General features: G+C 41.8%; 1 protein-coding gene across 1 annotated transcript; it reads right to left on the bottom strand.

The window, feature by feature from the left end:
• Positions 1-80,503: 80,503 nt before the first annotated feature.
• kcnn2 (potassium calcium-activated channel subfamily N member 2) lies at positions 80,504-204,403 on the bottom strand. Its single transcript, XM_072281069.1, has 8 exons — positions 203,522-204,403; positions 203,136-203,231; positions 159,654-160,072; positions 117,732-117,873; positions 114,677-114,787; positions 102,863-102,990; positions 95,119-95,188; positions 80,504-81,075 (listed from the first exon to the last, which is right to left on the bottom strand). The coding sequence occupies exons 1-8, from the start codon at positions 204,401-204,403 to the stop codon at positions 80,788-80,790; spliced, it is 2,136 nt and encodes a 711-aa protein (XP_072137170.1). The 3' UTR covers positions 80,504-80,787.
• Between the last annotated feature and the right edge of the window lie 83,955 nt (positions 204,404-288,358).

The following is a 288,358-nucleotide window of genomic DNA, read 5'->3' as shown; positions in this document are numbered from 1 at the left end:
AAAGTCACTAAGCTGCAGCTTTACTTCGTTAATACTCATTATGTTCATCTGTAATTTCTTTGTCTCCCATTTTTACCTCTTCCGTGTAATTTTCCAGAAGTCTGATATTTGCTCTCACCTCAGTTTTACTCTTTATATAATCTGAAAGAAATTTTGGTATCCTCCTTTATATTACCGGTCACCTTAACTTTATATTTCATTTTTTCTCTCTTATGTCTTTTCACTTGCATTCTGGTGGTTTTAAAAGCTTTCCAATTCTCTAACTTTCCACAAGTTTTTGCTATATCGTATGCGTTCTCTTTTGCTTTTATACTGTCTTTGACTTCCCTTGTCGGCCATGGTTGCATCATCCTCCCTTCAGAATAATTCTTCTTCTTTGGTATGTATCTATCCTGTTCCTTCTGATTTTCTCCCAGAATCACCAGCCATTGCTTTTCTGCCATTATCCCTGATAGTGACACCTTCTAATCAACTTTGGCCAGCTCCTCTCTCATACCTCTGTAATGTCCTTCATTCCACTGCAATACTGATGCACCTGACTTTAGCTTCTCCCTCTCAAACTGCAGGGTGAATTCTGTCATATGATGATCACTGCCTCCTAATGATTCCTTTACCTTAAGCTCGAAAATCAGATCTTACTCTTTACACAACACCCAGTCCAGAATTGCCTAGTAGACTCAACTGCAAACTGATCCAAAAAGCAATCTAAAAGGCATTTTACAAACTCCCCCTTGTGCGATCCAGCACTAACTTGATTTTCCAAATCTACTTGCATATTGAAATCCCCCCATGACACCTGATGGTATAAAATAGAATTTAATTCCTGGAATTTGTGATTTGTTTTTTTGTCATCCTGTACCAGATGGCAAGTGTAATTTACATTCAACTTCACGTACAGGGAGCCACACTCAAACAAAACACAACCTCTCTATAAATCTGCACCAGTATGTACCTATTCTTCCAACCTCCATTAGCTTGGAACTTTGGTGATATTTTTTGTGCATTGACTTGTGGTAATGGAATTATATCCACAGATTTAATATTTATGCTTTGAATATTAATGAAATAATTGCTTAACTGACACAAAGATTGGAATAATAAGTCTTTTGTGCTATTGAAGAATTCAGCTGATTATAATTATGCTGACATCCCAGTATTGTTAATATGTATAAAGTAATTGTTCCATTCAGTACAACTGTAGCAGAAAAGTTCCTTTAAATACAGAGTGTTCTCTATAATGCTGCTTTGTGTGTCACTTTGTTTTAATCTGTCTGTACAACTAATTAGTTATACTGTGTGCTTATTATCTTGAGCCATCAAGAACTATGGTGGTGTTTGAAAATTGTGTTGTATTCTGTCCAAGGTAATCAATGGCATTTTATACTTCAACTGAAAAACACTCCAACTATGACTAGATCCTATTATTTAGAAATAAAGGAAACAGATTCAGCAGGAACTAAACGTTCATGTGGCATCAAATATCGTCTGAATTCCTTTAATCAAAAATTCTACAATTAGTGGCTACCTTGGTAGATACTCCAAAACAACTGCTCGTTATTCCAAGTATCTAATCAGCCAATCACGTGGCAGCAACTCAATGCATAAAAGTATGGAGACATGGTCAAGAGGTTCAGCTGTTGTTCAGACTAAACATCAGAATGGGGAAGAAATGTGATCTAACTGACTTTGATCATGGAATGATTGTTGGTGCCAGATGGGGTGGTTTGAGTATCTCAGAAGCTGCAGATCTCCTGGGATTTCCATGCACAACAGTCACTAGAGTCTATCAAGAATGGTCCGAGAAACCACAATACACCCAGTGGGCAGCAGGTCTTTGAGTGAAAAGGTTTTATTAATGAGAGAGGTCAGAGGAGAATGGCAGACTGGTTCAAGCTGGAAGGAAAGTGACAGTAAGTCAAGTAACAATGCATTACTACAGTGGTGTGCAGAACAGCATCTGTATACACAACATGGTGAACCTTGAAGTGAATGGGCTACAGCAACAGAAGACCACAAATGTACACTTATTGGCTGCTTTATAGGTACGGGAGGTTGTAGCCACTGAATGTACACTCACTACCTGGAAAATATTTTGGCTGTCCAGGTACTATATTAAAATCGTAATGGTATAACATTACAATAATCTCAAAATACTGCTCAATAGTCTAACTAATTTCACCTGAGAAAACAATTTTAGCTAATATTTTGCCAAATTGGTCATTCCATCTTTGACCACCATCATAGATAATTTGCAAATTATACCTTTCCTGTCTTTTCTCTATTTTCTTTGGGTTATGTTGCAAATTAATTGGAAGAAGGACTAGAGAAATTGATCGCATTTAGATTGCCATTTTTACAGAAGCTTTGGAAGCCAGTATACCGAGGGACTCACCAGTGAATCTGAGCAATGTGTTTATTCCATGTCCTCCATCCAAACCAAACATCTCCAATTTCCATTCGGCCTTTTCAATACAGCTGAGATTGTGCATCCCAGCTACCAGCCTGGAGGAGTGAAACCTGAAACTCAAAATTAATCAGTGCCATTAAGTTTAGAGTCTAGGTGTAACTCATATAATTCTCCTACATGCCCTTCATTCAGATCCCAGCATCATTTTAATTTGAACTAAACATATGCTCCAGTACCAAATGCTCTGTTTGTGAAATCTGAATGGACATTGAACCCATGAACACTACCTCACTATTTTTTAGTTTCAATTTTTGCATTACTTATTTGATTTATATATATATATATACTTACTGTAATTTACAGTTTTTTTTTCTTTTACTATCAGAATCAGAATCAGGTTTATTATCACCGACATGTGTCATGAAGTTTGCTAACTTAGCAGCAGCAGTTCAATGCAATACATGATAATATAGAAAGAAGGAAAGAAATCCGTTACAGTAAATATATAAAAGTATATTAAATAGATTGAAAATAGTGCAAAAACAGGAAAAAATATGTATTTTAAAAAATGAGGTAGTATTCGAGGGTTCGATGTCCATTTAGGAATTGTATGACAGAGGGGAAGCTTTCCTGAATCACTGAGCGTGTGCCTTTAGGGTGTTGTACCTCCTTCCTGACAGTAACAGTGAGAAGAGGGCATGTCCTGGATGGTGAGGATCCTTAATAATGGAAAATCACCTTTGTGTGGCACCGCTCCTTGAAGATGTCTTGGATACTATGGAGGCCAGTACCTTTGATGGAGCTGATTAATTTTACAACTTTCTGTAGATTATTATGTATTGCATTGTACTGCTGCCGCAAAGTCAATAAATTTCATGGCATATGCCGGTGAAATTAAACATCATCCTGATTCCATCTGTTTCTATTGTCTATTATTGAGGCCACATTTCAGAAGAAAATGGCGACTAAATGTGGAACCAAAGGCAAAGGTCATTGAAATACCAGTAAAAGGGCCAAAATTTGTCCTCATCAACATTCTCCATTAAACGTCCAATCTCGTGGCAATTATATGCAGTGCACTTGCTTCAAATCAGAGTTCCATTGGAACTAAGTTTCTGAATTGGAGTGCAACCCATATTTCTTACATTTTATTTTATTTAGAGATACAGCACAGTGACAGGCCCTTCTGGCCCAATGAGCCCACACCGCCCAATTACTCCCATTTGACCAATTAACCTACTAACCTATACACCTTAGGAATGTGGGAGGAAACCAGAGCACCAGGAGGAATCCCACATGGTCATGGGGAGAGCATACAAACTCCTTCCAGACAGCGCTGAGACACGCTGCTGTGCTGCCCGTTGTGTATTTGGAGTACTGCCTAAGAAAGAAATTTCATCTTTAGTCCAGCACCCACCATTTAAAGTCTCTACTCTCCAACTTGCTCTGTCACTTGAGCAACAGACACAAAAAGGTAGAGGAGCTGAACAGATCAGGCAGCATCAATGGAGAGGAGTAAAATATTGCCGAAGCCCTTCATCAGGACTGGAAAGGAAGGGAAAAGAAGCCAGAATAAGAGGTGGGGGAGAGGGGAAGGAGTACAAGCTGGAAGATGATAGGTGAAGCCAGGTGAGGGAGAACATAGATGGGTGGGGGAGGGAGGATGAAGAACGAAGCATCTAGCTGATAAGTGGAAAAGATAAAGAGCTAAAGGAGAAGGAATCCGATAGAAGAGGAAAGTGGAGCAAAGGAGAGAGAGAAGGTGGACAGGTGCTAAAGGGGCAGATGAGGTGAGAAGGGGTAAGAGGAGAGCCAGAGTGGGGAATGGAAGAAGTAAGAAGGTTGAGAGAGTAGAAATTATTTGAAGTTGGAGAAATCAATGCGGATGCTGTAAAGGCTGCCCAAACAGAATGAGGTTTTGCTCCTTCAACCTGAGATTGGCCCCATCTGGCAGTAGGGAAGGCAGTCAGAATGGGAAAGAAGAATGGAATTGAAATGATTTCCACAAGCATTGGACTTTGCGGAGTGAATTAAAAACTGAGTTCAATCATGCCAAAAGGTAAATACCCTGGACTGACAGGACACCCTCCTTTGGTTTGTAAGTAAATAGCCTCAGGAAACAAGCCTGGCCTGCTGAGTTCCTCCAGCATTTTGTGTGTGTTGCTTAAACAAGAATTGCTCTATTAGAACCACTATCCTCTTTGCCACACTCTGCCTATGAATGTAGTTCTGGAGGTGGGAGGGGTTGATTTTCCAATTAGTCTGCACAATTGAGTAACATTTCACAGCTATTAAAGAGTGCCGGCTTCCCTCCTAAATTTCATTCTAATTGTTCCTATCGCTTAAGTGTCTGTTAAATTATGAAGTCTGTAGTTCTGGTTTCAATTAATAGGCGATGGTAGAAGGTAGTGGATATGCCATTCAGTAGTAAGATGCACTTGGTTTTCCAAACATAGAACTACACCAGGTGCTCGGATGTCAGTTCCAGTGACTGGTTTCAGCTCTTTGTCTGATTATTTTGTTTGTGGTGTATAATTGACTGGTGTACTTTTCTGGCTATTAAATAGGTAATTGTATGTTTAAAGTGCAACATGCCCAAAGCAAATGTCAACCTGATTTGTACACAGGTACATGTACTGTAATAAAGTATTATTAAAAAAAAAGTCTTTTCTGCTAACCATTTTCTTGTCAGTCGTTTAAAAGCAGAATATGTTTTTGCAAGTTCCGTCTTGTATAGTTTTGAATAGTTTTTATTAGTTTGCTTTATGGGAGTTGTTTCTTGCCATTGACTGGGCATGTTAGTTGTGCACTGGGGTGGACACAAATGCTCTACAACGGGTAGCCAGAAATGCCCAATGCATCACCGGTACCAGCCTGCTCACCATAAAGGACACACATATATACAGAAAGGTACCAGCAATATCATGAAGGATCCCACCCACCTGCTCATGAATTGTTTGACCTAATCCCATCAGGGAGGAGGCTATGTAGCATCCACACCCAGGTCACCAGGCACAAAAACAGTTGTTTTCCTCAAGAAGTAAGACTGATCAACACCTCCACCCACTAACAGACCCATCACACCCCCAGCACCACTAATTTGTCATTTTCTGTCAGAGTCTCCGTACGTACAGTCACTTCTGTTGTTGAGTGGCTCGCCGAGCTGGCTTGTTAGCTTGCAACATTACCCAGCTGCAGTATCATCAGTGCTACTTGGAATGACATGTTGGTAATTGTTTGTCTTTTATGTGTCCTGTGATTAGTCTGTTTGTGTGTGTGTGTAGGTATATGTGCCATTTCTATTCGTTACTGATTATGTAATCTGTGATTGGTTCATTAAGATCCGACTAGGTGGTGATTGTTGTCCGGGCTGAGTTAGTTGACTGTTATGTAGGATTAACGCCGTCCTCACTGATTGACGCGTGTAATCAGGTGTGAATTGGCTCTTGGCTCTGGACTGACGACTTGACGTTGAAGTGGGATGTAAACTGGATTCATTTTGACGTGCTTGTTGATAGAATTCTGTGTGGAGAACGAAGCCCCTAAGAATTCTCGGGCTTGGCCCAGGGTAGTGATATTGGTCCAGTGGACTTGATGTGCTTCGTTGTCACAATGTATAGATATAAGGGAAAGTTGATCATAACGATTTACACAGCCAGTTGGTGTTCATATACCCTTGTTGATAGCTTCTTATTAGTCTGTCCAATGTCATGGTTGTCACAGTTGGCGCACGGAATTTAGTATATGGTGTTTGTTCCATGCGCCACAGGACACATAAGAGACGAACAATTGCCAACATGTCATTTGAAGTTGCACTGATGATCTTGCCAAGCTGGGTAACGAAAAGTCTGCAAGCTAACAAGCCAGCTTGGTGAGCCACTCAACAACAACATCCTCAACCCAAGCTACAAATCTTTTCCAACATCTTAAAGTCACTTCTGAGCTCAATGTCACTTTATGGACATACAATCAATCCATATATTTAAACTATCTTATGCATTTATTAAACTTTATTATTATTTTGTTTTTTATCTTATTGTGTCTTTTTGTGCTGCATCGAATTAAGAGTAACAGTTATTTCATTCTCCTTTGCACTTGTGTACTGGAAATGACATTAAACAATCTTGAATCTTGACTTCAATCTCTACATTAAGGAAGATGGAATCTGGACGCCAATAACCCACAGAGCCAGTTCATCATTCTGATGTCTTGTACGTCAATGGGGAAGTGAGTGTCACGGACCACATCTGACCCATAAGAACCATAGAGAAAGCACATCAATACAACTGTCTGCCGCACATTTAACGTCCTGTAGAGGGTTCCCGTGGGACGCAAACATTCAACTAGTCATTGTGCATCTATGACCCACCTACAGAAGGAAAAAATTCTGTTTTAGCCTTTTCTATCATCAAAAAGAATTTTTTATACTTGATGGAAAAAAATACCATGCAAGCAGAAATCTATTAGTTTCCTTCTCTTCTGGCCTTTACCACTCCCACCTATTCCACCGCTTCCCCTCCCTATTTCATTCCCCCCTCCCTCCACATTCCCCGTTACATTTTCACCTATCATCTGCCAGCTCGTGCTCCTTCCCCTCCCCCTACCTTCTTAATCTGGTTTCTGCACCTTCCTTTCCTGCCCCGATGAAAAGCCTTGGCCTGAGACATCGATTCCTCCCTCCCTCAGGTTTTCCTCCGATCACCTTAAAATTATGCCCATCTGTATTAGGCATTTCCAACCTGGGGAATCTCTCCACTGGATCAATGCCTCTTATCATGTTGTACACCTCTACCAAGTCACCACTCTTCCTCCTTTATTCCAAAGAGAAAAGCCTTAGCTCACTCAACCTATCCTCGTAAAACACGCTCTCCAATTCAGGGAGCATCCTGGTAAATCTTTTTCGCATCCTCTCTAAACCTTCCACTCCTTCCCGTAGTGAGACAATCAGAAATGAAAACAATATTCCAAGTGTGGTCTGACCAGGGGTTATCGAACTACAACATTACCCTGCGGCTCACATCAAAGTTGCTGGTGAACGCAGCAGGCCAAGCAGCATCCCTAGGAAGAGGTGCAGTCGACTGTCCTGACGAAGGGTCTCGGCCTGAAACGTCGACTGCACCTCTTCTTACAGATGCTGCTTGGCCTGCTGCGTTCACCAGCAACTTTGATGTGTGTTGCTTGAATTTCCAGCATCTGCAGAATTCCTGTTGATTACCCTGCGGCTCTTGAGTTCAGTTCCCAGACTAATGAAGGCCAAAATATCTCCTTAACTTGCACGGCAACTTTGAGGGATTGGTGTGGGATTGGTGTAAATGGGTGTTTTTTGTCCAGCATGTTATGTTGGACCAAGAATGCTGTTGTGTACTGCATTAGTCTATGATTAAATAACATTGTAACTGAAGTATATTGTTGATGGTTAACTCATATTAAAGTCTGAGCAGAGAAACAATAACAATAATCATGTGGCCAACACCTCATATGTTCTCACATGCTGAAAAGGCGCAAAACTGGTATTATGTTCAGCTACACACAGGAGCAGGAACATTGTGTGCAATAGAAACAGCAAATCCCTGCCTTACAGATTCCTTTGTCCAGGGATGGAGATTTATTTATGTACATTGATATATAGCGCAGAATAGGCTCTCCAGACGCTTCAAGCTGTGCTGTCCAGCAATCATCTGATTTAATCAGAGCCTAATCACAGGACAATTACAGAAATCAATTAGCCTACTAACCGGTATGTTTTTGGACTCTGGGAGGAAACTTGTGCACCCGGAGGAATCCCACGTAGTCACAGGAAGAACGTACAAACTCCTTACAGGCAGTGGTGGGATTTGAAACCAGGTTGCCTGTACTGTAAAACGTAATGGCAACCACTACCCGAACGTGCCACCCCCTTAGAGAACGTTCTTTGCTGGACACCCCACCAGCAGCCAAGGTATGCAACTACAAGCAATAGAAAAATCTGCAGATGCTGGAAATCCAAGCAACGCACATAAAATGCTGGAGGAAGTCAGCAGACCCTGCAGCATCCATGGAAAAAAGTACAGTCAACGTTTCGGGCTGAGACCCTTCGGCAGGACTGGAGAGAAAATGCTGAGGAGTAGATTTGAAAGGTGGGAGGAGGGGAGAGAGAACCACCAGGTGATGGGTGAAAGCTGTGGGGGAGGGATGAAGTAAAGATCTGGGAAGTTGATTGGTGAGATGAGGTGAGAGAGGGAAAAGAGGATGGGTAATGGAGAAGGGGGAGGGTGGCGGGGAGTGGGGGGCATTACTGGAAGTCTGAGAAATTGATGTTCATGCCATCAGGTTGGAGGCCACCCAAACAGAGTATAAGGTTTGTTCCTCCATCTGAGGTGTGGCTTCATCACGACAGTTAATGGACATATCGGAATGGGAATGGGAAGTGGAATTAAAATGGGTGATCACTGGGAGATCCCACTTGTTCTGCCGGACGGAGCACAGATACTCAGTGAAGTGGTCTCCCAATCTATGTCGTGTCTCACCAATGTACAAGAGGCCACACCGGGAGCACCAAACTCAGTAAATGACTCCAACAGACTCACAGGTGAAGTGACAGCTCACCTGGAAGGACTGTTTAGGGCCCTGAATGGTAGTGAGGGAGGAGGTGTGGGGGCAGCTGTAGCGTTTGTTCCGCTTGCAAGGGTAAGTGCCAGGAGGGAGGTCAGTGGGGAGGGACGAATGGACAAGGGAGTCACATAGGGAGTGATCCCTGTGGAAAGCAGAAAGTGGCGGGGAGGTGAAGATGTGTTCGGTGGTAGGATCCATTTGGAGGTGGCAGAAGTTTCGGAGAATTATGTGCTGGACGCGGAGGCTGGTGGACTGGTAGGTGAGGGCCAGAGGACCCTATCTCTGGTAGGATGGTGGGAAGATGGGGTAAGAGCAGTTGTGCATGAAATGGAAGAGATGAGGTTGAGGGCAGTGCTGATGGTGGAGGAAGGGAAACCCCTTTTTTAAAAAAGGGGGACATCTCCTTTGTTCTAGAATGAAAAGCCTCATCCTGAGAGTAGATGCAGTGGAGATGGAGGAATTGAGAAAAAGGGATGGCATTTTTACAAGTGGTAGGGTGGGACGAGGTGTCGTCTAGGTAGCTGTGAGAGTCTGTGGGTTTGTAATAGACATCAGTGGATAAGCTGTCTCTGGAGATAGAGACAGTGAGATCGAGAAACGGGAGGGAGGTGTCAGAAATGGACCAGGTGAATTTGAGGGCAGAGTGGAAGTTGGAGGCAAAGTGGATGAAATCGACGAGTTCAGCACGGGAACAGGAAGCAGCACCAATGCAACCATCAATGTAGTGTAGGAAAAGTGCGAGACGGTCACCAGTGTAGGTTTTAACATAGACTATTCTACATAGCCAACAAACAGGCAGGCATAACTGAGACCCATGTGAGTGCCCATGACAACCCCTTCCCTGAAGGAAGTGGGAGGAGCCAAAGGAGAAATTAATCAGAGTGAGGACATTCCGCTAGGCAGCGGAGAGTGGTGGTGGAGGGGAAATGGTTAGGTCTGGTGTCCAAAAAAGAACGGAGAGCCTTGAGGCCTTCCTGGTGGAGGATGGGGATGTAGAGGGACTGGACATCCATAATAAAATATAAGATGATGGGGGCCAGGGAACTCGAAATCCTTGAAAATATTGAGTGTGTGAGGTGTCATGGATGTAGGTAGGAAGGGACTGAACTATGGGGGGATAAAACAGAGTCGAGATATGTAGATATGACTTCAGTGGGGCAGGAACAACTTTAAACAATGGGTCTACTTGGACAAACGGGTTTGTGGATCTTGGGTAGAAGGTAGAAATGGGAGGTGTGGGCTGTGGGGACTAGGAGGTTGGTGGCAGTGGATGGGAGATCCCCAGAGTCAATAAGGAGAGTGATGGTGTGGGAGACGATGGCCTGGTGTTCCTTAGTGGGGTCTTGTTTGGGAGGTGCGTTAGAGGAGGTGTCTGAGGGTTGGCACCCGGCCTCTACAAGGTAGAGGTCAGTACGCCAGACTACTGCAGCACCTCCCTTATCTGTGGGTTTTATGGTGAGATTTGGATTAGTGCGGAAGGAATGGAGGGCAGAGCACTTGGAAGGAGTGAGGTTGGAATAGGGCCTGAAACAGTCCTTCCAGGTGAAGCAACACTTCACCTCTGAGCCTGTTGGGGTCACTTACTGTGTTTGGTGCTCCTGGTGTAGCCTCTGTACACTGGTGAAACCAGGTGTAGATTGGGAGACCATTTCGCTGAGCATCTACGCTCCATCCACCAGAACAAGTGGGTTCTCCCGGTGGTCACCCATTTTAATTCCATTACCCATTCCCATTCCGATATGCCCATCCATGGCCTCCTCCACTGTCGTGATGAGGCCACACTTTGGTTGGAGGAACAACACCTTGAATTCCATTTGGGTAGCCTTCAACCTGATGGCATGAACATCGATTTCTCAATCTTCCGGTAATGCCCCACCAATACGCATCCTCCTTTCCCTCTCTCACCTCATCTCGCCAATCAATTTCCCAGATCTTTACTTTATCCTTCCCCCTCCAGCTTTTACCTATCACCTGGTGTTTCCCTCTCCCCTCCCCCACCTTTTAAATCTATTCCTCAGCTTTTTTTCTCCAGTCCTGCTGAAGGGTTTCTGCCAGAGACATTGACTGTACTTTTTTCCATAGATGCTGCCTGGCCTGCTGAGTTCCTCCAGCATTTTGTAAGGTATGCAACTGATGCCTAAACAGGCTTTATCTCCCAGTATAAAACTTCTCTAGCGTCTGAGGACCACACAGTGTGGTCCTTAGACTCTGCTTATATAGGGTAAAAAATGACATTATTGATCCTAATTTCTTTTCAGAAGGCACCTTTAAACAGCAACAAGCAACACACAAGAGGAATTAATCCTATTAAATCCCTACCAGACATTGAAATCAGTGTACAATAAGCACAAGGAATTGCAGGCAAGAGGAACATAAGCACCAAAGTATTACTTCACATTACTAACCTCATTTGGCCAAAGCAAGTGTAGACTAGTATAACTTAAGACAGACATCAAAGACTTTTAACTTCATCGCTCCATAATGCCTCTGCTTATGATTCCCACTTCATTTATGTCATGGAGGTTAAATTGCAGCAATCTCTTAGAGAATTAATGTATGTATGTTTCCATGTCAACGTACATTCAGGTCTATGAACCAAACTACAATACTTAATATAAAGCTAAAACAATTCTTAAACTAATTACTGAATTTGGTATTAGTTATTGGCTTATTATTATCGTCACGTGCACCGAAATACATTGAGAAGCTTTTGTTTCATGTGCCATCAAGTCAGATCATGGCAGACAGTAAAAAGAAAGCAGAACGCAGAATACAATGTTTCGGTTACAGAGAAAGTGCAATGCAGGTGGACAGATAAAGTGTAAGGGCTACGACGAGGTAAATTGGGAAATCAAGAGTTCACCTGTTCCTCTTATAGAGTTTGAGAGGTCTGTTCAGGAGACTGATAACAGTAGTATAGAAGCTGGCCTTCAGCCTGATGGTTCATGTTGTCAGATGTTTGTCTCAATTGCCGGATGGGAGAGGGGAGAAGTGAGAATGAGTGGAGTAGGAGGGGTCCTTGATTATGCTGGCTGCTTTCCCATGACAGTGGGAAGTGTCAATGGAGTCAATGAAGAGGAGGCTGGCTTACATGATGAACTGGGTTGCATTCCCAACTCTCTGCAGTTTCTTGCAGTCCCTGACAGAGCAGTTGCCATACCAACAGTGCAAAAGTCAGTAACAGTCATCTGGAAAATGCCAAAATTTCCTTGGCGTTCTGAGAAAGTGGAGTTGGTGGTTTTGTTGTCATTTTGTTTGCTTGTTTAGCACAGGTTGTTCAGGCCCAATGAGCCTAATTGTACCCATGTGACCAATTAACCTTCTAACCTTTGGAATGTGGGAGGAAACCAGAGCACCCGGAGGAAACTCGAGGTCACAGGGAGAATGTACAAACTCCTACCTGAGAGTGGCGGAATGGAACCTGGCTTGGTCGTGCTATAACAGGTTACGCTAACAAATGGTTGGAATGGGACAAAATCATTGTCTATATTTACAACCAGGAACTTGAAGCTTTCCTCCGTTGGAATCACTTACCCCCTGAGTCACTGGGGGAACCAAATGCCTGAAGGGAGGGGAACTCTGTGTAAATAACCTAGTGAGTGCTGGGCTCACGCACCTTAATGAATTGTGACTGAAGCCTGAAGAGAGTGTTAAATAATTTTAGTTATTATGGAGACCAAGGGTGCTTCTTTGTCAAAAATGTATTCAGTATACTTCAGAGGGGTTTAAGCAGCATACTGTACTGTGTAAAAGCCTAAGGCACATTTATATAGCTAGGGTGCCTAAGACCTTTGCACAGTACTGTATTTGTAATGTGGAGCGGAGAGGGAGTCTGTAAACCCGGCAGAGGCCAAGGATGTTGGGAATGGCGAGGGTGGAGTGCCGCGGGAGGGGTGTGGGGTAGGTGGCAGAGAAGTGCCAGGGTCAGGGTTTTGCACGGGTGCAGACACACCCAGCCCTGTGACACCAGGCAAGATCATTTGGTTCCAAACAATTGGTTTATTGACCTCTCTGGTGCTTGTCACTCCCTCTCCTCTCCCTTCCCCCTTTTCCCTGCCATGACTCCCCTCTCACTGCCCCCTTCCCACACTCAGTCCACAGTGGAGACCCATAACAGAATCAGGTTCATGACTTACATATGTCATGACTTTTCTTTGTGGCAGAATTACAGTGCAATACATAAAATGAGTAGAGTACTGGGCAAATGTCTGAGGCACCCTAGCTAAATATATACATGTGCCGAAGAATTGCACAGCACTCTACGTGAACAAAATAGACAGGGCTTGGGGAAAGTTCATTTTGATGAGTAATGTTCTATTGTGTTCCATTGAACTTTTCTATACTCTGGAATGCAATAACTAAATGATGCTGTCATTGTTACCGTTTAACATGATATATTTTTTTAAACTAGCAGTTAAAACCACCAGGTACTGTGACAGTCTCAAGCTGTGTTCCAGTGACATCAGGGGTAGAGATACGGCAAACTTCATGTGGCTCAAATCCCTCTGTGCGCAGATTCTGCAATTACAAAACAAAAACTATATAAGCCTTAAAACTGACAACATACCCTGTTAAACTACAACTTGGAACAAAGATAGGTAAAGAGAAGCATCAACTGGGCCAATTTGGTTGTGAACAATTTCACTAACAATTTTAACTCCAGGAAAATTGTCCAGTAGAAGACTTGTATTGGGTTTGGTTTATTATTGTCACATACAATCTGAGATACAGTCAAAAGCTTTTTTATTTGCATCCTATACGGGCAGATAATATCATACGTCAAGGTAGAAGCATGAAAATAGAATGCAGAAAATGCAGGGAGTGCCTTGTTCCATTTCCATGGTCATTGTTCATTATCAGAAACATTTTCACAAAAAAAAATCATCCACTGTTTATCTAACGGATAATGCCACACATCGTTATAAATATCCCAGAAGTTAAAAGCCGGAGTCCTTTATAAACTGGTTTCACTCAGAATCTAGCTCCTTCCTCACTTGAATCAAAGATGTACAAAAGTGAAGGTTGAAGAGCCAGGTGACGCAGAATGAATTGCCTGAAATGGGAATGACTGCAGAACATACAAGTGGAGATAGAAACAACTAGGAGTTCCCACATGGAGATGGGAAAAGCCAGAATGCTTAACTGGTGACAGGAAAGACTACAGTGTGCCTGCCGGCAATGGCAAATGTCAAGGCAGATTTGAACAGAGTTGCAGACACCCAGTTAGAGATGGGAAAGACGCAACATCATTATGGGCCTTGTTGCTTTTCACAAATTCTGTTCTCACAGGGTCAATAATGAAATGATGGAGGCTTCAGAAGTACAAATGATATTGATCACTTTTCTCCTTCCACAGTAAGATGCAATATGAACTCAGTGCAACTGTAGTCAATGCAGCTTGCTTGAAGCAGCAAGGAGATCTGCACCTCAGACACTGCAGACAGTGGGAGTAGCTGCAGCTATTCCCATAACACCACCAGCTGCTGGCATCCAGTTAATTGGATCTAAAATCCAAAGTAGAAGAACGAGACTTGTCATTGTCCAGACAAGAGATTTGTACTCAGTATGGTAAAGCAATTTAAAAGATGTGCTGGGGAGCAGGACAACTCCCTTCACCAGGATTCTATGTGTCTGACTTTGAAACAAGTGAAGATTCATCAGCAAGTTCATGACAAACAAAGTTACATCCTGCTGCAAGATAATAAAACGAGCGGACATCAACGCGTAATGTGCTTACTGCATTTTGTTCTTTTTGATTTTACCTCACCCGTCCTTCTGACAGGTGGTCGATCACTCGAGTTGGGTATGATGTTCCCCTATTGGAGCGGAGTCCCTTAAAGGGGAATGATGTGCGTGACTTTGGTTAATGCACAGGCAGCCACCACACAGTCCTTAACCGATCGGGGCCGGGGGCCAGTGGCCAGTGGCGTGGAACGCAGGACGACTGGGGACCCTTCATTGCTGCAGCCTTCATCCACCTTCGCTGCCGTTGTAATGTGTCACCTTCTTCTGCCAGCTCTACAACTGAGATCTCGGTTGTATCGCTCTCCGTCAGGACCAACTCCCTTGTACCTCACCATCATGGGTGACCCTACAGGAGCTAAGCACCAGATGGGTAAACAACATACATCATCGCTCTCGTGATCTCCGGAACTCATGAGCCTCCCCACCATGGCAAGGTGATAATCCTCAGAGAAGATATGAGTATAAACCTTCCAGCAACATAATCTATTGATAATAGGCTAGATCACACTCAAACATGTCCATACCTGGTTTTGCACCCAGTGCCAGACCTGTGGCTTCACTTAACTTTTGCACACCAGCTGTTCCAATTAAATGGGAGTCCTCGGCGGCAGCCAACTGATGAAGTGAAGAATAAAGCATCTAAACTTCAGGCACCAGATCGAGGGTGAGCTGCCTCAGTGACCATCACCCGGTAGCAGTCACCTCTACTATGACGAAGTTCATCATGGCTCAGATTAACTCATGCCTGAGCAAAGACCTGGACTTGCGCAGTCTGCCAAACATCACAACCGGTCTACAGCAGATCCAATCTCACTGGCTCTCCACTGGTCTTTAGAGCATCTAGACAATAGTAAAACATATGCTAGGCTGCTGTTTATCAATTGCAGCTCAGCATTCAGCACTATCATTTACTCATTACTAAACAAACTTCAAAACCTGGGCCTCTCTGCTTCTCTCTGCAACGGGATCTTCAACTTCCTTGTCAGGTAACTAAAGTTAGTATGAATTGGTGATAGCATCTCCTCCTCACTCACAATCAATGCAAGTGCACTTTAAGGATGCCTACTTAGCTCACAAATCTATTCCTGCACATCTTCAAAGTGCCTATTGCACAACCTCCAACTCCCACTCCAGCCTGGACCCAGACTGACAGCACTTCCAGTCCCGGACTTTACGTGCTGCTGCTGGAACCCCAGACTCCCCTTGTCCCACCACCACTCTGCAATCCCATGTCCCTCAGGTCCCACTGTCAGCTCTTGGGTCCTTGGAGACTCCATCTTCCTCTCACCCCACCTTCTCTGAAAACCCTAACTCTCCTCTCTCCTCTGACACTACCAATCCACTTCCCCCCTCTGATCCCAGCTGTCATCCGTGCCGAGTCTTCACAATTGCCTCTGACCTTCCCCTCTCCTTGTCCTCAGTAAGGGCCTCACCTCTGTACCTGTGCGCCCTCACCTCAGTGAGTTCCCCGAACACTACCTTGTTATTCCACACTTGCACCATTTATTTCTGTGACTTACGGTAATATTTAGGCTTTCCCTGTACTCATGCTGCAAAACAACACCTTTCATGACATGTCGGTGATAATAAACCTGATTTGAATCTGATTCTGATAGCTCAGTCATAGCCCCTGTACTAATCCCATAATTTCCCATGCCTGTGGAAATATTTATGGTTCTCCAAAGAGGTAGAGCAGGCTTCAGACAGGGGATGCTGGTCCCTTTCCCCAACAGTGCATTGCTGTCATGGGAATTTTTACTATTTTTAAATGACTTTGATATTTAGTGATATTTTTAAAAACTGTTTAAATAGATTAAATAATTAAACATGATAGAAATTATTTTGAAACTAACTAAAAATAAAATGAATACATCTAATTAAAAGCAAATTAAATTACTGTAACTTACTTAAAAGCCTAACTGTGAAATATATGATAAATGTATGTGAAACCCAAACTTTTCATGAAGGCCAATAAACCTTCAGATAAATCTAGAAGCTAATTTTTCTTCATTTTCTTCTTATATTGTCCCTTGGCATTGGGGATGACATCTCTGTTCTAGGTAAGTAGATTCTGAGGTGGCTGATGAGGCCAATGTAGGATTCACAGACTTTGCCATAGATAGGTCAGGAGGTACTTGATGGTAAGGTAGATAGATAGTTTGGGAGCTGGAATGTCCCTTCCACACTTTTCACTGGGCTTCTGCATATTCTCAGTGAAGAGAGCTGAAGCTCTCAGTGTTGTCCTGGATGCTTTTTATGCAGAGTGGTCACAGGCTAGGGATTCCCATAAGTTGCCAAGGACACTTTAAGAACATTATTGAGATGTTTCTATTGTCCTCCTGGTGATCTCTTACTGTGCAGGAGCTCAAAGAAGAACACATGGTTCGGGAGTCTGGAATCAGTATGAAAGTGATGTGATATTAATTAAAATGTAGGAAAAGTAACACAACCATCTTTATGTAGGTAAGTGGTTCCTTGGCTCAGCATACCTTAGTCCTCTTCCTGGACATCCACAGGGATTTGCCAACCAACACCACTGAGCAGGAAAGTCCATTCCTGACAAACACTCCCAATCAGTGCAATGAGGAAGTGCGGAGTGCACTGGTACCTGATCTCCAATGTATTCCATACTTTTATATTGCAACGCATAGGCATGGAGGTCTGGAATGTGGGAGTGCATTGACCCACACAACGTGTTTGCTGGAGATTTCATGTGCAACTGAAGAGAAGCAGAGTCTGAAAAGTGAGCTTCAAACTGAGCATTCAACAAGTCTCGTTCTATTACTTTCTGTAATGTGGCTTCTGTTCTTATGCATGTATTGAATTGAATCACTTTTTTTTCCTTTTAATTCCACCAACTAAAAATAATTTATTGAAAAATCTACTCCGACCCAACTAACAAGTCATTCAATCCCATTTCATTTCATTATATTGCCTCATACTCATTAGTGCCTCAGCTGAACTTATAGCTGAATTCCTCATGAGTTCATCAGCTTTTCCCTTACTGAATCTATAACCTCCAAAACCAAAAGCACAGAAAGACTCCTTCTCTCTTGCATCTTCCACCTTGTGCATCCTTCACTACTTTCAACCCACTAATGAAAGGTGAGCCTTCAGCTGCCTCATCCTCATGTCAATCCCGAAACTCCTCCGACACTCTACCGCCGTGCTTAGCATCTCATTCAAAAGTCATTGCACGGTCTTAAATGTCTTTCAAATCTCTTACTAGCTCTTCCTTCAGTTAGTCCTGACGAGGGGTCTCGGCCTGAAACGTCGACTGTACCTCTTCCTAGAGATGCTGCCTGGCCTGCTGCGTTCACCAGCAACTTTGATGTGTGTTTCTTAAATGTCTATTGTTTTTTTTTCTGTTGTCATTGCTGCTTGCTTTGTCTGTGTGTGTGTGTGTGTGTGTGTGTGTGTGTGTGTGTGTGTGTGCATGTGTGTGCGTGTGTGTGTGTGTGTGTGTGTGTGTGTGTGTGTGTGTGTTGCTCTGTTGAACATCGTGGGCATGCTATTTTGGCACCAGAATATCTGTGGTGACACTTGCAGACTGCCCCCCACGCATCTTTGGGAATGTTGGTCGTTAACACAAATGACACATTTCACTGTGTGTTTCAATGTTCGTGTGGTAAATACATCTGTTTACTTGATGTTGTTGTTCTGAAGCTGATCCAATTGACCATTCATGCAGTTCTTTGTTAGGAGCTTCACCATTAGTCCTACTCTTTCACTCCGCCGTTACTAAGGCAAGCATTTTCTTTACGTGTATTTATCAAATTCCAGTCTGAAAGCTATTGTTGAATCTGCTTCCACCACCCTCCCTGGTAGTATGTTCCACAAAATGACAATGCACTGCATAAAAATAACTCATCTCATCTTTCCAGCAGATATTTTTAGTAGGATTTCCTTAATGCTTGGAAGTTGTTGGGAGTGAGTGTTTGCTCATGACTAAAGGTGAGGTAAACACACTGGCAACAGGAAGGTGGGAGAAGTAAAAAGCTGAGTTGCCATGGAGGCCAAGTATTGGATATACAGTATTTAAAACTGAGTTTGATAGTTCTTGTTTAGATAGAGTATCAAATGTTACGGGAAGAAGGCAGGAGTGGGGTTGAGAGGGATAATAAATCAGCCATGATGAAAGGACAGAGTAGACTCAACGGACTGAATGGGTTAATTCTGCTCCTATGAATTATGGTGATCAGGGCTTATGGAAAATGGTTGAGGACTACATTAATCTGTGAGTTCCATCATAATTATAGCCAACAGTTGTATCCCACCCATTGCAAGGGCAGCATCAATAGTTAGGGTTACATTGAGGATGATTTTGGTGGGAGAAGGGAGTGGTAAGGGACAGAAGTATGTCCTTTGGTGCATCCTTTTCCAAGAGGAAAAATGTGAAGCATGTTTCTACATCAAGAATCATATATTCAAATATGTGCTGAAAGCTTGCCGCAAGTAATTCAACATCTCCACGAACTTATGGAACTCTCTGGCTTATGACTGCTGTAGGTGAAGAAGCAGAATTCAGGATAGTCTTGGGAGCCCCAGTTCTGTGCATTCGGAACACAGGAAAGCCCTGTGTAAACAGTCAATGCAGTACACCACCTCAATTTACGGCCTGCCCATCCTGTCAGAAACAACCGACACAATCTGTGGGAGATCCTGTAGTTCCCACACTAGCCTCATTAACCACCTCCACACTCATAAAACCACCTCCACAGTCATAAAACCACAGAGAAAGGATGGCATCCTCAGTCCCTAGGAACTGCCTAAGAAAAAGATGCAACATTTCAGGATCAGAACTTATTAGCAATGACGTTTGTTGTTCCATTGCAGTAGTACAGTGGAAGACATAAAATGACTACAAGTTACAAAATATATAAATAGTGCAAATGAGTAGTAAGGTAATTTAACAAACAAGAGAAAATCTGTAGATGCCGGAAATCCAAGGCACCACACACAAAATGCTGGAGGGACTCAGCATCTATGGAAAAGAATACAGTTGACGTTTTGGGCTGAGACCCTTTGGCAGTGAGGTAATGTTGATGGGTTCATGGACTATTCATATATCTGATGTCAAAGAGGAAGACCTGTTCATAAAATATTGAGTGTTGTTTTTCAGGCTCCTGTACCTCTTCCCCGATGGTATTACGAGAAGAGAGCATGTCCCAGATGGTGAGGGTCTTTAATGATTGAAGCCAACTCCTTAAGGCACCAGCTCTTGAATATACCCTCTATGTTGGCGAAGGACTGTGTCCGTGATGGAGATAGGTGATACAGTCCCTTGCAATCCTACACATCGGAGCCACATAGCGGTCAGTGATGCAACCAGTCAGAATGGTCTCGGATGTACTTATGTAGAAACTTGATAGAGTCTTAGGTGACAAATCTTTTCAAACTCTTCTCTGAGGAATTTTATGTGTTTTGAGGGATGTTTAGCAATGTGCCTCCATTTTCTCTTATACACTAAAAATGAACACCTATCTCTTGATTGGCCCCATCCTGGCCCTCGTACTTTATTTGTCTCCCTGCACTGTACCGTCCCTGTAGCTGTAACGATATCTTCCACATCCTGTCTTCTCCTTTTTATCACCTCAATATTCTTATGTACGGCATGATCTGTCTGGATGTTCAGCAAACAAAATGTTTTCCCTGTATCTCATTACATGACAACAATAATACACCAGCTACCAGCCACCATTTTGTTCTAGAATGAGCTTCTAAAAGCAAAAAAAAGAACTGCAGTTGTTGGAAATCTGAAATAAAAACGGAATATTCTAGAAATATTCTACAGTCAGGTGGCATCCGTGGAGAAAATAATAGGACTACTGTACTGCAGATTTCCAGAAAATTGTGCTTTTATATGAACAGAAGCGGTTGAGCAGAGAGTACTGCAGCACAACTTATCTCATGCCCATGCTGCACAGAACATCACATATCATTTGTGAAAGAAGGCTCCAAGTCAAGGGTGTACAGCGCAGGCCCACGATCAAGCATGCTTTCTTCAGCCAATGATTGGTGCATCAAGGCCGACCTGGATGGGGAAGGCAGTTTCCCAGAGCAAATAGCTTTCACCACGTTGCGTCCAAATATAATTGTATGGTCTGACACCAGTAGAAAAGTGGTTATTGGTGAACTCACAGTCCCCTGGATAGACAACATCGATGAAGCCCATGAGCGCAAGTTAAAAGTATGCAGAATTAAGATCAGAGTGCAGAGACAGAGGGTGGAAGGTCTCATGCTATCCATTCGAAGTAGGCTGCCATGGCTTTATTACGTTCACTTTCCAGAAGTGGCTGCGTGACCTTGGCTTCACTAGAAGAGAGATCAAGTCAACCAGTGGAGCTGTAGCTGAGGCAGCAGAGAAGGGATCAGCATGGGTGTGGACCAAGTATGTCCAGAGGGGCAGATAGTCAGACAGTGTATACATATCTTGCAAACCCTTCAGTAGTTGCATAGACACCTGAAGAGCAGACTATCTGTTGGATGGAAGCAACCAACAAATCTGATAGAGGCAGATGCCAAGTTTTTAAGCTCACCAGTGGGAGGTGGTGCTTTAGCACTGCTGGCCCACCACCTTGAGGGAGCCTTGATCATAAGCGGGCTGAAACTTCTGAAGACAGGTGGCAGATCAACTGATGATCCCACTGGTGATAGCACAGGACAGTTAACATCTTAGTCCACGTGTATTTTCAATTCTTTGATATTATTTAATTATTTTTATTTAGAAATACAGCACAGTTACTGGTCCTCCTGGCTGATTGAGCTTGCATGTGACCAATTAACCGACATGTTTGGAATGTAGGAGGAAACCGGAACACCCGAACAAGACCCATGCGGTCTCATGGAGAACTTACAAACTCTTCACAGACAGTGGGGGAATTGGACTGGGTCACTGGGACTGTAATAGCATTATGCTAACCCGATGCTATTGTGCTACCCCAAACTGTGTGGGCATGTGGCCAAGTGGTTAAGGTGTTTGTCTAGTGATCTCAAGGTTGCTAGTTTGAGCCTCAGCTGTTTGTGTCCTTGAGCAAGGCACTTAATCACACATTGCTCTAGTGTCTGTGTGAGGAGTGGCGCCCCACACAGACTTCCAATCTGTGCCTTGTAAGGCGTGAAAATGCCCAACGCAGGCCTCTCGTGGTCTGAGTCGACATTCCCTCCCTCCCCTACCCCAAAATGGCTTGCTTCAAAACCAATTTACATGAGGTCCATGCAACAGGCACTTCATAATAACAGCCAGGGAAACCTTTATTCTACTAATCTGAGCTGGATTTAACATGTCATTGAGATCAAATGCACACCCAACCCGGTCACTTGCAGAAATTCTCATCATGGGTGTGAGCTTCGCAGCTGTGCCACGTATAGAAATAAGAACCAGGACGATTCCATTCAGCCACATGGAGAGTTCCTGGCCTGTTCTCAAAAGCCGTCAGTGACTGCAGGTTGATGCAGGCTGCCTTTCCCACCGTACCATTCGATTAGCTGCTCACAAAAATTCAGAGAAATGTGTGCTTGTAATTCCCACTACGCATTCCATCTGTTTGTTTCATGATCTGTAGCGCTGAAAACTGTGAGGATCAAAACGCAACTCTGACAGTTGCCGCTTTGCATAGTTATCTGCAATCATCACCAGTCTTTTATTACACAACTTGTGAAAGACGTTGTCATGAAACATCAGGGTTCCTTTGCTGATTCCTCTTTTTTCTAAGATTCAAGGAATCTGTCGGAGAATTTCCAGGATCGTGGAAAGCTACAGGCAGGAGAGTGTCATTTAGACTTTCAAACCTACTGTGAGAGAGATCATGACTAACTTGTGAATCAGCTCCATATATCTCCCTCTTTCTATGTCCCTCTATATCAGGGCATCCCAGTCTGGGGTCCATGGACTCCTCGGTTAATGGTAAGGCTCCATGGCATCAAAGAGCTTGGCCACCCCTGCTCCGTATGATGTCCCTCCATCATAGAACATAGAGCACAGGAATGTACAGCCTGGGAACAGGCCCTTTGGCCCACAACGTCCTTGACAACCCTGATGCTGACCCAAACCGATCCCATCTGTCTACACATGGTCTACTTCCCTCCTTTTCCCTGTCCAAATCTCTCCTAAATGTTGCAATGGCAATAGACAACAGACAATAGGTACAGGAGTAGGCCATTCGGCCCTTCGAGCCAGCACCACCATTCACTGTGATCATGGCTGATCATCCACAATCAGTATCCAGTTCCTGCCTTATCCCCATAACCTTTGATTCCACTATCTTTAAGAGCTCTATCGATCTCTTTCTTGAAAGCATCCAGAGACTTGGCCTCCACAGCCTTCTGGGGCAGAGCATTCCATATATCCACCACTCTCTGGGTGAAAAAGTTTTTCCTCAACTCCGTTCTAAATGGCCTACCCCTAATTCTTAAACTGTGGCCTCTGGTTCTGGGCTCACCCATCAACGGGAACATGCTTCCTGCCTCCAGTGTGTCCAATCCCTTAATAATCTTATATGTTTCAATAAGATCCCCTCTCAGCCTTCTAACTTCCAGAATGGCATCAGTTTCTACCACCTCCGCTGGCAGCCCATTCCAAATACTATTGCACTCTGTGTAAAACACTTACCTCATAAATCTTTAAACATTCTCCCTACTCACATGCCTTCTAACATTTGACCCTAGAAAAAAAACACATTATTATGTTTCTCATACTTACTTAATCTGTACTTCTGTCAGCATCATGTGCTGGAGAGAAAACAATCCAAGTTTATCTAAATAAAGGGGTAGGGTACTGACATGGATTGAAAATTGGTTGGCAGAAAGGAAACAAAGAGTAGGGATTAATGGGTCCTTTTCAGAATGGCAGGCAGTGACTAGTGGGGTACTGCAAGGCTCGGTGCTGGAACCGCAGCTATTTACAATATACATTAATGATTTAGATGTAGGGATTAAAAGTAATATTAGCAAATTTGCAGATGACGCAAAGCTGGGTGACAGTGTGAAATGTGAGGAGGCTGTTATAAGAATACAGGGTGATTTGGACAGGTTGGGTGAGTGGGCAGATGAATGGCAGATGCAGTTTAATGTGGATAAATGCTGAGGTTATCCACTTTGGTGGCAAGAACCGGAAGGCAGATTACTATCTGAATGGTGTCAAGTTAAGAAAAGGGGAAGTACAGCGAAATCTGGGAGTCCTTGTTCATCAGTCTCTGAAAGTAAGCATACAGGTACAACAGGCAGTGAAGAAAGCTAATGGCATGTTGGCCTTCATAACAAGGGGAGTTGAGTATAGGAGCAAAGAGATCCTTCTGCAGTTGTACAGGGCCCTGGTGAGACCACACCTGGAGTATTGTGTGAAGTTTTGGTCTCCAAATTTGAGGAAGGACATTCTTGCTATTGAGGGAGTGCAGCGTAGGTTCACAAGGTTAATTCCCGGGATGGCGGGACTGTCATATGTCGGAAGATTGGAGCGACTGGGCTTGTATACGCTGCAATTTAGAAGGATGAGAGGGGATCTGATTGAAACATGTAAGATTATTAAGGGATTGGACATGCTAGAGGCAGGAAACATGTTCCCGATGTTGGGTGAGTCCAGAACCAGAGGCCACAGTTTAAGAATAAGGGGCAGGCCATTTAGAACGGAGTTGAGGAAAAACTTTTCACACGGAGGGTTGTGGATCTGTGGAATGCTCTGCCTAAGAAGACAGTGGAGGCCAATTCTCTGGATTCTTTCAAGGAAGAGTTAGATAGAGCTCTTAAAGATAGAGTCAAGGGATATGGGGAGAAGGCAGGAACAGGGTACTGATTGTGGATGATCAGCCATGATCACAGTGAATGACGGTGCTGGCTCGAAGGGTCGAGTGGCCTACTCCTGCACCTATTGTTTATTGTCTATAAACACTCCTGATTGCTAATACTCTCTAATCCAGACAATATTCTGGTGAACCTCTTCTTCACCTTCTCCAGAGCCTCTACGTCCCTCTTGTAATGCGACAGCCAGAACTGCACACAGTTCTCTAAATGTTTCCAAACAAAATTTTTATACCACCACATTTTGACTTTCTGCCTTTTAGTAGACAAAGTACTGACCCCTAAACTACACCATATGCCTTCTTTACTATTTTATTTACCTGCGTGGCTACTTTCAGGGAGCCATGGACTTATATTACAAAATCTCTCTGTACATCAATACTCTTAAGGATTCTGATAATTATTATATACACACCCCTTGCATTTGATCTCTCAAAGTGCAACACATCACACTTGTTTGGATTAAATTCCATCGGCCATTTCTCTAATCTACATTTCCAACTGGTCTGTATTCTGCTAAAGCCTTTGACAACTTTCCTCCTCACTCTCCACAACTCTGCCAAAGCTTGTGACGTATGCAAGTTCACATTTTTGCCAAATCATTTCGATCTGTCATAACCAATACCATTCTCAGCACTGATTCTTGCCAAACGTCTCTGGTTATAGACGTTGAATCAGATTAACACCTCCCTACACTGCTCATTTTTAACTAATTAATTTTAGATACATATTCATTGTGCTATTCCAAATTTCTGAACTTCTTGCGTGCAGATGTTTCTACCTTCATTCCTGAATGATCTTAATCTATTTTGACAAAAGTAAAAAAATACAAAATAAACTGATGCCAAATATCCGAAAGAAAAACAGAAAATGCCAGACAATGGGCCTTTGGCCCAAAACATTAACTGTACTTCTCATTCAGCAGAAGTTACTCAACATTCTGAATGTTCACATCATTTTCTGTATATATTTCTGATGTTTACACGCTGCTCTCCAGCTATTCCTTTCCAGTTCATTGAGAATATCGGGAGGCAACGTCAGTGGGTTTACTTTAAGTGGAGGTTGATTAGTAAGAGTGTCAAAGGTTATAGGCAGAAGGCAAGAGACCAGAGTTGAGAGGGAAAGAATTCAGCCATGATGAAATGCGGAACAGACTTGATGAGCTGAATGGCCCAATTCTATTCCTATTCTTATGGTCAAATAGCACAGATGGTTGTTCTTCATTTACAATATGAATTCCTCATATTGATTTGAAAATTACCAACAACTCATCCTGCAGCGTTCTAAACTCCACCCTTGTTTTTAATCATCTCTCTTCATCGTTCAGTTCTTGGTGTCCTCACATTACCCTGTTAAATCTGAGGTGCACTCCCTTCAAGGTCAATATATCCTTGCTGAAATGAACCGAACAGAACAGTTCACAGTACTCTGTGTGGATCTAATCAGAGCTTTGCACAGCAATTAAGTCGATAAAATCCTTATCATTTATTTCCTGTATCTACCCATTACACCCTGATGATTTTCACAGACAGATTCGCAAGTCTCTGCTCATCAGCAATTTCATGATTTTGGAAACTATTCTCTCATATTCCTTTTAGTTCTGATGTGGATGACTTTGTATTTGATTCTATTAAAATTTAATTTCTAAGAGATGCCACTTTTTCCAAATTTATTAATACCTTATTGTTAAACATTTTTCCATCCATATTCTAAAAATGCCAATCAAATGCCGCGTCATTCTAAACATGGATGTGTGGCTTGTTACTCCTACATTTACATTTGGTGAACCATTGCACAAACACAGACACAGATCTTTGTGGCACACCACTAATCACACTCTGACAATTTAACTGTTTGCCTATTATCTCTATTTTCTGATTCCATCCACTCAGCCCGTTTTATAAAGTCAATCTCTTCTGCTCGAGTCTGTAGGCCCAATTTTAACTGATAGTCTCTTAAGAGTCTCAGATGTCTTCTGGAAGCCTATACAAAATATGGTCCAGAGACAGTCCTCTTTTCAGTACTTTAATTGTCCATTTAAAAAAGACTGATCAAGTTTGTCAGACATGACCGAGACTTTTACAAATCCCGTACCGACAGGCCTGCATCAGCTAAAGATTTCCAGATTGCTCCAAAACATTCTCCTGAAAGGTGATGCAGTAATTTTCTGACAATAAATCCTTACTTTACGTTTATCTTCTTGCAATTATGTGCAATGGTATTAGGGGAAAGACAGGGTAGATAAAACCATAAGAAATAGGCGCAGATTTAGGCCATTCAGTCCATCGTGTTTGCTCTGCCATTCCATCATGGCTGATTTATTATCCCTCTAAACCACATTTTCCCGCCTTCTCCCCGTAATTGTTGATGCCCTGACTAATCAAGAAACTGTCATTCTCTGCTTTAAGTATACCCAATGAATTGGCTTCCACAGCCATCTTTGGCAATGTATTCCACAGATTCACAACTCTCTGGCTAAAGAAACTCCTCCTCACCTCTGTTATAAATGGATGTCCCTCTATTTTGTACACTGTGGTTCCAGACTCCCCACTATAGGAAACAACCTCTCCACATCCATCTTATCTAGTAATCTCAATGTTCAATAAGTTTCAATGAGGTCCCCCCTCATTCTTCTGAACTCCAGCAAATCAGTCCCAGAGTCATCAAATGTTCATCATATATCAACCCTTTCACTCTTGTAATCATTCTCATGAACCTCTCCAATGCCAACATATCTTTTCTTACATAGGGACCATAGACTGATCACAATAGTCCCAGTGTGGTCTGACCAATACCATATAAAGCCTCAGCATTGCATCCTTGCTTTTATTTTCTAGTCCTCATGAAATGAGTCCCAACATTGCCTTTGCCTTCCTTACCGCAGAGTCAATCTGAAAGTTGATCTTTAGGGAATCTTGCACAATGACTCCCAAGTCCATTTGCACCTCTGATGTTTTAGTTTGCTCCCCATTTAGAAAATAGTCTATGCCTTTATTTCTTCTACCAAAGTGCATGGCCGTACACTTCCTTACACTGCTACTTTTTTGCCCATTTTCCTAATCTGTCTATGTCCTTCTGCAGACTCCTTACTTCCTCAACACTACCTGTCCCTACATCTATCTTCATATCAGCAAACTTTGCTAAAACCAATCAATTACATCATCCAAATCATTGACATATTGCGCGAAAAGAAGCAGTCTGAACACCGACCCCTGCGGAACACCACTAGTCACTGGCAGCCAGCCAGAAAAAGCTCCATTCATTGCTTCCTGCCAGGCAGCCAATCTTCTATTTACGTTAATATCCTTTCTGTAATACCATGGACTCTTATCTCGTTAAGCAGCCTCATGTGTAGAACCTTGTCAGAACCCTTCCTCTGTAAATCCAAGTAATCAACATCCACTGACTCTGATTTGTCTATCCAACCCGGCTGCAATTGCCTCAAATTCCAACAGGCAAGAATTTCCCTTTAAGGAAACAATGCTGGCTTTGGCCTACTTTATCATGTGCCTCCAAGTACCCTGAAACCTCATCCTTAATAATGGACTCCAACATCTTCCCAGACATTGAAATCGGGCTAACTGGCCTATAATTTCCTTGCTTCTGGCTCCCCCCTTTCTTAAAGAGTGGTGCAACATTGCAATTTTCTAGACCTCCAGAACCATTCCAGAATCAAATGATTCTTGAATGATCATTAACAATGCCTCTACAATCTCTTCAGCTGCTTCTTTCAGAACCTTGGGGTGTAGTCCATCTGATCTGTGACTTATCTATCTTCAGATCTTTCAGCTTCCCAAGCACTTTCTCCTTAGCAGTAGCAATGACACTCCCTTTTGCCCCCTGACACTCTCACATTTTTGGCATCCTGCTTGTGCCTTCCACAATGAAGAGTGACACAAAACACTTACTAAGTTTGTCCACCATTTCTTTATCCCCCATTATGACCTCTCCAGCGTTACTTTTCAGTGGTCCAATATCTACTCTTACCTTTCCTTTACTCTTTATATAAAAAGATAAATTTTTGTATCCACATTTATATTATTGGTTAGCTTACTTTCATATTGAATCCTTTTTCTCCTTATGGCTTTTTTTTAAGTTGCTTTCTGTTTGTTTTTAAAAGCTCTATTTTAAATCCTCTATTTTCCCACAAATTTTTGCTATGGTAAGTGCCCTCTCTTTTCCTTTCATGCTGTCTTTGATTTCCTCTTCCGTTATGGTTGTGTCATCCTCCCTTTAGAATACTTTCTTACCTCCAAGATATATCTATCTTGCTACTTCAAAATTTCTCCCAGAAATTCCAGCCATTGCTTCTCTGCCATCTTCCCTGCTAGTGTCCCCATTCAATCAACTATGGTCAGCTCCTCTTTCATGCCTCTGTAATTACCTTTACTGCACTGTAATACACACACATCTGACTTTAGCTTCTTGCTCTCAAACCACAGGGTGAATTCTATCATATTATGATCACGGTCTCCAAAGGGTTCCTTTACCTTAATCTCCCTTATTAAACTGGTTCATTACACAACACCCGATCAAGAATTGCCTTTTCTATAAGTGGGCTCAACCACAAGCTGCTCTAAAAGCCATCTCGTAGGAATTCTACAAATTTCCTCTCTTGGGAAGGAACTTGATTTTCCCAATCTACCTGTACATTGAAGTGGCCCATGACTATCATAACATTACACTTTTCACATGCCTTTTCTATCTCCCGTTGTAATCTGTATTCCATATCCTGGTTTGGAGGCCTGTATATACCTCCCATCAGGGTCTTTTACCCTCACAGTCATTTAACTCTACCCACAAGTATTCTACATCTTCCAATTCTATGTTACATATTGATTTATTGATTTCATTTCATTTTTTACCAATAGTGCCACCCCACCCCCTCTGCCTATCTGCCCATCCTTTCGATACGATGTGTATCCTTAGATATTAGGCTCCAGAATATGATCTTCTTTCCCCCATGACTCAATGATGCCTGCAACATCATACCTGCCAAATCTCTAACCATGCTACAAGATCATCAGCCTTATTCTGTATGCTGTGTGCATTCAAATACAACACCTTCAGTCCTGTATTCATCCCCCTTTTTGATTTTGACCTCTGTTGTACTTTAACTCATCCCACTGACTGCAATTTTGCCCTCTCTTCTGCCTGTCCTTCCTCACAGTCTCACTACATCTACTGGTTTACCAACTGCCTCTTCCTCAGTCCTATCACTCTGGTTTCCATCCTCCTGCTAAATTAGTTTAAACCCTCCCCAATAACTCTATCAAACAAGTCTGCAAGGATATTGTTTCCAACTGAGTTCAGGTGTAACCTGTCCATTCTGTATGGGCCCCCAGAAGAGATCCCAATGATCCAGAAAGCTAAAACCCTGCTCGCTGAGCCAATTCCTCAGCCACGCATTCATCTGCCAGATTACCCTATTCTTACCCTCGCTGGCGCATGGCACAGGAGCAGTCCAGGGATTACTACCCTGGGGGTCCTGCTGTTCAGCTTTCTGCCCAACTCCCTATATTCTCCCTTCAGTCCCGCATTCCTTTTCTTACCTATGTTGTTGATACTAAAACGTACCACAACATCCAGCTGTGCACCCTCCACCTTTAGAAAGCTGTGGATATGATCTGAGACATCCCTGATCCTGGCACCCGGGAGACAACGTACCATCTGGGTGTCTCTTTCAAGTCCACAGGATCAGCTGCCTGCTTTAACTATGGGATCTGCTATGACACTACACTCCTCTTCTCCCCTTTCTCTTTTGATCCACGGAAAGAGATTCAGTGCCAGAAACCCAGCTGCTGCAGCTTCCCCCTGGTAGGTACCCCGCCACACCCAGCAGTATCCAAAACGGTATACTTATTATTGAGGGAAACGGCCATAGCGGTACTCTGAACTGGCCGCCTATTCCCTTTCCTCCTCCCGACAGTCACTCAGCTACCTGACTCCTGTACCTCATGTGTGACCACCTCCCTGTAGCTCCGGTCTATCACCTCCTCATTCTCCTGCGTGAGCCGAAGGTCATCAAGCTGCAGGTCCAGTTCCTTAACACGGTCTCTAAGGAGCTGCAGCTAGATGCACCGGTACAAATGTAGTTATCAGGGATTTCCAACAGTTCCCTTAAAGAACATGCCACTAACCCTGAATCCATTCTCAATGTACCAGCTATGTGCTAATAGACAAAGAAAGATTTTTTAAAAACTGCAGTCGATGAAAAGCATCCTGATGTATACACCATCACTAACAAGAGAAGACCTTCAGATGCTAGAAATCCAAAGCAACACACAAAGTAAACAGTCGATGTTTCAGGCCGAGACTCTTCAGTTCTGATGAAGAATCTTAGCCTGAAATGTTGACGGTTTACTCCTTTCCATTGATGTTGTCAGGCCTGCTGAGTTCCTCCAGCATTTTGTGAGTGTTGCTATACATCTTCACTGTCCAGGTGTTCCAGGGTTGAGCGAAGAGCTAATGAAATGGCATCTGCTGTTGACCTGTTATGAAGTGGATCCAGGTCACTTCTCAAAACACTTCAGCACAGTAGATGTAAGTGCTCCTGGACCTAAGACTCCTGATGGAGCATGGCCAGGATGATGGAGGTCCTTGACTGCTGCTTTCCTGTGTCAGTGTAATATGTGATGAGAATCCTACTCTAAGTATAATATTCAGCATTTCTTTGCTAATTACAATGAACTGAAGGAAGCAATCAATATAACCATACAGAACCAGATCCTTTTAAGCTCAAAATAGCTCATTGCAATTGGCATCAGTGCCCCAAGTGCGGGGAGGGGAAAGACTCTGGGCTGCTGATTGTGATGGTTTTGTTGTAGCCTCTGGAAAAGAGATGTGTGTGGACGTCAGATGGCTCGAACTTGGCGGTGGCACCTTTCACAGTTGAACAGTCGTATCAGATGTACTCTCCCAGCTCACAGATTTAGAAACAGCCATTTGATGAGTTACTGGAGATTTGCCAACACTTTTGGGATCACATTCCAATAAGTAAGAAAAAGGAGGTGATTGCAAAAAAAACGTATATAGAAACGTGAAAATGCTATTAGCTGGTCAACTAAGCTATTTCCCTTTTGGAAATTTGAAATAACTTTTGGAAGTTATTATTGATTTTAAATTGCAAAAGCAAGGAAAATTATTTGGGATATGAACTGTAATAGAAGCAAGGAGAAATATTACTTTTCTCAGAATATAGATTTCCCTGTAAAATACGGGTAGCCACATCAGGCACTAATTAGACTAAATTGCTTTTGACTAATGAAATGTGCATACATAACACGAGTGGCTGTTTTACATTGCCAGCTCAGCCTACTCAGGGACATTTACATTACAAATGCAAGCCCTGTTTCCCTCTTAGCTCATTAATATCAGGATTAAATTGATAGCTAGCATGGAAAATATTAAACATTTATAGCTAGTCAACACACCAGGAGGTCAAAAATCCACTTAACAAAGAAAAGGTGCAAACTTCCTCTACATGTTAAAAATACTCTCATTAGCTGGTTGATGTTAATTTGTTGCTATGGACACAATAAATTCTAATAGATGCAACAGAAAAACCTGTCACAGAAATCACTATAGTGAGGTGCATAATTACAATTCAATTCGCTTTGAGGAATGTGGTACCTGCCTGGCAAAATTCAATAAGATTCCCACTTACTTAATTAGACAATGCTTCATGTTGAGAAGCTGATTGAATTTCCTTTCATTTGTAAAATGGTACTATTAATGATGTTTAACATTAGAAATCTAACTAAACATTCAAACCTCACGTGGCAATTTTAAACAGGCAAATGGTAATATAGTTTTTAATACTTGTTTAAGGAGACTCTTTCAAACTGGCCAGAAACTGCTTACAACATGTTTTTTTTGGGCACCCGACAACTTAAATATTTATTTATTTACTTTATTCAGCGATACAGCACAGTAACAGGCCCTTCAAGCCCAGTGAGCCCCTGCTGTCCAGTTATATCCACGTGACCAATTCACTGTCCAGCCCATCGCCGCATGATGCCGCCTGCAAAGAAGAAACAGCCCATCCCAACTCATTTCAAGTTATAGTCAGAGACTTCAACCAGGCCTGCTTGAAGAAAACCTTGCCCAGTTATCACCATCATATAACCTGTAGCACCAGAGGTTCCTACATACTGGACTTTTGCTACGCTAAGATAAGAAATTGGTACCATTCCTTGTCCAGGCTGCCATTTGGTAAATTGGATCACTTGGCTGTCCTCTTTCCACCTGTGTACAGGCAGGGCCTAAAAAGCAAGGCTCCAGAGATCAGGACAACTAAGAGGTGGCCACGGGAGGCAGAGGAACGAATACAGGATCATTGAGTCAATGGATTGGGCCGTGTTCAAGCACTAATCTAAAGATCTAAATGAATACACCATGGTTGTAACGGGCTTTATTAAAAGAGCTGCAGATGATTGTCCGCATTGAATCATTCAGTTATTCACCAATCATTCAGTCTTCCCCCCCAACCAGAAGCCCTGGATGAAGCATGAGATCAGAAATTTGCTGAGGGCCACATCAGAGGCTTTCAAGTCTGGAGACCAAGAAAGCCACAAAAGGTGCAGGTATTATCTCTGGAAAGCCAACTCACGAGTAAAGTGGTGATTCCAGACCAAACTTGAATCAACAAGGGATTCTCGACAGCTGTGGCAGGGTTTGAATACTATCACCTCCTACTCAAGTTAACTTAAGCGACGCGGAAGCCAGCAGGGCTTCACTTCCAGATGAGCTCAGTGCCTTCTAATCTCGCTTTGACAGTCAGAACATGGAGGAACCATCACAAACCCCACATCTCCTGAAGATCCTTTGGTCTCAGCATCTGACGCTGATGTGGGGGCAGTCTTCAGGAGGGTGAATCTCGGAAAGCTCCCAGACCGGACAGGATACCTGGCCGAATACTAAAGGCCTGTGCTGATCGATTGGCTGTTGCGTTCACCGAGATCTTTAACTTCTTGCTCCAGCGGTGTGAGATACCCACCTGTTTCAAGCAGGCTTCAATTACACAGGTGCCCAAGAAGCTTGTGGTGACTTGCCTCAATGACTATCGCCAGTAGCACTTACATCCACAGTGATGAAGTGTTTATAGAGGTTGGTGATGAAACGTATCAGCTCTTGCCTGAGAGGTGACTTGGATCAGCTCCAATTTGCCTACTAGAGCTGCAGGTCCACAGCAGATGTCATCACATTGGTTCCTCACTCAATCCTGGAACATTTGGACAGCAAAGAATCATACATAAGGTTGCTCTTTATTGTTTACAGCTCAGTATTTAATACCATCATTCCTTCAAAACTAATCAATAAGCTCTAAGACCATGGCCTCAATACCTCCTTGTGCAATTGGATCTTGGATTTCCTCTCTTGTTAACCCCAGTCCAGATTGGCAAAAACTATCTTCTCCAAGATCTTCACCAACACAGGTGCACCACAGCACTGTGTGTTTAGCCCCCTGTTCTACCTGCTTTACATCTATGACCAACTAAGATGGAGCGGTCATGTTGTTCGGATGGAAGACGAACGTCTGCCGAAACAAATCTTCTACTCCCAGCTTAAAGAAGGCAAACGTAAAAGAGGCGGACAACAGAAGAGATTCAAAGACGTCTTAAAAGCCAACATGAAGAAATGTAACATCGACATCAACAATTGGGAAACCGATGCCAAGGACAGGAAACTCTGGCAAGCCATCATCTGAGAAGGAACAGCAGCTTTCAAAGCCAACAGATGTGCAGAATTAGAAGAAAAGAGAAGAAGATAGAAAGAGAGGCAGCAACAACCAAAGCCCGATCTGCCATCTGGAACTACCTGTCCTGAATGTGGAAGAACTTTCAAAGCCAAGATTGGACTCATAAGCCACTTGAGAGCCCAGAAGTAGATCAACAGAACGAAGACCATCATCCTCGACCTCGAGGGATAGCCACGACAACATCTATGACTGTATGGCTAAGCACAGCTCTAATACCATATTTGTTTGCTGATGACACCAGTGCTGTGGACCGGTATGAATCAGCATACAGGACGGAGATTGGAAATTTGGCTGAATTGTGTCATAACAGCAACCTCTCACATAATGTCGGTGTGACCAAGAAACTGATTGTAGACTTCAGGAGAGGGAAACCAGAGGTCCATGAGGATCAGAAGTGGACTGGGTTAGCAGCTTTAACTTCCTGGGTGTCACTACTTCAGAGGATTTGTCCTGGACCCAGCACGTAAGTGCAATTGCGAAGAAAGCCCAGAAGCACCTCTACATCCTTAGGAGTCTGCAGAAATTCGGCATGTCATCAAAACTTTGATAACCTTCTATGGATGTGCTGTGGAGAGTGGATTGACTGGCTGCATCACAGCCTGGTTTGAAAACACCAATGCCTTTAAACAGAAAATCCTACAAAAGGTAGTGGATTCACCCAGTACATCACAGGTAAAACCCATCCAACCATTGAACACATCTGCATAAGACGCAGTTGTAGGTAAACAGCATCCATCATCTGAGATCCGCACCACCCAGGCCATGCTCCCTTCTTGCTGTTGCCATCAGGAAGAAGGCACACAAGCTTCAGGACTCACACCATCACATTCAAGAACAATTGCTACTCACAACCATCAGGCTCTTGAACAAAGAGGGTAACTACACTCACTTGCCCATCCACTGAGATGCTCCCACAACCAATGATCTAACTGCAAGGACCCTTGATTTTGTTATTTCCTATTTTTGTTATTACTATTTATTTATATTTGCATTCGCACAGTTTGTCGTCTTCTGCACTCTTGTTGATCTTTTCGCTGACTACACCCACAGGAAAATGAATCTCAGGGTAATATATGATGACATATAGGTACTTTGATAATAAATTTATTTTGAATTTTAAACATGAAGTAAATCACTCATTTTAGAAGCCACAGAAAATGGGCAGTAAAGTCAACAAATAACATTATTTATCAAAATGTGTGCAGATTCCAATACACACAATAGATGGAAGCAATCTTTCTTCCACTGAACATTTTGCTCTCCCTCATATGTTGTGCAATCTACATCCCTTGTCTTTTTTTCTCTCATTGAGAAACATAGAAATATAGAAAACAGCACAATACAGGCCCTTCGGTCTACAAAGCTGTACCAAACATGTCCTTACCTTAGAAATTACCTAGGGTTACCCATAGCCCTCTATTTTTATGAGATCCATGTACCTGTCCACGAGTCTCTTAAAAGACCCTATCGTATCTGCTTCCATCATCATCGCCAGCAGCCCATTCCACGCACTCACCACTCTCTGCATAAAAAACTTACCTCTGACATCTCCTCTGTACCTACTTCCAAGCACCTCAAAACTGTGTCCTCTCATGCTAGCCATTTCAGCCCTGGGGAAAAAGACTCTGACTATCCACACAATCGATGCCTCTCATCATCTTATACACTTCTATCAGGTCACCTCTCATCCTCCTTCACTCCAAGGAAAAAAGGCTGAGTTCACTTCTCATAAGGCATGCTCCCCAATCCGGGCAACATCCTTGTAAATCTCCTCTGCACCCTTTCTATGGTTTCCACATCCTTTCTGTAGTGAGGAGACCAGAATTGAGTACAGTACTCCAAGTGGGGTCTGACCAGGGTCCTATATAGCTGCAGCATTACCTCTCGGCTCTTAAACTCATTCCCACGATTGATGAAGGCCAATACACCGTATGCTTTCTTAATCACTCAGAAGGTCAGGCAGCATCTGTGGAAAGAGAGACAGAGTTAATGTTTCCGGTTTGAAAGGAGGAAGAAACGGAGCTCAGACAATGGTTATTGACCTGAAATGTTCACTCTGCTGCTTTTGGCAGTTGTGATATCAGCGAGGTTAATTGGTGCAGCTCCTCAAAATGTGTTTGGTTTATGATTCACAGTTACTGAGTACGACCAGTGTTGACCACACTTGTCAACGGCTCCTCATATCAACATGGAGTCACCATCATGATTGGCTAGAATTACTTAAAGATAAATGGAAATTTTAAAAATGCAAAGCACAAAGCACCAGAGGAACATGGCAGGCCAGGCAGCAGCTATAGAGGGAAGCAGAGTCCAGCTGAAGGGTCAAGACTTGAAACATTGACTGTTCATTTCCCTGCATAGCTGTTGCCAGAACAGCTAAGTTTTCCAGTGCTTTGTGTGTTGATCCAGATTCCAACATCTGCAGTCTCTTGTATCTCAAAATAAAAATGCAGATGCTGGAAATCCAAAATGAAAATAGGAAATGCTGGAAACACTCAGCAGATCAGGCAGCATCTGTAGAAAGGGAAATAGAGTTTCCGGTTTGAAAGGAGGAAGAAGTGGAGATCAGACAATGGTTATTGACCTGAAATGTTCACTCTGCTGCTTTTTGGCAGGAGTGAATCAGCTGAACTCATCTCCCTCTGGATAGAGTGCATCACTTACATCTCTTAGGAAGTGCCAGACAACCAGCTCTGGGATTTTACATCTGGATCCAGCTCCAGACCAGGAGAAGTAGGAACTGCACAGTCACAGCCATTTTGTCAACATTGGCAGTGCTAACGTTACCCTCCTCTGGCTGTTGTAGCAAACGGCAGACTTCAGTGCAAGCATAAAAGACAGAAAATACCGGAAAGATTCAGCAGATCAGCCAACACCCAATGGAAAGGGAACGAATTAATGTTTCAGATTGCAGGTAGAACATAGAACAGTACAGCACAGGAACAGGCCTTTGCCAAACCAATTAAGTTAGTAGTCAAATAGCTAACTAAACTAATCTCTTCTGTCTACACAATGTCCATATCCTCCCATTTCCCTTACATTCATGTGTTGATCTAAATGTCTTTTAAAAGTCCCTAGTGCATCTGCTTCTACCACCACCACAGGCAGTGCTTTCCAGGAAACCACCATTCTCTGTGTGAAAAAAACGCCCCTCACATCTCCCCTCTGAAATTACCCCCTCTTATCTTAAATGCACACCCTCTGGCATTATACATTTCAACCCTGGGATAAAGATATTCTCTGTCTACTCTATCTCTGCCTCTTATAATCTTACAAACCTCTATCAGATTTCCCCTCAGCCTTCACCGCTCCAGAGTAAACAACCCAAGTTTGCCCAACTTCTCGTTATAGGACATGTTCTCTAATCCAAGCAGCATCCAGCTAAACCTCTTCTGCACCCTCTCATCCTTCCTATAATGGGGCAACTAGAAGTGTTTGCAACATTCAGACGCAGCTTAATTTGAGTTTTATACAGCTGAAACAAAACTTCCTGACCTTTGAACTCATTGCCTTGACTAATAAAGGCAAGTCTTCTTAACCATCCTATCAACCTGTGAAGCCCCTTTCAGGGAGCTATGAACATGGATCCCAAGATCCCTCTTGCCCTTAACAGTGTACTGTCTCTAGAAAGATGAAAGATCTTGGACCAGAAATATCAGCTGTTCCTCTTTCCACAGAGGCAGCCTGATTTGCTGAGTGCTTCTCATATTTTCTGACTCTAATTCAGATTTCTTGTATCTGCAACCATTTTGATTTTCATTCAGTGGGAACCTCTTGCTGAACCACAGCTAAAACACACCCTGCAACAAACCTGCAGCTTATTAAGGATCGGGAAGCAAAGTTCCTTCATGAACACCCGAAAGATGGATGTTGCTTCCTCTGGCGAGTCTTTCTTCTCTTCCTAATGCTTCTCCTCCTATCTCCTCCAGGTAGACCCCCAGCCTCTCTCTCTTCCTCCTCCACCTTGGAAAGCCCTTTAGAGCATCGTCTTCCTCCTCTCTCTCCATTCGTTCTTTTCCTCCTTCTCCTCCTCAGAGAGTCCTTTGAGTCTCCTCCTTCTTGTGCTCTTCTCTTTTTTTAGTTCTGCATGATCTCTGCTTATCTGCCTGGTCCTGTTGTGCCCTAGGACATAAGAAATGGGAGCAGGAGTAGGCCATCTGGCCCATCGAGCCTGCTCCATCATTCAATAAGATCATGGCTGATCTGGCCATGGACTCGTCTCCACCTACCTACCTTTTCCCCATAATCCTCAATTCCCCTACTATGCAAAAATCTTTCCAACCTTGTCTTAAATATATTTACTGAGGTAGCTTCCACTGCTAGGGTCAAGATAGTACTGGGTTTCTGGGATCAGCTGGTGTATACAGATTGCTCAGTGTGAGGATAAAATCCTTCAGCACCCTGCACTCCACTTCTTGTGGACTATGTCAGTTTTAACAAATCCATGTCCAGTGTTGTGCTCTTCTATGTTCTATGCTCTAAATCCTGAATAAAAGAAAAATAGCAACAGCCAGCTGTCAATTAACAACAAACCTTCAAGTTGTTGCATTTTAACTGCACATTGGGAGTACTAAGGATGAGTGGGATGTCCCTCCCGCTATAGAGTATGTTTTCAGTTACTAAGTGCAGTATTTTAGCTTCAAAATGGAAATTCTAGCATCAGATCAACACTGCAGGGTCATGAACATTGCCATCTGACCATGCTGCGTTCTCTGACATACACACTGACACCCCGACCTCAATACAAAATGCTGGAGGAACTCAGCAGTTCAGGCAGTGTCCAATGAAAGAAATAAAGAGTTGATATTTCGGGCTGAGAACCTTCGTCAGGACTCGGCCTGAAAAGTTGACTCATTGTTCCTTTCCATAAAAGCTGCCTGACTTGCTGAGTTCCTCCAGCATGTTAAGTGTGTGTGTTTCTGGATTGCCAGCATCTGCAGAACCTTTTGTGTTTATGACCTGGACCTCAACTCCTGCTTTCTTCATGTTATTGCAACTAATTATCTCCATTACGCCAAATACACACGCACCATAGGTCACATTTTCAGGTCCAAATCTCTCACGGGCATAGAGATCCTCAATTCCTTTGGCCATTGTTCCTCCTCACTTCAATCTCAGTTCTTGACTGATTTTAACCATTCATTTTTCTTTTTCTCTATTTGTAATTGCCAAAGCTTTCCATCCCTCCATTTTTGTCTTGCAATAATATGTATCTTCCTGGTCATAAATTTGCCAGTGTGCAGACAGTCTGACTGGCTCAGAAGATTTTTTCTGACTCTATGTCCTTTGCTCAGATATGAAAGCAGAGAATAATAATCTTAGATAATGAGTCCAGCTTGTACTATTCCATGAAGTACTGTGTATAGGCCTCAGCAATTTACCACACAATATTCCTCACAGCACACACAAAGTGCTGGAGGAACTCAGCAGGCCAGGCATCATCTGTGGAAAAGAGTAAACAGTCGACGTTTCGGGCCAAGACCCTTCATCGGATCTCGGCCTAGAACATTGACTGTTGACTCTTTTCCATAGATGCTGCCTGACCTGCTGAGTTCCGCCAGCATTTTGTGTGTGTTGCTTGGATTTCCAGCACCTGCAGATTCTCTCATCTTTGTGCTATACAATATTCCTCCTTCTATTCCCTTCTGCATAAAGTAAGGATCAAAACTTCCATTAACTGCACTGAATTTCAATCAAAAGAATTGATTATAGTTCTCTTGAAGTTTGAAGTTTCACCCATTCCATCTGATAAACCACAGTGGCAGCAAATAAGACAAACATGGTGCTAAAATACTTCAAACCTGATCCAGGACAATATTTCCATTCCTTCACTCTCAGTGGATCTCTCTACCTAGCAACGCTCTGGGACAAGCTCCACCAGAAGAATTGCACTGTTTCACAAAGATAGCTCACCACCACCTGCTCAGGAAAGACCTCGTGTCACAGCACCGGAGAACCAGGATCAGTCCTGACCCTGGGTGCTGTCTGTGTGGAATTAGCACATGCTTGTGGCATGCCTTTCCTCAGGGTGATCCGGTTTCCTCCCACACCCTGTACACCTGGGCATTGCAGGACAATTTGGCCACTGTAAACTGACCCTCATGGGTAAGTGAATGGGAGTATCTTCTGGGTGTTGTTGAGGACGTGTGGAGAATGAAAACTAGGACTAACGTCAGATTACTGTAAAATTTGTGGTCGACTGTCAGCATGACTTGGTGAGCCGAGTGGTTTGTTTCCCAAATGTATCTTGCTATGACTCAGAGATCAATTACGACGATAGTAAACTTCAGCCTTGTCAACCCGTAAATAAATAAAAATACCACTATAACAAGCCACTAAACTCGCTACTGTCAGTGAACTTATTATTTATTGTTAGAACGTCACAAGGAAGCTTAAGACGCAATCTCAGTAAAGGCAAATATAAAGATTAATAGCACTCTGAAGATGTCATGTAATCAAAAGTAATGGAAGCAACCCACTGGCACTTCCGCTAACCGGAACTGGAGCCCTGGGCCAAGAGACAATAAAATTGACTTGCTATGGAGGAAATGGATTGGAATTTAGTTAAATGAAAGTTACTATAATTGTTAAATGAAAGTTATTATAAGCCTTCAAAGTGCCGGTAATGCACTGATGCCTTGGGACGAGTTATTTGTATGGTTTAACGGGAACCCTCTACACCACTCAGCATGCCTGTTTATATCACCTCATTTAAACTTCAAAGGAGCAGCACCAGAGGTATCTAGCAATGCACCGAGTTAACTTTCCACTTCCCCATTGACTATGCCAAAATTTCGAGAGAGAACTGTCAGCTGGAATGATGCTTCGTCTGTTGGTAACAAAACACCACTAACTAAACTAGGGTGACGTTGGCTCCAGTTCTGCTGCAAATGAAGTAGTAACGTTTCTGGTAGAGGCTTGTTTACACATAAGTTGAACAGCAAATTCCGGTGAGAGGAGATTCACAGTTAAAATCAGAAGTTGTTATATTAAATACACTGCTCTTCGCAACCAGCTCGTCTCGCTCATTTCAAGACAAGAGTTAAGGGTAGAAGACTGGAGTGTGTGTGGTTGGTGATAATATTGTGACAAGCATAGGCAATGGCTAACTATCAGTAAACAAGAGAGTGAATACTGAATGCTTTATTCACTCAAGCTATTGGTGGTGATCAATCACTTCTCTGTCCTTGGGCTCAAACTCACATGCTTACCTGCATTGCTGTCACTGTAGAGTTCAGGATTATTACCACCACCACCTTCATTTCAGCCAAGGTAACCTCATACACATCACCTCGCACCATTTGCTGGCCACCACCATAATAGGAAGTTGATTAATGCTCTCTACTCAGTTCATTAATATTCAGTAAAGTAGATGAACCACTTTTCATCTACTTCTTCATTGGTCCTCAAAACAGCAGGCTAGCTGTGGGTGACTGCTACCATCAAACACTTCATCAATATGCAGACACTCATAGATGGCACACATGTCCACATTAATACCCAGCCAGGAGCTCCAGTCTCTGAGGTCTTCTTTGCAATTGAAGCTGTTGTAATCTATAAGTCCTTCCTGGTCCTGTCAAGTAATAAAACCAGATAATTTTGAAAACGCTGAGCAGAACAGGCAGCATCCGTGAAGAGAGAAAACATTCAGACTGATGGCCTCTTATCTCTGTCAGTAACCTGGGAACAGATTCCCTGCCCTCAGAAATCACTGGTGTAACTATGGTGAAGTAAGCACACTCACCTGTGTGTGGAGAAGTGCTGATGGGTGTAGTTCATGAGGGCCGGTTGGCGAGCTCTCAATTGTATGTATGAGTGTTGATGCCTGCAAGAAAATCAACTCCATGTTTTGAGCTCTGCTCATTGTTTCCGGAGCTCAAGAATGCGTTTTTTTTTAAATTTTAAACTGTACTGTACATATCAAGATCTTTTTAGAGCTTCTTTAAGTCAGCATTAAGGAGACACGCAATGTCATTTTAACTCCGAGGAAGCAGCATGGCCAAATTTCCCAGCTGTTCATTCTAATCCCTTTGTTACATTTTGCTGGCTTTCTAAAGAGGCTGACACTTCTTGTGTGTAGTACATCAAACTTTCTTAAGACATAAAATATTCATGGTGAGTCATTAAGACATACAGAGTTAGTCATGATATATTGAGCCTTGGACTTCAGTTTGTAACCGCAACCATGGCCTTCTTCCTGTCAGGGACCTGTATCTTTATGTATGGAGATCCAACACAAAATCATTTTCACTGTAAGTCATTTCACATTTTGTATGCTTTTGCCCAGAAATTACAGGGGTTAAAGTTCATTTTAAGCTCTGTTTAAAATTTGATGTGTTAATGAGTGAGCAGCATTGATGGGTCTGGGCCTGTACTCACTGGAGTTTAGAAGAATGAGGGGGGAAACTCATTGAAACATATTGAATATTCAAAGACCTAGAAGGAGTGGACCTTGACAGGATGTGGTGGGACAGTCTAGAAACAAAGGGCACTAGCTCAGAATCGAAGGCGATCCCTTTAGAACAGAGATGAGGAGGAATTTCTTTAGCCAGAGGGTAGAGAATCTGTGGTATTCATTGCCACAGACAGCTGTGGAGGCCAATTCGTTGGGTATGTTTACAGTGGAGGTTGGTCGTTTCTTTGTTAGGAAGAGCATCAAAAGTTCTGTGGAGAAAGCAGAAGAATGGGGTTGAGAGGGATAATAAATTAGCCATGATGGAATGATGGAGGAAACTCATTGGGCTGAATGGCCTAATTCTGCTCCTATGTCTTATGATCTTATGGTCTTATGACAGAACCCTTCCTTCTTTTTCTATTCATTTTTTTTCCTCTCCAGCCCTGGAAATGCTGTTTTATTTTATAATATGAATTCACAGAGAGAGAGCTTGCTACTAACTCAATTCATGTGGCTAAATTGTTGTGTGCCTCTATGTGATTTACTAATGAGATAAGACCAACAACAATCTGCCACTGGTTGTCACTGGTTACAAGTAGACCTCAAAAGCAAAGGCTTAGTATTACATAAGTACTGCTAGAGAAAGTTATCACACAGCAGGCTACTTGATCTTTAGATCCTGGTCTTGATTAATATTCCAATGCACAATCTTACTAATAAACTCACGCTATTCTTGCTTCTTGCTGAACTGGACGAAATTATAACTCAAAATCTATTTCTAACATGCTTGCAGAAATCAAACAACTCAGTATGAGCTATACCTAGTATTTTGGAATTTACTGCAAGGTTCTGCTCACCAGGATGTTGTACCTTTATCCACTAAATTATCCTAAATACTTCAGCTAGCCAGATGTGAAAAAGGACATGGGGCCAGCAGAATTCATAGAATGACCAGCTTTGCAACACCTTTAATAGAGGGCAAAGAGTGTTCACAAACCACACTTGGCCTTTCCTTAGTACGTGGGAATCAACTTTTCATCTGGCAGTGAGAAAATATCTGTGAAACATTCCAGAGGTATTGTTACCACCATCACCTTGCCTGTAACCTCCAAGAAACTTCTTAAACAGATAATAAAGCAGGCTATGGACTTGACACCACACTGTAGCCAACATGTTTCACAGTAATAATTTTTATTAATGTAGGATAGATTATTTTTGGCATAAAATGACACCATATAGCCCTTTCTGCTGGCTGAGAAAGTGCTACGTAGTTCAATCCTATCTTCCTGCACTTGAACAGGAAGTTGGGGTGAGGGGACCAGCCCTATATATGCACATCCGGTCACTACCTAAATGTCATTGGGGCTTCCACCACCACCAACCTTAAAGGCACTGAACTCCAGGGCCCTACAGAGTTCTGGGAGAAAAATAAATACTCATATACTGGTTAACCAAAACCTATTTCCCCTGATTTTTGACCACCCAGCTAAGGGAAATAGCTCCTTACTATTTATTGTGTCAACAGCCTCTCACGCCTCAATTTAATCTCCAGTCCTAATTACACGTAGGAGTAAATTGGACATCCTGAGAAAACGGGAAACCTTTGGAACAGGACATGAATGGGTTGGCGTATTGACCCCTAGTATGTAAGTGACCAGTAGAATCTGAGGGGTGCTGATGGGAACTTGAGGAGAATAAACAATGGATTAATGTAGGATCAGTGTGGGGACAGTTGATGGTCAATGTGGTCATGAAGGGCCAGTCTCCTCACCGTATGACTCTAGACTATCACTCCTTTCAGAGGTCAATTGTCTAATTCAGTGACACAGGACCGAGAAGGAATAGTTTTACAGACATGTAGCCATTGGATGAGATTAAGATAGCAATGGAACAATTGCAGAGCGGTTGAGGGGTTGTGTGTTATAAGAAAAGTGCTTAGAGCTAATTTAGCATGGTGCAAGGATAGGTTAGCTCTGCCGTGAACAGCCCCAAGCCCAAATGCAAAAGGAGGAGTTTAGACATGAAGCTAGTAACCCCATCTCGTAAAAAACTCAGTACTATAGGAACACTAGCAGAAGCTCCAAAGACCTCATGCCTGGGAGAGGAATGATCTGGAAGATGGGCTGCACCTGGCGGCAATTTGAAAGACTGGCCCAGGACAGAGGACTCTGGCCAGCTGCTCTCAGCGGTCTATGGCCCAGTAGAAGTGATGGGCTTAAGATGAAGGAGAGGGATAGAGTGATTGTCTCTGATTGCAGGGACAAGTTATCCTTGAAATCATCTTGTTAAAGAAAGCTGAATATTAGGATTAAAGGGAACAGTTTATTAGAAACCAGATTAATATTTCTATCCTAAGATATTGAAGGAACATTGTGTTTCATTACTCTGTGAATATTGATCACAATTTACTCATCTGGATGGTTCAGGTTGAATTCAAAAAACACCGGACAACAAGTTTTTTCGAACGTGTTGCTTCTTTAGAAATATTCTTTGTTTGCAATAGATCACTTGAAGTTGAACACAAGCATAATTTCAGACTGCATGTGTCATGTAGGAATTTGGAGAAATAAGAAATTAATTTTCATAGAATAAAAATGCATTTAATTGCATAACGGCGCTAATGTCTTGCAGTAAATCAACTAAGCTAAAAATGTTCTGTTGATGATTTTCATTTTTATTCAGTGTCTAAGGTTTTTCACGTAAGTGTCCAACACTAATCAGCCAGCACTGATGGATTTCAATTGCCCTGATACCATTTCTCCTTAACCACATTACCCTGGTGAAACCTTTCACCGTGCTGATCACTGACTGTGCCAAGAGTTGCAGAGAAGTCATCTAAATGGGAAAGCAGAAAATTAATCTTTAGTGATTATGTTGTACTTCATGGTTTTGTATGCTTGAAGCATGTTGTCAACTAAATGCATGTAGTTTGGTGCTCTGTAGTTGCCAAGAAAATTTTCAGCAACATCTTTGAATGCCTTCCATGTGATTTTCTCCAGTCCCACTAGAAGTTTTTCAAATTGCCCATCGTTGGTGACCTGCTTGATTTATGGACTAACAAAAATACCTGCATTAATCTTGGCCTTGGTTATTCTGAGTTGAATTATGAATTGAAGTAAGAAATATAGACAATTTTTTTTAAATGGTGTGTTATAGGGAAATTTCATGGTGATTTTCATGATCAGCAGCCCAAAATCCATAAGATGCACCCAAAGGTATTCAGGAAGCAAAATCTTTGTTGTCCGGTGATACCAGCGAGGAAGTGAGGACTTAGAGATTTATTGGTAGCCAAAGAGTAGCCTGATAGAGGAGAATAGAAAACCTGTTGGGGAAATTACCCCTGAAAGAGGATGGGTGTAGCAGTACTTGATCATTTATAAAAACTGACAAATAAAAGGAAGTTCCTGCTGCAAAGTAAGATTGAAACTGTGTGGCTGTTGGTGCATAGGCAGAGAACACAGAAAAAGGATGAAAGGTTGGAAGAAAAGGTTACAGTGATAGTGAAACTGGCAGAAGGGTTGCTAGAGGTGATAGAGGAAAGAGACAAGGACAGGAACAGAATGGAGACTAGTGTTGCCACGTAGAAGTGCAGTCATTTGATTTGAAATGCCAGTGTAAAAGATGAAGGTTGGGTAGAGAATAGAGTCATTAAGGTATAGGAAGGAAAATATCACATGTAACCATACAGGAATAACAGAAATATTCAGCCATTATTTTGTTTTCAGAGACACCAGAGAGATGGAATGGATATGATATTGGATGATGAGAATAGAATGGCAAATGTCAAACTGGCACTGCAGGAGCTGAGCACCACGATCGACAATCACCAGGCAGCCCACCATGATGCTTTCCTGTTCATTGTGGGGGACTTCAGTCAGGCTAACATGAAGAAGTCTCTGTCCAACTACTACCAACTTGTCACCTGCAAAACCCAAGGAGGCAACCCACTCGATCACTGCTACACCAGCATCAGGAATACTCAGTGTGCCACCCCTCGCCCTCACTTTGGCAAGTCCAATCATCTGGCCGTTCTTCTACTCCCAGCATATGTGGGTCCTGAGAACTGCAGCGCCATTGGTGAGGACCACAAAAGTATGGTCAAGGGAGGCAGATGAATGTTTACCAGATTGCCTTGCCTTGATGGACCAGATTTTATTTAGGGATTCATCTTCAGTTATGAATGATAGAATGATAGAAAGATGGAGAGTCATGTGGGAGGGAAGGATTAGATTGATCTTAGAGTAGGATAAAGCACTACATTGTGGGCCAAAAGGCCTGTACTATGCTGTAATGATCTACGCAGTATGTTAACATGTCATGGCCATCACTGACCAACAAGACTTGTGCAGATGAATGTGTGCTTCATGCAGAGTTTTCCCAAAATCAGAAGCTGTGGATGAACCAGGAGATTCACAGTCTGCTGAAGGTGGAACCAGAACTCTTCAAGAAGTCCAGGTATAACCTATGGAAGGCCATTGTGAGAGTGAGAAAGCACTTCCATGTGAAGTCAGAGACATAATTGGATGCTCTATGGCAGTGGCAGTGTTCGCATGTCAGCAATACAAGACCTAACAGCATAAATGGCAGCAATACTTCGCTCCCTGATGAGCTCAATACCTCTAGCGCACTCCTTGAAAGGGAGATTAACGTGAAACCAGTGACAGTCCCTGCAGCAACCAATGATCCTGTGGTCTCCATCTCTATGGGCTGACGTGCAAACATCCTTCAAGAGGGTGAAACTGACAAGGCAACAGGCCCCACAATATACCTGACCAGATACTGAAAATCTGTACCACCAAACTATCTGGAGTTTTTAAGGATATCTTTAATCTTGCACTGCTGGTGTCTGAGGTTCCCACCTGCTTCAAAAGGGTAACAATCATATCAGTGCTCAAGAAGAGCCAGGTGAGCTACCTCAGTAACTATCAGCCAGTCGCACTCACGTGTACTGTAATGAAATGCTTTGAGAAATTGATCATGGCTAGAATTAACTCCTGCCTGAGCAAGGACCAGGATCCACTGTAATTTGCCTACCACTGCAACAGGTCTACAGTGGAGATAATTTCACTGGCTCTCCACTCAGCCTTACAGCACGTAGACTAGGGCTCCCAATTTGGGGTCCATGGACCCCTTGTTTAATAGAATTGGTCCACAGCATGAAAAATGTTGGGAACCCCCAGCCTACACAAAAACAAAACATCCAGGCTGCTGTTTATCGATTACAGCTTGGTGTTCAATGCATAATCTCTTACAGTATTAAACACCAGGGTTCTATACCTGGGCCTCTGCACCCCCCTCTGCCACTGGATCCTTGACGTTCTCACTGGGAGGGCACAGTCAGTGTGGATCGGAAATGATATCCTCCCCCCACCCCCACTGACAATCAACATAGGCACACCACAAGAACACGCGCTCAGCCTACTGCTCCAGTTTCTCTTCTAGAGAGGGTGGCTAAGCACATCTCAAATGCCATTCGCCGATGACACCCACTGTTTATTGGCAGATTCTCAGATAGCGACGAGAAGGCATATGGGAATGAGATAGACTGGCTGATTAAGAGGTGGTGCAGCAACAGCAACTTTGCACTTAACGTCAGCAAGGAATTGATTGTGGACTTCAGGAAGTAGATACACCGTTCCTCATTGAGGGGTCAGCTGTGGAAAAGGTGAGCAGCTTCATGCTACAGAGTGTCAACATGTTGCAATATCTATCCTGGGGCCAACACATTGATACAATCATGAAGAACACATGCCAACTCCATACATCATAAGGAGTTTAAGGAGATATGGTATGCAACCAGACATTCTTGCAAGTTTTCTATGGACGCACAGTGGAGGACATTCTGACAGTGTGGTATGGAAGGTTAGGATCGCCAGAAGCTGTAGAGGTTTGTAGGGTCAGCCAACTCCATCACATGTGCAGGTTCCCCATCAGTGATGATGCCTCAAGACGGAAACATCCATCACTGAGGATCCTCACCATCTGGTACATGCTCTCTTCTCGTTGCTACTATTGGTGAAGAGGTGCAGGAGCCTGAAGACTCACACTCAATTGCTTAGGAACAGTGTCTTCCCCTTCACCATCAGATTTCCAAAAACTCCATGAACCCATGAACATTCTTTCATTTTCCTTTCTTTGGCACTATTACCCCCACCTTCACATTCTGGCTTCTGCCCCCTTCCTTTCCAGTCCTGATGAAGGGTCTCAGCCTGAAATGTCTACTATTTATTCCCATCCATAGGTGCTCGCTGACCTGCTGAGTTCCTCTGGCATCTTGTTTATGTTGCGGAGAATGCAGGCGTTGTTTACAAGGAGAATAGCAGAAACGAAAGAGTGTGCACATCGGGGAAGGGTAAACAGAAAGCCACATTTCTCTTGAGAGAAGGAGACTGTGTGGCGACCTGAGAGGGTCTTTACAATTATCAATGGCTTTGGTGGAGTAGATACTGGGGGTAAACTTTAACAAGTTGTCATCATTGTCGTACGATCACCAAGAAATCCAGTTAGGAATTCAGAAGAAACCGGTTTTCCAAAAATTAATGGGAACATGGAATTCATCTCCAAAGAGAATGGTTAAAGTAAAAAGGTACAGACATGTTTAAGGGGAAACTTAACAATCACATAAAGGAGAAGGGAAGAAAGGGTCATACTGATAAATATAATTGATGGAGTTAGGCGAGGGAAAATGGGAAGAACAGGTGGATAAATGCCAGCATGGACTGGTTGGGTTGAATGGCCTGTATATGCCATGTAATCCCATGGAACGGTTAGCAATCTGAAATGTTAATTCGGCTGCTCTTTGTGTGCAGATTGCCTGACTTGCTGAGTGTTTTTAGCATCACTGGTATTATTGCAAAATCCTGCATTTGTATAAGGCAGGGTCCTGTCAGGACATTTGTATAAGGCAGGTTCCTGTCAGGAATACAGGTCTGAAGGTTGGGGGCAGTGCTCACTTGCACACCACAGCAAATCCATCAGACTCAACAAGCAGAGGGTCCCGTTAAAGAAAGCTGCGAAGACCTCATCCGATTTACCATCGCAGCTTCACTGCCACTTAATGTTTGTTCACTTTGTCACTAAAGTTCAGAGTAAATTTATTATCAAAGTTCATATACATATGTCACCATATACAACCCTCAGATTCATTTCCTTCTGGTCATACTCAATAAATCTATAGAATCACAATCATAACAGAATCAATGAAAGATCATCCAACTTAGGCGTTCAACCAGAGTGCAGGAGACTGTTCAAATACAAAGAAATAGAACAAATAATAAATAAATAAATAAACAATAAATATCGAGAACATGAGATGAAGAGTCCTTGAAAGTGAGTCATTGGTTGTGGAAACATTTCTATGATGCGGCAAGTGAAGCTGAATGAAGTCATACCCTTTGTTTCAACAGCCTGATGGTTGAGGGGTAATAACCGTTCCCCTAACCTGGTCATGTGAGTCCTGAGGGTTCTGTATCTTCTTCCTGATGGCAGCAGCGGGAAGGGATCATGATCTGGGTAGTGGGATCCCTGATGCTGGATGCTGCTTTCCAGCAACAGTGTTTCACGCAGATGTGCTCAATGGTGGGGAGGGCTTTACCCATGGCAGACTGGGTCACATCTGCTACCTTTTGTAGGATTTTCTGTTCAAGGGCATTGGTGTTTCCACACCGGGCTGTGATGCAGCTAGTTAATATACTCTCCACTACACATCTATAGAAGTTCGCCAAAGTTTTAGGTGTCATCCCAGATCTTCACAAACTCCTAAAGAAGTATAAATGCTGCTGTTCTTTCTTTATAATTGCACTTGCATTCTGGGCCCAGGACAGGTCCTCCGAAATAATAACACTGTGGAATTTAAACTTGCTGACCCTCTGCACCTCAGATCCTCCAATAACAACTGGTTCATGGACCTCTGGGTTCCTTCTCCTGAAGTCAATAATCATCTCCTTGGTCTTGCTGACGTTGAGTAAGAGGTTGTTGTTTTGGCTGCACACAGCCAGATTTTCAATCTCCCTCCTATATGCCGATTTGTCACCAGCTTTGATTCAGCCAGTGACAGTGGTGTCATTAGCAAACCTGAATATGGCACTAGAGCTGTGCTGAGCATAAGTGTAAAGAAGCAAGTATAGCAGGGAGCTAAGCACGCAGCCTTGTGGTGCACCTGTGCTGATGGAGATCAGGGAGGAGATGTTCTTGCTAATCTGAACTGAGGTCTGCAAGTGAGGAAATCAAGGATCTAACTGCACAAGGAGGTACTGAGGCCAGGATCTTGGAGTTTATTAGTTAGTTTTCAGAGGATGATGGCACTGAATGCACTAGTTAATGAAACTGAAAATTTGTTCCACTAAATTTTGATCAGCCAGAAAAAAAGGAAAGACAGAAATGCTGAAAACTTAATACTTGTGTACTAAGTAGAACAGCAATATGCTTTCATTCTCACGGCCATTTGAAAAGGAAACCTAAGGTAACCACTGTTATATAAATCAGGAACATAGGCATTATTTAAAATGCTCACTGTTAAATTATATTGTACTGTAGATCTTTCACTGGTAACAGTCCTGAGCCTGGTACATGCTTTCAAAATAAATACAACTGTCAGAATCTCAAGCTGCATCACTCTGTTATTAGAGATCCATTCAAGGAGAGACCCTGAAAACACAATGCTCGATGAGCAATGGAGAGTATTAATGCCACACAGTTACACTGCACTCTTCAGTGACTGCATACATAATGAAAGCAAGATCCTTTCCCCAAGGTTGGTGCACACAGCAATAAACTGCATATGATGTAGGTTTGTGATTTACATTGTTTTCTCTCAGTAAGCTTATCAGACTGTTCTATCAACAGTGTCTTAAGGTTACAGTCTAATTCAAACTATCTTGGCTGTGAATAGCACAATGTTACATGTTTTTCACAGAGCTAATACAGCCTATTTTGTTATCAGATTCCTTCCCCTTCAGCCCTTTTCCACCAGTCACCTCCCAGCTTCTCACTCCAGCTCCTCTGCCCCATCTGCCCGCCTCACCTGGCTTCACCTTTCACCTGCCAGTGTGCGCCCCTTCTCTGTCTCCCCCTCCCCCCCCCACCTTTTTATTCTGGGCTCTCCCTCCTTCCTTTCCAGTTCTGACCTAGGGTCTCTGCCTGCAGCATCGACTGTTTATTCCTTTCCGTAAATGCTGCCTGACCTGCTGAGCTCCTCCAGCATTTTGTGTGGGTTCCATATTTTTGTTCCTGTGCGTTTGAGCAAACTGGGACATCATCTCAACCAGCAGTTACCTTTTCTATCTTGCTTCACAATACATCCCAGCTGAGACTTTATTACCAGCTGCACCTCATTGTATTATATTTTGTCATATTGTCCTCTCTGCAAGCTTTCCCTCTACTTCTCAGCAGTATTCCATTTATTGCCCAAATGCCATTATATAGCAACCTCTTCAGTTTTGTCTCCATTCTTCAATTTCCCTCATCCAAATCCTTTATGCACATGCCGGGTAAAAGTGATGCCACACAGATTTCTGTGGCACACTGTTACTATTTTCATTTCTTGGCCTCTTTCTGAAAACCTGGTGCAAAATATTTGTTTTTGATTTGATCCTGTAATTTGATTTTGACTTCCTGTGCTGCACTGTCTCTGTAATCGTAACACTGTGTTCTGCATTCTGTTATTGCTTTTCCCTTATACAATCTCAATGCACTGATGTGATGAAATGCTCTTTATGGATGGCCTGCAGGACTAAGATTTTCGCTGTACCTCAGTCCATGTGACAACAATAGGTTGTGTTGTGGTTAGCACAATGCTATTACAGCACCAGCGACCCAGGTTTACCTCCACCGCTGTCTGTAAGGAGTTTGTATGTTCTCCCTGTGACCAGGAGTGTTTCCTCTGGGTGCTCCGGTTTCCTCCCACATCCCAAAGTCCTGCCGAAGGGTCTCGGCCTGAAATGTCGATGGTAATTTTTCCCCGGATGCTGCCTGGCCTGCTGAGCTCCTCCAGCATTTTGTGCCTGTTGCTTGGATTTCCAGCATCTGCAGATTTTCTCATGTTTGCAAAGACGTATGGGATGGCGATTAGTTTGTCACGTGGGTGTAATTGGGGAACTCAGAAGGGCCTGTTACCGTGCTGTATCTTGAAATAAAATAAAATCAACCAATTTGCCAGATCTGCCGGTTCGTTCGGTGTCCTTGCCAATCCAGTTTTCACAAGCGTTTACCGACTTTTTCCGTCGTGATCCCATCTCTGTTTTAATTACACACAAAATGCTGGAGGAACTCAGCAGGTCAGGCGGTCGCCATTTTGGGCTGAGGCCCTTCTTTAGGACTGAGAAGGCGGGGGAAGATGCCAGAATGAAAAGGTAAGGGGGAGGGGAAGGAGGCTAGCAGGAAGGTGACAGGTGAAGTGCTGAAGAAGAAGGAATTTCAACTATCCTTTTTGTTATTAAATGTGCCCAATTCTGGTATTAAAACAAACAACAGCAATATTGTAATACTTCATTTTTATTCATAGTTATGATGCCAATAAGACAATGCACAAACCAGACTGTGAGATTACCCAGTCATATTCCTCCTAAGCCCCATGCATGGGTATCAGCTCAGCTTTTAACAAGGTTCATTTTTCTTCATAAATAGTAAAGCTTTTCACAAATAGCATTACTCAGATAAATGGAATACCACATGAATCCCAGCGAGAAGCAACATTTAAATAATTTGTGTAGCTAACTGGACTTAACCTACTGGTATTTTGCCACACATTGTGTGTAGTCAGCTCCATTTTCTATTTAATATGACCTGATATCAGAATCTAAGCTTACAATTGCCTCCAAAATTTGATAATTGGTCTGAGTGTGAAAGCAATATGTCCTTTTCAGAAGGTTTCCTGCCATTAGAAAGTAACTGAATTAAATGAAATTTAATGAAGCTCAAGCAGCTAAGAAATAGTTTACATGTTTGGAATGAGCTAACTCAACAGATTCTCACATTGCAAGAAAATGCACCGGATGGAAGAGCAAAGGGAAAAAATATACTAGATTTTAATTACCCCTGACAAGTCGATAACATGGAAAATAAAGAGTGACTTTCCCCCGTGCGTTGCTGGCTCAGGGTATAACAAGCAATATATGAGAAACAAAAGACGAAAATAGCAACGTAGCAGAATGAGTTTGGCAATGTTTTACATAAAATGTCAGCTAGCCCTCTTTCTGATGATGCCTTTAGTACCCCACCACAATTAAAAATACAGAGAGTACTCGGTGTCACAAAATTCTCTCTTGTTACGTCTCTCTTACATTGTCAAGTAAAGTACGTTTCTGCAAACCAGCCTTGTATTTGCAGAGTTTTAATCATGAAGACATCTGCAGTGTTTCAGCTTATGAGGTAAAGTTGACATAATTTGAGTAAAACCTAATTACAGAGCACTCACAAGCAGAGAGAAGCAAAACCATGGATATACCTATCATATTTCAGTTTCTAGTTAATTAATGATCCAGCATTACAACTTTAATGCTTTTAAACCAGCTGAAATTCATAATTCACATGTTCGCCGCGCTACAGAATCAGATGGGAATTGTCATGGTAGTCCTTAATGTTGATGCAAGAATCTTCAAATTCGCAAAACATTGGGTGTAACTTGGATGAGGAAAACTCTCCTTGATTACCACCCACCTATCTCTCCCAGCTCTCAGTCCCTGAGTCAAGGAAACCCCTCCTTGATTAGCATTCACCTATCTCTCAGCTCTCACTGCCCAAGTCTGCGTGTCCACTGGGGCAGTGGGGGAAGTCAGAGGCCTGATGTGTGAAGGCCTGGAGGCAGCCTATCCTGAGCCTGGAGACCTGTCTGCGTGTGTGAGTGGGTGGCGGGGGGGGGGGGGAATTACTGTGCTGCTGTAGTTTTGTATTGCTTTTATTGTTGCTGTTTTTGCTTGTGTTGTTCTGCTGAACATTTTGAAGATGCTATGTTGGCACCAGAACGTGTGGCGACACTTGTGGGCTTCCTCTGGTACCTCCTTAGGTTATGCTGATTTCTAACACAAACGACATATTTCTCTGTATGTTTCGATGTACATGTGATAAATAAGTGAATCTGAATCTGCTGTTAAATCAATCTGACTATGTTAAATATCACTTGGAAGAAGCTCTGAAAATATTAAGGACAGAGGAAAGACCCCATCAGAGGACTTTAACATGAAGAACATGGTTGGCCAACTGATTCTCCAGCAGGTAGCGAATAAACCAACATGAGGAAATAAACCTACTCGACCTTGTCCTCACCAATCTGCTATGGTCAATGAAGCTGTTCATGACAGCTTTCAAAGGATTGATCACTTCCTGGAGCATAGGAGAATGACAGGAGATTTGATAGAGGCATACAAAATTATGAGGAATATAGATAGGGTAAAAGTAAGCAGGCTTTTTCCACTGAGGTTGGGTGAGACTAGAACTAGAGGTCATAGGTGAAGGGCGAAAGGTGAAATATTTAAGGGGGATCTGAAGGGAATCATCTTCACTCAAAGAGTGGTGCAAGTGTGGAATGAGCTGCCAGTGGAAGTGATGGTTGTGAGTTCAATTTCAACACTTAAGAGAAATTTGGATAAGTACGTGGATGGGTGTGGAGAACTATGGTCCAGGTGTGCGCCAATGGAACTGGGCAGAGTAACAGTTCAGCATGCACTAGATGGGCTGATGGGCCTCTTTCCATGCTGTAGTGCTCTATGACTCTATGACTACTATGTAGACAAGTTCCATCTTCACTCTCCATTAAGGTACAAGATGCTACCACCATGCTGAAGGTGGGATGGATACAGAATTGGTCTCCTGCTAAAAGCTGGACTCCCTCATGGTGTTGTGGGCCATCAGCAGCAGAAATGACCATCACCGCCATCAGCGACCCCACACTCTACCATTACTAACAAGCCAGTGATCAACCCTGGTTCAGTGAGGATGCCAGAGAGCGACGTTGAATCAACTAAAAAATGAGAGGCCAACCTGACAAATTTGCAACACAGGATTCCAACAAACATCAGTATGCACTAGACACAACTAAACGAGATCAAAACAAATAGAAGCTGGACGGTCCTGCCATATCTAGTTGTGAATGGTGGTGGGATGGACTAATAAACAGTTATTGGGAAGAAAGGCTTACTTATCCTCAATAATGGCGGAGTCCAAAACGTGTGCGCTAAAACAAGTTTGAAGCAGTCATAACTGTGCTCAGATAGGACCGTCAAATTGATGATTCATCTCCGCTCCCTCACCATCATCACAGAAGCCAATTTGATCCATTGGATATGACATCAAGAAATTACTGCAAACAAGCTATGCCATCAGACGTCACCCTGGTTGCAGGACTGAGGAACTGTAATTTCCTCAGCTCTGGGGCCATTAGCTGTTTTCCATCTGACTCTCATTCTACCTAATACTGAGTACTGTCCACGGTCTTCAACCATTGTTCAGCAACAACTTTCATAAGAGTAACCTTTTATCACCCTCTCAGCAAACTCTGAAACAATTAAGGGAAATGAGATTAGGTGAGAACATGGACCTGAGATGTTTGTTCAATTAAGATTTTATAAATATAACTGAACGGCAGAGAGGCACAAAGGACAATATGGCCGAATCCCATTTGTGTGTGTGTGTGTGTGTGTGTGTGTGTGTGTGTGTGTGTGTGTGTGTGTGTGTGTGTGTGTGTTTTTCTGTTTTATGTTACAGAACGTGATTGACAAAATGCTGTTAAAAATTCAAATACATTTTCCGATATTAGAAATCTTACATATATGAACAACTTGCAATTTTTTTTCTTTTAGATAGATAGATCTCAAGGTAAATTATAGTGTCACAGTAGCATTACAAGTGCACAGATAAACAAATATTAGAAGTAAGAAAGAATTTTTAAAAAACCATTTGCCCATATTTATGACATATTTTTCAATTTTCACTCACTCACCTTTTGACATTCCTATGACAGCCTATGGACTCACTTTCAAGGACTCTGCAGTTAATATTTTCAGTATTACTTATTTATTTCTTTTGAACATTGATTGTTTGTCAGTCTTTGATTGTGTGTAGTTTTCCATAAATTCTACTATATTTCTCTGGTTTACTATGAATGCCTGCAAGAAAATGAATTTCAAGGTTGTATACGATGACATATATGTACCTTGTTAATAAATTCACTTTGAATATTGAACTCCATTCTCTCAAACTAACTACTGTGTCTCCATAATCTTCTCCAGCTCTCCATTCTTCAAAGTTCCCTGTGTTCCTCTGGACCACCCACAACTGGTTTATCACTGGCAGAGGAGCAAGTCTCCGGGGCTCCCTCCTGAAAGCTCTCCACCTCCCTTTCCTACTTTAAGATGTTCCCTGAAATCCATCCTTATCCTTTGGCACAGTATCTACTAACAGCTCAATATCAAGTAATACTCATGTGGGTTAAAGGAGAGCTAAGTAAAAGTTAATGATTATTTAACTATTTAGATTGATCCGGATTTAACAATCCTATTCTGCCGATAAACTCCTTTGTTGCAACGAGCTCTTTTTGGGTGCTTCTGTATTAACCACGTCATTAATGATCCATAAATGGTATAATATTAAACTACTATGTACAGGCCAATGTTAAACTGTGCAATAACACTGACATGTCTCAGATTGATAAGCTACCATTATCCTCGCTGTTTCACCTGAGGACTGTAATTATACATGACCTATCTGCACAACATTTGGAAGATTGATTAATATGTAATAACAATGGAAGATGACCCTCTAAATTTAATGACTCATTGCCGCTGGCTATGATTGACAAATCGTTTGGTTCATTGATGTCAAAATAATGTTTTCATAGATGAAGCTGTTTTCTAAAGTGATTTATCAAAGGTTATAGTCATATTTTAATTTACTGCAATAAATCATAATTGCAAGTTATGAAAATTACAACATAAAAATAAACTCTCTTCACATGATGTGACGAGAGACCTACTGTAGGCAAGGATGGTTAGGATCCAAGTACTGAAATATCTGAGTCTAGAATTAAGACACAATATGAGACTGAAATGAAGACAGTTCCAAACTAGACACTAGCCAAAATTCCAAAGTTGAGCTGACAATTGAGCACTGGACCTCAGTTCAGGTGCTCTTTAAATATAAAAATCTTGGTGCCAAGACATAGCTGTCAATTAAGCCTGAACCTTAAAGGGGACGTGCCAGTTATCCATACTCCTGAGAGTTAGAGCATCCCTCCCCTACAGCCGACTCCTGACAGTTCTGGCTGCTTGGAGAGATGATCAGAATCAGGTTTATTATCACCGGCATGTGGCATGAAATTTGTTAACTTAGCAGCAGCAGTTCAGTGTAATACATAATCTAGCAGAGAGAAAACAATAAATAAACAATCAATTACGTATATTGAATAGATTTTTAAAAAGTTTAAAAACAGAAATACTTCATTAAAAAAAGTGAGGTAGTGTTCAAAGATTCAATGTCCATTTAGGAATCGGATGGCAGAGGGGAAGAAGCTGTTCCTGAATTGCTGAGTGTGTGGCTTCAGGCTTCTGTGCCTCCTACCTGATGGTAACAGTGAGAAGAGGGCATGTCCTGGGTGCTGGAGGTCCTTAATAATGGACACTGTCTTTCTGAGACACCGCTCCTTAAAGATGTCCTGGGTACTTTGTAGGCTAGTACCCAGGATGGAGCTGACTAGACTTACAACCTTCTGCAGCTTCTTTCGGTCCTGTGCAGTAGCCCCTCCATACCAGATGCAGCCTGTCAGAATGCTCTCCATGGTACAACTATGGAAGTTTTTGAATGTATTTGTTGACATGCCAAATCTTTTCAAACTCCTGATAAAGTTTAGCTGCTGTCTTGCCTTCTTTATAATTACATTGATACGTTGGGACCAGGTTAGATCCTTAGAGACCTTGACACCCAGGAACTTGAAGCTGCTCACTCTCTCCACTTCTGATCCTTCTATGAAAACTGGTATGTGTTCCTTCGTCTTGCCCTTCCTGAAGTCCACAATCAGTTCTTTTGTCTTATTGACATTGAGTGCCAGGTTGTTGTTGCAGCACCATTCTACTAGTTGACATATCTCACTCCTGAATGCCCTCTCCTCACCAGCCGAGATTCTGGCAACAATGGTTGTATCATCAGCAAATCTATAGATGGCATTTGAACTATGACTAGTGTTACGTACCCCGTAACTGGGTTGCCAAACCAGCAGAAATGGATCACTCAGTTGGAGTCTGGATTACTAGAACTAAGAAAGTTTTATTAAAGAAACAAGCAACACAGTACTCTAATCAAAAGGATAATAAATGCAACAGTTCAGCAATGATAAACACACATGTACACAGAATTGAGGTAACAGGATCAATCAAGCTCTATCGTTGTCTAGGGGTAAATGACCAGTTTCAAAGTGACGCAAAGTTCAGTTCAATTTAGTTCAGTTCAGTTCGCAGTAATCGCTGCCGTGGGAGATGGACAGTGGGGGGAAGGAGAGAGAGAGCAAAACGAATGAATATTCAAATGGCTTCCACACACAGACCTTCGATATTCTTCGCAGTCAGCTTCCGTGCGAGCCCTTTGTGATGTCATCTGAGGTCACCGACCGTGACCCCTCCGTTTCCAGATACGATCATTTCTCTGCAGTGAACCTGGCGCCCAGGCAAGGGTGGACACACACCAGGTTCCCGCCGATCGTGCCTTTCCACCCTGGGCATCTATGGCTTGATCCCGCGACCAGCCATCCAAAACTTCCCACCGACTTGTGGGAGACACACCGCTTCCAGGGTCTCGTTATCTCGGGGTGTCGTGTGTGTCCTGCCTTAGCGAACCTGTCCCTTTTTATCCCCCTGCTGGGGTATCGCCTGTCCATCACTTCAAACAGTTCAGGGTTCAAAGGGGGAGCCGATCTTGACAGCTCTCCTTCCGTTAAACTCTCCCGTCCCTTCATTAACATCCCCAAATGCGGCTCCATTGTTTTCCTTATCTCTCTTTCTCCTGAAGACAGGTGGCAGACCAACTGCTGATCCCACTGGTGCCAGCACAGGCCAGCTAACATCTTAATCTATGTGTATTCTCGTCACACTAGCCACACAGTCATGTGTATATAGAGAGCAGAGCAGTGGGCTAAGCACACATCCCTGACGTGCACCAGTGTTGATCATCAGCGAGGAGGATACGTTATCACCAATCTGCACAGATTGTGGCTTTCCAGTTAGGTGGTCGTGGATGAGCGTCGGATCCAAGATGTCCCTTTCCAGAACCCAGTACCGTTCCAGGGTCCGAATCCTTATCAGTCCATGAGGAACTGCTGAACACCGCGAACAGTTAGTGAATCCGAATTCTTTTCACTGTGAAGACCTGTTCCCCATTGACAAACGTGGGTGGCGGTGGGATTGATGGTGGTGGAGCTAAAAGACTGGTACTCACAAGTTTTCATTTAGAAATATGGAAGGTAGGATTGAGCTTGAGGGTCTTGGGGAGCTGCAAGGTGTAAGCCACCAAAGGGTTTACTTTCTTGAGAACTTTAAAGGGTCCAATAAACTTGGGCACTAACTTCCTAGACTACACCCGAAGAGACCCATCCTGGGTGGAGAGCAGGACCTGTGTCTTCTCTTGCAGTTAGCCTTTACTTCAGTCTTCCGGGTAGAGGCCAACAAAATCTCCCTCACCCGAGTCCGTTTCTTCTTGCAGAGTCAGATGAGATCTTTAGTTGCAGGAACCCCAATCCCTTGGCCTCCAGCTCAGGGAAGAGCGGCAGAGAATACCCAAGTTGGCATTTAAACAGGGACATCCCATGCTCCGAATGCTATAAAGTATTGTGGATGACCTCTGCCCACATTAAATGGTTGTACCACTCATCTGATTATTCTGAGGCTGGACATCATAGGGTCCATTCCATATCTTGGTTCAGTCACTCCATCTGGCCATTGGACTGCAGGTGAAACCCAAAGGAAAGGCTCGGTGTTGCCCCAGTCAGCGTACAGAATGTCCTCCATATACATGACCACAATCCAACACAATGTCCACTGGAAATCTGTGGATCCTGAAGACCTGATGGAGGACAATTTCGGACATCTCCACCACTGATGATAGTTCGGCTAAGGCAATGAAACTGCAGGCCTTCAAAGAATGATCTACAATGACCATAATGATCATCTTCCCCTTGAAAGGCTGAAGACCCATGACAAAGTCCATGGAGACGTGCACCCATGGTCTGTCCGGAACAGGTGGAGGGCGAAGGAACCCTTGTGGTTGGGTGTGGGGCTCCTTCTTCTGGATGCACACCTCACACGCCTGCAAGTGTTGTCAGACCTCTCTCATCATTCCAGGCCTCTGCTATCTTCTCTTGATGAACTCAAGGGTCCTGGCAAACCTTGGGTGAGTGGTCATTCTTGATGCATGTTCCCATTGAAGCACCTGAGTCCTGACAGAACTTGGGACAAACAGACAACCTGGAGGATGGTTGTTTGGAATCTCCCCTCGTGCCTGGGCCTTGTAAACAAGTGTGCCGATTCCCCAATGAATTGACGTTATCACTTTGGCTTGGGCAAAAATGGTGGTAGGTTGCTCTTCTCTTTTGGATTCATTGAACTGATGGTGTAAGACATCCGGTTTCTGATTCTTTGACTCAGCTTGATAGATCAGGATAAAATTGAAGCAGTTGAAGAAAAGAGACCGCCTGGGCTGCCTGGAACTCAGTCTCGTGGCCTCCTAAATACAAGCCAGATTGTTATGGTCTGTCCATACAATAAAAGGGTTCCTGGCCCCATCAAGCCAGTGACACCATTCCTCCAAAGCTAACTTGAGTGCGAGGAGTCCTCTATTTCCAATGTCATAGTTCACCTCTGCCGGGGATAGCCACCTGGAGAAGAACCCACCAGGTACAGTTTATTGTCCAAAGGTGTCCTTTGAGACAACACTGCACCCACTCCAACTCCATGATGAAGGGAGGGTGAAACCAAAATGGGACCAGTGGTGAACCGTTATTTGAGCTCTGCAAAAGCAGCCTCCACTTCGGTAGCCCAAACAAAAGGACCCGTGGATCTCTTAGAACCCTCAGCTGTTCCGCCACTGAGCTGAAGTTCCTGATGAACTTTCTGTAAAAGTTGGAAAATATCAGGAATCGTTAGACTTGTTTCATATTGGATGGTTGTGACCAATCTCTGACTGCCTGTGTCTTAGTAGGATCCAGCTAGAGATGATAAAACCCAAAATGAAACTGTAGTTATGTGAAATCTGGATTTCTCCAGCTTGGCATAATGTCCATGGTCTAGAAGCCTCTTTAGGATATCTCTGACATGAGCAAGGTGCTCCTCCACGGACTTCGAAAAGATTAGAATACCATCCAAATAGATGAAGGTATATTCATGGTGAGCATCCCGGAGCACATCATTTATAAAGGCCTGGAAAACCACTGGCATATTCGCAAGTCCGAAGGGCATGACCAGATACTCATTGTGCCCTGTCAGTGTGTTGAATGCCGTCTTCCACTCGTCACCCTCCTTTATGCAGACCAGATTGTACGCACTCCACAAATCTTGCTTCAAGGATACTCTTGCCCCTTGGAGAATCTCGAAGGCATTGTTCACGGGTGGAAGGGCCAACGATTTTTGGCCGTTATGCAGTTCAGCCCTCTATAATCAATACATGGCCGCAGACTCCCATCCTTGTTCTGTACGAGGACGAAGCCTGCACCAGCTGGTGAGGTGGAGGGCCGAATGAATCACATAGAGAGAGCCTTCTTCATGTACTCCACCATAGCGCTTCGCTCTGAGAGTGTGAATAATAAACCCTGCAGAGGACAAGTACGAGTCAGTGGATTTATAGCACAAGTCGTAGGGTCGGTGCAATGGAAGAGTTGAGGCCTGTCCCTTGCTGAAGACCTCTTCCAAATCATTGTAGAAGGAAGGGATTTCAACCAGCTTATGTGTTGCAACTACCCTGAACCTCCATCTGAGGAGAACTCCAGAGGCTCCTCATGCATTGGGAGTGAGTCAGCAGACCTCAGAGTCCTCTTGATAGGTTCACTAGAGTCTTTAGTTGAAGCAGAGACCAAATCAGAATCCAATTCCTCATCGATAACCTCAGACAATGACACAGAGGCACTACAAGTGATCTTTGTGCTCCTGGGTCTAGGCTCCAAGGGTCTATGTTTAGGAGCCTTTCCTTTAGATGGGACCTGGCAACTGGATCCCTTAGGTTTGGCTGCTAGAGTTCCTGACTGCTTGGGCACCTCCTTGGCTTGCTCCTGAACTAGAGAACTTCTCCCTCTAGTTCCATTGCATTCCTGACTGGACAGGGTCGGGACTCGCATGGTCCTGTTGGCTGGAGCTGGCTTGTCTGCCCTTTGAGGAAAGACTGGGTCTCCTGAAGACTCCAGGTTACCCTGAACAGAAGTCTGCCTCCTCATTGGTCGCAGATCTTGGGAGAGTCTGGGGTTGGGACGTCAAGCTGAAAATGTACCCTCTTGCAACAACTGGACCATGCAATGATCTTCCCTTCCTTCCAGTTCACAGAAGGGTTATGCTGGGACAGTCAAGGGTGTCCAAGGATCAGGGGTATGTGAAGAAAATCGATGATATAGAAACAAATGTCTTCCGCATGAGCCTCTATCTTCATCCTCAAACCTGATGTCTGCTGCAGGATCTGCCTGGAACCAGGAGGACGACTGTCTGGATCTGTTGCAGGTGTGGGCTGGCTCAACTCCTGCAAAGGTATTTTCAGATGACAGACGGTCCCCAAGTCCAGGAAATTACCGGCCCTGCCCCAGAGTCCACAAAGGCAATCACCTCTTGTTGGCTCTTACCCTAGGGGATCTCCGCCTTCAGCGTGACGCCAGGGTTAGTTGGGTTGGGAGTGGTGCCTGCTACCATCACAGTCCACTGCCTCTGGTTTAGCAGAGACGGCTGCAGCTTCGGACATTTAGCTCATAGGTGACCCGCTTCCCCGCAGCAGCAACCTCGACTCTGACGCTGGGCTTTCCCATCGGTGGAGAGCCCTGTGCCATCGATCTACATGGGCTCGACAGGATCCTGGTCATCGTCTGTGGTCAGGAAGTGGAACTGCAATAGCCCTCTTCAACCTCCTGAACGTCCCACTCTTGCTCTGCCAGGCAATGATCGAGGCAGGTGGACTGGTCGATCAGAACCTCAAGTCCTCTACCAGCTCTCCCAAGGCAAGGACATCCTTTAGTTCATGGTGGTAAAGAGTAGCCAAGGCCTCCCTATTCCAGCTACCCTCCTCAGCTAAAATCCAAAATTCAATAAAGTAGTTGGCTGCTGGCCGTTTACCTTGACACATCCTCATCAGCCAGTCTGAGGCTCTGTTTGCTGCGGTGGGGTGGTGAATCACCCTCTTCATGGCGTCCATAAACTCCTCCGAATCCGAGTACATCTCTGACCCCCAGTCCCAATTGTGGTGGCCCAGGCTTGGGCTCCCTGGTCAGGAGAGAGATCATAAAGGCCACATTTCCACGCTGGGATGGCTGCAGTGCAAACACCAGTGAACTTTGAGTGACACACACACAAAATGCTGGTGAACGCAGCAGGCCAGGCAGCATCTATAGGAAGAGGTACAGTCGACGTTTCGGGCCGAGACCCTTCGTCAGGACTAACTGAAGGAAGAGCTAGTAAGAGATTTGAAAGTGGGAGGGGGAGGGGGAGATCCGAAATGATAGGAGAAGACAGGAGGGGGAGGGATGGAGCCAAGAGCTGGACAGTTGATTGGAAAAAGGGATACAGAGCTGGAGAAGGGAGAGGATCATGGGACAGGAGACCTAGGGAGAAAGAAAGGGGGAGAGGAGCACCAGAGGAAGATGGGGAGCAGGCAAGGAGTTATTGTGAGAGGGACAGAGAGAGAAAAAAGAGAGAGAGAGAGAAAAGGAAAAAATAAAACATAGTAACCAATAAATAAATAAATAAATAAATAAATAAATAAATAAATAAATAAATAAATAAGGGATGGGGTAAGAACGGGAGGAGGGGCATTAACGGAAGTTAGAGAAGTCAATGTCCTTCAGAGAAAGCAGGATCTCCCAGTGGCCACACATTTTAATTCCACGTCCCATTCACATTCTGACATGTCTATCCATGGCCTCCTCTACTGTCAAGATGAAGCCACACTCAGGTTGGAGGAACAACATCCTATATTCCATCTGGGTAGGCTCCAACCTGATGGCATGAACATTGACTTCTCTAACTTCCGTTAATGCCCCTCCTCCCATTCTTACCCCATCCTTTATTTATTTATTTATTTACCTATCCATCCTTTTTCTCTCTCTCTTTTTTTTCTTTCTGTCCCTCTCACAATAACTCCTTACCCGCTCTCCATCTTCCTCTGGTGCTCCCCTCCCCCTTTCTTTCTCCCCAGGCCTCCCATCCCATGATCCTCTCCCTTCTCCAGCCTTGTATCCCTTTTGCCAATCAACTTTCCAACTCTTAGCTCCATCCCTCCCCCTCCTGTCTTCTCCTATCATTTTGGATCTCCCCCTCCCCCTCCCACTTTCAAATCCCTTGCTATCTCTTCTTTCAGTTAGTCCTGATGAAGGGTCTCGGCCCGAAACATCGACTGTACTTCTTCCTATAGATGCTGCCTGGCCTGCTGCGTTCCACCAGCATTTTGTGTGTGTTGCTTGAATTTCCAGCATCTGCAGATTTCCTCGTGTTTGCCAACTTTGAGTGAGGAAGCCACAGCAAGAGCCCAGGTCACCGGTGAATCTGTCCGGGGTCGGAGATAAACTGACTCCACACAGCAACTAACAACCTCACCCAAGTGGCTCTGGCTTCCTCGTTGAGATAGCTGGCGCATGGCGGCCTGGAGGTCGCGTCTCTCCAGGCTCTGTCTAGAGGCTTTCTCGCTGAGGCTAGCCACAGCTGAGGAGGAGTGGTCCAGATACCCTGCTGGGTCCGTGTTAGGCTCAATCGTATTCTGATGAGAAACCTAGGTCCAAGTGCTGGAGTATTGGAGATTAGACCCGAGACACAGTATGAGACTGAAGCAAGGACAGGGTTCTAAGCTACTCACTAGACGGGAATCCAAATTTGAGCGGAAGATCGATCACCGAAGCTCAGTTCCAGTGCTCTTTAAATAATAAGATCTCGGCACCAAAACATGGCCGCCAATTAGCAGGTTGGGCTTGAACCTATAAAGGGGTCTCACCAGTTACCTATACTGCAGACAGTTAGAGCGTCTAAACCCCAGAGGCTGGCGCGGTCGTGTGTGTGTCGTAACACAAAACTGGTAAGTCACACAAAGCTTAGTAAGTGTGATTAATATTCACCTGCTATTAGTGCAAGTGTTCCTATCACACCTCTATAAAGACTTCAAAGCTGTGACACACTCAGCTCAGACAGCAATGAGGTATTTTAAACTGCATGCTGACATGCTCCTCTCATTCTGCCTCACACTAATTGCTTTACATTTCAGCAAAATTAAGTTTATTTAATTCTATTGTAACATGAACATTTTAAAAATAGCAAATAACACACTCACTGGAAGAATAAAGTATATCTAACTGCAGTTTGTTTGCTTTACAGAGAACCATTCAGGCTGGAGTTTATTATGGATTCATATGTGATTATTGTAGTGGCATTTTTATTTAACATGCAGCCAAACATCAAATAATTTTGGTAGAGAACGTCACAGAGTATAATTATGTTTGACACTTTTTCAATCTAAAGTAAGAGTAAGTGCATGGGCTCAGCAATCATGCTAAGATCATGTTGGTTAATATGCTAACACAATAAATCTATTTAGCATTTTTATGTAATATATAGGTGCAATTTAATCATAATAATGCATGCTTTAAGCTGTCTACATGAATCTTAAGTATAATATCCCTTATAGGGAGAATTTCCTTCAGTTCTCTGGAACTGAGTTTCAAGTCAGTCTTCGCCAGTTGAGCCAAGCCCTATACTTGTGAAGAAGAGAAATTGATAAACAGAAGTAATGCACCCCAAAGAGATCAGTAGCCCCCTCACATAAGATTTTACAAACTTTATTCTGTCCTTGTTGATTTAACGTTACCATAGATTGAACAAATTTTATAAGGTACCAGTACTCATCCAGCTCATCTGTCTCGGATAATGATTGCTGCTTAGTGATCTGCATTTCAATATGACTTACGAGCCCGAGTAGCTAAACCTAAAGGTGAAACAGTCACTCATTTTTAGTGCATTTAGGAAAAAAACACATATTCAATTAAATATCGCGACACAATGAGTGGTGATACTTGCAGGTTGTCCCCAGCACATCCTTATGGTGTGCTGGTTGCCAACACAAATGACTCATTTCACTGTATGTTTCAATAGTAGCCCAATAGCACTCACATCTACAGTGATGAAATGTTTCGAGAGGTTGGTCAAGATTATACTGAACTCCTGCCTCAGCAAGGACCTGGACCCATTGCAATTTGCCTGTCGCCACAGCAGGTCAACAGCAGATGCAAACTCAATGCCTCTTCACATGGCTTAAGACCACCTTGACAGTACAAACACCTATGTCAGGATGCTGTTCATCAAATATAGTTTAGTATTTAACACCATCATTACCATAAGTTATAAGTTACAGAACCTGGGCCTCTGTACCTCCCTCTGCAATTGGATCCTCGACTTCCTAACCAGAAGCTCACAATCTGTGTGGATTGGTGATAATATCTCCTCCTTGCAGACGATCAACACTGGTGCATCTCAGGGGTGTGTGTTTAGCCCACTGCTCTACTCTCTGTATACCCATGACGGTGTGGCTTAGCATAGCTCAAATACCATCTGTAAATTTGCTGATGTTACAGCCATCGTTGGTAGAATCTCAGATGGAGATGAAAGGGCGTACAGGAGCGAGATATGCCAACCAGTGGAGTCGTGTCACAGCAACACCCTTGCACTCAACGTCCATAAGACGAAAGAGCTGATTGTGGACTTCAGGAAGGGTAAGACGAAGGAACACATACCAATCATCATAGAGGGAGCAGAAGTGGAGGGAGTGAGCAGTTGCAAGTTCCTGAGTGTCAAAATCTCTGAGGACCTAACCTGATCCCAACATATCGATGTAGTTATAAAGAAGGCAAGACAGCCACTATACTTCATTAGAAGTTTAAAGTTCCTTGTTACTGTAATACCAAGGTAAATGAACTGATTGTTAACTACTTGAAAAGGAAGGTCATGGAATACTAAAGCTTGTGCTTCTCCATTAATTGGAAACAGTTCGCTCTTATGTAAATTAAGTTTATGACCAGAAAGCTGACTAAATTTATTAAGGAGTGAAAACACCGGGGGATAAGGAGGTAGTCAGGTTCGATATAAAAAAAAGAAAAGGGAACTTTAAGAATCTTTTTCGAGAAAATTTTACCAATCTTCTAAACTCTACAAAACAGAATTTGACACAGTGGTCACCCTTGTCCATGTCTCTTGTAGGTCAAATTAATGTTATTAAAATGTATATCCTTCCTAAATTTTTGTATCTATTTCAGTCTTTACCAATTTTTATTTCTAAAGCTTTTTTTGATGCGTTATTTTCTAGTATTTCATCCTATCTATCGAAAGGTAAACGCTCTATACATTATACTTTATTGTCGCCAAACAATTGGTACTAGAACGTACAATCATCACAATAATATTTGATTCTGTGCTTCACACTCCCTGGATTACAAATATTAAATATTAAAAATAGTTAAAATTAGTAAATATTAAAAATTTAAATTATAAATCATAAATAGAAAATAGAAAAGTGGGAAGTAAGGTACTGCAAAAAAACCAAGAGGCAGGTCCGGATATTTGGAGGGTACGGCCCAGATCCGGGTCAGGATCCATTCAGCAGTCTTATCACAGTTGGAAAGAAGCTGTTCCCAAATCTGGCCGTACAAGTCTTCAAGCTCCTGAACCTTCTCCTGGAGGGAAGAGGGACGAAAGGTCTGTTGGCTGGGTGGGTCGTGTCCTTGATTATCCTGGCAGCACTGCTCCAACAGCGTGCGGTGTAAAGTGAGTCCTCGGACGGAAGATTGGTTTGTGTGATGTGCTGCGCCGTGTTCACAATCTTCTGCAGCTTCTTTCGGTCTTGGACAGGACAACTTCCATACCAGGTTGTGATTCACCCTCGAAGAATGCTTTCTACAGTGCATCTATAAAAATTAGTGAGGGTTTTAGGAGACAGGCCAAATTTCTTTAGTTTTCTCAGGAAGTAAAGGTGCTGGTGGGCCTTCTTGGCAGTGAACTCTGCTTGGTTGGACCAAGTCAGGTCATTTGTGATATTGACCCCGAGGAACTTAAAGCTTTTGACCTGTTCCATTTGCGCACCACCGATGTAAATTGGGTCGTGTGGTGCGCTACTCCTTCTGAAGTCAATAACCAATTCCTTCGTCTTGCTGACGTTGAGGGATAGGTTATTGTCTTCGCACCATGCCACCAGGTTCTTAATTTCCTCTCTGTACTCAAACTCATCATTACCCCAGATACGGCCTACAAGTGTCGTGTCATCAGCAAACTTATATATTGAGTTTGATGAAAACTTGGCTACACAATCATGGGTGTACAGTGAGTACAGCAGAGGGCTGAGTACACAGCCTTGTGGGGCACTGGTGCTCAGATTGATTGTAGAGGAGAGGTTGTCCCCTATTTTAACTGCCTGGGTCCTGTCTGTGAGGAAGTTAAAGATACAGCTGCAGATCTGAGTGCTAAGGCCCAGGTTCCGGAGCTTAGGAATCAGTTTATTTGGAATGATGGTATTAAAGGCAGAGCTGTAGTCAATGAAAAGGAGCCTTACGTATGCGTCTTTATTCTCCAGGTGTTCTAAGGAGGAATGTAGGGCCAGAGAGATGGCATCTGCCGTTGCCCTGGTGCTCCAGTAGGTGAATTGCAAAGCGTCGAGGTTGACCGGTAGGCTGTGGTTGATGTGTGCCATAACCAATCTCTCAAAGCACTTCATAGCAATTGATGTCAGAGCCACAGGTCGATAGTCATTCAGGCATGCCACCTTGCTCTTCTCCAGCACAGGGATTATCGTTGCCTTCTTAAAACACAAGGGGATCTTAGACTGAAGCAAGGAGCAGTTGAAGATGTCAGCAAACACTCCAGCTAGTTCGCTTGCACAGGCCCGGAGAAACCGTCCTGGGACGCCACCTGGGCCCGTCGCCTTCCTTGGATTTATCTTCAGGAAGGCCCCTCTAACGTCCTCCTCGGTGACGATGAATCTCGATGCCACCAGGTCCGGTTCATCCGGAGGGAGCGGGACTCTCGTCTTCTGTTCAAATCTTGTGTAGAATACGTTAAGTTCGTCAGGAAGAGAAGTGCCACAGTTACTGATATTCCCAGCCTTTTCTTTGCGCCCGGTGATCTCATTTAGACCCTGCCATAATCTACTGGCATCCCTTTGGTTAGCCTGGGCTTCCAACTCTAGACTTAATAAAGCTCACCTTCAAAAATCTAAAAAGGAAGCTGGTACGGCCTTGCCTAATTTTTGTTTATATTATTGGACAGCCAATATTCGTTGTCTTAGTTTTTGGTCTTTCTTCCATAATCAGTCTGACTGCCCAAAATGGTGGCAATGGAGTTGAACTCTTCAAGGATCTTTCCCTTTCTGCACTTCTCGGACCTATATTTCCTTGTCATTTGCCCAGATTAATTGTTAAACCTCTTATTAGACATACTCTGAGAATATGGGCTCAGTTCAGGAAATCTACTGGTCTTCATGGATTTTCTCTCCCTAGCCCTATTTTACACAATCATCTTTTCCTACCTTCTATGCGGGATTCAACATTTTACGATTGGCATAGAAAGGGTATTAGGTGCTTTGAAGATCTTTTCATAGATAATCGTTTTGCAACTTTTCAACAACGGTCTGTCAAGTTTGACCTACCTAATACTCATTTCTTTAGATATCTTCAAATTAGACATTTCATTAACCCTTTAATATCAAACTTTCCTGAGATGCCTGAGAAAAATGTTCTGGACCTGTTTCTTTGTATCAATCCATTGGGTAAGGGTTTATTATTTGCTATTCGGGATAAGTTAGTGATTTTGAGGCGTGCCCACTTTGATAAAATTAGAACTGCCTGGGAACATGATCTAAATATCTCCTTATCTGATGCGGTTTGGGATTCAATTCTTAAGTCAGTTAACTCAATCTCTTTATGTGCTCGCCACTGTCTTTTGCAGTTTAATGTTGTACACAGAGCTCATATGTCTAAAACGGGGGTCAGCAACCTTTTTGCCTATGTGGGCCAGATTGCGTATTAATGAGCAGACAGTGGACCAGATAAATGCCATAAAAAACTTGAAATATGGGATTATCCATTTAAATACATCTAGTTATGTTTTGCCTCAAATTAATGAATAACACATGCTAGAAGATCATTTGTGCTTAACCAAGGATGTCAATTAGTAATCAAAGAACTCAGTGTAGTTCTTCTGTCTCACCATTGCTGGTGCCCCATCAGTTGTGATGCCAATTAGCTTCGACACATTAAGTTTCATTTCTGACAACATTTTCAACAAAGCTGCAAAAATGTCTGCTCCAGTAACTGTGTTCTTCATAGGAATTAATTGAATAAACGCTTCAAAAATTTGAAAAGTTGAAGTTATTCCTCGCACAAACACTGCAAGTTGAGCAGCATCTCTCAAGTCTGTACTCTCATCAAGCGCAATTGAAAAAAAAATGCAATTTGTTGCAGGCATCCCTTAAACAACTTTTAACGTCAACTCGCCGTATGATCGTTCTTGTTAACAGGCTGATAGATGCAAATGAAGATTTCTTTTCAGGACAAACAATATCCAACACTGCCAGTAAACATTCTTTGACAAACTGGCATGGGTATTTCCTTCATTTTCTCTGCTTTTTCAGCATTCAGTGTCTACCTTCCTACGTTCTGCATTCATTGCCATTGGAATTTTTTCTTTGATTTTATTTCGAAATGCGAGTTATTCAACAAGTATCATATCACATGTAAATATCTGGATATTTAGTGTGGATTTCTTGTTAAAACACAGTGACGCTGTTTCTGTTTACAAATTTGAACGATCCCATCTGAAAACCTGCGCGTGCACGGAGAGTATCTAATACATATTAATAAGGTAGTCTGCCTTCCCGTCATTCGTATATACTAGTGTTTGGTTTGGAACAAAATGGAACCTGGGGCCAGTGTAACAAGACGCCATGCACATCCATCAGTGTGGTCGCATGAAACACTAAGAATAAGGAAAAATCGCTTGCGGGCCGGATAAGCATAGTATCTCAATATTTGCTCACGGGCTGAATCTGGCCCGCGGGCCATAGGTTGCCTACCACTGGTCTAAAACTAAATTATCACGGCTTTACCCTGACATTAGTCTCATTTGTGATAAGTGTAAAGAGGGTGAGGCTTCTCTTATCCATATGTACTGGGCCTGTCCTAGTCTAGAGAAATTCTGGAGAGAAGTTTTTTCCACCCTATCTCATATTCTTGATTGCCATTTAGAATCTAACCCTCTGGTTGCTCTTTTTGGCACCTTGGGTGAAGTAGACATGCACTCGAGTACGACTAAACATCGAACATTATCTTTTGCCGCTCTCTTGGCTAGATGGTTAGTTCTTCTTAGGTGGAAAGATGCTGCCCCACCCAATCACGCTCAATGGCTTAGTGATATTATGTCCTGTTTAGAAAGGATTCATTATTCGCTTCTTAATTCAGACATAAAGTTTCATAAGGTATGGGGACCCTTTTTTGAATATTTTCGTAACTCCTCTTTAGGTTAGGTTTATCCTTTTTTTGTATGCTACAATCCCCTACTTTCAGCTTTTTTTTATGTAAGTTTTACGGTTTTTTGTTGTGAATTACATTATAGTTTTGGTAGTCAGCATTATATTTTCTTTTTTCTTATATATATTTACAGCTCTGTGGGGTTGAATGCGCCAATTAATTTTTTTTATCTTTTATACACAGAAATGGTTGGCCTGGGTTTTTTTTTCAGTGGAAGGCTGGGGTGGATACTAATCTTACATGATTTTATTTTGGGTGTTCTTTTATTGTTTTGAATTATGTATTGGACATGTTTGTTTTGCACTGTATAATCTCCATTTTGTTAATGGTTTTTTCCTGTAACTGTATTGTAGAAACGCATAAAAAATTAATTTTAAAAAGTTTGAAGAGATTTGGTATGTCAACAAAAACATTCAAAACTCCTATAGATGTACCACAGAGAACATTCTGACAGGCTGCATCTCTGTCTGGTATGAGGAGGAAGGGCTACCGCACAGGACCAAAAGAAGCTGCAGAGGGTCGTAAAATTAGTCAGCTCCATTTTGGGTACTAGCCTACAAAGTACCCAGGACATCTTCAAGGAGCGGTGTCTCAGAAAGGCAGCGTTCATTATTAAAGACCTCCAGCACCCAGGGCATGCCCTTTTCTCACTGTTACCATCAGGTAGGAGGTACAGAAGCCTGAAGGCACACACTCAACGATTCAGGAACAGCTTCTTCCACTCTGCCATCGATTCCTAAATGGACGTTGAACCTGTGAACACTACCTCACTTTTTTTTAATGTATAGTATTTCTGTTTTTGCTTGATTTTTAATCTATTCAATATACATATACTTTAATGTATGTATTTATGTATTTATTTATTTATTTTCCTTCTATATTAAGTAGTGCATTGAGCTGCTGCTGCTAGGTTAACAAATTTCACAACACATGCCGGTGATAACAAACCTGATTCTGATAATAAACAAATCTGAATCTGAATCTGAAATATAAAAAAATTATTTCTCTCCAAACCTCCATTTTGCCTGCTGCCTGTGCAGACCCAAGTAGCTTTTCCTTAAAGCTGAAGAAGAGGAAATGTTAGTTGGATTCAGGATTACTATCAGCATGAGACTCAAAATTCCTCTCACAGCCTGGCTATGCACAACAGTCTATTTTTTTGGATTTAGGAATAGAAGTCAATTTTAAGCAAAAATACCACATAGAGAAAGCAGATTTTACAAAAGACATACTGAATTATTAAGACAAAGACCATACGACATAGAAATAGAATTCAGCATTCGACCCACCAAGTCTGCTCTGCCATTCAAGCATGGCTGTTTATACATCCCCTCAACTCTCCAGCCTTCTCCCTGTAACCTTTGATGCCCAAAAGCCAGAGTTTTACTTTGCTGATAAATATTAACAACGTGGTTTGCTTCTTTATATTGTTCTCTGTAAAACTGCTCAGCCATATGTACAAACACAAAAGGCAGACAGCTGGGCATTTGTCTTTGGCCACTAGTGTTAAATATTGGTAGACAACACGTGAGGCCAATGGAACTGTTACAGAAAGGGGAATACTGCGTGAGATGATACTTTAGTACAATGTCTCTGCACTATTTTTCAATGCCACATCAATTTTATATTTGAATTTTCACATTCTTCCTGACACCAAAGGAAATAAAATAACTATCAGTCAGCACAACTAACAAAAATAACAGAAGGAACTACAGAATATATTTTATGTACTCTCCAGCCCGTCCCTCTCTGCTCGCCTTTGTTCCTTTCCCCCGCTCAACCACACCCCTGCCCAGTTGCCTTCTCTTTCTCCCTATGACTTGTCGCTTTCTTTCAGGGCTGTGGATGACAAGCTGAAATTACCTATTAGCCCAGTTACTTGAGGCTGCTGGACTTGCCTCATATGTATCAAAGTCTGTCAAGGTTGTAGGAAGGGAGAAGGGATCCCACGATGTGAGGAGGGAAGCCAATGAGTGTATCAAGCAAGGTTATGATGGTGGCGCAAGGAGGAACTGGGGGGTATGGAGGAGGAACACTATTGTGAGGAGAGGCCAGAATCCGGCAATGTGAGGAAAAGAAGTATGATTGAATGGGGAGGAGGGATACAGCAGAGAGGGGAAGGGATATGATAGTGGGAGGGGAATGTAATGATAACATATTGTGGTGCTTTGTGTAGGGAGAAGGTCCGACCCTGTGGTTTGGGTTCTGCCAGCGTCGGAGGAGGAGATATGCGCAAGAAGACATACAGCACTGAGAAGGTGTAGACAACAGTACATGTGAGGGAACATCTACAGGTGTGGGAGGGTGGCTCCAACAAGCCTGAGAGTAGGATCTAGTTTTGCGTGGAGGGGAATTTGGCAGCAAGAGGGGGCAGTTTAACAGCAGATGGGGAAGACTTTAACCTCCAAAGCAAAATGACTACTTGCACGGGGCCGGCCAAAGTTTTTCACTTCCTTTCAGAACTCTGATGCACTTTGTGCAGGTAAAATGTTACAAATCAACTCTGGTTTGTGATTACATTAAATGGAGATAGCAGCATTTTACAGCCTTTATAGTTGTGACATCAGCCATGGAAGTCGCCACCCCAGCAGAGGCCACGACCTGTTGCTTGGGATAGGTTACTCTGGAGTCACTCTGCTTGCAGCCCAGAAGGAATTTTGAACCTGGTGCTTCCAATTTTTAATGACTTCATTTAAAAAAAACATGGATTTAGCATTATCAATATCAAAATTGAATGAGTGTTTTCAATCCATGCACGTATGCAGTATGTTTTCTCCACACATCCATTAATCCCTAGTATTGACCTGTTAATGTTAGAGAGGAGAAGGGGTCTGGGAGAGTTAGTTAGTTATTAGCACAAATAGGTAAATGACATTTTAGGCACACGTCGCAATGGAAACAGTAAATATTTGACTTTGGGTGCCTGTGTCCTAGGAAGGTATTTGGCCATATCCTTGGGTAGGCTTCACCTCTCTCAGAACTGGTTCACCTGCTTCAGTTTGTACTTGAGACCATTAGGCCAAGAGCAAAGAGTATCTGCGCCTGTGCAGTGTGAGTGGAGACAACGTTGAGTGTAAAACTCACCAGATGAAAATCACAATCTTAGGAAAACAACCTGTCTGCCAAGCTCTTGAAGAACATTCTAGAAGGGCCATGAATTGTCAATCTGGATGGCTTAATTTGCTTGCAATAAGTCAATCAAATGGCACCCTGCTGTTTTGATTATCCACTGCAAAAGCAAAGGGGACTTTGTTTTAGCTCATCGATGAAATATAGCACAAGAGATTCTACGGATCCTGAGCAACCCACACAACATTGCTGGAGGAACTCAGCAGGTCAGGCAGCATCTGTGGAGAGGAATAAACAGTCAATGTTCTGGGCCAAGGCCTTTCATCAGGATAGGATTGAAATATAGATTATATAGATGAAATATAACTTATACTTGGCATGCACATTTTCATTATCTCTCCGCATCCACGTCTTTTTATTTACCTGAGGCCAGGTACGTATGTTTTCTTCATATTTAACATTAAAACATACATGGTATAACTAACTGAGTCTTTATGCTTTCAGAAAACGTTTTGCATTACATCATGGAAGCAACAATTCAGTTGTGTAGCTGGATCATGCACTTCCTGTCAGATCGCCGGCAGGTGGTAAGAGTGGACTCACTCACCTCTGCCCCCTGACCTTCAACACAGGTGCCCCTCAGGGCTGTGTCCTAAGCCCCCTCCTTTACTCTTTGTATGCCCATGACTGTTTTGCCACCCACAGCTCCAATCTGCTAAATAAAACTGATTGGCCTAATCTCAGATAATAATGAGGCAGCCTACAGAGAAGTCATCATCATCCTGACCCAGTGGTGTCACGAAAATAACCTCTCTCTCAATGTCTCAGAAACAGAGGAGCTGGTTGTGGACTACGGGAGGAATGGAGACAGGCTAACCCCTATTGACATCAATGGATCTGGGGTGGAGAGGGTGAACAGCTTTAAGTTCCTCAGTATAAACATGTGGTCTGTACATACTGGCTGTGTGGTGAAAAAGTCACAACAGTGCCTCTTTCACCTCAGACGTTTGAAGAAGTTTAGAATGGGCCCCCTAATCCTAAGAATTTTCTACAGGGGCACGATTGAGAGCATCCTGACTGGCTGTATCACTGCCTGGTATGGGAACTGTACTTCCCTCAATTGCAGGACTCTACAGAGAGTGGTGTGGACAGCCCAGCAGATCTGTAGATGTGAACTTCCCACTATTCGGGACATTTACATAATGAAGTCAGGTGTTTAAAAATGGCCCGAAGGATCATTGGGGACCCGAGTCACCCCAACCACAAACTGTTCCAGCTTCTACCATCCAGGAAATGGTACCACAGCATAAAAGCCAGGATCAACAGGCTCTGGGACAGCTTCTTCCAGCAGGCCATCAGACTGATTAATTCACGCTGATACAATTGTATTTCTATGTTATATTGACTGTCCCATTGTACATACTATTTATTACAAATGACTATAAATGGCACATTGCACATTTAGACGGAGACATAACGTAAAGATTTTTGCTCCTCATGTGTAAGAAGGATGTAAATAATAAAGTCAAATCAATTCAATTCAATAATTAATTATAATGTGTTTTACGCCTCTAAACTTTCTCCACTCTCTACAAGCTCTGCACTCTTCTGTATTTTCTTTGGTTATTCAGGTTGTTTGATCATTCTCAGAACTCCCATGCTGCAGAGCATGTTTTTTTTGATTCAAAGGCTTTATCATGCTTTCCGTAATCTAATTCAGTACATCTCCCGGCCAGAATTTTTATCAGCTTCAGTCTAATATCACCATCTTTTTCTGGTAAGGAAGGATTCAAGAAGCACGGTTAGGATTCCAGTTCATTCAAGTTCATCCCAGACGCTGAAACTGTTGCTTAGATTCACAGCACGGGGACCAATAGATCAACAGACCAATATGAATGTCCTCACTCCCAATCAGAACACCTGTAGGATAGGGCTGTGAAGCACCATTTTAACAACCATAGCAGATCATAAACACAAGGAAGCTGCAGACGCTGGAAATCCAAAGCAACATGCAGAAAATCCTGCAGGAACTCAGCCTGTCAGGCAGCATTTATTGTGCTCACGGACTTCTTCAACAAGTTATGGTATTGCTACACTGTAACTATATGTTATAATTATGTGGTTTTGTCAGTTTTTTCAGTCTTGGTTTGTCTTGTGTTTTGTGATATTACACCGGAGGAAATAATGTATCATTTCTTAATGCATGCATTACTAAATGACAATAAAAGAGGACTACGTGTCTTCATAATCATTATCATCATCACCTGCGGAAACGAATGAACAGCCAATGTTTCGGGCCAAGGCCCTTACTCAGGATCATAGCAGATGATTTGTAAGCACAGCTTGGTTCACATCCTTTGGGTATCGCAGAACTGTAGGCAGATTAATGATTGGTATGGTGAAGCAGCTAGAAGGACTTTGGGTGGGAATAGAATGCTGACTGGATACGTTAAGCACTTCACATTTAGGTGACGAGAGTGCTCATTATTGCTACCTACTGTGTATAAACTGATTCATTAGCAAACATTTTATGTAACAGTGAAATATTCCTCCTTCCAACACTCCTACCTTTAATTCTTTTTGGATGTTGGTGCCAGAAACATGATGATCAGTCATTGCACTGGATTCATACACTGGGTAAAATGAAAAATGAAGGAAGCGTGGCTGTGATTTGGGCCAATGCAGTATAAAAATACTGGAAACAAGAGCCCTTGTATTAGTGAAGACACAGTTGCTATTGGGCACTTGAAATCTATGTTAAGAGACCATCTAGTTTAGAGTTTCATCATGACTTTCCTGTTAGTCTTCTGCTGCTGTAGCCCATCCACTTCAAGGTTTGACATGTTATACATTCAGAGATGCTGTTCTGCACACCACTGTTGTAACGTGAGTTTATTTGAGTTACTGTCATCTTCCTTTCAGCTTGAACCAATCTGGCCATTCTCCTCTGGACTCTCTCATTAATAAGGCATTTTCGCCCACAGAGCTGCCACCCCCTGAGTTTTTTTTTGTTGTTTTCGCACCATTCTCTGTAAACTTTAGAGATTAAAATGAAAATCCCCGGAGATCATGTTCTGAGATACTCGAACTACTCTGTTTTGGCACCAACATTCGATGGTAAAAGTCACTTAGATCATATTTCTTCCCCATTCTGATGTTTAGTCTGAACGACATTTGAACCTCTTGACCATGTCTGCATGCTTTTATGCATTGAGTTGCTGCCACATTATTGGTTGATCAGATATTTGCATTACGAACAAGTATAACTAATAAAGTGGCCACTGTATGTAAATATTTGCTCCCCAAAGAGCATGCATTCAATATTCTCCATCTATTTCAAAATGTTGAAGATCATGTTGAAAGAAATGGAGACAAATTAAAAGATCTACGTGGACTTATCAGATAGGTTTCACTGACTTATCTCTATGGTCTGTAATTAGTTATTTGCAAACCAACAATTTCAAGTACTTAATAGAGAAGATAACATGTTCAAGATAGAACGTTGCTGATCACTTCGGCTGGCAGTCAACAGTAGTTTGAGAAGTATTGTGGTTCAAAGAACAATGGGGCACTTCTGGGAGTGTTCACTTTGGTATATATTTATCATACATTAAGCAATACATTTTTGAAACCTGTCCTTTAAATAGCCTATATTTGTGTGATAATGAAAAGACAACAAACTCTCAGTGAACTATGGTTTACATTAAACTTTCTGGTGTTATCTAATCTAACAATCCTAACTTTAAAAAGTATAAGGAACAATATCAAATAGCAGAGGTGGCAAACCTTTTTGAGAGCACGTGCGCAAAATGGTGATCTTCTAAAAAATTCTCTAATCTCATTTGAGTAGAGATGATCATTGACTAATGAATTAGTAAAAATGATACTGGATAGTTTACGGAAAATGATGATTCCTGCTGCTTATTTGTGTGTATTTATTGTTTTACTATTTATAAAAGTATAATGGAGACAAATTGAAATAAAGAAATTTTAGAAAGCCTGTTCAAACATTATTATTAATCTTTTAAAAAGACAACTGATAAACAATGGAATTGCTCAATTGTAGTGTTACTGTACTGTTTACTAACCAAATACTGTTGTGTCTGTGAAGATTTCAAAATATATCATCCAATGTCACATGATCGCTCAACTGTCTAGCTGGCACCAAGCTGGTGTGAGATGTTTTCTCTGAAAAAATCTCACTACTCTCTGGTATTAAAAATTATTTGTTGCTTCAGTTGGTAATAGAGATGGTCATTGTGTATCTTCTTATAATGGGTGGTGTTTTAAGAATCGACAGTAACACTGGATGCCATGTGCAATCAAAAGTTTTGTGTGCCGCCTTGGGCACGCGTGCCATAGGTTCGCCACCAAACATTGTGTTTCTCTCCCAAACCTTGCTGTTGGAAATTCATAATAAGGAGCATCAGAGCCATTCACTTTAGTGGAATATGATGATCTGCCATGGATTCTGATTTTATTCATTTGTATATTAAAATTTCTTGGGTGACTACAAAAGCAGAATGCTGAAAATATTGCTGAAAATCTGAAATTAAAATGGAAATTGTAGGAAGCACTCAACGGTCACTAAAATAAAAAATTAGATAAAACTGTAGATCTTTCATGAGAACTAGGAAAAGTTATATTTTAAAGATGCGGTATTATTGCATAATCAGTTGCTTTGACCATTTACACACTTGGGTACTTCATTTTCATTTCCGTTTTTCATTTGTAAGTCTAAGGGCGTAATACAGAGTATCATAGAAATTTTAGCTAAATGATGTATGATTTCAGGTATATCTTCTATAGCGGGCTGCTGTTAAAAGCAGGCCACTGTTCCTTTAAGCAGTAGGATATGGTGATTATTGCTTTCATTTAACTCATCAGATATCACGTTTTGTTGAAAAAAAACTTGTGTATAATGTTAGTTGAATCATTTTCTTGCTCATTATTGATTGATCACCTGAGTCTATGCCCATGGACTGAAGGTTTTAAACTGACCAGACAGAAATATCCAGAAATGTTCTTTTTATTATATTATATATTAATAAAGTCAGTTGAAGTGCGCAAGTAAAAAGTCAACTGAGTTGTACAGAAGAAACAATCTATATAGCAGGTTAGGTGCATTCAATGTGCATCTGAGGGAGAGCACTCACTCTGTTTGGCCTAAAATAATTTTTCAGGTTCCCTGGATTCTGACATCAGAATCCGGATAACACTGTTTAGTATTGTTAGGGCTTTACAATAAAAGCTGAAATATCAACCATATGATGGCAAAAAAAAGTTCTTTCTAGTGGTTAAAACATTCACTTCTAGCTACTTTCTGATGATGTTGGTGGAGCTGTTGAGGAGGACCTTCTCCTTCTGGTCGAAGATCGTGACCGCTCAGCGCTGCAAGGTAATTGTTGGTCATAGTGCTGCATGTGGGCTTCCAGAAATTCCCTCTGTTGCTGGCTGACCGACTGACTAATACGTCCAGGTAGAGCTTGGATAGTTCCTATTAACGTCTCTAACTTAGACTCCAACGTTACAATCCTTTTCTCAAGGTCTTCACTCCTTTCATTCAGGTCTGAGATCATGTCGTACATAATGTTTTGCGTCTAAAATGAGGGAAAAGAAGACATTTGAAATGTTTCACCACTTGCTGCTAATTTCAAGAAACACTTTCATACTGAGTTAATATCTACCAATAAAAACTGCAATTTTCAAAACAAATCTCTCATTTTGCAGAAGCAATTAAATTATAATAGTTTTGCTGGAACGAGTTATAGGGAAAGGTTGAGTAGGTTAGGATTTCATTCTCTGGAGCGTAGGTGAATAAGGGGAAATTTGATAGAGGTATATACAATTTTGGGTGGTACAGACAGGGTAAATACAAGCAGGCTTTTTTCCACTGAGATTGGGTGAGACTCAAATCTCATCATGGGTTAAGTGTGAAAGGTGAAAGGTGACATGAGAGAGAATTTCTTCACTCAGACAGTAGTAAGAGTGTGGAATGAGCTACCATTGGATGCTGGTTTGAATTCAATATTTAAGAGAAGTTTGGTTAGTACATGGATGAGAAGAGTAGGGTGGGCTTTGGTCCAGGTGTAGGTCGATGGGATGAGGAAAAACAACTGCTCAGTACAGACCAACTAGGCCGAAGAGCCTGTTTCTGTGCTGTCGTGCTCTACTACGCTATGATCCTTGAAAAAAAATACACAATATGCACAATATTTTAACAGGAAAACACAATATAAATCCCTTTGGAGACTACCTAGAGTATGAGGTGCAGAATAATTAATGTCCTAATTATTATAGCGTAGCAGTTGGCATGACGCTATTACAGCAGTGGGGCATGGGACTACAGAGTTCAGTCATGGCATCATCTGTAAGGAGTCTGTACATCCTCCTCATGGATTGCATGGGCTTTCTCCGGGTGCTCCGGTTTCCTCACACAGTCCAAAGACGTACCGGTAAGTAGATTAATTGGTCATTGTAAATTGTCCCGTGATAAGGTTAGTGTTAAATTGGGGGTTGTTGGGGATTGCTGGGCTATGTGACTCGAAGGGCCAGAATGTCATATTCTGCTCGGCACCTCTAAATAAAACAAACAAATAAATATGACATCCTGACAAACATGGCATTTGATTTTTTTTTAATCATGTATCAATGTTGCAAATTATCAGAGCAAATCCTCAGCTTCCAGTTCCAATTCCTGGCATTCACTGTGCAAACATTGAACATAGTTAGATCTTTTTAACACATTTATCTTAACAGGTACTTGCTGAGAAACAAAAATAATTTGCTGTCATGGAGATTCAATTACTATTTAAACTTTGCAATGAATTAAAAAGAGTGAAAACAGAGGTTCAATACCAACATAAGCAAGTTTGATAGATTAGAACCAAATAAACTGAGCTAGAAATAGCTGTTATTTCAGTTAAATTTTCAAACAAAAGGAAGTTAAAATTTCAGAAGCATTCCTCCAATTTCTCCTTCTCATTCCCTTAATCAATCAAAGTACAAATCCAATTCTTTGTAGACTATCACTGTAGTGAATAGGTTCAATACCGACTGCTTTGGGGACATTTCCAATGTTTCCAACGTCAACTGGATGGATATAGTTGGCAAACCACTGATGTGTTGCTTACTAAGGCAAGCTGTTCATCAGTTTTGTTGTGTTAGTAACAAGGCTTGCAAATTTAACAGGATTTGTTGCTTATGCTAACAGGAAATATTCTGTAAATGCCAAATTCATCCCAACCACTGACAATGCAACAAGCAGCAGTTTTGTATTTCCTAACATCTGCTATAGTGATTTGATATTAAAACAGTTCACCAGGTCACAATTGCTTCAAGCAAAATGGCTGGTTGATGATATCTGAATCCTTGCAAACTAGTGTGGAACAAAGATACACCAGCAAGAAGCCGGTCAAGCAACTTCTGTGGAGGCAAAAGGTGTCAATTGAAATTTCATTTCCAGACCTTACATCGGAACTTTCTTCGGGGAAGGTGAAAGATTATATACAGTACTATGCAAAAGTCTTAAGCACCTATATATAGCTGGGGTGCCTAAGACTTTTGCACAGTGCTGTAGTAATTTTATGCATTGCACTGTACTGCTGCCGCAAAGAAAGATTTATAACATATGTGTGTGATGATGAACCTGATTCTGATATGGGTCTCTAGTGGGGACTGAGAGTGGGAAGAGGTCAAGGACAGGGGAATCATGGTTGTGAAGAGGGAAGGGAGAGGCTTGGAAATGGGAAGCACCAGGGAGACATCCTGTAATGATCAGTAAATCAGTTGTTTGGAATCAAATGACATTGCCTGGTGTCTCAGGGCTGAGCGTGTCTGCATACACACCACCCCGCCCCCCCATCCCTTGCACTCTTTCTCTGCCACCTGTCCCTCACCCCTCCGTTGGTGCTCCACCCTCACATTCCTAACATCCTTTCCTCCTGCCACATTTACAAACTCGCTCTCCATTTCACGCTGACAAATACAGTACCGTGCAAAAGTCTTGGGCACCTTAGCTATATAACTTTTGCACAGTACTGTAATAGTGTGAATGACAATATGACATGTTGTTCTTCCAGCTGGCATTTCAATTCTCCATAAAACTGGAGGAGAGTGAAGATAGACAGGCAAGTCAGTCTGGGAGTCAACTGGAAGCTGAAGATGGCTGATGTAAACTGAGAGCATGTGCTCTGCAAAATGGCAACCTCATATCCAGTAGTATTGAATTCAAGGCAAAAACAAAGGGATTAAATGGCAGAAAACAAGATTGTCAATGAGGTAAAGGGACTTTTTCTTCTGTTCGGTCAGATGGTGCATGATAGGGATTGGAGTTAAGGCCTTAATATTTTCCAATTTATGTGAATGATTTGGATGATGGAATCAAAGTTCAAAGTAAACTTACTAGCAAAGTATGTATAAATCACCATATACTACCATGAGATTTATTTTCTTGCAGGCATTCGCAGAACAAAAAATACAATAGAATCAATGAACAAACTACACACAAAGACTGACAAGCAACCAATGTACAAAAGAAGGCAAACTGCGAATTCAGATAATAATAACAACAATAATAATCTGATTACTTACACAGGCACAATCCAGTGGCAAACATCATTCACCAAAATCTTGCTTTAAAATACAAACTCATAGAAGACACCATACCTTACCATAAATACAAGCCTGATCCAGTTTTTAGAATCAGGGTTCTACAAATTATATTACGAACGATTCCTTAGTACACATAGGGCAATCCATGATAAAAGGCCAGATATAATATTACAGGATAAACAAGCAAGAATAAGTTACTTAATAGATATACCCATTCCAAATACACATAACATTCAGAAATCATTAAGTGAAAAACACCAGAGATATGCTGAATTAAAAGAGGAAATTGAAACATGAATAGGGTATACATTGTCCCAATAGTAATATCTACAACTGGTCTCATCTCAAAGTCATGACGCAATACTATTCAACAACTTGCTATACAGCAATAATTATGTAACTGTCCAAAAAGCCACAATACTGAATACCACTAGAATAGTTCAAGAGTTCCTATCAATGAGAAATGAGTGTACGTGGCTTTGCCCATCCCTCAGGTTTTACTAACTTGAGCTGAGAAAAAGTAAAAATAATAAATAGATTAGATAGATAGACAGACAGATAATACTGAGAACATGAGTTGTTGCGTGCTTGAAAATGAGTCCATAGGATGTGGAATCAGTTCACAGTTGAGGTGAGTGACTTTTTTAAAATGTAGAGATAAATCACAGAACAGGCCCTTCCGGCCCAACAAACTGCATCACCCAGCAACCCACCTATTTAACCCTAGCCTAATCACAAGACGATTTACAATGACCAATTAATCTACCAACCACGTCTTTTGGAACATGGGAGGAGACAGGAGCACCCGGAGGAAACCCACACGCACTCAGGAGGAACGTACAAACTTTCGTACAGGGGATGCTAGAATTGAACTCTGACACCCCATCACATTACCCACAGTGGTTTAGAAGCCTGATGGTTGAAGGGTAATAACTGTTACTGAACCTGATGGTGTGGGACTAGAGGGTTCCTGTACCTCCTTTCCGATGGCAGCACTGAGAAGAGAGTATGGCCTGGATGGTGGGGATGGGGGCTTTGATGGTGGATTCTGCTTTCTTGTGGCAATGTTCCTTGCAGATGTGCTCAATGGTGGGCACAACAAAAGCACAGTGATTAGAAAATTACACAGAACATTGTTATTTATCACCAGGGGAATTGAAAGGAGGTAACGTTTCACTTATATAGGGCAATAGTGAGGGTATGTTTGGAGTACTGTTTACAGTATTAGTCTAAAGGAAGGATGTTCAGAGAAATTCTCCTCAACCAGTACCTAGAATGGCAGGTTAGGGAATGAGGAAAGATCAGAAAGGGGAGGACTGTATCTCCTAGAATTCTGCCGGGGATTTGATAGAAAGATCATGTGGCTCTTGACAGGATGGATGTGGAGAGAACATCTCCCCTTTTCCAACACTCGGTGACAGTGACAACTCTAGTGATGTTGGAAGATTCAATGGATAAAGATAAGCAGAAGGGATAAAATCCACTGGGAGTTTCCTTGCCCACATCTGAACAGGTGCAGGAGACTTCATAGCTTCCAGAGTCTATGTTGACGACACCTAGTGTCAGAGGCTGTGTCATCACTTTCGATGCATTCATCCTGATAGTGGGACAGACCACCCAACCCCTGGAATTGTGATAATTATGGGACGTAGGTTTATCAGCACAACTGAAAGTACAGCTCTAGCTAGACTGTGAGACAGCTATTCAAATTTTGTCTTAATCTTCAAATATGAGCAAGGAGAGCTTCTTAGAGTTTCCTAGCCTACACTTTCACTGCATCTTTTAAACTTGAACACTTGTTTACTGCCTATTATATCCAGGCCAGATTTTAGTAGTTTTTTTTTATGTATTTACAGCTTTAACTGATTAGGCTTTTAACTGTAGGTGGACAGAGCACAAGATTTCACAGCAGGATGATGCATTAAAATATGTCTATTTCTGAATGCCCAATTTTCACAATCAAAGTTCCATACTGGGAGCCACAACTCATAATGTTGCCTTAATATGCACTGAGCTTACAGGGCCAGTATCTTAATGAATAATGACAGCCCATGTTCCATATTAGAAAATGGAGCTGCACATTCTGTGCAGCATCGACTGAAAGTAATGGGCTCCTAACAGAGCACACATTACAGTCAACACTTTGGAGTGTAAAGCTGGAAATTTATCAGTGAAAATAAATAAAATGTTTTATGGTGGGTAGGTACTGAACCTTGTTATAATTTATTGATCAAAGTTGGTTGATGAAAGCAGCACAAAGTGGCATGAGAGACTTAGGAGGATTTTGCCAAGAGACAAAGGAGTGAATTATAGGGAGAGGTTGGGTGAGCTGAAGCTTTATTCCTTGGAGTGTAGAGACTGAGAGACAATCTTACAGAGGTGTATAAAATCATGAGGGGCCTGGACAGGATGAACACACAGTCCTTTTCCCAGGATTAGGGAATCAAGAACTACAGGGATAGGATTAAGGTGTAGTGGTAGAAGCAAATACAATTGTGCCATTTACGAGGCCGATAAGACACACAATGGAGGGATAAGATTCACATACAGGCAGAATAGATTCGGTTTAATTGGCATCATGGTCAGCACACACACATGGTGGGTCGAATGACCTGTTTATGTCCTGCACTATTCCATGTTCTAGAATCATTCTAACTGGCTTCGGTTTTATTTTTAAGTTAAAAGGAGCAGTGTGCAATGCCACTTTCCCGCTTGGCATTCTGGGAGGATTTTGTTTGCTTCTCGCTCCTGGATTTCTGTATTGATTCCTGTTCCCTTAGGCATTGCTTTAGACCTGCGCAAGATGAGCTCTAACGTTCAGCACAGAAGGGCACCGTACCTAACAGCGCAGGAGCACACAGCCAAAAAGAGCCAGAGTGTAATCCACTCAGTGGCCACTTTATTAGGTACACCTGTACCCTGCTGAGTAATAAAAAATATCTAATCAGCCAATCACGTGGCAACAACTCAATGCATAAAAGCATGCAGACACGGTCAAGAGGTTCAGTTGTTGTTCAGACCAAACATTAGAAATGTGACTTCAACTGTGGGATAATTGCCAGAAGGGATCTCCTGGGATTTTCCCGCACAACAGTCTCTAGAGCAGGGGTTCCCAGCCTTTTTTATGCCATGGACCAATACCAATACCATGCCTTGGACCCTGCTCTAGAATTTACAGAGAATGGTGTGAAAAACAAGAAAAAAAAAACACATCCATTGAGTGGCGGTTCTAGGGGTGAAAGCACCTTGTTGATGAGAGAGGTCAGAGGAGAATGGCCAGATCGGTTCAAGCTGACGGGAGGGTGACAGTACCTCAAATAACCATGCGTTACAACAGTGGCGTGCAGAAGAGCATCTCTGTAGGCACAACATGTCGAACCTGAAAGTGGTTGGGCTACAGCAGCAGGAGTCCTTGACGATAAACTCGGTGGCCACTTTACAGAAGGCACCTAACAAAGTGACCGCTGAAGGTGCGTGGTTGCACACAACCAGGGAGTGGCAGCACAACACACGGGTGCACCAGGCCAGCACGAAGATCCACAGAGTTAAACAGTAATTAATCTTGCATTGACACATGGCAAAAAGTGCCACAGTCTGTAATGGTCCATAGAATGCCAAAGGGTACAAAGTATAACAAAGAATTAATAATCAGAATACAACCTGCATTAAGGTGGCACTGGTGATGCCCAGCGACTACTTATCGATGGCAGAAAACAAAACAAAGAAAACTACTAAATACCTTCTTAATAACACTTTATTAATAACGTTCAATGCTAACAATGGAGAGGCAAGCGAAAGCGGGGTTGAAGCAGAGTCAAGGCAGTGTCGAGACGTCCCCAAGCATGAGGAAAGTCCCGAGGTCTGATCAATTTAAGGCTGAAATGGGAAAGCCGAGTATGACCTGAACCGTGGCAACAGGGTCCAGGCCCCAGAGTGGTCCGAGAGCGAGGAACGACATGATGATTTAAGCACGGGGTCAGATTGCAAAGGTCAGGGTGCTGGGACTGGAGGCGAGGCGAGAGCCGATTCTGCCTGGTTCTGCTCGCTGCTCCATGACATTTACCCGGCTCGGCTCTGCGCTGAGCTGAGGCCTTGGCCTGCACTGGCTGCAGTGATGACCGGCTTTGCACCTGTGGTCTCATGACATTTACCCGGCTCTGCGCTGAGCTGAGGCTTTGGCCTGCACTGGCTGCAGTGATCCCTGGCTTTGCGCCTGTGGTCTCACGACATTTACTCAGCTCTGCGCTGACCTGAGGCCTTGGCCTACACTGTCTGCTATGCCTGGCGAGATGTCCTTCATAAAACTCTAGTTCTGAATGCTATTTACTTTCTTTAATTGTTTGCACAATTTGTTTTGTTCAATCTCTCTGCGCATTGGGTGTTGGAAGGACTTTGTTTTTGTTAATCGGTCCTTTAGGGCTTTCTTTATTTTGTTGCTGCTTGTAAGGAGAAGAATCTCAAGGAAGTTGAATGTGTACATATTTTGATAATAAATGTATTTTGAACTTTGAACTTTTTAACTTTGAACCTGATTGGATGGGACAGTAATTTATTCCACAGATACTCAAACCAATGCCTTTGTCCTCTACTAGGCCACATTCCCTGCACTAGGCCCTGATTATTTTCAGTCAGCTACCTTAGACTGGCCACATCAAGACATGCCCAATGGTAGGCTCACAGAACTAACACTCTGTCCTGAGGCCTGTCATGGGGAAAGGTTACCACTTGGACAGAAGGAAGGATTCAAGAATGTGTACAAAGTTCCCTGAGGATCTGCCCACCAGCTTTTGGGAACGCTGGCACATGACCACTCAAAGTGGAGGAGGAGGTGTTTGGGATCGTACTGAAAACCTCAATGTCACGTAACTGGAGCACACAGATGCCCTTAGTAAGTGATGAAAGAGATTACTAACTCTCAAACTAGCCAGCAAATAATCTGTCAGACACCATGTGCCCATATAGAAAACATAGAAAACCCACAGCACAATACAGGCCCTTCGGCCCACAAAGTTGTGCTGAACATATCCCTACCTTAGAAATTACTAGGCTTACTCATAGCCCTCTATTTTTCTAAGCTCCATGTACCTGTCCATGAGTCTCTTAAAAGACCCTATCGTATCTGCCTCCACCACCATTGCCAGCAGCACATTCCAGACACTCACTACTCTCTGCGTAAAAAATCTACCCCTGACATCTCCTTTGTACCTACACCCCAGCACCTTAACCCTGTGTCCTCTTGTGGCAACCATTTCAGCCCTGGGAAAAAGCCTCTGACTATCCACACATTTCTAGAATAGTCCACAGTTCTCCCACTGGCCTCATTAACCACCTCAGAATCCCAAAACCAGGGTGGAAGTAAATTATCCCTGATCCTAAGGAACTGCCTAAAAATAGTGCATTCAGCTTTTACAGTACTGAGGGCATACTGCACTGCCAGGTGAGGCAGTCCAGAGGTCCAAGCCCCAAGGTCGGCAGGTCCTGAGATCGAGAGACATGACTGGCAAGTCCTAGGGTCAAAATCCAGAAGTCATTGAAGTCCAAAGGTCGAAGCCAAGGATTGGTGAGTCCAGGAAAGCGAGGCCGGAGATCAGAGGCCCGATGTCTGTGAATCTGGGGCCTAGGCTAAGGACTGGCGGTTGGAGGCCTGATGCAGTGTGTGCGCTATTGTTGTTTTGCTTTATTGTTGTTGTTGTATATTGACTACATGTTGTTCTGCTGAACATTATTGACGCCAGAATGTGTTGCGACATTTGCAGGCTGCTCCCAGCACATCCTTGGTTGCATTGGTTATTATCACAAATGACGCATTTCAATGTATGTTTCGATGCAAATGTAATAAAGAAATCTAATCTAATCCAATTTAATCTAATCTAAATTGAGGCCCAGTAAACTCACCAGGGTGATAATAAGAGAAATTCTCACTTGCTATTGTCGGCTGCATTCCTCCTTACAATATAACAACACTTGAACATTATCTAATTGAATGTGAAGCACTTAGAGCTTGCAAGGTGATATAAGAGTGCAGGTCTTTCCGCTTTCCTGTTAACACACAGCATCACTGATAGAGTATTTTGAATAGATTTAAATAAACAATTTCTAGAAGAGGAAATACCTTCAGTAACATTAGCAGTAGAAACAAAAGAGCTATTCTGAAAACTTTTAAAAATACTATCAAAAGATGAAAAATGAACAATGAATTCGTTTATACAAAGTTGAACAATTCCACATTCTCAGTGGGTAACCATTCTCTCAGATAGTGAAACCACATTTTTAACTCCAACTCTCAGTTTCCACTCAGTTGCTGGCAGTGCAGGCTTACACAGTTACTCCTAAAAGCTTCACTTTATTATACAGGGCTTCTTTAAGTCTATTCAAATCTATTCTAGTGATGATTGACCTTGGTGACTAATTTTACCTTGGTTTTGCTTTGTGATACTCAGTCCTGTTCCTTGTACTGTGAGCTGAATTCCCTGTACACTTTTTAATTCTTCACTATTATCAAACAGGAGAAAATTCAAACTATTTCAGGCAAGTTAATTTTAAAGACATCCCTTAACTTTCAGATTTATGTATGCCATGATCAGATTGAATCAACATTCCATTCTCATCCAGTGAATTTGGCTGTCTGATATGGTCATTTAAAGTAAAGAGTTCTGTTGTACAGTGATCAAACTTAAAGCTAATTAAAACTTACACTTGATATTTGATTGAAGGGTGCATGGGCTTTTGCAATCACAGGGGAAACAGTATACACCTGCCTACTCTATCTATTCCAATCACAAAATCAATAGTTTATGATTGGAAAATGCTAGTCGCCAGATCACACTTTCAAACCTCCATCTACTTGGAAAATGCACCCGTTAAGTTGCAAGAGGGTGATATCTAACACCTCTCATTTTGTGACCAATTGAGACACAATGAGATAATACGAAGTGTTTTTTTTAACATTACATCACAAATTGGTTGAAAAGTACAAAGAGATCTGCTAGATTCAATCCATGCTTTGACATTTTCTAATGGCTTAAATTAGCCATCAATACCAAAAAGAGTCCCATTTACAACACGTTAGGTCTTTTGCTGCTTCAGAACCATCCCAGGAAGCTGACAAAGTTGTTACTAACCCTATGCCTTATCACATGTTTTACTGATAGCATTTCTTTTTCTATCATCTTTTGTTTTAACATTGCAGCAAAAATGGTTAGTCACATTATTGTAGAAAGTTGTCTTTGATCACACATACCAGATTTCCAACGTACTACTAGCAGTTTTTGAAATTGAGTTCAGTAGAAGTAATTTCCAAGGTCTGGAAGTGGAAAACAATGTGTCATGCCGGTCTGGGACTAGTTTTATTTTGTGACTGTATGTGCTGTGTGTGACTATACGTATTGTGTTTTGCACCCTGGCCCAAGAGAAATGATGTTTCATTTAGCTGTATACATGTGTTTGCTTGAATGACAATAAATTTGAACTTGAACATGAACTTTATTATGTCCGTGTTAAACTGGGGGTTCTCAACGTAACGATATTGGCCCATGGCATAAAAAAGGTTAGGAACCCCTGTAAAACAGACAATTGAGGACAGATGTCGATTCCTTCTCCACTCTTCTTCACCACCTCAATCCTGTCTGGCCTTTTTGCAGAAGAATTTACTGACAGTGGCTGAAGGGATGAAAAGATTAAATAATAACATAAACTCTTACTTATTTATATTTTCCAGTGATTCCTCAAGAAGGCAAATGAACAACAATGCAGGGAATTCCGCATAAGTGGCAATATTATACAAAATAAATGCACTTTACTATATAAATAAACTTCTGTATAATGGGGTTACATTTTTTTAAGCGAAGCACAACACTTCGTTTCTTGGTTTCAGAAGATCTCAGCTAATGCAATTTTTAAGTAACACCTGTAGTGAATCTGACCCAATTGAACTGGAGAACGAATGAGCCAACAAAATGCATGAATCAAGGATTCCGAATCATTCCTTCAATCTGCTGAAGTCACTTGAAAAATTTGCACGCTTTAGTGAAAGTTCTTTGACTTCCTATACACAAACTCCTGATAATGTGTTCCCATCTAGCAGAACTTCACACTGGGAGTTTTAAATCACATAATATATATCTATATATTTTACACAATGGTTAGAGTTACCTTATGATCACTATTCCTGTTTGATACCTGCGAATATACTCGCCCTGCCATTCCATCCCTAAATTTCTGCTGACGCAGTCTCTTCCTACCTCAGTTGATCCGTTGAAGAGAGTTTACGCAATGGTGTCTCAAAAAACAAACCTTATATTCACGATGACAAAGGAGGTTCCTGCCACCTATGTAGGAAAGTGAGGGGAGCTCTTGAAGCCTGTAACCTAACCTGTGCGGACATGAAGAATACTTCCTCTAGCAGTAACGTCATCAGTAGACCTACCTCTAAATTAATTCCTTTAAAATTAATACCATGGACAGATTCCTTTTGTGAAATGTTCATGTTTCATAGAAGCTACCTAAAAATGGAAACTTTTGAAGAACGTTCCAATTTCTTTCTGACAGTATTTGCTATGAGGCCATCCGTTGGTTGAGTTCGAACATGGATATTGCGCCCTACATGATACCCAAGCCAGGCCAGCACAATATGGAGAGCAAGCTGTTGCCCCTGTAGCAGGCTGCCCCTCTCCACTCAGCTGATGAATCCAAAGGAATGGCAGAGGCTGATACAGTCTGATACCAGCACATCACAGGAGTTGCCAGACACCGTTGAACTCAACAAAGGACACTCCCAGTCACTCCATCTCCGGGTTTTTCCTGAGGGTTTATTCCCAAAGTCTTCCCCATGAGTGGGTATAGCCGCAAGGCAGCAGAGGTTTGAGATCAGAGTCTTCCTTCTCTTAGGTGAGCTGCCAACCGCAACTGATGAGTCCCATCTGCCCAAAGCAACTGGCTTTAAGGCATCAGTAACCTGCATTTGCCCCTTCTCCTGTCAGTATAAACATTTCTGCTGGACTTAGTAACTAAGCCACACGGGAAGGCTAGAAGCTGGACTTGATCCTCCATCCTCCTGCCACCCCACTAGGAATAGGGTTCCCCTTGTCCTCACCTACAACCCCACCAGCCTCCGGGTCCAACATATTATTCTCCGTAACTTCCACAACCTCCAACGGGATCCCACCACTAAGCACATCTTTCCCTCCCCACCCTCCTGCTTTCCACAGGGATCGCTCCCTACGCGACTCCCTTGTCCATTCGTTTCCCCCCCCCCCATCCCTCCCCACCAATCTCCCTCCTGGCACTTATCCTTGTAAGCGGAACAAGTGCTACACATGCCCTTACACTTCCTCCCTCACCACCATTCAGGGCCCCAGACAGTCCTTCCAGGTGAGGCGACACTTCACCTGTGAGTCGGCTGGGGTGATATACTGCGTCCGGTGCTCCCAATGTGGCCTTCTATATATTGGCGAGATCAACGCAGACTGGGAGATCGTTTCACTGAACATCTACACTCTGTCCGCCAGAGAAAGCAGGATCTCCCAGTGGCCACACATTTTAATTCCACATCTCATTCCCATTCTGATATGTCTATCCACGGCCTCCTCTACTGTAAAGATGAAGCCACACTCAGGTTGGAGGAACAACACCTTATATTCCGTCTGGGTAGCCTCCAACCTGATGGCATGAACATTGACTTCTCTAACTTCCGCTAATGCCCCACCTCCCCCTCGTACCCCATCCGTTATTTATTTATATACACACATTCTTTCCTTCTCTCTCCTTTTTCTCCCTCTGTCCCTCTCACTATACCCCTTGCCCATCCTATGGGTTTCCCTCCCTCCCCCTTTTCTTTCTCCCAGGGCCTCCTGTCCCATGATCCTCTCATATCCCTTTTGCCAATCACCTGTCCAGCTCTTGGCTCCATCCCTCCCCCTCCTGGCTTCTCCTATCAATTTAGATCTCCACCTCCCCCTCCCACTTTCAAATCTCTTACTAGCTCTTCTTTCAGTTAGTACTGACGAAGAGTCTCGGCCTGAACCGTCGACTGCACCTCTTCCTAGAGATGCTGCCTGGCCTGCTGCGTTCACCAGCAACTTTGATGCGTGTTGCTTGATTGTCAAGACTTGGTTTGAAACACATACCATTGGAGGTATTTAATAGGTAGTGGGAGCTTATCCTCACTACCTCCCCTGGCTATGACATCTTCAGTATCTACTACACAACCAAAAAATATGCAATACCTAAAAATTACAGATGATATGGTCCCAGCACTGCATAACATACCACACAAAGCTGAACTATGGCTTTGGACTGTTTCTCTCCAACTTTCTCATGAGATTAGTTTAAACTCAGTCTGATTAAGCAGCAAAATATAAGTCCATAAGACAGAGGAGTAGAATTTGGCCATTCGGCCCATCGAGTCTTCTCTGCCATGTGATCATGGCTGTTTCATTATCTTTCTCAAACCCTTTCTACTGCCTTCTAAAAATATAGCCCCCTTTAGACTGATTATCTAACCAGAAGCTTAACTAACCTCCCAACTGAATTTCAGTAAAGCCCAGCCAGAATTCTCTCCTGCAATCAATAATAGAATTTCTTCACTATTAAGGACAAAACTGCAGAAACAGAAAACACTTCAGTAGCCCTTTCCCATTTCTGAGGCTCCAGCTGCTCCAGGGAAAGCCAACAGAGTAAGGCAGCAAAGTAGCCATACGTTTCATTTAGTGGAGTATTTGCTGTGGCTCAACACCATTTGCTTGCGAGGCTACTTCCCATGACTGGGGAGAAAGAATGAAGAACACAGAGCGAGTGAGGGAGAAATCACGTAAATCCTAAACACGTCAGTGATTTCCATTTTCAATTACCTGCTTTATTGACTCTCCTTGAAATAAATAAATGAACATTTTTACGATGCCTTAAAAATAACAAGGTAATTATTCTGTACAAGTTGAGGAAATTTGTGAGAACAATCGTCTATCAGTTTACAAAAATCATGGTGCAATATTTTAGAAAAATTCACAAATGGTTTAAAGAAAAACCCCACTGACCTTCGCAAGATCCACCAGGGTATTTGCTTGATCATTTAATTTTCGTTGCTCCATTTTTACACTTCGCAACCTGAAGGCAACATTCATTTTATTTGGTCAATTTCACTTCATTCTGCAATGCCATCTTCAAAAGAGAACATGCAGTAAAATTCACCAGAGCAAACCACCTGCATGAACAATGACTTTCTTACTTTTAAAATTTCAAAACCACTCATCTGTCTGTTAAATGAGAAGCATGCTGCCTTGATATGGAAATAGTTGGTAGCATAGAAAAACGTGTGCATTTTGTAATATATTAGACACAGCTTCAGATGAAGAAAAATAAGAGGACTTTACAAATGTCAGACCAAAGTTTAGGCATTCATTAAAAGCCTCAGTATCATGACCATTAGACATAGGATGGAAAAAGATTGGTGTGAGACCATTCCAAAGTTCTACCTACTTTCTATGAGAATTTGTTTACCATTTCCTCAAAACTAGGTATGTCAGCGATGACTTAACTGGACTTTAAAGGACATCTACAGTCCACTCTATCATGGATAAATTTGATCTGGAATGTATATTCACATAATAATGAGATGTGGATTGATAATATCTTCTAAATGTATTTAATAAACCAAAGAAAAATGTACAAACAAACAAGCATTCCCCTTTTGAAGTGAGCAACCCTGTATATTCACACCCAATTTCCGAAATCCATTTTAACTTTGAATCAAGAGATTCTGAACCAAGATAAATTACAATATCCTCCCCCAGATTCTGGAAGGAAATTTGTCACTAACAAACCTCAAATTTTGGAGACTGTTGACAATCCCAATGCTCATTCTATTTAGCAAATCTTTTACCAATCTATTTTCTTGAATTTCAAGAGTTAAATTCCCGATTAACCATAACAAAACCATAACTCTGTCTTAAACTGCACTGACAAAATGTTGCTGTTTCTTTCTAATTGACAATGCCACTAAATGATTAAAGAGGATACCAAAAGTTTCTTCAGATACATGAGAGTGCTACAGAGGGGTGAAAGTGGATGTCAGACTGCTGGAAAATGATACTGGAGAGGTTTTAATGGGGGACAAGGAAATGGCTGACAAACTGAGTATTTTGCATCAGTCTTCACCGTGGAAGACACTAGCAATATGGTGGAAGTTCCAAGTGTCAGGGGTCATGAAGTGTGTGAAGTTACCATAAGTAGAGAGAAGGTTCTTGGGAAACTGAAAGGTCTGAAGGTAGATAAGTCAACTGGACCAGATGGTGTACACCACACAGTTCCGAAAGAGGTGGCTGAAGAGATCGTGGAGGCATCAGTAATGATCTATCAAGAATCACTAGATTCTGGAATGATTCCGGAAGACTGGAAAATTGCAAATGTCATTTAATTCTTTAATACGAAAGAGGAAGCAGAAGAAAGGAAACTATAGGCCGGTTAGTCTGACCTCAGTGGTTGGGAAGATGTTGGAGTGGATTATTAAGGATGAGGTCTAAGGGTACTTGGAGGCAAATGATAAAATAGACTGTAGTCAACATGGTTTCCTCAAAGGAAAATCTTGCCTGACAAATCTATTGGATTTCTTTGAAGAAATAACAAGCAGGATAGACAAAGGAGAATCGATTAATATTGTGTGCTTGGGTTTTCATAAGGACTTTGACAAGGTGGCACACATGAGGCTGCTTAACAAGCTACGAGCTCAGGGTATTACAGGAAAGATTCTAGCATGGATAAACCAGTGGCTGATTGGCAGGAGGCAAAGAGTGGGAATAAAGGGAGCCTTTCCTGGTTGGCTGCGGACAACTAGTGGTGTTCCACAGGGGTCTGTGTTGGGATCAATTCTGATTATGTTATATGTCAATGATTTGGATGATGGATTTGAAGGCTTTGTTGCAAAGTTTGCAGAAGAAAGGTGGAAGGGCAGGTAGTTTCGAGGAAGTAGAGAGGCTATGGAAGAATTTAGACAGATTAGGAGAATAGACAAAGAAGTGGCAGGAAGTGTATGGTCATGCACTTTGGTAGAAGAAATTAAAGAGTGGACTATTTTCTACATGGTGAGAAAATACAAAAAAACTGAGGTGCAAAGGGATTTGGGCGTCCTTGTGCAGGATTCCCTAAAGGTTAATTTGCAGGTTGAGTCTGTGGTGAGGAAGGCAAATGTAATGTTAGCGTTCATTTCAAGAGGACTAGAATATAAAAGCAAGGATGTAATGTTGAGACTTTATAAAGCACTGGTGAACTCTCACTTGGAGAGCAGTTTTGTGCCCTTTATCTTCAAAGGGGTGTGCTGAAACTGGAGAAGGTTCAAAGAAGGTTCATGAAAATGAATGCAGGATTGAAAGGCTTGTCGTGTGAGGAGCATTTAATGACTCTGGGCCTGTATTCACTAGAATTCAGAAGAATGAGGGGTGACTTAATTGAAATCTATCGGATGGTGAAAGGCCTTGATAGAGTGGATGTGGAGAGGATGTTTCCTATGGTAGGAGACTCTAAGACCAGAGAACACAGCCTCAGATTAGAGGGACATCCTTTTAGAATGGAAATAAGGAGGAATTTCTTTAGCCTGAGAGTGGTGAATATGTGGAATTCTTTGCCACAGGCAGCTGTGGAGGCAGAGGTTAATAGAAGAGAAACAGGGAGAAGGTAGGAGATTGGGGCTGAAAGGAAAATTGGGATCAGCCATGATGAAATGGTGGAACAGACTCGATGGGCCAAATGGCCTAATTTTGCTCCTGTATCTTACGGTTTTATGATTCAGTGAATCTCAAGGTTAAATGCTCTGCTCAGACACAATCAATGGGATTAGGGAAATAAAGGAAAAGTTACAAAATTATTTGAATTACACCCTCGCCTATACAACTTTTGACATGATCGCTTTAACAAGAAAATATTACTTCAATTAACTGACTGAATTCTGAAAGTTTGTGTTTATCCAACAGCTGCACTTTCAGAATCCAAATATAAATATAGCAGTGGGCCAAATTCAATCCAAACTCAGTTATCATTTCTCATTTACTTCCAACACTCATCCTAGAGGTCCCTTGGGCCCATATATCTGAAACACTCCTATGTCCGTCTGGCCTGATACCAGTCCTGCAAAATGGATTTGATCAAGATAAGTTTGTTTTCAATGTAACTCAGTGATAAGTGAGAGTCCTATTAAAAATCAAACGTCATAAACGTCTTGCAGCTAGTCATAACCTGTTTAGAATGGCATGCCCTTCATCTAATTTGTTATTGTACATGTTATCTGACTGTATTTTTGTAAATTTGCAATTAGATTGATGTGATCTAAATTAATCTGAAAAGGTTTAACCAATACAGAATTATTTCATGGGATTATTTCATCTGCATTATTTTCTACAAAACATTCTTTTTTTTGTTATTTTATTGATGATATACATATTGCTAATGTTAACAAATTAGGAAAAATATAGTTCCAAAACAAATATATATTATGAATTCACTTATGAAATATTACATTTTATTTAAATAATGTGGCACATTTTTACCCCTTCATCAACTTTAGGTAAGTCTTTTAGCAAGACCATATTTCACTTATAGAATGAAAGTTTAATTTACCTTGGGAAGCAATAATGAGACTACTTAAAACATTTTTATTCTGAAGTTTTAGAAAATTTGTCAAAATATCTCACAGTTCTGCAGATTAAAACCCAAGCAAGTCTGATGAATGAACTGCCTCATTCTATTTAATTGCACTAATTTGAGTGGGTGGTTTCAGTTTTCAAATGTAAATTCTTAAACTGCTTTAAATTCTTAAAATGGTTTAAAAAAACAAAATGTTATCAGTGACTATTAACTCCAAATTATGTTACTTGCCTGTATGTTTTAAAAGCACATTTGTTCCATTGTCAGGGATCTGCTAAGTAGTTACACAAGCACAAGCATCCTTGGATCAAAGGAATGGGACACACGTGCAATAACCTGCTGAGTTCCTCCCACATTTTATGTAGGATGTCCAATAATAGTAGGAGATGATCTCATCCATTCAATCAGGGAAATGATACAAGTGAACCAACAGTTCAGCACGAGTCACCAGCTGCTTAACAGTTCTATGAATACTATTTCCAAATGTAATAATAGTGGCCTTTTCACATTCTGAAGTATAAATAATACAAAACACATTGATCTACTCCATCCCAGCTTCCCTCTTCACTTCCATCATCATTAGCTGGTTTCCTTTTTCCACCACTGCCATTGTCTCCTCACAACTGTGGTTACAGCTTCCCTCCTTCAGTACACGTTCCTCACTGCATTTCAAGCTCTCTTTCCCCTTTAACACTAGCTCTTTGACCAAGAACTTTTGACCAATATCTAACTGCAGTTGTGTTGATTTTAGCTGGATTATGGCCCTTTGAAAAAAACATTCCGTGAGCATATGTATTTGTTGTCGTAAATCAGGTTTAGAGCTGGAGAGGAAATATTTATTATAAAGATGGTAAGGACCCCATTGAAACAAATTAGTTTTCTGTCTTTACTTTCCTGTCAGTTAGAATACAATCTGACATTCTGCCACAAGGCACGAAGATTAGAAAATTATGCCGTGGATTCATGTTCGGCCAAGGAATGTACGGCTCATCTTGGCCAGACGGAACTTCAAAATTTGTTTTATACAAATGCTATGTTAATCTTCTCACAATACTGGCAAGATCATGACAGTCAACTTCAATTACATTGAATAACATTTTCAAAGTCAATACAACAGCCAAAATTTCCTCTCCTGAATCAGAATCAGAATCAGAATCAGATTTAATCTCACCGGCACAGGTGGTGAAATTTGTTGTCATGAGGCGACAGTACATTGTAATACATGATAAAATAACGGTAAATTACAATAAAATATATACATATATATTAAAAAAAATTAAATTAAATAAATAGTGCAAAAAAAGAAAAAAAAAGTAGTGAGATAGTGTCCAAGGGCTCAATGTCCATTCAGAAGTCAGATGGCAGAGGGGAAGAAGCTGTTCCTGAATTGTTAAGTGTGTGTCTTCAGGGTCCTGTACCTCCTCAGTGATGGTAGCAATGAGAAGAGGGCATGTCCTGGGTGATGGGGGTCTATCTGTGTAACTTTTACACTTTATTCTGCATTGCTACTGTCTTACCTTCTTCTATCTCAATGCACTGTGTAATAATTTAATCTGTACATACAGTATGCAAGACAAGATTTTCACTGTATCGTGGTACATGTTACAATGATAAACCAATACCAATCATGTCAATAGTTTGTTTCTGGTGGTACAGCTCCCAAACCTGATAATATATTTTCCCTTGCATCTTTCTCACTGGAAGGCAGGTAAAAGGTTGGCCCAAATGTTTCAAAATGGCCCACTTCAAGCTTTAAATACAAATAACATTGCCATATCTCTTTGACATCCATACTTCACCATGCCCTAGTTATCACCTCATCCCAATATCACTACCAAAGCTGCGGAAAAAAAATCGAAACAAAAATTCATGCTTATTTAAACCTTGAGTGATTCATCACGGTCATGCTCTTTTACCTGCCTATCAACAGAGCTGATTAGGTACCAGTTCAGTCTCTCTTCACCCTATCTAGAGAAATTACTAGAAACTGCACTGCATTGGTATTCAAACTGCATTGCAAATGGCATTCTGTGATCAGCAGGGGGTGCAGTTGGTGGGACATGGATTGGTGGAGTACAAGCTGCTTTTTGAAGGTGGAGGTTCAGGCCAGCAGGCCAGTGGGTGACGGCAAGTGGGACAAGGGTCACATCACTTCACTTGTCCTTCTTTCAGTTTGCTAAGCTTTGTAAGCTATTCTGGATGCATTCTGATCTGCAATGGGGCAGACAAACATGGACTGAGGGAGCACTCTGCTGAACACATCTACTTCCAGTCACCATTATTCCCTTGAGTAATTCCCACTCGGATAACTAACTTTTAGGTCTTTCTATACAATTCAACATAAAATCGAATAACATCAGCTGTGAATCATGTGCTTCTTACAGCCTTCTACAGTCAGAGTATAACAATTTCAGATGATTATCATGGTCACCATTTTGTCACACAGCTGGTATTGGTATTGATTCTGCAAAGGACACTTACAGATCTCTAAACTATACCTGCTTTTAAAAGAAAGCAGCCTATTTTCACCTTGTACAATCATCCCTTCTCCTGTATGGCAGCACATCAGGGTTGTATATGGTGACATACATGTACTTTGATAAATTTATTTTGGACTTTGATTTTTTTGTAGATGTGTGCAGTTACTTTCTTATTTAACTAACTTTAAGAGTGACAATCCTTCAGTGCCAGTAACTCAACATTATCAGCTGAATCATCATGAATAGGTTGAATTTCCCCAGCCCTTACTAGCTGTTAGTGGAATTTGTTAAATTACATGAATATAATATTAATTTTATTGCAGAACTGGTTCTTTGTTTATTTTATAGATTCTTCACAGGGAAGTTTAGCTGCAAGAGCAAAATAAAGTAGATAAAATCAGAAATGGGCCAACATTTTGTCTTTCTCATCTTTTTAAGATTAACCATTTACAGCAAATCATGGCAAATGAATTTCACTTATCACAGATTAGATCATGGTTTCTGATCAGTTTCCATGGAGGTGGTCAAACCATTAGATTCACAATGATAATACCTCTTTCTTGCATGCATAGGGATTGAAAAATCATTGGGATACAACACACATAACTTACTTTCGAGCTCTAGTTTCATTTTGTAGAAATACAAAAAGACAAACAAAAAGAAATTAAATGTAAAATAAGGCACACAATAAAACAATGCATAAAATAATAGCAATCTGACAATAGTTTCACTCTCTTTAGAACAGACTAGGGTTTAAGCAAATAATCTGCAATCAATTTAACCCTTTGAAAAATAAAGGTTGCTGTGATGAAACCAGCCTTTTTCATCGGCCAATTTTATAAACTAAAATAGAATGAAATAATGTAATTTTGAACAGTAGAAAAAGTACTAAAATACTACTTTAACATTAACAATTAACAAAAGGCTCAACAAGCCAACAGAAATTTACATCAGAATAATAAATATGCAAAGAAATTATTTTATATCACCTCTGGATTTTTTTTTACAAATGCTACCGCAATATTCAAAGGGTTAAATAAGGGAACTAACATAAAATCGACCTAACACTAGAAAGTAAAAGACACATGTATCATTTTTCAAAAATTCCCCAGTACATAGAAAACCATTATTTAATAGCAAGTTTGCATACAAGGGAACCCCAAAGAAACAATTAGAATTTTTTATCTGGGCTCTCATGGGTGCAGTTCTGTAATCCTTGCTGGAAAGAGAGCATAAATCGAAAATAGAGCTCTACACCCACTTCAGGCACCCTTGCTCCCCACTGGGAGTGCACAATCACAGATTACCACATATCCTTAAGAATCCATTATCAAAATAAAAAATACAAAAGGAGCAAGATTTAAATACAGTAAAGACTGTTATCATGAAGAATTAGTCACTTAGAGTTTAAAATACTACTTTAACATTAACAATTAATTGTGAGAAAAACATTTCATTTAAAAACAAAACACATATGATAAACACATATAGCACTAATGATAAAAACAACTACAGATAAAAGTCCTCTTTCTTTTTCTTACAATTGATTTGTATGAAGGGATAGACACTCATTTTACCCATGTTTTCACCTAAACTAGTGATGATAAGCATTTTACTCTGCAGTTTTGCAAAGTTAAACCATTGGTAAAATATGAACAATACTCACTGATGGATGGCTTGCAAGAATTTGCGTTGATGTTTCCTTACTTTTGCATGGTCAATTTTTTTCACCAATTTTGTGTTTTTGTATATTAACCACGTTTCCCTGAGAACATTGGCAGCTGCATTTTTCACCTATAAGTGGAAGTTCAGAGTCATTTTCTGTGCATATCTGAGTACAGCTTGTTTTTTAAAATACTAAGGATTTAAATAAATGAGCAGAACATCAATATTCTAGGTTTCTTCAATCCAAATAACATTTGTGCCTGCCATTTAACATAACATCCAATGTTAAGGCACTATTGGGCAGATTTGATTATAACCTGCTTAAGTGAAATCAAACTCCATTACTAACAGTTTGTAATTATAGTTTCTATTAAAATGGAACTCTAAATTTGCATACAATTAATTGATATGGTAGCTTGTATACAATTTTGGATCCTTGAAATGTAGCTACTCATAACTCCTCATCACCGATACTAGAATCCAGAAACTTTTAAATAACTACTTCGTTACCAGACTTTACCAAGCAACTTAAATTCAGAAACTTTAAATATTGAAAATGAGAATCAACATTTTATAAGACATAAGCATATTACAAAGCAAGAACCTGAAGTTAACAGGCATCTCATAAATCATTTAAAATTAATTTTGTTACTAAAGATATAGCAACTACATTGTCTGCAACAATGACTTCAGGCTAGAGGTACGATCAAAATAATGGTGTGCCTAATAGTATGGAAAATTGAAGAGGACAGGCCCCAATTAAGCACAATGCCATTCATTTTGTTAACACTGAATGTGCAAGTGATGATAAGTGATAGATACTATACCTAAATAATGGCTTTAAACTGACTCAGCCATAAAAGCTAATTTTTTCTACAATACTGTGCAACACTTTTATATATTGATATTGCTACTGAGCTAATACAAAGCTAAGTACTCTTATTTCTGTTTCCCAGCCACCTTCCTGTTTTAACCAATATACAGAACAGTGCAAAAATCTTACGCACCCTAGCTATATATGTGTGCCTAAGGCTTTTGCACAGTACTGTATATAACTGGATTTCAATCTTTTAATGACTTTATAAACATTAATAAACTGTTACAAGTGTTGTGTCTCATATCTTCAAGTTCCAAAACATGCTAAACATTAGAAATGTTTTAAGCAACACACATCAAAGTTGCTGGTGAACGCAGCAGGCCAGGCAGCATCTCTAGGAAGAGGTACAGTCGACGTTTCAGGTCCTGACGAAGGGTCTCGGCCCGAAACGTCGACTGTACCTCTTCCTAGAGATGCTGCCTGGCCTGCTGCGTTCACAAGCAACTTTGATGTGTGTTGCTTGAAATTCCAGCATCTGCAGATTTCCTCGTGTTTGCATTTTTAGAAATGCTTTAATGCTTATTAACTTTCCCATTCTAATTTCATCTTTCCTCTCTGCTTTAATCACCAATCTTCTCTCCCATTACTTTTCTGCCAATGGGTGACACAGCATTCAATTTTACCTACTCTAATTTAGACTTCCTCGCCGGCCTATTAATTTCACAATTCTTCAGCCTGGCTTGTTAAGAAAACTGACTCCTGCTCCCTCAGTCAGGTTCTAATTGCTTGTGACTGCAATGTGCATCATCTGCAAATGTTACTGCACTTACGTACCTCAGCTGCTCTGGCAGCACCTACCATCAGCATAAATACCAGCAGGCTCAAAGGAATACAACTTCTCCTTGAGCCACACATTATACTCACCTGAAAATAAATCACTACTCCATCTTCACAGGGCCTAAATGCTGGAAGTACTCCCCCCCCCCCCCCCAGCCCGCCACCACCACCACCCACCCTACAGCTTTGTGGGTAGACCTTCCCAGAGCCATTCAGAAAGATGGTCCATTTATTTAGGGTAATTAGGAAGGGTCAATAAACACTCTCCTTCCCACCAAAAGCCCACATACATTAACAGAATAGAGGGGGGAAAAAAAGTGTCAATTGCTTCAAATACCTTTCTCTCACTTGGCACTTATGGATTGAAAGAATATAAAGCACAACTCTTGTTGTCCTAACTGCATTCTCAGTAAAGCAACCAGCACAATCAAAGATGCAACCCATCCAAGGTGTTCTCTCTCCTAACCCCTCCTATCATGCAAAAGATATAAAAGCTGGAAAGCACACTTCACCAGGCTCGGGTACAGATTCTATCCCACAGTTATAACAAATTGAACAGCTCCTTAGTACTCTTGACCTCAGTCTACCTCGTTATGACCTTGCACCTTACCATCAGCCTGCTCTCTCTGTAATTGTAATGTGTAAAGAATTAATCTGTATGAACAGTGTCCAGGCAAGCTTTTCACTGTGACAATAATAGAAAAATTTAGCAACTCTAATTAATAGAAGACGTGGTCCTGCTGCATCAAATTACGGCCTAAATTTCCAGAGTCACTCCATTTTCTTGTGAACGAGGTAAACACTGTCTTTGAGTTGTACAGCACAGCGATGGCCTCTTTAGCCAACCATTCACAAACTAGGGAAAATCTGCAGATGCCAGAAATCCAAGCAATGCACACAAAATGCTGGAGGAACTCAGCGGGTCAGGCAGCAACTATGGAAAAGAGCACAGTCGACGTTTCGGGCTGAGACCCTTCAGCTGGACTGGAGAAAAAGAAGAGATGAGGAGTCAGAGTTAGGAGGTGTGGGGGGGGGAGGGAGAAGCACAAGGGGACAGGTGAAACTGGGAGGTGGGGAGAGGTGAAATGAAGAGCTAGGAAGTTGATTGGAAAAAGAGCTGGAGAAGGGGGAATCTAATAGGAGAGGACGGAAGGCCATGGAAGAAAGTAAAAGGTGGAAGAACACCAGAGGGAGGCAATGGGCAGGAAGGGTGAGAGAGGGAAAAGGGGATGGGGAGGTCAAGAAATCGATGTTCATGCCATCAGGTTGGCGGCTACCTAGACAGGATATGTCCCAGGGCAATCAACGCGACTGGGCGCCTTGGCAGAGAAGTGCCCTGCAGCCTGTGGTGGACTAGCGGCACGGCGCTGAACTGAACTGAAGTGAATACTCCTGGTTTGATGTTTGATATTCTCTGCATTGCTCGCTCGATTTTTGTCATTTGCACAATTTGTTCCTCTTTTGCCTGATGAGTGTCTCATGTTTTCTTGAACGGGTTTTCTGGTGTCACTTTGTTTCATGGCTTTCTGCAGCAGGACAAATCTCAGAGTTGTATTCTGTATAATAAATGTACTTTGAATCTTTGAACACCTCACATTTTTCCCAGTTAATTTCCATCTACTACACCTTGGTTCACTTTCCTAGTTCATCTAGATCTGGTTTTAATCTTGGATAATCTAAATCACTGTCCACAATACCACCAATTTTGGTGTCATCCACAAGCTTATAAACCATGTTAACATTGTTATTCACAATCACTGCTGCAGATGAGAAGCAACAATAGACCCAGCACTGATTCTTGTGGGTCATCACTGGTCACAAGCATCCAACAGGAATAACAACCCTCCACCCCTTTCCACTAAGCCAATTTTGTATCTAACTGGCTATCTCATATGATTTCATGTGACTTAACCTTCCAGGCTACCCAATCAGGTGGGACCTTGTCAAAAGTGTTGCTGAAGTCCATGTAGACAGCATCTAATGCCCTACCCTCGTCAATCTTCTTAGTTACCTCTTCAGAAAATTTGTGAGACACCTTATCAAATTTGAGAGACTGAAATAAAATGTTCCATTCCACTAAATATTTTTAGTGCTGTTAAAAAAAACATCAAATTCTACTGCAGGGTTGACAATAAAACTGAGGTGTTTTGGATACGACAAACAATTATATTGATTACCACTGTCTCAGAATACCAACAACACTTAATACCTCCACATTTTCCTGAGCTCTGTTACTGGCTGACTGATGTAGAAAATGTTTACAGGACCTCGGAGAGCAAACAGTACAAATAAGCTTTCTAAGTACAAGTAAGAAATGCCCTATGGTACTCCAAGCTAATATTGAAGGATTATGTTTTGAAGCTACTCACAGAAAAAAGGCCAATAAATGGGTTTATTTTCCGGATTAGTGCCTCTGCTCTCTGTGGTAACCTTGATGTTCCTTCTGTATATCCACCATTATTCAGTTTAATATTTTCTTCCATCCATTGATCCTGCTGTTATTAATTTGTGATGAAAAAATCTGAAATGCATTCAGCATATCCTAGAAACCTAGGGTGAATCAGTGTAGCTCCCTATGCCTGTTCTGACGAAAGCAGTTCTACTTTGTTACATGCCTGCATTTTGTCCATTATCCTAAAAGTCGTTTATCTTCATCCATTTTCCTTTTAATATTATTTATGGAATTTGCTTTTAGTTGCTTTCCAGTTCGATTGTTTTAAATGTCAATAACCAGAAAAAAATCCTCTTCTCCCTTCCAGTTCTTTTGCCAATAGTTTGAAAGGTAACTCCTCATTAGTTGTTTGCTTACTAAAGGGAATAACGTGTGTCTGTCTGCTCCAAAAAGGCTTACATCATCTTGAGACATTGTAAGACCACCTCCTAACCTCCTCTCCTTCAATGGCATTTTGTTTTTGTATTTAGAGTCAGATTTAATTTAACTCAAAAAACAACTAATCACTATACATATAGAGCACCTCTGACTTCTGATGGAAGGAAGATTGGGATTAAAATCACAGACAAAGATACTCTGTTTTAAAACTGTACTGAAGAACTGCCACTATCATTTCTTGGGATTGAGATGGTTGTGTTCCAATAATCACAACCACTGAGTCTGCAAGAATGTCCTTACCATTATGAAGCACCCTCCTTCTATTTGATTATATCCGGATCCTTGGTCAAATACTGACCAGAAGGCATTCTCACTTAATGTGTTTGAACTGATGCCATAATGAAATATTCCAACAGAAATGGTGGCATGGTAGCATAGTGGGTAGTATAACGCTTTACAGTTAAGGTTCACAGGTTCAATTCCTGCCACTGCTTGTAAGGAGTTTGTACGTTCTCCCCGTGACCGCAGGGGTTTTCGCTGGGCGCTCCCACAGACCAAAGACATACCAGTCGGTAGGTTAATTGGTCATTGTAAATTGTCCCATGATTAGGTGAGGGTTAAATTGGGGGATTGCTGGGTGGCATAGTTCAGACGGTCAGAAGAGTCTACTCCAAGTTGTATCTCAATAAATAAATCAATCAAAATTGAACATCGGGGGTGGGCTATTGGTTAAAGAAAACTGCTCAACAGGAATACGTGAGATACTTCCTGTCAATTTACTGCTGATGATTGATGGTAAGTTTTTTTTTTGGAGGTAATTTGATTTTTTTTCCCTTTTGTAAATAGGACAGACTTAGGCAATTTTATATTTTGTCAGAGCAGGGTACATTTGTGTGAGGAATTTATAAAATTTAGTTTTCATCACTTCCTATGATTCTTCATACATTTTTCTACTCACTGTAGTTACAGATGACATTTAATGCCATCAATAAATTTAAGACTCAAGATTCAAAAAAACATTTACTATCAAAAAATTTTATAAATTATACACCCTGAGATTTGTTTGCTTACAGGCAGCCACAAAGCAAGAAACCTGAAGAACCCAATTAAAAAAGTGAAACACCATAACCACTGTAGCCCCAAGCCTTGATCCCAAGGCATCATATAAACGGGACAAAAAGACCGCGAAAATTGCAGAGATGACAGCCGCCAGATCAGTTCACAGCTTCACTGCTACGGGGAGGAATGAATCGCGGGAGAGTGATGCTGTTTATAGTTCTTCTCAGTTTATTTTTGCAGCTGGCAACATAAAGGCACCAACAAGCTCTGCATTCAAGCAGAGAACTCGGCTTTTGATGCAGTAGCTCTATTTGGAGTGATGTTGGTTAAGGAATACACAAAAAATCAGAAACAGAATTGTACTGGAAATACTCAACAGGTCAGGCACATCTGCAAAGAGAGAAAGCAGGTCAGTGGAGTAATTCCTGCACTCTCTGTTTTTATTTCAGATTTTTGACATCTGCAGTATTTTGCTCAGGGAATAAACATCTTCAGTATCACAGCCAGAAACTTATTAAAATTAACAACCTTTGCCTTTTTCAAGGCAGGGATATATTAACAACAAGTAAATTTTCACATTACTTCAAGCATTATACTCCAGGAAGATCTTTCTTCTTCTCTTCTTCGGTTGTCCATCGAAATCTGATGACAACGTCCACTCCTTTACCGGTGAGATCTCTGACGACTATTCAGTCCTATCCTGGACCCACAAACTCTATTGCAGGTGGGACATGTATATGTAGTAGTGGTGGCAACCATGGCTGCATTTCTCCTGGCTCTCTTCTGCTGTCTCCTGGTTGTTCTTTCCATCTCCGGAATACGAACCCTGTCCCAACACAGCTGTCGCCAAGCGGTACGGTCAGCAGCAACCTCCTCCAGGTCCTCGGGTCTGATCTTGCGCTTCCTTAAAGCGTTCTTCATCTGATCCTTATAGCGCTTCTTCGGCCCTCCAGCTGAGCATCGACCATGATGTAGTTGGACGTATAACACTCTGTGGGGTAGCCAACATGGGGGCATCCTTATCACGTGCCCCAGCCACTGCAGCTGACGCTGGGTGATCATGGCCTCAGTACTTCTGCAGTTGGTCTTTACAAGTATTTCAGTGCGAGGCACCCGCTCACACCAGGTATTTCCCAGGATGTGCTGGAGGCAGCTTATGTGGAAGCGCTCCAAGTACTTGATGTTACGGCTTTAGGTTACCCAAACTTCACAGCTATAAAGGAGGGTGGTGACACAGACCGCTTGGTATACGGCGAACTTTGTGGAGGGACAAAGGCTCCTGTTCTGAAAGACTCTACGCCGAAGTCTCCCAAAGGCAGCTGATGCCTGTTTAATGCAGCTCTGGATATCGTTGTCAATGCCGCTATCCTCAGAGAGAATGTTCCCCAGGTATTTGAAAGATGGCACTACTGACAGCTTTTCATCAACAGTGAAGGCAGGTAGAGTGGGTGGGAGACTGGTACTCCATTGGTAAACCACTTCTGTCTTGGTGGTATTGACAGTCAATCCCATCCTGCTGTATGCCCTCACCGCCACAGCAAGGACAGTCTGAAGATCCTCCGGAGTATGGGCCACAAGAGCACAGTCGTCTGCATACTGCAGCTCCAGGACCCGCTCTCTATGGAGTTTGGTGGTTGTGTGGAGCCTCCTGATGTCAAAGAGGTTGCCATCTAATCTGATGTCCACTGCCACACCGCTGCTGTTTTCAGTCTCGTTGTGGAGAAGCTTGGTAACACACAAGAGGAAGATGTTAAAGAGCACAGGTGCTAGCACACACCCCTGCCTCACCCCTGTGTGTACAAAGAAGGGCTTGGACTCTTGTTCTCCTAAGGTCAGCCGAGCAGTCATCCCATCCTGGAACTAGTGGAGGATGTTAACAAATTTATTGGGTCAGCCAAACCTACGGAGGACATCCCATAAGAGCTCTCTTTGCACAGTGTCGAATGCTTTGGAGAGGTCGACAAAGGCCATAAACAGGTCCTGATGTTGCTGCCGGGCTGTAAAGATCATGTCGATCGTGCTCCTGTTCTTCCTAAATCCACACTGCGATTCAGGCAGCACTGACTTGGTGATGTTGCTGATGAGTCTTTGAAGCATCACCTTAGCCAGGACCTTTCCAGCAATAGAAAGGAGTGATATGCCCCTAATATTGTCGCAGATGGCCTTGTCATCTTTGTTCTTATAAATGACAACGATGTTTGCATTTCTCCATTGCTGTGGGATGTTCTCATCAGTCTAGGCCTTGGTGATGTACTGGTAGAGGGTGTGCATACACATGTACCCTCCGTTCTTCAGTAACTCAGCAGGGATATTGTCAGTGCCGGGGACTTCTTGTTCTTAAGGGAATGGACAGCTGATAGAACCTCCTGGAAGGTTGGTGGTAGACTGAGGTCGTGGATAGGAGGAAGTTTAGGCAGTTTGTCCAGGATGGTGGGGTCTGCGTCAGAGTCCTGATTAAGCAGGCTGTTAAAATGCTCAGCCCACCTCAGCAGAATGGTTTTCTGATTTTTCAGAAGTTTTAGACCTTCTGCTGTTTTCAGGGGAGTAACGCATCGATTTATAGGGCCGTAGGTGGTTTTGACAGCATTGTAAAAATTATGCATGTCATTATTATTGGCAAAGGACTGGATTTCATGTGCCTTTTCAGTCCACCACTCATTTTGTATGGCCTGTATTACCTTTGGCACTTTCCTCCAAGCTGCCTGCCAATGCTGCCTGATGGTGGTGGATGAAGGGTTGTCTAAAGTTGCCTGGTGTACTTTGTGCATGTCCTTAAGCAAGTTGTGGATGGTGTCTGAGTTATTGTCAAACCAATCTTTGTGGTTCCTGCTCTCATGGCCGATGGATTGGGCTGCTGCCTCAGAGAGCGCAGAGCTGATATGGGTCCACTGTTGTTCCATGGTATTTTCTGAGCTCAGACAAGGTTCCAACTCCCTTAGTTTCTCAGCTAGGATGCGTTGAAACTCACTTTTTGCTTCTGTGTTTCTCAGGCAGTTGCAATTTAGCCGCTTTTTATTGGGTTTTTGCAGCCACAAGGGGGGACGCACTTTCATATGGAGCTTGGCCACAATCATATGGTGGTCAGTCCAGCACTCAGCACCTCTCATGGCACGGGTGATGAGAACATCCTTGATGTCACTATGTCTCACAATGATGAAGTCGATCATGTGCCAATATTTAGAGCGAGGGTGCATCCACGAGGTTTTATATTTTGCCTTTTGCTGGAAGATGGTGTTGGTTACGCTAAGAGCAAAAAGTAAGTAGCCTCATGCCATTTGCACCCACCTTGCCAATACCATGCCTACCGAGCACTCCACTCCATATCCTGTTGTTCTGTCCCACCCTAGCGTTGAAGTTCCCAAGCAAAAGGATCTTATCATTCTTAGGGATCCAGCAAAGAGCTTCATCCAATGTCTGATAAAAGTATTCCTTGGCCTCGTTCTCAGATGGCAAAGTTGGTGCATAGGCACTGAGAAGCGTGGCATAATGTTTCTTTGCCAGGGGGATATGGAGGGTCATTAGTCTTTCACTAATGCCAACAGGTGTTTCTGTCAGACTTGGTAGAAAGGTGTTCTTGATGGCCAATCCTACTCCATGGAGATGTTGTCCACCTGGGGGGGGGGGAACCTTTCCAGAAGAAGGTGTAACCCATCCCTTCCTCTGTTAAAGAGCCTTCATCCAGGAGCCCGGTCTCAATCAGGGCAGCAACGTTGACGTTGTAGCGCCTCAGCTCAGCAACGATCAAGGCCGTTCTCCGGTGAGGTCTGTCATAGATGCCATACGAGTCCAGGAGAGTCCTTACATTCCATGTTGCCAGTTTTAGGTTGTATTGTTTCTTATTACACACAACACACACAAAATGTTGTAGGAACTCAGCAGGTCAGGCAGCATCTATGAAAAAGAGTAAACAGTTGACGTTTTGGGTTGAGACCTGACAAAGGGTCTTGGCACAACAGGGGAGCTCAAGCCAGAACATCAGTTTGCAGGGCACCTTGCTCTGCACAGGGACTAGAGAAAAGCAATTTCCTTGCTATGTCTCAGAAGGCTCAGGCTGCTACCCCACACTGTAACAGATTAGTACATGCTTGAATTATTCGTGCTGAGTTGTGGGCCCTGAGAGACACGCACTGGTTATTCCTGTTAAAGTGGCCACAGCCTTCAACTTCTACTCTGCAGGTTTCTACAAGACTTTGCAGTTGCTTCCTCACAGATCCTTCAAGAGGACCACAACCTTTTTGTAGGGTTTGGAGGCCTGTGTGCCTCAATGACCTGGAGAGCTATGTCGGCTGGAGTCAGGGCTTTATGCTTTGGCTCTTGGTAGGGTCACCCATGCCAAACAAGTCAAAGAGTTGAGGCCAGGCTAAGAGTGCTCCACCAATCCTCCAGGTTTGGGAGTCCAGCTCAGGGCTAACAAAGTTGACTAGTAAAACAAAACCGTTATGGAAACAGCAATGAAGAATCCTTCTGCATCTGAGTGTGATGGTATTTCTGGGTCTCTACCTGCAGCCTGCATGACAGACAGTAGTGAAAACTGAGCTATACTGACACGATGAAAGAAGCCCTGAACATCACCAGAAATGGAGGATCTTCATTGCTACCCTGAAGGCCAGCAGGGTAATGGGCAGACGGCTCCTCAGAAATCCTTCAAGAGGCTTCCTTCTAAAGGGTGTGATATGCTTCAGCTTCATCATGGATAACGCCAACCGCACTGAAAGGACACTTGAATTTTGTACTTTGACTGTATTTTGGCGAGTACCGAGCCTGACAGATGGTGCTCAAGGAAGCATGGAGTACAAGACCCCAGAGCAGCATGCAGTTTTCATCAATCTAAAGGGTCAATGACAAAATTCTGAACCCCACTTGGTAAAGGAATCCAATCTGGGAAAGCATGCACAGGATTTTTTTTCCTTTGAAGAAAGCACCATCTCCTTCATTGAGTTCTGGTTCCATTCTGCTAATATGCAGTGGGTTTGTAACCACAAATATGTTTTCCCAAATCTGCATGAGACACCCAGATAACTACCATTGATGTTCCCTCTCCAGTTTATTCGATCTCCAAGTTGCTGGCAGATGAAGGACAAAAGATTCCCAGTAGGTCTGGCTCATGACAACAATGAAGATGCAGTCAATGAGGCACTAGAGCACCCCAAACAAAGCCACTTCTCTATAACTGAAATGTGCTGACCAAGCCATTTTTGAAGCCTTGACCATTGCTCCAATATATGCCTGGTCCTGCAAAATCAGAGCCCTTGCCTGACTCAACTACTGTCACTACACACCTCGTCACTCCATCACATTCCCTCCCATCCTTGACCACCCATGCTATACTTTTCTCCCTGCTTAACCCCAGGGATGACAGATTCAGAAAGCATCTAGGCACCATAACACAGAGAGAGTTGGTCAAGAGCATCTCACAGCACATGTCCCTGCAGTCTGCCCACCTTTAGTGAAGCTACAAGTTAAAATCTTTCAAACCAGTAAAGACTCTTAGTGGCATGTGAATGTTTTATACCATGGTAGAGTGTTAGCTTTCCAAGCATGCACTCACCCAAAAATATTTGACAGACACCACGTTCCGACCTACAGCAACTATGCCTTTTGAATAAAAAGGTACACGTTAATGTGAAAAATGGAGAGGCAATGGATTGACTGGTTTCTGATATAAATCAGTTTCCTAACCAATTGAAAAGGTCCTCACTACCCCCTCTGCCCCAGCACAGAGGGAATTATAAACCACCCTCTCCATACAACTTCATTCCTTAAAAGAATGTTCATCATTTTCCTTGCCAATCTGATTACTTCACTGTATTTAAATTATGTGAATAAACATGCAGCACGGTGACAGAAATTGCTTGTACAAAGTACAATCAGAATTCCAATGCATGAGAAACACCGAAACAGAGGCATCAATAGGGCATCAATCTCTTCAAATTGACTTCCTCCCCCCACCCCCATTTGACAATGGACATTGATACATTGATATGCTGGAACTCAAAGGTCAAGGGTTCATTTTACTATCAAAGTATTTGTGTCAAATACAACTCTGAGATTTACCTTCTTCAGATAGCCATGAAATACAGAAAAACCATGGAAGATAAATTAGTTGAAAGAAGACATCACCCCCACCCCCGCATGGAAAAGAAAAAGAAACAAAACTCACAAACCCCAAAAGCCCCCAACCCCTCCCTTGCACAAACACTACCAGATCAACAAGAAATATTCTTTTAATGGAAACACTAAATTTTGGTTAAATTTGAAAAACAACGGCTTACTCGTTTTGACAGTTGTGTATCCATCATAAAATTATGCACATGTTTTTCTGCTTTGGTAAGCTCCAGCTTTCGGGCAACCACAGCTACAACCAGTGCAGTGCAGCCAGCACCCTATAAGTAAAAAGAATTAAAAAACATAATCAATTCCTGGTGTTATTTCAGTTAAAAATGTTTTTGCATCCACCACGATTGCAAGTGCATCATGGACGTAGTCAATGAGCAGTAAGAGATCAGGGTGACAGGCCAGTGGCCCGGCATGTGATCCTTTCCTCTGAGAAACAGGAAATGAATCCAGGCCACAATTATGAACCCAGTTGTAAAGTTGCTTTGGGATCTTTGACCTGGTTTCTACTTGTCCTGCGATGTCAGGACAAAACGACACACAAATCAGCACAACATGCATCACAAGCAAACTCAACTGAGATTGCAAAAGCAATCAAAATAGAAATTAGTGCAAGAACAGCAGAACTGTTGGGAGTACTTGGCCAATCTGACTTGGGAGTGTTTTGTGCCCGATATATAAGAGCACCCTTGCTCCCACAGTTGAAAATTTTCACTATATATTTTTTTAAATCTGTCAAAATAAATATAAAATTTTACTTCTTCATAAGATTTTGGAGTCATTTGTTAGCATTACCCACCCTGGCTGCCTACGAGCTAATTGGCTTGCTGCAGAGCAGTGAAGAGAAACCACATTGTTCTAGGTAGACTTTATATCTGGGCCAGACAGGATAAGTATGGCAATTATTTTTTTATAAAGTGGTGTTAGTCACCAACTGGATTTTATAACAATTCAGTAAATTCATAGTTACTACTAATAGCTTTAAAAAATATCCAAATGAATTTAATCTCCTCAGTTGCCATGTACAATGCCTCTCAAAATTGAATTGCCTCATTCTAATGCATGAAGTAGTTCAAACAATTACTCTACTACACCCTGTTTTGAAGGACAGCATACTATTTATATATGGTACAATAGAGTGGGAATAGCATGTCTCTTTTTCTGTCTGGGCACAAATCATCTGGATATAATACCGAGAAAAGTCTACTCTGGTTAAGAAATTGATAACAATTTGCTTGAAGTTCTATCCACACTATGCCTAGCGAGGGCAGACTTTTATCTTCACCTTTCAGTCCGTCCAGCCTCTCTCAGGGAAATCAGAAAGGAGATCATTCTGGAGCCACTTGATTCTCCTTCCGTTTAAGTGTTTGGATTTGTGAGCCCTCTGCTCAACTTTCCCCACTAAATTCTGCTTAGATCAGGAAGACAAAAAAATTCCCTTCACAGATTCTACATTTTTCAATGCTAATTATGTTAAGGATCGGCAGCTGTCCTTCTTAAAAATAGTATTATTAAAATATAGAGCTGATCATTAAAAATAGCAAATTGCAAAGTGATGCTTACATTGTGCATTTTTATCATTGAGAATATGTACGATGAAAGACAATATGAAATAAAAAAAGACACTAACGTTGTCCTTGTTGAATAAATTAAAGCATTTCAGTTCCCTTGCATGCAGTCAAATGCATTCATGAGATCTTGATGCTTTTAGCTGTACAACATTACAGAATGTCTTAAGGCATTTAAAACTAGTCATTAAAGCTAAAAAGTCAGCAGATATAGACTATTTTTAGAAAAAAATCATGGCTAATGCAGAAGAGTCATTTTATTTTCAATACTTCAAATAGCTACTGACTTGAAACCTACAAAAATATAAAAGTATATAAAAATACACTTCAGCACAGTAATGAATCACCAAATCATCATTATTTAGGACATCAATGCTGACATATCACATACCTTATCTTCAATTATAATTTACAGCCAAAATGATGCCACACCTAGTGGTATTTACAATCACTGTAAATGATTCAGCAAATAGATACAATGCCAAATTTGTAATTAAAATATGGAATTCCAGAAGTAGCTGACAAATTGTGCTTGAGCTGTGAAAATAACACCTCTTTGTCTGCTTTGATACTGAAATCCAGTGAAAAGCACAAACTTGGTCTATTGACACATTAGATTCAAACTGAACTTATCACAGAAAGTCCTGGCCCAAAACATTAATCATCCCTTTGACTCCACGGATGGGAGAATTAGAAGGAATGTGTCAGTGTTACTGGAATGTCGGAGTCCTGGATAATGTGGGTTAGGCTGTGGGGAGGCAGCCAGTACTCTAAGGAAGGGACGGGCCCTGCAGTGGTTAAAAGCAAACACAGGTCCCAGTCCAGTGCAGAACCAGAAAGACTTTGATCTCTTTGGACAAGTCAATTCTGGCGACCTAGAACCTGTTTTAATTTCCTGTAGGGTGCAGCAACATGAGATGAAGATAAACGCTCTGAGATCAATCGCATGCAGCCAAATACACTCTCAAGGTAGAGCAAGTCCCCTCAAAACTCATACCTCTTGAAAGAAGTGAAACAGTCCTGAAGTGGTCATATCTGAGAACCCCACCCACACAATACACCCAAAGTGAAATTAATCATAAAAGGCAGAACATACAATATGCAGGACCAACACCAGAGGCCTCTTTTCTCTAGTTCCAAGTTGTAAAGCTATCATTGTTGGAACCAGGGCAGCTACTGTAAGTTCACGGAAACATGGTTTGTGTAACCAGTGCAAATCATTTTGTTAGGAGTGCCAGAGAATGCGAGCAAAGGGAGATGCTTTCTCATAGCAATGTTTTCCTGAAGGTGGAGCAAAGCACTTCACCTGCTTCCATAATCAGGTGAGTATTTTGCGGAGTTAAACCAGTTGTCTACTTTATTCCCTCTGAGTCATCTTCTCTTCCTTGAATGACCCACCGGACAATGCTGTGACCAAAACTGAAATTCTCCTTGCCTACGAGCAATCTTAATTATTATTGCTCTGTGTTGCTGCCAGTAACTCAGCAGATTGTGTCTCAAAGCCTACGATGTTTGTAATAATGATACTCATATTATAAATTGCCTTCCACCTGAAACCGGATGGGTCCTGTCACCACTCCCAAAACAATAACCAACTGTCCTTTCAGTACGTCACTGTAATGGGTTACTGAAGTACAGAACTTACCATAATCCCTGTGAGTAGGCAAACTCCTTTCCCACAATATGTATGCGGCACCATATCACCGTACCCAATGGAAAGGAAGGTGATAGATATAAGCCACATTGCTCCAAGAAAATTGCTTGTGACATCCTGGCTGTCGTGATATCTGCAAACCAATTAGAACATCATTACATAATTGATTGTAGTTTCACTTCTTTTGCGTGCAAAGTACAAGATCTTTGTTCCTTGTATTTATTTATACCACTGCCTTTTTAAAAGAGATAACGATGATGTAGTTAAGTATTTCAATCAAAATTTGACTTGAGATATTGTGAACTTGAGTCAAGCGAAGAAAATATACATCATAGTGGAATTATGGTGTATGTGATCCATAATAGTAGTTCAACAGAAGTTACAAAAATATATATGACAGAACTAAAATGAACCAAAAGGAATGGCTGAATATAGACATTTCAGCCTTCTGGTTCATAAATATTTGGTAATAGAAGTTTTGGAGAGATTGTGTATTTTATGTCATTTACATCCTCCATTATTGAAGCAAAATTTTAAACTTCTGTTGAAATAAGATCAACTAAGGAAACACAATTAACATTCAGAGCAATCATCAAAAGCCATAAATGCCCGAGTCACCAGGTAAAGCTATAAATTCAATGTACATGGAAGGTAATAGTAAAATATTAATGCTTGTTAATATACTAGAAATTCATAAACACAAGAGATTCTGCAGATGCTGGAAATCAAAAGCAACACACACAAAATCCTGGAGGAACTGAGCAGGTCAGGCAGCTCTATAGAAAAGAGTAAACAGTCCATGACCCTTCTTCAGGACTGAAAGGGAAGGGAGTGGGGGGAGATGCTTGAATGAAAAGGTGGGTGGAGGGAGGGAGACTCGCTGGAGGGTGATAGATGAAGCCAGTGGGTGGAAAAGGTCAAGGGTTGGAGAAGAAAGAATCTGATCAAGGAGAGTGAAGAATAGAAAGGGAAAAGGAAGGGGACCCTGGTTCTGAAGACGTTTTTTAAATATTTCACATGATTGCAATAGTATCAATGTCTCCAAAAGATTAGCAAAATTAATGAACTAAGAAATCAATTTCTTTTCACAACATTTGGAGTATTTGCTAAACCCAAAGGTATCAGGCGAAAAATAAAAAAGAGGAAAGGTACGTCGCATCTGGAGTTTCTCCGGTTAGCGGACAATTTCCCTCCACGCCTCTGACGTAGTGGGGAACCACGTACGAGCCAAGTTACAGCAGTGGTTTGCCACTGTCTTCACCAGCTCGTAAACCAGCATGGATGGAAGGCGTGCAGGGGAGCCGGCTGGATTCGAACTCGGGACCTTTCGTCCCGAAGCCCGGCACTGATGCCACTACGCCATCAGCCGGGTCAAGCAAGAAATAAAAAGAAAGAAATAAAAAGAGTATTTCAAAACTGCTTGAATTAATATGGTCAGTATCAGTATTAATATAGACAATATTAGCTGAATTATATATGGAATATTAGCATTAGTTCATCCAATCTTGCACTAGAATACTAGCCTATAGACTGCAATGTGTAATGCTCACTTATAAAAAAAATGATGCCCTCAAAGCTGACCAGAAGCCAGGCACGACGTCCACCAAACTTTGCAAGCTCAAATAAGAAAGATGAGTTCTCTACCCATGCATAAACAATTTCCATTCTGGTCTCTAGTGTTCCAGTTGTGGTCTGCAATGTCCGCAAGCACCCAGAGGCCTCCACTCACCGTCTCCTGCACTACCAGTCTGACATCAAGAGGCCTGCGGCCCTGTGGTTAGGGCTCCCCAGCGTTCTGTATTCTGCTGACCCGTTCTTTAATTCTTTTCTTTTCAAAATCACTACCCTCAATTAACCAATTAATATGGCTTAGGAAGGTGACATTACAGCAATTTGTAATTAGATACCAAAATTTAATAAAATGTACAAAAACAAGTTGTGATAAACAAATATTGTGTCACAGGGAGGCTTCTCAAGAGCCTTACAGTTACAGACCGCTCCTGTTGAGGATTCACACTTCTCTTTGTTACAGATTTGGATTAACATTTTCAATGTCATCACATATAATTGAGCAAAACTTTGTGTACCCACCTCACCAGCCTCTAATCAATAGTTACAGGTCTCCTTTACCTGCTGTATCCATTTTCCCTTCCAGTTAAGAATTTTCAGCCAAATGAGAAGGTTCTAGAGCCAAGGAATTGTGCAGTGGTATTTACTGCAGAGACCATCATGCCAACTTAGTGTAAAGTAAATCAGTCAATCCTATACTCTGGCTCTTTCCCTGGGGCCTAAGTTTACATCCCCTAAAGTATCAGCCCAGTTATTTTACAAAGTGATGACTGATTTTGCTCCTGTCACCCTCTCTGGTGGTGTATTCCATGCTCACTTGCTGTGTGAAAAGGACTTTTCATCTGTCACCCACGGGGGTTTCCCCAACCATTCTTAACACACGCCCTCTGGCTCCCTGACCTTTCAGCCAATAAGAACAGTTTCTCTTTACTTGCATTGTCCAATCCCTTTTATACCTTGAACATGCCTATGAAATCACCACCTTATCTATTCAGTTCTGACTGACAAAAATATCTCCATCAGTACCGGAATACCACAGGGCTGTGTTCCTAGCCCTCTGCTCTACTCACTTTACAGCCAAGTACAGCTCTAACACTATATACAAGTTTGCTGATGATGTCACTGCCGTGGGCTGTATCAAAGGGGGTGATGAATCAGCCCCTTGGCTGAGTGGTGTAATAACAACAACCTCTCACTCAATGTCAATAAGACCAAAGAACTGATTGTAGACTTCAGGAGAGGGAAACCGGAGGCCCATGAGCCAGCACTCATCAGAGGTTCAGCGGTGGTGAGGGTCAGTAACTTTAAATTCCTGGGTGTCACTATCTCAGAGGGCCTGTTCTGCACCCATCATATAAATATAATTGCAAAGAAAGCATGATAGTACCTCTACTTCCTCAACGGACTGCAGAGACTTGGCATGTCATCAAAATCCTTGGGAAACTTCTATAGATGTGTGGTGGGAAGTGACCTGACTGGCTGCATTATGGCCTGTTATGGGAACACCAATGCCTTTGAACGGAAAATCCTACAAAAGGTAGTGGATTCAGCCCAGTACATCATGGGTAAAACCCTCCCAACCATTGAGCTCATCTACATGAAACACTGCCATAGAGGAGCAGCATCCATCATCAAAGATCCTCACCACCCAGGCCATGCCCTTTTCTTGCCATTGCCTTCAGGTAGAAGGCACAGGAGCCTCAGGACTCAGACCACCAAGTTCAAGAGTAGTTATTACTGCTCAACCATCAGGCTCTTGAACAAAAGGGGATATCTACACTCATTCTACTTCTGGTGTTCCCATAACTGATGGTCGCACTTTAAGGTCTCTTTATCTTGTTATTTCATGCTCTTTCATTTCATGTTATTTCCAATATTTTTCCAAAAGAGGGCAAGGCCAGAACATATGAGTCAAAGAAGCTACCTCAGATTGACATCTATCACAGACAGGACTTATATGAGAGTAAAAACGAGCTAGTTTATCTTTAGACATGTGGGCCCTATATACCACATTAAATTGTATCAACGCATGTATAGCACATATAGAGGAAAAGTTAACTAACTGGAAAATTTTCTCCCATTTCTCTATAGGTAAGAGAAGTTGAAGTTCCCTTTCCCATTCATTCTTAATTTTATCAGATATACCTGGCTGTATTTTCATAATCATATCATAAATAGTTGCTATAAAACCCTTCCGATAAGGGTTTAAACCTAAAATTTTTTCCGTGATATCAGTTGGATTTGAAGTCAGAAAAGTAGGTAGCGTAGTATTTTAAAAGTTTCTAATTTGAATTTAAGATTTTATTACTGGGCAATTAATATCTGATATTTAATATTTTGGACACAGGATTTGGATACAATTCCAAGTCCACAAGATTCAAGATTCAAGATTCAAAAACTTTATTGTCATTCTAACCGTACATCAGCTCTGCAGGGCAGAATGAGACAGCGTTTCTCAGGAGCAGTGCAATCATAACATAACAAACGCAATACTAAATAATAAACATAACAATAAATAGTAAAACACAACAGCCACATGTCAGTTAAAATCAAGTGATAATTGTCCAAGTTAAAAGTGTCCAAAGCAGAGTCAGGTAGAGCAGCTGTTTAGCAGTCTGTCTGCCTGTGAGATGAAGCTGTTTAGTAGCCTTGTGGTTTTAGTTTTGATGCTCAAGACCTTGAATGTAAATCTGTACAAGGGTTTTCATTGGTTTCTATTTTAGGGACTTCGCTTCCCTTTGTTCTTTCTAAATTGAATAAACAAATGGTTAATCCAATAACTAAATATACATTACAAATATGTTTTCAATTTTGTAAAATTTTTGGTTTGAACAGATTTATTTTATCAAGCCCTATTATATCTCAATTTTTCCAACTCTCTGTTATGAATCAAGCCTTTTTGGCATGGAAAATGAAGGCTATAACATGTTTTCATGACTTATTCTTGGATAACTGTTTCATGTCTTTTGAACACTTGTCTAATAAGTATAATTTGCCCAGATCCCATTTTTTTAGATACTTACAAATTAGAAACTTTTAAAATACTACGCTACCTACTTTTCTGACTTCATTTCATGTTATTTCATACTCGTTATTTATTGCTGTTTATTTATATTTGCATTTGCACAGTTTGTCGCATAGATCCTGCTTACAGTTACTGTTTTATAGATTTGCCAAGTATGCCCGCAGGAAAATTAATCTCAGGGTTGTATGTGGTGACGTATATGTACTCTGATAATAAATTTTATTTTGAAATTTGAACTTCAGTGCTGCCTATCAACACCATTAATTTCAATTCCGAAAACAAGTTAATATATGCTACTTTATCAAAAACCTTATGTTAAATTCATCACACATCATCAACAATTCCGCTCTCATCATAACCTCTATTGTTATCCTATCAAATGCTGTCAGATTATTTAACGATAATTTGCCTTTCATTAAGCATGTCAACCTTGACTCGTTAATGCACACATCTTCATGACAATTAATTTTGCCCTTGACTGTATACAGCAATTTCCCTGCCACTGAATTTGAAATTATTCAGCCACAGTTGCTGGTTTATCCTTACATTCTTTTTGAACATCAACGAAACATTTCCAATCCTTCAGTTCTCTGCCACAATCTTGGTTTCTAAGGAATTCCTGACAAGCTGTTTTCTTAAAGAAGAAAACAAAAGGCACGAGAAGGTGAAAATCCATGGTAATTGTAGTTTACAGTTGGTTATTCTGAGACAGTGGCAATTTCTGAGCATGTGCAGACACTCAAGGGAACTTATGCATATCTGAATCAGAACTCTGGCAGAACCTTGGCAGCTTTGAATCTCAGTTGGTGGCTGTCTCATGTCTTGGTCAGAAAGTTACAGGTTCAAGAATCCGCCCTCAGAACAGAGCACATACTTCCTTCCAAGATGGAAAGATTCATTGAACTGCACACCCGAGAATGCAGCTACAGCTGTGGCGGCCATTGCTGGAGCTGGGTCTGGCCCGGATTGACTCAGCAGGCCCTGGGCCCTGGAGCAGAAAACAAACCGATGTCTAGCCGATTTAAGCACTGAGCCAGTTTAAAAAGATGAAGGCGTCGAGGCTGAGGGCAAAGGACGAACCGGTGCTCAGCTCACTACCCTGTGAGGTTTAACTCACCTCAGTGCTGCACTGACAGAGGCTGTGGCCTACAGCCATTGGCTTTCGTCTCAGCACTGAACTGGCTCTGTGGCTATGGACTCACTTTCAATTACCCTGCAGTGCATGCTCTCTGTGTCATCCGTTCTTTTTTCACACTTTGGATGGTCTTTGTTGTGTGGAGTTCATTTCATGGATTCTGTTGTGTTTCTTTGTTTTGTGACTACTGCCGAGAAGATGAACCTCAAGTTTGTATATGGTATATACGCTTCGGTAATAAACGTACTTAAAAATTTTGAACTTACAGACCAAGTTTATTTTGGGAGAGATACGTCACAGGTAAAGCCCTCCCCACCAGTGAGCACACATCTACATGGAGCGCTGTCGCAGGAAAGCACCAGGGACCCCCACCACCCAGACCTTGCTGTCTTCTCACTGCTGCCATCGGGAAGAAGGCACGGGGGCATCAGAACTCACACCACCAGGTTCAGGGACAGTTATTATCCCTCAACTTCACTCGTCCCATCACAGAACTGTTCCCACAACCCATGGACTCACGTTCAAGGAGTCTTCATCTCATGTTTTTGAAGTGCATTGCTTATTCTTTTTTTTTTGTATTTGTACAGTTTGTTGTCTTCTGCACATTGGTCGTTTGTCCTGTTGGGTGCAGCCTTACGTTAATTCTACAGTGTTTCTTGGATTTACTGCGTACGCCCATGTGAAAAAGGATCTCAGGGTTGTACATTGTGACATAAATGTACTTTGAACTTTGAACTCTCTGGAGGTGTCCATCCTGGGGTTTTGTTGACTATTCAGAGTCAGCTTCAGGGCACTGTGATGGATGTGATTCAACCTTTAGTTAATATGATTTTGTTCTTTACTGTGGACTTCAGAGCACAGTGAAGCTCCTCGTGAGCAATCAGAACTTGCAACATATGGTTGCCTGTTGATCCCAAGGCAGAGGACATCAGTAGGATGATTTTTCTTTTGGTTCTGAAACTATTATTTGGATATTTTTGTCATTAAAGGAATGATTACCGCATTAAAAACAATTAACAGCTTAATTTCCATGAGCTTAATTGTGCTCACTGATTATGATTAATTGGCAGCTTTAAATAATAGTGCGTTGAAATTATAGAAAGAGAGAGAAGTAACAAGAGACTTCAGGAGCTGGAATCTGGAGTGCAAAGGAAAGCTGCTGAAGGAACTCAGCGGATCAGGCAGAATCTGTGGAAGCAAAGCATTAGTCGATGCATCTAAATCCTGCATTAGGATTAAATAGATAGGAACTAAAATGCTTGTTTCAATAAATGTATATATACTTGATTATGTTTGGGGTATGCACTTATTCTCAAATATAGACAGATATCAAAATTCAATAAATGTCAGAAGCAACAAGTACTTTGCTGGACGGGATGGCTCATTGTGATGAAATAACTGAGTGGTCTTGGGTAAAATGGTGTTGAGTGGCTGCTGACAAGAGGTGAGAGGGCAGATCTTTTTGAACTGCCATTTCAAAGTTATACACTAAGGATCTATCTGAGGTAAAACAATTACTTCACTAAGAGCTGCTTGCCACCATGCTGAGCACCAAAGAGAGGGGAAAAGGAAGGAAGGAGTCAGGAAATGTAGCAGCAAAGAGATTAAATTAAATACAATGCTTCATCATCATCATTATGTACCACGTCATATGGCGTGGGCGATCATGGTGATCATAAAAAAACTTACCACTATTTTTAAGCATTCAAACTACTTGAATATAGGAAAAAGGTAACTGTGCACAAATATTCTCACAGAGCTCTGAGGAGCATAAGAAAACAGTATTACTGTTTGCTCTCTCTGCAGTTTCTCTCTTAACAGATGGGTTCCACATTGATATTCCAAACTAGATTGGAGCATCTTCACTGGATCTGAGAATGAAAATGTTTCCTTCCCTCAATGGGATCTGCACTTCCTTCCTTAGACACATCTAAAATTACTTTGCTTCGTGCTGTTGGCTAGGTGGAATATCAGTCTCTACGTACATGAAAGTGATTTATTTATGAACAACAAGCTTGTGATTTTTTTTCCTTCCAAGAAGTGAAAATAGAAGCTCCCCTTTGCAGGTGTGGATTATTTTAGCATCACTTGTTCTCCTCTCATCTCCTTTTTAATGGGTCCCCCTTTTGTTGTGATACTGTTACGATGGCTTCCTTCTTTTCTCAGCCATACCCATTACCAGATGGTCCCTGAAACTCATGCTGTTCTGTCACTGCGTCCTTGGCAGAAATCCCATTTATGCGTGTAAAGGGGAATTCCGCTGAACATCTGCCAGGGCAGCAGACCCACAAAAATTCAGAAGGAATCCAACCTCTCCGATGTCTGTGTACTTGGGATACAAGCCTGGCCCTTTTACCTTTCATATGTCATGTTCTCTTGCACATACTGTACAGTTCTGCCCATACTATTATGATGGCAGTGCCCATCTTATCATAATTAATGGCTCATTCACACACTCTACTCTTCTTGCATGTTTTCTTGAGGACTTCACCTCTCGACAAAATTCTCTGCCAGGCAGATTTCACAATCTCCATCCCAAGGTTCCAATTGATACCCCCTCTCTTTCCTTGGTGAATTTTAATATCTATTTCACTTCCATTCACTCTCTTTCCTGTCAATTCACCACTCACCTAAGACTAATTTCTCCAATTTTGCATCCTCATTCCATCATACTGTATGTGATATTGCATATTTTTTGTGGCCTTTCTAATCCCTTAAACTTAGTTGAGGTGAATGCCATCTCTGACTTCGAGCAATATTACTAAATCTCCTAACCCTTTCCAGACCCATTTCCTTCTACGTCCAAATTGAAATTAAATAGTTCTGCACCAAAACTCTCAAAATTCCAAAGCATTCGCAATCTCATTGGTTTCTTTATTACCAAAATTATGGCCACTCACAGATGCCTCAGTTACCAATAACTGATATCAGCAGAGTCAAACTTCCCCAAGTGCTTTCTTTAAACTGGTACAGATTCTCTCTTATCACCCTTCACGATTTTCCCAGTTAGTTTTGCCTTGTGTGTCTTGAAAAAAAGACTTACCGAATTGTTGGGAGTCCAACTTCGCTTACAGTGCATTAATGCTGTGTTTGGTTGCCCTCTTTAGGCATTGACCCTTTTACTTTAAACTTCGGCAGTCATCACCATTTATAAAGTTACTGTAACTCATCCATCAGAAAAATTATTGTCTTGTAACCATTCTTAAGTATCTGTTGTTATCTTAACAATTGACAATGCTATTTCGTATGAGTCTAGCAATTTTCCCTGTTGTCTCCTAGGATAGGCATCTCCTGCTAAGAGACAAAGGCAGGAGGGAAGTGAACAAGAGGCCAACAATAGTGTTGCAGTCATAGCAACTGACTGAATCAATGGTTCTAAAGTGAATATGTCTTCATACGAGAATGAGACATTTCATTACATAAGTCTGGTGGGCCGAATCATTTCTCATCAGATAATCACATGATTGTCTGACGCCTGTATGCAATCACCATGATTTCATTCTTAAGCTTGGTTTCACAGGCATCATCTTATGGTGTTCAACACACACAAAATGCTGGAGGAGCTCAGCAAGTCAGGACCCGATGAAGGGCCTCAGCCCAGAACGTCCGCTGTATTTCCCTCCATAGCTGAGACCTGACTGGCTGAGCTCCTCCAGCACTTTGTGTGTGTTGCTCAAGATCTCCATCATCCACAGAATCTCTTGTGTTCATACCTTGTGTTGATAATTCTTTTTTTTTGTATTGTGGCCAAGTGACAGTCAATTAGAGATGCGAGTGTGATCACATCACACAGGGAATGCCTGTAAATAAAACAGTGACTACAAAGCTTTGAAAAAGCCAAAATTTCCACACCACTTCCTGTCATCAAAATAATAGAAAGTTACATCAACACCCAGAAGAAATATGCCAGCAACTAACCTGCAGGTAGTTGTGATCCCTGTCGATAGTACTAGTTAGAATGAGGGGAAGAAATTTTCCAAGCTGCAGAATTTTGTTCAGTGAGAGGTGTACAATAGTAGCCATAATGCCAAGCAATGACAAAGACTGAATGTCATCATTCCATGACCTGAAGCATTCTGAGGAATAACTTGCAGGTTGAGCTGGTTGCAAGGAAGCTAACTGCAATGTTAACACTCATTTCAAGACACCTAGAATATAAAAGCCCGGATGTGAACCTGAAGCTTTATGAACAATAGGTCAGAAGGCACTTGGAGTGTGTGAACAGTTCTACGCCCCTTATCTAAGGAAGGATGTGCTGGAATTGGAGAGGGCCAAGAGGAGGTTCGAAAGAATGATCCCAGGAATGATTTGGTTAACATATGAGGAGTGTTTGTGGCCCTGGGCCTGTGCTCACTGGTGTTTAGAAGAATGAAAAGATTTTATTGAAACCTATCGGATATTGAAAGGCCTAGATAGAGTGAATGTGGAAAGGATGTTTCCAATAGTAGGGGAGTCTTGGACCAAAGGGCCGAGCCTCAGAATACAAGAATACTAATTTGAGAACAGAGATGAGGAGGAATTTCTTTAGCCAGATGGTGAATCTGTGGAATTCATTGCCACAGATGGCTGTGGAGGTGAAGTCGTTGGATACTTAAAAGCAGAGGTTTTATTTAAAGCAGAGGTTGAGGTGTTCTTGATTAGTAAGGGAGTCAAAGATTATAGAGAGAAGGGAGGAATAAGGGGTTGAGAGGGATAATAAATCAGCCATGATTGAATGGCCTAATTCTGTTCCTATATCTTATGGTTTTATGCTTTAAATTTCTGGCAGACTTTCACTGCCCTCACAAATCATTACCCAAAGTCACCCCAGTGATGTTTAAATTCACCATTTTAGAACTTAGAAATAACAGGCGACACCTGAAAAGCAGGCATTCCATTTCCTGCGCTAAGTACCAAATGATCTGCAGGGATTATCACTATTAATCTTAACCTTGTCTTTACTGCACATCCTGATGGAAGTTTTCAGTAGCAATCACTAGACCAGGGTTCCCTACCTTTTTTATGCCATTGACCCCTACCAATAGCCAAGAGGTCGGTAAACCCCAGGTTGGGAACCCCTTCACTAGACCAACATCTAGCTTTGAGCTGGCTTCAGTCTTGGTTTCATAGTGCAGAAAAACAGGTCAACATTCATACACAAAGCTGATTACAGCTGACTATGAGAACGTTACAAACAACACAAATCAAGCATTATTACCAACAATGATAGAATTTGATTGCAAACTGCAATATGCAACTTTAGCCCTCTAAATCTTATTTTTCAGACCACAATATTATGTCCTACATGATCCACTCTGCTTCAATGAGAATTTTAACACACCTTGAGTTCAAAGGAGGTTCACAGTATTGATTCCTGGAGTTTAATGTTTCTGAATATTAAACAACTGATAAAATTGAGCGTGTATCCATTTGAAGAAAGATTTAAAGGAGGGATGACCTTTAAAATGTCAAACAGCATCAATAGTTCTATAGGTCACCAAAGTGTAATCACAAAGGCTTCCCAACGTTCAGCCAATTAAACATTAAGGTGCATTCCTAAATAATGACTATGAAAAGCTCAAGCACAATTCATTATCAGCCAATGCATTTATAAATGATCAAAACATAAGAAATTTAGTGGCAAAATAATTATTTTTACACATGGGAGTGTATTTGCTCCATCCTCAAAATGCATAATAACAATTCCACAAGAGTGACTTCATACTGCTATAATCCTACACTACGTGTAGCTGTTGATTAAATTGAATTATTGTTAGAACATAAACTACAAGAACCAAAATGACAGTGTACAATCAGGATGAAATGTTTTAAGATGCTTGTGGTAAATCTAGAAATGCAAACCTTTTTGATAACTTATTGATAAACAGATCTTGAAGGTTGTTTTCAGTCAGAAATGTGTGGCTACATCAGAATCAGGTTTTATTATTACTGACATATGTCATGAAATTTGTTGTTTTGTGGCAGAAGTAAAGAGCAAAACATAAGAAATTAATATAAGTTATAAGTAAGAAATGAAATAAATAAATAGTGCAATAGAGGAATAGCAAAGTAAAGTTTATGGACTGTTCAGAACTCTGATGAAATATGGTGAAGAAACACAGTTGTTTCTTTGTTTCCCCAACCTGCCAGGTGTAGGAACTAGTCCTTGATGCACAAATCCTTTGGATTTGCCATCTGCTGTGTCAACTCTACCACATCCTTGGCACTGTTTCTTAGGCATCAGTGATAGGTTCCTACAGGACTTCCTCCCAGTCACAAGACTGAAGCTTCCAGCAGGTAAGTGACCAAACATAAAGTTGCCTGCACTTTGCCTACACTCTCCACTTGCAACGCCCAGCCTCATTCACACCATTTGGCGGTACACGGCAGTGCCTACAAGTAGCAGCAGAATTAGTGAGAGAGGGACCAATGGATTGATTGAAAGAAAAACAAAATGCACATTACATTTTGTGTAATAAATGTTAGGTATAGTGCGTAAAGTAGTGTAAATGAATGTGTGGATGTGCATATATTGGTTGGTCTAAATGAATAATTGAAACATGAATTGGTCTTCAAAACTGATTCCTAGCTTTTGGCTTCTTACTGGTAGATATTAGCTCATAGTCAGAAAATGTGTGGGGCAATTATGAGGTATAAAACAAAAGCCCAAAAAGCCCAGGAAATGTGTATCCTGCTAGAAAAAAAGGGGGCAATTATAATAGAAATACATTTAGTTTCCAAGAATTTTTGGAGCATACACGAGAGGCATTCAAGTACAGAAGCATGTACTATATGGTATGGGATTCATATTTCATTAGCAGAGAATAAGAAATATGGAGAGAACTGGAAAACGAACAAATTGGAAATGAGTTTCTTCCCAAGTGGAACCCATTTCTGTTAATTAACACTGACTTATTCCACCCGCCTCCCACTCAGGGAAGTTCCCTCTTACCCCAATCAAGCAAGCTGCAGTGCTCACTTGATGAGGTATTTTGCAAAGTAATTTTTACAGAGTGCTTAGAGAACGATTGATAGGAACCACTATCTCCTTTCCCCACAGGCACATCATGACTAATTTGATTGACTACATGAACAAGATATCCTTCTATGAGTGACAGGTGGCACAGGACAGTCCAAAGGAATGGAATGTTCCATGGTAACTCAACCAAGCTCATTTTCCACTACATCAAGAACCTGTAAAGCCTCAGCACTCAGTCACTCTTGGAACTTTCATCTCTAGCAACTGCACACAATCTGTTTCGGCCACACGTGGGATGCGATGACTGACCTACAGGCAAGAGTGGTAGGGGATTAATGGAGAAGTTACAGCAGATTGCAGCAATTACTGGCTCTAGTTCTCATCGAAGTCCTGCATCAACATGTAATGCAAATGAATTAATTCCTCAGAGCTTTACATGAAGCAAAGAGTCTGATTTTCACTGAGAAAGTTGTTGGCAGAGTGATAGAATACACTGACACATTTATATGACAGCAGAGGTGTTGTCTAATTCATTATCATTACCATACGGATCATGCAATTGGGTATCAATTTTTTAGTTAATGTATGTAACATGGAAAAAAAATCTAAGTTCTGTTAGACACTGCTTCTAGACCTTTAAAAGTCATTATTGACCTAAAGTTTAATGAGAGCATTAAAAAGAGCAGGTCACAAACTAGGTACTCTGCAGAAATGGCTTGCCTCCTTTCAACAAAGGCTTCTGACCGCTTGTAAAACACAAATCAGGAATCGGCACCTTAGGAAACGGGGGAAGACTTTGCTTTCAACTCCAACAGTTCAGCAAGTACACTGCAGCGACTATTCAAAGTTTCTTCAACAGCATCTTCCAACCCAATGACCCTCTGCAACCAGGATAACGGACGAGGCAGAAGTTCTGATGATATGTAAGTATTTTGTCATTCCTTCCCTGTTTCTGCAGCAAAACCCTGCAACTCTTCAACAGTCAAGAGTCTATTCAAGTGGCGGTCACCAACCATCACTTTCTATAAGCACCTCTACCTAATACTTGTGTGTATCAGGGCTCTCTCAAGAAGCTGACTCTGCTGCAAATCTCACATGCCAATCATTCCAATTAACCAGTAAAGCACATGGCTTGACCCTTACATCATTGTCCTCTGCCTTGCAGGATGACCAGAGATAGCAGCAGCTGGCATGCAAAGTCACCTCTCAATCACTGTTCCCAGAGAGGAGCTGGTGCCATTATTAGACCATAAGACAAAGGAGCAGAAGTCGGCTATTCGGCCCATCAAGTCTGCTCCGCCATTTTATCATAAGCTGATCCATTCTCCCATTTAGTCCCACTCCCCCGCCTTCTCACCATAACCCTTGATGCCTCGGCTACTCAGATACCTATCAATCTCTGCCTTAAATACACCCAATGACTTGACCTCCAATGCCGCCCATGGCAACAAATTCCATAGATTCACCACCCTCTGACTAAAAAAATTTCTTCGCATTTCTGTTCTGAATGGGTGCCCTTCAATCCTTAAGTCATGCCCTCTTGTATTAGACTCCTCCATCATGGGAAACAACTTTGCCACATCCACTCTGTCCACGCCTTTCAACATTCGAAATGTTTCTATGAGGTCTCTCCTCATTCTTCTAAACTCCAAGGAATACAGTCCAAGAGCGGACAAACATTCCTCATATGTTTAACCCTCTCATTCCCAGAATCATTCTAGTGAATCTTCTCTGTACCCTCTCCAACGTCAGCACGTCCTTTCTTAAATAAGGAGACCAAATCTGCCCACAGTACTCCTAGTGAGGTCTCCCCAGCACCTTATAGAGCCTCAACATCACATCCCTGCTCCTATACTCTATTCCTCTAGAAATGAATGCCAACATTGCATTCGCCTTCTTCACCACTGACTCAACCTGGAGATTAACCTTAAGGGTATCCTGTACGAGGACTCCCAAGTCCCGTTGCATCTCCGAACTTTGAATTCTTTCCCCATTTAAATAATAGTCTGCCCGTTTACTATTTCTGTCAAAGTGCATAACCATACACTTTCCAACATTGTACTTCATTTGCCACTTCTCTGCCCATTCTTCCAATCTATCCAAATCTCTCTGCAGATTCTCTGTTTCCTCAGCACTACCGGCCCCTCCACCTATCTTCGTATCATCAGCAAACTTAGCCACAAAGCCATCTATTCCATAATCCAAATCGTTGATGTACAACGTAAAAATAAGCGGCCATTACACGGACCCCTGTGGAACATCACTGGTAATCAGCAGCCAACCAGAATAGGATCCCTTTATTCCCACTCTCTGTTTCTTGCCAATCAGCCAACGCTCTATCCACGTATGTAACTTTCCTGTAATTCCATGGGCTCTTGTCTTGTTAAGCAGCCTCATGTGTGGCACCTTGTCAAAGGCCTTCTGAAAATCCAAATATACAACATCCACTGCATCTCCCTTGTCTAGCCTATTTGTAATTTCCTCAAAAAATTGTAATAGGTTTGTCAGGCAGGATTTTCCTCTAAGGAATCCATGCTGAGTTCTGCCTATCTTGTCATATGCCTCCAGGTACTCTGTAACCTCATCCTTGACAATCGACTCCAACAACTTCCCAACCACCGATGTCAAGCTAACAGGTCTATAATTTCCTTTTTGCTTCCTTGCCCCCTTCTTGAAGTTATTACTAAGTCCAAAGCCAGAGAAGATGCTGTCCCCATACCTAATCTCAACAAGCTGAGCTGTCCCATCCTGCTACCTCCTCTGATTCAAAGCCGCAAGCATGCTCCACGATTGCCTTTTGACTGTATTGGACTTACAGGGTACAAGAACATAGAATGAACGAAGAAAGGGCTGAGAGAACAAAGAAAAAACAAAGGTAAAATCATTTGTGCTCAATTCATACCCAAACTAAAGATAACAAAATTCTAATGATAGCAATTAATCTATAAAATAGCTGCAGAAAACTAAGAAGCTTCTCAATAACACTGAAGCAACTGTATGGTAATTGCTGGAAAATTCTCTGAACAACTGCATATACAATGGATTCTGGTTAATTGGACCATTGGTTAAATGGGGCAGCAGCATATTTGGAACAACTCTTAAAGAAACAGCCAAGTTTCCCGTAGTTTAGTTGGGACACTATGCTGCTAAACTAGCGCCTGTCACATGTACTTCTGTGGCAGTTAGACACTGCACTGTACTTAAGGCGAACAGTGTCAGTTGCAACGTGTTTGTGTTCAAAAATCAGTGATTTTGGCCACTTAACTGGGCCCCAGTTAACTGGAATCCATGGTATATAGGTGATTATATAAAAATATAAGCAAACATCAGAAAGTTAAACTACAAGGAAAATACAAGAACAAATATTCTCTACCCTGATCCAGCAGTGGTGCAGATAACTTCCACTGTGCCTGTAGAATCCACACTGTGATCACTGTTATTCTGGAGCAGCCCGTCAACCTCTGGAGTGGAGAAAGATCCTGGTGATGACTCTTCCTGTTGCAGTTGGAGGGAGTGACCGGTGTTGTTACCACACAGGAACCTTTCTTGGAAGTGTTCATGTTTACAGCACTTCAGATACTTCCCAGACCTGGAAGGCACAATACTCTTCCAGGTGTGGAGCAAGAACCTCAGATTTGGGATTATGACTCGGATGGTCAGCCTGAGGCAGGGGTCAGGAATTCACACCAGATGTGAAACTAAACCTAGGGCTGGAAATGCGGACCCTATGTGCGGCTCAAGGCCAGGGCAGGAACTTGGCCCACCTGAGCGGGCTGAACCTCGGGGTCAGGTAGGTGGGCAGGTGTGAGATCTGAATGTCAGGAACAAGCATGGGTTTGCCGCTGGAATTTTGCATGATGAGAGAAGGGTGTGTGTGTGTGTGTGTGTGTGTGTGTGTGTGTGTTTGTTTGTTTGTTTGTCTCGGAAAGAGCGAGTCTATACAAAGCTAGGAGATGCACTTTCATCTCCATCAGAAATAATGACAGAGAACTATCAAATTTTGCCCCAAATTTATACATTATTTTTAAAAAGCATTAGGATAAAATACCTGGAAGACAGGAAGGAATTGCTGTTTTTAATGCTTCAGTGGTTTGTTGTGAATGAGAGTCACTGTAAATCCATTCATACAGAAAATGACACAGTACCTCGAGGTGGTCAATTTACAGCAGTGGAAGACTATCTCATGCAAACATTTTTAAAGACTGTCCGATCATCATGAAAGATGTCATAAAATTACAAGGATTTCTTTATTGTTTTAACCAGTTTTGTTCTTATAAGCTGATTTTTAACTGAGCTAATCAGGCTGTGAAGGATAACTGCATTAAAATAATTGTATCCTTTACTATGTGTGTAATCACGGAAGCAGGAAGATCATTGTGAGGTTTGTCCAGAAGACACTGCAACTGTTGGACAACTATCACTAAAGCAACCTTTCCTCACTCCAGTCTATGGTTGACTAACTTTTTATTTGAGTCCCAGCTGGTCCTTTATGTTAGCTTCCCAACTCCATTTGCATCCACCTCCTTTCCTTTACTCTTCTGAGATGCCCTCTACTTTATCTTTGGCAAAGGTGTATGACCTTCAAGATTGTCACACAGCTCCATTAACTGAACCCTTCAATTTCTCAAATAATTTGCTCATCATACGAGACACACATCAGTCTCTTAAATTTGTACGCTTCAAGTACTTTAAGTTTGCCTCACTTATTCAACATTTTCATATGATGTAATTTGACCTTTCCAAATCCATTTTATTAACTTAAAATATATGAATAGAGGAGCGGAGTTGACATTATTGAATGTGTTTGATCTAAGATAATGGTCTCGCCTTGTTTTGTTCCATTTGCTTTTTTTGGAGGGTCAGTATTTAGTTCTTTTTTAAATTTCTTTTTGGGGTTTTTCTTTGTATTTTTTTCTTTTTATTTCTTTTTTCTCTATGATTAATTACATCATGAGTTTGGAATTCTATTATACCTGTGTTATCTGAAATCTTTTCTGTATATGCTTATTAATAATAAGATTATTCCAATCTCTGTATTAACATTGTTATTTTTGTTTATAACTTTGGAAAATTAATAAAAAGATTTAAAAAGAAAAAAAGTTTGCCTCACAACACAAAGCATAGTGGACATCACTACAACTTCAGGGATATCACTTTCCCTTCACTGCTGTTTCCCAAATATTCATTAGTTTTTGTCACTGGCTGGAGGAAATAGGTATTGACTATTGCTTCAAGGTACTTAAGACTTATAATGCCTTCTAATTTTCATGGTAGGTTTTACCAGCATCGTTGCTGGAAGTGATGTTCCAATCAATTTGTTATTTGCAGCAATATCTTCATTGCTAGGCTGTTTTGCCTGACATTTTTGCAACTTCCAGAAGCTCTTCGGACACCCTACCTGACATCACCAGAGAACAGAATGTTGACCTTCCATGATCTCAGGGATCCAGTGAGAAGACTGAGATTGTTGCACAGCTACAAAGCATTGGAATGAAAAAGCAATTGAATGGAAATTTGCAGAGTATTACTTGTGGGTGTAAAGTGGCCCAAAGTCAGCTCACATTGAGACTGAAGCCACGTACCTCTATCACACCAAAGAGGGGCATCCAATCCTTTATTCCATACAGCCACATTTAAAAGTAGACTTTAGACTCCTGGAGATGAGCCACCAGCTAGGAGCTCAACATTCTTCACTGCAAAATGGTGCAGGAACTGTTAACAAGCAATTTTCATCTTAATGGATTTAATGCTAAAGCAAGACCTGTAAGATAAAGATTAGTATCTACACCGAATGAGTGACACAAATGTCAGGTGCAACAGTAACTACCTTTAAAAATGCAGAACACCCGGAAAACCAGGTAAAATAAACAGGCAGATTGGCAGCATTTCTGTTACTTAAGCAACAGCCTGAGCTCATGTTGCAAGGTAATTTACAAAGTTAAAAGCATTCATTCTGGCGAGAAGATAAATTATGCAGTATACTCATGTCATTGGAACATCGAACGCCAAATGGATTAGATACACACCTCTGTCACTGAGTGTCAGCTTTGCTTTACTGTAAGCAGCAGCTTTAGTGATGAGGGACGTTTGAGTTAATTATATTTGGTTCATCATTTTTCTAGTTTTCCATCTCTATTTTCAAATTAACTATCTCTGGAGTGATGGTCTTACAGTCTCTGAGCTTTACAAGACTCTCACCACATTGATAAGCTTAAAACCATCTGGAATGATCATCATTGAACAGTCTCATATCCAAATTAAACCTCTTAGTGTTTAAGTAAGAAGAAACATTCATTAACAATAATACATACCATTTTGGAAAATAAGCCACTATATCAAACTGTGAGTGGGAATTGCAATTTAAATATAATGTGGCGAGATCCAACTTGTATTCTAAAATCACTGAAGATGTAAACAATAAAACTGTTAACAGGCATTTACAGTGAACTGCACATCATGGTTTCTGCATATCACAAAGGTAACTAGAACCAATAAATTCTTTTTGAAAATACTGGAAACACTCAGTAAATCTTCAAGCTGAAACAGTAACTGTTTTGTGTTTCCACAAATACTGCCTAATCTTCTGAGTGTCTCCAGCATTTTCTGCTTTTAATTCAGAGTTACAACATGCTGTATTGTTCGATGTTCTATCTGCAGTTCTTTTTTATTGTCTTTATCATTTAAATTTCAAAGTACATGTATTATCAAAGTATGCATACGTACTTTATACAACCTTGAGATTTGTCTCCTTACTTTGAATTACTTTGAACTGAGGGTAGCAGACACCAACAGAATCAACAAACTCATTCGTAAGGTCAGTGATGTTGTGGGGATGGAACTGGACTCTCTGACGGTGGTGTCTGAAAAGAGGATGCTGTCTAGTTGCATGCCATCTTGGACAATGTCTCCCATCCACTACATAATGTACTGGGTGGGCACAGGGGTACATTCAGCCAGAGACTCATTCCACCGAGATGCAGCACAGAGCGTCATAGGAAGTCATTCCTGCCTGTGGCCATCAAACCTTACAACTCCTCCCTTGGAGGGTCAGACACCCTGAGCCAGTAGGCTGGTCCTGGACTTATTTCATAATTTACTGGCATAATTTTCATATTACTATTTAACTATTTATGGTTCTGTTACTATTTATTATTTATGGTGCAACTGTAACGAAAAACAATTTCCCCCGGGATCAATAAAGTATGACTATGAATAAATATGGAAGCCAACTTGAGCATTGCAGAGGCTCAGAAACAGCAAATGTGCAAATACCCTGTTTTATTGGTATAAATTGCAGAAGCTTTGTCAGACTAACTACAAGGAGCTCCATGTACAGTTCCAGTTAATCTCTTACATACTTAACCACTCATCATGCTCCTCAGCAATAATAGCTTCTTGTATAACCCTAAGCAGACTTTTAATTTTAAATATTTACTCCATTATACTAGTTTTAATCAGAGCATTACATCAATGCCAGTTTATTTTTGACTCCACTTCAGAATCTCACAGTTTGGAGTTTAATGTCTCATCCAAAAGCCCACAACTCAAACAATGCAATAGTCTTCCCTGCTGCCTTGATGAAACCACTTGGATAACACATGGAAATCTGGCACAGCCATAAGTCTACAAGAAAGTAACAAAACTGGCACTTGGTTAATAAATAATATTTGCATCTTCTCACTAACTAAGAATTAACCTAGGTAGGCATTCCTGTGCAGATTTCCAGCAGCAGAGAATCAGAATCAGGTTTTTTATCATTGGCATGTCGTGAAATTTGTTATTTTGTGGCAGCACTACACTGCAATAAATTTCTTTTAAAACTTACAAGTTACATTAAGAAGTATATTAAAAAATAAATAAATTGTGAGCAAAAATAGAGAAGTAGTTTTCATCCACTGTGCAGGAACCTGACGGCAGATGGGAAGAAGTACTAAAACACTGAGTGTACTATTTCAGGTCCCTGTACCTCCTCCCTGAAGGCAGTAATGAGAAGGGGGCATGTCCTGGATGGTGAGGGTCCTAAACTGTAGAATAACATATTGTAGAATAACGCTTTGTAGAATAAGGCATGCTCATACAGGGCAGTAAATTTCGGCCCTATGTAGCCACTCATGTAAACCTAAACAAACGGACAATTCTCAGTGCAGTGGCCATTATCACAAAAAATAGATTATCTCATTAAATAAAACTCAGAACAAAAACTGCCGATGATAGAAGTCTGAAGTAAAAACAAACGCATGTCGGAAACACTTGGCGAATCAGGCAGTATCTAGGGGGAGAAAAAGCATTTTTAAGATCAAGGACCATTTTTCAGACTATCTGATTACTTAGTCACAATTAGCATACCTCGAGTGCACAAATTTATTGTTGTCCTGATTAAAATTCAAACAACCCTCGTCAGATTTTGCTTCAGAATGGCGAGTGTGACAAAAGTGCCTTTCCTTGTCTTCCTTAGACCACCTGTGTTACTACCAAAATCCTTCTAGTGTTGTCCATCTCAGTGGGACCTCACTCCCCTCATTTCATACTTACTTCAATTGACACACAGTCTCCTGACAATTTCAAAGACAAATAAAAATAAACTTAAGTATAAAACCCATTTATCGGTATAACATTCTATCTTTATCATAACCTCCAGAATCTTTACCACCACTGAACAATTCTGCTTGCCTTTCATGATAGACAAATAGGAAATGGCATGTGGCACCAACAAACTACTGAATTCTGGCTTCTTCCCCCTTGCTTTTCAGTCCTGATGAAGGGTTTTGGTCCGAAACATCTACTGTTTATTCCCCTCTCTTGATGATGCCAGACCTGCCTATTTCTTCTGCCATTTTGTGTGTGTTATTCTGGATTTCCAGCAACTGCAGGATCTCTTGTATTAACAATACTCAGAATTAGTATTAGAACAAATCAGAGATCCTCCTCCCAGGACCTCACTCTAATTTATGGGGTATACAAGGGAGAAACAGGAAAACAACTTCTACAGAGTTTTTTTTTCTGCTTCCAGTCATTACAGCAATCCTCAAAAGTAGGCTGAAATGAGGAAGATTTCAAACAAATATTTTCAGATGAGAGTTTTTGGAAAAGGTACATACAACTAAAAAGTTTTGGCCCATTAGAATCTTTTACATTCAACACCGAGCTCAACAATTTCCAATAATGAGCATTTCCAACATTTTTGTTTTGAGGTTTCAACATTCATGACATTCTCCTCTGGATTCGTTACCATGCCATTTAATCCCTAGTCTTCCACACCGTCACCAACAATCCACTGCCCTTTTCTGTATCTTAAATTCTGCTTATCTCTCTCTGCTCCCAGTTCTGATGAAAGGTCACTAACTGATCTATAAACAATGTAACTGTTTCTTTCCACAGACATTACCAAGCCTGCTGAATAGTTTTCAGCATTTGCCTGTTTTGGTTTAAGCCTTTTTTCCTCTCTCATGTTGAACTATAAGCTGAAATTGATGCGCACAAATTTGCAAAACTTCTTAATCAACCAAATAGCCTTACATTACTTTGGGGGACCTGAAAGAAACAAAGGGGTTGTGTCAGTTATTCAACTATCTTTACAGCATTCGGTGCAGAACATCATTCAGTCAGGCTAATCTACTTTAAGCTTGTTGGAAATTGCAATATTTTCACAAAGCTTACAATTTCTAAGATCAGCAATAAGATTTTCTCAGAATTAAACGCAAAGTAAATTTATTATCAAGGTACATATACGTCACCATATACAATTCTGAGTTCATTTTTTGCACTCATTCACAAAAAGTACAAAGAAACATAACAGAAACAATTAAAAACTACAAGACAGGAAAACAACCAAGGTGCAAAAAAAGACAAATTGTGCAAATACAAAAATAATAAATAAATACAAACATAATATTGGGAGCATGAGTTGTAAAGTCCTTGAAAGACAGTGTTGAGGAGAGCGAAGTTATCCATGCTGGTTCAGGAGCAATGTATACTTACTACCATTGGGCACTGTCTTCATCAAGATGGTTCCTTCATTCAAACTATTTTTACTATAAATATCACATGCTAATGAATTCTGCCCAAGGTGAATATTTTCAAGCAGCACTGATAGCTTAGCATCATACAAGTCCAACCTGTCTATATTGCCTTTGCCAGTCCCCACACTAATCCCATTTACCCTCACTGATTTTTACCTTACCCTGCCATGTGTGCATTCCTGTCGCATTGCCCAGTCCACGTCCAATCACCCGCCACTCATCGACTGCATGCCTCAGCAGGGTGCCCAATGACAAAGGTCAAATGTCAAAATGACCAGGTAAAGCTAACCTGAATAGTTTAGCCAGCTCTCAGCCCTTACAGTGGAGGCGCACGGTGCCTGGGTTTACAGGGGTTCTACAGCATGAACTGATCTGGGCATGTGTAAAGCGGATAACAGCGTGGAATGGAACAGATTCTACAGTGCACTGCACGTTATTTTGTACAGGAAGTTTGAAGAAGCATTTATTTATTTGACTCAGTGATATCGTGGGAAGTAGGTCCACACCGCCCCTGCAACTCCTGACTAACCAGATTGACCCTATTCTAACAACGGGACAGTTCACAATGACCAATTAACCTACCCAGTACATATTTGGAATGTGGGGGGGGATCCAGAGGACCCGGGGAAAACCCACATATTCCATGGGGAGGACGTACAGACACTCCTTACAGGACAGTGCCAGAATTGAGTTGTCTGGATCCAGTGGGGCTAGAAGGTCATCCTAACATACACTGTGAAGGAAATACAAGGGGCTGACAGCAAGCATCAAAGCTACGTTCCAAAGACCTGGGTGGACCTGGCCACATGAAATTCAATGGCCTCTCAGAAGGGCAAGTTAATTTTCAAATGTAACGCCCCTCCGACTGTCCCACCAGCCTCGGACTCTGCTCAGCACAGCACCCCACTGACCACCTCATTTCTGTCTTTCAGCAAGTGTGTCAGGTAGTCAAAGGATCCGCTACTCCATCGTAGTGAACAGCCCAAAGCCTCCTACACACAGCTCAGCGGTTGCTGACACTACCAGCAGTGGCATCACCCAAACACAATGCACAGTTCTCACTGTAACATTCTCCTCTCTTGCACTGCAGGATGGATGGTGCACTATTACAGGCAGCAGTAAGTAAATGGCAGAGATGAACCCACTCGTATCACTTTACCCCACTCACTCCCAGAGGAACTTCTTCTTCCCGTCTGCAGTTAGATTTCCAGGCAGTCCATAAACTCCATAAACACTACCACATTATTCCTTTTCTTTTCACTAGTTATTAATTTTTATCATTTGTACTAAGCTTATATCTTTGCACGGTACTGCTACCACAAAACAACAAATTTCATGATATATGAGTCAGTGGTAATAAATATGTCATTGTTCAGTCTTCATTACCCAAACCTTGACCAAGAGCCAAAGTGAGGCAACTCTCCTTGTCACCTGCACCCTGAACTTCCCACGCTCATCGAGAACATGGAAGTCCAATTAAACTGCTAACACTGTCCATCGTGCTCTTAACTTCACATGGTCTATCTAGGAATCTTCCTTCACTTTTCTTAATAATTCTATGTCCATTTCAGGAGATGGCCAGCCACAAACATCCATTAGAAGCCCACAATCATCTCAGCAACATTTCCACCCACCCTGCCTCCTGCAAGGGCTCACTTCCATTCTGCCAGTTCTTCTGTCTCTATTGCATTTACAAGGCTTCCACACAGGCGGCAAGATGATGTCTCCCTTCTTCCTGACCCATGGCTTGCCCCCTACCACAGATGATAAGGTCCTTGACCAAGTCCTATCCAATTCCTATCCAGGGCCACACAGTAACTGAAATGCTCCCGTGCACATAGCCTTTGTTGCCACACTACTGGAATTGAAAGCAACTTGAAAAAGTTTACGAAACCTGAAAGGTATACTTTGTTGTATTTCATTATATTTTTCAATTAATAAGTAAAATCGAATGTATGAGATTTTTCAATTTTTCATACTAAATATTTATTATATGCATATTGCAAAAAAAATTACATGCTGTGGATTTTCCAGGCTGCATAAAAATTTCTGCATCAAAAAAAACATTACTCAGAGTCCACGCGGCTGTAAAGAAAAATGAGAGGGAACATTGCCAATGGGGATGCACAATGAAAAGCTAGGTGCATTAGCAGCTCTACGTGACACCTGTGGTAAGGTCAAACAGCTTGAGGAAGTCCAGAAACATCTCAAAAAGGACTTTGGACAGGAAAAGAAGTTAATACTTTCTAGTAAGTTATTGGTGTTAAACTCCAATGGTACATACATGGGCCAAACCACAATACAACTCTTCACTGATGTTTCTTCACCTTCTGCTATCGTTCGTTCACTGTGTGCTGTGTCGTATGACATAGGTGATCATGATCTTTCCATGACCATGATCGTTCCTGGAAAAATTTTCTATAGAAGTGGTTTGCCATTGCCTTCTGCTGGGCAGATGGGTGAGCCCAGCCGTTAGCAATACTCTTCAGAGATTGTCTGCCTGGCATCAGTCATTACATAACCAGGACTTGTGATATGCACCAGCTGCTCATATCGCCATCCACCTGCTCTCAAAGGCTCACGTGATCTTGATCAGGGGGGCTCAGCAGGTGCCACACCTTGCCCAAGGGTGACCTGCAGGCTAGCAGAAGGAAGGAACACTTTGCACCTCCTTTGGCAGAAACGTATCTCCACCCTGCCGCCTTTCGGAAACAGCAGGAGCAAAAGTGACTCGGCTCCTGGGCGTTGGAGTGGAAGCTCAAGCTGCTCTCATGCAGAGACAGCTTAAAGCTCTATGTGTTCAGACACCGTCACCATGGTCCTTGGCGCCAAAGTGCTTGCGTAGTGTCACAAAGGCCTAGCAATCCACCCCCTCTCCCACTGGATCACTAGGACTGGTAATGAGCTACAGGAACTTCGTCACAACATTTGGCATTGGGAGGGGTCTGGACACTTCAGAGTTGGTGAATTAGAGATTTGAATTGGTCTTTAAAGAATTGGTTATGCACACCTGGAGTATTGTGTGCAGTTTTGGTCCCCTAATCACACCTGGAGTATTGTGTGCAGTTTTGGTCCCCTAATCTGAGGAAAGACATCCTTGCCATAGAGGGAGTACAAAGAAGGTTCACCAGATTGATTCCTGGGATGGCAGGACTTTCATATGAAGAAAGACTGGATGAACTGGGCTTGTACTCGTTGGAATTTAGAAGATTGAGGGGGGATCTGATTGAAACGTATAAGATCCTAAAGGGATTGGACAGGCTAGATGCAGGAAGATTGTTCCCGATGTTGGGGAAGTCCAGGACGAGGGGCTACAGTTTGAGGATAGAGAGGAAGCCTTTCAGGACCGAGATTAGGAAAAACTTCTTCACACAGAGAGTGGTGAATCTGTGGAATTCTCTGCCACAGGAAGCAGTTGAGGCCAATTCATTGGCTATATTTAAGAGGGAGTTAGATATGGCCCTTGTGGCTATGGGGGTCAGGTGGTATGGAGGGAAGGCTGGGGCGGTGTTCTGAGTTGGATGATCAGCCATGATCATAATAAATGGCGGTGCAGGCTCAAAGGGCCGAATGGCCTACTCCTGCACCTATTTTCTATGTTTCTATGTGAAAAGGAAGGTCAGTAGGTTCTGACCTCATCGATAAATATATGAAGTGGCCTTCGAAGAGGCTTAGAGATTATGTCTGAGTCAAACCGAATACCACAACAAAAGTTACTGAATTTGAAAAGTGGGAACAGGAACAAAACTTATCAAAATGTTTGAGCTCTGAAAAGAATTGGCACTTTATATTCTGACATTTCGGCAGAGAAACCTAGTGGCTAAGCAGAGTAGACACAAAAATCAAAGCCGCTGCATAGTGGGTAGAGCAACCATTAGCATTGAGATTAACTTTCACAGTTTGTCTGGCAGCAACAGAACGCACAGGCATTCCAGTGGGCACGGTGAGCTAGGAGAATTCCATCAGAGGCTGGTGCAAACAGATGTCTGGTTTTATGCGAATCTTCCCACTGCCTTCACAGTATTACCAAGTTCGGCACTGAAACACCAAGGTAGACTAGTAAAAGATAGCACAAGAGACCGCAGATGCTGGAATATGGATTAATAAATGATCTGTTGGAGGAACTCAACGGTTTAAGCTGTATCTGTTGGGGGGTGGGGAAGGAAGAGGAATTGTCAATATTTCGGGTCCAGACCCTGGATCAGGTCCCAACTAAAATATGGACAAAGTAGTTGTTTTCAATGAGTTTCTTAAAGCACGAATAAGAGGCAGAGAGATGCAAAGAGGGAATTAAGGTAGAAAATTACAACAGCTTTTAAAATTAAATACACAGAACATAAGAGATAGAAAAAGGATTTGACTGTCTGACCATTCAAGGCATTCGTTATGACCCTGGCTGATCTCTACCTCCACCATCAGTTTTCACCACTCTTCCATTATTCCTGAACGGCCAAAATTCTATCAACCTTGGCTTTGAATAAACACACAGCTGAGCTTCCGCAGGCCCTGTAGCAGAGGATTCCAAAAAGACTGAACACCCCCCCGAGTGAAGACAGTTTCTCCTCGTCTCAGTTCTAAATGGCCTAACACTTATTGGGATGTGATGCGTGTGCACTGTGTGATGCTAAACTTCTCGGTCAGGGGAAACGTCCTCCCTTCGTTGAGCTCGTCAAGCCCATTGAGAACCTTGCATGAATAAATGAGATCTTCTCTTCCTTCTTCAATTCCGGCACCATTCTGTAAGGAGTCTCCGTACATCCTTCCATGGAATGTGGGGTTTTTCTCCAAGTCCTCTGATTTCCTCCCACAGCCCAAAGACCAATCAGGGAGGATAAGTGGTCATTGTTAATTGTCCTGTGATTTAGGTTAGGGTTAATTGGGTTTGTCAGAGAGTTGCTGGGGCAGTGGGGTTCAAAGGGCTTACTCAGAGCTGTATCACTACATCAATAAAATACAGTCACGTTAAACAGCCAACTCTCAGCACTAAGTTGCCCTTACAGTTATTTTCATCCTTGGCACACTGAAGAGGCATGGAACATTTGCCCAAATTTGCTATTCAAAAGGTTCAGATCCCTTCATGGAAAAGAAAAGAATTTATTGCCTCCAGCAACCTATTCCAGGAAGATCTTACAATAAACAGACAAGGTCCTACTGCACCCTTCGATGACCCTTTACTCCAAGCTGGTCTCATTACATGTGCCTGTGTTGACTTTACACCAAATTGTGAATCACTGCAGTGAGGAATCTGCCAACACAAGGCATCCAATACAACCATCACATCTGACCTCTGGCCATTCTGATAAATTGCCACCTGCGTTATAATGGCAGGTTATCAGAATCAATGCCAATTTGTCATTCCATCTTTATCAAAGCTCAACTTTTAAAGAAGAATAAGATCAGCTTTACACTGTTTAAAAGAAACACAACTTCATTCACAACACATAGGTATAAATGTCCTCTCTAATTTGAATTTTGCCCATTGGTAAACCTCAGAAAATCAATACTTCATTGATATAACTAGATATAATGAAAATCACCTGTAATTTTGGTGCTGTTGTCAGGCCTAATTCTATCCATCTTAAGTATTAATTTATGTCTAAACCAGTTGCTTACTCTGTCATAGGCCCAGAATTTTCTGTGATTAGTTAACCATTTGGACTCGCTGCTCCCTTGCTGGTTCCCGACTCGGGCTGATTTCCCTAGGCAATGCTGGCACCATTAAAATCAGTGAAGCCCAGTCCTGGTTAGGACTCTGAACATGCTCTGCCATTAGAAACTCTATTGCAGCCGGCTAAGTCATGTCCTCAAGCTCAATTGACTGTCAATTCTACTAAATAATAGGAATAATAAATAATAGGAATGTTTTTGAAAACCTCCAATTAACCAATAAAATACTAAAAAAAAATGCATTCACATTATATAACAATTAGAATCAATGCAAACCAAATAAACCAATTAAAAATTGGTGAACTAATCCTTACTTATTCATCTCCCTGTTTCTCTCTACTGAAGGTAATGGGGGCATCCAATGTAACTGCAGGGTAACCGGAGGTAATGGAGGCATCCAATGTAACTGCAGGGTAACCGGAGGTAATGGAGGCATCCAATGTAACTGCAGGGTAACCGGAGGTAATGGAGGCATCCAATGTAACTGCAGTGTAACCGGAGTTAATGGGGGCATCCAATGTAACTGCAGGGAAACCGGAGGTAATGGGGGCATCCAATGTAACTGCAGGGCTACCGGAGGTAATGGGGGCATTCAATGTAACTGCAGGGTAACCGGAGTTAATGGGGGCATTCAATGTAACTGCAGGGTAACTACGGGACTCTGATACCCTGCCACTGTATTCCGTGACGACCCCAACACTAGAATACAGCTGGCAAATTGCCTGTGAGCCCCCTTTAGGATATCAAAGACTTCCATCTGCACGGAACAGCTCTCATTTTCTCAGGAAAATCTGGACCACTGACCTTTTGTGTGTTTTCGGATAGAAGCACAAACATTTCAAAAAGGGGAGGTGAATCTCCCAGAGTCTTGTAAAATGTTGATCTCTCAGTTAACACCAAGAACACTTCTTGCTGTGTAAAACTGCTAAGATTTGATATCCCATACACAAAGTGGCTGCTGCACCGTTTGACAAAGTCACAGGGACCACTTAAAAAAAAGTGAAACAAGGATGTGAAAATGGTGGCTCAATTGCAAGTTGTGCTTTCTTTGTTTCCACTGGCAGTGATTTGATATGGTTGATCTGAGCAAAATGTTTGTACGGGGAAGCATTGTGGCAGCCTCCTTTCCCACACGGCTAGTTATTGATGTCAGCCACAGCTTCCAGGAGGATCCTGGGTGAAGGCCAGGCAGTTCCCAACAGGGAGGAAGGGAAAAACTGGAAACTAACTCAACTGGTACTCCTGTTTATCACTGCGGGCCCCAGAGGACGCTGGCTGAGCTAAAAGCATACACCGACTGCTTGCTTTTCTGTTCACAAGATCAGTTACACTTTGCAGCATACTCTCACTGCACCTCCTAACCAAAAAAAACCTGACTAGAGACATTCCTCACTTATAGAAAATGGAAGCATTTCTGGAAAACAAATTGGAAGCAAAGTTTCATAAATCTCAAAGGCAGAAACCACTTATGGCCATTTTGATACGGTATATTCTTATGGGTGGAGAGTGGTGAACTATTTCTTATAGTAGAAAGCATATTCATAAATGAAACCCAAAAATTGTCAAATAGTTAATGGCATTATAGAAACAATTTGCAAATTTGCAGGAACAGTTATTATCTCTCAAATATTAGACTCTTGAACTAAAGGGCTTAACTTCACTCAGCTTCATGTGCCCATCATTGAAATGTTCCCATACACTATGGAGTCACTTGTAAGGACTCTTTATCTCATGTTCTCAATATTTATTGCTTATTTATTATTATTATTGTGTCTTTCTTCTTGTATTTGCACAGTTTGTTGTCTTTTGCACTCTGAATGCACAAGTTGGTGCGGTCTTTCATTGATTCTGTTATGATTATTATTTTGTAGATTTATTGAGTATACCCACAAAAAATTAATCTCAGGTTTGTATATGGTGACATATATGTACTTTGCTAATATATTCACTTTGAACTCTAATCAAGGAACACTGAGATTGAGCATATTAAAAATTAAACATTATCATTATTTGTCACATGTATATCGAAACATCAAAGCATACAATTAAATGTGCTGTTTGCGTCAATCATCACTGGTAGTTTCCAAGTGTCCTTGTGCTTTCAACGCCAATGTAGCATGACACGTAACTTCCTGTAAGTTCATAGCCCAGATATTGCTGCAGGTGTAAGAAAGGACCTGGAGGTAGTAGACCTACAGGCCTTTGTCATGGAGCCACTGCCCCATTATTCCATAGCAGATGAATTTTAAGCATCTAGCTATAATTGACACCACTGTGCATGCCCAGGTGTCTCCATGCACTCAAGAACGTAAGTATTGCAACCCCCACAATCAACTTCAAACTTAAAGCTCATTGTATAGTACATAAAAATATTGTCCTACAGTGAAAAAAAATCCTGAAGCAGGTTTAACGAGATGCAACAACTCCCATCCTGTTGCAATCAAATTAATGACTTTGGAGCCAGAGTCAAGATCATGTTATCATTTGAGATTATTCTGATAGTTCAAGCCAACGTTGTGAAAACAAGGCAAAAATATTATTTAAAAATGCTGGATTAACATACTGTATTGTATATTTGTGCAACAAACATTTTTTAACATGTATATGAAAGGTAGAGAGCTAAAAGTTAAATTCTATAGACAAGATTGAGATTAGCTTTATTTGTTAAAGAATTTAAGTACATTTATTATCAAACTACTACTCTGAGATTTATCCTCTCACAGGCAGCTACGAAATAAAGAAACACCATGGACCCCATACAAAGGAAAAATCAAACACCCTACGTGCAAAAAAGGAACAAATTGGGCAAATGGCAAAAAGCGAGCAAACAACGCATCGAATATCAGACATCTAAGTAGGAGCCCTGGAGGATTCAGTTCAGTGACGCTAGCGCACTGCAGGCCGCACAGCAAGTCTTTGCCAAGGCACCACAGTCCACGCTGATTGTCCCAATCAAACCACTCAAAAAACAGCAACAAAAATAGAGTAACTAGAATCCAGAAATACAAGCAACATGAGCCTCAAAGATTCCCCCCAAAACAGATCCAGAGACAAGAGCCTTGCCAATCAGTGGTTGAAACATGGAACATAAGACTCCTGCACTTTCCTCCGAGTCCGAGAGGGAGAAGAAGATCGGTCCAACACAGGCAGACGGTGGCGAATATCCGCCCACTATCCTTCCTCGTCTTCGTTGACTTCAACCTTGCTCAACACCTCAATCAGGGAGAAGCAATGGAGTCGATCGTGGGCTCGCACCTCGTTTCCAGGCTTTCAGGCCACCAGGCCGCACATTCCACTCCTAACCTCATCAAACTCCCTCGGAGACAGCAAAGTGGCAGATTGCTCAATCGGCCCAAAAACGCACCATCAAAATGTAAATCACAGGTTCTACTCGCACACAGCTTAGTAGTAGAATTATATTTGAAAGGAGATTTAATGCCTTCTGTACAAATTATCATTGCCCAGAAATTAAATTGTACAAAAAGATTTCCTTTTTTCAGTATTTGGCAAATGAAAATCAACTTTTTTTCTGAAATTAAGGCTGTAATGCCATTTCAGGAGAGTTTCCCATTACTACAGAAACTTCATGCCAAGGTGACCCCAAAGCAAAACTGAACAGCAATGCAATGGAGCACAGATATTTGGCACACCCATGACAATCCAGTCTTAACGGCCCTGTTCATGCACTGTATCAAAATTTCTCTCTGATTATCCCGAGTTTCCAGCTTATCCACTTGATTCCTGCCCCGAATCCCCATAGCCTGTCCCTTGACCTCCCCAGGTCCTCTGTGGTTTCCTACTTTACCCTCTGCCTCCCAGTCATACACGTGTCACCATACCAATGAATGGCACCGACTTCCCCAGCCGTAGGGCAGATCCAATAGGGTAGCAGCAGTCCAAGTTTCCAGATGCACCAGAAGACCAAAAGACACCGGCCATTTGGCCCGTCTATCATGATTGATTCTGTCCTGCAGGAGGACTCCGAAGTCCCTTCGCTCCTTAGATAAGACCACTCTGCTTCAGGCAATGTGCAATGCCCAGCCACTTGCCTGTCAGTTTTCAGACAGCCAGTGGCAAAAATGGGTGATCATGTCCCCCCTGTCAGGACAGTGCACCCCTTTCTCAGCACTCGACTCTCTTAACCCACGTGTTTGCAGAACCAGTGGGAACTAAATTACTGGCACGGTGGTCCACATTTATCAACAGCTCAAAAGAATTGCTTTTCAGCTGTTTATTTTAGGGTGAAAATACAGTACTGTGGATTTCAGTTAATTGGGACACATCGGGATCAATACATCTTGGCCCGATTAAGCGACTGTCCCAATTAGCTGAAGTTTCATGTAAATAGTTAAAAATGTATAAAAAAGCCAAACTACCACTCAACTGAGTAATAAATCATGTATTTAAATGAAATACAGAACAAATTAGAACACCACTAATATTACTACAGTACTATAAAACTGTGTATTAGTTCCTAATAGATACCGACAGAGGAATTCATCCAGTGTACACTGTCGTATTCTTTTGATTGACTAAATGAACAAAATCAGTGCCAACACCAAGTGTGGATAATGGACTGCCTTCAGACAATGTTTTCCATGACTGCATCCTCCAAATCTTCATTTTCATTGTAGCATTCAAGACGATTGTCAATAATCTTCAAATTCTTTGTAATTTCTAATTTATTGAACTACAGAGATTGTTTAATTTTCACTCCCAGACGTTTCTGGCATCACCTAGCCCGAATGCTTGAACTCACAGTGAGCAAAACAGTTCTGAATTGTCTTACTGCTTATTTCTCCCCTACTTTTAGTGACAAAAATCACTGTTTTTTGAACACAAACAGCCACAACTATGCACTCCAAGCACAGTGTGGTGTCTAACGGCCACACAAGCGCACGCGGCTGACACTAGGTAGAAACCGTTTGGCAACAATCTCCTTTCCCAATAAAGTGGCATAGTGTCCCAAGTAAACTAAGGGAACCCCAGCTATTTTCTCAATTAGTTTTTGTTCTTTAAGAGTTGTCCCAAATAATCAGCTGCCCCAATTACCCAATGGCCCAATTAAACTTAAGCCACTGTATATATTTATGGCAGAGGCAAAGCTTTCTAGTAATGAACAACAAAATAACAATCTGGGGCCTTTAAGAAGGATCCACATGGACTGGAGCCTCACTATAGATTAGACCTCATGGGAAAGGTGAGTGCTGGCTGGGTAACACTTGGAGATCTCAGAACTGATAAACAACACTGGCATATGTGCTCTCACTAACACAGTAATTCGGTTACACAGCTTTAAAGTGTGTTTCAATATTGCTAACTATCACTCTAACACCTGTGCGTTTCAGTCTATGAACAAATAAAATTTAGCCACATTGGTTTCAGCTAAATTGCTCCTCAAGTGACTGAATTTTCTATCTAGTAATGAATAATTTTGAATCCAAGTGTCCATAGGTTTATTGAATCTAACACAAACAGATAAATCTGTTTATCGATGCACACTACTAGAGAGGCAAGTAAAACACAGAAACTCAGGTTGTCAAGGTAAAGAGAGGGAGATATCCAGAAACATCCAACATTTTCTGTTTTCTTTAAGTTAAAATTGGATATTTCTGTCTCGATTAAGCCTAACCAGCAGATGTAAAATGAAAATTGCCCATCAAGTCACAGATTTCAATGTCTTACAATAATCTTGCCCACTTCCCAAAGCTTTGGATCTTGAAATATTTTCCAAGCTCCTTTAAATAATCAAACCTATTTCAACAAGCACCCATGGAGAATTATTGACTGCTTCTGCTAATGTTAAATGGACAGCAACCCAGTAGTGACTTTCCTTTTATTCACATCCATAATTTTTGAATCTCCATTAGCTAATCTTTAAGGCTTTCACTCAAGAAATTATTAGAGAGAAATCCAGTTCAGACGAAGCATATATTCGTTTCATTGACCAAGAGGAAAGTCAGGGAGGGTGGCAAGGTAGCACAACGCTTTACGGTACAGATGACCTGGATTCAATTCCCATCACTGCCTAAAACAAGTTGGTATGTTCTCCTCGTGACCGCGTGGGTTCCCTTCCACAGTCCGAAGACCTACCAGTTGACAGGTTAATTGGTCATTGTGAATTGTCCCCTGATTAGGCTAGGATTAAATCAGGAGATTGCTGGGTGGCATGTCTTGAAGGGCCAATTCCCTGCTGTATCTCAATAAACATAATTAATTGTTCAGACATTGGACATGGTACAGGAACTAGGAAAGTAAAAAAGAGGAAGACATACATAAAGAATGCAGCCACATACAGAGACTGAAGAAAGCTACAGTTCCATGCAGCAAGGATAGTGTCAAATGCAGATGCAAAATGCTGGAGAAACTCAGCAGGTCAGGCAGCATCTATGGAGAGGAATAAAGAGCCAACAGTTCAGGCCAAGACCCTTCATAACTGTCCTGGTGAAGGGTCTCAGCCTGAAATGTCGACTCTTTATTCCTCTCCATAGATGCTGCCTGACCTGCTGAGTTCCTCCAGCATTTTGTGTATGTTACTCTGGATTTCCAGCGCCTGCAGGATCTCTTGTGTTTGTACCAAATGCAAATGGCCAGACATTGCCTTCTATAAAGGTACATTAAGCCAATGCTGTGGGATGGGGTAAGCTGTGCCAAATTTGTGTGCAACCCCCCCCCCCAGTAATTGATACTTTATTGTACTCAATAGACCTTCACTGTGTATAAAGTCACAGACAATAAAGTTTTCTCCACTTAGCAAAGGATGTGGCGGAAATCAGATCAGTCACAGGCTGCAGGTAACAAATGGGGCATGCAATGTTCCTGGATCCTTGGCAGGAGGTGAAGGCATAGCAATTGCCAGGAAAAAAAACTTGCCAGCTGAATGCTTTAAATGTCCCAACCGCAGACCAGGTAAGGCTCTTCCACTTTGTTAAGGCAGCAGAAGGCCTTTAATTCCCTTGCTGAGATGACATTCTGTTTGTACAACTAGTACCATTCACCGGTCATGGATGTACAAAGCTACAAGGAGGGTGCAGGGAAGGATTCAAGGAAAACGATATAGACAAAGCTGCAGGAAAGAACGTGGCCAAGAGAATATAATGTAAAAAAGTGAGGTCTTACACTCTGGTAGAAACTATAAAAGGAGGAATATTATTTTTCAATTGGTGAGGGACTGAAAAGTATTGGTGTTCAGCTGGATCTAGATGGGCTCTTACATATTTCACTTGCAGGCACGACAAGCAATGAGTGTAACGAATATACATTGGCCTTAATTGCAAGAAGTCTTGCTTCAATAACCTAGAGTGCCAGTGAGAGAGTGCATGGAATATCATGTATTGATCTGGTCTCCCCAGCAGGAGGAGGACAGCAATGGTTCATTAGCTTAATTTCTGGGATGGTAAATTATCAAAGCTGGAAGTATTAAGCAGACTGGGCTGAGTAAATTCTTGAACTTAGAAGAATGAAAGGTTATCTCATTGCAAGATTCTATACTCTGACAAAGCTTGAGAGATAGATGCAGGGATGATATTTTCTCTGGCAGGGGCTTTGGTCTCAGAATAATCAGTCTTCCCTTCAGGACAGACCTGAGAAGAAATTTCTTCATCCAGAGTGCAATGAATCTGAGAAATTTTCTACCAAAGAAGGCTGTGGAGACTCAGACATTGATTGAGATGAAGGTCGATCTTTAAGAGGAAAGAACAAATGAGGTAATTGCAGAGAACTGACAGTGAAGTAAAAGTTTGGCGAAATGGAGGAGCTGGAAGTAGTGAGCTAATGGTCTCCTCCTGCTTCTATTTCTTCAGTTCTAAATGAATTTTATAAAAGTGATGTCAAAATGCACACAGCCACCAACTCTCGTGTTGAAGAGTTTTGCAAATATGGAAAACCAAGACCTGGAATCAACAATGGAAAATGTGTGACCCGCACGCCTATGGTCAGGCCACACTTAGATCCCCTCCAGTTCGCCTACCAGCCCCGACTAGGAGTTGAGGATGCCACGGTTCTACCTGTTGAACCGTGTCTATGCCCACCTGGACAAGCCAGCGAGCACTGTGAGGGTCATGTTTTTTGACTTCTCCAGTGCGTTCAACACCATCTGCCCTGCTCTGCTGGGGGAGAAGCTGACAGCGATGCAGGTGGATGCTTCCCTGGTATCATGGATTCTTGATTACCTGACTGGCAGACCACAGTACGTGTGCTTGCAACACTGTATGTCCGACAGAGTGATCAGCAGCACTGGGGCTCCACAGGGGACTGTCTTGTCTCCCTTTCTCTTCACCATTTACACCTCCGACTTCAACTACTGCACAGAGTCTTGTCATCTTCAGAAGTTTTCTGATGACTCTGCCATAGTTGGATGCATCAGCAAGGGAGATGAAGTTGAGTACAGGTCTACGGTAGGAAACTTTGTCACATGGTGTGAGCAGAATTATCTGCAGCTTAATGTGAAAAAGACTAAGGAGCTGGTGGTAGACCTGAGGAGAGCTAAGGTACCGGTGACCCCTGTTTCCATCCAGGGGGTCAGTGTGGACATGGTGGAGGACTACAAATACCTGGGGATACGAATTGACAATAAACTGGACTGGTCATAGAACACTGAGGCTGTCTACAAGAAGGGTCAGAGCCATCTCTATTTCCTGAGGAGACTGAGGTCCTTTAACATCTGCCGGACGATGCTGAGGATGTTCTACGAGTCTGTGGTGCACAGAGCTATCATGTTTTCTGTTGTGTGCTGGGGCAGCAGGCTGAGGGTAGCAGACACCAACAGAATCAACAATCTCATTCGTAAGGTCAGTGATGTTGTAGGGATGGAACTGGACTCTCTCACGGTGGTGTCTGAAAAGAGGCTGCTGTCTAAGTTGCATGCCATCTTGGACAATGTCTCCCATCCACTACATAATGTACTGGGTGGGCACAGGAGTACATTCAGCCAAAGACTCATTCCACCGAGATGCAGCACAGAGCGTCATAGGAAGTCATTCCTGCCTGTGGCTATCAAACTTTACAACTCCTCCCTTGGAGGGTCAGACACCCTGAGCCGATAGGTTGATCCTGGATTTATTTCATAATTTACTGGCATAATTTACATATTACTATTTAACTATTTATGGTTCTATTACTACAACTGTAACAAAAACCAATTTCCCCGGGATCAATAAAGTATGACTATGACACAAAAATTCATCACAGTTACTAATTCTATATTAATAATTCTGCACCCCATAAAGCTCATGCAATGTGTGAAAGGGCATGTAGTGCAGAAACCTTTGGTAGGAATGCCAGACAGAGGTGCAGATCAGACACAAGAACACAGGCAGAAGAAAGGTATCCTTAAGATGATAAAGAATTAAATCATAAATGTGAACGTGAGATGAAAGGATAAGAAAGACAGAGGGAAAAAATAAGAGAGAAATGAGAAAAAGGAAGTGTAATGAAGTGGGAACAAGAAAGAAAGAGAAAATAGAGGAGTGAATAACAGAGAGAGAAAATATTAACTATAAACAAAACAGTGATTAGATTTTTGATTGTTTATGACACAGGTAACAATTGTAGAAATAGAGCTAGACATGAGAACAGCATTACAAAACATAAAGTGATATTATTTTATTCTGAAGTTTGAACATATCATTGGAATAAAATTAGATACACCATTTATTATCAAATACTTTGAGTTATACTTGGTTTGTGGCTGGTTTTTTGCTCTTTTCACTGAATTATGATATTATTGAATTTCATTAGCTTTGATTATGTTCCAGTGTACCCGACAACTGAAGGTAGCTCTTTAACAAGACCAGGCAACCATAGCAACAAATAATCATCAGCCAATCAGCGTGGTCACATCTTATGAAGTACTGCTTGGTTCCTGGAATGGTGAGAGAGTGCGTAGGTTAGTCAAAATAAACATTGGCTACAAAACTTCTAGGAGCATTAAATTAGCAAATATATTTAAAAGCAGCTAGAAGCCCAATCTTTGATTTTTTTTAATATAATTTAACATGTAGCTAATATTTTTGATTAGATGAAGAAAAATGATCAGAAAATTGGGCTGGTGTCAGCTCTGCCAAGTACAAAAATCCATTGGAAGCTTCCCAAGAAAATGTGGCAAAGTTGGAGTTACAAATTTTGATTCTGAAACACACTGGTCAAACTGACAACTGGAAAATTCCATACAGTTCTGGTTATATAGCTTCTGAAAGGATGTCGAGGTGCTACACAAGGGAGCAAAATAAGAGGAATGAGGGGTTTCAGCTCTGATGTAGAGCTGGAGAAACTGGACCAATCTACAGGCTGGAGGAGCAACATCTCATATTCCATCTGGGTAACCTCCAACTTGATAGCATGAACATTGATTTCTCTAATTTTTCCTCCTCCACCTTCCCTCTTCTTCAATTACCCACTCTGGCCACCCTCTTACCTCTTCTCTTCTCCTCATTTGCCTATCAGCTCTCCCTGGTGCCCTTCCTCCTTCCCTTTCTCCCATGGTCCTCTCCTATCCGATCCCTTCATCTCCAGCCTTCATTTTCCACCTATCACCTCCCAGCTCCTTATCCCATCCTCACACCCCCATCCACCCGGTTTCACCTATTACCGTCTAGCCTCTACTCCTTCCCCTCCCACAAATTCTTTACTCTGGCATCTTCCCCCTTCCTTTCCAGTCCTGAAGAAGGGTTTCAGCCCAAAACTTCGACTGTTTATTCATTTCCATTGATGCTCCCCGACTTGCTGAGTTCCTTCAGTGTTTCTCCCAATTTCCCACCACGTTTTGCATGTGCTGTTCTGGAGAAACTGTGGTTATTACTCATGGAACCTAAACCAACTAAAACAAGGTCATAATCAGATTTGATACTGGAGCATAACATTGAGATAGGTTTAGATGGGATGGACAGAGGGAAGCTGCTCTAATTAATTAATAGTTCAAGAGCCAGGATTAAGGCTTCAGACTCAAAATTTTGGGCATGAGGTGAAAAGGAACACTATGTTTCACATAGTCAGTAGTTATGGTTTGATATTCACCATCTTCTCTGGGGTATCATCTTAAATTGATGGAGGAGTACTGGCAGGGACATGAGAGTTCCAACTGATGCTGAAGTGTAGTTGTATCTTGTTGGAGTCAAAAAATCATTTGAAGGGCTACTATGTTTACCCACTTTAAGGCCAAAAACCATTTTCTTAAATCCTCAACATAAACTCTTCCCATGAGGAGCATTGTTCTCATCAATGACTGGTGCTCAGACAACGTAAAAGTAAAGTAGGTCTATGATAAATGGAGAGTGCCAGCCTTATGAAAATAAATTTAACAAGTTTCCCCTCTAGTGAAATTAAAACTGGCAAATTATTACTGAGCTTAGAACATGATGTTTTGACTATTTTTAAACTAAACTTACAGAACACCAAAAATCAGATGACTGGTCTCTAAATACACTGTTAATTTCCTGGAAACTTTAGAAAGAATAGTTTTCTTACATTACAAAGTAAGAAATGTGAATCTTTTGTTTTTGTTTGACCCAAACTCAGTTTTTTATCCCTATAAGATCTGTTCCGCTGGGTCACTTTTCTCCACCATCCCCATAGCCTGACTTCTATAATATGGTTCTTATCAACCTCCAGTCTCTACTAATAGCAACCTGTCTAGAAAGAAGGGTTCCGAATACTTGTTTACATATATTTTTGATCTTTCATCACTCACCTTTGTCAAACTTTATTGGTTACCTATGTTCCTGCAAACCAATTTTAAGATCAGAATTCTCACTTTTAAATCCTTTCAGTGTTTCTCCCAATTTCCCATCATGCTCTCTGAACCTTTAATTCTGCATCTTTCCTTTTCCCTGACCGTTCAATTTACCTCAATCCCTTTTCTCCATCAGTAAACAATAGTCTTCAGTCACCATGATTTTTGAAGTTTTCTTCCTAAACATCTGCTGTTGGTGCCCCCAATACTTGATTATTTTGTCCAAAGTCCTTAAGCTCTTCTTCCCCTCTCTCCTTGTACATTCCCTTTGTCTCCCATCCTATAAAGTACTTTGCAATGCCTTTCTCTAGGTGAGTAGCACTGCAAATTGTTGATTCATACAGCGGTATAGAATAATTATACTTAATCTTCTTGAAGCACTGTAAAATACATGAGAACTCAGCTCAATTAAACATTTTCTTCCTGAAGATACTTCACATCACATCAGTCATAATGAAGACTTTTGAAAGGCTGGTCATGTCATTTCTCAAATCCATAATTCAACATCTCTAGATAAGCCCACCCCCATCTAAAACCTCAGTAACTGCACTGCATTGTAAACACTTTAAACCACTTTTTATAATGCTGTATACATTGTAAGTACATGTTAGTATTCATGCACATTTTATTCCACATCTAACACTGTTTTTATGTAATCGTTTATTCTTTAGAATTGTTGAATGTTGTTTTTGTTGCATGTCACGCCAACACACCACAGCAAATTCCTAATACAGTCGACCAAGATAATTGGATCAGCTGGTAATTTGGGACAACTCTTAAAAACACCAAAACTAATCAAGAACATAATTGGGATTCCCTTCATTTATTTGGGACATGCTGCTTCATTGGGGCAGGAACCTGTTGCCAAGCAGTTCTGACTCGTGTCAGTCACATGTACTTGTTAAGACACTACACCATGCTTAGAGCAGTTTTTAAATAGCATCAATTGTGTGTGTTTGTGCTCAATAAGCAAGGATTTTTGTCAGTGATAGTTGTCAGGAAATAAGCAGTAAGACAATTCAGAACTGTTCCGCTCACTGCAGTTTCAAGCATTTAGGCTTGGAGATGTCAGAAAAGGTCAGGAGTGAAAATGCAACAATTTCACTACTTCAACAAGTTAGAAACTATAGAGAATTTGAAGGTATCAATAAACATCTTGAATGTTACAATTGAAAATGAAGGTCTGGAGGATATAACTGTCGAAAGCATTGTATTAAGACAGTACATTATCTGTACTAGGTATCTGTGCTGATGCTGTTCACTTAGTCAATAAAAAGGTATATACTGGATGAACCCCTCTGTCGATAACTATTAGGAACAAATACACAATTTTATAGTACTGTAGTAGTATTGTTAGTGCTCTAGTAGTATTGTTAGTGCTCTAATTTGTTCCTGTTTTTCATTTAAATACATAATTTGTTACTCCGTTAAACAGTAGTTTGTCTTTTTTATAGCTTTTTAACTATTTCCATGAAACTTCAGCAAACTGGGGCAGCCATTTAATTGGGCCAAAATGTGCTGGTTCCAATGTGTCCCTGTTAATGGAAATCGGCTGTTGATCCACGATCCTTGACTTTGAGCATAAAAAAATACTCAATTTCATAATTGTCTTGACAAAAGAAATTAACAATCCCAAATCAAATTTGGAAAAAAAGAATATCATCACAATATTGAAATATTTATTACAAGAGATTGTGATGTTTGTTATTAAGCCCATTAAATTTCGATTGTGAAATTATCATTCAGGATTTGAAAATAATAGATAACTATCTTACATTTGAAGATTGAGAAAGCTGATAGAGTAACACTTACCTTTCACAAGCTCGTACAGTCCATGCTGCAATTATCCACAATGAGATGCTGAAAACCAGCAGTACTGTTCCAGGACATATGGTCATTAAAGTCTTCATTACGAAACGGGTATTGAAGTTTATTTTATTCAGTGCTCCAATACTTCTTGATGAAGCATCCGTAAAGAGTTTGCTATGCAACAGCATTACTCTAGCGATAAGGTAAAGCCTAAGAAACATTGGTATTGATAAGATTATATCCACATCTGCTATTGCTGTAGATGTTGTGTATGAAAAGGCAAGACGTGCTGTCCATATGAAAGTGTAGTTTCCAGGAATTGGGTGAATAGCACATACCAATATCTCCAAACAGATGAAAAAAATCCGTTCATAAGTCATGGCTATTCTCCAGTCATCGGCGCCATTGTCTACCATGAATAACTGCAGGAAAATAGCACAGTTTTACCAGACTGATCAATTTGCACACTAACAACCTGCACACATAAATCAAATCACTATATTATTCCAAGAAGTCAGCACAATAAAAATATTCTGGTTAGACTCATATTTTTGAAGCATTTGTTCATCTGATGTAATCAAAAATATCAATAGTTTCAAAGGAAAGGATAATCAGGTGAGATCTATAAACGGACTGCTGAATCGTTTTAAAATTATTATCCAAAGTCAAAGTTAGCCAGAACATCTCTTTGCTTTCATAAGATTAGACATAAAACACAAAGACAACATAATGTTAAAAATTCACAAATAGAAGCTAAAGTAAAATACCAACATTTATTTAAATAATCACATAGGAATCTTCAGTCTTTCTGCTCAGTTCTTTTTTGATAGATAGCTGCCAGGTCATTGATTAAGTAAAAGTGAAAATTATGTGAAATTCCCCTTTAAGTATAAAGGAACTCTGGAACTGAATTAATCTCTTCTCCTCTTGACTGTAAACAATGGTAATATCTATCGGTCTCAACTTTATCTTATTCTGATATGGCAAACATAAATCAACATCACCCAAACTACTTTTGCATCCACTCATTCCTGTATTTCTGTTAAGTGTAAATTTCAATAAATTGCAAAAAACTAAACATACACCAAGGGAAAGTGTACTTTGCTGAATCATCTCATAATGTTAATGCTGGTAGAGTTCTGTCAAAAATTACCTTAATTAGGGACAGTTCTTTCAAACAGTCGGTACTGATATGACAGGCTAAGTGGCTTACCTCTGTCCTTTAAAATTCTATTAGTTAAATAAGACAACTATGAAAATAAGAACTGCACTGATACGTTCATTGCTAACTTTAATGCTATATTTTACACTTAAAATTGGTGATTAGTGGCAGCTGGCAGCCAACAGCTGACACTTTTGGCAGCACGATATCAGTCACACAATGAAATTTTACTTCTCTAGCACTGCAAAAGAAAAGCTGGATTTTGTATATTTCCAGATTCATGAATTCACTGGTTTGCAATGCATGATTAAATCTGAAGTGGGAGTTGGACACAACAGCCTGTAATTATATGTCTCCTCCAACATGTTGCCATCATAAACTAAGTGGGGGAATACTGACAACTGCCAGAACCAAGGCTAAACATGACAGATAAGTCCAGGAGCTTACAAATGGGGAGGAAGACTCAACTTACATCTTCAAACGTTACTGCTGTAAAAGTTGGAAATGGCCAAGCTAGTGACTCCCTGCATCAAATTCCATGTATGACCCTTCACAAAATAGGAGCAGTGCACAAATTCAGTCCAAAGGTGACATCATGGAGTCCAAAACAGAAACAAGAGTTTTATCTCTCAGAGAAGCACAAAGACTTATTTTGATATAGATTCTCTTAAAAAAAATCATAGTGAGTCGTGGTAAAGAAGGCAAATGCGATGTTAGTATTCGTTTCGAGAGGACTAGAACATAAAAGCAAGGATGTAATTCTGAGGCTTAATAAGACATTGGTCAGACCACATTTGGAATATTGTGTGCAGTTGTGAGTCCCACATCAATGAAAGGATGTGGTGGCGTTGGAGAGGGTCCAGAAGCAGTTCATGACAGTGACACTGAGAAAGAAAGTGTTCATATACCAAGCGTACTTGATAGCTCTGGGTCTATAACCATAGGAGTTTAGAAGAATGGGGGGGGTGGGGGGGAAGGATCTCATTAAAATCTATCGAATATTGAAAGGCCTAGATAGAGAAGACATGGAGAGGATGTTTACTATTGTGAGGGAGTCACAAGAATACAAGACTATCCCTTTAGAACAGAGATGAGGAGAAACTTCTTTAGCCAGAGGGTGGAGAATCTGTGGAAATTATTGCTACAGATGGCTGTGGAGGCCAAGCTATGGGTTGATAGATTCTTGATTAGTGGAAGTGTCACAGGCTACAGGGGGAAGGCAGGAGAACGGAATTCAAAAGAATAATAAATCAGCCATGATGGAATGACAGAGCAGACTCAATGGACTGAATGGCTTAATTCTGCTCCTATGTCTTATGGACACCCCCATATTTCATCCTTGTGACTTGCTGAGACTGGAACAGAATATATCAGAATCAGGTTTTCACCGGTATATAACGTGTAATTTGTTAACTTAGCAGCAGCAGTTCAATGCAATACATAATATAGAAGAGAAAATATAAATAAATGAAATAAAAATAATAATGATAAATAAGTAAATCAATTATAGTATAGGAATATTGAATAGATTTTTAAAAAGGCAAAGAACAGAAATACTATACATTAAAAAAAGCGAGGTAGTGTTCAAGGGTTCAATGTCCATTTAGGAATCGATGGCAGAGGGGAAGAAGCTGTTCCTAAATCACTGAGTGTGCACCTTCAGGCTTCTGTACCTCCTACCTGATGGTAACAGTGAGAAAAAAGCATGCCCTGGGTGCTGGAGGTCCTTAATAATGGACACTGCCTTTCTGAGACATCGCTCCTTGAAGATGTCCTGGGTACTTTGTAGGCTAGTACCCAAGATGGAGCTGACTAGATTTATGACCCTCTGCAGCGTCTTTCGGTCCTGTGCAGTAGCCCCTCCATACCAGACAGTGATGCAGCCTGTCAGAATGCTGTCCATGGCACACCTATTGAAGTGTTTGAATGTTTTTATTGATATACCAAATCTCTTCAAACTTCTAATGAAGTATATTCACTGTCTTGCCTTCTTTATGACTACATCGATATGTTGGGACCAGGTTAGATCCTCAAAGATCTTGACACCCAGGAACTTGAAACTGATCACTCTCTCCACTTCTGATCCCTCTATGAGGATTGGTATGTGTTCCTGCATCTTAGCCTTCTTGAAGTCCACAGTCAGCTCTTTCATCTTACTGACATTGAGTGCCAGGTTGTTGCTGCGGCTCCACTCCACTAGTTGGCATATCTCACTCCTGTACTCCCTCTCGTCACCACCTGAGATTCAACCAACAATGGTTGTATTGTCAGCAAATTTATAGATGGTATTTAAGCAATGCCTAGCCATACAGTCATGTGTATATAGAGAGTAGAGCAGTGGGCTAAGCACCCACCCCTGAGGTGCGCCAGTGTTGATCGTCAACAAGGAGGATATGTTATCACCAATCCACATAGATTCTGGTCTTCCAGTTAGGAAGTCGAGGATCCAATTGCAGAGGAAAGTACAGAGGGATATATGATAGGGATCTGTGTCATTTATGTATTGGAACTTTCAGAGTGAGTACCACACCGGCGATTATTAAACAAAGTGAGACCACCTACTACTGTGGGTAATATACTAACTTGCATTGATGACTGTTTAATATATAGAAAATAGAGAATGGTAATAGCAGGTCATATTCAGGATTGAGAGGCAATGTGGTTAGTGAGATCGGTGTATTTGCAGATAACTCAAAAGTTGGTGAGTTGCTGATGGTGATGGAAAGGCCATCATCAATGAAGCAGCTGGTTAAGCCTCAGACACTCCCTTGAAAGTTATGAATTTATTCTCACAGGGATAGGCAAATCTCTGGAATTCTCAGCGCTAAGGGTGCTAGATCATTTGGGATGTCTAATGAATTTTGAAAGATTGGGAAATTGAGACCTAATGGGAATCAGCAGAAAAGATGAGGCCTAATAATATTGAGTGGAAGAATATTGAGGCTTGAAGGGCCAGCCGTCCACCTCTTGCTCCCATTTTCTTACAGTCTTGCGGCCTGGGGCTTCATTGAGGGGTCAGCAATGGAAAGGATGAGCAGCTTCAAGTTCTTCTGTGTCAATGTCTCAGAGAATCTCTTCTAGGCCCAGCACATTGATGCCATCATGAAGAAGGCATTCCAGAGGCTCTACTTTGTTAGAAGATTGAGGAGATTTGCTACATCACAAGAGACACTTACAAGTTTCTGTAGATGTACAGTGGAGAGCATTCTGACTGGTTGCATCAAGACCTGGTCTGGAGCCTCCAATGTGAAGGATTACAGAATCAGCCAGTTCCATCATGGGCACAACCGTGCCCATCATCGAAGATATCTTCAAGAGGCAGTGCCTCGAGAAGGCAGCACCCATCACTAAGAACCCTCACCTTTTGGGACATTCACTCTTCTAGTTACTAAAACTGGAGAAGAGATATAAGAGTCTGAAGATCCATCCTTTTTGATTTAGAACAATTTCTTCCTCTCCGCCATCAGGTTTCTTAACAGCCAATAAACCAATGAACACTACCATGTTATTCTTTTTTTTTTACGTTATTTGTTTTTGTAATTCATAGATTTTAATTTCATTGCACTGTACTCTTGCTGCAAAATAACACATTTCATGTCAAATGTCAGTGATGATAAATCTGATTCTGATTCCAGCAATTAAAACCATCTTCCTTTGTGTAAGGTATGACTCCAACCATTGAAATGCCATTTGAGTTCAGATTTGAAACAGTCGAAATATCTCTGGCACATTTTTGAGTCAACTCCACCTCCACCAATGTCAGCCCATAATGATACAAGATCAGCTCTGGTTGAGAGGTGGATTTGGAGCTGGAATATATATTTGTCCTGAGGATATTTCATCTTTCATCATACATATGTTCAAAAATCTCATCAAGCTAAAATGTGCCTTCTGTAGAATTATAACTTTGTTATAATTTTGACTTATGTTCATTCCGTCCCTGCTGAGAAACTGCTCAAAAATTAACTTCAATCTTTTCCAAAATTAAACAAGCAGAAAAGCTTAAAAATTCACAGGTAGCATATCGATACTGAAAATCTGTGCTGATAACTTCAGCACAGACAGAGCGTGAAAATTTCCTTTGCTTAACTTTAACTGAATTACTTTCACTAATACTACTCCAACACCAACTACCCCCATTGTTACCACGTACCTACACACAAGGGGTAACTATGCAGCAGAGCATCTGGAGGACACCCCTGAAGTCAAAGGGTGACGGGACAAACTTCACACAGAAAGCACCAGAGGACAGAGTCGCAGCAGGTGACTGCAACTGTGATGCAGCAGCTCCACTAGCTGCATGAGCAGGCAGGCCTCAGGAGGGACTTTCCCAATTTGCAAGCCAGGTACTCACGAGGCTGCCTGACTGAGTTATTCAGTGAAAATCACGACCGTTGTGCTTCCAGATGGACAGAACTGCAGAGCAATTTGGGAAGCAGCTCCTCAGCCAGCAGGGGGAGATGGTTGAGGTGGGCCAAGGTGAAGACTTTCTTGGTTGCATACAGCAGGGAAAGCACGAGACACCACAATCAGATCAGTCCCCTTCCTTGCAGATGGTCACATTTATAGTGTCTCTGAGGTCTGCTGGTGAGTCCTGCACCTCCAATATATTGGCAAAGAGGTCATTAATTCATGGCTTCACATTAATTGTTTGCATTGTAGCAGAGATCCCATCTGCTCCAGCAGATATATTTACTTTCTCTGAGGGGATATGACCATTTCAATATCTTGTTGTCTAGGAAATGGACCAATATGATGGAGGCAGAAGCACATGTTAAAGGCAGAACCTAAGCTGAGGACCTCCTTTAGGTGCTCTTTCATACAGGTGCTGGCTGCCTCTCCGCTCTTCCTCAGAGACAATCCTAGCCAAAACATCCACCACAAATACACCCTGCCTTTGGGCACGGTGGACTTCTAGGTGTCTGGGCCATTGATGGCGTTGCCATTGATGAAGAATAGATTCTAGCTGCAATGGCAATAAAAGCAATAATAACTTATTTACGGAGCACTTTTCATACTTGTCATTATTTATCAGCTAATTGCTTGAGTGCCTATGTACTTTCCTCCCCCAGCAGCTGCTCTGTAGGTCACAAGTTCATTGTTGGATGTTTGCCTGTACTGTTGAGTTCATTTCCTCTGAGGTGTGATGGAGTTTCCAAATAATATCTCTAAGGAGCACTTTGTAAATTCTCTTACATTGTGAATGGGTGACTTGCTGATGATGGCAATGCGACAGGTGTGTACAATAAAGGAAAACAGTTGCAATAAGCACAAAAATCATCCGATGACTAACTTGGAAAAAAATCAAGTCTTAAAAGTATTTTGAAATATTGGATGACAATAAAACATTATTCAGCAATTATGATAAATGTTTCTGAAGAGATTGATTATTTACGTAATCCTTACTTGTCTGGGTAATTAATTAGAATTGTGATCACAGCAACTAAATCCCTTTCTCATTAATTACTTACCAATTCCTAATTATAGATCAGCTTTAGATCCCCGCTGTATTAACCTCACTTTCATTCCCTTTTCCAATAATTGATTCAATGCAGGATGCTCACATGATCTGAACTTTCAAGGACCACTTTCTTAACACCGCCAACCATCCAGTTCAGTGTTCCTGATGCGGCCTTCTCTACGTCGATGAGACCCAGCGTAGACTGGGGAATTGTTTTGTCAGGCTCCTTCAGTCTGCCCACAGCATGGAGGATTTCCCAGTGGTCAACCATTTAAATTCCACTCCCTATTCCCACCCTGGCATGTCAGTCCATGGCCTCCCTTACTGTCATGATGAGGCCACTCTCAGGTTGGAGAAGCAACTTCTCATATTCTGTCTAGGTAGCAATCTGATTGTATGAAAATCAATTTCTGCAACTTCTGGTAATTTCTACACCCCCTAATCCATTCTGGCTTCCCTCTTCTCTTCTCCCCACCTACCTATTACCTCTCTCCGGTTCCCTTCCTCCTTTCCTTACTCACATGGTCCACTCTCCACTCCTATCAGATTCCTTCTTCTTCAGCCCTTTACCTTTTCCACCAATCACCTCCCAGATTCTCACTTCATCCCTCCCGCCCCACCCTCCCACCCACCTTCCCCCTCACCTGCCTTCCCCTATCACCTTCCAGCTTTATTCCCCTCCATAAATGCTGCCTGACCTGCTGAGTTCCTCCAAAATTCTGTGTGTGTTACTCTGGATTTCCAGCATCTGCAGAATCTCCTGCGATAACCATCCATATTATTGTTTTACACAATTAGCAATTTCTTTCATCCTTTTATCCCACGTACTTTGAAGAAGTACAAAATTACTCATAGTAGAGAGCACATCTGCTTGTCTTAAGATGATTTACGTTCTGTGAGTAACTTATCTGAGTTTATTGCATGTTGATATATTTTTAAAAGGTTGGTCATTTGTAGATGCAATCATTTGGAAAATACAACATATTCAATCCATTTCGAAAGCTGAGATTTGGAAACAACTAGTTTGGTAATGGATTTATCCAAGGCTGATTCAGAATCCCATCATGTCCCTCAAAATAAATGGGCAGGTGGACATAAGTTGACTCACAGCTCTGAAAATAAATAATTACAAAATTAAAAAGGTGACTATTTTCTCACTGATCAGCAATCCCAGAGACTTAGTTTCTTAACCCCCACACCCAACACACACATATGTACTCAATCTATTTTACATTTGCTTTAAAGCAAAATTATTTTATTTTGGGATTGAACTCAGCAGCAGGATATTTGGTCGGTTACGAGGTTGTACAAGGAAATGGATATTTATGTCAACAGTTTGGAAAGATAAAGACCCTCCATCAAAGCCTGGAAAGAGGGAAAAAATCCAGCATTAATTCGTAGGGAGCATGGAGAAAGGTTTTTCAATGTGAGAAAACGAGTTCAGCAAGGTGAAGGAGTAGGAAAAGAGGCAGAGGTCCCTCAGGCCACCTTTATGTGGGGCGAAGGTGTATAGAGATTGTACATTTATGTTTGGACCTGGAGAACTGGAGTAAGAACAAGTTCAGCCAGGCAAACGAGCTTTTTTGCCAGATTCTGAGACATATGCCAGGATACTGAGGGAAGCAAGTGAGGAGGTTGCTGGGACCTTGACAGGGATCTCTGTGTCCTTTTAGCTACAAACAAAGTGCCAGAAAACTGGATAATAGCCAAGGACATTCTTTAGTTTAAGAAGGGCTACAGGGGCAAACCAGGAAATTATGGGCTGGTGAGCCTTACTCAGTGTTATTGAAGAAGATTGTGATCTCCTGTATTTTCACGTACAACAGTCCCTAGAGTCTACAAAAAATGGTGCAAAAAATAAACAACAAAAAAACATCCACTAAGTGGCAGTTCTGTGGGTGAAAGCACCTTGACAAGTGTGAGGGGCTGCACTTTTGGAGGTCAAATGCAAGAGAAAAGTATACATTAAAAGTATACATCCAAACCCTTAGAAGCATTGTGTTGGGCACGTGGCCAAGTGGTTAAGGTGCTCATCTAGTGAATTGAAGGTCACTAGTTCAAGCCTCAACTGTGGCAGCGTGTTTGTGTCCTTGAGCAAGGCACTTAATCACACATTGCTCTAGTCTGTGTGAGGAGTGGCACCTCACACAGGCTTCCAATCTGTGCCTTGTAAGGCATGAAAATGCCCGACGCAGGCCTCTCATGGTCTGAGTCGACGTTCCCTCCCCTTAGAAGCATTGAAGTACAGACTGATCTTGGGGTGGAAGTCATAGCTCTCTGAAAGTGGAAATAAAATTGGATAGGGTGGTAAATAAGGTGTGCAACATCTTTGCCTTGATTGGTTGAGGAACTGAAAACAAAATTTGGGAAGCCAAATTACAGCTGTATAAAACTTGGCTAGGCCATGATTGGAGTATTGTGAATAGTTCTGGTTGCCACACTATATGAGTGGGGGCTTTGGAGAAGGTGCAGAAAAGGTTTACCAGGATGCTGCTTGGATTAAAGCTATTAGCTACGATGAGAGGGTGGACAAACTTGTATTGTTTTGTCTGGAGTGTCGGAGGTTGAGGGACAACCTGACAGAAGCACATAAAATAATTGGAGGCATAGATAGTGTAGTTCGAATGTTTTCCTCAGGTAGAAATGTCACATACTAGAGTGCATAGCTTTAAGGTGAGAGGTGGACTATTTGAAGGAGATTTATGAGGCAAGTTTTATTTACAAAGGGAGTGATGAGTCGTCATCGTCGTGGCTATCCCTCAAGGTCAAGGATGATGGTCTTCGTTCTGTTGATCTACTTATGGGCTCTCAAGTGGCTTATGAGTCCAATCTTGGCTTTGAAAGTTCTTCCGCATTCAGGACAGGTAGTTCCAGATGGCAGATCGGGCTTTGGTTGCTGCTGCCTCTCTTTCCATTTTCTTCTCTTTTCTTCTGATTCTGCACATCTGTTGGCTTTGAAAGCTGCTCTTCCTTCTCAGATGATGGCTTGCCAGAGTTTCCTGTCCTTGGCATTGGTTTCCCAATTGTTGATGTCGATGTTACATTTCTTCATGTTGGCTTTTAAGACGTCTTTGGATCTCTTCTGTTGTCCGCTTCTTTTACGTTTGCCTTCTTTAAGCTGGGAGTAGAAGATTTGTTTCAGCAGACGTTTGTCTTTCATCCGAAAAACATGACCACTCCATCTTAGTTGGTTCTTGATGACATAGGCTTCAATGCTTGTTGTTTTTGCTTCATTTAGCACACTGACGTTGACGTCGGTGAGTGGTGGGTGCCTGGAACATGCTACCAGGGGAGGTAGTAAAAGCAGGTATGATAGCAATATTTAAGAGGCATTTAGAGGGTATAAAGGAATACGGGCCAAGTACAGACAGACGGGATTAGTTTAGACTGGCATCTTAGTCGAAAAAGTCATTTTTTTTTAAAGAACTGCTCGGGGAGAAGGGTCTTCACTGCGCAGGCGCGTGAAGTAGCACGCCAAGGTTTAAAAAGGGAAAATTTCAACGGTTCTTGTTTCAGTCGAAGCAAGTAGCTGAAGAAGTGAGCGGAAGAATTTCGGGTCGAAAAAGTCTTTTTTTTTTTAAAAAACTGCTTGGGGAGACTTCCGGGTCATCAAGGGAATGGCGGCGTAAGGAAAAGGTCTCTCGACAAAAAAGAAGGTAAACTGCCCCAAAATCGAATTTAGACAAATACTTAATATTGCATAACTATATTAATAAAAGGGGCAAGGATGATGTCTAAGAACAAGATTAAAAAGTCCGCTCCGAAGGCTGATAAACATAAAGAGACGCAGCAAGGCGACGGGCCTAGCTCCCCCACAGCAAGCCAGGACGGAGATAATGAGGGGGAATCGGTGACTCTGCCCTTGATTCTCGGAGAGATTCGCGAGTTCCGACAAGATAACAGCCAACAGCTGGAAGATATTAAAGGAGAAATAGTAAAAACTAACTCGCAGATAGATGAAGCCGAAGCGAGGATTGTTGGAATTGAAGAGAAGCTACAAAACGCCGAGGAAGTGATAGCAGAAATGCTGAAGCTGCAAGACCAGCTCCAGTGAAAACTAATAGATCAAGAAGGCCGCTCGAGAAGGGAAAATGTGAGGATTTACGGAGTTCCCGAAGGAAAACCTGGATTGATGATTCCCTTCATAGAGAAGCTGCTTAGAGAGAACCTTGATATACCGGCCGCAAAAGACCTACAGATAGAAAGAGCTCAACGCGTGTTGGCACCACAGCCTCCAGCAGGCGCCCAGCCCAGATCAACTCTGGTCAGATTTCTCAGTTACAGAACGAAGGAAGAGGTGCTTAAAAGGGCATGGCAAAATAAAGGTTTCATGTGGAACAACCGTAAAATCAGTTTAGACCACGACTACGCACCGGGGATTCTTGCCAGACAGAAGGAATATATGGAAACACGGAGAGTCCTGAAGGAAAACAACATCAGATTCCAGACCCTGTATCCAGCTCGGCTGAGAGTCTTTTACGACGAAGGGACGAAAACTTACGCTACGGTGGAGGAGGCAACATTGGACCTGGCGGACCGGGGACTACCTATTAAAGTTATCACCCAACCGGAGTCGCTACTGGAGAGGATTCGGCAGAAGTCGTGGCAGTTAGTGCGGCGAGGACGCTCCACACGAACCAGAGTGTCAAACTACAAGGAAAAGCTGCAAATATTCAGAAGCGAATGTACAGAGAACACAGATTAATTAAGAGAAATGACTGAAAAGAGTAAATCGGACTTAAAGGTAAAATGAAACTGGTAACTGAAAATAAACTAGACGGAATAACTTGAATGATAGCAATATGGTCGAGACATAAATAGGAGAAAATTCTCTATGATTATTCAAACTGCTGAGGGCCCTCTAACACAGGGTGAAGATAGAGGTTATCCCTCTGAACTGAGGCGGGTCGGTGCTCAGGCCTCACTGTGGGAAGTCGGGAAAAATCTTCAAATGTTGCACGTTCAAAAATGTCTAGGGTGTGGTTATATGTCTTGGTTTACTGTTGAGAAGGGATGGCTTACTGTTTGGTTAGAAAAGGAGAGTGTTTTTTTTTCTACTAGAGAAAAATGCAAACTGAATTGGTAAAAATAATTTCCTATAATGTTAATGGGGTTTTGAATCCAATTAAAAGAAATAAGATTATGTCTAAATTGAAAAAAGAGAGGGCACAAATAGCTTTCCTCCAGGAAACACATATGAGCCAATCTGAACATGGAAAATTAAAAAGAATGGGCTTTAAGCACGTATTTTATTCATCATATAAATTGAGTCACAAAAGAAGGGTAGCTACTTTAATATCAAGTACTCTTAATTATGAACATATTTCAGAGACTAGAGACAAAGAAGGACGGTTTGTAAAAATCACAGGAAGAATAGAAGGTACAGAAATAACATTGCTGAATGTTTATGCTCCTCCAGGTTGTGAATGGTCATTTTATAGACACATTTTTGACCTAATGGTCAGTTCTCAAGGGGTAGTAATTTGTGGAGGGGATTTTAATATTAGATTAAATCCTATATTAGATTCTTCAAGAATAGTTACTCAGAATAAACCTCTGACTCGGAAAGTGAATTCATTGATGGAGGAGTTGGGAATTATAGATATCTGGAGGGAATTACACCCTACTAGTAAAGATTATACATATTACTCTTTCCCTCATTCAGCCTATTCAAGGATAGACTATTTCTTTATCTTTAATACAGATAGACTCAAGATAAAAAACTGTAATATTGCAACAATTGATCTGTTGGATCATAGCCCAGTCTCTATGTCTCTAATCCTGGAAAGGAAAATGAGGAAAACACTATGGAGTCTAAACTCACATTTACTCAATAACCCGAAAGTAATGGAGAGATTAAGGGGAGAAATCAAAGAATATCTAGACCTTAATGACACGGGAGAAACATCACCAGTGATCTTATGGGATACATTGAAAGCTGTACTGAGAGGGAAAATTATTTCCATTACCACTCACATGAAAAAAATCAATGCACAAAAATTAGCAGACCTTCGAGGAAAATTAAAACAACTTCAAGTTGTAGATAGCAACAAAAGTAATTCAAATCGAAAACAGGAAATTAGGAAATTGCAAAGTGAAATTGACGATATTTATACGTTGGAAACTCGAAGAAATTTTCTTTACCTGAGACAAAAGAATTATGAAGTAGGAGGTAAATCAGCTAGATTATTAGCATATAAATTACGAAAACAACAAGCAGACAATACAATTCATAAAATAAAGAATCCAAAGACAAAGCTTGTGGAGAGTACAATAGGGAAAATTCAAGAGCGTTTTGAAACATATTATCGAGAGCTGTACTCCCAACCCCGGGCCCCCAATGAGCCCTATATAGACAGTGTATTGAATTTTTTAGATCTACCTAAACTTACAGATTTACAAAATGAAAGTTTATTAGAACCAGTAACTGTCAAAGAACTGAACGTGGCCATCTCTAGGTTAAAGGCTGGAAAGTCCCCGGGTTCTGATGGGTTTACCTCAGAGTGGTACAAGTCCCTGAAGACACAGTTAGCCCCAATACTACTTAACACCTTTAATTGGATCTTGCAGAGAGGAGAAACTCCATCTTCCTGGAGAGAAGCGATTATTTCAGTTATTCCTAAAGAGGGTAAAGATAAACTAGAATGTGGCAATTATCGGCCAATTAGTGTTCTTAATTTAGATTACAAACTATTTACATCTATATTAGCGCGCAGATTGGAAAAGCTTTTACCTGGCCTAATCCACTTAGACCAGACTGGATTTATTCGACAAAGACAAACACAGGACAACATAAGGAGAACTCTGCACATATTAGAACAGGTTAATAAGAACGAGACAGAGACAATGGTAGTAGGATTGGACGCTGAGAAAGCTTTTGATTCGGTTAGTTGGGCATTCCTATACAGAGTGTTAGGAAGATTCAGCTTTCAAGAAAAGCTTATTAAAGTAATTCCGACTCTATATGACAGCCCTACAGCCCGAATTAAGATAAATGGGGACCTCTCTGACTCCTTCATCTTAGAGAGAGGCACTAGACAGGGATGCCCAATTTCTCCTCTCCTTTTTGCGCTATATATTGAACCACTTGCCCAACTAATAAGACAGAGCGAAATCGTAAAAGGTATCAAGGTGGCAGGGATTGAACAGAAAGTGGCGTTATTCGCAGGTGATGTTTTGGTCTATCTGAGTGAACCAGAAAAATCATTTATAGGATTGTTTACACTGTTGGATGACTTTGGGAAAATATCAGGTTATAAAATAAATGTAAAGAAAACGCAGGTTATGTCCCTAAATTATACACCATCCAAAAAATTGCAGGATACATATGATCTTAAGTGGGAAGCTAAATCATTAAAATATTTAGGAATAACCCTGCCGAAGGATCTTTCAACACTGTCACAGGTAAATTATGGGCCATTAATCTCAGAGATAAAAGCAGATATGCATAGATGGAATCTTATCCCCTTTTTTAAGTTTAAATTCAAGGATAAATACTATAAAAATGAATATTCTTCCTCGGTTATTGTATCTTTTCCGTACTTTACCGGTGGAGGTAGATGATAATCAATTCAGGGAATGGGACAAATGGATTTCCCGCTTCATTTGGCAAGGAAAGAAATCTAGAATTCGATATAACACCTTACAGTTAGGGAAGGAAGGAGGAGGTATGGTTCTTCCTTGCCTGAGAAATTATTTTTATGCCTCACAGATAACCCCTCTGTTATATTGGTGTAATAGGGAATATAAGGCTAGATGGAAGGAAATAGAATTTGGATTAGTTGACAGTTTTCCTCTTCAGGCCTCAATAGCTGACAAAGGATTGATGGCCCAGTTGGAAAAATTTAAAAACGCTTGGATAAATCTTACATTAAAAGTATGGCAGAGGTGGTTAATTCATGTGGAATTAATAACATGTTAAAACTCTTTAGATGGTGTGCATATGATACCAAATTCCTTCCCAACAGAGGAGATAAAAGATTTGAGCTATGGATAAAGAAAGGTCTTCCAACCTACCTCTCATTTATAGATAAAAGAGTATTACAAAGTTTCCAAATCCTGCGGGACAAACATGGCCTAGAACATAATGACTTTTTTAGGTACCTTCAAGTACGAAACTATGTTAACCAAAGTTGTAGATATACAGACCTATCAACAGTAGAATTAGAATTTTTCAAGATTCTGAATTCGGCTTGCAGTTCAATACCTAGTAAATCAGTTTCTCGATTATATAATGCACTCTCCCATGCTAAAAGTGCAAATACACTGTATATTAAAGAGAAGTGGGAGAAAGAAGCGGGGTTGGTACTTTCAGAGGAGGCTTGGGAGAAAATCTGCAGCTTTCAATGGTCCTCGACTAATTCTTTGACTTGGAGAGAACATTGTTGGAAAAACGTTATAAGATACTTCAAGACCTCATATCAGGAAAAATATAAAGATACAAATGTGATGTGTTGGAGGAGGTGCGGCTCCAAGGAGGCAAATCATTTTCATATATTTTGGGATTGCCCTAAATTAAGTCTATTTTGGGAAGGTATTCATAGAACATTAGTTAAGGTACTTAGGTCCCAGATACCTCTGAACTTTGAGACGCTCTATTTGGGGCATGTATTGTTTCTTGAACAGAAGGAAGATATAAAGTTGCTGCAGGCCCTCTTAGCGGCAAGTAAGAAATCAATCACTAGAAAATGGCTAAATCCAATACCACCTACATTAGAAGATTGGTACGAAATTATCTTGGAAATACTTAAAATGGAAAAGTTGACTTACTCCCTGAGAACCAAAAAGAAAAATTTTATCAAATCTGGAATAAATGGATTGAATATATAATCCCAATGCGAGCAGACTTTAGATGACTCTCCTAATGATTTATACTGCTCTTCTCATCAACACAGTAATATTGCTAACGTAAGCACCCCTAGCCTAAATGTTTGTTTTTTTTGTTTTCTTTTGGAAAATAGAGAATTAACACAAGTAAAGGGAAAGATTTGGGAAAGGGATAAAAAAATGAAAAAATTAAGTAAATAAGTACATAGGGATTGGATAATTATGTCTGCGGGCAGGAGCAAGCATGAACAAATTAGGATATAAGCACCTACAATGGTTGATACATAGGCTTATATACAACATTTTGGACCAGTGGAGATGGTCCAGAAGGGTTATATGGAAACTATTATTGCCATTTTTCTTAACAACTAATTCCATTACTTAGCCTAATAGGTTAGATTTACCACAGTACATAATTATCTATTTAAATGTTTATTTTCCTTTTATATCATCTCAATGTGTACTTAAGAATGTATAAATAATTGTAGTTTTATACATATAAAAAAATGGAAAAGGTTATATGTGTGAAAAAAGTACATGATATTTGTGAATTCCTTATCCAAATAAAAATAAAATAAAATAAACTGCTCGGGGAGAAGGGTCTGCACTGCGCAGGCGCGTGAAGTAGCGTGCCAAGGTTTAAAAAGCAGACCACCATATACAGCGGCCATCGTCGGAGTGGACTGAGCCAGAGTGGGACGGCTTTGGCTCAAACAAGCTTCAGCGAGAACAGGCACAGGCCAGGGTAGGTTCCGGTAAATTTTTTGTTCAGATTGTTTAGAGTAGAGAGAATGCCAGGCAGGATGTTGGAATGCTCCTCTTGCAGGATGTGGGAAGTCAGGGAGCCCTCCGGTGTCCCTGACAATGACACCTGCAAGAAGTGCATCCAGCTGCAGCTCCTGACAAACCGCGTTAGGGAACTGGAGCAGGAGCTGGATGACCTGCGGATCATTTGGGAGAATGAGGAGATTATAGATCGTAGCTACAGGGAGGCAGTTACGCCAAAGGAGCAGAGCACAGGAAATTGGGTCACTGTCAGGCGAGGGAAGAGGAAAGGGCAGGCAGAGCAGGGTTCCCCTGTGGCCATTCCCCTCAGCAACAAGTATACCGTATTGGATACTGTTGCGGGGGATGACTTACCTGGGATTAGCTGAAGTAGCCGGATCTCTGGCACTGAGTCTGGCTCTGCAGTGCAGAAGGGAGGGGGGAAAAAGAGGAGAGCGGTAGTAATAGGGGACTCGATAGTTAGAGGTGCAGATAGGAGGTTCTGTGGTCGTGACAGAGAATCCAGGATGGTTTGTTGCCTCCCAGGGTCAAGGATGTCTCTGATCGATTGCATGACATTCTGAAGTGGGAGGGTGACCAGCCAGATGTCGTGGTGCACATCGGTACCAATGACATAGCAAGGAAGAGTGAAGAGGTCCTGGACAGTGAGTATAGAGAGCTTGGTAGGAAGTTGAAAAGCAGGACCTCAAGGGTGGTAATCTCAGGATTGCTACCTGTGCTAGGTGCCAGTGAGGGTAGGTATAGGATGCTCTGGAGGATGAACAAGTGGCTGAGGAACTGGCGTAGGGGGCAGGGTTTCAGATTTCAGGATCATTGGGACCTCTTCTGGGGCAGGTGGGACCTGTACAAGAGAGACGGGTTACACTTGAACCACAGGGGGACCAACATCCTTTCAGGGAGGTTTGTTAGTGCTATTGGGGAGGCTTTAAACTAGATTTGCAGGGGGATGGGAACCAGAGTGCCAGAGCTGACAGTGTGGCTGGGGTGAAAATAAATGATATTGAAAGTTTAAGCAAATCCACTGATAGAAAGGTTGTGAGTGGTGGTAAAATTCTTCTGAGGTGTATATATTTCAATGCTAGGAGTATTGCGGGGAAGGCGGATGAGTTGAGGGCATGGATTGACACGCGGAATTATGATGTTGTAGCAATTAGTGAAACTTGGCTACAGGAGGGGCAGGACTGGCAGCTTAATATTCCAGGGTTCCGATGTTTCAGATGTGATCGAGGCAGAGGAATGAAAGGTGGGGGAGTAGCATTGCTTGTTAGGGAAAATATTACAGCAGTGCTCAGGCAGGACAGATTAGAGGGCTTGTCTACTGAGTCCTTATGGGTGGAGCTGAGAAACAGGAAAGGTATGGCCACATTAGTGGGATTGTATTACAGACCACCCAATAGTCAATGAGACTTGGAAGAGCAAATCTGCAGAGAGATAGCAGACAACTGCAGGAAACATAAAGTTGTGGTGGTAGGGGATTTTAATTTTCCATACATTGATTGGGACTCCCATACTGTTAGGGGTCTAGATGGTTTAGAGTTTGTAAAATGTGTTCAGGAAAGTTTTCTAAATCAGTATATAGAGGGACCAACTAGAGGGGATGCAATATTGGATCTCCTGTTAGGAAACGAATTAGGGCAAGTGACAGAAGTCTGTGTAGGGGAGCACTTTGGTTCCAGTGATCATAACACCATTAGTTTCAATTTGATCATGGACAAGGATAGATCTGGTCCTAGGGTTGAGGTTCTGAACTGGAAGAAGGCCAAATTTGAAGAAATGAGAAAGGATCTAAAAAGCGTGGATTGGGACAGGTTGTTTTCTGGCAAAGATGTGATTGGTAGGTGGGAAGCCTTCAAAGGGGAAATTTTGAGAGTGCAGAGTTTGTATGTTCCTGTCAGGATTAAAGGCAAATTGAATAGGAATAAGGAACCTTGGTTCTCAAGGGATATTGCAACTCTGATAAAGAAGAAGAGGGAGTTGTATGAAATGTATAGGAAACAGGGGGTAAATCAGGTGCATGAGGAGTATAAGAAGTGCAAGAAAATACTTAAGAAAGAAATCAGGAGGGCAAAAAGAAGACATGAGGTTGCCTTGGCAGTCAAAGTGAAGGATAATCCAAAGAGCTTTTACAAGTATATTAAGAGCAAAAGGATTGTAAGGGATAAAATTGGTCCTCTTGAAGATCAAAGTGGTCGGCTTTGTGCGGAACCAAAGGAAATGGGGGCGATCTTAAATAGGTTTTTTTGCGTCTGTATTTACTAAGGAAGCTGGCATGAAATCTATGGAATTGAGGGAATCAAGTAGTGAGACCACGGCAACTGTACAGATTGAAAAGGAAGAGGTGCTTGCTGTCTTGAGGAAAATTAAAGTGGATAAATCCCCGGGACCTGACAGGGTGTTCCCTCGGACCTTGAAGGAGACTTGTGTTGAAATTGCGGGGGCCCTGGCAGAAATATTTAAAATGTCGCTGTCTACGGGTGAAGTGCCGGAGGATTGGAGAGTGGCTCATGTTGTTCCGTTGTTTAAAAAAGGATCGAAAAGTAATCTGGGAAATTATAGGCCGGTGAGTTTAATGTCAGTAGTAGGTAAGTTATTGGAGGGAGTACTAAGAGACAGAATCTACAAGCATTTGGATAGACAGGGGCTTATTAGGGAGAGTCAACATGGCTTTGTGCGTGGTAGGTCATGTTTGACCAATCTGTTGGAGTTTTTCGAGGAGGTTACCAGGAAAGTGGATGAAGGGAAGGCAGTGGATATTGTCTACATGGACTCCAGTAAGGCCTTTGACAAGGTCCCGCATGGGAGGTTAGTTAGGAAAATTCAGTCGCTAGTTATACATGGAGAGGTGGTAAATTGGATTGGACATTGGCTCGATGGAAGAAGCCAGAGAGTGGTGGTAGAGAATTGCTTCTCTGAGTGGAGGCCTGTGACTAGTGGTGTGCCACAGGGATCAGTGCTGGGTCCATTGTTATTTGTCATCTATATCAATGATCTGGATGATAATGTGGTAAATTGGATCAGCAAGTTTGCTGATGATACAAAGATTGGAGGTGTAGTGGACAGTGAGGAAGGTTTTCAGAGCCTGCAGAGGGACTTCGACCAGCTGGAAAAATGGGCTGAAAAATGGCAGATGGAGTTTAATACTGACAAGTGTGAGGTATTGCACGTTGGAAGGACAACCAACGTAGAACATACAGGGTTAATGGTAAGGCACTGAGGAGTGCAGTGGAACAGAGGGATCTGGGAATACAGATACAAAATTCCCTAAAAGTGTCGTCACAGGTAGATAGGGTCGTAAAGAGAGCTTTTGGTACATTGGCCTTTATTAATCGTAGTATTGAGTATAAGAGCTGGAATGCTATGATGAGGTTGTATAAGGCATTGGTGACGCCGAATCTGGAGTATTGTGATCAGTTTTGGTCACCAAATTACAGGAAGGATATAAATAAGGTTGAAAGAGTGCAGAGAAGGTTTACAAGGATGTTGCTGGGATTTGAGAAACTCAGTTACAGTGAAAGGTTGAATAGTTTGGGACTTTATTCCCTGGAGCGTAGAAGAATGAGGGGAGATTTGATAGAGGTATATAAAATTATGATGGGTATAGATAGGGTGAATGCAAGCAGGCTTTTTCCACTGAGGCAAGGGGAGAAAAAAAACAGAGGACATGGGTTAAGTGTGAGGGGGGGAAAGTTTAAAGGGAACATTAGGGAGGGGCTTCTTCACACAGAGAGTGGTGGGAGTATGGAATGAGCTGCCAGACGAGGTGGTAAATGCGGGTTCTTTTTTAACATTTAAGAATAAATTGGACAGATACATGGATGGGAGGTGTATGGAGGGATATGGTCCATGTGCAGGTCAGTGGGACTAGGCAGAAAATGGTTCGGCACAGCCAAGAAGGGCCAAAGGGCCTGTTTCTGTGCTGTAGTTTCTATGGTTTCTATGGTTCTATGGACACACCTGATGGGCTAAAGGGCCTGTTCCTGGGCTCAATGTTCAGAACTGAGCTTTTAATAAACTGCCTGTGACCTTCGATATTGACATTCAACAAGTCAGCAGGCCCTTTCCATGCCTGACCTGCTGAATATTTCCAGCATTTTCTGCTTTTCTTTCACATTTGCAGTTTGAGGTGTTTTTTTACTGTTATGTAGTCCTTAGTAATAAATACCATTTACTTTCACTCAAGGTATTTTCCATTATACACACACAAAAAAAATCAGTCTACAAAATACCTTTTGAAAAATGTTCTTGCTGCTTCATTGTCCAAGGTCCAATTTGTTCAAGTAAGTGTCTAAAATATAGAAACCCATATAATGTTTCAAGCAAAAAGACAAATTGCTGGAGGAACTCAGTGAGGGAGCATCTGTAGAAGACAAAAGGTATTCAATATTTCAGGGTAAGACCCTGAATCAGGACCTCAATTCTCCCTATGCCCCTATAGATGCCATTTGGCCTGCTGAGTTCCTACAGCAGTTGTGTTTTGTTCCAGAATCCAGCATCTGCAGACTCTTGTGCCATTATATTTAAAACCAGAGAGAAATCCCAGGGTAGAAATTAGTTTCCATCACTTTCTAGCTGTCAATTTGTGCCTTTTGCTCCGGAATACCTTCCATTAATTCCCTTCCTTATCCTCTCAGATACTTCATTAAACCTACCACTTTGACCAGGCTTTTATCCTGACATTATCTATTTACACAGCTGATTAGTGTTTTACAATTTAGCTGTGAAATACCTTGGATTATTTTGCTAAATTATAAAAAAGTTTTTTTAAGTGCACATTGCTTTCCTGTCAGATATAAAAGCAGTTTATTTGCTCAGTTATGAAAAAGACCTGTAAATGTGCAGGACTTCGGTACATAAACAACCTAGATTGCATAGCCTACCACAGAGCACCGCTAAGCAATAGTGTTTGTTGTTTTGTTTTGATTTTAATTCAATTCAAGTAACAGTATCACTAAAGAAGCAACATCTGAGTTTCAAAAGGATGCTCAGTTTATAGTAAGCAATCAGAAGCAATGAAAGCACAAACCTCCCATTAAAGTCCTCCTTTACTCAAGTCTAAATGAGCAAAAATACCTTTCCAATTTTGTCTGCACTCTCGAGGAGGAATATTTACGGATAGATGGATCTTGCACAGGAAGTTTAAATTAACTCATTTAACCATAACATTCTGTTCAACAGAAAACTATCCAAGTTCAAGTGTCTTGTCACTGAAACATACACATGTATACAGCTAAATGAACAATGTTCCTCTGGGGCCATACATACTTACATAAGCAGGTGTGTAAAAAGGGTCCAAAGGATCATTGGGGACCCGAGTCACCCCAACCAGAAACTGTTCCAGCCGCTACCATCGGGGAAACGGTACTACAGCATTAAAGCCAAGACTAACAGGCTCCAGATCAGCTTCTCCCACCAGGCCATCAGACTGACTAATTCACGCTGACACAATTGTATTTCTAAGGTATATTGACTGTTCTGTTGTATATCTTACTGTACATACTATTTATTACAAATTACTACAATTTGCACATTGCACATCCATGTAAAGGATGTAAGAAATAAAGTCAATTCAATTAAAATATGTATACAGCTAATCAAAACATCTTTCCTCTGGGACCATACACATGTACAGTAAAGGCATCCCTTAGTCTTGTGAGAGTCTTCACTCTCCAGGGCGCAGGCCTGGGCAAGGTTGTATGGAAGATCAGCAGTTGCCCATTCTGCAAGTCTGCCCTCTCCACGCCACTGATGTTGTCCAAGGGAAGGGCATTAGGACCCATACAGCTTGGCTGCCAGTGTCGTCGCAGAGCGATGTGTGATTAAGTGCCTTGCTCAAGGACACAACACGTTGCCTTGGCTGGGGCTCGAACTCACGACCTTCAGGTCGCTAGTCCAATGCCTTAACCACTTGGCCACGTGCCCACACATGTATATAGCTCATCGAAACATGTTCCTCAGGAACCAAGGTCCAAAACCCGGTACGTATATCATATTATATTAATATTAACACCATTCTATTAACAGATAATAAAAATATTCTGCAGTTATACAAGTTGACAAAATGTACATATAGGGCATATAGTTAAATATACCACAGTATAATGCTACCAGAACTGTCACAAGTAATGCTTACTAATGGTAACAGGGTGTTCAGAAATCACAGCCCATGGGAAGAAGCCGAACTGTCCTTGCTCTTATGCTGTGGTACCTTCTGCCTGATGGTTGTAGGTCAAAGGGGTTGTGGGATGGATGGGAGGGCCCCTGACAATGTTGAGGGCTCTGTGAATTCAGTGTTTCTGGTGTATGTCCTGAATGGCATGGGGGGTGGGGGGTGGAAAGAAGACCCCAATGATGCTCTCAGCAGTCCTCACAACCCGTTGCAGGGTCTTGCTGTCAGATGTCTTGCAACTCCCATACCAGTGATACAGCTGGTCAGACCACTCCTGATGGTGCTCCGGTAGAATGTGGATAGAATGGGGGGGGGGGGGAGCCTCACTCACCTCAATCTCCTCAGGGAGTGGAGTGTGCTTCTGGGACTAAAGAGGTGATGTTGTGGGAACAGATGAGATCATCCATGATGTGCACTCCAAGAAGCTTGGTCCTCCTGACTCTCTCCATGGTGGAGCTTTTGATGTGTAGTCAGCCTGCACTTTCCTAAAGTCCACAGTTCTCTAACATCATGACGTAATGGTAAATATCCACAGTCACTGCACACTTTCTCCACTATATCCGGAGAGATAAGTTGTGTATTCCTAAGATTAAATATGATACAGGTCTGAAACATCTGCCTTAGGGTATCCATTATCATTCTGCCGTTCTTTAGCATCTATAGTCAGTCAGAGAAGTAATGTGAGGAACTGATATTTCCTCAACAATGCAATCTGTTAGGAATCCCAAACCTGAGGCTTTCAGACAAAACAAAAACTCTAATTACTTAATGCAGCCTGACCTGCTCCCCACCGTTGAGCACATCTACACAGAACACTGTTGCAGGAAAGCAGCATCCACCATCAAGGAACCCCACCACTCAGGCCATGCTCGCTTTTCGCTGCTGCATCAGCAAGAAGGTACAAGAGCCTCAGGACTCACAACACCAGGTTCAGGAACAGTTATTGCCCCACAACCATCAGGCTTTTGAACCAGAGGGGATAACTTCACTCAACTTCACTCGCCCCATCACTGAACTGTTCATACAACCCATGGACTCACTTTCAAACACTCTTCAACTCATGCTCTTCATATTTATTGTTTATTTAGAGTATTTATTATTATTACTTTTTCTTCTCTTTTGCATTAGCAGTTTTTTGTCTTTTGCACATTGGTTGTTCGTCTGTCCTGTTGGTTGTGGTCTTTCATTGATTTTATTGTGTTTCTTAGATTTACTGTGTATGCCCGTGAGAAAACGAATCTCACCGTTGTATAAGGTAACCTTTGATAATAAACTTACATTGAAATTTGAGGATGCCAGTATTGAACTCGGAGCGTCGATGCCCCTGCTGTAATAGCGATACGCCAACTATTACGCTTCCATGGTGCCTTGTTAGACAGCAAGCACTCTGGTTGTCTCCTCCCAACTCAGCTTTCAGCCTCCCATCCCTCTCTTGTAATGAATGTCAATGTCAGAGTTACACAGCAATACAGTATGGATATAGACCCTTTGGCCCTCCACATCCATGTTGACAGTGGTGTCCACCCAGCTAATCCCAATTTCCTGCTTTCAGTCCATGTCCCTCCAGGCCCTGCCCCTTCATGTACCTACCCAAGTGTTTCTTGAATGATACCATTGTGCCTGCTACAACCACTTCCTCCGGCAGCTCATTCCATACACTCACCAGCCTCTCCATAAAAAAGTGCCCATCAAGTTCCTTTTAAATCTTCCCCTCACCCCAAACCTATGCCTTCTAGTCTTTGACTCCTCTAATAAACCTGGCCAATCTCTCCCTATATAACACAGGCTTTACAGTCCCGTTAACATGCTTGTAAATCCTTTCTGCTGTCTCTCCAGTTTAACACAAGAGATTCTGCAGATGCTAGAAATCCAGAATAACACACACAAAATGTTGGAGGAACTCAGCAGGTCAGACAGTATTTATAGAGAGGAATAAAGAGTCAATGCTTCAGACTGAGTCCCTTCATCAGGACCAAACTTGCCAGCTTAACCAAGTCCTTTCTATAATATAGTGACCAAAACTGTGCATGGTACTCCGTGCAACCTCAACAACAACATAAACACCTGCACTCAGTGCCCTGACTGATCAGTCTAGTGTGCTAAATGAATTTTTCACTACCCGCTCCATCTTTGACACCATTTTCACTAAATTATGCTCTTGCACACCTAGGTCCCTCAGTTTCCTGGTGCCTTACCATTCATAATATAAATCCTATGCTGGTTTGACTTTCCAGAATGCATCATCTCACACATACCTGTTCTGAAATCCATTTGTCACTCCTCAACCCACTTCCTTAACTTCTCCATTTTCATTTTCCAAGAGAGAATTAAGTATAAGCATCTCTTCTTTTTTGGATACACAACAAATTCTACCCCATGTATGTTTGTCCCTCCAATAATAGAGAAGTGACTTTAATAACCCATTTATTCCTGCACCTATCTGTGGTCTCACTACATACAGTGGATTCTGGTTAATTGGACCATTGGCTAATCAGGGTAGCCACTTCTTTTGGACAACTCTTAAAGAACAAAAACTAATCAAGAAAATAGCTGAGATTCTCTTCATTTATCTGGGATACTATGTCATTTATTTGGGGGCAGAGACTGTTGCCGAATAGTTTCTAACTAGCGTCAAGTGAACGCGTGCACTTGTGTGGCCGTTAAACACTACATCGTGCTTCGAGCCAGTAGTTACAGTTTTTAAATAGCATCAGTTGCATGTGCTTGTGTTCGAAAAGCAGTGATTTTTTTTGTCACTGAAAGTTGGCAAGAAAGAAGCAGTAAGACAATTCTGAACTGTTTTGCTCACTGTGATTTCAAGCATTCAGACTTGGAGATACCAGAAACAACTGGGATTGAAAATGAAGAAAATTCATTACTTCAACAAGTTAGAAACTACAAAGAATTTGAATGTATCAATAATGAGCTTGAAGGCCACGAGGAAAATAAAGATTTAGAGGATGCAATCGTCAATAGCACTGTATGAAGGCAGTCCAATATCTACACCAGGTGTCTGTTGATTTTGTTCATTTACAGTCAATCAAAAGAACATGGCAGGTGAATTTCTCCGTCAATAACTGTTAGGAACAAATGCATAGTTTTATAGGTCTGTAGTAATATTGATAGTGTTCTAATTCATTCTGTATTTCATTTAAGTGCGTAATGTGTTACTCAGTTAAATGGTAGTTTGTCTTTTTTATACCTTTTTAACTATTTCCATGAAACTTCGGCTAAATGGGGCAGCCGCTTAATTGAATCAAAATGTACTGGTCCCGATGTATCCCAACTAACCAGAACCCACTCCTCTAATTGCTACTGAATATTTAGGAGGCTATAGTACAATCCCATCAAAGTGATCACTTCCTTCTCATTTCTAAGTCCCATAAATATAAGCTTACTGGATATTCCCCCAGGAATATACTGTCTAAGTTTTGTTGTGATATTCTCCTTAGTCAAACCCAATCTCCACTTCTATCATGTGTGTAGCATCTGTATCCCAAAACATCGGGCTGCCAGCCCTATTGTAAACATAAGAGATTCTGATGAAGGTTCTTGGCTGGGAACATCGACTCTTTATTCCTTTCCATGGATGCTGCCTGACCTGCTGAGCTCCTCCAGCAATTTGTAGCTACTAGCCCAGCCCATCTCCCAACTATGTTTCTGTAATGGCTATAAACTCACAGTCCAATGTACCTAGCTATAAAGCAACACACATCAAAGTTGCTAGTGAACGCAGCAGGCCAGGTAGCATCTCTAGGAAGAGGTGCAGTCGACGTTTCAGGTCGAGACCCTTTGTCAGGACTAACTGAAGGAAGAGTGAGTAAGGGATTTGAAAGTTGGAGGGGGAGGGGGAGATCCAAAATGATAGGAGAAGACAGGAGGGGGAGGGATGGAGCCAAGAGCTGGACAGGTGATTGGCAAAAGGGGATACGAGAGGATCATGGGACAGGAGGTCCGGGAAGAAAGACGGTGGGGGGGGGACCCAGAGGATGGGCGAGAGGTATATTCAGAGGGACAGAGGGAGAAAAAGGAGAGTGAGAGAAAGAATGTGTGCATAAAAATAAGTAACAGATGGGGTACGAGGGGGAGGTGGGGCCTAGCAGAAGTTAGAGAAGTTGATGTTCATGCCATCAGGTTGGAGGCTACCCAGACGGAATATAAGGTGTTGGTCCTCCAACCTGAGTGTGGCTTCATCTTTACAGTAGAGGAGACCGTGGATAGACATGTCAGAATGGGAATGGGATGTGGAATTAAAATGTGTGGCCACTGGGAGATCCTGCTTTCTCTGGCGGACAGAGCGTAGATGTTCAGCAAAGCGGTCTCCCAGTCTGCGTCGGGTCTCGCCAATATATAAAAGGCCACATCAGGAGCACCGGATGCAGTATATCACCCCAGTCGACTCACAGGTGAAGTGTTGCCTCACCTGGAAGGACTGTTTGGGGCCCTGAATGGTGGTAAGGGAGGAAGTGTAAGGGCATGTGTAGCACTTGTTCCGCTTACACGGATAAGTGCCAGGAGGGAGGTCAGTGGGGAAGGATGGGGGGGATGAATGGACAAGGGAGTTGTGTAGGGAGCGATCCCTGCGGAATGCAGAGAGAGGGGGGGAGGGAAAGATGTGCTTAGTGGTGGGATCCCGTTGGAGGTGGCGGAAGTTACGGAGAATAATATGTTGGACCCGGAGGCTGGTGGGGTGGTACGTGAGGACCAGGGGAACCCTATTCCTAGTGGGGTGGCGGGAGGATGGAGTGAGAGCAGATGTACGTGAAATGGGGGAGATGCGTTTAAGAGCAGAGTTGATAGTGGAGGAAGGGAAGCCCCTTTCTTTAAAAAATGAAGACATCTCCCTCGTCCTAGAATGAAAAGCCTCATCCTGAGAGCAGATGTGGCGGAGACGGAGGAATTGCGAGAAGGGGATGGCGTTTTTGCAAGAGACAGGGTGAGAAGAGGAATAGTCCAGATAGGCTTATAGTAGACATCAGTGGATAAGCTGTCTCCAGAGACAGAGACAGAAAGATCTAGAAAGGGGAGGGAGGTGTCGGAAATGGACCAGGTAAACTTGAGGACAGGGTGAAAGTTGGAGGCAAAGTTAATAAAGTCAACGAGTTCTGCATGCGTGCAGGAAGCAGCGCCAATGCAGTCGTCGATGTAGCGAAGGAAAAGTGGGGGACAGATACCAGAATCTTCTCACCCTGTCTCTTGCAAAAACGCCATCCCCTTCTCGCAATTCCTCCATCTCCGCCACATCTGCTCTCAGGATGAGGCTTTTCATTCTAGGACGAGGGAGATGTCTTCATTTTTTAAAGAAAGGGGCTTCCCTTCCTCCACTATCAACTCTGCTCTTAAACGCATCTCCCCCATTTCACATACATCTGCTCTCACTCCATCCTCCCGCCACCCCACTAGGAATAGGGTTCCCCTGGTCCTCACCTACCACCCCACCAGCCTCCGGGTCCAACATATTATTCTCCGTAACTTCCGCCACCTCCAACAGGATCCCACCACTAAGCACATCTTTCCCTCCCCCCCTCTCTGCATTCCGCAGGGATCGCTCCCTACACAACTCCCTTGTCCATTCGTCCCCCCCATCCTTCCCCACTGACCTCCCTCCTGGCACTTATCCGTGTAAGCGGAACAAGTGCTACACATGCCCTTACACTTCCTCCCTTACCACCATTCAGGGCCCCAAACAGTCCTTCCAGGTGAGGCAACACTTCACCTGTGAGTTGACTGGGGTGATATACTGCATCCGGTGCTCCCGATGTGGCCTTTTATATATTGGCGAGACCCGACGCAGACTGGGAGACCGCTTTGCTGAACATCTACGCTCTGTCCGCCAGAGAAAGCAGGATCTCCCAGTGGCCACACATCACATTCCACATCCCATTCCCATTCTGACATGTCTATCCACGGCCTCCTCTACTGTAAAGATGAAGCCACACTCAGGTTGGAGGATTCCGTCTGGGTTGCCTCCAACCTGATGGCATGAACATCGACTTCTCTAACTTCCGCTAGGCCCCACCTCCCCCTCGTACCCCATCTGTTACTTATTTTTATGCACACATTCTTTCTCTCACTCTCCTTTTCCTCCCTCTATCCCTCTGAATATACCTCTTTCCCATCCTCTGGGTCCCCCCCCCCCTTGTCTTTCTTCCCAGACCTCCTGTCCCATGATCCTCTCGTATCCCCTTTTGCCAATCACCTGTCCAGCTCTTGGCTCCATCCCTCCCCCTCCTGTCTTCTCCTATCATTTTGGATCTCCCCCTCCCCCTCCAACTTTCAAATCCCTTACTCACTCTTCCTTCAGTTAGTCCTGACGAAGGGTCTCGGCCTGAAACGTCGACTGCACCTCTTCCTACAGATGCTGCCTGGCCTGCTGCGTTCACCAGCAACTTTGATGTGTGTTGCTTGAATTTCCAGCACCTGCAGAATTCCTGTTGTTAGCTATAAAGCAAATTTTGTTTAGCCACTTGCTAACCTTAATTTCTATATTTACCTCAACTTCCTCACCCGCTACAATACTACCTCACTGCCAGACCATTTTAAACTCTCCCTTGCAGCTCAAGCAAATATCTCTGCCAGGATATTGGTCTCCCTCCAGTTCAGGGACAACAATCCTCTGCCCCAAAACAGATCCCAATGCTCCAAAGTTCAAAGTTCATAATAAAATTATCAAAGTTTGTATGTACTACCTGAGGCTCATTTTCTCACAGGCATTCACAGTAGAATCAAAGTTCAAAGTAAATCTATTCTTGAAGTATATGTATGTTACCATATACAATTCTGTGATTCATTTTCTTGCAGACATACTCAATAAATCTATAGAATAACAAATGTAACAGAATCAATGAAAGACAGCACCAACGTGGGTGTTCTACACATGAACAAGGACACAAGCAAAGACAACAAGAAGCTGAATCTGAATTGCTCCCTCCTGCACCAGCTCCTCAACCATGATTTGTTTGCTCTGTCCTCCTACTCACTAGAGCAGAGCACCAGTACTAATCCAGGGATTACAGAACATTAAGGACTTACTTTTTAGCTTTCTGCCTAATTTCCTGAATTTATTTCCTGTTTATCTCATTGACAATAATGTGTACAATGACCATGCGTCTTGAGAATGTCCTACAACTGCTTGGAGATGTCTTTGACCTGAGAAGCCATGCATCTACCAGGAATCCTCTTCCCTTCCACAGGATCTCCCACCTGCCTCGACTATCGAGTCTCCTATCACTACAGCTGTCCCTGTTTTTACCCATCCCCGCTATGCAGCACAGCCAATCGTGGTGCCACAGACAAAAAGGCAACCTCGCCCATCGCAGCAGAAACCAAACCAAGGACGGCATGGTTTGCATGACGCTATTAAGCACAAGAGATCACCGATCGGGGTTCAATTCCAGCACTATCTGTTAAGAGTTCGTTTGTTCTTCCTGTGGCTGCATGGGTGTCCTCCACCTACTCCAGTTCCCTCCTACATTCCCGCGATGTACAGTTGGGTTGGGGTTAGTGAAGTGTGGGCATGCTTGTTACTGCCAGAAATGTGGCAACACGTGCGAGCAACTCCCAGCACAATCCCTGGACCGTGTAAATCATTGACACAAACAATGTATCTTACTGTGACAAATAAAGCTAATCTTTAAAATCTTCAATATACTTGTTACTGAGGGGAAAGCTGAGGTCAAAGTTTTACACAGATATGAAACTGAACATACTATATTTTTATGAATGTTTTAAGCATTCATATCAATGCTACTATAAAACTCTTAATACTGCAAACACATTAATTCAAAAATCAAATTAAATAATTCAAAATATGCATAAATATGAGGCCAGTTAGTCTTGAGCACAATAATAAATAGAGTTAACAGTTGAGCTCCAAAGTCCTGCATCAAAGCTGGGAAAGAAAGTTAGCTTTAAGTTCAATAGAACTCTGTAACCTAATCTTCATGCACCCATGCTGAGCTCGTCAATTTCATCAACTTTGCCTCCATCTTCCACACTGCCCTTAAATTCACTTGGTCCAGTTCTGACACCTCCATCCCCTTTCTTGATCTCTCTGTCTCCATCTCTGGAGACAAACTGTCGACCAACATCTTTCATAAACCTACCGATTCCCAGGGCTATACCTCTTCCCACCCTGTCTCCCATAAAAATGCTATACCCTTTACTCAGTTCCTTTGACTGCACTGCATCTATTTCTGGGATGAGGCTTTCCTTTCCAGAACATCAGAGATGTCCTCCTTCTTCAAAGAATGGGTTTTCCCTTCCTCCATCATTGATGCTGCTCTCAGCCACATCTCCTCCATTTCCCAGACATTCTCACTCACATTATCTTCCCACCACCTTAAAAGGGATAGAGTTCCTCCTCTCCACAACCATCACCCCATGAGTCTCCGCATCCAACAATCATTCTCCACAACTTCCACCATCTCCAACAGGATCCTTCCACCAAATACATCTTTACCTCCCCCCACTCTCTGCTTTCCACAGGGATCTCTTCCCACCCCCTCCTCATGATTCCCTTGTCCATTTACCTCCTCCCTCACTTCCATTCACAGCCCCAAACAGTTCTTCCAGGTGAGGCAACCTATGAATCTGTCAGGGTCATCTACTGTATCCAGTGCTCCTGATGCGGCCACCTCTACATTGGTGAGAGTCGACATAATTTGGGATACTGCTTCGTCGAGCACTTCCGCTGAAGTTCCACCAAAAGCGGTGGCCAACCATTTAAATTCCAATCGCCATTACCGTTGTGACACGTCGGTCCATGGCTGCTTCTCTTGCCACGATGAAACCACTCTCAGGGTGGAGGAGCAACACCTCAGATTCCATCTAGGTCATCCCCAACCTGATGATATGAATATCAATTTCTCCTTCCAGTAAAGATAGTTTTCCTTATCCCTTCCCTCTTCATCTATTCCCCACTCTGGCCACTTACCTCTTCTTCTCACCTGCCTATTTCCTCCACCTGGTCCCACTCCCTTCTTCCCTTTCTCCTATGGTCCACGTTCCTCTCCTATCAGATTTCTTCCTCTCCAGCCCTTTACCTTTCCCACTCACCTGGTTTCACCTGTCACCTTTTGGCCAGCCCTCCTTCCCCTTCCCTCACCTATTTATTCTGGCATCTCCCCCCTTCCTTTACTGTCCTGAAGAAGGGTCTCAGCCCTAAAAACTTCAACTCATTTATTCATTTCCATGGATGCTGCCTGATCTGTTGCGTTCCTCCAACATTTTGTGTGCACTCCTTAAAATAATCTTCTTTGTCTCTCTTGCCCAGGCCTGACAAAGGGTCTTTGATAACTCTGTTGCTCCTTCCACATGACCTGCTGAGTGTTTCTAGAATTTCAGGTGCTGTTTTCAAATTTCCCTATCTAATGATCAAATATTTCAACTCAACATACACACCGATGAATGACACTTCCCCACATTATACATCCATTTGCAACCTATCCTTGATTATACAACTTTATTAATAAGAGTATTTTATAGACTTTATTTCTATTTCTATTTGCTATATTTCTATTCCCTTGTACTTTCTCTACATCCTGTTACCTTTTCAATTTCCTTTTAAATAATTAGACTTCATTAGCTTCAATGGCCAGTGTTGTAATGCACTCCTTTTTCTAAATGACTTCCTACATTAGCAGGATATGCATGTGTATTGACTCACTAACCATTCGTCATTGATAGATTCTGTTCTGCTCTAGGTATATCAGCCTTAGCTCATTGGTTGCACACATTGAATCTGAAGATTACAGTTCAAACTCTTCTCCATTTTTGAGAAGGTAATCCATGCCCGAATACCTAGGCACCATTAAGGAAGTCTTCGGGCAGATGGGGCTCGTCAGGTATGGTTGGCAGCTCATCTAGGAAAAGGAAAACTCTGATCTCAAACCTCCGCTGCCTTGCAGCTATACCCACTCATGGGGAAGGCTGTCTACCACCCTCCCCCTCGCTTTCTTCAGGGATTGCTCCCTCCATGATGTCCTTGTCCATTCATCCCTCCCCACTCCGGGCACTTATCCCTGCAGGTGACCAAAGTGCTACATCTGCCCATTCACCTCCTCCCTCGATTCCCTTCAGAGACCCAAACAGTCCGTGCAGGTGAGGCAACACTTCACCTGCAAATCTGCTGGGGTTATCTTTTGTATCCAGTGCAGTGATGCAGCCTCATCTACGTCGATGAAACCCACTGTAAATCGGGGAACTGCTTCATCAAGCACCTCTGCTGCATCCGCCAAAAGCAGAACTTCCCAGTGGCCAAACATTTTAATCCCTGATCCCATTCTGATATGAGGGTCATTGGCCTCCTCTTGTGCCATGATGGAGCCACCCTCAAGGTGGAGGAGCAACATCTTAAATTCCATTTGTGTAGCCTCCAACATGATGACATGAACATCGATTTCTGCTTCCATAAAAAAAATTCCCTCCCCCTCCCCTCTTCTTCTATTCCCCATTCTAGCCTCTTCCCTCTTCTCACCTCTTCCTAGGTCCCCTCCTGTTTTCCTTTCTCCTATGGTCCACTCTCCTCTCCTATCGGATTCCTTCTTCTCTAGCCCTTTACCTTACCTACCCACCTGACTTCATCGATCACCTTCTATTCCCCTTTCCCTCATCCCTGCTTTTATATTCTGGCATCTTCCCCCTTCCCTTCCCATCCTGAATAAGGGTCTTAGTCCAAAACACTGTCTATTTACTCCTTTCCATAGATGCTGCCTGACCTGCTGAGTTTGTCCAGCATTTTGTGTGAGTTGCTCTGGATTTCCAGCATCTGCAGAATCCCCCAAGTTTAACATTTACAAGGCACATGGATAGGCACAAAGATAGGAAAGGATGTGGGCCAAAAGTAAGCAAGTGGGACTTGTTTAAATGGACACTTTGGCTGACATGGATCAATTCAACTGAAGGATATGTTTCCCTTCTGTGTGATTAATAGGATAAAGATGATCATTTTGTTTTAATGAAATTGCTTCTACGCTGTTTGATGGACTGCAAGCAACTAATATTAATGTGTCCACCCAGGAGTGAACCGTGTATCTTAGATCTAATGTAACAGATAAGAAATAAATATAAAAAATCCTCTATATTCATACCACTTGTATTTTTCTACAGCTACAGTATGGTGCCACCTACAATGCTTTATATTTAGATTTGATTTTCAGATATATGCCAGCCCAATGTATTTATTCTGTATTCAGTTAATGTAATATAATGTTATTTCAGAAATCATCTAAAATATGAAGAATTTATTCTCTAGTATTTCAATAACTCAGATTAGATATTTAGTCAATTACGCAATGGATTATTAATATATATTTTAAATAGCATTGTTTGTTAATTTGACAATATAAATTATTGCCTATTTGCCTCCATATGTTTTAAAAACTGGAAACGAGAAGACAGAGGGATAACTCCAGCCTCTCTAGTTTCAAAGCAATTCCTGTTTGACTTGCTGCTCTTGCCCTAATTTTTCCAATAGGTTTCCAAGTCCAACAAAACTACCCTGTCCATTGAATTTAAACATGGCTTCCAAATGCAGTGAAGAAGCATAATAATTTTAATACTGGAATGTAAAGTTCCACTTTTTTATTGTGGGACCCTGGAAAACATAGTCAAAATCATCCAGTACATGTCTACTGTGAGTGTGCTGCATTTATTATATATCATATCACATTTTGTGCAATTTTACTAGCAATGGTTCACAAAGGATATAAATGCCATTGAGATATTACAAAAAAATAATACAGATATCCCTCAAAGCATAGCTACAATCATCCAATAAGATGTTAAATATAACATGTCATCAAGGAACATAAACTTCATTTCTATGAATTTAAGAATAAAATGTAAGGCAATGGATTATTCTTCACAACACTAAAAGTCCCCAGAAATTCAAAAAGTACTACAATATAGTTTGCATAATACTCCATATCCCTAATCTGGTATTAATCTATGCAATTTTCCATTTAATCCTTAATTAATAAGTAATTAAAGATTTAAAAATTCATCTTCAAAATGCCCATTTCAAAAAGAGAATTATGGTTTTAATATAAATACGCCACTGTAATTTTGTTATTAGTGCAAATATACTTAGTTGTAGAATAAACCATGCTGCTTCTACCAGACCAGAAAGGAGTATTTACAAATGCAAAGGTACAATGAAGCGAAACTCAAGCCCCCGCACATGTAGCATCTGGTTCTAGTTGCAAATTTGTCCATTATTCAAAAAAGTCAAGAATTATGGGAGCTCTGATATTGATATTTCAGCTCTCACACACAATGGCATGAGTGCATGTGTTAAAGATTGCCACCAGTCAATCTGAACCTCAAAGGATAAGTGGAGCTTTATCAAAGCTACTGTGCAGGTTCTGCAGATAACTGGGGAAGCTAACAGAAGCATTTGTTTACTGAGAGGGGTAAAAAAGAAGGGAAGTTATGCTTTAATTATAGTGGGTATCATTGAGACCACAGGTAGACTGAGTTCTGAGCACAAAGATAACTTCCTTATTTAAGGAAGCTTGCTTATGTCTTGAACCAGTCCAAAGAAAGTTTACTAAGCTAGTATCTGGAGGGGGTAAGTTATTCAAAGAGGAAAAACTGGACAGGGTAGCTGTGTTGGTTGTTAACACAAACATTTCACTGTATATTTTGATGTAAATGTGATAAATAAATCTGAATCTGTATTCTCAGGAGCATAGACAAGGGGGAGGGAATTTCATTGAAGCATATAAAATCCCAAGGGGTTCTGAAAGGAATTATGCAGAAATCATAGCAACACACACAAAATTCTGGAGGAACTCAGCAGGCCTGGCAGTGTCGATGGAAAAGAGTACAGTCGACATTTCAGGCCAAGACCTTTCAGGCCCGAAATGTCAACTCTTCTCTTTTCCATAGATGCTGCCTGGCCTGTTGAATTCCTCCAGCATTTTGAGTGTGCTGCTCAGATTTCCAGTATCTGCTGATTTTCTCTTCTTTGTGATGCAGAAATCATGTTTCTTTTTATGGGAGCATCTAGAACTAGGGATCTGTGTTTAAAAATAATACATCACTCACTTAAGACAGAGACACTGAATCTTTTAAAATCTCTAAAATGTCTTTAAATTGCTTAATCCAAGAGTAGCGGACAAGGAGGATGTAAATATTCTTAAAGTGGCAGCGGACAGATAAAGGGGTGAAAAGACATTGTGATTAGAGTTCAGACTGGAATCAGATCAGCCACAATCTCATTAAATGGCAAGCAGATTAGGCTCAAGGAGCCAACTGGTTTACTCCAGGTCCTGACCATTTGTAACTTAATCTGAAATTTAAAGCAGCCCAAGTACATCATACAGTACCATCAATACTACCTTCTTCTCCTGGCCCTGCTTCTGCTTTTCAGTCACTGAGCTAGCAATCCGATTTCAGTGTCTACCAACCATATACTTAAGATCACTCTCGCTACTTGATATATTTTCTGACCTTGACTTTCAGAGAAGAATCAATGAAGAAGAAAAGGTGAAGAGGAAAGGGGGATTAAGAGAGCAGAGGGGGAATTAGTAAAGGGGTGGGGTTGATGATGTAAGGTGAGGGTTTGGAAGCAGGTATGGGTAAGGTTTGATCCTATTTATTCACAGAAGCGTGCAGTCGGAATACACTGAAGTGCCTATATTTCTCTATGCGTGTGCGCAACAGACCGTCGTCTCCAATTATAACGGGCCTCCTTGTCATTGGGCCGCGCTCTGGCAATCCCTTCTGGCTATTAGTGTTCAACAAGCTTCCGTAGTTCAAATAAATCGGGCATAGGCGTTGTCCATTTTTCAAAATACCGAAGGGGAAGCAAACAATTCCTGACCCCGAAACTGAAAGGTATTGAAAGTTGTTTGACAAAAAAATTCTAGGTCTGAGAAAACCGTAGCCTTAACTAAACCAACCATTTTTTTTGTAGGTGAAGGTATTGAACACTCGATTGAGATTATAAAAGAAATAAACACCTATCCTATGCTGAACCAGTTTTCAAAACTTTCTTTGTGAACTTCGGAGACAGGTCTTGCTCGGTGGATGAAGACACAAGCATTAAATCGCGAGGAGCAGAGCTGTTGCCTTACTGTCAGGCAATACCACTACGACAATATCTTCTGTGAACCGTTTCTTTAGCTACTGTGTAAGTGCAGCCATCGACAAATACTTCTGTAGACAGCAGACCGTGCCCGCAATTCTACACCATGAGATCAAAGTGCCGCACAACTCTCGGTGCGTTTAAATAGCTTTCCCGGGGGAGGGGACTGGCTTGTATTTTTTCCCCGTTTGGCAAACAGAAAACAAATCGTTCAGCCGAAGCTTCCTCCACCCACACACTGCAGTATGAGGCACGCGTTCAGTCAGTGCGAACTCGTAGCACTAAGATGTTTGTCAGCATACCGCGAAAATGTGACAAGCTATCCTCATGGTGTCAACGTCTGGGTATCTAGAATGGCTCCTCGCCTTTCCATGTTATGCATGTGAGAGGCACGAGTGTAATTGCTTGCTTTAGGACCGGCTTTCTAAGTATTTCCTCCAGTCACGCTTTCCAGAATTGGTTTGTTGGAGCTGCAGTGAAATCGACCTATGCCCACGACACTGGTGACTATTTCCAGAGACCAGCGTTCTTCCCACCCTTTCACCAACACCACACCCCGAAGCCGGTAAAGCGGACCAACCCCTGGGTTGCCCCAGCCTTCGTGCTCTCACTCCTGTTTCTGCTGTTGCAAATTCGGTTAGTTCTGGGGGGTGGGTGTGACCGTAAGGCGGACTGGCACTGATTCCCGGGCATTGCGGAGGGCGCGACTAAAGGTGTTTAGCACGTTTCACTTTGCTCGAATGCCTCGGCTTATAAAAATGCAAAGTCTGCATTCATTATGTGTTGCCATTTTTTTTAAAGCCCGAAGTAATTTAATTTGAAAAAGGAGAGTCAGATTGCTCAGGATTCGGCGATTGTGTACAGTATCTGGAAACGGTGACCCTGTCCATGGACAATACCCTGGAGCAAAATAGTAATCGCTCCGATAACGGGGTGGTGACTGCTGCCCTGCTTCGCTCTGTTATTTAGTCGGGGAGAAAACATTATTTTAGGCCTGTGGAAGACTTCACGGAACGGCATGTACAGTACTGTACACAGCCACAGTTTTCAACTGTTTGCTCAGCAGCTCTATGTAATCAGTGCCAATGTTATCATTGGATCATGTGTGGATGACACGCTGCCAGTCGCTCCCTTAATAATTGGTGTGTTTCGACAGATATGAGTGGTCCAAGTACAACCACATCAAAACTATTACATTTTCTCCCGTCAGCAGCTTACACCTTATTTATTAAGATCACCAAATGGCTGTTGTCAAGTATTTTTTTGTCAGAGAAACTTCCAACACATTTACTTTCCTCTCAAACTTAATGTCACAACACAAACTAAATGATCCGCAAATAATCCGTGTTATTTAAAACGGTAGGGAGCTTAATAGCATTATTCTGCTTGAAGACCAGACAGTGAGAGCACACTGAAGTGTGGAGACAGATACATAACTTTAGACTATAATCATTTTTTCACCCTCAAGTCCACATTTGCAGCAATCCTTAAGGAGCCCCCATCCCCTTTCCTAACCATAGGGAGTCTGAAACCAGTGCATTTTTTTTTACCTCGCAAATCAGATTAGCGCATTCAGCAGAGAATGTACACCTAAACCTGGGAACTTCATTGACACAAGAGACTCTGCAGATGCTGGAAATCCACAGCATGCACACAAAATGCTGGAGGAACTCAGCAGCTCAAGCTGCATCTACCGACGGGAATAAACAGTTGACGTTTCAGGCCAAGACCTTTTGTAAACACTTGTGACAAGAACAAGGGTCTTCCCAAATCGCTGCCTGTTCATTCCCTTCCATGGGTGCTGCCTGACCTGCTGAGTTCCTCCAGCATTTTGTGTGTTGCTCTGGTAACTTCAAAACTTGTCTGGTTTACATGGTAAAGACCAAAAAACTTGTTTTTTTTATGAGCAACTATACACAAATTATTTTAAGGCAGTTTCCCAATATCCTCATTTCCCCGAGGAAGAGAAATGCTGAATCCAATTTGAGGACAGTTTATGCATTGGCTCCCATATTAATATTGGTTGGCAGACGAACATTGGTCAAGACATCAAGGAGACTGTTCCCGATCATTTATCAAATAGATCAACATTACATCCACATGGAAAAGCAGATCAGGCCAAAATATAAGAATTAGAATCAGGTGTAGACAATGCGTGAAGGCAAGTCAAACTACAGTGCACCAGAAGTGTTACCGTGTTCACACATAAATGTCTCAAATGTTCTTGACATCATGATCCATCCCTGCTTAGGAATAGGAAAGTGCCCTCAGTGAGCCACCGCTGACAACATAAGAAGCTAAATTCTGGTTTACTTAACTGAAATGCATTCATCTTATTAATTTTAAGAAACAATTTCATGTATTGAGTGGGGAAAAAAACTAAATAAAGAGGTCAGAAAGATGGTGCTTTAGGAGAATTTGGATAAGTTTCAGTTGATAGTCCACCCTTAGTCTACTAGGGGCTCCCAAACGTTTTTATGCCCTGGACCAATACCATTTAGCAAAGGATCTGTGGACCCCAAGTTGGGAACCCGTGACTGAAGTATGTCTCTGCTACTAACACTCTGCAGATGTTGGTCTCAGACTGAAATAGTGTGTTTTTTTTTAAATTCCTCTCCATAGATACTGCCTGACCTGCTGAGCACCTCCAGTATTTTGTGTGTGCTTCTATTACTACTGGCCAGGTCAATGATACCCAGCACCAATTATCATTGTAAATTTCAAATGACTGTTAGGGTTGTGTTATTGAACTTAGGATAAATCTATACTCTAAGCAGAGGATTTATTTTAGTGTTTTTTAATATGAACATTTAAAATTAAACTCAAATCTATGCACCAGCATTCAGATTCCAAAATATTTCCCACTACAAAATAAAGATTCAAAAATCAGACACTACTCATGAACTTTATTTAATTCTGAAACATTTTTACCCATCTGCCATTCTATTGATTGTAAATATTTTACACAATATTTCTTATGTTGTTTCCTTTATATGTTATGTGAGGGTTAAAAAAGTATTTATAAAGAATGTCTGGATTTTCCTCCATTACATACAGAAAATAATCTTCACCTGAAAATCTCCCCTCTGCTACATAAAGAGGCTGAGTGAGCACAAAGCACAGAAAGTGATCAATATTAATTTTATTGCAGCAGCAGATGCCAAGACTTAAAAATCAGTCTCCAAAAATCTGGACAGCCAATATTCTAACAGGATTATTCAAATAGTAGAAATAGACTGAAAATTGCTTAAACCTAATCATCATAAAATGTGAGTGTGCTGTTATTTATTGTTAATAACTCCTTAGTTATTTATAGATTTAATGGTAAGTACCAAATCTGGAAAACAGACTGAAAATTGCTTAAAATCTAATCACCATAAGATGTGAGTGTGCTGTTCTTTATTGTTAATTACTCTTTAGTTATTTATAGATTTAATGCAAAGTACCAAATCTCGAAAATGGTCGAAAGCACAAAGTAATTTTCTCCATTTTCTCCTTTTTGGACTCTAACTGTGGTATACTGGGGCTTGAAAATATAGGAGAAATGGACAACCGATCCCATCCTTAAATGCCCAGTAAACTTCACTGGAGTAATTTATTTAACCATTTCTGAGTGCAACCACTGTAGGAGGAGACTCGCCTTGATAACTATAACCAGGAGCCCACTTATTTCCAAAGGCAGTTAAAGCACTCTTCAATTTCCTTTTGATGATACAATCAGCTGATATGGTGAGACTGCAAATACATCTGATAGCTGTTCAACAGTCAGAATCCAATTACATGGACTGTTCAAACATCAACCACTGCTTTCTGCACTTCAGATCCCAGTGATACCTGCCCAACAGTATTTATTGCTCTTTCCTAATTGTCACAAGGACAGTAAAAGTTACCATATGACACAACCCCGGAGCTGGCAAAGGGATCACAGGTTCCTTTGTCTAATTAGTGACATTAATGAGCAATTTGTTTTTAGCTGCATGACGATCCAACAATTTTTAAAAACATCACAACAAAGGAGCAGGAGTCGGCCATTCTGCCCTTTCAGCTTGTTCTACCAATCAATACTGAACATAGAACATAGAAAAGCACGACATAGTATAGGCCCTCCAGCCCACAATGTTGTCCTGATCTTTTCACCAACTCTAAACTTTCCCTCTGACATAGTCCTTCATTTTTCTAGCATATAGGTTCCTTAGTATGGATCCTCTATCTCAAAACCAAACTGCCACTCTCTCTCTTTACTATGTGATATCTCTTGTCTAAACATCTGTCTCTTAAAAAAAACATTCATTCAATTGGTCTCCACAGCCTTCCCAGAGAATTTCACAGGTCAACCGCACTGTGAATGAAGAAATTTCCCCTCTTCTCAGTCCTAAGTGTCTTCCAGCACCACCACTCTCCAACCGTCACCCAGCCTGAGACTGTGGCCCCTGGTCTAGATCCTCCTAGACTCCAACAGTATAGAATCAGTCTAGTTAACTACCACTGACACACACCTGATCAAAGTTTCTTGTTTTGTGGCCGCAATATGGTGCAAGACATAAGGAAAGTAGGATAAGTTACAAACGGTGTATAATGATAAATAAACAAACAGTGCACTAGAGGAATGGCGAGATAGTGTTCATGGACGGATGGCAGAGGGGAAGAAGCTGTTCTTAAAACGTTGAGTGTGTAAACTGGTAACTTTCATTATTTCTTGAGTGTATTTAGCCAAATCCGTTTGTGCAATTAGAATGCACATTCACCGTGTTATTGGCCTTGGCTACACTAGTTAGTTAACTGGGCCTTTCCTCTACCCGGTAAATCAAAGCCATAACCCTTGATTATTGACGGAACACGTCCCTCCCTCATTCTCCAGTTCCCAGCATCGTTACTGAGACATGTTCAAACAGATTCAGGACTTTCAGACCTCGAGGATTCGGGACAGGTCAGACACCATCGGCAGGAGAGGTAAACTTAACGTCTCGAGTGTTCTCGCCATCGGACTCGGAGCTGATAACGCTTGCGTGCCACTTTCCCCCCGGATATTCCTAACGTTTCCCCCTTCTACTTCAGATCTCCAATGTCCGCAGTGTGTTACTTCTGTATACCAGTGGCTGCTCCCTTCTGCCGGATTAAAGCAGGCGAGTGCGGCTCACTTAGCTCGGGCAGAGAGCGCGTATTGGCAGCACCCGGTGGGGCGCCTCTCACCTCGTGCCTTCACTTCGCACCCTGCACTCGCCGTGAGTAACTCCACTGGTGGCAGAATCACAGGCATTCTCTCGTGGCTAAGTTAATAATTTGAACTATTATAACACTCAAAAGGACAACTTCAGCCTCATTTATTTGAGGCTTCTGACTTATCAAGCTCAACAATGCATTCTACACGCCTGACAGTAGCGCCGATTCTGCTTATCGAACTTCGATATGTGCGCAAGCCATTGGAGGGGGGCGGGGGGACGGGGGCACCATCACACAACCCCAAAAGTTTGAATGAAGATGGCTTCAATGCCTCTCCATTCGGCCTCGTTTAACTGACACTGCATGGCGCGCCGGGGTACCCCCTTCCTGCTCCCCCGGCGTCCGATCCACCCAGAGTAATCCAACACTAATGTTAGCTTACAAATCGGTTGCATAGTAACCCGAAGTATTTACTGTTATGGTCGGGGTCATTCTCACTTTATTAAATACTTCGTATCCTAACATCAAAAGGCCATTTATAGGTCTTAAGTCTCCAGCGGCAGCTCCAATGTGAACGCTCCATTGGAATTACATTTTAAAACTCGCTTCCGGGCAATCATTAATTACAAACATTTAGATATCGAAACCGACGGGTTGTTTTTTTTTAAAGCTGCGTGCTGAGGGGTCTAATTTGCACACGAAATATCACTGAATATTTTCTTTCATTAATCTACCACCGCTTAAAATGATTACGTATTTACAAGCCTTGCGCTAGAACTAAGACTCTCGCGTTGTATTTTTCCCCGTGAGATGCAATTCAATGCTAAGCGCGATAGTCCTGTACAGAACGAAGGGGCACTCGGAATGATGGAGCGGTTACGGTCAAACCACCACCTTCGGGGAAATGTTGCCGTTGTACTGGTCCAATTTACTTCCCAACGCAGAACACCGGAATTATTTTCTGCCCCAGGAAGCCCTCACTAACAACGCATCTAGCCCAGAACGGTTTAGAAAAACCTCGAAGTACTTTATACTTGAACTAAAATCATTTAAGAATCGTGCAAATAAATCCCTTGATTAATCGCGCTTCTTTCGCTCAGTTAAGTAATCGCTGGTCGCAATTGTCCGTGTAATATAAAAATACAAGCCCGGCTCCGAAATTTTAAAAAAAAGTTGAACGGCTCAGTTGCTGTAGTTCAGCCCCTTTACAAAACACTGACCGAAACATGCTTATCTGGAAATAATGAATGAATCGTGCTTCGATAGCGCTAGATAGAAAAATGGCACGTAGAGTATTATTGATTACAGATGCATCATTACACACCGTATGTACTAAATATCCATGGAATACAGATATCTGGAATATATTATAACATTAAACATACTTCTGGTATTTTGGTCATAGAAATACTGGAAAGTTTGGAAAACGTTCGTATTATGACTTGTGAAACGTTAGTATTTAGGACTATAAATCCTCATCCAAGACATTCAGAATGATGAGAAATTAGTGACAGTTTAATTACATTTCCTACGACTTATCTCTTTAAAATATTTTGAACCATGGGATTTAGTTCCTGAAAACAACTTTTATCTAAACCAAAATTATGAATATTCTTAGTATTAATGTAATACGCCGATTACCCTTGGCTAAAGAAAAGACAATTTAATACATTTACAGCTCTACTTTGTGAATCTTTATGTTTAATTCTGAATTGAGCATCGATCTGAAGTCCCGGTTCAACAATAAATGAAATACCACACAGTCCAGCATACACTTACTAACCTCCGCCTGTCAGATTATAGAGTTACTGTTTTAGTAAAAATATAGTTACCTGAATTTCCCGCGCGTGATATACAATGATCAGACCAAGCAGAATGATGGTAGAAAGGCTAATAAGGCATTTTAGAGCTAATGAGTACAGAGAACCCTGTAATATAAAAGAAACACATTTGAGTGTTGAACATGAGTGGGAAATTAAACTTTAAAAGCATAACCTAAAAATAGATGTTATGTTCATTATCTAGAAGTGTATATCACAATGTCAAGTTGAACACTGATTAACTTTTGCAATAAGCGTTTAAAATTTAAATTGCTAATGTAAAAGTACAAAGCAGTTTGCTCGGATACGCTGCATGCTGGTGATGAGGCAACTGCATAAAGACAAAAAAGAGACCCCAGAAATGTCAAAGTGCAAGTCAATAACTATATGTTGCTTACCTTCTGATAGGCCCCCCACGCAAGCTCAGTCTCAATGACCATCACTACAATCCCAAACATACCAAAGATCAAAGCATAGTCGCTCAATCGTTTTCTTTTCTCAAACAAAGCTCTTCTATGTCCCAGCTTGTAGCCAATGTTATTATTTTTCTTTTTGCTCGATTTACTGTTATTCCCACTGTTTCCTCCTCCGCCACCGGCACTCCCGCTGCCCCCATAAGAAACGACCGCGGTGGAGTTGTTCTGCTCCGGCTTTGAGACCACGATCTCCGGGGCGACAGTGGTGAAGATGGGCTGAAGAGGCTGCGATTCCGAGTCCAGCTCATGCAGGTTCCTCCTGGACGAGCTCAGGTTGCTGAGCGGCCGCATCACGCCGCCGTTGTACCTGCAGCTGCTCATGGCTATTTCGGTGAAGGGGTTGCTCTCTCTGCGGTGGTTGGTGGGGCTGGGCTGCCGGTGCTGGTGGTAATGTCGAGAGGAGCTGGCATGACTGGCGGAGGACGGTGAGAGCTCGCTGACGTTCAGCTGACTACCTTGCCTGGAAGAGGAGGAGAGGGGAGAATTGGTCCTGAAAGTGACCGGGGAGGAATTACACAGAAGCCGGCTGTCGCCAGCGGCGCTGACACGCGGGCAGTTGCATCTGATCCATTCGTGCGGCTGTTCGCCTCGCTGCTGGCTGTGCTGCTGCTCCTGGATAAAATCGTGAAACTGCAATGGGGTTTCCATGTCAGAGCTGTTAAAGCCGCAGGATCGGGCTGTGCATCCTGCGCAATGCGTTATGGTACGGATGGGGAAATCCTGGCGCGAAGACGGGCCCATTCCGGCTCCCGTAGAATCCAGACAGTGCGTCCGATTGGCCGGACGGACCAAAACAATCGGCATGACGTAATGGGGAGGAAAACGAGAAGCGCGCGCTCCGGGGACACTCACTGTAGTGAGGGGTGTTGTGGAAGGGCTGGGCGCCGCTTGCACCGGCTCATTGCACACGGCTGCCGGCTTCCAGTCCCAGTCATTCGCCAATTGAACTTAACTGCAGTCGCCCTCAAATGAAGAGGATCATCAGTGAGTTGATTTCCAAAGTAGGGAATTCTCCCCTGGTTTATTTCAGTTTTGCACAGATGCAGGGAAATGTTGCTGCAAAATTCTTTGCTCGCTGGCAGATGATTAGACTGGATGCACAGAGTATATCATCCTCAGTAGTCACAACAAAGATATCCTGGCAGTCCAAAGTCGCCAGCCATCACCCCGTCCTGGCTTCATCGATTCCTGCAGGAGACAACAGGTTCTGAATAATATTAGAGGGAAATAGAAGCGCCATACAAACATGTTTTAAACGCACCTGGTATTTCCAGTGAAATAAGTGGGTTCATTTTATGGAAATAAACTCTTAAAAATTGGGCGGCGAAGCCAGACTTTGTAAACACATGCGTCGATTTTGAGCTGTTATATGTAAGATATTTCAATGAAATTGTAATTGTGACACCATAGATACAATTCCTAAAGTAGAAGGTCGAAGACAAACATCAGCTTTTATTGAACTCGATTGCATAACATTGCAAGCTAACATGTCTGGTATGCATTGAGAGGGTTCTTTTAAATCTTCGATAGAATCGCCAGACTTTTTAAAAAAAAATTCCAAAAATAAAACACTGCATTTTAAACTAATCTGTATAAAGCCAATCCAGCAAACCTGTCAGGCGAATTTTTGGTCAAAAAAAAGGAAAAAGCAAACTGTTATGCAAGAAACCTTGTATTAAGTTGGCACTGTCGTGTGGCCAGTGTGTAAATAAAATACTGCGGTTTTCCATGTAAAATTGCTAAACGATTGATGATGGGAATGATTTGTAGTTTATTCACTGTGCAATACGACGCATAGCAATTGATCTGCTGGAGGGTCCTGGAAAAGATTCAGCACAAACCTTGGGTTCCATTAAGTAATTGAATTCTTCACCTGTATCTGATTTCCTGATAAACTATTCAGCGTCACCCTCAAGGATCCTAGCCGGCTGTTAGGTGTTTTTAAGTTTTTGCAATGAGTGACTCTGAATAATTAATTTAAGCAGGGAACCCTTTCTGTTATGGCGGAACCACAGAAGCGGTAGGGTTTTCAATACTGAACCGAAGCGCCGCAGCCTTTGCAGGTAAATTGCCTTTTATCCTTCGAAAGTCGACTGAACAAGTAATAGTCGCTTAATTGGTAAAAACAAATCAATTATGTATTTTCTATTTTAATTAATGTGTGAAGTATAACCAACCCTTTGTAAGGAGCTGAGTAATTAAGGATATTATGCTAATTTAATACATTTTTATTGATGAACCATAAGGTGAATCACAACTAGCGAAACGTGTTGCCACTTCTAACGTGTTTCCAATCACTGGTTTATCTTTGTTTTAGATGGTTTTTGAAAAAAAATTAAATTTTCTTATGAGTTTCTGCAACATCATCACCCCCACCCCACACAAAAAAAATCAGACAATTAAAACGACTTTATCTCGGCACATTATGGAGCAGAAAAAGTACAAAAAGTGGATTTCCGTACAGAAATATTATAAATCGATTTCAGTAAACAGATACAACACATTAGGACGTTCTCATGTTCGTGTTCCGTATTTAACTGCCACTGAATGTTTAAATAATGCAGCACCTATTAACGGTGTCGAGTATCTAAATCGTGGATAGCGGATGACACTCGAGCTTCTTAAGATAACATTGAACCTGAGGCAACCGTGTTATTACTGCAACAAATGACTACCAGGTGGCGTCAAACTCCGCAACAATTTTGAATGGGTAGTCTGCAATCATTTCAGTCTCTCCTTTTCTAGAGTGAATTTCCACGTAATTTTGATCGTAAGTTCATCCTTCTTCACTTTTTTTAAAATAGCCTCAGTTTTCTTAGAACCTCGGTTACTTTTGAGCTCAGCCAAGAGATCTCATTGCCATCTCCAACCAATTGCCTGGCACTGGCGTGTTGACTATACGTTAAAAACGCAAACTGCGGCTTTCCCCGTAATTGGTGGGGAAAATACCACCATCCTTTCTATGTAACGTGTCTTATTGAAAATGGAAGTTTGGTTCATGAAATGTGGGTTCACATTTTCGGGAAATAAACGTGCAACTTACTGTTTAATGTGGGTTTTTATCTTTCACTCAGTTGACATTTCTGCAACGAACTCACTCCGTTCAAAAGTGGAACATATGGGGAGGACAGGACTGGAACTAATTGAAGTAGCTTTTAGCTGTTGACTGTTTTAAGTAGTTCTGCATTGGACTCACTTTCAGGGTCATGTTCTCGGCAATTTTTAAACTTAATTATTATTTGCACGCTTGGCCGTTTGCCGGTCCTGTTGTGCACCGTTTTTCAAAGATTCTGTAGTATGTCTTTATTTTCCTGTGGGCGCCTGCAAGAAAAGGAATCCCAAGAAGTACATGGTATACGTACTTTGGGAGGACCCGAAAGAGGCTCGGGGGTAGCGGATGACCTTTAGTTTATCGGCGGTACAAGGAGGGGAGATGTGTTCGGGGCCGCTACCTAATGTGGATAAATCGCGACCATTTGGACAGGAGGGCGAAGAGATTGAAGAGTGGGGGTGGCTTTTTTGGATTTTAAAATCCCATTCAGTCTGTGGTCTCACCGTGTCAATGCAAGGTTTCCCTGCAAAGGACCATCAGTTCTTTCAGCCACAATCCGCTGCAATCAGGGTCAACGCCTTAAATTGCGGCACGAAAAGTGCTTTAGACCAGAAGGGTCTCGGCCTGAAACGTCGACTGTACTTTTTTTCCATAGATGCAGCCTGGCCTGCTGAATTCCTCCAGCATTTTGTGTGTTGTTTAGACCACAAGACATAGGGGTAGAATTAAGCCGTTCGGTCCGTCAGGTCTTCGCCATTCCGATTTATTATCCCTCTCAATCCCATTCGCCGACCTTCTCCCCGTAACCCTTGCTAACAAGAACCCATCAGTCTCGCTTTAACTATAACGAATGAAAACTGCCAACCACCAAATGCGATCAAGAATGAGAAGAAAGTGGATGAAAGATTGATTATGTTTAGTGGATAATTATCCCTTACTCGACCGATAAGATAAATAGTGACCTGACTGATTGTCTTAGCAAGCCTGAAGCACAACTAAGAAAATGCCCATGTGAAATTTCCCTCAGTCAGCATGGTATGCACAGTCACTTCTACTGAATGGCATATTCCACAAGTAGCAATTTAATGTGAACCTACACTAGCAAAGTAAAACATACAGTACTGTGCAAAAGTCTTGGGCATAAATACAGTATATAGCTAGGGTGTCTATGCCTTTTGTACAGTACTGTAGTAATTTAATGTATGGCACTGTACTGCAGTGAAAAAAACAAATTTCATGACATATGAATGGTGATAAATCTGATTCTGATATGGGTCTCTATTGTGGACTGAGAGTGGGAAGGGGACAGGGAGAGAGAATCGTGGTTGGGAAAAGGGAAAGGGAGAGGGGAGGGAAGGGAGCGGGAAGCACCAGAGAGACATTTGTTTGGATTGAAATGACTTTGCCTGGTGGGTGTGTCTGCACCCGTTCTCTGCCCCTGGCACTCCTGCTCTGCCACCTGTCCCCCACCCCTCCCACGGCTCTCCACCCTCATCATTCCCAACATCCTTTGCCCCTGCCAGATTTACAAACTTACTCTCTGCCCCATGTTGACAAATACAGTACTGTGCAAAAGTCTTAAGCTCCCTAGCTATACATATATGTGGCTAAGATTTTTGCACCGCACTATACACAGAAATACTTTTCCTGTACTCTTACACATTCTATAAACCACAATATTACCTAAATTGATAAGGAATATCATTATCGCAGCTTATAATATGATATTAAACTAACCCACCATCTATTGCACTGTCTAACCCCAGTGATGCGTTACATAATCCTGTACCACATTACAGAATATTCTTCTCTCTCCTAGTTGCGCAAATAATTGAACTGCATTTGCAACTCCCCATTGATAACATGGGCTACGTTACAAATGCAGGTAGGTGCTGTATGATAACAGGGGGAATGATGGAGAAAGTGCATGAGAAAAAAAAAGTAGAAATATGCCAATTAATTCAAATTACATCTTACTTATACCTTCATCAATACAATTTGGTTCATAGGGCTTTTCACAAAGTCCGTCAGTTCCAGTACATCTCTGTTTGTTTTAAACAGTTGTGAACACACTGATTAGCATTTTTCCTTATTTTTACCTTTAAGGTGAGGACCTCTGTCTGTCAGAGTTGAGCAGAGGTATTGCAACTTAGCTGTCTAGATATGGAGAGCAAGCTGTTGCCCATGTAGCCAGCTGCCCCTCTCCACACATCTGATGAACCCAAAGGAATGGCAGAGACCGATACAGTTTGGTACCAGCATTGTCACAGGAGTGGCCAGTCAGCATTGAACTCAATGTAGGCCTGCCTTAGGGTCGCCAGCTCCTGATTTTCCCCTCGGGGTTTACTCCCGAAGCCTTCCCCTTGAGTCGGAATAGCCGCAAGGCAGTGGCGGTTTGAGATCAGAGTTTTCCTTCTCCCAGATGAGCTGCCAACCACGGCTGATGAGCCCCATCTGCCCGAAGTGTCTGGTCTTGATGCACCAGTAAACCGTTTTTGCCCCTTCTGTCAGTAGAAACGGTTCTGCCGGGTTTAGTAGCTAAACCACATGTGAAGGAGAGGAGTTAAGACTTGGTTATCAGAAGCTATTTGAGACACACCCCATTAGGAGTATTTAATACTCCTTAGGAGCATTAGGAGTGGGAGCTTTTCCCATTACCACCCCCGGCTATAACAACCATAAAGACTGCGTAATTTGTTGTTATACTCAGTAATTGAACTTAATTCTTGTGAAATTGAGTACAGTATTTTCATTAATGTTTAGAACTTACAGCAGCTTTTCCAATAAAATGTCTGGAAATTCCATGCCTATACTTTGGAGAGGTGGTACATACAGTAAACGACAACAATACAAAGCCACATTCAGAACTTTGAATAAAGCATCTTACACTGATGGCTAAAATTTTATCTGCTGGCATTGGTAGCACTCTTGCCTCTATGGTTAAAGTTTGTAGTTTCAAATCTCACTCCACAGACATAACAAAAGAACAAAATAGGCTGATGTTTCATTGTACAACCGAGAGAGTGCAACACCTTTTGTCAGGCAGGACATTGAAACCAAGCAGTGGCAGATGTAAAGCATAGCATGGCTTTAAAATCCAGGCAGAGAACTTTTTCTGGTGCCTTAACTAATGCAGATTGACTGGTAATTGGCCTTTTCCTGTCTGTGAAAGCTTGCCACATCCAATTTGAGCATACGGCTTTTAGATTATTACAGGGGCCATATCTCAAAATTGGTTCAAAGTTCAGAGTAAATTTACTCTGTGTGTGTGTGTGTGTGTGTGTATGTATATATATGTGTGTGTGTGTATGTATATATGTGTGTGTGTGTATATATATACACACACTACTGAGATTAATTTTGGATGATTATTAGGATGATATTAATTTGTTTAGGATGATTTTAAGCCTTGGAAACCAAACAATTCAATATTTGCTATAAAGACAAAAGCTAATTAGTACTTGCACTTCTTTGGACTTAGGGATAACATTTATTGGCAGTAAAGCTCAATTTTGATTGTGAAGCATATGTGGTGTATATGGACAGTTAATCCAATAGGCTTGAATCATTACCTCAAATTTTAAAAATCCCATTAAAGGACATTAAGGCAAAAGAGAAACATCTAATTTATGTACAATAGTGTTTTCTCTTGAAACCAGAAAGCCCTGCTTCATGGAAAACTCAACAAAGCGATACTTCTGGTTAAGCATTTGAGACAAATTCCAGATTTTAATAGTACAATGGACTAGTTGGGCCAAATTATCTTAGTTGTATAAACCTGTAGTGTCAAACCTTAGAAGAAAAAAAATCAAGGAATTGCTTATTACTTTTACACTGAAACTTGCTAAATAATAATTCCACCTCTCAAATACAAAATTCCATTGTGAATACAGCATTGTGAATAGTAGGGGACAGAGGGTCCAGTGAGATGGAGGAACTGAGCGAAATACATGTTAGTAGGGAAGTGGTGTTAGGTAAATTGAAGGGATTAAAGGAAGATAAATCCCCAGGGCCAGATGGTCTGCATCCCAGAGTGCTTAAGGAAGTAGCCCAAGAAATAGTGGATGCATTAGTGATAATTTTTCAAAACTCGTTAGATTCTGGACTAGTTCCTGAGGATTGGAGTGTGGCTAATGTAACCCCACTTTTTAAAAAAGGAAGGAGAGAGAAACCGGGGAATTATAGACCGGTTAGCCTAACGTCGGTGGTGGGGAAACTGCTGGAGTCAGTTATCAAAGATGTGATAACAGCACATTTGGAAAGCGGTGAAATCATCGGACAAAGTCAGCATGGATTTGTGAAAGGAAAATCATGTCTGACGAATCTCATAGAATTTTTTGAGGATGTAACTAGTAGAGTGGATAGGGGAGAACTAGTGGGTGTGGTATATTTGGATTTTCAAAAGTCTTTTGACAAGGTCCCACACAGGAGATTAGTGTGCAAACTTAAAGCACACGGTATTGGGGGTAAAATATTGATGTGGATAGAGAATTGGTTAGCAGACAGGAGGCAAAGAGTGGGAATAAACGGGACCTTTTCAAAATGGCAGGCAGTGACTAGTGGGGTACCGCAAGGCTCGATGCTGGGACCCCAGTTGTTTACAATATATATTAATGACTTGGATGAGGGAATTAAAAGCAGCATCTCCAAGTTTGCGGATGACACGAAGCTGGGCGGCAGTGTTAGCTGTGAGGAGGATGCTAAGAGGATGCAGGGTGACTTGGATAGGTTGGGTGAGTGGGCAAATTCATGGCAGATGCAATTTAATGTGGATAAATGTGAAGTTATCCACTTTGGTGGCAAAAATAGGAAAACAGATTATTATCTGAATGGTGGCCGATTAGGAAAAGGGGAGGTGCAATGAGACCTGGGTGTCATTATACACCAGTCATTGAAAGTGGGCATGCAGGTACAGCAGGCGGTGAAAAAGGCGAATGGTATGCTGGCATTTATAGCGAGAGGATTCGAGTACAGGAGCAGGGAGGTACTGCAGTTGTACAAGGCCTTGGTGAGACCACATCTGGAGAATTGTGTGCAGTTTTGGTCCCCTAATCTGAGGAAAGACATCCTTGCCATGGAGGGAGTACAAAGAAGGTTCACCAGATTGATTCCTGGGATGGCAGGACTTTCATATGAAGAAAGACTGGATGAACTGGGCTTGTACTTGTTGGAATTTAGAAGATTGAGGGGGGATCTGATTGAAACGTATAAAATCCTAAAGGGATTGGACAGGCTAGATGCAGGAAGATTGTTCCCGATGTTGGGGAAGACCAGAACGAGGGGTCACAGTTTGAGGATAAAGGGGAAGCCTTTTAGGACTGAGATTAGGAAAAACTTCTTCACACAGAGAGTGGTGAATCTGTGGGATTCTCTGCCACAGGAAACAGTTGAGGCCAGTTTATTGGCTATATTTAAGAGGGAGTTAGATATGGCCCTTGTGGCTACGGGGATCAGGGGGTATGGAGGGAAGGCTGGTGCAGGGTTCTGAGTTGGATGATCAGCCATGATCATAATAAATGGCGGTGCAGGCTCGAAGGGCCGAATGGCCTACTGCACCTATTTTCTATGTTTCTATGTACTTTGCACAATTCAGTTTTATTATAGTTTCCCTGTTGTTCATTGATTGCTAGAAATTAACATAAGTGAAGAGTTCTAATGGGGAAATCCCCAATCAAATTCCTTTGTACTACTATGCCCTCCAGGAATGCAGGAAATAAATATTAGTCAATGTACAATTAGAAATTAGCTATTTAACTATGATAATTTGTTGATATTTAGATGCGAAGTGTGATACTTAATTGGAAATAGTGATTTTCCCCTTGTCTGCAATTTCATTGCATGTTAATTCTTTTTTGTTATTGATTTCACTTTAATAACTTCCTGTACAAGGGACAAATGTAATTTTCTCCAACATATTAATTTTAATGATGTTAGAAATAAATGAAAGAGAAGCCTTTGCAGAGGAAGTGAGGAGGCGTACATGCAGAATAAAAGTGAGTGTCAGAGAGAGGTGTGGGGAGAGACAGAAAGGTGATAACAAAGAGTCTTCAGAAAGCTAACAAAAAAAATAGAAGTAGAAACAGGAAGATTTAAGGACGAATTTCCCAGGAGTTTTTACAATGAAGATGTTCCACAACATGGTTTTACTCCCAGGGTGTACATTAACAATCAATTCTCACTGTTCTAAGCTTTGTCAAAACAATCCAACAAGAGATTGTAAATTCAGTATCATTTAAATTTCCTTTTATCATCATCCCCTTTCTCATCTGATTTCTAGCACCCTATCACAGACCATGCCTTTCAATTTTTCTTCCCTGGTCCCACACAGTTCAATGGTTCTGTGGACTGAGAAATACCAGGTTATCTAAGTTCAGATAGGTTATTGACCTGAAGTGTAACCAACATTCTTTGATGATGTCTAAACTGTTGAGCGCCTATTTGTGCTTGTATTTAAGGTATTAAGTATTTGCAGTATCTTAATCTTAAGGAGAAATCTAAGACTGTAAGTGAAATTTCAATTGTAGTAATTCTTTTTTACTGCCATGCTATCTTACTGGCGTTGAAAATTTTGTAGACTTAATTTCAGATTTGATGGATATTTTTAATAATTTCTGCATCTTCTCAATAGCCCTTTATTGCTTAATTTTAAGAAGATTTTACATAGGAATAAAAACTGCTAACTTGTTTTGGGTTGGACTCACTTTATTTCAGTTAGGAGTGTTCAGCTGGTGAGTGAGGAAACACTGTTATTTGCCAGTTCACACAAGTCTCCAAACACCTATAGAGGGAGCTGTACCATTGTAAATTGTTAATTACAAGTTCATGCATAAAAGCCAATGAAAATTATGCTGGTTGATGAATGAAGTAATGATATTTAACACCAGCATGGATCATTTCTATAGCTTTTTACATTGTAGTTAAATATTGAAAATTAGAACTGTCAATACATTTTAATAAAAAGATGGGAGAGTTAAAAGAATGAGGATAAGTTCAATGAAATGATATAAAGCATATAATTATTTATCAGAAGTCTTTCCTGCTTATCAATTTTTTAAATTAAAATTTAGGATAATACATAACCAGGTGTGTAAATTATTTAGAAGGTTTTGGTAATTGTACAGTGATGGTGGTAAACTAGATCATGCTGAAAAAGTTTTACACCGACTGAATAATCCACTTCATTTTAATCCATTTCAGGGCTCTAGCACAGCTCATGAATTGGGTCCATAAATGTGCTATCTCAAGCTCAATCAAATGTAATCCAAACCCCCAGCTGGGAATGGTCTTGTGATAGCATCTTGTGGAGGATGGTATTTCATTGGTCTTGATGGCTTCAGGGAAGAACAGGCTAGACAAGAGCAGTCTCCCGTTTCTATTGTCTTTTATTGATATGATTTTGGAAGTATTGATAGATGAAATGGGAAGGAGGAGAAAGTTTCCCTGCTTTGGCAGTAAGAATTCTCCAGAGAAGCAATAATGGAAGAAGGCAGCAATTGAGGAAAAAGCTCAGATTTTATTGGTCACATGCACATCAAAACATTGAAACGTACAGTGAGATGTTTCATTTGAATCTCATCCACAACTCACTGATCCTAACTGTATGTCTTTGGAATGTGGGAGGAAACAGGAGCACCCAGAGGAAACCCATGTGGTCATTGGGAAAATGTACAAGCTCCTTACAGACAGCACAGCAGTGGGAATCAAAGCCCAATCAGTATCACTGGAGCTGTCATCATACTTACTTTCTGCCCATTACGCCACTGGCATTTAGAGCAACAAAGATGGTCCTCTATCTCTGTCCGTCCTTGGCCATCTCTATTGTACCCCAGGTGTAGTTCAAGGCTTTCATTTCTGCCTCCACGGTACAGCACCAAGTTGTCTTTGGTCTCCCACAGTTCCTCCGCCCTTCATGTGTACAGTGAAGTGCTTTCTTGATGATGGAGTTGGCCTTTTCTCTTATCTCGTGCCCAATCCATCTCCAACGTATCCTCACGATGACTGTGGCCCTGCCCTCCTGATGACACGGAAGGAGCAGGATGTGATTGGAGATCTTTCCTGGCCAGAACATGCGGAGGATCTTCTGGAGGCTCCTGGTGTGGAATGACAACAGCCTGGCAAGGTTAGTCTCTGCCGGGCACCAGCATTCGGCCCAGTACACAGTATGTAGGGTGCATTTCTGCAGTTATTAATGCTAGCTTGCCAGCGTTGTACATGGTTCGTACATTCCATAAACAGTTTTGGTCTTGATCTTGGCACTGTTCAGGGCTTCCTCTCTGTTTTCACTGCTATCAGCCATGCAAGTCCCATAAGACCATAAGATATAGGAACAGAATTAGGCCATTTGGCCCATCGAGTCTGCTCTGCCATTTTATCATGAGTGATCCATTTTCCCTGTTAGCCCCAATCTCCTACCTTCTCCCTGGGTGGAGAGTCAGGAATACCATCAGACACATACAGAAAAATTCATCATTGCTGTTTCCATAACTTTTTTTTGACCAGTCAGGGCTGTTAGCCCCAAGCTGAAACCCCTGAACCTTTAGGACTTTGGTGGACTACTCTTCATCTGGCGTCTACCCTTTGTCCAGTTTAGCATAGGTGACCCGACCAAGAGCCAAAGCACAAGGCCCTGACTCCAGCCAAAATAGCTCTCCATATCATTGAGACATGCAAGCCTCCAAACCCTATGGCAAAGTTGTGGTCCTCGTGAAGGTGGAACTGTAAAGTGATGGTGCTAACCGTGATGCTACTGTGCCGCCATGACGATTTGAGCGGCAAGACATGAATGAAGAGCCATGGTAAGTTTAATTACCTCAGACAGATTGTCAAAGTCCCTAAACACATCATCAAAATCAATCTCTCGCAAACATCACCACCAGTCTCACAGGCTGTTCACATAGTATAACCTCTTTTTACTCACCAACTATCTCGGTCGGTCATGACTAGAAGTTTCAGTAACAATGAAGCCTGTAGCTGTGAAGAAAACTTCATGCACACAAAAAATACACGTGCATCATTCTACTTGCATTTTTACATAAATATCTTGAAGGATGCAAAGCTTAAAAGTCTATTAGTTTTACATGACAATGTGAAAGGATTCTCTAACAGGAGTGTCACATGATATTGAGAGGAAGATGTTCTTCCACTTTCTAGGTTTGAACAAGTAATAGAGGCATCATTAACATCAGGTAATGACGCCTCTAGAGGTGTCATTTATGATTTTGAAATCTGTTTCATCCTTGAAGGGTTTATAAATATATAATACACATACTTGGTGGACTCTTTATTGGATACACCTGTATATCTAGTTAATGCACATATCTAATCAGCCAAATATGCGACAGCAACTCAATGCAAAAAAATAGCATGCAGACATGGTCAAGAGGTTTAGTTGTTCTTCATGTCAAACATCAGAATGAGGAAGAAATGTGATCTAAGTGACTTTGACCGTGGAGTGAATGTTGTTGCCAGATGGGGTAGTTTGAGTATCTCAGAAACTACTGCTCTCCTGGGGTTTTCACCCACAACAGTCTCTAGAGTTAACAGAGAATGGTGTGGGGAAAAAAAAAGAAAAATGTTCAAGTTTTTTCCACTTCAACAGCAAAGTGGAGATGTAGAATCAGTTTGGTATTACAATTCACTTGGACTTTGAACTTTTATTGTGCTCATGGACTTCTTCATCAAGTTATGGTATTGTTGCACTGTTGTAACTATATGTTATAATTATGTGGTTTTGTTAGTTTTTTCAGTCTTGGTCTGTCCTGTGTTTTGTGATATCACACCGGAGGAAATATTGTATCATTTCTTAATGCATGCATTACTAAATGACAATAAAAGATGACTGTGTGTCTTCATAATCTAGAAAAAAATTTTATTTGTATTTTCCCTTCATTGATTATGGAGATGTAAAGACGTTTTGGGAAAATATCTAGTAAAATTGGAGGGCTTACAGAATAGTTAAACCAGATTGCACATCTGTAATTCAGTCATCATATCAATATCATATATTTGATCATTTAGGCAATATCTGGTAATAAAAATCATTCATCTCTGTGTTCTCCCATTCTTCATTATAAATTCCTAAGCCTGCATAAAAATTAAATTCATTATACTGTTATTTTGCAGTAGTTTGCACTGGGGATTCTCTTCGTTAAACAACATAATTTGTTTGAAAGCCATCACTAAAAACGAAACAGCTCCTGTGAAGTTGCCAAAATGCATGAAATATATCTCAGAGCAATGAGTTACCTGAGCTAAATACGCGGTGAAAGTCTTTTATTCAAGGTGCTGGCCACTGTAATAAAGAATATCTATGTTTAGGTAATTCGCCAATGCTATCTCAGCGAGACCACGAGTCTGCTAGAGAAAGGCAATAAGGAAGATATCACTAAAGTGTATGCCTGTGAAGCAGTACTGATAATCTGCCACCAGAGATAGAGGAACAATATTATTAACCAAGAGAAAAGAAACTTAAGAATGAAAAAGCAAAAATGTACTTACTAAGTTGACCGTATTGTCAACAGGACCTTCTGTCCTTTAATATCAGTGAGGATTTTTTTGCCTCAGTGATCATTTGATTCATTCACTCCATTGATTTTCCATAATTTGCTAAGGACAACTGAAGGACATCCGTTAGTCTTGCGAGACCATGGATCTGCGCCTGGAAAGTCTTCACTCTCCAGGCCGCAGGCCTGGGCAAGGTTGTATGGAAGACCCGCAGTTGCTCATGCCGCAAGTCTCCAATGTACGACACCAATGTTGTCCAAGGGAAGGGCATTAAGACCCATACAGCTTGGCACCAGTGTGGTCACAGAGCAATGTGTGATTAAGTGCCTTGCTCAAGGACACACGTTCCCTCAGCTGGGGTTTGAACTCACGACCTTCAGGTTGCTAGTCCAATGCCTTAACCACTTGCGTGCCCACACTAAAGACAGCTATGCCTCACTTTAACCCCACTGTTGATGCATTAGCTATCTTTAGAAAATGTAAACACTTATTATATCCATCCTATCTTCAGCAGTGTTTACCTCCCTACTTGGGGCTTATGTCAAATAATCAGAATTATCAGAATCAGGTTAACATCACTGGCATATATAATGAAATTTGTTGTGGCAGCAGGATAGTGCATTACATAAGAGAACTATAAATTACAATCAGAAATATATACAGTATAAGGAGGGGAAAAAAAGTAGTGCAAAAAGAGAGCCCAAAAAAGAGTGAAGACATGTTCATAGTTGGCTCATTGTCCATTCAGAAATCTGATAGTGGAGGGGAAGAAGCTGTTCTGAAAACATTGAGTGTGTGAAATTGAAATGGTCTGGTGACCAGGTGATTTTCAGTACCTACCCATGCCTATTCCCTGATGGTAGCAATGAGAAGGGGGCATGTCCAGTGTGATGAAGGTCCTTAGTGATGGATGCTTTCTTCCTGAGGCATCAACTTTTGAAGATGTCCTCGATGCTTGGCAGGCTAGTGCCTGTCATGGAACTGGCTGAGTTTGCAGCTTTTTCCAATCCTCCATATCTCCACACTAGACTGCATCTGGAATTATTTCAGTGGAATTTTGATAAAGTGTAAAATAATCCATGGCTGCACTGAACACATGGGTTTGAATCCAATCAAGGCAACTGGGAATTTAAATTCAAGTAACTAACTAAATCAAAGGGAGGAGACAACTCTCCATAGTATAGTTAAAAGAAGCAAATTTCCCTTTTTTTTATTTCAACTGATTTTTGTTTTTATGTATCAAAGTTTAGTTGCTTTAAGGGTAAGTGATTGAACATTTGTGACTACCAAACGGCAGCTTTGAGAGCCTGTGAGAGAGAGGCCTCACTGGCTGTCAAGCACATCCTGGGAGCAGAGCCCGGTTCTTACACTCAGGGAGGTTTCCATGTGCTAAGTGCTGTCTCTTTTTCCAATAAAAACAACAGAATTCTGTAGTGACTTTGTGGGCGTTGAAGAATCCTTTGAAGGATTATTTAATCAGGCAGTTCTTCAAATTTTCTTTAGAGGGAGTACCTGGCATCAACATCACACTGAAGGTCACTCAGTAGCTCTGCTGTCTTTTTTCATTACTGGGGTGGGTGTAGATTGAAACTGTAATGGCCTGGTGACCAAGTGATCTCCAGAATCTACCCAACTGAGCAGCATATCAGGTACAGGGAAAAAGGGAAGTCAGATTTCATCTCTAAAACTACAGATTTCCTGTGAGTTGGTAAAGGAGTTGCATAAATACAATCGATTATATACAGTTATAAACAAGGAGGGTTAGAGAGAAGGACCATAAGACTTAGGAGCAGAATTAAGCCATTTGGCTCATCAGGTCTGTTGTGCCATTCCATCATGACTGGTTTATTACCCCTCTGAACCCTATTCACATACAGGGAGAGGGAGATAGTTTTACTAGAAGTCTGAAGCAACACGCAAAACGCTGGAAGAAATGGACAGTTAACATTCCGGGTCAAGACACTTCATCAAGACTGGAAATGAGGGGAGCTAGACAGTATTTTAAAATAAAAAGGGGGAGGGAAGTGATGAAGCTTGCAGATGATGGGTAGATCCAGGGGATGGGGGTTGAGAGGCAAGTGAGGGAGAGGAAAAGAATTGGAATGATCTAAGAAGTTGGGAGGAGGTTGGTGGAAGTGACAAAGGAGACTGAAGAAATTAGATTCAGGAGAGGGCTCTCTAGAGCAGGCAGGGTTTGCCAACTTTTTTTATATGCCATGGACCAGTACAATTATGCAAGGAGTCCGTGGGCCCCAGTTTGGGAACCCCTGTGCTCTAGAGATTACACTGAATGGTGCGAAAAACAAAAAAAAATACAGTCCACGGCAGTTCTGTGAATGAAAATGCCTCGTTAATGAGAGAGGTCAGAGAAGAATGGCTGCACTGGTTCAAGCTGACAGGAAGGTGACAGTAACACAAATAACCATGCGTTATGATAGTGGTGTGCAGAAAGGCATCTCTGAATGCACAACATGTTGAACCTTGAAGTGGACTGGCTACAGCAACAGAAGATCCCAAGTGGCCACTGAGTGTATACTGTCAAACAGAATGAATCTTTTGGCATAAAATGTTTAAGTATTTTCCTTGCCTGTGATGCCTCATTGCTCAAACAGTCAAACACTAATCCAACTGCATTAAGTCACCTATTTCAAATATATTTTGTTTTCTCCTTCACCTGATTCTTCAGTAGCTAAAAATATCTCTGCACCATCGTTCTAAATTAATGCAGTGTCTCTATTGTTCTCCTGACCTTGAGAACTTTGCAAAATGTCAAAATCAAAGTAAATTTATTATCAAAGTATGTATACATTACCATATATTACCTTGAGATTCATTTTCTTTCAAGAGGAAAATAAAGAATTACAATAGAACTTATGAAAAACTATACATAAGCAAAGACTACCAATGCACAGAAGAGGAAACAATTGTGTAAATAAAAGCTCAAATAATGTTGAGAACATTAATTGCAGAGTCCTTGAAAGTGAGTCTTGTAGACTGTAGAAACTGTTCAGAGTAGCGGAGAGTGAAGTTATCCACACCGGTTCAGGAGGTTGTAGGGTAACAACGGTTCCTGAATCTCGGTTATGGGACCTAAGGCTCCTGTACATCCTGCTTGATGGTAATAGCGAAAAGAGAGCATGGCCCTGGGTGGTGAGAGTCCTTGCTGATCAATGCTGCTTTCTTGTGACAATGGTGGCGAGAGCTTTATCTGTGATGAACTGAGCTGTATCCACCATTTTCTGTAGCCCTTCCTGATCTTGGGCATTGGGGTTTCTATCCCAGACAGTAACCGGTTAGGACACTCTCTCTTCTGCATTCTCTACTCTAAATTTCTCAAAGTTTTAGATGACATGCCAAATCTTCGCAAACTTTTAAGGAGAGGCCCTGTATACCTTCTTTGTGAAGTCACTTATATGTTGGTCCCAGGACGGATCCTCTGATATGTTTAACACCAAGGAATTTAACTTCAATGCCCTTTTGAGGACTGGCTCATGGATCTCCGGCCTCTTCCTCCTCTTGTCAGTAATTGGCGTGCGCTGACAGTTGCGGCACCATTCAACCAAATTTTTAATCTTCCTCCTATACGCTGGTTTGTCACCACCATTGATTCGGCCATCAACAATGCTGTCATCAGCAAAATTAAATATAGCTTTGGAGCTGCACTTAGCCACACAATCATCGGTATACTTCAAGTAGGGCAGGGGGCTCAGCACACAGCCTTGTGGTTCACCTGTGATGATGGAGATCGTGGTGGAGATGTTGTCGCCAACCCGTACTGCTTGGGATCTGCAAGTGAGGAAATCAAGGATCCAGTTGCACAAGGAGGTATGGAGGCCTAGGTCTTGGACCTTACTGATTAGTTTCAGGGGGGATGATAGGGTTGAATGTTGAGCTGAGGTCAATGAAGAGCATCCTGATGTAGGCATCTTCATTGTCCAGATGATCCAGAATTGAGTGTAGGGCCAGTGAAAAGGCATTTGCCATTGCCCTTCTGAGACTGGTCACATAGAGGAGATCCAGGGTATTCCTCAGGCAGGAGTTGATATGTTTCACAACTAACCTCTCAAAGTACCTTATCAGTGCTCAAAGTTATATTGAGTTTAAAAGAGGTAGGAATTAGGATTTGTTGAGTTTCACTTAACATGATCACTGAATTAAATTGCATTTCAATGCACGTAACTTAACTGAGTGGCTGTATTGAGGTCATGAATAGCCTCTTGGGCTGGGATAATATGGCCATAACATGAATGTGGCAGAAAGAAGGGCAGGACTGACAGTTCAGTGTGCCAGAACAGAAGGTGTGACATAACAATAGTGCTTAGAGGAGATTTTTGGACTATCTAATGAGGCCATTTAGGTTGAATTTAGATATAAGGGGATAGTCACCTTGATAGGGCTATATTGTAGACTCCCCAGTAGTCCCCATGGGATCTTGAGGAGTAGATGTGTCGAGAGATTAAACATAGTTGTGAGGATAGCAGGATAGTGTTAGTTGACACTGGGAAAATTGAGCCATCCAGGGGGCAGAGGAGAGATTTTGTGGCTGCAGAGGAGACACAAGAATGGTGTGGCACCCAGCCAGAGTTCAGTCGGCCTGGACCAGATGAAATTTGGATGGTGTGTCCAAGTCAGTTTCCTCACACAATGTATTGAGGAATGGACTCAAGGTTCAAAGTAAATTTATTATCAAAGTACATACATCTCATCCTATACATCCCTGAGATTCATTTTCTTCGGGGCAAATTCAACAAATCCATAATACAATAATAACCAGAATAACATCAATGATAGACCACAACTAATTGGCATTCAAGCAGTGTGCAAAAGACAACAAACTGTGCAACTACAAAAAGAAATAATAAGAAGAAAGAAACAAGCAATAAATATTGAGAACATTAAATGAAGTCTTTGAAAGTGAGTCCATAGGTTATGGGAACATGGCAGCAGCGGAAAAAGAGCATGACCTAGGTGATGGGGATCCCTAATGACGGATGCTGCTCTCCTGTGACACCACTCTGTGTAGATGTGCTTAGTGGAGGTGGGGGGAGGGGAGGGCTTTACCCATGATGGACTCAGCTGTATCCACTACCTTTGTAAGATTTTTTAATTCAAGGGCATTGGTGTTTCCATACCAGGCCATGATGCAGCCAGTCAATATACCCTTCACCACACATCTGTAGAAGCTTGTCAAAATTTTAGATGTCCTGTCGAATCCCCACAAATTCCTAAGGAAGTAGACGTGCTGCCCTGCTTTGCTCCATGCTGGACTCGGGAAGGAACACTACTTAGGGAATGAGGTGGGTCAAGTAATTGAAGTGTCAGTTGGGAAAACACTTTGAGTACAGTAAGCACAATTCTATTGGTTTTAAGAGAGTTATGGGAAAAAAAGATAGAACAGGTTAAAATCCTGGACTGAAGCAAGGCCAACTATGTGGGCATTAGGCAAAATCTAGCAGGTTTCAACTTGGTGACTCCATTTCAACACAAAGGAACGGCTGGCAGATGGAAGGCTTTTAAAAAAAGGTTGCATCAAGAGTCCAAGAGCAGGATGTTCCTATTAGTGTGAAGGCTAGACATCAAATTCAGCCAGCCCTGGCTGATGGGAGATAAAAGTTCTGGTAAGGAAAAAAAAGATGTACTGTACATAGTGTTTAGGCAGGTGAGTACAAATGAATTCCTTGAATACAAAAAGTTTGAGAACAGGCTTAAGTTGGAAATTAGGAGGGGAAAAAGGTACGAGATGGATTTGGCAAGCAGGATTTAAAAAGGTTCTTCAGTTGAATCAGCAGAAAAAGGGTGACTAGGGAGAGACTAGGCCCTCTTAAAGGCTGTCAGGCTGTTTGTGTGGAGCAGCAGGAGATGGCTCAGAATTGTTTATCTTCTTTCTCTGTTTATTCAGGATAATAACACGGATGCTACAAAAAAAAGGGTAAGAAGTTGTGAGATCTTGGATCATATGCATATTAGGAGGAAGGAGCTAACTGCAGCCTTGTAGCACATTAAGATGGGCAAATCTCCATGGCCAGAGCAAATGCACTTTATGGGAAGCCAGGGAAGAAATCAGAAATCCTTGGAAAAATATTATCAGCCAAGGATGAAGTTCCAGAATACTGGAGGTGGGGGAGGGGAGGTGCTTAACATTGTTCACGAGGTGTAGAAAGGACAGGGCAGTGAGCTTGGCTTCAGTTGTTGAGAAGTTTCAGTAGAGAAGTTACTGGAGAGAACTTTGAGGGACAAGATCTACCATCACTTGAATAGTTAAAGCCTGATTAGGAATAGTCTTGCACGGTTTTGTTAGAAACATAGAAAACCTACAGCACAGTATAGGCCCTTCAGCCCACAAAACTGTGCTGAACATGTCCTTAGAAATTACCTAGGGTTACTCATAGCCCTCTATTTTTCTAAGCTCCATGTACCTATCCAGGAGTCTCTTAAAAGACCCTATCGTATCCATCTCCACCACTGCCACCAGCAGCACATTCCATGCACTCACCACTTTGTGGGGAAAAAAAAACAACTTACCCTGACATCTCCTCTGTACGCACGTCCAAGCACCTTAAAACTGTGCCCTTTTGCGCTAGCCATTTCAGCCCTGGGAAAAAGCCTCTGACTATCCACACAATCAATGCCTGTCATCACCTTCTACATTTCTATCAGGTCATCTCTCATCCTCTGTCACTCAAAGGAGAAAAGGCCGAGTTCACTCAACCTGTTCTCATAAGGCATGCTCCCCAAACCAGGCAACATCCTTGTAAATCTCCTTTGCACCCTTTCTTTGGTTTCCACGTCCTTCCTGTAGTGAGGCAACTAGAACGGAGCATAGTACTCCAAGTGGGATTTGACCAGGGTTCTATATAGCTGCAACATTACATTTCGGCTCTTAAGCTCAATCCCACAATTTATGAAGGCCAATGCACTATATGACTTCTTAACCACAGAGTCAACCTGCACAGCAGCTTTGAGTGTCCTATGGACTCAGACCCCAAGATCCCTCCGATCCTCAACACTGCCAAGAGTCTTACCATTAATGCTATATTCTGCCATCATATTTGACCTCCCAAAATGAACCACCTCACACTTATCTGTGAGGAACTCCATCTTCCACTTCTCAACCTAGTTTTGCATCCTATCAATGTCCCACTGTAACCTCTGACAGCCCTCCACACTATCCAGAACACCCCCAACCTTTGTGTCATCAGCAAATTTACTCACCCATCCCTCCACTTCCTCATCCAGGTCATTTATAAAAATCACAAAGAACAGATCCCTGAGGCACACCATTGGTCACCGACCTCCATGCAGAATATGACCCATCTACAACCACTCTTTGCCTTCTGTGGGCAAGCCAGTTCTGGATCCACAACGCAATGTCTCCTTGGATTCCATGCCTCCTTACTTTCTCAATAAGCCTTGCATGGGGTACCTTATCAAGTGCCTTGCTGAAATCCATATACACTACATCTACTGCTCTTCCTTCATCAATGTGTTTAGTCACATCCTCAAATTCAATCAGGCTCATAAGGCATGACCTGCCTTTGACAAAGCTGTGCTGACTATTCTTAATCATATTATGCCTCTCCAAATGTTCATAAATCCTGCCTCTCAGGATCTACTCCATCAACTTACCAACCACTGAAGTAAGGCTCACTGGTCTATAATTTCCTGGGCTATCTCTACGCACTTTCTTGAATAAGGGAGCAACATCTGCAACCCTCCAATCCTCCGGAACCTCTCCTATCCCCACTGATGATGCAAAGATCATCGCCAAAGGCTCAGCAATCTCCTCCCTCACCTTCCACAGTAGCCTGTGGTACATCTCGTCCGGTCCCAGTGACTTATCCAACTTGATGCTTTCCAAAATCTCCAGCACATCCTCTTCCTTAATATCTGCATGCTCAAGCTTTTCAGTCCGCTGTAAGTCATCCCTACAATTGTCAAGATTATTTTCTGCAGTGAATACTGAAGCAAAGTAATCATTAAGTACCGCTGCTATCTCCTCTGGTTCCATACACACTTCTCCACTGCTCTTCACAGCCTTGTAGAATGCCTTGGGGTTTTCCTTAATCCTGTCCACCAAGGCCTTCTCATGGCTCCTTCTGGCTCTCCTAATTTCATTCTTAAGCTCCTTCCTGCTAGCCTTGTATTCTTCTAGATCTCTAACATTGCCTAGTTTTTTGGCCCTTTCGTAAGCTCTTCTTTTCTTCTTGACTAGATTTAAAACAGCCTTTGTACACCACGGTTCCTGTACCCCATCATCCTTTCCGTCTCATTGGAATGTACCTATGCAGAACACCATGCAAATATCCCTTGAACATTTGCCACATTTCTTCTGTCCATTTCCCTGAGAACATCTGCTTCCAATCAGGTACCTGCCTGATAGCCTTATATTTCCCCTTACTCCAATTAAATGCTTTCCTAACTTGTCTGTTCCTATCCCTCTCCAATGCTATGGTAAAGGAGATAGAATAGTGATCACTATCTCCAAATGCTCCCCCACCGAGAGATCTGACACCTGAACAGGTTCATTTCCCAGTACCAGATCAACTACAGCCTCTCTGGTAGGCTTATCTACATATTGTGTCAAGAAACCTTCTTGAACACACCTGACAAACTCCACCCTATCTAAACCCCTCACTCTAGGGAGATGCTAATCGATATTTGGGAAATTAAAATCTCCCACCACAATAACCCTGTTAGTATTACACCTTTCCAGAATCTGTCTCCCTACCTGCTCCTCAATGTCCCTGTTACTATTGGGTGGCCTATATAAAAACACCCAGTAGAATTATTGACCCCTTCCTGTTCCTAACTTCCACCCACAGACTCAGTAGGCAATCCCTCCATAACTTCCTCTTTTTCTGCAGCCATGACAATTATTTATGATCAACAGTGCCACACCCCCATCTCTTCTGCTTCCATCCTTGTCCTTTCTGAAACATCTAAAGCCTGGCACTCAAAGTAACCATTCCTGCCCCTGAGCCATCCAAGTCTCTGTAATTGTCAGGACGCTGGAGCAGGGATCCAATCGCAGACTCAGTACTGTACACACAGTGATATTAATTGAGTAACAAATCCCGAGGTGCAAGCAAAGTCAGCGTCAAAGTTCAGGCAGAGATCAAAACATCCAGAGAAATCCAAGAACCAGAATTGGGAAACAGGCAGAGTCGATATTCAGATGGACAGAGTATAATCATGAGGCAGTCATCCCACCCTGCAAAAACTCATTTCAGGGAGGTCTCAACCGGAAGTCTCAACCTCATAGCAGTTTGTGTCAATGAATTTGTTAATTTTGCAAGACATCAGATTCACAACTGTTTTGTGAGATAGCTGACTTCTGAATTCTGTCTTAATGTGACGCACCATGCGGAATGCCCTTTCTACATCACAATTAGAATTTGGCAGCATCAAAAGCAGCTTCATCAACTGGCAGAGCTCTTTGAATCTCAACTGCCCTGTGCTCACAGATTTTACTTTGGACAGCTTCCCCCAGAACTCATCAACTGGCAAACTTCTGTAGTTTGGCACCAGTTCTTCAAGGTTAGTTGAGGCATAATCCAGGACTCACCTCAACATGTCTTTTACAGTCATTTAACCCACCATGGGCAATAGAAAAGTTGCTGTAGCAAACAGTGCAGCGAGTAACACTCATTATTTTTGACCCCTATTAGGCATGGGTACACTTTAGGGTAGTCTGGGGTGAAGTACGTTTTATATTTTCTTTCTTTGGAATACTCTGCCATGAAGTTACAGGACACTAAACTGAACTGATGGACAATGAAAGGGAGGGAGAGGTCGACTGAAAAGTCCGCCCACAGAGAAAACTGTGGTCTACTTAGCACAAAGACAGACCAATCAGGATGCTCTCTCTGTCACTCTCTGTCTCTGTCACACATTCTCCCTCTCACTCTCTCTCCCCACCCCCCCCCCCACCGCTCTCAAAAAAAATCAATTTCTGGGATAATGTATATAATTTGCGGGCAACAGGGAGCCACTATCAATATACAGGAGACTCCCGGAACTTCCGGGAGAGGTGGGATGTCTGCTGAGGTGCAAACAAAGTCAGTATCAAAGTTTAGGCAAAGATCAAAACATCCAGAGAAATCCAAAAACCAGAATGGGGAAATAGGCAGAGTTGATATTAAGACAGACAGGGTACAGATACAAATGCTGGAAAGGCTCAGGAAAATTCACTGGCACAATCTGGCCACAAACAGGTGAAAATGCAAGACTAAACTACACTGAGCAATAAATAGAGAGGTAGATAATAGGTGGGGCACAATGATACAGAAGTGGCAACAAAAGAGGTAATAATGAGAAACAGGTGAGAGACGGAGTACTCAGTAATACAGGGGCTGGAGTAGAGAAGGGGCGGGGACAGGCGCACATGGGGCATGAAAACAAACAAGAGCACATGGCAATACTAAACCACAGACTGAAGGCTAGGGGAGAAAAGACACAAAAAGACATAGTTCACCTGGAGGTACTGACAGTAGTGTTCACAACACCATAGCTCCAGGTACTGATCCACTTTCTAAGCTCATCTGCTTTGTTCATAATGCTCCTTGCATTAAAACAGACACATCTCAAACAATCTGTCTGAGCGCGTCCCCTCTCTATCACCTGCCTATCCTCCCTCTCGCACTGTCTCCAAGCTTTTTCCATTTGTGAGCCAACCACCTGTTCCTTCGTCACTTCAGTTTGGTTCTCACCCCCAGCAGTTCCAGGTTATACTCTCCACAATAGCCTTTGCAAACCTCCCCGCCAGGATATTGGGAGTTGTGGGAGATCAAGTCTGAAAAATCATTTGGACCTTTTTGAAGAGGCAACTAAGGGGGTAGATGAAAGTAGGGCAGTAGGTATCTATAGGGATTAAGGCCTTTGACAAGGTCTTGCGTGGCAAGTTGATCTGGAAGGTTAGGCTGCACGGGATTCAGGAGAGCTAGTGAGATGGATTCAGAATTGGCTCTGACAGCTAGCAAAGGGTGATTGTCTAACTGGATGCCTGTGACTGGTGCAGTGCCCTAGGGATCAGAAATGGGAGTGATTCATGTAAATGATTTGGATATGAACGTACATGCACAATTATGTTAGCTGATGATACTCAATGGGGGGGGGGGGGAGTCCAGTGAACTCCAAATCTAAAAGCTGGTGCAGTTCAGATGGAAATGGAGGGTAGAGAGGACAGAGTCTGAGCAAGCAGTTAGAGAACTGAACTCCAAAGGCTTTTTATCACTGTATTTCAGGAACCAACTGATTTTGATCAGTTAGGGAGGTTGACTGAGGAATGACAACTAGATTTCAATGTGGATAAGTGTGAGGTTTTGAATTTTGAACTTGAAGATAGTCAAACCAAGGTAGGAGTTGTACAGTGAATGGCAGGGCACTGATGAGTGTTGTGGAACAGAGGAACCATGGAGAATGGGTGCAGAGCTGACTGAAAGCAGCTTTGCTAGTAGACCAGGGTGGTAAGGGCTTTTATCACTCTTTTCTTCACCGGTCAGAGCTTGGAGTTTAGGAGTAAGGATATTAGGCTTCAGTTATGTCATTGACGAGGCTGCACTTTGAGCATTGTGTAGTTCTGATCACCCTGTTATAGGAAAGGTTTTGTCAAGCTGGGGAGAGTGCAGAAGAGGTATAAAAAGATATTGCCTGGTTTGAGTTATAGGGAGAGGCTGTGATGTTTTGTAAATTTTAAAACATAAAACTCTTTAAAAGAAAAGCACGGGAGCCCAAAGGAATGTGTCTTAGTTTTGTTTTTACATTAGTGAAATGTGCATTTATAATATGGTGGCATGATGACATATGCCATTCACACATTTCTACATATAAACCTGTAATGAATTATGTGAACAAAAAATACTTAATCAAACAATATATTTACAATATTACTCAACTATTACTGAAATATTAAATACAGGACACTTCTCTCTGCTTAGCTATAAACTCCAACTCAATATAGAATGCATTTCAACATATATATAGGCATCCGTTAGTCTCATGAGACCATGGATTTGTGCCTTGGAAGGTTTCCAAGACGCAGGCCTGGGCAAGGTTGTATTGAAGACCAGCAGTTGCCCATGCTGCAAGTCTCCCCTCTCCATGCCACCGATGTTGTCCAAGGGAAGGGCATCAGGACCCACACAGCTTGGCACTGGTGTAGTCGCAGAGCAATGTGTGGTTAAGTGCGTTGCTTAAGGACACACATGCTGCCTCAGCCAAGGCTCGAACTAGCGACCTTCAGATCACTAGACGAACGCCTTAACCACTTGGCCATGTGCCAATATATAGAGATATATATATATACAGTATATAATAAACGACACAATATATAATGCAACTACTACATAGACATTCACAGCAAAGTGAATTTTAAATTGTCTCATTCAGGCCTAAAGGTTTAATCTCTGTGGAGGATTTCTTTCTCTTGTGAAACAAATCTCAGGTTATGGAACTTCCTCCATGGTGGTTGTAGGAATTAACTCTGGGACTACAGGAAGTGGTTCTGACAACTCCGATTACCTTTCTTCTGGACGTGTTGGCATCCCAAACAGCACATGGCTGGCTGTTCAATCTGCTGACCCATCCCAGGCCACCAGACAAAACATCAAGCCAATGCTTTCATTTTGACCAGGCCTAGATAACCAGCATGCAGCTGCCCCAACACTTTAGCTCTCAGCTTGGATGGTACAACTACTCTCAATCCCAAAGTAAGGCAATCCCCGTCAAGGGCAAGTTCATGCTGGCACTTATAAAAATGGGGGAACTGGAGTTTTTGCGGCACATTCCTGCTAGTTTGAGTTTTCATGGAGACCTTAGGCAGTGTGGGGTCTTTCCTGGTTCCCCTTTGGATCATCTCTGCCATAATAGAGAGACTTCCAATTTGTGTTAGGGAGAATACATCTATAGGAGTACCCTCTTTTGCAAATTTTGTAGGTATTTCCTTTCCCAAGAGTAAGCAGGACAATCCATCGGCACTTCCATGCTTAGTCATCCTCTTGAATTCTACCTTGTGATTGTGCCTTAAAGAAACAGAGCCCATCTCTGCATTTGTGCTGCTCCCGTCAGCAGAAAACCCTTCTGTGGATTGAGAATGGACACTAATGGTTGATGATCAGTAACAGGTGTAAACGCTCTCCCATACAAATACTGGTTTACACCCCAAACCAGACTCAAGACCTCTGTCAATCTGTACGTAGTTTTTCTCTGCAGCGGTAAGGGAACATGATGCAAAGGCTGCAGGGCGTTCAGTTCCATCACTCCTAATATGTGACATGACTATACCTATACAATAAGGTGGGCTTCTGTGGACGATGTGGATCATAATGTGCGAGTACAGTGTCTGATGTCACCACATCCCTTGTCTTTTGGAAAGCCACCTCTCATTGAAAAAGGATCTTGTCAAATAAACTCTTCTCAGGCCTCCAGTCGGGTACAGGTATCAATTATAACTGACGTTCTGATGACAGAGTCCGCCATCATCAAGGATGATGCTCGGGCATGTCTAGTCCAGTGGTATTTATAACTCCATGGTCCAAACCTCCTGATTGGTTAGTCCTCATCCAATCAGGTTTCCACTCTCCCACCTTGCTTACAATTGAATTCCAGTTCTTATTTAGAGCAAGACCTTCGTCTTTGTTAAAATTCTATTCCCCTAGTGTTATTTCAAAGACTTCCTTCAGCAGGTGGTCTCAAAAGCCATTGGCACAGCACAGTAGTTTTGTGCCATCGAAGTCAATCCTTTGGCCATTGAAAATGCTGTGCTCCCTGAAGCGGGTTTCCACTGTGAGTCCCATCTGGCTGACTATATGCTGCTCCGCATTCACAGGGAATCCTGTAAACGCTAGACAACCTGAAGTCCCAGGTCATCTTTGATCCGCATAAATTGTGTTTTGAGCTTCCTTACGGTTTTGAGGACGGTATTAATTTTTGCACTGTTAATCAAGGTATAAAGACCTGCTCTACATAAGGAGGCATGATGGTGGTTGTTATTGTAGAGGTATAAGCCGGTGTGTGGGTTTCTGCCAGACACCATGTCCGAGGCTACCGTCCAGTTTGTGTCATATTAGGAACTCCAGGAATGCGAGGCAACTATTCTTCTCCATCTCCATTGTAAATAGAATGTTTGGATGTTTATTGTTCAGATAGTCGTGGAACTGTTGGAGTGCCTGGAGTCCATGAAGCTACACTAAAAAGGTGTCATTGACGTATCTGAAGAAACATTTGGGGCGTAAGGGTGATGAACCCAGAGCCCTCTTCTCAAAGTATTCTATGTACAGACCCCATTTCCAGAAAAGTTGGGATATTTTCCAAAATGCAATAAAAATAAAAATCTGTGATATGTTAATTCACGTGAACCTTTATTTAACTGACAAAAGTACAAAGAAAAGATTTTCAATTGTTTTACTGACCAACTTAATTGTATTTTGTAAACATACACAAATTTAGAATTTGATGGCTGCAACACACTCAACAAAAGTTGGGACAGAGGCATGTTTACCATTGTGTTACATCACCTTTCCTTTTAATAACACTTTTTAATCGTTTTGGAACTGAGGATACTAATTGTAGTAGATTTGCAATTGGAAATTTTGTCCATTCTTGCTTGATATAGGACTTCAGCTGCTCAACAGTCTGTGGTCTCCATTGTCTGATTCTCCTCTTCATGATGCGCCATACATTTTCAATAGGAGATAGATCTGGACTGCCAACAGGAGTTATCTTTTCTCCTGTACAAGTTCTTAGTTGGATATCTGCAGGCTTCATAGAAACATAGAAAATAGGTGCAGGAGTAGGCCATTCGGCCCTTCGAGCCTGCACCGCCATTTATTATGATCATGGCTGATCATCCAACTCAGAACACCGCCCCAGCCTTCCCTCCATACCCCCTGACCCCCGTAGCCACAAGGGCCATATCTAACTCCCTCATAAATATAGCCAATGAACTGGCCTCAACTGCTTCCTGTGGCAGAGAATTCCACAGATTCACCACTCTCTGTGTGAAGAAGTTTTTCCTAATCTCAGTCCTAAAAGGCTTCCCCTTTATCCTCAAACTGTGACCCCTTGTTCTGGACTTCCCCAACATCGGGAACAATCTTCCTGCATCTAGCCTGTCCAATCCCTTTAGGAGCTTATACGTTTCAATTAGATCCCCCCTCAATCTTCTAAATTCCAACGAGTACAAGCCCAGTTCATCCATTCTTTCTTCATATGAAAGTCCTGCCATCCCAGGAATCAATCTGGTGAACCTTCTCTGTACTTCCTCTATGGCAAGGATGTCTTTCCTCAGATTAGGGGACCAAAACTGCACACAATACTCCAGGTGCGGTCTCACCAAGGCCTTGTACAACTGCAGTAGTACCTCCCTGCTCCTGTACTCAAATCCTCTCGCTATAAATGCCAGCATACCATTCGCCTTTTTCACCGCCTGTTGTACCTGCATGCCCACTTTCAATGACTGGTGTATAATGACACCCAGGTCACGTTGCACCTCCCCTTTTCCTAATCGGCCACCATTCAGATAATAATCTGTTTTCCTATTTTTGCCACCAAAGTGGATAACTTCACATTTATCCACATTAAATTGCATCTGCCATGAATTTGCCCACTCACCCAACCTATCCAAGTCACCCTGCATCCTCTTAGCATCCTCCTCACAGCTAACACTGCCACCCAGCTTCGTGTCATCCGCAAACTTGGAGATGCTGCATTTAATTCCCTCATCCAAGTCATTAATATATATTGTAAACAACTGGGGTCCCAGCACTGAGCCTTGCGGTACCCCACTAGTCACCGCCTGCCATTCTGAAAAGGTCCCGTTTATTCCCACTCTTTGCTTCCTGTCTGCTAACCAACTCTCCACCCACACCATACCTTACCCCCAATACCGTGTGCTTTAAGTTTGCACACTAATCTCCTGTGTGGGACCTTGTCAAAAGCCTTCTGAAAATCCAAATATACCACATCCACTGGTTCTCCCCTATCCACTCTACTAGTTACATCCTCAAAAAATTCTATGAGATTCGTCAGACATGATTTTCCTTTCACAAATCCATGCTGACTTCGTCCGATCATTTCACCACTTTCCAAATGTGCTGTTATCACATCCTTGATAACTGACTCCAGCAGTTTCCCCACCACCAACGTTAGGCTAACCGGTCTATAATTCCCCGGTTTCTCTCTCCCTCCTTTTTTAAAAAGTGGAGTTACATTAGCCACCCTCCAATCCTCAGGAACTAGTCCAGAATCTAACGAGTTTTGAAAAATTATCACTAATGCATCCACTATTTCTTGGGCTACTTCCTTAAGCACCCTGGGATGCAGACCATCTGGCCCTGGGGATTTATCTGCCTTCAATCCCTTCAATTTACCTAACACCACTTCCCTACTAACATGTATTTTGCTCAGTTCCTCCATCTTACTGGACCCTCTGTCCCCTACTATTTCTGTAAGATTATTTATGTCCTCCTTAGTGAAAACAGAACCAAAGTAATTATTCAATTGGTCTGCCATGTCCTTGCTCCCCATAATCAACTCACCTGTTTCTGTCTGCAGGGGACCTACATTTGTCTTTACCAGTCTTTTCCTTTTTACATATCTATAAAAGCTTTTACAGTCCGTTTTTATGTTGCCTGCCAGTTTTCTCTCATAATCTTTTTTTCCCTTCCTAATTAAGCCCTTTGTCCTCCTCTGCTGAACTCTGAATTTCTCCCAGTCCTCAGGTGAGCCACTTTCTCTGGCTAATTTGTATGCTGCTTCTTTGGAATTGATACTATCCCTAATTTCTCTTGTCAGCCACGGGTGCACTACCTTCCTTGATTTATTCTTTTGCCAAACAGGGATGAACATTTGTTGCAGTTCATCCATGCAACCTTTAAATGCTTGCCATTGCATATCCACCGTCAATCCTTTAAGTGTCATTTGCCAGTCTATCTTAGCTAATTCACGTCTCATACCTTCAAAGTTACCCCTCTTTAAGTTCAGAACCTTTGTTTCTGAATTAACTATGTCACTCTCCATCTTAATGAAGAATTCCACCATATTATGGTCACCCTTACCCAAGGGGCCTCTCACGACAAGATTGCTAATTAACCCTTCCTCATTGCTCAAAACCCAGTCCAGAATAACCTGCTCTGTAGTCGGTTCCTCGACATGTTGGTTCAAAAAACCATCCCGCATACATTCCAAGAATTCCTCTTCCTCAGCACCTTTACCAATTTGGTTCACCCAATCTACATGTCGATTGAAGTCACCCATTATAACTGCTGTTCCTTTATTGCACACATTTCTAATTACCTATTTAATACCATCTCCGACCTCACTACTACTGTTAGGTGGCCTGTACACAACTACCACCAGCGTCTTCTGCCCCTTAGTGTTACGCAGCTCTACCCATATCGATTCCACATCTTCCCGGCTTATGTCCTTCCTTTCTATTGCGTTAATCTCTTCTTTAACCAGCAATGCCACCCCACCTCCCCTTCCTTCATGTCTATCCCTCCTGAATATTGAATATCCCTGAACGTTGAGCTCCCATCCCTGGTCACCCTGGAGCCATGTCTCTGTGATCCCAACTATATCATAATCATTAATAACAATCTGCACTTTCAATTCATCCACCTTATTACGAATGCTCCTTGCATTGACACACAGTTCAGTATCTTTGAAATGCCATTCAAACTCATTTTGTGGAATGACTGAAACAACTGAGTTAGTGTCCAATTCCATTTTTAATTAATTTGTCTTTAAGTCCTGGTGTAAGCCATATTGCTTGTCCATACGCTTTGTCCGCCAGAGAAAGCAGGATCTCTCAATGGCCACACATTTTAATTCCGCGTCCCATTCCCATTCTGATATGTCTATCCACGGCCTTCTCTACTGTCAAGATGAAGCCACACTCAGGTTGGAGGAACAACACCTTATATTCCGTCTGGGTAGCCTCCAACCTGATGGCATGAACATTGACTTCTCTTGCCCACCTCCCCTTCGTACCCCATCCATTATTTATTTATTATTATTTTATATGTATATATATTTTTCTCTCTCTCTCTTTCTCCCTCTGTCCCTCTCGCTATAAGCCTTGCCCATTCTCTGGGATTCTCCACTCCCCCTTTCTTTCTCCCTGGGCCTCCTGTCCCATGATGCTCTCATATCCCTTTTGCCAATCACCTGTCCAGCTCTTGGCTCCATCCCTCCCCCTCCTGTCCTCTCCTATCATTTTGCATCTCCCCCTCCCCCTCCCACTTTCAAATCTCTTACTAGCTCTTCCTTCAGTTAGTCCTGACGAAGGGTCTCGGCCCAAAATGTCGACTGTACCTCATCCTAGAGATGCTGCCTGGCCTGCTGCGTTCACCAGCAACTTTGATGTGTATTGCTTGAAATCCCAGCATCTTCAGATTTCCTCATGTTTGCTTCTCAATTGTTAGTTTTCACATTGTAAGTCTAAAGGCTACTCAGTCCTGTGTCAGTCTCGCTCTTATCAGATTTTTCATTAACAGCATGCAGATTAGTGCTCTTTTTAAAACTGAAACTTGACTTTTTTAAATCTTTTTCTCTTTCCTGTGCAGTCTATTTCTTTTTGTCTGTCTGACATGCTCTTCGTATGTGTCCTACTCTGTTGCATTTTCTAAAAGTTTCACCTTTAAACTTGCATTGTTTGGTGAGGCCAGTTTCTGTTTATATGCTGCAATTTTGTCCATGTTTACTTTCATTCCTGACTATGATTCGATTGCATGTCCGTCTGCTGTTTCCATTGATACGGCAATTCCAATTGTTCTTTTAAATATAAATAGTGCTTCAGATCAGAGCTGTTTTTGAAGGCTTTTTTGTAAGATTGCAGAAACTAAATGGTCTCTCAGTGCATCATTAACCCCATCACTGAACTGACAATGCTCATATAATTTCTTCAACTCAACCACATACATTGAAATGGATTCCTCTTACTTTTGATTCCGCTTATGAAACCTTAAGTGTTCTGCAATCAATAATGGTTTTGGTTCGAAATGTTCCTGTGTTAGTTTCACAATATCAGCAAAGGTCATTTTGGCTGATTTGGTTGGAGCAGCTAAACATCTAAGCAAACTGTATGCTCTTCAACCCATTACATGCAGCAAAATGGCACTCGCTTTTCATTGGCTATTACATTTGCTTTAAAATATTCAATTTGCTCAGTATACATCAACCAGTTATCCCTTGTGCAATCAAATGGGTCTATCTTTCTAATGTAGCCAGCCATTTCTGCTCTTCTTGTTTTAAATTTATTAACCTGTACTCAGTGTTTATGAACCCATGAATTTGTCCATTTTATGCTTTTCTTTTAAAACTCAAATGTCTTCTCCTTTTGTAAAGAAAGGACACTGGTCTTTTTTAAAACTTGAATATCTCACTGTGCTTCAACAGATAAGTACCGATGTCTGGTTTGTTTTAAAAATACCTCATCACTACTGTTATGTTTTGTAACTCTAAAATATAAAACTTGTTTAAAGAAAAGCATGGGAGCCCAGAAGAACGTGTCTTAGTTTCATTTTTATTTTAGCAAGATACCCACTTAAGATGTGATGGCATGATGACGTATGCCATTCACGTACTTTTACATATAACCCGTAACAAATTATGTAAACAATAAAGAATGCCTAAGCAAACAATATATTGACAATATTACTGAAATGTTATGAAATATTAAATACATAACACTGGTCATCAACATCTCAGAGGATTTATCCTGGGCCAACATTACAGTGGCACACCAGTGGCTTACTTCATTAGGAGTTTTAGGAGATCAGTTATGTCACCAAAACCTGTAGAAAATTCCTTCAGCTGTACCATGGTAGGCCTTCTAGCTGGTTGCATTACTATCTGGTATGGAGGTGCCAATGAATAGGATCAGGAAAAAGCAGCAGAGGGTTGTCAACTCAGCCATCTCTATCATGGGCAATGACTTCCCCACCACTGAGGACATCTTCAAAAAGGCAGTGCCTCAAGAAGGAGGCATCCATCATTAAAAAGCCCCACTATCCAGGACATGCCCTCTTAGTACAACCATCTTGCTGGAGATACAGTAGGCGGAAGATGCGCACTCAGCATTTCAGGAACTGCTTCTTCCCTTCCCCCTTCAGATTTCTGAACAGTCCACGAACCCATGGACACTACCTCACAGTTTTGCTGTCTTCTCGCACTATATTTATTTATTTTTGTATGTCTTATTGCAACTTATAGAGTCATATTGTTTATTATTGCTGCAGCAAAATTAACACATTCCATGACTTACTTTATGTCAGTGATAATGACCTTGGTTCTGATGTTGGATCTTTATTCCCTGCAGCCAGGAGGAATGAGAGATAAATTCAAGTTAGTAAAGTCATTAGGGGCATGAATAAAGTAAATACTCTTCTCCCCAGAGTTGGGGAGTCCAAAAGTAGAGTGGAGATGCAAGATCTGAGAGGCAACTTCTTTATACCAAGGAAGTGAATACCTGGAATGAGCTGTCATGGAAGAGGTAGAGATGGATGCATTTGCAACATTTAAGAGGCATTTGGATAAGTACATGAAGGAGAAGGGCCTGAAGGGCAATGGGCTGAACACAGGCAACTGGGACTTGCACAGACGATCCCGTGGTCATCATGGACCAATTGGGCTCAAGGGCCTGTTTCCATGCTGTATTATTCCATAAAACATACAAAACTAATATTATCATTCAGTTCAACTTGCATAAAAATTCATTGGATTTCATTAAAAGTAGCCCTGTACTTCCACCAAGAGGATCACAACTTTGTTGTAGGGTTTAGAAACTTGCATGCCTCAATACCCCAGAGAGCTATGTTGGCTGGAGTCAGGGTCTTGTGCTTTGGTAGGGTCAAAGGGTAGAGGCCAGACTAAGAGTGGGCCATTGGTCCTCCAGATTCAGGGCTAACAACCGGATTGGTTAAAAGACATCGTTACGGAAACAGCAATGAAGAAACTTCATTGGTGCCCTAAACGCCAGCGGCCAACAGGCAGTACACTGAATGCTCAACTTGGATTACAATGGCATCATTTGATGTAGCAGGTGTTAAAATCATTATTGGTAACTATCTTGCAGAAATATTGGGTAACCTGTTATTTCTAAAATGAGGAATGAAGAGTGTCCCAGTTAGTAAATGAAAAGCCTGAATGTTGATAGGTGGGCTGATGGTATGAATTCCAGACAGGCTGCACCCTAACATAATTCTCAAGCATTGTTTAATTTAAGGTAGATGTGGCTTTGTTTCGCATCTGTTGTTCCATCTGACTTAGAAGTGGATTTGTAGGAAATGCAAGAAAAAAGAAACGTTTCAAACAAAAGGAACATAAGCCGACTCAGAGCAACATGTACCTTACTGGGACCGATGCTTGGGCCACAAGACGTGAGCTCAAGTATGGAGGAAAGGTACCTTACAGAGCCTTTAGATTTAAACCAAAGGCAAACAACTTGAGAGAGAATTGAAGTATATTGAAAGACTGAACAATTGGTCATAGACCTAGCCAGATGAATGGCAAAATGTTTTCAAATTCAATGTGCAGTTTAAACCATTTTTATTGCTCTTTGCTGTCAACTTTATCAAACACAATATCTGCATATCAACTGATATAATATATGTTCTTATATTATAGGGCTCCTTATCATCTCTTGTACCTTGCTAGAATAGAAAGTGGCCTTCTGCATGCATAGTATGTCAGTTTGAATTCCGTTTCAGACATTTCATTAGCCAATGGAACCAGATTTCAGAAGTGAGGTTCAATATACATTCAGTGGTCACTTTTTTTAGCTGCACCTGTACACTTGCTCATTAATGCAAAAGGAGGGAGGGAACGTCGACTCAGACCATGAGAGGCCTGTGTCGGGCATTTTCCTGCCTTACAAGGCGCAGGTTGGAAGTCTGTGTGGGGCACCACTCCTCGCACAGACTAGAGCAATGTGTGATTAAGTGCCTTGTTCAATGGCACAAACACACTGCCACAGCTGAGGCTCGAACTAGTGACCTTGAGATAACTAGACGGACGCCTTGACAACTTGGCCACGTGCCCAACACGATTAATGCAAAGATCTAATGTAATATACGATTAATAGATATCAGATATCTAAATATCTAATCATGTGGCAGCAACTCAATGCATAAGAGCATGCAGACATGGTCAAGAGGTTCAGCTGTTCTGACCATACATCAGAATGGGGAGGAAATGTGATCTAATTGATTTTGATCATGAAATGATTGTTGGAGCCAGACGGGGTGGTTTGAGTATCTCAGAAACTGCTGATTTCCTGGAATTTTCACACACAACAGTCTTTAGAGGCTACATAAAAAGGTGCAAGAAACAAAGAACATCAAGTCAGTGGCAGTTCTGTGGGCAAAAATACCTTGAGAGAGATCAAGGAGAATGGTCAGACCGCTTCAAGCTGACAGGAAGATCCCAGTAACTCAAATAACCAGGAGTTTGAACAGTGGTGTGCAGAAGGACATCTCTGAACGTGCAACATCTCAAACATTGAAGTAAATGGGCAACAGCAGCAGAAGACCATGAACAATACACTCCGTGGCCACTTAATTAATGCAAGAGGTACATTACTTAAACTTTGCATGTTTAGCACATGCCATAAAGTATGAATTTCTAGTCTGTAAGGCTGGTAATATTGAATTCAGATGGAGTGAAGGAAAATAAGCGACAAATCTGGCTGGACAGCCAGTGCCTGGTCTGTTGTAGTGCGGACATTTCTACAAGTTAGACTTCTTCACCAGATTTCACATTTTGGAGCCAGTACTGCATTTGCTACACACATCATTCACATGTAACAAGCACAAAGCAAGTCCAATGCTGAATTTGTTTCTGGTTCCACTCCAAAACCTTATAGCCATCCATCACATTGAGACAAATAAAATTAGACTTGGTCGATGGTGCCAGCAAGAGAAATCCCCATGTATCTGGTCCCTGTGGCATCATTGATCTCAGTGAAATCAATCTCCTTAGCCGACCGAGGAACATCAGAATATTATTTAATGTATGGCTAATCCCAGGCTACACAGCACAGACATAAATGTTCAGAGTCAGCAGGTCACCGCAATAGAGATGAGTACAAAGTTCCACAGATCAGGACTCTCAAAACACTTTAGATCATTTCAATGTTTATGAACCAAAATTTGTAATTATTTAAAGTGTAAATTCAGCAGTATTCCTGTTCTGAAATCAATCAGGAAAATTGACATAAGTAACTTCTGAATTAAGTGTACTGTACATTTTTTTAAATGAAAAAGACAAGCAGTCTTTAAAGAGATATAATTTATTATGTTTATTTTTCTTTTAATAATCATTAGATCCCTGCAGTGTATCAATAACCCTACAGAACCATGTGCTTAATGAGGGTGGCATAATTATGCTGAGAAGCTCAATGCTCTCACTGCCCCAGAGGAGACATAGTAATAATTAACTGAAAAGAGACCCTTAGATCAATGGATAAGGAAAAACCTTGTGGGTAGCTTGACAGTATTGCTTATGTCTGTTTAATTTTGACCGATGCATTAATGTTTAATATTAAATAATGCTTATGGTGCCTGCTATAATGAACCTGTATAGCATCCTTATACAGTATTCTGTTAAGTTTATAATTGATAAAATATTGATACATTAAAGAATTAAAGGTGCTAATGAAATAACAAGGAAAGCCATTGAAAATTTAAAGGTAAATATACTGTGCGAAGTCCATGGCAGAAAAAAGTTCTTTCTAAATGTATCACAAATTTAATCCTTTTTGACAATTTTCTATTCTGAACATGTGCATTTTCATTTGCTTACTGATTTACAGTTCTTGAAGCTTGGCATCCTTCAACAGCTTAAGTAAGTGATCGTTAGTCTTGAGTGAGCAATACTAACATTATGTTCGATCAGAACAAAGCTGTTCTTCCCTATGTCCACTACTGCCAGCAGAGGTCACTAAATGGCAATTTTGCAGGACCACAGAAACCACATAAAAGTGCTCAGGCCTGCATTCCAACTTATTAATCAACATTTGGATCAGGGTTAAATCAGCAATCATCTTTAGCTCCATGTCAAATTTATAGTTAGAGATCTCTAAAAAAACTATTAAAGAATTCGTAACCATGTAGCTTAGTTATTTATGAACTCACTCCTAGATGGCTAAGGAAGTTTATACAATGCTTAAAGATTAGCTCTATTTGTCACAACTGAGTGAGTGACGCCTCCGTCGGTGAGGGTCGATCACTGATGTTGCGTCCCAGCTGCCTAGACAAGCATACTGGGCAGTACAATATGGAGAGCAAGCTGTTACCCATGTAGCCAGCTCCCCCTCTCCATGCAACTGATGAACCCAAAGGAACGGCAGAGACCAATACAGTTTGGTACCAGTTAGCATCGAATTCAATGTAGGACTCTCTGCCCAAACACATCTACATCGAAACATAGTGAATTGTCTCATTTGTGTCACTGACCAACATATGCCGAGGATTGTGCAGGAGATTGTCCTCAAGGGTTGCTGTACTTCTGGTACCAACATAGCATGCCCACAATTCAGTAATCTTAACTGTATGTCTTTGGAATGTGGGAGGAACCCTGAGCACCCAGAGGAAACCCATGTGGTCATGGGGAGAATGTACAAGTATGATGGACATTCACTGTCCAGGAGACACTTCGCTTTTTTGCCAAGCTCAGCTTTCTAAACACAGCAGCTGTGAGCTTCTAGAGATCAAAGTTGTTTTGAATAAGTTAAACTTCCAACCAATATTCTTCGTTCAGCTTCTTGTCACCAGTTTTCAGTTCTTGATGTAAATGGCAAGCAATAATCAGTTTGAACTTGGAAGAGCAACTTTACAAACAAGCAATTGTTGGTAGAGCAAACTTGTTGGTGCCACAGCAACTGGACTTTCTGCTTAAGAGGGGCAGTAGAAGACAATGGGTTATCTAATTTGGCTTTTTTTTTCAAACTAGACAACACTGGCTAAGTTTAGTTCAAGGAAGTTTGATTGATATTATCATTTAGTATATTAAATGGCTGATGTGTTAATAATAGGAAAGTTTATGTACTCAAGGAGTCAGCTTCATTGCATTAATTGTGAGTACCTGAGATCTCTGTCTTCAGAAGCTTTTAGACCACATATGTTAAAATGTATCTGAAAAAGATATCAAATGGCTGTGAAGTTTTCCAAGTGGCAAAGAAACAGTATAAACTTAGACAGGAGATCAGGCTTTTTAAGAATGGTTTAGGAACATCAAGAAGAATGACAGAAACACTGGGTGAACTAGAATCCATTCCTTGCCTTTGATTTTTGTCCTTTTAGCTTGCACGAATTGTACCTGTTTTGGAAACCTTCGTGTTTTAGAAATGGTTTGTAATTTTGGAAATATTTTATAAGATAGAAATACTCTGAGTTTTAAATGCATTTTAAGAATGTTTGGATTTAAATGCGCTTCACTGAAAATAAATGAGCTGTTTAAACCTCTGTTAGCTGAAAGTATCTACTCCTTAGTAGGGAAGGGGTGGGGGCACCCACCACTCAAATAGTGGGTATCAGCAGCTAAGCTCGCTGTGGAGAACAAACAGGGAAGTGAACTAGTCTTTAAAGATTGAGTAGTTACAGTATAACCTCCCTTTAATGAGGGTATCCTTGGGTATTGATATCCATTAGGGCTTGAAGTCTTTGAGTTTAGAACTTTACTGTTAACAAACCCAATACCATCACACAAACTCTTTACACACAGATATGGGAATCATATCCCAATTGGTGATTGTTGACACTGTAAAGAATTGCGTCAACTACTACACTACCTAGCATCAGGACAAGCAATTGACTTTGTTAGCTGATAGCCAAAGTTAGAGTTGTAGATTATAATTATAAAATGCTAGGCTCTCACTTGGGGCTATTTGCATCGATACATTATTCCATCTTGTCCATCCACGTTTTGGTATGGTAGCAATCCAGCAATCTAAGTTTGCTGCCAACACCACTATTGTTGGCAGAATCAAAGGTGGTGCCGAATTGGCATATAGGAGGGAGACTGAAAATCTGGCTGAGTGGTGCCACAACAACAACCTGTCACTCAAATTCAGCAAAATAAGATAGTGCGGTAGTGTAATGGTTAGCATAATGCTATTCAGCGCCAGCAATTTAGGTTCAATTGCACTGCTGTAAGGACGGTAAGGAGTTTCTACATTCTCCCCCTGAAACCCTGGGTATTCATGCTTTCCCTCTGTATTCCAAAGGTGTAATAGAAACATAGAAACATAGAAAATAGGTGCAGGAGTAGGCAATTCGGCCCTTCGAGCCTGCACCGCCATTTATTATGATCATGGCTGATCATCCAACTCAGAACCCCACCCCAGCCTTCCCTCCATACCCCCTGATCCCCATAGCCACAAGGGCCATATCTAACTCCCTCTTAAATATAGCCAATGAACTGGCCTCAACTGCTTCCTGTGGCAGAGAATTCCACAGATTCACCACTCTCTGTGTGAAGGAGTTTTTCCTAATCTCAGTCGTAAAAGGCTTCCCCTTTATCCTCAAACTGTGACCCCTTGTTCTGGACTTCCCCAACATCGGGAACAATCTTCCTGCATCTAGTCTGTCCAATCCCTTTAGGATTTTATACATTTCAATCAGATCCCCCCTCAATCTTCTAAATTCCAACAAGTACAAGCACAGTTCATCCATTCTTTCTTCATATGAAAGTCCTGCCATCCCAGGAATCAATCTGGTGAACCTTCTTTGTACTCCCTCTATGGCAAGGATGTCTTTCCTCAGATTAGAGGACCAAAACTGCAAACAATACTCCAGGTGTGGTCTCACCAAGGCCTTGTACAACCGCAGTAGTACCTCCCTGCTCCTGTACTCCAATCCTCTCGCTATAAATGCCAGCATACCATTCGCCTTTTTCACCGCCTGCTGTACCTGCATGCCCACTTTCAATGACTGGTATATAATGACACCCAGGTCTCGTTGCACCTCCCCTTTTCCTAATCGGCCACCATTCAGATAATAATCTGTTTTCCTATTTTTGCCACCAAAGTGGATAACTTCACATTTATCCACATTAAATTGCATCTGCCATGAATTTGCCCACTCACCCAACCTATCCAAGTCACCCTGCATCCTCTTAGCATCCTCCTCACAGCTAACACTGCCACCCAGCTTCGTGTCATCCGCAAACTTGGAGATGTTGCATTTAATTCCCTCATCCAAGTCATTAATATATATTGTAAACAACTGGGGTCCCAGCACTGAGCCTTGCGGTACCCCACTAGTCACCGCCTGCCATTCTGAAAAGGTCCCGTTTATTCCCACTCTTTGCTTCCTGTCTGCTAACCAATTCTCCATCCACATCAATACCTTACCCCCAATACCGTGTGATTTAAGTTTGCACACTAATCTCCTGTGTGGGACCTTGTCAAAAGCCTTTTGAAAATCCAAATATACCACATCCACTGGTTCTCCCCTATCCACTCTACTAGTTACATCCTCAAAAAATTCTATGAGATTCGTCAGACATGATTTTCCTTTCACAAATCCATGCTGACTTTGTCGGATGATTTCACCGCTTTCCAAATGTGCTGTTATCACATCCTTGATAACTGACTCCAGCAGTTTCCCCACCACCGACGTTAGGCTAACCAGTCTATAATTCCCCGGTTTCTCTCTCCCTCCTTTTTTAAAAAGTGGGGTTACATTAGCCACCCTCCAATCCTCAGAAACTAGTCCAGAATCTAACGAGTTTTGAAAAATTATCACTAATGCATCCACTATTTCTTGGGCTACTTCCTTAAGCACTCTAGGATGCAGACCATCTGGCCCTGGGGATTTATCTGCCTTCAATCCCTTCAATTTACCTAACACCACTTCCCTACTAACATGTATTTCGCTCAGTTCCTCCATCTCACTGGACCCTCTGTCCCCTACTATTTCTGGAAGATTATTTATGTCCTCCTTAGTGAAGACAGAACCAAAGTATTTATTCAATTGGTCTGCCTTCCTTGATTTATTCTTTTGCCAAACTGGGATGAACAATTGTTGTAGTTCATCCATGCAACCTTTAAATGCTTGCCATTGCATGTTGGTTCAAAAAACCATCCCGCATACATTCCAAGAAATCCTCTTCCTCAGCACCTTTACCAATTTGGTTCACCCAATCTACATGTAGATTGAAGTCACCCATTATAACTGCTGTTCCTTTATTGCACACATTTCTAATTTCCTGTTTAATACCATCTCTGACCTCACTACTACTGTTAGGTGGCCTGTACACAACTCCCACCAGCGTCTTCTGCCCCTTAGTGTTACGCAGCTCTACCCATATCGATTCCACATCTTCCCAGCTTATGTCCTTCCTTTCTATTGTGTTAATTTCTTTAACCAGCAACGCCACCCCTCCTCCCCTTCCTTCATGTCTATCCCTCCTGAATATTGAATATCCCTGAACGTTGAGCTCCCATCCTTGGTCACCCTGGAGCCATGTCTCTGTGATCCCAACTATATCATATTCATTAATAACAATCTGCACTTTCAATTCATCCACCTTATTACGAATGCTCCTTGCATTGACACACAAAGCCTTCAGGCACTCTTTTACAACTCTCTTAGCCCTTATACAATTATGTTGAAAAGTGGCCCTTTTTAATGCTTGCCCTGGATTTGGATGGAGTAGTAGATTAGTTGTTCACAAGAGCCTATTACCATGCTATATGTCTTTAAAAAATTACAGAGCAGATTAATGACTACAGGAAGATGAAACTGTGTTCGGGGTCCTTGTTAGGGGAACAGAGGAAGGGTGTCAGTAGTTTTAAATTCCTTGGAGTCAATATACCAGACGACCTGTCCTGGGAACGGCACATAAGTGTCAACACAAAGAAGGCACGACAGCGCCTCTGCTTTCTCAGAAGTTTGCATAGATTTGGCATATCCCCAAAAACTTTTGACAAACTTCTGTAGATGCGCAGTGGAGGGTATCCTAACTGGTTGCATCATGGCCTAGTATAGAAACAGCAATGCACAAAAACAGAAAAGACTACAGAAAGTAATGGCTGCAGCTCAGGCCATCACAAGTGATGTCCTCCCCACCCCTGAGAACACTTACATGGCATGTGGCCACAAGAAAACAGCATTCATCGTCACATGCCCCCACCATCCAGACCAGGCTCTCTTTTCGCTATTACCGTCAGGCAGGAGGTATGGTGTTCCCCAAAATGGGGTTAATTTGTTCTACATGTATCTCCGATCACCCGTACAACAGAATGCTTTACAGGTAGCATGTAGCAAACATGTAGACAACCTGAGATTCTGAATGCGCATAGGTTTACCCATTTTTTTAGGTGGGGTATAAGGTCTTGTATGAACTTTGTATATTATGGGGATCATTTAGAATTTGAGGTAGGACTGTTCTCAATAAATAACAAAAGGACTCTTCTCTAGGTATCGATATGGACAGCCAGAAATTCACAGTCACTTTAATCAGTGATGCAAGAGGAGTGAGGCAAGTTTTCTCTTCCAGTTACAGATCGAACTACTTTAATGCTGTCAGTTTTAAAAGCCAGTTCTTTTGCCATCTTTTTCTAACTTCCTCATGTAAGACTGATAAGAACATTTTATGTATTTATGCAAATTATGGATGGCAAATTTATAATAGATATGCTAATCCCAAAACACGTTTACAGCAACATTAATAATATATTGGACATAGAATTTATTGCTGATATATACTATAATTTCTCTGTTTAAAACTGAAATTGCAAGTTGTGTGGTGATGTAATAGTCCACTGTCAATGGTGTTCATTGCTTTTCACATGCTACTTTATTTTCAAGTGAAGAATTTTCATAGTAATTATTGCTTTTTTAACAGATTGTTGTAGAATAGGTTATCTTGGTAGCTGTTGTTGCAATAAACTTCTATTTACGTTCTTTTTGGCATATCTGTAGGGTATGTTCTCCATGTCGTTCAAATTACTGATTGAGCAAGTAACCTTTCAATATCTTTTGTTGGTCGAAAGTCTTGTATTTTGCAGGTGATATCCCAAAGTGGCAGTTGTGGGGGGAGAGGGATGAAGTAGGAGGGGTAGTGGAAGGGGGATAGGTGGAAGAAAGAGCTAAAGAAGGAGGAATCGAATAGGAGAGGACAACAGACCACAGTAGATAGTTAGCAGGAGGAAAGAACTGGGCAGGCGAGGAGAAAAGAATGGATGAGAGAATAACAAAACAGGAAATGAAATAAAGAGAGGTGGAGTGGGAAGAAGAAATTACCAGAAGTTAAAGAAAAACAATTTTTATGCCATCAGTTTGAGGCTACTCAGACGAAAGATGATGCGTTAACTCCTCCAACCTGAGTCTGGCCTCATCATGGCAGTAGAGAAGACTATAGACAGTCATGTCAGAATGGCAATGAGTGAGACCTGATACAGGCTGGGGGACTGCTTTGTCGAACACCTTCGCTCCGTCTGCCGCAAAGGGTTGATCTCCTGATGGCTTTCCATTCTGATACCGTGCTCTGCAGCAGACAGCAGGAGGGGCTCTCTGTAGTTACCACTGTCAGATTTGTCTTTCTTTCATGCAAATGTTTACAATCGTGGTGTCGTTAAAGTCTCCTGGCGCATCATTCATTTGCATGTGTGAGGAATGACATTGTGGATTTTTGACAAATATTCCTCAAGAATTGAAGTAGGATACCATCTACTCCCAAGCAATAAAGTTTTTATGATATCACTGTTTAGGGTTACGGTTGGTGTAAATAGACTTTGCGGGATGGAGTCAAAGGTTAATTTATTATCAAAGGATGCACCCATATACGATTCTGAGATTCATCTACTCCAGATAGCCACGAGGCAAAGAAGGAATATGTAAGCTTATCAGGGAGAAATATCAAATCCACCCCCGCCACACAAAAGAGAACAGCATCCCAATCATCAACATCCCTCCCCCCACACAAAACGGAAGAAGAATATCGAACCCAAACCCCCTCCGCCCAGACAAAACAGAACAAGAATATCAAACCCCAACCCCCCCGTCTCCCCAGACAAAACAGGACAAGAATATCAAACCCCAAACCCCCCTCCCCCAGACAAAATTCAACAAGAAAATTGGCCCCGAAACCCCACTCACCCCGCACAAAAAACTGACAAAATACAACAAGAACAGGAACCCCTCCTCAAACCCCCTTCCCTCACACAAAATGCAATATCGACCCCTGCCCCCCCTCCACACAAAATGCAACAAGAATATCAACCCCAAACCCCCTTCCCCGCACAAAACGTAACAAGAATATCAACCCCAGCCCCCCCTCCACACAAGGTGCAACAAGAATATCAAACCCCAAACCCCCTTCCCCACACAAAATTCAACAAGAACATTGGCCCCGAAACCCTACTCACCCCACACAAAAAACTAAGAATACAAGAACATCGACCCCCAAACCCCCTTCCCTCACACAACAAAACTGAAAGAAACGTGCAAAAACACAGAATATGAAAACTGTAAATGTGAAAAATGTCCACAATCCATAAACACAGTAGTCCAATCCATAATGCAGAACAGAACCACAGTAGCATGGTCCTTCATCATCTCAAGAGAGGGACTCCACACGAGGCCCAGAGGCCTACCTGCCTCCTACAGCAAGCCACACAGTGATAGGTCGCTCGCAGTCTCCTACTCTGGCAACAATCAAACAGCAGGTAGTCGGCACCGAGCTCTTGCTCGCTTTCCATATTCGCCTTGATGTCTCAATCTTCCTCAACGTACTTTAATCAATGAAATGGAGTCGAGCATCAGCTCGCACCTCATCTCGAAGTTTCTTCGCCTCGAGGCTATCCCAGTACACACTTGCTTCCCAGAATCTTCTAGAAGACAACAAAGCACTGGATCGCTCACATAATCCCGAGACTGTAATTCACAGGCTGTGACAGTCCCAGAAACACATTTGAGATAAAAAAAAAAACAGATGTAAGATGTAAAAGAAGTAAAACAGACATTTTTGTGGGCCATCTGGAAGATGTCGACCAAGGAAATGTTGTACGCTGGTGCCATCTTAACCGGAAGTGTGTGTGTGTGTGTGTGTGAGGAATGCAAGCTGCTACAAAGGCAGTTGCAGTTGGCGGAGATTAAAGAGCTTCCTCCTTACTGTACTTGATCAGTTTAATTCTATTCTTGCTTGTCAGCAACGTGGTTGCCTTACCTGAAGATGGGATTGGCAGCAATGAAAAATCCAAACACTTTCTGGTCATCAGAGACCTGTCAGAATTCCTGCACTCCTAGCACACCCACCATCTGATCCTGAGCTCACGTGCTTCCTGCAGGACCTGCCTTCAGCTGCTGTAATGCTGAAGCATTTCCACTTACTCAGCAAGGCTGTCTTATTGCTTTGTTCCATCCTTGATAGTTATGCTTCAAGCTCCAACAGGCTTCCTGCTGAAGTGGAACCATTCTGCAGGACAAACGTAAGCTGTTCAATTTGTGTTACGTCCAAACCCAGAAACAAGGTCATCCTGCCCGAAGTGGTCGAGCTGCAGACATATTTCTGTTTGGACATGTCTGGAGGCCAAGCTCCATATCATTGTTAAATCTTTCACTGAAGTCGATAAGAGGTTGGCCTTGTACTCAACATTTGCAAAACAAAATGTCTTCACTCTTCCAACGTCCCTACACCACCACCTTCCAATGATAAAGGATCACAACAAGACTCTCAAAAGTTTAGAGCATTTTCTTTATCTCAAGACCTACCTGTCTGTGACATAAATATCAGTGATAAAAGTCACCATCTCTGCTGGGATGGTGGCCTTGGAAAGGAGCACTGAGTTGTTGGTTTTCCTCACCTACCAATTGATTTGAAGATTTTGTAGAGGTGGCATTGGTGGCATGTCCATAGCTTTGGTGTATGTAGGAATGATGGTATTAAATGCTGATGATAACTAATGATTTTTAGTACAGAATATTGCTCAATGTTGTCTGTAATTTATGAATAATACATAATTTGTACCTCTAAATACTATGGCTTCTAATGCTTATTTATCTATCCAAACTATGTAACTTGTTTTCTATTTCCTGTTTTAAAATTATTATCCCTTAAAGCTATGTATAATTTAACTTGTCAATCATATATTTGTAAGTTGCATAATGCCAAGTGGCATCTTTGAAACTTTGGTACCCATGCTAAGATCTATTAATATCTAGAGTTTCCAGTGGTTTAGGCAGTTGACTCAGTATGATATATTTGGTATAATAGGAGAGATGTACAACTATTTAATCATGATTTAAATGTTGAACATTTCCACTATAGCTGTGTGAAGACAGAGTTGGTATTTAGCCTGCATGTCAAGAATTCATTGTTTTACTTCCGATCTCTTCATCATTTATATATCCCAGAATCTAGCCAAGGAGCAGTTTCTACTCAGCAGTGATGATCTAATTTGGAAAATCAGAGAAGCAAGTTCTGTCTTATGGGTGGGGTAACTTAGTGCATTTGTAGCAAGTGACTGTGCAGTCTGTGAATGGCCTTTATAAAGGTTATAGCTGGCCGCACTTCAGCTGCCAAGTCAGAAACATTGCAGAGTCAATCCTTGCTTTAGAAACTGGCACAAACATCTAGACTGGCAGTGCAGAGGGGCAGAGGGTGTTGTTGCATTTTGGAGCTGTATTGAAGGACTTGCCTCTGCTGTCCTGTGTTTTTTTTAAAAAAGAGCACACGGTTTTGAAGATGCGGAAGAGAATTGGTCCTACTTGCCCCAGCATCACGAAAGCAGTGTCTGACTGGTCATTATCCTGTTGCAATCTGGGGATCTGATGTGAATAAATTGGCTGTTTTTGCTCCATACCAGTTTGCGTGGTGACTATACTTAAGAAAATGCTTTAATGGCTGTAAAACACTTTAGGATTGCTGAAGAGATGGAAAGGAAATATTGAATTCCTGAAACATTGCTGAATTTCTGTAACTCGTGTTGTTAATGATGAGTGCTGTATTGGGAAAAGAAATGAGCTGGTCAGCATCTCAGTCCTGTTTGAAATTAGATGACACCTGACATCCACCTTCAGTAAAAACTACTCTTTGCTCCATATCTTTTAGATACTTTCAACAAATATAGAAGTACCATGCCTTGGGGACTCCTTTTGTCACAGAATCCATATTTTCTGTGTACGTGGTATAGCTTAAGCACCAGATGCTGTTCTGACATCTTCGATAAGTTTTCCATTCACCTCTCCAACATGGGACAACTTAAGACACCGGAAAATCTTACCAGACAAGATGTTAAAATTATACACGAGAAACTATAACTGATAACTTTTAAATAGGTTCATTCAAGCCATGGCTTCATCCAAAGCAACAACCCTTAAGGGTTGGGAGTGCAAAGGGACCTTGGAGTCCTGATGCAGGTTGAGTACCAGGCTGAGTCACTAGTAAGGAAGGCAAATGGGTCAGAGATGGGGCAAGAGGTGGTTGACAGAAAGGGCAGGTGGTTGATTTGAGATGCTGCACTCCTGCCTTTTCCGCTGGGCCTTTGTGTGCTCCTAATACATGGACATGGGGTTTTCATAGGGTTATAGAGCACTGCAGCCAGAGACAGGCCCTTTGGCCCATCTAGTCCATGTCAGACAGTTGTTCTGCCTAGTCCCAGATGCTGTCATAACCCTTCCTACCTCTCCCAACCAAGAGCATATCCAGATGTCCTTTAAATGTTGCAGTTGAACCCACATCCATCACTTCCACTGGCAGCTTGTCCCTCACTCGAAACACCCTCTGAGTGAAGAAGTTTCTCTGCAGGTTCCCCTTACACATTTCACCTTTTGTCCTTAACCTATGACCTCCGATTCTTGTTTCACCCAACTTCAGCGAAAAAAGGCTGCTTGCATTTACCCCATCCATATTCCTCATAATTTTGTTTCCAGTGCCATTTTTAATTCCTCTTCTCTACTTTGAATGATCGTCAGCCTTGAATTCCCAGGTGTCACTAGGGATGCAGTGTTTTGCCATGGAGCTTTTGGGAATACCTTCAGTAATTTGTTCTAACCAGCTGGCAATACCTTTCTGTGTCAGGGTATGGGAGGAAATTGCAGAGGTGTAGGCCAGAATCTTTCAAATGTCTTCAAATTTTGAAAACTGGGGAATCGCAAATGTTATACCTTTGCCCAAGAGAGAGCTGAGAGATAAAACTAGCAACCACAGTTTAACTTCAGTTGTAAGAAAGTCCTAGAAACAGTAATTTTGTTAAAGCAAAATTAGCTGTGATGGACAAGTGTAGATTGACTAGAGAGAGCCAGCATACAATTTGTTAAAGGCAAATTGTACCTAATTAACTTGATAGCATTTCTTGACAGAGGACAGAGACTTGGTGAAGAAAATGTTGTTCTTATCAAATGCCTTTTGGAAGTCTATATATATAGATTTCCAAAAGGCATTTGATAAGATGCTATAGAATAGGTTTTTCATTAGGATTGAAGACCTGAAGGATTGAAGAATAAAAATATTTGTAAGAGCATGGATTGAAAATGGACCAAGTAACAGACGGTTATTTTACAGTCTGCAAGGAAGTGTATATTGGATTTTCCCAGTGGTTGGTATGAGGACATCAGCCTAATGATTTGAATTTGAATGTAAAGAGCACAATTTCCAAATCATGTAAAAGGGGACATTTTCCAAATCATGTAAAAGTTTGATACAAATGCACTGTGAAATGGAAATTGATAGATTTCCAGGAAGTAGAAACTGGCTGCACAGGCAGATAGGTGCCAGGTGAAATTGAATGTTAACAACTGTGAAATGTTTCATTTTGCTTTGAGGAATGAGGAATATAAACAAGAGGGAAAATTCTAAAAGGGGTACAACAACTGAAGGGTGCCTACTTTGTTGAAAGTGGTGGGGAAGGTTTAAAGAGGAACATACAGGATTTGCAACTTCATAAATGCAGGTGTGCTGGGTATAGAAAAAAATCTTTTACATAGGGAATTGTCACAGTGTTTGTAGTGGAGGTAAATTAAACTGCAGTGTCCAAAACAGAACTGGGTAGGCATGTGAAAAGAAAGAACTTTCAGGCTTACAGGAAGAGGATGGAAGGTGTGGGGTGACCTGGATTGCTCATGCACTTTGCTAGCACAGACCCATTGGGCCAAAAGACTTCACTCATGCTGTAACCATTCTGCAATTCCTTATAATAGTTTATGTCAAAATCTGGATGAACAGCTTAATATTTCTCCATCTGACTTTGTGTTGACAGACTGAATTGTAAATTGTTTGAGCTGTTTAGCATTTTCATTTAATGCTTACTTCACTGATGTTATTTGTCTTTTTATTTAATTATAATCCTGATTTTTGCTGTCTAGATGTATGGATTGCTTACTGTGTCTAGTATATATTTTAAAAAGTGGAAGTCTCAATGTTCTAAGACTCCAGCACCTGAAGTTGATGCTTTGTAAATTACGAAACTTAATGTCTTGTGGCCGTTAATCAACTTAATTTGTGTTCATTATGGCATTTGTAGACATTACATTTGAATAAATCATGTGATGGCACTGAAGCCTGGCATTTCACAGCCAATAACATAAATGTAAATCACGACCTTGGGATCTACAGCTTGTACACAGCCCTCGCTTTGACCCCAGGTTATGTGGTTGGTTTGGCCTGCCAGCAGTTTGTTGATGTAGTTCTTTATCGCTGACGTTACTTAGCTGGTTGTTCTGGGCAGAGATCCACTCTGCCTGCTCAGCTGCTCTGGCCTGCCAGCTGACTTCTGTCTACATTGGCGGTCTTCGAAACAGGAGCCCAATTGACCACCCCTTCCCTCTCCTTGAGGGCTCGCAAATTGCAGCACATTTTACTCCAACAGAGTATCTTAATAATCCTGATCTACATCTAGTAGTTTTTCCCCAAAAAATAATCATTTCTAACCAGTGAGGCAAAATTTCTGTTATGAATCTCAAAGCTCCTCAGATTGCAGAAATCTGAAAGGAAAACACTCAGCCAGTCAGGTAGCATCTGTATAAAGAAAAACCAGTAACATTTTGGATCAAACCTCAGACCCTCTATTAGTGTTTCCCCTTCCACTGATGGGAGTTCCTGGTCCACTCCAGGATTTTCCCAGAGCTTCCTGTTTTCATTTTAGATTATGAAGACAGATTGTATAGTCTAAGTTTATTTAATTCTTGTTACTCACTTCTGGATGCTGACGTTGCTGGTGTTATGTTTTGCACCTTCAAAACATTAAACTAATTCAAAGGAAGACACAGAAGTCCGAAGTATGAGTCTAACTTCAAGTTTACTTTAAGCAGGGCGTGCATGTAGCATCTGGTAGCGTAATGACATATGCAGTTAACGTATTTTTACTTATAACCCATAATGAATTATTTAAATGAACAAGAAAGCTTAATCTAACAATAAATGTATATATACAAGATTATTGAAATATTACTGAAAAGATAAATACACAACTCTCCTCCCTGCTTAGCTATAAATTCCAACTCAATATAGAGTGCATTTCAACTACATACACAATATGCTATATCAATATGCTATATAATATAACTACTATATACAGACATTCACAGCATAGTAAATGTTTAAGTTGTTTCTTTCAAATCTAAGGACTTTATCGCTGCGGAGGCTGTCATCTACCTGCTGATCAGAGCCTACTCCCATTTGGATAAGCAGGGCAGCACATTTTCTGATTTTGCAAGTGCCTTTGATACCATACAGCCCTCATTGCTGGGGGAAACCCTCCATTCACTGCAGGTTGGCACTTCCATTGTATCCTGGATAATGGACTACCTGACTGGCAGACCACAGTTTGTGCAGCTTCAGAGCTGTGTGTCAGACATGGCTATACGCAGCACTGGGGCACCATAAAGGAACCCTGTTGGCCCTTCCTGTTTACCCTGTATACCTTGGACTTTAGATACAATGCTGAGTCATGTCATCTGTAGAAATTCTCTGATGACTCAGCAATAGTTGGATGTATAAAGGGAGAATGAGAAGATGAATACAGGGCCCTGATGGAGGACTTTGCGCAAGCTGAATCATCTGCAGCTCAACATCAGTAAGACAAAGGAGATGGTGGTGGACTTTAGGAAGACTCAGCTTTTGCTGCTTCCTGTTACTATTAATGGTGAGGGCGTGGATGTGGTGAGGACCTATAAATACCTGGGGGTGCTCCTGGATGACAGACTTGAGTGGAGCACCAACGCAATGTACAAGAAGGGCCAGAGTCACCTCTACTTCCTGAGGAGACTGCGGTTCTTTGGAGTTGCAGGCCTCTCCTTCACGTGTTCTACCAGTCTGTTGTCACCAGTGCAATCTTCTATGTGATGGTGTCCTGGGGCAACGACATCAATACGGGTGATGGCAACTGACTCAGTAAACTGATTAGAAAGGCTGGCTGTATTAGAGGAGTCAAACTGGACACACTGGAGGCTGTGGTAGAACAAAGGACCTTACGGAAAATCCTTGCAGTTCTGGACAATGTTTCTCACCCTCTGTATGCCACCTTGGCTGATCAGAGGAGCACTTTCAGTAAAAGACTAAGACAATTGTGCTGCTCTAAAGAGCAGTATATGAGGTCACTCCTACCCCCGGCCATTAGGCTCTATAATGAGTCAACATATAGCAGGGGAAGTGATGACCCCCTCCTGTTAAGACTGTTTGAAGTGATTTTTTTTTATTCTTTCTTACTTCTCTTCTAACATTTGTATATTTGTATATCTGTTTACTTCTAATGCTACTGTGACACTGTAATTTCCTTTGGGATCAATAAAGTATCTATCTTACTCCTGTGGGATAATGTCTTTCCTGACAAGGGGGATCTGCTTGGTAGGTGAGCCTTGTGGCTGTGGAAACAGCTTAGGTTGTGGGACTTCTCCATGATGGTTGTAGATGTTGACTCTGGGACTGCAGGGAGTGGTTCTGACAGTAGTAGCCACCTTTCCACTTCGTTTTCCTTCTTCTGCTTTGTGCGTCTTGATCTTGGGAAGGTGCATTTAGTTTACGAGAGTATTCTCTTAATCCTTCTCCCGATCCCTTTACCATCTGATCTGTCCTCTTGCACATCCACAACATCATCTGATGAATTCTCTTTTTTTCGTTTCTCCATTGCCTCCATTCTTTTTCACCTTCCATTCATCCAACTGGGATGTGGTCTTCGCATATACCTTTACAAGCAGCTTTTTGACTCCCACTTAAAGGTCTTGCAATCACCTTAATGCATGCAGAGTAGATTCTGGTTCTTTATACTCACAAAAGCCAAATGCTTGCAAATTTCCTGAAGCTCCCTAAACTCTCTTCCAGCTGAAAACCAAGCCATATTTCACAAATGACTGCATGATTAATATACTGTGTAAGAAGCTTTCTCAGATATGTTGCCTATAAAAGCTGTTGTAGTCATACTGTTTTCACCACTTTCACGATTCCTCTGAGCAGCATGATCCTTCCTTGCCCCAATATACTTCCCCACCAGAGGCATAGTGGTTGGGACCAAAACTTGTTTGTCCTCTGTTGGGAACAGTTCATGGTGTTGAACATGGAGACGGCTGTGGCATCATTCAGTATTTTTAAATTTGTTTTCAGTTGATTTTTGTGTAGGGGATGTGGTGTGGAAATGATCGATGGATCACCAATCAAAATGTAGTTGTCTCAGCCAGTCATGTTCCACAGCACGGGTCCTTCTGTTTTTTTACAACATACAAGCTCAATGTGGCTTGTTAGTTGTTGTATTTCACTGCTACGAATGTCATTCCCACAGAAGTTAACTTTTCTCCAGTATAAGTTCTTAGTTGAATATCTGCAGGCTTCAGTTTGGTATCTTTGAAATGCCTCTCAAACATATTTTGTTGAATGACTGAAGCAGCTGAACCAGGGTCCAATTTTATTTTAATTAATTTGCCATTAACTTCTGGTATAAGTCATATCGCTTGTCTATGGTTAATTTTCACACTGTTAATTCACAATCCTGTGTCACTCTCATCAACAGTGTGCAGACTAATGCCGTTTGTGAGACTGCAACATAACATTTTAGCCTTTTCTCTTCCCTGGGCAGTCCATTTATTTTTGTCTACCCGACATGCTCTTTGTATGTGTCCGACTTTGTTGCATTTTCTGCAAGTTTTGACTTTAAATCTTCATTAGTCTGGTGTATGTGAGCCCCTGCCATGACTGTAACACAATTTGTTTGGCCAGAGAAATTTCTGTTTAGACATTGCAATTTTGTTCATGTTCACTTTTATTCCTGACTACAACTCAGTTGCATCCCTGTCTGCAGTTTCCATTGAAACAGCAATTTCCACTGCTCTTTTAAAGGTAAGCTGTGCCTCAGTTAGGAGCTGTTTTTCAGTGTTTTCTTGTAAGATTCCACAAACTAAACAATCTCTCAGTGCATCATTAAGCCCATTATTGAACTGACAATGCTCAGACAATCTCTTTAATTCAACCAGATATGCTAAAGTGGACTCTCCTTTTTTTTATTTCACTTATGAAACCTAGATCATTCTGCAATCAATGGTTTTGGTTCTAATTGTACCTGCATTAATTTTACAATAGCCCCAAACTCATTTCTAATAGTTTCGTTGGAGCAGTCAAACTTTGGATAAATCTGTTTGCCATTAAACACAATGCTTTAGCAAAATTGGTACTCGTTTCTCATTGGTTATTTCATTTGCTTCAAGATACTGTTCCAATAGCTCAGTATACATAAGCCAATTACCCGTTGTGTAATCAAACTTGTTAATCTTTCCGATGTACCTAGCCATTACTGATTTTTTAATAAATAATTATTATCACCCGGTACTCGTTCTTTATGAACTCTGAAATCTTCTGTTCATGGGTTTTTGCGTATAATATCATTCCTTCCAAGGAACACGTGCAGCTATGTTTTACCATTCCTCGCTGCATTTTTTTTTTAGTTCAAATGTCTTGTTGCACTTAAACAGTCAGTAGCCATTTCATTATAAAAATACCTTGTAGCCAATGTTATGTTTTGTAACTTCAAAATATTAGACTAATTCAAAGGAAGACATGGGAGCCCGAAATGTAAGTGTAACTTCAAGTTTACTTTAAGCAAGATGTGCATGTATCATGTGGTATTGTGATGATGTATGCAATTAACTTATTTTTATATATAAATCATAATTATTTAAAGAACAAGAATGCTTAATCAAACAATGTATAAATATTTACTGAAATACTAAATACACAACAGCTGGCAAAACCAGCATTTATCGTGTTCAATAGAGAAAATGAACAATTACTATTTGCTAAATAGCAGCCTTAGTGAAAATAAAGATGACAGAATCTGCAGCTGTCAGAGTTAATGGATGCTCCCGCAATGTTTCAGACTCTAAGTTCAAAGCAAATTTATTATTGAGTAAACTCAGTGGCCATTTTATCAGGTGCAGGAATGGAACACTGTGTGGTCTGGAGCTGTGTTTGTCCATTCACTCCAAGGTTCAACATGTTGTGCGTTCGGATATGCTCTTCTGCACACCGCTGTTGTAATGTTTGGTTCTCTGAGTTACTATCGCTTTCCTATCAGTTTGAACCAGTCTGCCCAATCTCCTCTGGCCTCTTTCATTAACAAGGCATTTTCTCCCACAGAACTGCTGCTCACTGGATGTTTTTAATTTTTTTGCCCCATTCTTTGTAAACTCTAGACAGTGTTGTGTGTGAAAATTCCAGGAGATCAGCAGTTTCTGAGATACTCAAACCACCCTGTCTGGCACCGTCAATCATCATGGTCAAAGTTAATTAGATCACATTTCTTCCTTATACTGACATTTGGTCTGAACAACAACTGAACCTCTTGACCATATTTACATTGAGCTGTTGCCGCATGATTGGCTGATTAGATGTTTGCATTAACGAGCCAATGTACAGGGGTACCTAATAAAGTGGGCACTGAGTGTATATGTCCCCATACTCTATCCTGAGATTCATTTTCTTGTGGGCATTCACAGTACTGCAATGGAATACAAATAGAATCAATGAAAAACCATACATAGAGACGGACAAACAACCAACGTACAAAAAAAAGACAAACTGCAAATTCTTGTGGCAACACTCCTTGTATATATATGTGCTCAATGGTGGGGAGGGCTTTTCCTGTAATGGACTAGACCGTATCCACCACTTTTTGTAGGCTTTTCTATTCCTGGGCCCTGGTGTTTCCATACCAGCTGTGATGCAACCAGTCAGGATACTCTCCACTCTGCTTCTGTAGATGTTTGCGAAAAGAGTGGTGATGACTGGAGAGTCAGTGACAGCCCGAAGAGATGGCAACCGGGTCAGAACGGGCTGGCAATCCAAGCTGTGTCCTCTGAGCGAAGGACCCCCACAAAAGCTACGATGAATCTAAGGGAAAAATAACCCCAGGGGTGCCCGAGGGGCGGGGAGGAAGAGCACCCCAGTCGGACGGACATAATGGCATCAGACCCAGGCAGTGAACAAACGACGATGAGGAAGCAGTGTGCATGTGGCAAAATCTGCAAGAACGATCACGGCTTGAAGATCCACCAAGCGAGGATGAAGTGTTTGGCGGGAGCAGGAGCAGCACAACGCGCAGGTAACCAACCTGGTGAGACGAAGGAGGGGCCAGGCCCGGAGTCACCCCATAGTGCCCGGAACCTCCACGTGTTGCAAACTAATCCTTCTAACATGAAGTCTAACAGGAGGTGGATCAAATGGCCTGCAGCTAACATGACTTCACTGTGGAAGCAGTTTGATGAAGATGTTAACCAAATTCTGGAGGCAACGGCGAAGGGAGGGGTTGATAGGAAGCTGCAAGCCATGACAACAATTCCCAGTGGAGGTTGGTTGTAGGGGATTTGCAGCCCGTTCCTTAGTTAGAGCCTTCAGCAACCTGGGCAGCGAGGGAGAGAGGAAGAGGAGAGCCATCCGCAGTACCACCGATGTGGCAGAGAGGGCCTCAAGATGGCTGTGGCTCAAAAGAGGGGAGCCATGGAGTCATAAGTAGCTAGTCATCTGGACACAAGCTGGGGTCTGATCAGCCCCGGCTGGGTCACCTGAAGGAGGTTGTATGATGTTGAAAGACCTGAAACACCCGATGATTCCAGGAACATCACTGAAGATGTGTCCCGAAGCATCATCAGTAGATGTATGTACACAGCTTGTGAAAGTTTTAGATGACTTGCTAAATCTGCACAGACTTCTTAAAAAAAAATAGAGGCACTACTGTGCCTTCTTTGAAATGACGCATTATACTAGGTAAAAATCACAATTATTTTGGGGAACTATATTAGATGTAGATTAGGATTATTGAGGTACTGGGTATAATGGCAAAATGTGCTGCAATTAGCAAGCCCCAGGGAGTTAGCAGGAATGGTCCCAGGATGGATTCTCGGATACGGTAACACTAAGGAATTTTAAAATACTGACCCTCTCCAGCTCTGTTCTTCTTTCTGTGAAGTGATATGGGCATTGGTCTTAAAGGGATCAATCTGGGCTGCCAAAATAAGCAGCCAGTACTTGTTTCTTAAATCTGCTTTTTAAATGGCCCAGGTGTCGCGGCAGTTCTTTTCCTGTAGCCATTGCTTCCCCACACTCTGATCCCATTTCCTCTCTCCTGAAATTCCCTGTGGCCGAATAGTTGGAGTAAAAAGGATTTATTCCAAGAGTGCAAGGATGAAGTTAGGATCATCTGTGGGTCTCTTTCCACTGGAGTGTGGCTTCACTCAATAGCTATTCCATTTCTATTATGAATAGTCTTGGAATTTAGCATCAGAATATTCTGAATGCTTTCCTCTAACTGAATAAATAACCAATATACAACATTAAACTCTAACTTACAATCAAAACTTTAACGCAGTTTATTATAGAAATGTTATAGCACAGGTAGGTAGGGTTAGTCATGTCATTAAACATGAGAAAGTCATATGTTACTATTAAAGGTGTAATGGCCTGCTGTTGTACTAGAAGTGCATTCTACCCCACTACTGAAATTCCTAAAAGCATTAGAATGTGCACTTGCACTTATAAACGCTCCAAAGAAAATTAAGTCTGAGTGTATTAAATAGATAATTCAACAAATATGCATTAATGACTTAGTTAACCTTGCTGCCTTTTATGTAGACTTACATTCCTTCAAATTAACTTAACAAAATGTCAATTTTACATTTAATACTCTTAGAATATTCTTAAGAGATTCCCTTATCTCATTTATTCCAATCATTCACAAACTCTTTTTTTGCATAAAATTGGCATGGATGTTGTTGGATGCCCTTTTATCATAAGAATCTCACCAGAAGTTATGCATTATCTGAAATTTAAATATAAAATAAGGTTACAATGGATGCTAATCATTGGCTTATTGAATTTATGAACAATGCAATTCATAAAATGGTGAAATGTTAGATTTTTCTCATAATTGTTGTCCAAGACAAATGTCATTAAGTACAGGCATTATTTATTCAAACATGTTATAATTAAAGTACTGTTCCATTTCAATTTATACATTGGCTGAACAAAATTACAATAACAATTTTCTAGGGCTATTGCGAGAATTAAAATTAATTCTCTTACACAAGGCTTTCATTGTATTTCTAATCCTTTCTTTTCTCCTAATCGGTTATTAACCACATTCTTTTAGTAAAGAATAAATATTCATTAAAAGGCACAATGTTGAACCATTTTAAAATGTGATTGCCATCGATTTAATTTAACTATGTCATGATTGAAGCAGAAACACAGGCTAAAGATTACAAAGGATGTGATGTCAAATGTGTAAATTAAATATCAAAAACTTGAATTGCCTTTCAAGTTAACACATCGGTAACACCCTCTCTGATCTTGGACAGAAGAAGGTGCAGCTCAATTCTCATCTATGTTTCCAGTTCTTCCTCCTCTTCTGCAGCCCTTTAGGGTCAAGAGTGACTTGTGCCACTCTAGTCCTGTGGATTCTGAGGTGACTGATGAGGACATCAACCCTCTCCTAGATGGGGCAGGAGGAATCTTCTGGGAGGGATGGTTGGTTAGTTGGAGAGGAGGTGCCTTACCAATGGCTGAATTCAGACTCTTAGTGACATCACAGATGTTGCTCCACCACTTTGGGCGGCCAAAGGTTCCTAGGAGTCAATGGAGATGGTGCATTTGTTCAAGGGACCTTTGAAAGTATCTGTGAATCATTTCCTTCACCCATACAAGTGACATGAGCAACACAATGGAGCCAACTGCACTGTAATCAGGGACTCAGTGCACCATCTCTGCATACACCCATGAGCCATTTATAGTATTGTTCAAGACCTTAGATCCAGTACAGAACTCATGGACCATCTGCCTCCCCAAGAAGGGTAAGACGAAGGGACACATACCAATCCTCCTGGAGGGATCAGAAATGGAGAGAGTGAGCAGCTTCAAGCTCCTGGGTGTCAGGATCTCCGACGATCTAACCAGGTCCCAACATATTGATGCAGTTATAAAGAAGGCAAGACAGTGACGACTATACTTCATTAGGAGTTTGGAGAGATTTGACATGTCAACAAATACACTCAAAAACTTTTATAGTTGTATCGTGGAGAGCATTCTGACAGGCTGCATCACTACCTGGTATTGGGGAGGCTAATCTACAGGACCAAAAGAAGCTGCAGAGGGTTGTAAATTTAGTCAACGCCATCTTGAGTACCAGCCTACAAAGCACCCAGGACGTCTTCAAGGAGCGGTGTCTCAGAAAGGCAGATCTCCAGTACCCAGGGCATGCCCTTTACTCACTGTTACCATCATGTAGGAGGTACAGAAGCCTGAAGGTACACACTCAGCGATTCAGGAACAGCTTCTTCTCCTCTGCCATCTGATTCCTAAATGGACTTTGATCCCGTGAACACTACCTCACTTTTTAAATATATATTATTTATGCTTTTGCACGATTTTTAATCTATTCAATATATGTATACTGTGATTGATTGATTATTATTTTATTTTGTTCTTTTTCTTCTATATTATGTATTGCATTGAACTGCTGCTGCTAAGTTAACAAATTTCACGACACATTCCGGTGATAATAAACCTGATTCTGATTCTGATTCATTATGTGCCTTGTCATATGACACAAGCGATCATGGTCTCTTTAAGATGGGGGACACCAGCCATTACCAATACTCTTCAGAGAATGTCTGTCTGGTATCAGTGATCATATAACCAGGACCAGCATCTTGTACAACCATCCACCACCTGCTCCCCGGGCTTCACGTGACCCTGATCGGGGTGGCGGGAGGCGCTAGGCAAGTGCTGCAACTTGTCCAAGGGTGACCTGCAGTCTAGCGCGGAGAACTAGCACCTTACACCTTTTTTGGTAGAGATGTACCTCCACCTCACCACCCAACACACATTACATCATACAAAAAGAAGCCTGAATATCTTTAATGTAATAAAAAGTGTAGTATATTGAATATTTAAAGCAGGGATCCCCAACCTTTTTTGCACCGCAGACCGGTTTAATACTGACAATATTCTTGCGGACTGGCCGACCGGGGGAGAGAGGTGTTCAAGTAGGGTTAAACTCACCTCAACATGTCTTTTACAGTTAGGGTTGCCAACTTTCTCACTCCCAAATAAGGGACAAAAGTAGCAGTCAAATCCTGGGACACTTTACCCCAGGAAAGACTACCATGACCATGAAGCCTCGCGCGGGCACCTGTGTGCGCATGCGTGATGTGCGCATGCGCGTATGTGCCGAATTTTTTTTCCCACAAATTGGTTTTGCCTTCATCTTCCCAACTATACTGTACATACATTATTTCTACTTTATATAGGCTGTGTATTTATCATATCATTCCTGCTTTTACTATATGTTAGTGTTATTTATTTTCGGTTTTATGTGTTATTTGGTATGATTTGTTAGGTTATATTTTGGGTCTGGGAACGCTCAAAAATTTTCCCATATGAATTAATGGTAATTGCTTCTTCACTTCATGCCATTTTGGCATGAACGGTTTCATAGGAACGCTCTACCTTAGCGGGGGAAATACAGGACAAACCAAATTAGCCCAATATACGGGATGTCCCGGCAAATACGGGACAGTTGGTAACCCTATGTTCAAGTTCAACAGTGCGTGACAGGGAATGAGGAAAGGTGCAGCTGACTCATATCGTTTCATCTCAGCCCGGTAGCACATGCTTTGCGGCCCGGTGGTTGGGGACCACTGATTTAAAGAATAGAAGTACTTCATTTACATTTAGTTCTCAGTTTATTAAGAATGACACCAGTAAAATGTATGTTTGTAATTTGAGTTCTGGTACTTGAGATTCCAATTATTAATGGTGTACAATGTGCTAGCAGCTTTTGCGTCCATGCATAAAATCCTATGAAATCCTCTCCAAAATGTTCAGTTTTCCTCAGTATTATTTTCTAAATCAGTAAAATGTACAGCAATTTTCCAAAAATCACAGAAAGCCACTTATAGCGAAAATTATCACTTTGAATCCACGGATTCACATGGGTCAGTGTTGAGATTTGAGTATACTCCTTTGATTAAATAGTTAGTTTAAGTAACATTCATGCAGGTAGATTCTCACCCACCCCGTCCCACATTGAAATTCAGACATGTTTAGGTAACATTGTTTGTTCTTTGTGGGATTCGGGATTCCATGCTTAATCTCACTATCTGTAAAATTGGAAATGAGTAAGTGTTTGGCACTTTTTAGAGATTTATTTGCAATACACATCTAACTACAGTCACCATTAGTTTAAACTTGGTCTTCCCAAAATGCTTTCTCCTTTCCCTCAATGATGACCATGAGCGAAGATGGAAGGGAAAACCAGATCCAAGGCTGAGCTGGAGAATACAGTGAATCCTAAAATACCTCAGAAAGTGATTGAGGCGGAACAAACTAGGGGACTGGTGCATAAGGACATTTAAGAAGCTCGTAGATACGCACAATGATAGAAAAATACAGGGCTATGTTGGAAGGAAGGGTTAAATTGATCTTCGAGTAGGTTCAACAGGTCAACACAACATCATGGGCGGAGGTGTTCTATGCTTTTAAAAGAAACTGCAGTTCAGAGGAGTCATTCAAAGCCTTCAAATAATTCTTCAAGTGCTTCCAGATGAACAAAGTTACCAGCATCAAAGCAGTGCAAACCCAATAAATGCATTCCATTCCACCATGTGACCAGGTTAAGTTGCTTAGATTGGCAACATATAAAAGTTAAGGAGCTTGGCTCCTATTTACAACCTCTGCAATTTAAGCCATTTGGTCGTTTTAGCAGATGAGTTGCACAAAGTTTCACTTTGACCCAGTGAGATAGAGGAATCCCGAATCTCACAAAGAACAACAGACACACTTGGGAATTTTTGCATGAGTTTGCATGAGTTTAGCCATCACTGATAGAAGTACAGCCGTTTCTTCGTGTACAAATATAAAAGCTGACAACAACACATTCCAACTAGAGCATTTCAAATAGCATTATTGTTAGAAATTCCATATTTTGCAGAGCAGTAAACAAATTCAAATTACTTTAATATGTCAAAAGTGATGCTATAAAATATATTTTCTAATTTCACATGATCCTGTTCTGAGCTGTAGAATAGTTTGTTTGGTTGATGAGATTATATTGGATTATTCTTAAACTGCTGAGGTGTATGCTTAGTTTCTGTGGTGAACAGAAACCACCTTGGTTTCAATAATGGCATCTGATAAGTGTGCATACACAAGCTGTCCGAGTCATATCAGTAGTGATATTCATAGGAAGATAAGGTACTTGTACAGCTAAAGCTTGCTAGAAGTTTGCAATGCAATTTATTTACGACTACACAAGTGGTTATTTGACCTATTAGGTCTAAGACAACTCCAAACAAAGTAATTTCTTCAGTTCTATTCTGACGTTCTTATTTCCCCAGAGCACTGCAATAGATGCTTTCTCACATCCCCCATGGTATATATTTTGCTACTACCAATACTAAGGGTTAATTTCCCATAGCCAATTAATCTACCAGCTCTTCTTTTTGGATGTGGCAGGAAACCAGAGCATCTGTTGGAAACCCAATGGAAGAACACGCAGATTCTCAGAGGCAAGACAATTAGTACGGGAAAGAACCACTGAAGTAAAAACCAATCAGCAATGATCTTACTGAAGGGTGAAGCCATGTGAAAGGCCAATGACTTACTCCTGCTTCTAAATCTTATGTCCTTAATTTATGGGATTGAAAAAAGGATTCGTTATTACTATTCAGTGCCTGGGGTTCTTTATCTTCTCAGGATTTTCTGCGTTTGAAATACAGAAGGGTAATTGCTGACAGCTGTAGGAGTAAGAAATTTCAGATTTTCAACATCTTTGTCGCTTTCAAGTATACACTAATTATTTAGATAATGAATGATGAAGGATTACAGCATAGAAATTAGGATAGGTATATGTTTAGATGCAAAATTTGGGATTTTTTTGTTAAATAGGACAAACAGTATACAGTAGCTGTTCCAATGGTATAGTTGATTTTACTGAGCATCCTCTAAAATACACTCAGGTACTAAAAATAATTTTCTCACTAACATATTATCACAAAACAGCTCAAAACTGCCATGATTGTTTCCAAGTTTTCAATAGTTCTACACTAGTAAGCTACTGTGTGTATATATATCATTGCACCATAAAGTATTACTTCAACCTCTTTGATTAATATAGTACTTTTAGCATGTAGAGAATACCCACTCTACACAGAGCATAGTGGTAAAAGGACAGCAGGCCTAGAAATGAATGTTAGAAAGGTGGCTAAAGCCTTGGAAAAGTTTCTAATTTAATTGGGCTTTTTACTGCAGAGGGGAAAAGGGTTCGTGCTGGAATTCCACATTTCAGGCTTGGAATATTTACCGCTCAGGTACAGATTAAACTAAGTGGCAAGGCTGGTAATGATTGGAATTGTGATGTATTATGTTGTGCAGTATTAAAATTTTATTATAAAATGGAAACAAGAAATGCCAGAAACAAAAAGTGAGTGTGGCTGCACCAGAGAAAAAGAAACTGAGTTAATATTCCAGGCTAAAGGAATTTTATTGGAACTAGGACTTTTGTTTTCAATCTTATTGCATGATGACACTCCTGCAATGCAGTTCAAATAGAGGAATAATCCAATCATGTGCTTAGGAAAACAATATTGGATGTGTTCTGTTACAGAATTTTGGCAAGAACGTATCATGTGTCGATCTTCATATTCCCATCCTCCTCCTGTTCCAATGATGTCTAAGAAGGCACCTTTTTATTCATTGTTTAAAATCTTTTTTTGAACATTTTTATCCTCATTTTTTCGATGAACTGGCTCATCCGGAGTTTCAATTGCACAGATGAGTGAACCCATACTAGCCTGGAGGTGCAGCTAGGAGAGTGGCTCTCACACTGCACTGGAAACCCACATTTAACACTAACCTCAGATACTGTCTGCAGGGGGTTTGCACGTTCTCCTCGTGACTACATGGGCTTTCCCTGAGTACTCCAGTTATCTCCCACATCTCAAAGATCTGACAGATAACTAAATTGTCGCTGCAGCGTAGATGAATGTAAAAATCAATGAGGGAAAAGGGATAATAGAGAAAATTAGTGGGGAATGGAAATGCATGGAATTGATGGGCTGAAGTGCCTTCCTTTTACGCCATAAAGAAATACTGCATAGTACATTTTGTTAAGGTACATTCAGTCTGAAAAAAGATGAAACTTTACTTTGCTGTGGCCCTGTAATGCATCTATTTTTCACCAAGGGATTTTCAAAAAAATATAAATGAAGCAGTCAGTCCATTGTGTTTCCTTTATCATCCAAGCCAATTTTATTTTCTTTATTCAATCTGTACGTAAAATTAATTCTTGCCACTGCCTGTAAGGAGTTTGTACGCTCTCCCTGTGACCACATGGGCTTCCTCTGGGTGTTCTGATACCCTCCCACTTTCCAAAGTTAGTGTGTTGTGGGCATGCTGTGTTGGCACCAGAAATGTGACATTTGCTGCCTTCCTCTCCGCACAATCCTCACTGATTTGATTTAATGCAAACAATGCATTTCCCTATACGGTTTGATGTATGTATAACAAATAAAGCTAACATTATTATATTTCTGAAAAGCTTCATAAACCTCAGTCAGCAAAAAACTATGCTTTCAGAGATCATTTAAAATATTACTTTAGAAATAAGCTTTGACACTTTCTTATAAAACAAAGCTTATTTCCATGAATTTCTTTCCAGCAGTAATAATCACTCAAATATCTTGAGAATTGTACTTTTTTGAACTAGTCATATGCAACAAACAAATCCAGCCAACAGTATTTCTCACTATTTTTAATCCATTATACATGAAAATACTGTTTTTTCATTTCATTACTCATTACGAAAATGATAATTTTGAGGCACTGATCCAATCAGGGAGTAAAGATGATTTTGTGAGTCTAAACAGTGAACGTGAAGGATCCAAAATAAACACCTAAATGCTTAGATTGAATTCCAACATTGAAAGTGCAATATCTCAAAGTCAAAGTAAATTTATTATCAAAGTGCATGTGTGTCACCATATACTACCTTAAGATTTATTTTCTCAGATGCATTACAGGAAAATAGAGAAATATAATAGAATTAATGAAGATCCATGCATGATCAAAGACAGACAACCAATGTGGAAAAAAAGGCTAATTGTACAAATAAAATTAAATAAATAAATAATATTGAGAACATGAGTAGGAGAGTAACTGAAAGTGAGTCTACAGGTTATAGAATCAATTCAGAGTTGAAGTGAGTGAAGTTACCATTACATTGGTTCAGAAGCCCAATGGTTGTAGAGTAATAACTATTCCTGAACCTGTTGAAGTGGCTCGCACGTCTCCTGTACCTCCTTCGTAATGGCAGTAGTGAGAGGAGAGCAGGCCTGGATAGTTGGGGTCCTTGATCATGGATGCTGCTTTCCTGTGACAGCATTCCATGTAAATGTGCCCAGCGGTGGAGAGGACTGTCTATCTTTGCTGTGGTGGACTACCTAACTTAAGATATTCACTGTTTATGGGGGTTGCTAACATTATAATCTTCACAAACTTTAATCAAATATTATTTCATTGAAGTTCCTTGTAGGGATGTCCATTTTATGCAATACTCTAGTACTGATTTTGTAAATTATTGTCATGAAATTTCTCCAATGAACATCCCTTATTGATCTGTAATTTAAGGATAGTATTACTATAAAATATATATTTAAATGGTATATATTTACACCATGTTGTACTGAATGATGCATAAAGGACATCATGTTCTAATCTGACTTAAGGGTACTAATTATTCTTGTTGGAACTCTAATTCCTTCATCTCTTGATTTGATTTACAAATATAATTTAAGACTATTTTTCATGAATAGTAATAGCATTAAAGATCTCTTTTTGCTGCAAGTAATAAAATTTCATGGAGTACTGACATTATTAAATACTAATTATTGCTGAAAAATGAATGAAAATATTGAGATTGCTTCATTCAAATGTAATAATCTCTGGTTGGTACATTCTAATAACTTTCTACAGGCACACCGTTGAGAGTGTCCGGTCTGCATCATTCTGTGGTACGGAGGCTGCAAGGCATCAGACTGAGAGACCCTACAAAGGTTAAAACCATCTAGAGGATCTCCCTCTGCCCCCATTTGTGACATTTACTGGGAGCGTTGCAGACAAAGAGCTCAAAGCATTGTTGACGATCCCAACCACCTATAGAAAAACACAGAAAACCTACAGCACGATACAAGCCCTTAGGCCCACGAAGCTGTGCCGAATATGTACCTTAAAAATTACTGGGGTTACCCATAGCCCTCTATTTTTTTTATGTTATTTAACTCACAATCTCGTTGACCCACTACCATCAGAAAGGAGGTATAGAAGCATCAGTACTAGGACTTCCAGACTGGGTAATAGCCTCTTTCCTCAGGCTATGAGACTAATGAGCACCCTTCCACCACCAAGTACTGTATATTCTACTGTTTACCTGTGCTGCATGCTTTTTGAATTATATTTTACTAACTTAATCATGGTAAAGTTTTGGTTTATGCGCTGTGTGTGTTATATCTATTATGGTGCACCATGGTCCACAGGAACATTGCATCATTTGGCCGTGTGTTTACCATCAGATGACAATGAATTTGAGTGTGTCGTGTTTTTCTCACTCCACCTATGGTTCCTCACCAAAGCCATCAATGGCAATCGGCCAAAAATGTTCTACTCATTACATTTTATTTTGTATTGTAGCGATTGGTTAAAGAAAACTTTGGACACAAGGCTAAGTATCCAACACAATGAAATATCCAACACAATGGGCCAATTTTGAACTTTCATTGTCTATTCAGGAAAAAGATATGTCCAACTGTTTCCAAATCTAGAAGATCCAGCCAGAATTCCTAATGTACCAGGGAAGGAGAAATATAATGTTCCTGCGTATTTAGGAGTTGCACCCAAAAAGCATTTGGAATGATAAATGAGTTTGAGGGAGGGAGAGAAAACAAACCATAAGGAGACAAAGAATAGTTGTATGGAAGAAAATCAACATTATTATGGGGGAATGGTGTTAATAGAGGAAGCTGTTCACTTGAGTTGAGAAAGAATGGCAAGTATCTGATGTAAGAGAGTATTTCTAAATATCATTCTAAAAGAGATATGGAACAAGAGAAGCAGGGTATTTGAATTCAGGATGACATCAACTGTAGCTGGTAGATATTGCAGTGGCAGTAGGACGTAAATTCAATCTCAAAGATGTGTAACAAGAATTTTACAAATGCAGCATCATAAGCTGTTTGCTTTTTAGACTCTTTCCTATAACCTTTTATATAAATGACACTCATTATCCTTAGTGATTGTGAGCTTTAATCGCCTTTCCTACTATCTTCTTTCAAAATGTGCATATGGAAATGCCTCCAATTTGCAACAACTACTCTTGCTTGCTTCTTGCTCCACTTTATCATTATATCAGAGATTACATTGAAATAGAGAGATACACAGGTTTCTTTACTGCTGCGCACTCAGACTTGTTTGATTTGAGGACATTTACTGCACCTGGATTTTTTTATATATGTGTCTCAATGTAATTTCAGGAATATCTCCAGTTACACGCCTTATTCACTAAAAATTCCTATGTCTTCTCTTTCAGTGGGACCATATCTGGCAAAATGGAAGATAAATCTGGCTGCTTATGGCTATTTCAGTCCTAGACCTTCATGACAGGAGTTTTCACAGTCCAATTTCCAGGACACAAAGATCTACTGCTTCACGGGTAAAGGGGGACAATAATGTTCAACCATTTTAGGTGATGCTATCCTTCAAATTGTTCTATATCCTCACAAAGAAGCCACGTTATGGGACCTGCTGAGGATGTTTGAGCTCCAAACTATTCACCAAGTGGCACTTACCAATAATCAATAAATGTAGATTTGAGATCTGAATTCCAAATATGTAATGCTGAGGTTTTCTAAGGCATTGGTCAGAATACACTTGGAGTATTGTGAGCTGCTTTAGACCTGTATCTAAGAAAGGATGTGCTAGCATTGGAGAAGGTCCAGAGGTGGTTCATAAGAATGATACCAGGAATGAAAGGGTTAATATATAAGGAGTGTTTGATGGCTCTGGGCTTGTACTTGCAGGAGTTTTGAAGAATGACAGGGAAAATCTCGTTGAAACCTCATGCAAATATTGAAAGGCCTAGATAGAGTGGATGCGGAGAGGAAGTTTCCTGTGGTGGGGGAGTCTAGGATCAGAGGGCACTATCTCAGAATACAAGGTTGTCCTTTTAAAACAGATGGTGGTGAACCTGTGCCAATTGCCACAGATGTCTGTGGAGGCCAATTATTAGGTATATTGGCTCACTGATGACTTAATAGACATCTTCAACTCTTCACTCATCCAGGCTGCTGTCCCCACATGCTTCAAATCAGCCACCATCACCCCTGTACCAAAGAATGCTTCACCTTCCAAACTAAATGACTGCTGCCTAGTAGCACTGACACCAATCATCATGAAGTGGTTTGAACGGCTGGGAAAAGCACATATCAGAAACTCTATACCCGCCACCTTGGACACTCAGCAGCATGCTTAGTGGCAGAACCACTTTATGGCAGATGCCATCGCATTTGTCATTCACCTGGCCCTGACACACCTGGAAGACAAGGACACTTACATCAGAATGCCGTTTCTGGGTTTCAGTTTGGCATTCAATACTATTGTCCCACAGACCGTTGTGAACAAACTCCTGCTCCTCAGTCTAAATACACCACCATGCAACTAAGTGTTGGACTTCCTAATGAACAGGCCTCAGATAGTCCCTCCCCATGATCCTCAATATGGGTAAGCCCACTCGACACCCTCAGGTGGTGTGCTGAGCCCATTACTGTACACTCTGCTCACACCAAACTGCATGGCCAACCACATCGTCAAGTTCACTGATCACATGACAGTGGTGGGGCCCATTTCCAACAACAACGAGACAGCCCACAGAGAGGAGGTGAAAGAGCTCAAGGTCTGGTGCCATGCAAATAACCTCTTTCTTAGTGCCAACAAGACAAAGGAGGTGGTTATCAACTTCAGGAGAATCTGTAACACTCACAGTCCTCTTTACATCAGCTGCACAGTAGTGGAAGCTGCAAGCAGTGTCAGACTCCTGGGAGTGAACCTCTCACACAACCTCTCATGGTCCCAGAATGCATCCTCCACAGTCGTGAAAGCTCACCAATACCTAAGAGAGTTGGACCTTGCACATCCATATTCAAGTCGTTCCACAGACGCACAGTTATAGAGCATCCTAACAAGTTGCATCACTGCGAAACTGCAATGCGGCAGACGGGAAGGTTCTACAGCGGTTAGTCACAGCTGCCCAACACATCGCTGGTATCAGCCTGCACACCAGCAAGGGCATATATACAGAAAGGGCCAGCAACATCATAAAGGATCTCACACACCCTACTTATGGACTGTTTGTCCCACTCACATCAGGGAGGAGGCAACATAGCATCCATGCCAGGACCACCAGACTCAAAAAGGCTTTTTCTCCGAGCAGTAAAACTGATCAAAACTTCCACTTACTAACTCCACCACCACTTTATTACTTCCTGTTAGTTTCTTTATGTACAGCCTAGTGTCACTTTATGGACATACAATTCATCTAGGAATACAAGCTATCTTATGTATTTATATTGTGATGAGAATACACATAAATTAAGATGTTTGCTGGCCTGGGCTAGCACCAGTGGCATCAGCAGTTGGTCTGCCACCTGTCCTCAGGGGAGGGAGAGATAAGGAACACAATGAAGCAGCATTTGGAGATGTTAATGAAGGAGCCATCAGTCTGGGTATTGTCAAGATCGGCTCCCCCTTTGAACCCTGAACTGTTTGAAGTGATGGACAGGCGATCTGGAGATGTGTAATGAAGGGATGGGAGAGAGAGCTGTCTAGAGCGGCTTCCCCTTTGAACCCTGAACTGTTTGAAGTGATGGACAGGCGATACCCCAGCAGAGGGATAAAAAGGGACAGGTTCACTAAGGCAGGACACACACGACACCCCGAGGTAACGAGACCCTGGAAGCGGTGCGCCTCTCACAAGTCGGTGGAAAGCTCTTGGATGGCTGATCGCGGGATCAGCCTTAGACGCACAGGGTGGAAAGGTACGATCAGTGGGAACCCGGTGTGTGTCCGCCCTTGCTTGGGTGCCGGGTTCACTGCAGAGGATCGACCGCATCTGGAGGAGGGGTCACAGTCGGTGACCCCAGGTGACATCACAAAGGACTCGCCCGAAAGCTGCTTGTGAGCAATATCGCAGGTCTGTGAGTGGAAGCCGTTTTGAATGATCATTCATTCTCGTTCTCTCTCTCCTTCCCCCCACATTGTCCATCGCCATGGCAACGATTACTGCGAACTGAACTAAATTGAACTGGACTTTGTGTCACTTTGAAATTGGTCATTTACCCCTAGACAACGATAGAGCTTGGTTGATCCTGTTATCTTAATTCTGTGCACATGTGTGTTTATCATTGCTGAACTGTTCCATTTGTTATCCTTTCGATTACTGTGTTGCTTGTTTCTTTAATAAAACTTTCTTAGTTCTAGTAATCCAGACTCCAACTGAGTGATCCATTTCTGCTGGTTTGGCAACCCAGTTACAGGGTACGTAACAATATTTATTTATTTTTAATGTTATTACTGTGTTATTTATCTTTTGTGTTTTTTTTGTACTGCATCGGGTCCAGACTAACAATTACTTTGTTCTCTTTACACCTATTTTTTTTTTTTTTTTGAAAATTTTCATTTTTTTTTCCTCCAACGGCGTTCTGAGAGGCGGGACTGCGCAGGCGTGTGACGTCGGGCAGTGCAGCGTGGCAGTTTTAAAAGGGCAGAAATCGTGCTTCAGGTTTGATTCGAAGAAGGAGTCTGAGAGTCTGAGTGGGAGTGCCGAGAAAGACATTTTTGAAATTTTCGTTATTTTTTTTTTCTCCAACGGCGTTCTGAGAGGCGGGACTGCGCAGGCGTGTGACGTCGGGCTGTGCAGCGCGGCAGATTTAAAAGGAACAGAGCCTCATAGAGTGGGCAGCGTAGTTTGCGGGCTGCAGAGTGAGCCGGGAGCAGAGTGAAGACTTAAGGGCTTCAGCTCAACGGGCTTAGGCGGAAACAGGCGAGGAAGGTTTGGCATTCATTTTCTGTTGTTATTTGAGGAGAGGGGCAGTATGAGTGTGAGGGCAGTTTGCTGTTCTCGGTGTCGGATGTGGGAGGCCCTGGAGTCTCCAAGCCTCCTGGACGTCTACATCTGCGCCAAGTGCATCAAGATGTAGCTCCTAAGGGACCGTGTTACGGAACTGGAGCTGCAGCTCGATGACCTTCGTCTGGTCAGGGAGAGTGAGGAGGTGATAGAGAGGAGTTGCAGGCAGGTGGTCACGCTGGGGCCACGGGAGGCAGACAAGTGGGTCACGGTTAGGAGGGGGAAGGGGAAAAGTCAGGTAATAGGGAGTACCCCGGTGGCTGTGCCCCTTAACAACAGGTACTCCTGTTTGAGTACTGTTGGGGGGGACAGCTTACCCGGGGGAAGCGACAGTGGCCGTGCCTCCGGCACAGAGTCTGGCCCTGTAGCTCAGAAGGGTAGGGCAAGGAAGAGGAGGGCAGTTGTGATAGGGGACTCGATAGTAAGGGGGTCAGATAGGCGATTCTGTGGACGCAGTCCAGAGACCCGGATGGTAGTTTGCCTCCCTGGTGCCAGGGTCCAGGATATTTCTGATCGTGTCCAAGATATCCTGAAGTGGGAGGGTGAGGAGCCAGAGGTCGTGGTACATATAGGTACCAATGACATAGGTAGGAAAAGGGATGAGGTCCTGAAAGGAGAATATAGGGAGCTAGAAGGGGAGTTGAGAAAAAGGACCACAAAGGTAGTAATCTCAGGATTACTGCCTGTGCCACGCGACAGTGAGAGTAGGAATGCGATGAGGTGGAGGATAAATGCATGGCTGAGGGATTGGAGCAGGGGGCAGGGATTCAAGTTTTTGGATCATTGGGACCTCTTTTGGTGCAGGCGTGACCTGTACAAAAAGGACGGGTTACACTTGAATCCTAGGGGGACCAATATCCTGGCAGGGAGATTAGCGGGGGCTACTGAGGTGACTTTAAACTAGAATGGTTGGGGGGTGGGAATCAAATTAAAGAGGCTAGGCATGAGGAGGTTAATTCACAACAGGGGGATGGGAACCAGTGCAGAGAGACAGAGGGGTGTAAAGTGAGGGTAGAAGCAAAAAGTACTAAGGAGAAAAGTAAAAGTGGCAGGCCAACAAATCCAGGGCAAGCAGTAAAAAGGGCCACTTTTCAGCATAATTGTATAAGGGCTAAGAGAGTTGTAAAAGAGCGCCTGAAGGCTTTGTGTGTCAATGCAAGGAGCATTCGTAATAAGGTGGATGAATTGAAAGTGCAGATTGTTATTAATGATTATGATATAGTTGGGATCACAGAGACATGGCTCCAGGGTGACCAGGGATGGGAGCTCAACGTTCAGGGATATTCAATATTCAGGAGGGATAGGCATGAAGGAAGGGGAGGTGGGGTGGCGTTGCTGGTTAAAGAAGAGATTAACGCAATAGAAAGAAAGGACATAAGCCGGGAAGATATAGAATCGATATGGGTAGAGCTGCGTAACACTAAGGGGCAGAAGACGCTGGTGGGAGTTGTGTACAGGCCACCTAACAGTAGTAGTGAGGTCGGAAATGGTATTAAACAGGAAATTAGAAATGTGTGCAATAAAGGAACAGCAGTTATAATGGGTGACTTCAATCTACATGTAGATTGGGTGAACCAAATTGGTAAAGGTGCTGAGGAAGAGGATTTCTTGGAATGTATGCGGGATGGTTTTTTGAACCAACATGTCGAGGAACCAACTAGAGAGCAGGCTATTCTGGACTGGGTTTTGAGCAATGAGGAAGGGTTAATTAGCAATCTTGTCGTGAGAGGCACCTTGGGTAAGAGTGACCATAATATGGTGGAATTCTTCACTAAGATGGAGAGTGACATAGTTAATTCAGAAACAAAGGTTCTGAACTTAAAGAGGGGTAACTTTGAAGGTATGAGACGTGAATTAGCTAAGATAGACTGGCAAATGACACTTAAAGGATTGACGGTGGATATGCAATGGCAAGCATTTAAAGGTTGCATGGATGAACTACAACAGTTGTTCATCCCATTTTGGCAAAAGAATAGATCAAGGAAGGTAGTGCACCCGTGGCTGACAAGAGAAATTAGGGATAGTATCAATTCCAAAGAAGAAGCATACAAATTAGCCAGAGAAAGTGGCTCACCTGAGGACTGGGAGAAATTCAGAGTTCAGCAGAGGAGGACAAAGGGCTTAATTAGGAAGGGGAAAAAAGATTATGAGAGAAAACTGGCAGGGAACATAAAAACTGACTGTAAAAGCTTTTATAGATATGTAAAAAGGAAAAGACTGGTAAAGACAAATGTAGGTCCCCTGCAGACAGAAACAGGTGAATTGATTATGGGGAGCAAGGACATGGCAGACCAATTGAATAATTACTTTGGTTCTGTCTTCACTAAGGAGGACATAAATCATCTTCCAGAAATAGTAGGGGACAGAGGGTCCAGTGAGATGGAGGAACTGAGCGAAATACATGTTAGTTGGGAAGTGGTGTTAGGTAAATTGAAGGGATTGAAGGCAGATAAATCCCCAGGGCCAGATGGTCTGCATCCTAGAGTGCTTAAGGAAGTAGCCCAAGAAATAGTGGATGCATTAGTGATAATTTTTCAAAACTCGTTAGATTCTGGATTAGTTCCTGAGGATTGGAGGGTGGCTAATGTAACTCCACTTTTTAAAAAAGGAGGGAGAGAGAAACCGGGGAATTATAGACCGGTTAGCCTAACGTCGGTGGTGGGGAAACTGCTGGAGTCAGTTATCAAGGATGTGATAACAGCACATTTGGAAAGCGGTGAAATCATCGGACAAAGTCAGCATGGATTTGTGAAAGGAAAATCATGTCTGACGAATCTCATAGAATTTTTTGAGGATGTAACTAGTAGAGTGGATAGGGGAGAACCAGTGGATGTGGTATATTTGAATTTTCAAAAGTCTTTTGACAAGGTCCCACACAGGAGATTAGTGTGCAAACTTAAAGCACACGGTATTGGGGGTAAGGTATTGGTGTGGGTGGAGAATTGGTTAGCAGACAGGAAGCAAAGAGTGGGAATAAACGGGACCTTTTCAGAATGGCAGGCGGTGACTAGTGGGGTACCGCAAGGCTCAGTGCTGGGACCCCAGTTGTTTACAATATATATTAATGACTTGGATGAGGGAATTAAATGCAGCATCTCCAAGTTTGCGGATGACACGAAGCTGGGTGGCAGTGTTAGCTGTGAGGAGGATGCTAAGAGGATGCAGGGTGACTTGGATAGGTTGGGTGAGTGGGCAAATTCATGGCAGATGCAATTTAATGTGGATAAATGTGAAGTTATCCACTTTGGTGGCAAAAATAGGAAAACAGATTATTATCTGAATGGTGGCCGATTAGGAAAAGGGGAGGTGCAACGAGACCTGGGTGTCATTATACACCAGTCATTGAAAGTGGGCATGCAGGTACAGCAGGCGGTGAAAAAGGTGAATGGTATGCTGGCACTTATAGCGAGAGGATTCGAGTACAGGAGCAGGGAGGTACTACTGCAGTTGTACAAGGCCTTGGTGAGACGACACCTGGAGTATTGTGTGCAGATTTGGTCCCCTAATCTGAGGAAAGACATCCTTGCCATAGAGGGAGTACAAAGAAGGTTCACCAGATTGATTCCTGGGATGGCAGGACTTTCATATGAAGAAAGAATGGATGAACTGTGCTTGTACTTGTTGGAATTTAGAAGATTGAGGGGGGATCTGATTGAAACGTATAAGATCCTAAAGGGATTGGACAGGCTAGATGCAGGAAGATTGTTCCCGATGTTGGGGAAGTCCAGAACAAGGGGCCACAGTTTGAGGATAGAGGGGAAGCCTTTTAGGACCGAGGTTAGGAAAAACTTCTTCACACAGAGAGTGGTGAATCTGTGGAATTCTCTGCCACAGGAAACAGTTGAGGCCAGTTCATTGGCTATATTTAAGAGGGAGTTAGATATGGCCCTTGTGGCTACGGGGGTCAGGGGGTATGGAGGGAAGGCTGGGGCGGGGTTCTGAGTTGGATGATCAGCCATGATCATAATAAATGGCGGTGCAGGCTCGAAGGGCCGAATGGCCTACTCCTGCACCTATTTTCTATGTTTCTATGTTTCTATGTACAGGAAATGACATTAAATAATCTTGAATTTTATATTTAAAGCAAAGATTGATAGTTCTTGATTAGTAAGGGTTTCAAGAGTTATGGAGAGAAGGCAGGAGAATGGGGTTGAGAGGGAAAATATATCGGCCATGTTGGAATGGCGGCGTAGACTCAAAAGGTTGAATGGACTAATTCTGCTCCGATGTCTTATGGCAGGGGTCCCCAACCTTTTTTGCACCGCGGACCGGTTTAATATTGACAATATTCTTGCAGACTGGCCAACCCGGGGGGTGGGTGGGGGGGGGGGGTGCGGCGGGAGGGTGTCGTGTTCAAGTAAGATTAAACTCACCTCAACATGTCTTTTACAGTTAGGGTTGCCAACTTTCTCACTCCCAGATAAGGGACAAAAGTACAAAAGTAGCAGTCAAATCCCGGGACACTTTACCACAGGAAAGACTGCTATGACCATGACTTGCGCTGGCACCTGTGTGCGCATGTGCGTACGGCCCACTTCTCCCTCCCCACAAATCGGTTTTGCTTTCATCTTCCCAACTACACTGTACATACATTATTTCTAATTTGTATAGGCTGTGTATTTATCATATCATTCCTGCTTTTACTATATGTTAGTGTTATTCATTTTTGTTTTTATGTGTTATTTGGTATGATTTGGTAGGTTTATTTTTTGGGTCTGGGAACACTCAAAAATATTTCCCATATAAATTAATGGTAATTGCTTCTTCACTTCATGCCATTTCGGCATGAAAGGTTTCATAGGAACGCTCTATCTTAGCGGGGGAAATACGGGACAAGGGCAGTCCCGTATGGAACAAACCAATTTAGCCCAATATATGGGATGTCCCGGCAAATACGGGACAGTTGGCAACCCTATGTTCAAGTGACAGGGAATGAGGAAAGGTGCAGCTGACTCATATCGTTTCCTCATGGCCCAGTAGCACATGCTTTGTGGCCCGGTGGTTGGGGACAGCTGTCTTATGGTCTTAGTGAGGTGGGAATGACTGATATTCAAGACTGCATTTAATTGACTGTGACATCAAGGAGCACTGGTAAACATTATTGACAGGAATCAATAGGGTATATATCTCGCATCTGACTGGGACCACATCTGCAAAAAGGAAAATGTGTGCAGTCGTTTGTGGCTAAATGGAAGAACTTCACTGCAATTTCTGAGACAACCATTGGACCTCAATCACTGACCTTCCATTCATGAGAAGGTTAGATCCAAATTCAAAGTAAATGTATTATCAAAGTACATGTATGTCACCATATACAACCCTGACATATGTTTTCTTGCAGGCATACTCATTAACTCCAAGACCCATAATAGATTCATTGAAAGACAGCAGCCAACAGGGCAGTCAAACAACCAATGTGCAAAAGTCAGCAACCTCTGCAAATACGAGAGAGAAAATAAATAAATAAATAATATCAAGAACATGTTTGAAGAGTCCTTGAAAGTGAATCCATAGGTTGTGGGAACAGTTCAGTGATAGGGCAAGTGAAGTTATCCCCACTGGTTCAAGAGCCTGATCGATGAGAGGTAATAACTGTTCTCAAACCTGGTAGTGTGAGTCCTGAGGCTCCTGTGCCAACTTCCTGATGAAAGCAGCGAGAAGAGATCATGACCTGGGTGGTGGGGGTTAGTAGGAGGTTAGAAGTGAAGATGTTTATTGATGAATGTACAGGATTTCGTTGCATTCTTAATTCCTCAGACAAGAAGAGTCCACTTTCACATAGGCTGGCAAAATGGGAAGCTGCATTTTTTATATTGTTTTATCAAAGGTATATCTGTGTCTAGTGATTGTGTCTAATTGCCTCCTTGACACTTACTGGTAATGGCAAATCTGATATGATCCTTAAAAATCACCTCTGGTCAGAAACATAACCGGGCAGTGTACATGAGTTCTGGACTATGCAAGCTGGAGTAATAACAATTGCGAATGACTCGCTCCTGACACCCACAGTCTTCAAGGTAAGTGGAGGAGGATGTGATGAATACTTGCCACAGGCACGAGTAAGAGCAGCTCTGGTAACTTTCAAGAAACTCGACAGCACCCGGGATAAAGGAAGCTACTTGATTGGCACCCCGTTTGCTATTCACCACCTCCAATAATGGTGCATTGTGGCTACAGTGTATATCTTCTACTAAATGCTCATCTAAAATCCACCACAACTTCTTTAATATCTGAACAAATCGATGATCTTCACTTTCTATAGGGACAGCCCATACTTTCAAGTTACCAGATGAAGGACTACAATAGTCACAGAGACATAGAGCACCACAGTACAGAACCAGACCCTTCAGTCCATCTAGTTAATGATAAACTGTTGTTCTGCCTACCTACACCCAGACCATAGCTCTCCATATCCCTGCCATCCATGTATTGAATGGGCTGACTTTATTTCTTACATCCTTCACATACATGAGGAGTAAAAATCTTTACCTTACGTATCCATCAAAATGTGCAATGTGCAATCATAGGAATTCATAATAATTTATAATAAATAGAACATTCAATGTAACATAGATATACAGTCAAATCAGCATGAGTTCATCAGTCTGATGGCCTGGTGGAAGAAACTGTCCCGGAGCCTGTTGGCTTTTATGCTGCGGTACCACTTCCTGGATGGTAGCAGCTGGAACAGCTTGTGGTTGGGATGACTTGGGTCCCCAATGATCCTATGGGCCCTTTTTACATACCTGTCCTTGTAAATGTCCTGAATCATGGGAAGTTCACAACTACAGATGTGCTGGGCTGTCCGCACCACTCTCCGCTGAGTCCTGCGATTAAGGGAGGTACAGTTCCCATACCAGGCAGTGATGCAGCCAGTCAGGATGCTCTCAGTTGTGCCCCTGTAGAAATTTCATAGGATTTGAGGGCCCATACCAAACTTCCTCAATCATCTGAGGTGAAAGAGGCGCTGTTGTGCCTTTTTCACCACACAGCCGGTGTGTGCAGACCACCTGAGGTCCTTGGTGATGTGATTGCCAAGGAACTTAAAGCTGTTCACCCTCTCAACCACAGATCCATTGCTGTCAATAGGGGCTAGCCTGTCTCCAATTTTCCTGTAATTCATAGCCAGCTCCTTTGTTTTTGCGACAATGAGGGAAAGGTTGTTTTCTTGACACCACTGTGTCAGAGAGATGACTTCTCTACCTATCCAAACTTCTTTTAAATAGTGGAATTGAACTTACATCCACCAATTCTACTGGCAGCTCATTCCACACTCATACCACCCTCAGAGCAAAGAAGTTTCCCCTTGGGTTCCCCTTAAATATTTCATCTTTCACCATAAACATATGACTAGTGTCAACCAACTTCAGGGGAAAAGCCTGCATTTATTTACCCTATCTATACCCCTCATAATTTTGAATACTTCTATAAGATCTTCTTTCATTCTTCTATTCCCCCGGGAATAAAGTTCTAACCTATTCAATCTTTCCTTATAACTCAGGTCCTCAAGTTCCAGCAACATCCTCTGCATTCTGCACTCTGTAAATTTTCTCTGCACCTTTTCAAGCTTATTGATATCTTTCCTTCAAGTCCAAGAAGTCCAGGGTTCCTTCTCATAGGCAATTAGGGATGAGCAATAATTGGTAGCCATGTCAGCAACACTCACATTCTGGAAGTGAATAAAATAATCACGGTTTATGTTTGTAATCTTATGTGAATGCTTAGATGAATGAATGTAGCTGAGAAGTACACTTTGGTGAGCACAAGATCATGTTCAGAATAGCACTGTAAGCTATCACAGTGGCAACTTTATCAGGTACACCTGCCCGTTAATGCAAATATATAAATCAGCCAATCATCTGGCAGTGACTCAATGCATAAAAGCATGCAGACATGGTCAAGAGGCTCAGTTGTTGTTCAGATTGGAGAACAAGTGGGCAAAGTGATCTTAACCATGGAATGATTGTTGGTGCCAGACAAGATGGATTAGGTATCTCAGAAACTACTGCTGTCCTGGGATTTTCACGTATAACAATCTCTGGAGTGGTGCATAAAACAAAAACATCAAGTGAGCGGCAGTTCCACTGGCAAAAATGCCTTGTTAATAAGAGAGGTCAGAAAGGAATAATCAAGCTGGCTCAAGCTGACAGGACGATGGCAGTAACTCAGATAACCGTGTGTTACAACAGTAGTGTGCAGAAGAGCATCTCTGAGCGTACAACACATCAAACCTTGAAGTGGATGGACTACAGCAGCAGAAGACCACAAATGTACAATCAGCTGCTCAGATTTCCAGCAGCTGCAGATTTTTCTCTTGTTTGTAATCAGTGGCCACTTTATTAGGTAGAAGGGGTACCTAATAAAGTGGTTACTGAGTGTATTTGAACTGCGGGTAATAATGGTAATTTTTGCAACGGTTCTTAAGGAAATTCATTGGTAGCCTTGGATTCACACGTATTAGGTTTATGATAATCCTTTGTTGAAGTTACATGACTCATTTGGAGAATCTTTGAATAAACCTCTGGCAAGCAAATCCAGAGTTCTATATGTGTTCTTGATTTTAATATTTCAGGAGATGGAGGCACTTCGAGATAGGTTTGCAATAATTGCTCCTTGGTTCCAATTCATAATCTTTAACTCAGAAGTAAGTCAAGGACAGGATTGTCCACCTTAAGATTGTGACGTCCATGCCTGCAGCTCATTGAAAGTAGCAGGACAAGCCAATAGGATTGTAAGGGAAACACATAACATGCTTGCCTTAATTGAGGCATTGATTTCAAGAGTCAGGGAGTTACGTTCCAGCTCTTCAAAACTCAGGTTAGGCTGCATCAAATACATTCAGATTTGTTCAGCCCATTACAGGAAGGATGTAGAGGGTTCAGGAGATTTACCAGGATGCTCCTGGATTAGAGGGCATGCGCCTCAAGGAAAAGTTGAACAAATTAGGACTGTTCCTCTGGAGCAGTGGATGCTGAGGGGAGACCTGATAGAAATTCATTCAATTATGAGAGGCCCAGAGAGCATAGGGGAGAGAACGTCGACTCAGATCATGAGAGGCCTGCATCGGGCATCTTCATGCCTTACAAGGCGCTGATTGGAAGTCTATGTGGGGCGCCACTCCTCGCACAGCATAACTGGCTTCAAACAGGCAATATTTGCTTTCAGGCACAGTACAGTTGGCAACATTGAGCAGACAGAGGGAGATATTCTTTTCCAGCAATAAAAGGAAGCAATCTATTGCTGGCTTAAGGCCAGGGCATCAGGAACAGAAAAGTTACTACTATGTTAAACTACCAGAACTACATACAATACTCCAAATTAGGACTCAGTCTCATCCCTTATTCTCTCTCTCTCTCTCACTCTCTCTCACAGACACACACACACACATTTGTTTCTTGTTTCTCTGCTCCCCCCCCCCCCCACAAATTCCCATCTATCTGGCCATCATTCCCATTCAGCTTCTTGGAATTTCATGCCTCTTTCCCTGAGTCACCGGAATCCTCTGCATTCATTGAGTGAACACATGTCATCAGAGCACTCTAAGGATCATCGTTCCCTCACGACAGCAGAGTGTGGAACTGACAGAGGAGAACTGCTCGTGGGCTGTTTCAGGTTTCTCAACTCACAAATGGAGGACAAGGGAATTTTAATGTTTATGGGAAGATGGGTTGTTTCCGGCTACTGTGTCACAAATACGTATCAATAACCGATATGTATGTCGTACAGAAAAGAATGACAGTCACACAATTTCAAGAGTGAAATATGACTAACATAACAACATAATATTCTTACCATGAAAGTGCCGATTTATACCTCTCATCTCTCACATGTTTCCTCACATGCCCTGTTAGGTAGTGACGGAGGCAGAGGAACTGGATCTTTGTGAGGGTGTACCACTGTAGGGCTTGTAGAAACTATGCAGATCAGATGCTCTTCAGTGAGTGGAGGCAAGCTCTCACACAGTGAGTCATACTTCACAAGTGAGCAGTAGCAGATGGTGATGGCAGGGATGGGAATTGGAGAGTCTATATCAGATCATACAGCCCACTCCACTCCCTAGCAGCGCAGTGTTACTAATGTCTTGGAGTCCATCAATAGAAAGATCAGCTAAGCATTAGCAGAGCAAATGTAAAGCAAATCTGGACTTAAAGTAGGCTTTCGCTACCGCAGAACTAACAAAAACAACCTTATTCAAGCATCAGTAGTTGTTACCTCTGGGACTCTGGGAGAATGTACTCTTAAGAACATTAATTGAAACAGGAACATAATCAATTCCTCATACTTGCTGTAATATTCAAATAAATAAATTACCTCACTGGCACTTTCCTGTACTAATATTCTATATCTATAACATACACACACACACACGTGTGTATGTGTGTGTATGGATGTATGTGTACATATATATATGTATACACACACACTCAAGGGTACTTCTGTACATAATACTGAGTGTTTATAACATTCAGTTACTAAATTTCCTCTTATACGTGCTATAAATACTGCACCCCAGAAACCTATCTGATGAACCTTCTTCGCAATCCTCTTAATGCTACTATATCCTTTATGAGAGAGGAAGACTATTCTATTCCAGATACAGCTGCACCATTTTGTATATCTTCATATGCAACTATCTTGTTCTATTATTGAAATAAGATATCTGCAATCAAATCCTCTTGCAGTAAAGAATTTCCTTATTGTTTGATGTATGTCTTTGTTACCATTCAGTCATTTACGTGCAAGGACACCCAGATCCCTCTGATCAGGTTGGTTAGCTCCATAGGACCAAATAAGTCATTGCACACCTTGACTGATGCTTACAGTTTCTGGGTGCCAAAACACCTTTTATCTTAAATTGAGCATCTTAGCCTGTAACGCCAAGGCCAATATATCAGGCCTATAATTTAATAATGAAAATTGTACCAATAATGTTGAAGTCAGTAGTGAAAAATAACCAGACACTTACGTAATAATTATTAAATACTGTGTAAAATATGTACCACACAGATCTAAGTGTAAGTGATCAAAGAATTCTTTAATAATGCTAATTCATCACAAATTCCAAACAGGAAAACTTCAACAGGATCAGGAAAGAAAAATCAGGATCAGCCAAGCTTCTGGTTTAAGATGGCACTGCCGAAAGCAAAGGAATTCAATTAAAAAATTACTAATAACACTTTTTTTGAAGTAAGTTTTGCTGAACTATCACTGCAAACAATGAAGACGCAAGCAAAGGTAAAGCAAATTCACAAAGTTTTGCTCTGCTGGTATGCTGCAAAATTGACAGACTTAGAGTTGGGGCCGTGCTGGTTGGCGTGGACAATTCGGAGTGGAGAAAACTTGAATGTTACCATATAATCCATACTTAGCTCCAAAGTGAATCACTGGATGGCATGTTCTAGGCTCGGAGCGATTTGCCGCAGCGGGACCCAGGTCCTAGTGAGACATGCAGTCTGCAGTTTGGACAATTTAAATGCCGGCCCAGATAGACTGGGGGCTCCTCTCTCCGTGATGCTAAGGCTATGAGACTCCCCTCCCCCCCCCCACCCCGGCTGCTGTGCTTCGTGTCTGCGAACTTTGCAGTGATTTACCCCGCTAATATGATGAACTGAATACTGAGGCTTTGGGCCTACTCTGACCTGCTCTGAGGATTTGGATCCAAGGACTCAGTTTGGTTCAGAATTCTGCTGTTGATGCTGGTTTCTGTTGTTCGCATGATTTGTTTTTTTTTCTCTTTGTCTGTGGGCACTGGGGTTGGTCTTCATTTTAATTGGATTCTTTCGGATTCCTTGCTTTGCCTGTAAGCAAACAAATCTCAAGGTTGTATAACTTACACATTATTTGATAACAAATGTACTTTGAATATTTTGAAATGAGCCACCCTGAAGGATAATGGTTGGTAGTCTCTTTGAACCACGACACCGTGTTGGTGTTAAAATGAATCCAATGCACAGGCAGTAAAGTGGAGCTTAATGCAGTTTGGAGATGAGAGACTGAAGGCTTAAGCAACAATCTATTGGAAGGCTTGGGGCCAAACTGGGTGGCCTAGAAACGGAGCTGCAGACCACTTGGGAAAAGATGGTGGTGAAGGTAGGTACTGAGGAAGGGTGCAGCTATTCTTGGTAAGAATGTGGTCAAAGAGCCAGAGTGGTAGAGACTGGGGCCAAACTGGAAACTACATCAATCCGGATCACAAACAGAAGAAATTCTGCAGATGCTATCAATCTTGAGCAACACATAGCAAAATGCTGAAGGAAAGCTATAAGTCAGGCATCATCTACAGAGGGGAATAAAATGTTGGCATTTCAGGCCAAGACCTTTCAATCCTGATGCAGGGTTGAGAACCATCTCCTCTGTCTTGTTAACATTAAGGAAGAAGTTATTTCTCATGGGTACTGATGTGCGTAGTCCAGCTTCCTCGGAAAAGAGACATTGGTGAGCTTTCTTGATCGTGTAGGATGTGTTATTGGAACAAAACCATTTCCTTTGTCTTGTTGATGTTCCTCAATGGTTATCGATTTCAGAAGAATTCTCATCAGTCACAGCCCTCTTTACATCAACGTCACAGCAGTAGAAACCGCAAGCAGTTTCTTACTCCTGGTGTGTGCTCTCCTACAAACTTTCATTGTCCCAGATCACATCCTACACGATCAGGAAAGCTCACCAACAAGCGGTAGAGAGCTTCCTAACATGCTGCGACACTGAATGGTACAGAAGCTTGACTGCGGAGGCCAGAAAGGCTCTACAATGGGTCGTCAAAACTGCCCAGTGCATCACTGGCACCAGCCTACCCGCCATCAAGGACACATATACAGAAAGTTGCCAAAAAAGGCCAGCAACATCATGAAGGATTCAACCCACCCTGTTCATGAACTGATTGTCCCAACCAGTAAGGCCTATCAGAGTCAGAATTTATATCATCGGCATATATTGTGGGATTTGTTAGTGGCAGCAGTGCAATGAAGTACATGGTAAATAAATATAGAGGTACAAACTGAGTTAAGTTAGGTGTATATATCTCTTTTAAATAGATAAGTTAAAATAAATAGTGCAAAAAATCAGAAATATAAAGTAGTGAGGGAGTGTTCATGGGTTCAGTGTCTATTTAGAAATCGGATGGCAGAGGGGAAGAAGCTGTTCCTGAATCACTGAGTATGTGCCTTCAGGCTTCTGTACCTCCTATCTGATGATAACAATGAGAAGAGGCCATGTCCTGGGTGGTGGGAATCCTTAATGATGGACGCAACCTTCCTAAGGCACTGCTCCTTGAAGATGGCTTGGATATTATGGAGGCTGGTACCCATGATGGAGCTGACTAATTTTATAAGTTTCTGCCACTTCCTTTGATCTTGCACAGTGACCGCCCCCCCCATAACAGACTGTGATGCAGCCAGTCAGAATGCTCTCCACAGTATCTGTTGAAGTTTGAGTGTTTTAGTTGACAAACCAGATTTCCTCAAACTCCTGATGATATACAACTGCTATCTTGCCTTCTTTATAGCTGCAGCAACACCTCCACTCACTGATTCACCCCACCATGTGCCCCCAACACCACTAC

Source organism: Mobula birostris, chromosome 17, assembly GCF_030028105.1.
Source record: "Mobula birostris isolate sMobBir1 chromosome 17, sMobBir1.hap1, whole genome shotgun sequence".
Lineage (NCBI taxonomy): Eukaryota > Metazoa > Chordata > Chondrichthyes > Myliobatiformes > Myliobatidae > Mobula > Mobula birostris.
This window is presented reverse-complemented; position numbering and strand designations above follow the sequence as displayed.

Bases quoted from the DNA above. Each gene is read 5' to 3' on its own strand.
- kcnn2 (XM_072281069.1), bottom strand. From the start codon at position 204,403: ATGCCGATTGTTTTGGTCCGTCCGGCCAATCGGACGCACTGTCTGGAT. The intron at 203,232-203,521 runs GTAAGCAACATA...TTTATATTACAG, and splicing joins CGTGGGGGGCCTATCAGAAG to GGTTCTCTGTACTCATTAGC. The intron at 102,991-114,676 runs GTAAGCCGTTGT...TTCCACTTATAG, and splicing joins ATACACAACTGTCAAAACGA to GTGAAAAATGCAGCTGCCAA.